We start from the raw sequence: 288358 nt of genomic DNA on the forward strand, positions 1-288358 counted from the left end.
ATTATTCGACCCTCCGCTTCCTGTCTAGGGGCAGATTTCTTTTTTGTTGGAAAGAAGGATGGCTCTTTATAGAGGTTTGAAACAAATAACTATTAAAAAGAAGTACCCTTTGCCTCTCTTGTCCTCTGCATTTGAGCTTATCCAAGGGGCCACAGTGTTCACTAAGCCTGACTCAAGAAACGCTTACCACTTACTTTGCATAAAAGAAGGGGATGAGTGGAAGACAGCCTTCAAGACACCACTAGGCCACTTCGAATACTTGGTTATGCCTTTTGGTTTAACTAATGCCCCAGCTTGTTTCCACCTTGTAAATGACATGCTTAGAGATTTCCATAATGTGTTTGTGTTTGTCTATATTGATGACATTTTGATTTTTTCTAAGTACCTAACGGAGCATAAGAACCACGTTAGGTTCTTAAGGGCTGGTAGGTGCGCTGTTTTTTAGGAGACGCTGAAGTTCTTCAGCACCTCCTGGAAAACAAATTTTTCATGAAAGCTGAAAAATATGAGTTTCACCAACATTCAGTCACTTTTCTGGGCTTCATTCTCAGGGACGGACAGGTAGGACCCACAGAAGAAAAGATCAAGGCAGTTTTGGATTGGCCCACTCCTGAGACCGGAAAGCAGCTTCAAAGGTTTCTCGGGTTTGCTAACTTCTATCGATGATTTATTTGCAATTACAGCCAGACAGCTCAGCTTTTAACAGCCCCTAACCTCTACCAGACCCCCTACAGCCTGACCCCAGAAGCAGATGCTGCGTTCACCCAGTTAAAGAACCTTTTCACTAGTGCACCTGTTCTCATCCAACCACATCCCACCAAACATTTTATTTTAGGGGTGGACGCTTCAGACTCAGGAGTATGAGCTGTTCTCTCCCATATGTCTGACCATGATCTCAAGATTCATCAGTGTGCTTTTTCCCCCAGGCAGAGTGTCCTCCAATGGAGAGAAATTATGATGTTGCGGACTGCTTGCCATCAAACTAGCCCTAGAGGAGTGGAAACATTGGCTAGAGGGCGCTGAACATCCATTCACGGTCTGGACAGACCATAAGAATTTATCTTACTTTCAGTCTAATAAGAGGCTCAACCCTCGTCAGTCACGGTGGTCATTATTCTTCTCTCGATTTGACTTAATCATTTCTTTTCCTCCAGGATCCAGAAACGTTAAGCAGATGCTCTCTCCAGACTGTACACCCCCATATGATTCCGAGAAGTTGCCCGCTCTCACTCTCCCACCTAGCTGTTCTGTGGCTACGGTGACCTGGGAGATTGAGGATCTTGTTAAGCAAGCACAGCAGTCAGAGCCAGATCCTGGCACCAGAGTTCTCTGGTCATCCAGGCATGGCACCTATGTTCTCTGGTCATTCGGGCATGAGTAGAAATGTAGCCCTAGTCAATCGACGTTTCTGGTGGTCGTCCATCCAAAAGGATATTAAGGAGTTTGTGTTGGACTGTCCCATTTGTGCTTGAAATAAACCATCCCATCTGCCTCCATCTGGTCTGCTACAACCATTACCCACTCCTAAACTGCCCGGGTCGCATATTGGAATCGATTTCATCACTGGACACACTGTCTCCAAAGGTATGACCACTATTCTGACCATTACTGATCGGTTTTCTAAAGCCTGCCACCTGATTGCTTTGAGAAAACTCCCTTCAGCTTTTCAGACTGCTCAACTCCGGGTTAAAGATGTGTATCGGTTACATGGAATTCCTGAAGACATCCTCTCTGACTGAGGTCCACAGTTCATAGCTCAGGTTTGGAGAAATGTTTGTTTGGCACTTGAGGCCAAGGTTTCACTCACCTCTGGCTATCACCCACAGTCTAACAGTCAGGTGGAACGTATGAACCAGGAGTTGGAGGCCGCTCTTCGATGTCTGACCATGACCAACCAATTTGACTGGAGCATTTACCTACCCTGGGTAGAGTATGCACACAACTCTCACATTTCATCTGCCACTGGTCTGTCCCCTTTTAAGGTCTCGCTGGGCTATCAACCTCCACTGTTCCCAGGTGATGAAAAGGACATCCCGGTCACATCGGTTCAGCATCATATTCACCGGTGTAAGGCCATCTGAGACAAGACTTTCACTGCCCTGAACCGTACGGCGGAGCGAAATTGTAGATGGGCGGACTGTAGAAGGAGGGTTGCCCCTACGTTTGTTCATTGTCAGAGGGTTTGGCTCTGCACTAAAAACATCCCATTAAAGTCTATGTCCAGGAAGTTATCCCCTCGTTGCATTGGCCCCTATGAAATTGAAAGGATTGTTGGCCCATCTGCAGTCATCTGCGCCTGCCTTGTTCCCTTCGTATCCACCCAACATTTCATGTCTCTCAGATTAAACCTGTCCAGTCCAGCCCGCTGTGCCCCCCAGCTGTGCCCCCTCCCCCTTTGGACAACGAAGGCCACCCTACCTACACGGTCTGCCAGATTGTGGATGCCCACCGGCGCGGGCGGGGCTGGCAATACCTGGTGGACTGGGAGGGCTAGAGTCCTGAAGACCGCTCATGGGTTGACTGGTTTGTTTATTTTGGAGGAATGGAAATCACGGTACCGTTGAGTTCCAGTTTGCGGGGTTAGTTTGTTTTCCATTTCAGTTCCTCCTTTTGTCCACCAGATGCTGTCATCTGGTTACTCTGTCTTGGAGGGCTTGCCTACGCGTTTCAACTAGCCACACCTGTAACGAGTCATCATCACCTCAGAGGAGTGTATGAGTAACTGACTGTGATCACCTCTTCGCCAGAGTGTTTGCCTGTTTTGGAACGTTTTTTCTTTACGAAACTTGTTTTTGAACGTCATTGAACAGCGTTGACAACTCGGTGAGTAGCATATTTAAAAAAAAAGAAAGTTTAAGATTGTTTTAAGGACATTATCTGACATGCACTATGCAAGCCATTCTGAAGCAGCCAGGGGGGATTCTGCATGAGCCAAATAGCCGAGACAGGACCAATCGTCAAAATTTTGGTGTCGATCATTCGATTTCATCCTGGACACTACAGAAAAGGGGCTAAAAGTGTTAAAAACCGGAACTTTCCTTTAAGTGAACATAAAGATTCTAACTTTTACAATCTCTCTGAATGTTTCTGTATGTTGGCAAAACATATTAGACCCACCATGACAGGTAGTTTACATCCATATTTAAAAACCATATCACATGTACTCATCTTAATAATTTGATGGACAACCATCAGAGATGGCAAAAGTACTCACTTTCCGTACTTGAGTAAAAGTACAGATACTTGTGTTAAAAACTACTCTGGTAAAAGTGGAAGTACTGATTAAACTTCTTTACTCAAGTAAAAGTAACAAAGTACAGGCTTGTAAATTTACTTAACGTATCAAAGTAAAAGTAGAAACCACTTTTTTCATGTCGTTGGCTACATTTTAAATGGATGTCTGCCAATAGGACTAGATCTCCGTTGTGTTCATTTTCAATCATCTCGTCGTCCATGCTACTATGCTAACGCCACCGCCACCAAGCTGCAATGATTTGCCGCCAATGAATACCGCAGAATCTGTCGTTTCATCTTGTAGTGGTGCGTCAAATGCAACGTAGATTCCCGTCCAATTAGATTGAATTTGGTATTGATGATGTGAAAAATAATAACGGTAACTCCATTGAAATGATTCAAAACTAAAGTAACGAGCCAATTTTTTAAAATGTAAGGAGTAGAAAGTACAGATATTTGTGTAAAAATGTAAGGAGTAGAAGTAAAAAGTCGCCATAAAAATAAGTAGTAAAGTAAAGTAAAAATATCAGAAAAATCTACTTGAGTACAGTAACAAAGTATTTATACTTCGTTACTTCCCATCTCTGACAACCATCCATTATTAAGCTGCTAACTTTGCTAGTGTTCCAAAGTAACATCAACCATCCAATAACAAGTTTGTCATCTTATTTCAACATAGTACTGCCACAAAAGGAAGGGCTTAAACAACAACAGGAATCCGTTTTTTGAAATAAAGTCAGTGCTTGTAACAGTTACATATTATATTCAGTTATTTTGCATGTTTGATATTAGTTATTATGTGTTATATCACATTAGTAGTTGGGATTTGAAGCCTAAAAGATGTCAAAACTGAGGAAGCTCAGTCTGAAATGATATAAATATAATTAGGGTAAGCTTAAGGGTCTGAGGCCAGGGCTCAAAATCACATTAATAATTGACTTGATCCAGAAAAGAGAGACAAGTAAGGAATAGTGCAAGGTTGATTTTTTAAGTTAACTCCTTATCTTTACAGAACTATAAAGATTTTAGGAAGGATATGTGATCTCAGGGTTAGGTTAAGCTATTGGTGCTTATTAAGCTATTAGAGCGCAGCCCCAGCTACCCCCATCACCCTCTGTGACTCCACCATTGGCACTGTGGAGTCTTTCCGCTTCCTGGGAACTATCATCTCCCAGGACCTAAAGTGGGAGCTGAACATCTACTCCCTCACCAAAAAAGCCCAGAAGAGGATGTACTTCCTGCGGCAGCTGAAGAAATTCAACCTGGCCAGGACAATGATGGTGCAGTTCTGCTCCTCCATCATTGAGTCCATCCTCACTTCCTCCATCACCATCTGGCACGCTGGTGCCACCGCTAAGGACAAGAGCAGACTGCAGCGTGTCATCCGGTCTGCAGAGAAGGTTATAGGCTGCAATCTCCCATCTCTCCAGGAGCTGCACGCCTCCAGGACTCTGAGGCGTAGAGGGAAGATTGTGGCTGATCCCTCGCACCCCAGTCACAGATTATTTCAGTCACTTCCCTCTGGCAGGAGGCTGCGGTCCATCAGGACCAGAACCTCCCGTCACAAAAACTGTTTTTTCCTATCTGCTACCGGCCTTATCAACAAGGCCAAGAGCCGCTCGTGACACTGGACAATGTTTCTCTCCCCCATTCAGGATTTCTGCGTTACATTAACGCACAGTCTACTGTGTGTATATAGCTTCTGTGTATATATATATATATATATATATATTCTATATATATTCTATCTTATTTTGTTTTTTGTCTGCACCAACAACACCAAGTCAAATTCCTTGTAAGTGCAAACCTACTTGGCAATAAACTTGATTCTGATTCTGATTACATGCTATTAGCGTATGAGCAAAACTTATATCTAAATAAGTAAGGAGAAGTAAAGGAAAAATGTTTATGTATTGGAAAAGTCTCAACAGATGTTTTTATGTTTTATTTGTAAGTCAAATTCTGAAACTGTAAATAACAATAATGTACTGTAATAATATCATGCAAAGACATCAAAGTAGGGTAGAGATAGTAGCTGAGCAACAGGTAAGAACATAGTAGAAAATACGGTTGCAAATTGTAAAGCACACAAAGCTGTCAGTAAGGCACTAAGCGTGTCTATTAGATTCAAGAGATATGACTTTTATTTTCTTTTTGGTTGGGCAAACACTCACAATAATTTACATAGAGTTTATTGGGAATAATAAAGCTTATTTATTAGACTTTTCATTGACCTAACTGTGTTGTTTCAAACTGCTCAATTGTACTAGATGTTTTTATTTTAGGTTTCCAAAAGAAGCCTAACACTACTAACGCCGTTACCTTGTTTTAGTAACGAGTAATCTAACTAATTACTTTGACTGTAACTATAACGCAGTTACCATTGCAGACACGCGCAGTAACGGGGTGTCTGCAATGAACCTTTTTTCATGATGGGACTCGTGCGCAGCTGCGTGAAGCTGACACCCCACCCACGTCAAAAAACTCAGCAAATAGACTGAATGGTTAGTGCAACGTTAGTGCAGATTTGTGCAGAAAAAAAATATTGTTTGTGCTACTTTTGTTTAAGAGATATTAAAGATTATTTTTTAGGTCATCCAGAGGTGCGCGCCTTGTCATGAGAGAGGGGAGGATGAGAATGGCTGATGAATAGTGAGATTCCGTCTGTCAGTTTGGTAGGTGGGTGTTTCCGCTGGTGGGTGTTAATGTACAGCACACACAGAGAGTTGGAGAGTGAGGATGACTCCAGCAGCAAAACAGCGTTTTCCAGATGGAAATACCGGTGTTACGTCGAGCTGCGTTTCCCCATCACATACGGTTTCCTCTGCATCTCCGCACAGCGCAGGCGGCGACAGGGAAACGCGCATGCTCGCTAAAGGCGTGCAACAGTCGCCCTGTGCTCGCGCCACAGGAGAACAATGGAGAGCGTGAACGATCAAATGAAAGGGAGAAAGCTGGATGGATGGATGGATGGATGGATGGATGGATGGATGGATGGATGGATGGATGGATGGATGGATGGATGGATGGATGGATGGCTGGATGGATGGATGGATGGATGGATGGATGGATGGATGGATGGATGGATGGACGGATGGATGGATACTCTGCCTTTTCAACCTACTGTATTTTTTATTTTAAACATTATTTGATGGCCTTTGTGGCAGGGATGTAGATCCATCTTTTATCTATAACAACCCAAACACACAGGATTTCAGAATTAGACATCCCCAGTTATTAATTTCATATACTCACCAGATCAGAATGCCCTGTTAAAAAACTTCACATGGCATTCCCCCCTGATGTCATTTACGTTGAGTTGCAATAAATACTAAACTCTCTGCAGGTCCTTGTCTTTGTCATCCACTCTATTCAGCTGGCTTTAGAAACACACCGCGAGAAGGTGGGGGCTGGGTGGTGAGGGTTACGGGGGCGAGAAACGCAAAAGTAACGCAATAGTTACTTTTACTAGTAACTAGTTACTTTTATTGTGGAGTAACTCAGTTAGTAACTCAGTTACTTTTTGGGAGAAGTAACTAGTAACTATAACTAATTACTTTTTCAAAGTAACGTGCCCAACACTGCTAAGGAGTATCAATAAAAATATTACAGTTAAAGCATTGTTGTTGTTTTTTTCATTTCTATTAATAGTGCAATTATTTTTACTAAATTGGTGAAGATAACTTGTTTTTAACAGCCAATCCCAGAGTCCAAGCTTTATGTAAAAGACTAAGAACCCTGATGAATAAGCAGGTTGTGTCCGCGATCTCGTTCTTTTGGTCATGACCCAGAGTTCATGACTATAGATGAGGGTAGGAACGTAGATCGACCGGTAAATCGCGAGCTTCGCTTTTTGACTCAGCTCTCTCTTCACCACGACGGACCAGTACAGCGCCAGCTTCACGGCAGATGCTGTCGATCCCCCCCTCCCTTCTTCCCTCATTCGTGAACAAGATCCCGACATACTTAAACTCCTCCACTTGAGGCAGGACACACCCCCTGACCCGGAGAAGGCACTCTACCCTTTTCCGACTCATGGCCATGGCCTCGGATTTTGGAGGCACTGATCCCCATCCCGGCCCCTTCACACTCGGCTGCGAACCGATCCAGCGAAAGCTGCAGATCACGACCTGATGAAGCCAATAGGACCGCATCATCTGCAAAAAGCAGAGTCAATCCTAAGGCCACCTTGGCTGCGCCTAGAAATTCTGTCCATGAAGGTAATGAACAGAATCGGTGACAAAGGGCAGCCCTGGCGGAGTCCAACTCTCCCCGGAAACGAGCCCGACTTACTGCGGGCAATGTGGGCCAGACTTTGACACCGTTCATAAAGGGACCTGACAGCCCGTATCAAAGGGCCCGACACCCTGTACTCCCGGAAGGCTAAAGAGTGTGACTCCCCTGTAATTGGAACACACCCTCCGGTCCCCCTTTTTGAATAGGGTGACCACCACCCCAGTCTGCCAATCCAGGGGAACTGCCCCCAATGTCCATGCAATGTTGCAGAGTCGTGTCAGCCAACACAACCCTACAACATCCAGGACCTTCTGGATCTCATCCACCTCCGGGGCCCTACCACCGAGGAGCTTTTTAACCACCTCGGTGACCTCGCCCACAGAGATTGGAGAGCCCAGAGTCCCCAGGCCCAGCTTCCTCAATGGAAGGCATGTTGGTGGGATTGAGGAGGTCTTCGAAGTATTCCGACCACCGACCCACAACGTCCCGAGTCAAGGTCAGCAGCAAACCATCCCCATTATAAACAGTGTTGGTGCTGCACCGCTTCCCCCTCCTGAGACGCCGGATAGCGGACCGGAATCGCTTTGGAGCCTTACGGAAGTCTTTCTCCATGGCCTTTTCAAACTCCTCCTAGGAGTCCTATTGGGCCAAAAAGGCCAGATAGGACTCCTTTTTCAACCTCACAGCATCCCTCGCCGCAGGTGTCCACCAACGGGTTCGAGGGTTGCCGCCACGACAGGCACCGAAAACCTCAAGCTCAGATAAGCCGCCTCAACAATGGAGGAACGGAACATGGTCCACTCGGATTCAATGTCCCCCACCTCCCCTGGGATTTGTTCGAAGTTCTGCCGGAGATGGGAGTTAAAGCCCCGCCTAACAGGGGACTCCGCCAGATGTTCCCAGCAGACCCTCAAAACACTTTTGGGCCTGCCAGGTCTAGCAGGCATCCTCCCCCACCACCGGAGCCAACTCACCACCAGGTAGTGGTCAGTGGAAAGCTCCGCACATCTCTTCACCCGAGTGTCCAAGACATACGGCCGCAAGTCCAATGAAACGATGACAAAGTTGATCATCAAACTGCGGCCTAGGGTGTGCTGGTGCCAAGTGCACATATGGACACCCTTATGCTTGAACATGGTGTTCGTTATGGACAATCCATGACGAGCACAGAAGTCCAACAACAGAACACCACTCGTGTTCAGATCGGGGCGGCCATTCCTCCCAACCACGCCCCTCCAGGTCTCACTGTCATTGCTCACGTGAGCGTTGAAGTCTCCCAGCAGGACAAGGGAGTCCCCAGGAGGGGCACCCTTCAGTACCCCCTCTAAGGACTCCAAGAAGGGTGGGTAATCTGAACTGTTGTTCGGCCTGTAAGCACAGACAACAGTCAGAACCCATCCCCCACCCGTAGGCGGAGGAAGGCTACCCTCTCGTTCACCGGGGTGAACCCCAACATACAGGCGCCGAGATGGGGGGCCAAAAGTATGCCCACTCCTGCCCGGCGCCTCTCACCGTGGGCAACTCCAGAGTGGAGGTATGTCCAGCCCCTCTCAAGGAGAATGGTTCCAGAACCAGAACCATGCGTCAAGGTGAGACCGACTATTTCGAGCCGGAAGCTCTCAGCCTCACACACTAGGTGAGGAACCGGACAAAGCGCAGCCCAAAGACCCTTATGATGAGTACGATATTTGGATTCTGTGTTCACTCGCCCGGATGCAGGTCACCGGGGCCCAACTCTGGAGCCAGGCCTGGAGGGGGGGCACGATGGCGAGCGCCTTGTGGCCGGGCTTTTACCCATGGGGCCCGGCCGGGCTCAGCCCGAAGAGTAAACATGGGTCCCCCATTACATGGGCCCACCACCCGTGAGAGGGGCCATAGGGGTTGGGTGCAATGTGTGTTAGATGGCGGCCGGGGAAGGGGACCCTGGCGGTCCGATCCCCTGCTGCAGAAGCTATGGCAAGAGCATTTTATTAAAACTTTTTTTTTCTTATTTGCAAAAAAATACAGTTTATATCTTTATATTTCCTAATATTACTTTCTTTTGATTATTCATTGCAGTATTCAGGAAGTTCACCCACCTGCCATTCATTTCAAATGGTTATGCTGCTGACGCAGCATCTTTAATTTATAAAGCTGCTGTATATAATACTCACAGTGCTGCAGGTAGAGACAGGAAGATACAGAACCTACATTTTCCACTCTGTCCTAGGACAGGCAGTGGCTCCATCACTTTAACAAAGAAATGGTATGGTGACTCTCACCGAGCCAGGAAGTCCACTATCTGTACAGGCGTTCACCCCTTTTGGTCAAAGAGAGACGAAAGTGGTGATAGCAAGGTTGGCTAATGTTAGCATCTTTCAGGTATTGATCCTATCAATACAGAAGTGGGCTTTTTAGTTTGGGGGCGGGGACGTCTGGAGCCGAGGTATTGAATTGCACTCATTGCACTGATTATGTGCAGTATTTTTGCAGTATTTGTTAATGCAACTTTTATACTTCTGTTATTTGCTGTTGTTTCTAAAAAAAAAATGCATAACAATATTACAGCTTTCATTGATTTATTTCAAACTTGGAACTTTGTTTAGCCTGTAAGGTGTAAAAAAAATTTGAAAAAATAACCGATTAATCGATTTATCGAATCGAATCGCATCGTGGTGTATTCTTGAGTATCAAAAATAATCGAATCGTTGGATCAGGAAATCGATACTGAATCGAATCGCCATGATGGATGTGATTTACACCCCTAGTAAGGAAATAACTCATGTACTTCAACTTCGCTGTAAAATGTCTTGGTGTTTTAATATGCAATATCTCATGGAAATAAATCTTGTCAGACGCTTTAGGCTCCATTATAATCCAAATATTCAATTAATCTGGAACATCCAGAAATCCAAAATCCTGTGTTGGAATGTTACAAAATCTCCTACGACAGAGGCCTCAGCCAAGTTTCAGATATCCGCAAAACTTAATACCACATTATAGAAACAAAACCCAGCCAAGTCCAAATTTTGCTGTTTCACATCTTTAAGATCTTGTTCTTTATGAATGAAAACTCCATGATATGGAAAAAAAGTGGGGTTCTTTATTCCTCTGTGTAGCTGTTTTTTCCCCCCTAGTGAATCTCTAAAGAGCTTCAATACATTGTTTCCATTTGCTTCCCCTCTCTTAGCTTTTAATCCAAGGCAAAGACAGGAGAGCTTTGCTGACTAAAATCCCTATTACCATACTTCATTAAACCACAAACTTTGTTTTCGTATTAGGGTGTAGAATTACCCAGAACCTGGGTATTTGTAAAACTTTTAATCAAGCAAAGCATTACAGTTTTTAACGAAGTTATTCAAACTTTGACCATTGATTGTTTTCTAAATAAAAAATATGATTAAGTTTAAAGAACGCAAAGCATATTGTTTATTGTAGCCTTACCTTTCCTGTGGATCTCACTCCTTTCCACACACAGAAGTAGCAGATGATCCAGGACAGAAAAAGGCACAATGTAAGATCCCACCGAATGGTTCCCAAGGCCTCTATGCCCGTGGATATGTTTAACACCCGTCGCCTGTAAGCAGATTTACTGTAAGTGGTGGTAAACACATACTTAAAGCTGCATGCCTGTTAGAAATCTTTATAATCGGATAACATTTCTTTTAGTTTGTTGTGACAGGTTAATAGAGTAACAGCAGAGTGCAACCTCTTTTTTCTTCTTTTGTTTTCAAGACAGGTGTTTGAATTAATCTTTTCCATATGTGGAAATAACCTTTTTCACTCGTTTTAGACTTTTTTTTACATCTGAACCTCTTTCAAATGATTGAGTTGTCAGTACAAATTTGAGGAAAATTAGTAATACACAGAACTTTAGAATTCATTTATATTCTATAAAATTTCCTGAAAATACTATTTATCATGATTAGACAGGTGCATTATGCAGAATTGTTTTTAAACCCTTCTGCCTAATAAATACATTTTTTAAACTTGGTATATGAATATAAATAGCTTTTATGGTTATGCAGGGAGTATTGCAAATAATATGGACACATCAATGTAAGTAGAAAAAGATGAAAGATGAAAGAAAGAAGAGATAAAAGGGAGACAATGATCTTCAGTCTGCTTCATCATCTGCAAGGAGAGATGTGAAAAGAACAAAACAACCAACACATATACGATAAAAGATACAATCAAGTGGCACTTAGATACTAATGCTGAAGAATAAAAATACTTTTTGTTGGGGTTTTGGTGGGACCAATCCAAATGGTGTTAGCTACAAAACGTCCTCCTCCTGATTTACAGTGCAAATTTGATGGTATAAATGTAATGAGATCAGAGGTCTGCTATGAAATCAATTATAATCTTTGAGAGCATTTACAGTACCCCTGAATTGCAGTTTAGGGCTACTATCTATTTTTGTCAGACTGCTGGATTCAATCTACAAAAAAAAACCCAGGGATGGACCAAGACCAGTGTGGGTCCTCGGGCAAGACCCTTCTCAGTAATGCCTACCTCAAACAATGATGAGAGACAACGAAATTAATGACATGCTGGCTCAGAAGTCTGGCCAAACAAGGTCTGCATCAGGTGCTGGGGAACCAGAGCACCTTGATAAAAAATGGGCTACTGGAACAAGATGGAAATGAGCGAGATTCAAGAACAGGGTCAGAGGTGCTACATGTGAAGGATGCGGGAGACATTGTCACTTCAAAACCCACAGTCCACACTCATGGTGAAACAACTAGTAGCTCAATGTTCTGACATCCATAAACGGGAACTGTTCTCACAAGTTGAGATTGAAGAGGTCCGAAACCCCTGTTCTGGTAAGGAGGAACCAGGGAACCCGGGTCCCAGGTCAGAGGGGAGTTAACACTAACCCTCCCACCAGAAATTGGGCACAATGCCCCAATAAGCACAACCACGCTGAAAAAAATGAGATAATGGCAGTTAGATAGACTAAATAAACTATTCTGTATTCACGTCTTCTAGAAGACGTGAATACAGCTCTGCAAATAATTCCTACATCAACCATCACTGACACAAATGAGCTGATATACAACACAGCAGTAGTGATCCTTCGCTGCTAGTTGGCAGTAAGAACAACCATGTGATTAAATACACACCACTGAAAAGAAGGCTGGAGGCTAATATCAAGGCAACATGGACAGAAGTGAGTCAGTTGACAGAGGCCCTAAAAGGTGCAATGAAAAAGCAAGTATTAGGGAGCAAGTACCCAACCTAAGTCAGGCCAGATGCCCATACCTGAAGCCCTGGAAACTGCCAAACAAAGGCTCCAAGCCTTGGCCAGCCACCTAAAGAAGTACACGAGAGACAATGAAGCCAGAAAGGTAAACTGTTCTCAACTCCACTAGTGAAAGTGAACAATCAGTGCCAGGACAGTAATAATAGAACAGCCCCACCAAGGCCAAAAACTGAAAAGTATTGGAAAGGAATATGGGAGAAAGAGGCAACACACAACAGTGATGTACAGTGTTTGGTGGCTCTGAGAGAGAACCTCAGCAACCTCCCTAAACAGAATCCAGTCACCATCACAGTGGCCGACATCCGAAAAGAGTTTCAGATATGAAAAACTGGACAGAATCGGCCCCGACATGATACACGCCTACTGGCTTAAGAAACTCACGGCACTCAATGAACACTTTGCAGCGCAAATCAACCAGCTGCTGAGAAATGGGGACCACTCCGAATGGCTAACGGGCGCACAATCCTGATCCTGAAGGATCACTCAGAAGGTACAGTCTCATTCAACTATCAGCCAATAAACTGCCTCTCCATAATGTGGAAGCTCATGTTCTGGATCATAGCTGCTAAGATAAGTGGGCACATGGATCAGTTCCTGGTAGACCAAGAGTCGCTCGAGACTGCAGAACCTGAAACACTAACCTGAGCATTGCCTGGATTGATTACAAGAAAGCCTACAACTTTACCACAACTTTTCTTTTAAACAACAAAGAACCCAAATGCAAAAAAAGAGAAAAATCCAACCTTTTATTTAAGTACATTATTTTGGTGGTAAAAATAAAATCACCCATTTAGAAAATAAAAAACATGAAATCATGTTTCCCACAATTATTGGCACCACTAACAATTCCACAAAAATGTTTATTGATTTCCTTTAAATGTATTTCTCTGTAGTTGCTAAAGTTGGTCAGGATATCTAGGAACTTTTAATTAGTAATTCATGACTTCCTGTTTCCCTGGGGTATAAATATGACGTGACACAGAGACCTAATTCCCTTACCAATTAGACAGGATGGCAAAGACAGAAGAACACACAATTCAAGTAAGACAGATGTGCGTTGACCTTCATAAGTCAGGCAATGGTTACAAGAAAATAGCCACTCACCTTAACTTGCCTGTATCTACAGTAATAGGATTCAATAAGAAGTTTAAAACAACTGGAGGAACAAACAAGGCTGGAAGAGGTCCCAAGTTTATCTTGCCATAACACACAGTGAGGAGGATAGTAAGAGAAGTAAAAAAAAGTCTAATGCTTGCTGTCACACAATTGCAACAAAGAGTGGAATCTTGGGGTCACAAAATCTCAGAAACAACCATCAGACGCTCTCTACATGCCAACAACTGTTTGGAAGGCATGCGAGGAAAAAGCCTTTTCTCATTTCTCACCAACACTCAAACATAAACACCTGGAGCTTGCTCAGCCGCACTGGGACTTCAACTGGGATTGTGTGCTTTGGTCAGATGAGACTAAGATTGAGCTTTTTGGCAAAAACACTAAGTGGGCCTGGGGTAAAACAAAAGATGAGTATGCCGAAAAGCACCTCATGCCCATGGTGAAGTATGGTGGAGGATCTGTAATGCTGTAGGCCTGTTTCTCTTCCAAAGGCCCTGGGAACCTTGTTAGGGTGCATGGCATCATGAATGCTTTGAAATACCAGGACATTTTAAATGAAAACCTAATGGCCTCTGCCAAAAAGCTGAAGATGGGTCGTCATTGGGTCTTTCAGTAGGATAATGTTCCAAAACATGTGGCCAAAAAAATCGTTCAGCAGTCACAAAATCAAGGTCCTCCAATGGCCTTCTCAGTCTCCAGAACTCAACCCAATCGAAAACCTGTGGGGCGAGCTGAAGAGGAGAGTGCACAAGAGAGGACCCAGGACACTGGATGATCTAGAAAGATTGTGCAAAGAGGAATGGTCAAAGATCCCTCTCTCTGTGTTCTCCAATCTTGTGAAATGTTATAGGAGGAGATTAGGTGCTGTCTTGTTTGCAAAGTGGGCTGTACAAAGTATTAACATCAGGGGTGCCAATAATTGTGGAACACATGATTTCACATTTTTTATTTTCTAAATGTATGATTTTATTTTTACCACCAAAGTAATGTACTTAAAAGTTTGGATTTTTCACTTTTTGGGTTCATGTTGTTTAAAAAAAGGAGAATTTTTTGAAGTCCTCAACCACATCTTAAACAGGGGTGCCAATAATTGTGGAGGGCACTGTATGGTCTGGTGGCAGCAGGGAAGAACGAGCTGCGGTAGCGCTCCTTTTTACAAACAGGGTGTAAAAGTCTTTCACTAAAGACTAATATAGGCTGTAGTATATTTACCCATGGAACAATCTCAGAAGAACAGAAAACAATGTAAAAGTAAAAAAAAAATTAAAAACGTAATTTTGGCTGAGATTGTTTGACCATACATGTACATGTATTCAATTTATTCACCTAGTGCAGTCCACTGTCAAATTATAAACATGAGTCTCTAACCGGGACCACAAGTTAAGTTAACCTGCATTGAAACATGATGTTGAAATGCTATCAGTTTAACTTTTGATTGTATTGAAATTCTTCACTAAAGGGAAAATCGAATAGGGAGAAAATGCTGAGTCAAACTGAGCACCTCTTTGAGCCAAGCAGCTAGAGGAGCAATGAAGAGAAGGTTAGAGGGAGAGCCAGAGATACTGTACCTGAACTGTTTTAAAAAATTGGATGTTTAATGCATGATAACTGAAAATTCTGTAAGATTATAATAAGTATGTTATACAACTAGCTTCGCCTCATCTGTTCCCGTTTGGCTGTGACACCATCCTGGAGAGTAATATCAGCTGTGCTGCTGCCATCAACACTTTTGTCTATAGATGTTCCAGATCGGCCTGTTTTTCTGTGAAGTCCTGTTTCTCTGACTGTGACTGACTGGATGCGCTCTCTTCATCTTCTGACATGGGATCTGGTAAGGAGCTTGTCTGCCTGGTTGAGTGTTTTCTGGACAGGGCCGTCTTTTACAGTTGCCTTTTGTATCTCTGTTTCTGTCTCCTTGAACCCCAGTCGTCCTCGGCAGATGGCCTCTCACACTGAGCCTTGTTCTGCTAGAGGTTTCTTCCTGTTTAAAGGGAGGTTTATCTCTCAACTTTTGCCACAGGCATGCTTAGTTTGAGGGATTGACCTTCGAGTCAATGAGTCGATGCAATCAATTGGTTTCCCTTGGACAGAAAACATTTAATAAATCTGACTGTATTATCTGGTGAACTGTAAATTGATTTGAGATGACATGTGTTGTATTTTGGCACTATATAAATAAACTGAACTCAATTGAAATATAAGACCCCATAATCAACCTAATAATGTAATAGGGTCTGAAGGTCTATTTGAAATACTCATGTATATATGAAACAACTAATTTCAACTGACATTTCAGTTATACTGGAATGTCATTTGTGACATATTTCTAAGCAGTTATAGACTTAAGCTTCGAAAGATGAGATTAAAATCACGTTTTTAATGTCTGAAATGTCTAGCAGGGGAGACAGGAGAGGAGGAACAGTGTTAGGAATCCAGTTTGTGTGGGTTGTGTTTTTGTTTGTCTTCCCTCCACCACCAGGTGGCCACTGGTTCTCGTTGGCCTTCTCACACACCTGCGGAGTGTTGCCTCATTACCAGAGGACTCTTAAGCTGCTGACTGCCACTACCTCAACGCCATAGTATTTGCCAGTTTTGGGTACTCTAGCCCATCTGAGCTTCAAACTGAGCTGGGGATTCAAACAGGAGGTTTGGATCTACTTTTCCCCAAAGGATTGTTTGAGCTTCACACCGAGCAGGGGATTCATCTCCTCAAGAAACCGTTCAAGTACCATAGAAAATCTAAGTGGCAGCCAGCTCCTCCATTCCTCAAGGAAACACCTCGACCTGGGTAATCCCTGTCCGCCCTCCAACGAGCAAGTTAATTACTGGAACAACCCACACCTACTGGATTCAGAGAAAGACACCTCCTCAGGAAACGTGAGTCCTGTTGCCTTTATTCCCTTTTGCAAATCGAAGCTCAAATTTCCCACTGAGCCTGAACTAACCACAGGAATTCCCCTTCACTTTTCAGTCCCGGTTCGCCAGTGTTCAGAGCAGCACTTGACCCATCTCTACCAGTTCTCAATAAACCTGTTAAACCTTCCCCTGGTCTCTCTGTTTGGTTTTCTGCATGTGGGTCAGATCTTTGGATAAAATTATGACAAACAGAGAAATTCATAGTCAAGATCTTTCAAAAGTCACAATGAGGTTTTTGCTCCTAAAAACTCTGAAAATGAACAGATTTGAATAATGGAATTAAAAGCATCTCTGAGGGAGCCTGCTACCGAACAAGCTTAGAAGTTCTGACTCTTGACCTCAGCATTTTTTGGGCCCTGCATACTGCCCTGCTGACCACAGTCCATTTTGGCTTTCATTGTTTTGATTCAAGTATAACTTTTTCTACAAGATGTGACTAAACTTCTCCTCAAATGGTGTCTGGAAAGAGGTTTCTATTTTTAAATTTGGTTATAGTAGGCAAAGACTGACTAAATTTACATTTAATTCCATGAAAAGACTTTGAATGAAACTAAATACATTTTTCGTAAAAATTTTGACAAAACATCCATTCATCCATCCATCCATCGAGCCACTTTAACTCCCTTTATTTACAGGAAAGTATTATTAATAATTATTAATAATAATAGCCTGATAATAGAGACTTACTGCCAAAACTCTATAACAGATGATGATGCATTCACAGGTGGGGTCCAGTTGGCAGTCTTAATATAGTTGTTTATTTCCACACAACAATCTGAAATATACCAAATCTTTGTTAAACATGCCAACTTGTCACTACAGTTTGTGCATCTTGACTTGGTTTTGCTTGGTTTTAAGTCCTTATAAAAAATTATTTACATTAATGTGATTTAATACAACAGCATGTTAGTGTTCAATTATAGTGTTCAATTATTATAATAATGAATTATTTACCTGTATTCCACGTGTTGTTACAGCTGGCCCATGGCAACTTTCCAGAGAATGACGAGAAGAAATACAGGAATGCCCAGGCTAAAATCGCAACATAGCTGATGTTTCCATAAAAAATTATCAACTGACTGGCATATCCCATACCTGGAAAAACAAATAATTTATTTTAGATTTCTTGTTAAATGTAACCATTTCTTTCTACATTTTATTTATGCTTTGAATAGGTTGGTTTGCTCATCTTCAAACAAGGGGCAGATCTTTCTCCAGCACAGGATTCCTCCTTGACTGGTGTACTGGCCCAGCGATGTTTCCAGGACAAACAGAGGTACACCACAGGTAACAAGAAAAAGGAAGTAAGGGATGAAGAATGCACCTGTAAGTTATAAAAAGCACTGTAAATACTATTATCCAACTGAACCTTGGATGATGGAAACCATCAAAAAATATACTTCAGAAACACAACACTCTGACCTGTAGAGTCTTTAAAGAAAATAAGTGCAGGATAACAGCCCCACACAACAAGGTTTCTCTCACTGAACAGAAATAATTTGAAGTTGTATAAATTTCAGTCCAATAAAATCTCTAAAAATAATGATATGCTTAATCAAAACAATGCTTTTTTGCAGAATTTTAATTCAAAGCTGTATATAATGCTATTTTTGTTTTATCAACATAATCCAGTTCTCTTTTAGCTTTTGTTTGTAGGTGGAATTCTATAAATTTGGAATTTAGCCTCTAGATTTACAGTTGATTTTGGTGGATTAAAAACAGTCTTTCGAGCCACTGGAAAAAAAGTACAATTATTTTTTTAATGCCTGTATGTAACTTTAATAGTTAGGTATAAGACTCTAGGAAGTTCTTTGAGATATTCATACATATTCACTATTGTGGTGAAAGCTAAATTGTGCAGCCCTAGCCTTAACAAACTTTTTGGCATTTTGGTATTTACATTCTGACTCACTTGGATAATCCAAATAACAGAATGACTAAATTCTATAACAAAACCCTGACGGAAATATGTGATGTTATGATCTAATTTGCAAAAAGTAAGGCATCACATTTTTTTTTATTTTTTGCTAACATAGCTAATCCAAATTACTTAAGGGCTAGGCCATAAAACTGGCTTGAGATATATCTGAAAGTCCTTGCTTAGGTCAGAAAAAATAAATAGAAGTTGTGCCAACAGATTTATTTGACAAGCTCCTGAAGATTGTGTGTGCTTTTTGGGAGGAAAGAGTTCATCGCTCAGCTTGGCTTATTTCTTGTGATAAATATTTCAACATTCACCGTGAAACAGAGCTTCTTCTGACTCCCTTTTCAAATGTCTTTACATTTAGTTTAGGTAATTCATCACTTCACATGGGACCAGGGCAGATAGCCAAAGGCTCGAACGATCCAACAACTCTTGCGAAATTAATACAAGGGTGTGCTTCTTTTAGCTGATGTAATAAGATCCTAGTGACCCGTAGAAAAATATGGAAGAATTTCTACAAACTATAGCACTATGTTGCGATCAAAGAAATAATTATTTATTTATTTATAATTGTTATATGCATATCTATCTATCTATCTATCTATCTATCCATCCATCCATCCATCCATCCATCCATCCATCCATCCATCCATCCATCCATCCATCCATCCATCCATCCATCCATCCATCCATCCATCCATCCATCTATCTATCTATCTATCTATCTATCTATCTATCTATCTATCTATCTATCTATCTATCTATCTATCTATCTATCTATCTATCTATCTATCTATCTATCTATCTATCTATCGATATATATAGATAGATATAGATATCTATATATATAGATGTATATATATATATATATATATATATATATATATATATATATATATAAATTTGCTGTAACAGGCTTGATTGAAAAAAGAAAAAATCTGAAAAACAGATTTCATTTTTAATAACATAGTATATCTCTAGAACAACCTAGAGATATACTCTAATTTTGTGTGTTTGATCTTTACCTTTGGCTGACCGTCCCTATCTGACCTGTAGGTGTAATTCAATAATCTGTAAATACTGGTGAGAGCAAAGGTTGACTGTGCAAACACATGTTCTTTCACTGAAACCTTAGGGGTCAAGGGATTACATTTCACCCTCTTGTCCCAGCTACTTTTTAACATACCATCCAATTTTCAAGATATTATAGTCGAAGTGCCTTAATGTATTAAATCTTAGCTTGAAATACAATTTTGGAGATCTTAAAAATATTTTCTACCTACAGTTGCTTCCTGGTGTTTGGCAGCTCTCAAGCAACCTTATCCTTCCTCTACTGGAATGCTTACAGATGAACGTGTTAATTTACGGGCTACCTTATAGTCCCGAGGTTATTACCTGTACATACAGACTTGCCTGTCCTCTCTTATTCACTTCCTTGTCTCCGTTAAACCAGAATTTTGCAGGAAGATCAAATCCAACGATTAAGAAACTTGGTGTTTTAGAGTATGGCTGAAAAAAAGCCCAAACACTTGTTCTCTGTGCAGACATTCTTCCTTCATGGTGATTGGAAGTCTGCCTTGTCCTTTAGCTCCATGGGGCACCCTGGTGAGGGTGGGGGGCTGAGCTGTGAATGATAATGTTCCTGTTCACGCATCAGGAGCTCTCAAAATATTGCTTTTTATTAGAGCAACCTGATCAACAATCATAAGCAGCATACTACGGACGTTCTGTTTCTCAGTATGTGAGTTTAAAACAGTGTCAGGGCTTTATGGTTACGTCTGTGCAGCTTAAGATTTCAAAGTCACAGCAGGGAGCGCCTCAGGATTGTTGGTCCATCCTTCTAGGGTGAACACTAATCTACTTAGCTGCTGCCAAAGCTTCTAGGAGATTTGAATCCCCTCCAGCGAAATGGTTCTATATATATATATATATATATATATATATATATATATATATATATATATATATATATATATATATATATATATATATATAAAAAACAGAGTGCGAAATATGGGGGGGTCCCCCCGATTAACCCATGAGACCCCCTGAAAGCCTCAAAAGCAAAATCTAAAGGGGTTTTAAATTGTGTCAAAAAATTAAAAATAAAATATTTTTTTGTCACTAATTGTCACTAAAATGTTTTGTAAGCTCAACATGTAATTTATTAAAATTCAAAACCTTTATTTAAAAATATGTTCTGTTTTTTACCTAGTGGAGCCAGCCAATCCTGCTTGCATATGCAAATTAGCCATCTGCTTTTCCGCAGTTAATAACACGGGCTACAAGGAACAGATTGCACGAAGACAGCATGTCTTCACTCCTTTTTGTGGACCTCAACGGACCTCCTCTGGACAAATTCGACCCAGTTCCATTTGTCAGAAACTGGATTAAAGCAGGACATGTGCCTGCATCAAAGAAAGAGACAGACAGAGAGACAGAGATAGAGACTGACAGTCTTTGTGCATGTGTGTGTTTTCATAGACTGTCTGTTCAGGCTCTTGCCTGCTCTACCAGATTCACAGAAAGCCTCATCCACCAAGCTGTCAGGAAGCTGAGCCCCCCTCAAAAAAAAAAAAAAATCACTCCGGACAAACTGTCTCCTGCACTACTATTAATAATATATTTATTTACTGTGCATTTGCACTGTTACTGTTACAAATGCTATATCTTACATAATTGGTAATAATAATAATAATAATAATAATAATAATTTTTTCTGCTGCCATTACCATCTGCCTTTTTGCACTAGCATAAGTACTGAATATTTTATATTATTGTACATTTTATATTTTATTGTAAAATTGAATGTTTAAATGTTAATATTAGGAACTGATCTTATCTGTTGTGCCTGGACACTTTATCTGTTTCACTGTTGGTGAATGAGAAACGTCCTCTCGAGTCCTTGTATGTCTGGTGAATCTGAAGAATTGACATTAAAGCTGACTTTGACTTTGAAATGTTATAGGCCTACTGCATATTAAGAAAATTTAGATCAGTATTGTGCAACAACCAGGAGATGGGGACCCCCCCAAATATTGACAGGTATTTCGCTTTTTTTTTTAATATTTTTTTTATTTACAGGCGTATGTTATGAATGAAGAGCGCAGGTGCACTTATGGAATTATGACTACACATAGATACCATGACGAGATCCTGAGGCCCATTGTTCTGCGATACATGCAAGAACATCACCCCATTTTGCTTCAGTATAATGCATGGCCCAATGTTGCAAGGATCGGTATACAGTTCTTGGAAGCTGAAGACGTCCGAATTCATGAATGGCCGGCATACTCACCAGACACCGCCATACTCATCCATTGAGCATGTTTGGGGTGCTCTGGATTGGCGTATACAACAGACTGAACCAGTTTTTGCCAATATCCAGCAACTTTGCACAGCCATTGAAGAGGATGCTGAAAAACTAGTCCATACATTTGTTATTTCAAGGCTGGACTATTGTGATTCTTTACATCTGGAAGTCTACAAACTGTAGTTAAAAGCCTTCAGCTGATCCAAAATGCTTCAGCCAGAGTTCTGATGAAAATTTAAAACAGAAATCATATCTCTCCCATCCTAGTTTCTCTTCATTGGCTTCCTGTTTAATCCAGAATAGAATTTAAACATAAATACACATATAAAGCCTTAAATGGCCAGGCTCCATCTTATATCAGAGATACGATTGTTCCTTATGTTCCTAACAGGTTTATTAGTGGTTCCTAGAATTTCTAAAAGTAAAATAGGAGGCAGATCTTTTAGTTTTCAGGCTCCTCTACTGTGGAACCAACTGCCAGTTTTAGTCAGTGAGGCAGAAACCCTGTTTACTTTTAAGGGTAGGCTTAAAACTTTCCTTTTTAATAAAGCTTATAGTTAGTGGCTCAGGTTATCCTGAGCTATCTCTATAGTTATGCTGCTATTAGTCCCTTTTACACTACCCTCTGAAAACCGATCCGTGCCAAGCTTGGATCAGTTAACTCTGTCAAGCTCGGGTTCTTATGACCTTTTACATATCACGTTAGCATGGTTCCTCACCTCCTAGTGACGATCTACTGTACTACTGCTCTCTAGAGGTAAACAAGCAAATAAACATGGCGATGCCTGTAACATTCAGGAAGAGTAAGATGATGATGATATCTACTGATAGACTAGTACCATCTTAGCGTGGTTCATATGTGTCTGGTGAGGTTCAGTTCAGTTCTGTGTACCATTTACATTCAACAGTTATCTTGGTTACTATTGCTTTCGAGTTGGTGAGTTGATGCAATCAACTGGTTTTCCTTAGATAGAAAACTCTGAATCAGTTTGACTTTATGATCTGGTGAATTGTAAAGTCAACATTGTAAAGTGTATCTGTCTATAGATAGATATAGACTAAACATTATGTCTAATCAGCATCTTGATAGTTCACCCCTGTGAGGTTTGACGGATAATCGCAGCAAAATAGAATTGCTCACAATCGCAGATACAGACTGCTCTGTGAACAATAATTGAGGAAAATGTTAATTTTGTGTATGCAGAAAAAGTTTTAGGTCTTTGAGTTCATCTCATCAAAAATGGGAGCCAAAAGTTTTGCATTTCTATTTTTGAGTGTAGTAACCCCATCAACAAAACCATTGTTAGGACTCCAGTCTTTGTGGTCTGTGTGTTTGTATGTTTGTCTTCCTTCCTCCACCAGGAGCCACCTGGTTCTGATTTTCCTCCTCACACACCTGCAAGGGGTTATCTTGTTAACGGAGTGCTCTTAAGCTGCTGACTGCCACTACCTCGACGCCAGAGTGTTTGCCAGTTTTGGGTACTCTTGCAAAGCTGAGTTTTGCTGAGCCAAACTGAGTTTTTGTCAACCTGAGTCTTAACATTGTTTTTTGTCTTTGCTTCTCGGCAGGGAAACATCCTGCAATCTGGATTTTTCGGACCTTCTCTCCTTGGAAGGATCAAGTAAGCTTCAAACTGAGCTGAGGAAACAAACCGGAGGTTTGGATCCACTTTTCCCAGAGGAAACGTTTGAGCTTCTCACTGAGCAAGGGATTAACCTGCACAACAGTCCTTGCAAGTACTGCAGGAAATCCGAGTGGCAGTCAGTCTTTCTCCGTTTATCTACAAGCAACTGCATTCTGGGTAACCCTGTCCGCCCTCCACCGTATTAGACAAACACCGGAACACATTCCGCACCTAGTGGAGTCAACCTAATTTCTGGAAACGTGAGTCTGCCAACCTTTTCTCCTCTTCAAGTTCGAGAATCAATTCACCCACTGAACCTGAACTAACCGCAGTGTGTTCCCCTCACCTTTCAGTTCCGGTTGAGCAGTGTTCAGAGCAACACTGGAATCTCCACCAAACTTCTCAATAAACCTGTTAAACTTTTTCCCTAGTCTCTCTGTATTGGTTTCTCTGCATGTGGGTCCAAGCTCTTGATAAAATCATGACAACCATCAATTTATGAAGGGGAATATTACATTTTGAACAAAGCCATTCGAGTCTAAGACAATAGTTAAGGTTGCAATTAAGCAATCACCTTGTTGAGATCAAATGTCAGTGATGTAACCGGAACGACTCCACTCTGAAGGCATACGCCTCCGACGGAGTCTATAAGAGGAGCTCTTTCCCATTCAACTTCCTGTTGCCAGTGGTCTGTGGCCACTAAAGGCTTAGACTAAGTGCTTCTCAGTTGAAAATTATCCTAAGTAGCAACCAAATCCCTCTTGAGGGGTCTGTGGTAGCTGGACTGAGTCAGACTACCCATCCTACGATTCAGAAGGAGCTGTTCATCGCTTTTCCTGTGTCCTGCATGATCCCACATGCTGCAGCAGAGAAGAGCTAATCCAGCTCTGATCGACCTAAATCGAACTGCCAAAGGAACAACAGTAGGACCCAATTGCTGTTTGCCAAGGAGCCGTTACGAGGCACTGATCTGTGCTACACTTGTACTGACAGATGCCTAAGAGCTGCCACTCCTGCTGCTACATGAGGGCTGCCCACAGGTAACTGCTGTAGCTAAAGGGAGGCATCTCGGGCTGTGAGTTGTAAAATTAACTCCAGAAAAGACAGATTTATTTGGTTAATGAATAATAACTCTGCTGGTAGCCATACTCTGAACTGCTAAATTTGTAAAGACAACTGGATTTAAAACAGCTGGTCCACCCATTTACATAAGAGACTAAGAACCCTGGTGAGTAAGCAAATTAAAGTCATACCCAATCAGCTAATAATAATTATTTTGTTTTACCCTCAATTTGAATGATGTATTAATTAACTATAACTTCCAGTTTTAGTTGTGTAATATATTCATAAACTTTTGGTTAACTTGCACAACAACCTTCAATGTTGGGATGAATGTTAAGATCCCCAACTGTAATGATCTTTTCAGTATTCAATACTACACCAGACAGAAAATCTGAAAAATGAGTAAGGACCTGGGGGAAGATACAAAGTTCCAAAAAGACGAGATTTTGTTGTACAATTTGGATGGGGGGAACTAAGGGTTCAATGTTCAAAAGATTTGTAACTATTAACTTGCTTTGGACTAATCAGTAAGTCAGACTGAAAAATTGTTGCTACTTCTTTCTATATATAGAGCAGGTTGCCTCATTTATGAGGCTGCCGCCAAGTTTCTGTAAGACAAAATAAATCAAATTGATTATCAATAATCGAGTCATTAAATAACAGACTTTTTGAAGAAATCAGATTTAATTGTTTGAAGTTTTTCCATGTTTGCAGTCATTTTAATTCTAACTATAAAAGCACTGGCACTGCACTGCCAAGTAGAAAATTTTGCCGGAAATTGGGGAGTACAACTATAGCTAGAATTCGTACCTGATCTGGATCATTACCAAAGTAAATGAATATTTCCTTGGCATGGAGATTATGAAGATCCCAGGAAAGACAGGCTTAAGATACAGACGTGTGCATGATGAAACTGCATACATATTGGACAATGGTGGTCTTGACATTGACCATTTTTTTGGAACTGATGTTATTGGGAAAATGTAATCTATGCTTAAAAGAGCAACTTAAGTTTAATTGAAAAAGCAATAAGATCAATGCTTTGGGCGGACAATGCAGAGGCTCTCTGTCCAATTTCATGTCCAAACAACTTTGATTCGAGTAAAAACATGCTATCAAGCAATTAATTGAAGGGAGAATATCTGCCGACATTAAGATAGGAGGGATGTTTTATGTGCAACAACCCAAGATATAGCCAAGAGATTAATGTCTGGTGTTCTTTTGAGGTATGTCACAGACGTAGTCCATGAAATGCTGGTTGCAGTTGTAAAATGCAGGTTAATTACCGGACAGTCATTTGTCACTCTTTTAACGGAAATCCTAGAGCATAGGGAATTTTACATAGGTCTGTGCATCAGCACAGGAGGAAATTTGGAGATAGATTTACCATATACATACTGTAGAGCTAGGTGTCATCTACATAACATGCATAAAAATAAATATTACATTTCCCAAAGATGGTACTAAAGGGAAACAAGGTAGAGGATGAAATATAGAGGCCATACTTTGCAACAACCAGTCCTCAATTTTATATTGAAATTTAGAAAAATGGTTCTAAGTCTGAATGCAAAACAGGAGAACCCCCCAACACACACACAGACACCCACACAAAATTTAGGTTTTTAACATGTTTTTTAACATGATTTAGAGCATGACAAAGGAGGGACCTTAAAAATGATTGTCCCCTGTTGGTAAGTGTTCAACAACATGACTGTCCCCTGTTTGATAGGTGGGTAAGAGCACACACATACACCCCTACACACACCCTCTTCTTAATTCAAACAGCTTAACTGGGACTCATTTCCCACCTTGGTGATTCTCTTCATGGGGTTCAGGCATTGAGCCCCACAAGGAGCAGTTGGTGTCCACAATGTGCTATCTTGCCCAATGTCTTTGAGACATGCCAAAATGGGCCCCACTTTGTCAAATACAAAACACACACACACACCTACAATATATCACACTATCCCTGTGTGGACTTTTCGTTGACATCTGTTCACATAGCATATATTTTCATGTCCTAACCAAGACCCTTACACTAAACATAACCTAAACTGAATTCCCAACTTTTCCTATACCTAACCCCACTCCAAAAAGTGAAATTCTCCTCATGGGGACCAACCATCCCCACAAATATCTATAAACCCCCTGAATGTATCATATTTTGAGGAAATTGTCCCACCCAGGTAACAAGTACATGGCCAAACACACATACTGTAGAGAAGCAGCAGATGCCCCTGCAATCTGATGATTCTGGCTTAAACTTTTAAATGATCTGTAACCTATTAAAAGTTTGAAATGTCCAGTCAAAATAAAAAAGGTGACTGTTCTTGACTAAAGTATTGATAGTATGTAATGGAAAGGTTTTTTGTTTTTTTACTGTAAATTTACCCTTGTTTTATATTCTTATACTGTTAATATTTTTATCTTTGAGTAAAGCTGCATGCTTCAACTTCCTGCTGGTAAAACCTACGTTTCCCAACTGGGGAGAATAAAGGATATTTTTGTTATTTATCTTTGCAGGCTTTCATGACCTGAAAAATCCTTACTTATTTGATTTTTATTCATCTTTTTACACTGTTGTTGTACATTACTTTTTTTTTTTTTTTACAGAACTGAACTTCTCAACTATCTCCTAAAGATACAAGATTGTATGTACATAAGTCTGCAAAGCCTCCCTCCAACCAAGTAGAAAACCAGTGCAATTACTCACCCCCACCATTCTTGTAGCAAAGATATGGAAATCTCCACACATTGCCAAGTCCAATAATAGCACCGGCCACACTCAAGATAAACTCTTTCTTGGTTTCCCACTTGCCGCGCTCTTTGGCACCCTGTGAGGTGTTCTGTCCAAGGTTATGGCACATCTTAGAAGGAGCGTCTTCCATCCTGTTGAGTGTTAAACAATCTGGTGTGGGTCTTTTGGTTTGACTGGCTATGGGGGCTGATGTTATGGGCTTTACCTAAATGGTTATCTAATTTAAAGGCTGCATTTTGTTTAAGCCACAAGATGGAGCTGCAACTGTGTCCCAAAACAGATATGTAATTTTGAAGTGTGAGTGTTTTGGATTTATGACTTTAACTGGAGTGTTTTCTCACCTGATAATTACTATAACACAGAAAGGTTTCAATGAATCACTATTACACTGTCAGTAAAATAAGCTTGATGGCTTCAAATAAGACTTATACAATAACTACAAAACTACCTCAGGTAGTGTGCTCCTCAAGAGGAGTATTTTTCTCTTCCCCACAGTCAAAAGCTGTAACCTTTCCTGCACATCAACTGAGTTAGAGAAGTTTCAGAACACCTCTGACTGCAAAAAGGTTTGGCCAGTACAAATTGTTGCATTGAGAGGTACAAAATAATAGGACATGTGGAACAATACAAAGCGTATTCATTAATTTAAACATTTTCAAGCAAAAAACTTCAAAAAATAATTTGTTTCTATTGTAAAAACGTAAATAAAATCATGTTGTATCTTGAAAGTTCCAAAATGCTTTGTTGACTTTTGATTAAAAAAAATTCCAAATGGCTAAAATGTATTAATCCTCTTAAACCCTGAGAAGCCAGGGTGCAGACCAGGAAGAGGAGTCCTAGTTTAACACACCCCATTAACACTGCAGCTTCTCTACTCATTACTCCATCCAGACCGTGTCTTGCCATAACCAAAATTAAATAAATTTGAAAAGAATCCATAAGGTGTAAATCATGATAATCTAATTAAAGTAAAAAAAAAAGTTAACTGAGTTTGCTATAAATTCTTCAAACATCATTTTTTTTTTTTTTTTTAAGTGGAGGGGGCGGTTCTTTTAAAATATGCAAAAATAGTCTGCAATGCCCTTAAATTCAAAATAGAATTTAATAATAATAATAATTGAACTTTATTGATCTCATATTTGAGAAATTTAGCTCTAAATTTCGCCCATCCCCTTTGGGAGCAGTGGGCTGCTGTTGTAGGGCACACGGGGAGCAGTGTGGGGTTAAAGGTCTTGCTCAAAGACCCAGACTGGCAGTCTGTGGAAGTAGGGCTCGAATCCAGAAACTCAATGTTCTAAGCAGTTAGGTGGGGTTCTAACAGTTTAAAATCCTCCTTTTTGCATATAAAGCCTAAAACGGCCAAGCTCCATTTTATGTTCATCTTATGATGGAATGCAGACCTTATTACCTTCCAAGGGAATTCACTTCTGTCTTCCTAGCTGCTGTATATATATCCTCAGATGCTAATGCCAAGCTAGCCCTGAAAGAACTTTATGCGATCAGTAGCAAACACCAAACCAAATACCCTGAGGATGCTGTAATTGATCTTTTAGTTATAAGGCTCCTCTCCTGTGCAACCAACTTCCAGTTTTAGTCTGTGAGGCAGAAATAAAGCATAAAGTTAGAGTGGCTTAGGTCATCCAAAGCTATCTCTATAGTTATGCTTCTATACACTTAGACTGCTGGAGGACATAGGAAGCCCTTTTTTTGTCATCCTGCTTCATTCTATCTCTATTCTCCCACTTTGCAGAATTTGTTAGTTTAATCTCTAACACTCTTCTCTCTCTCTGCTTCATCTGGTCTGTTCCTGTTTGGGTATGAAATCATCCTGGAGAAAAATCAGCTGTGCTGCTGCTCTCAACACTTTTGTATATAGATTTTCAAGCTCAGCCTGTTTGACAGTGTAGTCCTGTTTCTCTGACTGTGACTAACTGGATGTGCTCTCTTTGTCCTCTGATGTGGGGGCTGGCTTGGAGCTCATCTGCCTGGTTGTGTGTTTCCTGATTGACAGTTGCCTTTTGTATCTCTGCTTCTTTCTGTATGTGTGCTTCTGTCTCCTTGAACCCCAGTTGGCCTTGGCAGATGGCCACTCATGCTGAGTCTGGTTCTGCTGGAGGTTTCTTCCTGTTAAAAGGGAGTTTTTCCTCTCCACTGTCGCTACAAACATGTTTGGTGTGAGCATGGGCGTAGGTTTGCATAGGGACCATAGGGACATGTCCCTACCAAAATTCTGAACCGACCTAATTGTCCCTACCAATAATTGGATGTGAGCAACATGTTTATAATTTACAGCAGTAGTTGTTGCAGCAGTGGCTTCTTTTCCTCTCGCAGCTCCTCTGCCTGGTCTCTCCTGTCCCTTTCATGTAGCAGCGCATGGAACTGTGCTGCGCTGTTTAACTCAACTCTCATTGGTTGTTCTGCCTTAAGTTCCGCCTTCTCTCTCTCTGATTGGCTGTTTTCTAGTCCGCGTGTGCTTGGAGCACAACATTGAAAATTTATTCACACTAGAATGCTGCGGTTACTACAGTTAATATTAGGCTACAAAACTAGTCCCAATAAAAAAAATGAATATCATGTACACTAAAAAACAAAAACCTTTTTTTTTCTTTTATAAAACGAAATATTCTGAGTCAGCCAGGAGTTCTGAAGACTGCTGGAAAAATGGGCAAATAAAGGCTGTAAGCATCAACATTTCTGATTCTTAGCCACAGCCAACTAAAAAAGAAAATGTGAGGGTTTCCTTTTTACCGATATTTAGTTGATATTACTGTTTTCAATTTTTTTTTATTTTTACAATTTTGATATAATAACTGATCTAAGTGGGTTGCTCTGTGGGGAAAGGCACATTTTTTCATTTATATTACTGTATGTTTTAAAGTCTCTATACTCCAGTTAATGATGAATCACTTACTAAATTAGTTGACGATTATTGAAATAATCAATTAATACGATTCATTTTTTCAGCCCTAGATAAAATACATAAAATGGGCTACACAGAGTAACTACAGCCCAGATGTTCAACTTTTATAGTGAAGTTAATATTTTAATGAATGTATTATTTTGCTTGATACAGAGAGAGAATAGTAGGTACAAATATTAGAGTGGGGTTTAACTCTGCACAATTCTATATCTTCAAAAGAAAATACTGTATTTACCTTCTCTCTTAGTCGTTCAAATGAAACCGTTTTCAAAGTGGAAAACAGTCCTAATTCCACATTCATCAGAGCCGGTGATACTTCAACATTGATAAACAGCATCTAATGAGTGTAGAGCTTATAACATTTTTATTAATGGAGCAAAATGTTGCTTTTCTCTTTTAACAATGAATTCCTCTTATCAGTACGGATGCTCACATCGAGCATAAAAAAGGGCATGTTGCATAGCACCAATGACACCAGACCAATAGTGTCCCTACCAAAGTTCAAATCAAACCTACGCCCTTGGGTGTGAGGGATTGCATTTGAGTCAGTGAGTCGATGCTATCAACTTGTTTTCCTTAGATAGAAACCTTTGAATCAGTTTGACTGTGTGATCTGGTTGAATTGTAAAGTACCTTGAGATGACGTGTTGTGAATTGGCGCTATATAAATAAACTGAATTATATTGAAATATTTAGATGAATATTTTTAATAGAAAATCAGTGTTCTTTAACCCTCATGTTGTCCTCATTTTCTGTTTACACCATGTGTCCTCCGGGTCAGAATGACCCGTCTTCACTACACCCCCAATATAAGCAGCTTTTTGTGGTAAATGTTGTCATTTACCACAAAATGTCTGAATACTCAAATTTGCCCTCTTTACTTGAATTCGTACAGCTTAAGAAAAGAAAGAAATGTGCAAAAATTAGTTTTGAATCTATTTTATTCATCCCAATGACTCCATGAATCAATCAGGCCTCAATTAATCTTTTTTTCTCCAGTGACCAATTTAAGACAATACAATTCAAAAATATGAAAAATACCATAACCCATCCAACTCACATGTTGGGCAGTATGCAAGTGCACAGCCTTTGCAGATATATTTCCTACACCTGCAGCATGTGTTTTACAGTCCTTGTTTTGAGGGCAGAACTGACATCTCTTCCTTTTACTTGCCCCATCTGTGAAGTGGCTGTGGTAGATGGATCCTCATGTTGATCAGGAGCTCCTGCACTCTAAATAGCTTTCACCACTGCTGCTGAGGTTTTCGTGCTGGGACATGCTTCTTTCTTTCAATGAGTGGAGTTAAAAGTGCCTTTATAAGCTGTTCCAGGAACACCCTCCTCTTGTCTTGCTTATGAGACATCCAGTCCAGGTTATATGGATCCGGACCTACCTGCTTGCTAATCCACAGCAGGCAAAGCTGTGGCAAGCCAGGCGATGGGAAAGAAGCAGAAGACGATGAGAAAAAGAAACCAGAGAAAGTGTGGAAGAGCTGTGGTGAACTGGTGACAGAAAAGTGAAATGGTGTGTTCAAAGATGACCCTGCACAGTTTGAGTATGTTTGGCTCGAGGTTCTGCTGTGAAGCAGGATTCTCTACCATGAACATAATCAGTTTGTAAGGAAAAATTCTCTCAGCTTGAGGGTTTTTGACATCCTCCACTTCCTATTCTGAATCAGAGTTGTCTTCCTGGACATCTAAGAAAACCTGCTCTAAAGCCTCTTCGACATTGTAATGCACACTCATGGCTTCAGCAATGACAAAATTTGAGGTCCTGCCTGCAGCACCTGTATAACCTCTGAAAATAAACACGTGGTCTTCTAAAGTCACACTCTGTGGTTGGTAAATAGCTCTGTGACCTTACTTTCAACTCTATTTGCCTCACAGGTCATTTTTACTCAAAGACCACCTTTTTACCTTTTTTTGTACAGCTTGCCTTGAAGTGGTCATAAAAGCAACATTTTAATGTTTCTATTGTTGGGGCCAGTTTAGGAAAATGTTTCATGTTTAAAAAAAAAACTACATTTAGTTGATTTTTGCTTTTTTTAATACAGTGGCAGGTCATTTTGACCCGGGGACAACAGGAAGGTTAAAAAAGGTTCAGCAAATGTCTAAGTCAGCACACAAGAAAAACCACTACAGGTGCATGAATAAGTGATCCAACAGAAAGAAGAATGTGTGGCGGCCAAATTATTTACCAGTCAAGGCTTCCAGAATAATGAAACTCATCCTCCCATCTGACAGGCCTGCTATCCGACACGCACACAGTTAAGACACACCTGTTTTTCCACTAGATTTTGTTTTTCAGTATTTTCAATATTTTTTATTTTTGCCTCAGTTGCCTGTGGGAACTTATTAAAGCTACAAACTCATCTCTGCCTCCTTATATCTGCATTTAGGTCCTTAAAGAAATATCCACCCAACCTTGAAAGAAGGAACCAGCCAACACGGATCCAGCAGAGCCACCAAGTAATAAGGCCAGAGACTTTCTAAAACTCTTCAGAAGCACATTTGACGATCTACCCTCAATCAGTCCTCCTTGGAAGCGGGTAAGTGTTGCTAAGGAACTTAAGAATGGACTAGAAATGTTTCCAGAACTCCAAACCTAGTCCTCCCTTCTCCTCAGTTAGCTCCCCTCAGTGTCCTATGCACTTAGCCAGTTCCACCAAGTGTCCTATCTCCTCAGTCAGAACCTGTTGGCGTTTCTACCCTTCATTCAAAACCTGTTACATTTCGACTCCTCAGTTAGAACCTGTTAGCACTTCTCCTCAGATATATTCACTTAGCACTTTGCCTCAGGCAGATCCTCTATCAGAGCACACTCTGTGCCATACAGAGACCCCTGAACCCCAGGAAGGGTCTAACTGTAAAACTGAGAACTGTGAGAGCTCCAAGGTCCCTCAGCGGGCACTCCACGAATCCAAAGCCCCTCAGTAGGCGCTCCACGCCTCCAAAGGCCCTCAGTGGATGCTCTACGCCTCAAAGGCGCCTCAGCGGGCCCTCCTGGCCTCAAAGGCCCCTCAGCAGGCACTTCACGCCTCTTCATGGATCCCAAGCTGTGCTGCCTCTTCCTAGGTTCCTGTGCCGCCTCCTCCTGGGTTCCTGTGCCGTAGTCGGCAGCCCCCGAGGTTCCAGTGCTGTAGTTGCCGGCCTCCAATGTTCCTGCTGCAGAGATGCCATCCTCTAAGGTTCATGCTTTGGAGAGACGCCGTGCTCCTGAGGTCCTCCTTCATCACCGTCGTCACAGCCGTCCTCCAGAGGTCCTCCTACATCATAGTCCCCACGGCAGTCCTCCAGAGGTCCTCATTCGTCGGCGCCCTCTTGGCCACCCTCCAGAGATTCCGCCTCGCCTCCGGCCTCACAGTCAGCCTCCTGGGACTCTGTTTTGCCTACGGCCGGCCTCTTTGGACTCTGTTATAAATCTACAAACTCATGTGGTTGGATAGCATCTCTTCAAAGAAGACCAGGTTTCCTTCAAGACATTTGCAAATTATCGTCACAGCCCTCATTGTTTTCTGGAAACCACCTAGACAATCAGTGGTTGAATGAAGACATGCGGCTAAACACGTTATCACTGGTCAGATCAGAGGGGACGATCTTTTAAACAGTGTCACAACAGAAGCTTCCGACTAAATGGCCCAGTTCAATAGCTGTTGGCTGCCTGATTGGGGAATTAGCTGGATTTTGCAATGGAGGAGTACAGTTCGCAGCATATAGTGTTACGTGCATTCAAAACACATTCACAATAGAAATTTCCACGTGTAGGTGTTTTTGTTGGATAAAGATAAAAGTGATATATAATTAATTAACAAACTATTTGAAGACATGTCTTATCCTGATACATCCAGAATCAGGACATGTCAGGATCAGTAGTCATAATGAAAAGTAATTACAGTAGTAGTGGCATGAGACATAAATTTCAAGAGGTGAAAAACAAAGTTGTTTTTTCCTCCTGAACTTCTAAGTACAGGGTTCTCTCACAGTGTGTGATGTCTAGATCTGTTTCAGGGCTGTCAGTCAATTATTTTCCTCCGGAGTGCTGTGCAGCTTAGAATTTCAAAGCCACTGCAGGGGGCACCTAAGGATGACTGGCTCTACTCCAAATTGCACAATAATCTTCTATGCTTCTGCTACAGTTCACTGACTGGAAATTTGGGTTTTTTAACTTTCCCACAGCAGATTTTGTAACCTTTCCAGCTGAGTGTCTGAAGTATAACCAGGGGTGGAATTCAAATAATCTATTTCTTATATAAAGCTTTGTGTAACAAAAGGCAGAGTCAAAGCGGTCCTAACTGACTTTCTTAAATTTAGACTTTTCCAAGCATCAAAACAGGCAGGTCAAATAACAGTTACCACTGATTGTATGACATTTCACCATTTGGATAATTTTCAGTGGATGTATGAGCGGTAGTCGAGTTCTAAAAAAAAAAAAAAAAAAAAAGAAGGGATGGAGCTTTTTTTTTTCTTTTGGAATCATACATACATAATTAATATATTCTTTTAACCTAAAGCACTATGCATGGTATGGTTGCTACATCACAGTTACACCGATCATTGACCTTGACCAAGGCACCTTTCAGTAGAACTGCAGTCAGTCCCTGGCCTGGCATGGCTATCACTGCCCCTACAGAGTCAACCACCTAGTCGAAATTTAGTAAATAATGTTTGTCTATTCTTTTAAAATTTCTGTATCTCAATAATGGGTCTGTATTATGAGTTGTCTTCTTAATTCAGAGGGCCCCATGCCTATCTTTGTCTAGGGCCCCATATTTCCTAAATCCCCTGTCGCGGAGCGTGCATCGCCCTAAACTCATGCCCATTTATGAGAAAACGGATTGAAATATGAACGAAAAGGGAAATTTTAAACATATTTTTTATGTTTTCATATTTCTTATACATGGATGCCTTAAACTTTATAGTTTTGGTGGACAGATAAATTCAAATTAATAGGATTTTACTTGTATGGAGACATGTGTCAGTCGATGTGCTACAGTCAGTGTGGGATGAATAAATTCTCTACTCTGCTGATGCCAATTCCCCATTATGCTATCAACACCCTTCCAGATCATTTCTGACACAGATTCCCTCCTCTCCTTATTTTCACATTCTCTCAAATCGCGTTGTCTTTGCCGCTTAGCCGTGATGCTGTTCAGAAAAGCGCAGGCTACTCGTAACTTGTACAAGCATAAAAAAGGAAGCAGCACACGCGTTTTTGCTGCTCTTGCTGCTTTTGGCGTGAACGTAGCATAAGGGCACAGCCTGCCAAATGTTGAAAGGGCAGTATAATTGCCATTACTGTTGATATAAAATAGAAATTTAAACATTTAGTGACAAAATGTCACAGGGGATGGTATGGGGGGATGGTCATTTAAGAAGGGGGATGATTTTTAAGATTTTTTTTAAGATAGGGGATGCCATCCTCCCCTAACTCGAGTACTGTGTATGAAAGCAAGTTGGTCACTTTGAGTTGAATAGTTGTATGAGTGATGAGGACAGTCGAAAGGCTACAATGGACATCACCCAAGAACAACCAAGGACAGGTTGACCTGGATCAGGTAGATTGCAGCAGTCCAAGGCTGAAATACAGTGCCTTGTGAAAGTATTTGCCCCCCTTGAACTTTTCAACCTTTTGCCAGATTTCAGGCTTCAAACATAAAGGTAGGGTTTTTTTGTGTGTTTTTTTTTTTTTAAGACTCAACAACAAGTGGGACACAGTCATGAAGTGGAACGAATTTTTTTGGGTATATTAATCTTTTACAAATAAAAACTGAAAAGTGGGGCCTGCAGCAAACTCTCTCCCGAAGTTCAGTGAGGATCTCTGAATGATCTAATGTAGACCTAAATGATGATAAACAGAATCCATATGTGTGTAATCAAGTCACCGTTAAATGCACCCTCTCTGTGATAGTCTAAATGAGTGTGTTTAAAGAGCAGAGGGCATTATGAAGAACAAAGAACTCACCAGACAAGTCTGAGATACTGTTGTGGAGAAGTTTAAAGTCAGAATTGAATACAAAAAGATTTCTCAAGCTTTAAAGGGGTGATAGAATGATTATATAGGGTATTTGGTGCTGGTCCTTAACATCGCTGAATACGGTGTGTGCTGAAAATGGCCTATTTGCTGTTCTATGAGCCCTGAAGCAAGCCTGGTTAAGAGTCCCAGATTGAAACAACAGGTTTTCTTCCTTTTATGGTATGCTCATAAATATTTAGATGAGCTGTGCGCTGATTCGTTGGTTTACAACAAGCGAATCTGCTGAGCAAAGACGCATCATAGCAACAAGTACTCACTCACATAAAAATTTAATTGTTCATATGGTAGGGTGACCAGACATCCTCTTTTTCCCAGTGATGTCTTACGTTTTATACCTAAAAAAATGTCCCGTAGCTGATAGATCAGTTCACATGCCAGTCAGCGGCCCAGCAGCAACCGTGGTTTTGGCTCATTTTTAATAGAGAAATTGCCTGCATTGTAATTCTTGCAGAAGTAAACCAAATTATAGGCTAAACATCTATACTGGTGTCTTACATCTACCACTATTCTTGTTCCTTTGGCCAGTGAACCAGTGGGCTGGTCTGTATGTCAATTTCGGGGCATGACAAAAGTACAGGCCAGAACCAAATAAAGCAACATCCCTGAATTGAAATAAATTCGGGGCTTCGTTTGGATTCGCCCGTTTTATGGTGGAAGTTTAGAATTGTGAGATTTGCAGAGAAAGGAGGTGTCGATGGGGTTTAAACTTCTCTGTACATCCATTTCACCCACTGAACTAGTGTTATTCATCTATGACAATCTAAATTCGGTTTTGCATTCTATAACCCCTTTAAACATCCCGAGGAGCACTGTGCAAGTGATAATATTGAAATAGGAGTATCAAACCACTGTGAATCTACGAAGATTCTGCCATCCCTCTAGACATTCAGCTCAAACAAAGAAAAGACTGATCAGAATTGCAGCCACTCTACAGTTCACTCAGGGTGAACTGTGGAGATCTATGGCTGAGATGTCTATAGGATAACAATCGGTCATGTACTGCACAAATATGGCCTTTATGGAATAAAAGCAATTTCTTTAAGATATTAATCAAACCTCTCTATTAAATTTTGCCACAAAGCACCTGGGAGACACAGAAAACATGCTGAGGAAGATGCTCGGGAGATTTGAGCCTTTCAACATGTCAGAGACATCGGCTATGTTTTAGATTTCTCTCTGTTTTTATAGCCTGATCTTTCTGAATTTGTGATCTGGGTCTAACATTGCATAAATTGACCTTTATGGTTTTAGTTAAGTATGATATAAGGTTGGCTACACATTAAATGTTTTGTTTTTATTTTTTACTGAATTGATTTCAGAGATATGGCTGCCACTATTTTCTGCAAGGGGTTCAAATACCGGATTAAACAAAAAAGTTTGGTTAGCGGTTAGCCTTGTTAGCATTCCCTATATAAGGGAATTTTTTTATAAGAGTCCTGTTTGTAAATAGCTTGTCTTTTACTATACAGTATTTGTCGATGGTTAAGTTATAACTTATCTTTATCAGCCTCCAAATATTATCACAGCCATATCATGCCTTTACAAAGCCACTTTGGTTAGGATTAACAGGTTGTAGCCAAGGACTTTTAATTTTATGTGAAGTTAGTTCAGATGTTGTCTTGAAATAAACTAAATACTGACATTGTTAATATTGATCCACAGTGTGTATTTAAAGTATGATTTTTATTAAATGAAGAGGTTTAAATCAAGTCCAGGAGGACCCTGGTTTTTAAATCTAGTTCAATGCATTGGCATAAAGATGAACTGGACTTGGGATTGCAATGTCTTTTATGCAATCCGTTGGTAAAACTGTCCAGGCAATGGGTTTTTCCCAGAAGACAATGTCATGTATGCTTTATGTAAATGGTGCATTTAGTCTCCATCTCTGAAATTGAAGATAAAGATATGTTCTGTAAAATAGTTGAACAATGGAATGTTAAAAATGTATTTTTTAATAGATTTAATGTCATATTTCATCTCACTTGTTTCATCACATATATGTTTTATTGTGTGCTCAGTTTTCATAGGATTGAGGTGGTTTCAGGATGTATTGAACTCTTCCATGGCTTTGTCTTTGTTCGATTGTTTTCACTATGTTTTCCAGATGCTCTGTTCTTTATAGATATCTAAGAAATGAGGGAGGCTTTATTGACAGCTTTTGCTGTGTCCCATGTTATCGCAGGGGGCAGTACGAAGGCTGCCCCCTATGTATAGAACCTTGCACAGAAGGAATATGTAGGTCAAATTAATTATGCTAATTAGGTAAATGAAGCATAACTAGAGGTAAAAAACAATACTTTGACATACTACATAACATATGACCCCACACTATCCCAAAAATCATGATTTCAAGTGAAAAACCTGACATCTCCAGCATTAATAGACCATTGTGTTCGCCTTAAAATGTATAATACTAAAGTTCACCCTTAGTGTATGGCAATTATTTGTACAGTAAACATGCTTTAAACATGTAACCTGAGATATATAACATTTGAAGCAAATATGTCTTTTCAGAGTGAGAGTAATGAGCACCAAGGGAGTAAAAGAAAATAGGGGAAAATAAAAACAGGTGATGCAATAAAGAAGTGGGTAGGTACAAATGATACAAGTAATGAAGGTAAAAAAAAAGACATATAAAAGGCACAAGGCAGAAGAAAGGACAAAAAAAAATTATGACACAAGGAAGTATACAAATAAGGGACACAATAAGAAACAATAGAAGGACCTATAACAGTATAAAAAAAGGAGAAGGGTAGAATAGATAAAATAAATAAGCGGCCTTTGTGGCCTCATCCACAGAACTTTACTCTTTTCTTCCTTTGTTTCTGATGAGGTTATTGGAGATAACTGCTCCATCACTCTCCATTTTCCGTATTGCTTTCATTCAGAGTACCATGAATTGTAGTATACTGGACAAACATGTCCTGTTAAACTGGGAAAATTTAGTTACATTTCATGATGCAAATCTGGTCTTTAAAATTTTACATGGCTTTGCTCCACCACCACTTACCGCTTTTTTCACACAAGGTAGCAGACTCACCAGATCTGTCTCTTCTAATAACCTTACAGTCCCACTGAGAGAAAGCTCATTTGGTCGGTCAGCCTTCTCAGTGCGAGCAACTCAGTCCTGGAACACCATTCCAACTCATATACGCAATGCAGACAAATACAGAACTTTCAAAAACATGTTAAAAGCATGGTTACAGGAGAATCAAACCTGTAATCATAATCAATAACTTCTGTCTGCCTGTCTGATGCACTTTTGTCAATGCTTTTTAAATCTTATATTTGTAATAATGTCTTTGTTTTTTACAGATCAATGTCCAACTTTTATGTAGATTACTAACTATGTATTTTATTTTATTGTTTGCACTAATTTTTAATGTTGTTGTTTTATTATGTTGGCACTTTAAACCTTGCCCAGGGACTACAGTTGAAAATTAGCTACTTAGCTAACACTGGCTCATTTACAGAAATGTTTATTAATGTGCACTGTCCCTGTTCAAATAAACACGTAAATAAATAAATAAATAAATGAATGCTTTCAACTGTCTTGTCAATTTGTACCTTAGTGTCATGTCAAAAAAAAAATAGTCAAGGTCAATTGGCTCATTGTTGAGAAATTAGTCCAGGTCTTTTACAGAATGTATATTGGCATTCCTGAATAAACATATCCCGGGTTAGCAAATAAAGTAAATGTTAGTGATAACAGTTAAAATAAAGGCACTAACATAAGGAAGTGAATAACAAACCCTAAAAAGTCTTAAATAAAATTTTTGATAAGTTACTAAGCAACATCACATCCATACAAGAGAACTTATAACTTTCACTGCACTACGTTTCAAAGTCAAATATTGTACTTTCTACCCCAATACATTTTGATAAGGCTGCTATTTACTTGTTCCTTTTGCCTTGGCTTAGTTTTTTATCTGCTGATCCTGTTTTTCTCTCTTGAAAAGCAATTTCAACATGTAAGATAGCAGCCCCTAAACCCGAATTTGAACTGTTTAAGAGATTTAATGAAGTCCCACAAATATGAGAAACTCAGAGCAGATATTATCTATAGTTTACAAATGTTATTAAGGCGTTAGTTGTTGCAATGTGGCCAAGTTGTTCAGTATAATGATTTCTCAAAGCAGAGTTGTAGTTTCTTTGTGGGAATAGATTCAACCTTAAACCTCTATTCCACAGGGAAAGTGAGAGGAGAATCAAGACACTCCTGTTTTCTATTTGGTTTCTTTTCACATAAGAAATAATATCACAATAACCGTACTTATTTTTTCGTGGCATTTTTATGCTTAAGTTCTTTACAATTGGTGCTGAAGTTCTTTGCAAAGTTATGCTACAAAGCTATTAAAAAATGAAATATTATCTATGATATAACAGGCGAAAGCTGCTAATTGCAGTTCTGTAAAGAAACAAGAGAGTGTTTTGATTTGTGGAACCAATGTTAGCATCTCAAAATAATATTTAATTCTGAAGTATAATACATTTTCAACAAAAAACTTTTTTTTTAGTAAAACTAAATATTCTGAGTCAGACAGGTTTTCTAAAGACTGCTGGAAAAATGTCAGACAGTTAGTATTATACGATGATATAAAAGGTTGTGTTACATTTAATCCTTCAATATTAAAACACACTTGCATAACAATAACATTATATGATCATAGGGAACACAGTTATCAATGTTAATAATGATGCAGAGCAGCTTGAAGTTGAAGCAGTTGACCCATCAATGCTTCAGGTGATGAGGTCTAAATGTTTTTAATTACAAATTAGGGAGCAGCTTATTCATTCTTAAACAATATAAATATCAATTTGGATTTGGTATGGCTGAATTTAGGGAACTCAAGTAATGAGTGATGATGTTGCAGCACAGGTAGAGAAAGAAGTGTCCAAACCTTCAGGGCTTCAGATGAGAGTTTAATTTTGTTCAGTATGAGTAATTGGATTCTGTGATCTCTTTTGGAGCTCATAAATGATGGCACATTTTAGAATAGTTTGCCTGATTTACATGTTTGTTTGGTTGGCTATTATGTCCACTTCAGATGTATTATGTAAGAAATGTGATAGGAATGTTACATTAAAATTCGGGCTTCAACTAACGATTATTTTGCAAATCGATTAATCTGTCGAAATTTTTTTTCTTCGATTAATCCATTAGTAATCGGGCAGGGAAAGGTTCCCTAAAGAAATGTTTTCACGAAATTATAGCAGTTGAAACAGAAATATTGACAGACGAATACATTTTTCTTAAATGCAAAATGTTTATGTATTTTTGTTTTGTTTTACAATTTTCATATATTTACTACTCTAAGTGGTTTGCTCTGTCCACTAAAAGCATGTTAGAGTATCAATACTTCAGTTAACAATTTTTCGATTATGGAATTTGTTGATGATTAATACGAATAATTGTTTCAGTTCCAGAAAAAGTTCATGAAATAAGCTATGCAGAGTTACTACTGCCCAGATGTACAACTTGTATAGTGAAGTTAATATTTTAAATGTGCAGTGTCAGTTTCTCTTCTAGCTCCCATGCACATGTAAATGTAAATGCAAGACATTTATTTGCCATCCCTTGAATGTACTATTTTCTTTGCTTCATGATACAGAGATAAGAGTGGGTTTTACTTCTGTTTACTTCTGCACAATTCTATATCTTCAAAAGAAAATACAGGATATATCAACATATAACAGACATATTTAGACTATATTCTGTTAAAAAGGCACATATTTATCTACTGTCTTAGTTGCTTGTAAGTTCAAATGCAAACCTTTTCAAAGTGGAAAAAAGTCCTAATTCCACATTCATCAGAGACGGTGATGCTTCAAACATTGATAAATGATAGTGTGTGTAGTGCTTATAAAAGTTGTATAAATGTAGCAAGGAATGCTACTTCTCACTTTAAATCATATGCTCCCTGATGATCACATTAAGCATAAAAAAGAGCATGCATATTTTGGCTTAGGACCAATGACATCAGACCAATAAAACCTAAGACTACTTGTCCTTACCAAAGTGGATATCAAACCTACACCCTTGGTGGGTACAGAAAGTAATCAGACCCCATTAAATTTTGCACTCTTTGTTTCATTGCAGCCATTTGCTAAAAAAGTTAATCTTATTTCTCATTAATGTCCACTCAGCATCCCATCTTGACAGAACAAAACAAAAATGTAGACATTTTTGCTAATGTATTAAAAAAGGAAAACTGAAATATCACATTGTCATTAGTATTCAGGCCGTTTTCTGTGACACTCATATTTAAATCACATGTCTATTTCTTCGGATCCTACTTGGGATGGTTCTGCTCCTTCATTGGAGTCCAGCTGTGTTTAATTAAACTGATTGGACTTCACTGGTAAAGGCACACATCGGTCTATATAAGAAGTTACAGCTCACAGTGCATGTCAAAGCAAACAAGAATTATAAGGACGAAGGAACAGCCCAAGCAGATCAGAGACAGAATTGAGAAAAGGCACACATCTGGCCAAGGTTACAAAAGAATTGCTGAAGCACTCAGGGTTCCTAAGAGCTCAGCGGCCTCCTTAATTCTTAAATGGAAGAAGTTTGGGATGACCAGAACTCTTCCTAGACCTGGCCATCCATCCTAACTGAGCAATCCTTGAAGAAGAGCCTTGGTGAGAGAGGTAAAGAAGAACCCAAAGATCCCAATGACTGAGCACAAGAGATGCAGTAGTGAGATGGGAGAGGTTCCACCAAGTCAACTATCACTGCAACCCTCCCCTCCACGGGCCAATCTGCCTCTTTATGGCAGAGTGGCCCTACAGAAGCCTCTCCTCGATGCAAGACATATGAAAGCTCACATACAGTTTGCCAGAAAACATATGAAGTACTCCCAGACTATGAGAGGAAGATTATCTGGTCTGACGAGACCAAGATTGAACTTTTTGGTGTTAATTCTAAGCGGTATTCATGGAGAAAAGCAGGCACTGCTATCATCACCTGCCTAATACAATCCCAACAGTGAAACATGGTGGTGGCAGCATCATACTACGGGTGTGCTTTTCAGCAGGTACAGGATGACTGGTTGCAATTGAAGGAAAGATGAATGCTGCCAAGTATAGAGATATATCCTGGAAGAAAACCTTTACCAGAGTGCTCAGGCCCTCAGATTGGGCCGAAGGTTCCCCTTCCAACAAGACAATGACCCTAAGCACACAGCTAGAATAACAAAGGAGTGGCTTGGGAACAACTCTGTGACCATTTTTGACTGGCCCAGCCAGAGCTAAATAAATAGGACCAGTATTTCATTCAAACTCAAAAGCCACAACACACTATATAACCTCAGGGGAAAAAAAGACTAAAGAATTTAAAGAAAACTGACAATTTTTCAGCCAATCTAATGAATTATATAAATATGCTTCTGTGACAAATATTCTGCTTTGCAATATATAGCTAGGGTTTTTTTTTTTGGGGTAAATTCTTTCTTAACATAAATAAATATAAACAAAGTAAAAGTGCTCCACAGCTCAAAATGCTGTAAAGGAAATTTCACAGAATTAAAACGTAGATATGCAAACCTGTTAGATAATTTTGTTCCTCTCTTAAGGACTGCTGAGTTGCAAATAAAAACTGATTAGTTAAACTGATGAACAGACTTTTGGAACATTTTAATATTGTAAATTGTTTTAGGTATACCCCTCTGAAGATGGCTGGAAGAAGGTGTTTTGCTAAATAATGCAGTCTATAAGTTTTGCAGGAATAAACAATTAAAATGCACCAGTTTGTAGTAGAGCATGCTCCTAGTGGGTCTTTGGAGGTTCTACAATGTAAATTGGAAGGGTTAAGCCATTAAGATATGTACGTCTACTATGCAAAGAGGAGGTATAAGATCAGGTTAACTTTTTGTTTATGAAAAGGCCTCTAAACTCTAAGGCATTGCAATTCAGCCTTCAGTTACTTACATATTTCCGCCACAAGATGGTGTAATTGGGTATTAATTGATCTAAAATGTCAGTTAAAAAAATCAATGAAGAGGAGGTGGACTTTAGGATAAGATAAAAAAAAATCAATGTTGTATTTTAGAAGGACATTACTAAACACAGATAGGAATTACAAGAACATCTACAAAGTAGTGATCTAAGAAGACACAAATATCCTGAAAGACAGCTGAAATGTGTTTGCATGTTGAGGTGGTGTACCTAGAGGAATCCCATTCAGATTGATTCAGCAAGTCCAATTGCACATCCACCAAATACAGATGGCAAATGCAAAAGTGTTTTCAATATAGTTTCACTATATAGTCCACTATACAGTCCCATTCTATATAGTGATGGAGGGTTTTAGGGGTTAGGGCGGACGTTAAGACACAGCCCTGGATATTTGTCTGCTTCAACAGACCTGATTCAGATGATTGTAGTTCATCAAAGCCTGTTAATCTGCAATCAACTGATACCAGGTCAGGTGTCTGAAAACTGGGGAACATCTAAAATATGCAAGGAAGTTTGCATTGAGGACCAGGTTTAAAAAACACTGCTCTAATTCTCTTTTTTATGTTTTACATCCTGAGATAATAATGGCAATCAGAAACAAGTTTTTTTTTTTTTTTTTTAATAGCTGAAGTGGATTAGCGAAATGTCTAAAACTAATAGGGCAGACAGTTTTTGTCATATCGACTCCTCTATAGCCAGAACTTGCTCTCTCCCAACCTTGATCTTAGTGAGTTTGATATAAAGTTCCACAAGAAAAGAAAATTGATTCTGCAAAATCGTGGATGATTTTCTTCATTGTGTTGGTGGAGGAAAAAAAAAAGACTTAGAACTCTACACAATGATTTATTTATTTTTCTTTGCAGACAATAATACAAGAAAAAAAAACTTCAAACATTTCTGTAAATTTCAAACCAACTGTAAATGTGAGCATTAGATCTCACTCAGTCAGTCTCACAGCAAACATTAGCTGCTCTAGTTATACAACTACAGTCAAAGGGTAAGCCCAGGCTTGGCCTCCCATTGGTCAACACACCATGACATCTGTGCATGCAAAATCTCAGGTATTCATCTTGACTTAGCCAACTCTGTAATCAGTTACAGTGGTTGGTGTTGATACTTGTTTGTGAGCAGGACCGATGATGGTTCCTCTCCACCAAATTAGTTTCACAGCCCTCTGTCATTGGACTGAGATAACCAACGTTAAGTCCCCCCTTGATGGCAGGGTGTGCATATTTCATCTGTACTCAATCTCAATACTTAACATAGACAAGAGGCACGTTTAATTGCCAGAACCATTAATTTATTACAGTACAATGCAGTAAAAATGAAATATTTTTTTTATTAAATGTCATAAAGGTAATTGAATAAGAAAAGGAAAAATCTACCTAGCAGTATAGAATCTTAGAACAAGATATAATGTCCAGCTTCACATTTTTTTGTTATGCTAATTTAGCTTGACTATAATGTCTGAATTCTTAAATAAAAACAAAAATAGCATATCAGGTTTTTAGAGCATTAGTATGGTTATAGGTATAAAATAAAAAAAATGACATAAGTTCTAAAAGAAAAATTATTATGAACAAGAACACAATAATTAGTGACATGCATTAGGATTTAGTTACTTCTACTCTAATACTAAATGAAAGCTATATCACCAGAAGATTATATTAGCACCATTGCCTCTCCGCAGTTCCCGGAGGTACCAGGACCTTTCTGTGTGGACTTTGCATGTTGTCTCTCTGTATGTTTGGGTTTTCTCCGGGTTTCTTCCACAGTCCAAAAACCTGCATGTTTTGTTGGTTGGACATTTGAAATTGCCCTTAGGAGTGAGTGTGCGTGTGTGTGGTTGTTCCTCTTTGTGCGTCTCTGTGTGGCCCTGCAATGGACTTGTGGCCCATCCCGGGTGTACTACCCTGTCTCTCGCCCTTTGACTACTGGGAAAGGCTTCCAGGGTTTATACAGGAATAAGTAAATCTATTTTAATGATTTTTAATGCTCCTTTAATACTCTTTTAATGCTCAACAAGTACCTATAATTCTCATATATATATGTGTGTATATATATATATATATATATATATATATATATATATATATATATATATATATATATATATATATATATATAAAGCACAGTAAAATCTTTTGTCATCTTTACAGTCGACAGGCTACAGCCCCAAATTCCTCGTTTTCCAGCCACTTTTGCTGAAGTTTGCATTTTCCAATTCTTTAGCTTTTTCTCTGCCTCGAGCTTCTTTTCCAAACATACGGCTTTACGATCAGCTGAAAGCAGTTCCCCGCAAACATATCGTGATTAAAACATCATGAAATTGTTTTTATAAAGTTTTTCTTTTTTTAATAAAGCATTTTAAATGCCACCATAATCACATTTAATAAATTGTAATGCCAATTAAGGCCCTAATTAAAAAAATATATAATTTAATGACTTTTAATGATTTTTAATGACCCATGGAAACTCTGAGCTCCAGTTCTCCCGCGACCACATTAGGGAATAAGTGGTTACAACAGTGGATGGATGTACGACTGAATATAGCTTTGCTTAGTTGTATTGTCCTTTTTCTAAAAATTACAAAATATACCTAAAGACAAAGACAATAAGGCTAGTGTGTTCAACATGTGTACAGATAACCAGCATTCCCTTGAACAGTTATGTCCTTTTTTTTATTACAAATGCTTAACATTCTGTTCATAATTTTCCACACATTTGACCAGCCTTTGGGGTAGAATAACTTAGAACCAGAGCTTTTGACTGCAGGAGAAACATTAGAAACACTGTAGGGCAAGACACAAACCTTAAAGCTCCAGCTCAGTGGCCGTCCAGGATTTAAGTTTTAAACCAAGGCTAAAAACAATCATGCATCTTCATAAATAGTTTTGTGTCAATTGTACAAAAAATTCTGAGTGAGATTCTAGTATTTAATATGTCTATGCTGAGCTGCAGAATGGCTCACCCAGCTCCTGCTCATATTTATTAACATTCCCTCAATTGTAGATATATTCATTTGCAGTCAGAAGCTAACTTCCTAATGTAGACTAAAGTAATTAAAGCTATGGCAACATCTGTTATAGAATAATGATTTAACGAACACAAGGAAGCATTTTTATCGGGAAAAAAAGTGTAATGTAACCTTTGTGAAATACACAAACACGTCTTGAAAATGTAGTGGTGTTTATGTAGTGTTGCTTTGCCAAAGTTCAAATCTGCTTTATAGAATTATTCTAATTTTACTCATGGTGTTAAAAGCAAGCTTCAAAGAGGTTTGGTGCTTGTTATTCAGATTAGTACATATGCTATATTAAAGGTTGGGATAGTTTAAATAGTATTAAAAAAGGGTTAAACAATCCAATATCCTTAATATGTTAATATGTTCAAATCATAACAGCGATAATAACATGCTATAAACATACTTCTTCCAAGAGAAAAAAAGTTTTTTTTTTTCAACTACAGGGATTTTGCTGAAAATCTTTTCCTTTTCTTTCCTCAGAGACATGCTGTGAGTGAAGCCTCATCAATTCCCATTGCTGACATCACTGGGAGATCATCTGCAGGCTGGAAGCTTGTCTTGAGGCGCTGGAAAAGTTGTGCAGAAACAAAAAAGTTATGAAAATGTTTAACTTAAATGTATGCTAAAAATGTGCAATATCAAGCACTGACCTCCCAGATAGTTCCTTTTCCTTTGGCTAGTTTCCACACCATGTTGAGTGGGATCATAGACAACGAAGACATGGACAAAAACCAGCCAATACAGTAAGCCCACCAAGGATACACATACGAGTTGTTGAACCTCATTGGGGTGTATCTCAGGAGCAAATACACCAAGGATCCCTTTAAAGCAAACCACATAAAAAGAAAAGAACACTGTGGGATCAAAGTTTGACTTTTTATGAGTGTCTAGAGAGCTTAAAAGACTTACAAAGCTCAAAAGAGGGATAGCATACATCCAGCAGTACTTGATCAGTGGAAGAGGTTTGTACCCAATCATGTCTTCAATGTTGTCAGAGAAGCGTCCAGCTCCTAGGACAAAAACACTGCTTTACCAATGAGTAAAAGGGATAACTAATTTTTAGTTGCTGGTTCAAGGATGTGTAAATACTGTACACCCTCCATAGTAAATATGTAAAAGGCTTTGAAATAAAATATACATTTACACTTGAAATATACCTCTGTTCTCTCCCTTTGAACAGTTATGTCTATTTTATCAGTTTAATCATCCCCTTAACTTGTATAGTGGAAATACTCTATAGGCATCCATCTAGCTTTAATTTTCACAGTTTGAAGTCCATGTAAAGTAGCAGTAAAATGTGTTCTGAGTTTCTAAAACCATAAAAATCTGTGTTTTTGATCAAACAGACAAATTTGAAAGTAAAAGAAGGTCTCAAAAGTAATAAAAAAAACCCACCAGAATTCTCTGGTCTGAAACAGTGAATGTGACATGACAATGGCTTGACTAGTTCAGGAGAAAGTGAAAAAAAATTCTATTAATGAGTTCAATACACAGAATTCAGCGGTGTGACGTCAGCCTTTTATCCATATATCCATACATTTTCTTGAGTTGTATTAGGGGCAGGGTCGCAGAGGCAACAGTCTAAGCAGAGATTCCTCCAGCTGATCTGGGGGGACCCCACGGCGACACCAGGCCAGCTCAGAGACATAGTCCCTCCAGCGTGTCCTCCAAGTGAGGTGACCAGGAGGCATCCAGAACAGATGCCCGAGCCACCTCACTGGCTCCTTTCGATGTGGAGGAGCAACGACTCTACTCCGAACTCCTCCCGGGTAACTGAGCTCCTCACCCGATCTTGAAGGGTGTGCCCAGCCACCCTGCGCAGGAAACTCATTTCAGCCTCTTGTATTTGTCATTACCCAGATCGCATGACTATAGGTAAGGGTAGGAATGTAGATCGATTCATAAATCGATCCGTAAATCGCACGCTTTGCCCCCGGCTCAGCTCCCTCTTCACCACAACAGTCTGATGCAGCAGCCGCATCAATGCCGACGCAGCACCGATCCGTCTATTGATCCATCCGTCCCTCACTCGTGAACAAGACCACGAGATACTTCAACTTCTCAACTTGAGACAAGGACTCTCCACCGACCTGAAGAGAGGACTCCACTTTTTTTTAAGTGGAGAACCCGGGCCTTTGATTGAAGGTTTGACTATCGGCTGGATATACGTGACGACTGAGATGGGGAGCCATCAGAAATGTTAGCCTTTTAGCCACACGCAAACATTCCTGAAACACAGAAGTCTCAAAATCTAAACTAGTTTAACTTGTTAATAGAATTCTCAACCGTCAGGAGACTTTTTATAAATTTAGAATAGATTCACATTTTTAATGTTTGAAAAAAAGTGGCCTGTCTTTAAATTGTTTAAAATTTTTCACTTATTACTCTGACTGTGAATATGGGTATAAGAACCTGTACACTGAAAAAAGGGACTTTTTTGCTCTGTTAATAGTAGCTCGGTTTTTATGTAAAATTTGCTGCAAAGTGCCATGTGAAGTACTTTTACCCCAAAATAACAGATTTTATTTAATGTGTTACTTTGATTTAATTTGTAAATCTATATGCATCAAAATATAAATACATATAATTCCTCTCATCAAATAGTATTAACGAAACAATTATGATAAGTTACGGCCTTAACTGATGCAAGTACTTGTATATTAGGACCATGTTTAGGTCAGAAATTATGACAGAGTATTTTTTAGTCAGTTTATTACGAGAATAAAGTTGTAACATTACGAGAATGAAGTCTTAATATTATGAGAATAAATATGAAAAATAACGAGAATGAAGTCATCATGCCACACACCCAATTTCAGAAAGAAAGCTTTGAGCTCCAACTAGCATATGGCGGCCGACCAGCACCACCAAACAGCAATCTGAGTCCACTTTGACATACTGCACAATTTGATGCTGGTGTGCTAAAAGATTTCCTTACTTCTAATTATATTAGAACTGTGTTCTCATAATATTATGACTTTATTCTCATTATATCAGGGCTGTGTTCTCATAATATTATGACTTTATTCTCATTATATATGGACTGTGTTCTCATAATATTATGACTTTATTCTTATTATATTAGGACTGTGTTCTCATAATATTACGACTTTATTCTCATAATGTTACAACTTTATTCTCGTAATTTTAAGACTTTATTTTCGTAATTTCATGACTATTGTCATTGCGACTTTATTGTTGTAATTTTACAACTTTATTCTCGTAATTTTATGACTTTATTCCCATAATATTCAAACTTTATACTCAAACAAACAAACAAAAAAAAAAAAACTCTACTCCTTAGTTGGTAAAAATCTACTTAGATTTTACTGAGTGAAATTTACAAAGAATATCTATGTGGAAAAATTTACATAATTTTTTTAAAGTAAATGGTACTCCAATTTTTTTTACTCTAGTCAATTTCAAAATTATGAAGAAAACATGACAGGTTTCAATGTACTGATAACATTGACCATAAATATGGTATAAATATGGTAGAATGTTTTACGTATCTGTTAGAAATGTTTTACATTCTTAGAATATTTAAATCATAACACAAAAGCTTCTTTTTCACATATGGTTACTGGTTGTGTGAAGGCATTTATCCTCAAACAACTGTTCACTGTTCACTACTTAAATGAGTCTATTCAAAAGTTTACATTGCCTGACAACATGCACACAAGTTGACATAAGTGGTTTCAATGGCTGATAGAGGAAACCATCCTCAAGTGATCTGTTTGTTGTAAGTAAAATGTTTATGAGTTTTAAGGCTCTTGAAAGGGCCTTACATCTTTTATCCAGTGACAGCAAAATATTAAAAAAAAACACTGTAAACCACATGAAACAGACACAAAAAGTAAGCAACAATGCCAATCAGCCACATGCAAACTCTATTTAAGAAGTGGACAATTAAGGAGATTCTGTTGAAACTACATAACACTCAGATCAAACAACAAAAATTAAAGGTACACCATCACTGCACACCACTGTTAAACACAGAGGGGAACTGCTGATATTGTGGGGACATGTGTGAGCTTTAAAGGCACACAAAATTAGGTCTAAAGGAACAGCTTGGACAATGATTCAGAACACAAAGTCAACTTGACCTCTCATTGGCTACATTATAGATTGTAGAGGTGCAGTTCAAGAAAGACAACCTAGGGAATCAAATTAAATCAAGGCTTTTTGCCAAGGAGAAAAGGCGGCTTTACCATAAGAGAAAGTTAAGCCCATCATCCACAAAAAACTAAGCTACCAATTATGCTAAAGGTACAATACACTGTAAGAACTAGAATATGAAAACTTTTGAGTGAGTGAGTGAAAATATTGATTGAGTTATCTGTCATATCTCTGAAAAATGGCTAAATAAAAATGTTGAATGAATTGAAGGCTTTGTAGACATCTTTAACAAAGATGACAATAAAAGTGTGTTAGGACATTCATCATTCTCATACCTAAGCATAACACTCCAACCTAAAGTAAGCCTGATTTTTTGTCATAATGTTATTTTCAACTTCATTGTGTGGTCCTTAATACATTAAAAGCACAATATGTAAAAAAAATGTTTTGCATAACTGCTAAAACTGTCTAAACCTGACAGTCTGCTGCTTCCTTCCAGTGGTCCTACTGCCTTTTGCAAGACAAAAATAACCAGGACAGGAAAGAACCAATGTCTTTACAGTGCCAATCACACCTGTGTACATTCAGCTCATACCCCACCCCCACTGATTACATGCTGATATTCAAGCTCAAGATTGTCAGTGCGGTGTATCTGCGTGTCACTGTAAAGCATATATTAATGTTGGTCACACTAGTAAATGTAACTTTGCTTACTAGCCTGGAATAAGGAATGAGAGACACTAAGGGTGATGGACCTGGAAGGAGGGCTTGTTCAAATTTTCAGGCTAAGACAACAGTTCATTAAAAAATCCCAAATGCAGCTTTAGGCTCTCATATTTCTATGATGAAACTGTGTTTTTTCTTGTAACCACTGCGCCATCGTCTCTCTTCTGTGTTCAATGCTAAAGTTGCCATAGCTGCTGCATGCGCCACATGTGCTTACATGTGCACATTGCAGACACATGCGCTTAACAAACTATAGTCCTTATTCATACACGGTAAGTAAAAAAATAACTAATCTGTTTAAAGAATAATCATGACTAACATGTTACAAACACATTACTTAAGAGCACTGTTGTATACTGGATGGTAAAAATATAAATAAACACAAACATGCATCGTTCCAAAGACAGCTTTCTCTCACCATAAATCCATCCAATAATCACTGATTGGCAGATTGCCATCATAAGAAGTGTCGGACCGCTGCACACATAGTGATCAAAGATCTGCAGAATGTAAATGCCGGCCTGAAATCAGAATGTTAGTTATCAATTATTACATACCCAGGCTTCCTTGGTCAGAAATGTGTATAAAAACTGTGAAGTAATTAGTATTTAGGAGAACCAAATTCGCAGAATATGCACCTGATTAATTCAGAAATAAGTAACAATTGTTTCCTTAAACTCACCTCTGACACAAAAAAAAGGCCAAAAATAAAGCTACAGGAACAGATCATCAATAGTAAAAGCTCTCTGCGGTATCCTTTCCTGATCTCGGAAGGACATATATCAGATAATGAGGTAACAATACTTTCCAAACCAGCAAACTGAAAAAAGAGTCACAAAGAGATAAGTTACATTGAGAACATATTATGGGACACTGGACATTTCTAATAGATTTAGGATTTATATTCTACCTGACTGTCAACTCCTAACAAAATGATCATGGAAAAAAAGCACATGGACCAGAACTGAGGCAACGGTAGAAGGGTTACCGCTTGAGGGTAGACTATGAAGACAAGTCCAGGACCTGTAAAATGAAATGTACAAGAAATAATTTATTTAATTTCCATTTTCACTTATATTATTAATATTAAGGTAGTACTTGAAATAAGCAGATTTGGAAAAGTACCTGATTCAGCAACAGTGGAAATATCAACACCCTGCTTTTGTGACATGTAGCCAAGAATTGAGAAAACAGCAAATCCTGACAAGAAACTGGTTCCACTGTTCACCAGGCAAAGGTAAAAAGAGTCTCTACAAAGAACAAGACACAAGCAGAAACTTACATCAGTGTTTTATCTTTAAGACATGCACATGAATTATTAACAGTTTGGCAATCGTATTACAAGAGATAATACAATATATGGCTTATTGTAATGCATGCATAATAATAAATCAGAATTTGGTCAGAAATATATTAACCTGGATGTGAAAATTTTATATTAGTTCATATAAGTACCACTGAACTTGACTACAGCGAGAAACATTATTCTAATTGGAAATCAATTCAACTGAAAAAAGATTCAAAAAGTGCTAGGAAGAGAGTGGGTGCGAGAGGTGGGTTACACCATTGACAGGTCACCATTCCATCACAGGAAACGTTGTTCCTCCATTTATCCTCTATTCCAGTTCACCTTGCAGCATGCAGCATTGTGAGGTCAATTGATAAAACATGAGGTACACCTTGGACAGTTCGCCGCTCCATCACAGGGAAACACAGAGACACACATGACAAACAACCATGCATAGACACATTGATACCAAAGAGCAACAGAGAGAAACTAATGTAACAGTCCAGTTTTTGGGTACAGTCCGATTTTTTTATGGGAAGCAATTTTAGTTATCTGACGAGTCTGTCTGATGGTGCAATGAAAATAAGCTTTCTTTCTAGCTGACAAAAGTCAGCATCAGAAAAACTCTGCAAAGATATTCACTCACCTGTAACAGTCATTGTTATACTTGTTGTAGCTTCCAAGAGTAGTCAAAAAACCCAAGCATAGAGCAAATGAATAGAATATTTGTGTTCCAGCATCTATCCAGACCTTTAAAAGAGGAAAAGCAAGTTTTTTTCAAATAAACATTAATACATTTAATGGATATTTTTTTTAAGTGGACTAATTGTAGTGGTACCTGTGGGTCACCGAGTCGACTGGGATTGGGGTACAGATAGTACTTTATACCATGCAAGGCTCCAGGAAGAGTAATGCCCCGCAGAAAGAGTAATACTAACAATAAGAGGGGCAATGTGGCCGTGAAGTATGTTGCCTGCATGAAATGGAGAAAAAAAATAATTGTAAATATGCTAATAAATTTTCCAGACACAAAATGAAAATGAAACATCCTTAAGTGAAATTGGCAGCTTAAAAATCATTTTAACTAAAATCAAGCACCAATTAATTTATTTATCTTTTTTTATACAGTGTGAATATAGCATGAACCTAAAAAGCACCTCTATTGTCTCAACTATAGCTGTATTTTCATCAGATGTTTTTTTTTTTTTGTTTACATTTGGATTTGTTTAACTTTTGCAATAATTATATCATTTCCTTCATGTAAACGGAGCGCACAGCAATATTGGCAATACGTTTAATTTATATGGAGGACCAGCTCTACCATATTTAAAAATAAATACAGAAATGAATAAATGCTCGATAAATAAATAAGCATACAATTAATTGCCGAAAATATACAATAAACTAATAAATGTTCATGCTCTAATATTTTTGTCTGTTTTATTCTTGTTAATTCTAAATGGAAATGCAAATGGAAATAAATAGCATTGAAGAAATAAATAGGGTAAAAAAATACAAAGGAAGAATAAAACAGACAAAAATATTATAACATGCACATAAATAAATACTTAAATAATAAATAAAGATTATAACAGTTAAAGATTATAACGGACAATAAATAAATAATGTAATTATTACAAAGGCAAATAAATAAAGAAGCTAATTTAAAGAGATATATACATTTATGTCTTACTGTATAATTTAATTTCTACCTACATTTATTTTTTGTATATTGTTTTCTTATTTATTTATTGAGTATTTATTTATTTATGTATCTATTTTTAAATATGGTAGAGCTGGTCCTCCATAAGTTAAAAAGATTATAAAACTAATTAAAGAAAACATTCCTCAAAAGTTAGACAGTAGCACAAACAGTTCCAGTTTTTTTAAGGGCATTCTGTCTAACCTGGATTTGTATAAGGGCTTAATTTTAAGAAATTGTTTCATTTACTTTTTCTCTTTGGCTGCTGATTGTCTTCAATACATCTTTTATAGTAATCTCATTTTACTTTTTAAACAGCTAAAAAAAGAAAAAAAAAATCCATGGAAAAAGAGTACACTCTATAACTTGAATTCAAACCCTATAATGTTTCAAATATAAGCTGTTTGTTTGTGTGAATAGGTAAATACAAATTAAAATGTGTAACAAAACAGCCTGTTTACATCACTAAATTTTAGCTAAGGCACTTGTTAAATTTATCCCAATTATTCTCTTACTTTCCCAGTGGATCTAACTCCTTTCCAAACACAGAAGTAGCAGATAATCCAGGACAGAAGAAGGCACAGAGAAAGATCCCATCGTATATTTCCCAAGGTCTCTATGCCAGTGGATATATTCAACACCCGTCGCCTATAAGATATGACACACTGTAAAGTTATGTACAGAAATCTTTAAAAAAAAAATTGTATATTTTTGCAGTGTATATTATATTGTTAATTATGAACAGAAGCACTAAGAACTATCTGTGCAATGTTTTCTCTGTATGATATGGCCCAATTAGAAGTGGAAATACTTTGCAACTCTATCAGTGTTGTAACTTCTTTACAGTTTGGGAAAGAAGCAAAGTTGAGACATTGCCTACCATTGTAAGTGCAACTGACAGCCAACAAGAATCAGTCACAAAAAAAAAAGAAAAATAAGAATAAACTTTAAGGTTGAAGAATATCCTAATAAGAAAATCTGCTAACAGAAATAATCGTATGTAAACAAAATAAAAGTGTACATAAAGAGTACTGAACAGCAAAAAAAATTAAAATCTATAGACCTTTTAATCATGGCAAATCACCCCTAAATCAAGGGTGGATATTAAAAAAACAACAGACAGAGGAGGTGGAGGAGGGCTTGAAAAGAGGGGTTAAAAAACAAACCAGGTTAACTCAGGGTGCATAATTTTGGAGGAACCCCCTCATTCATATAGACACCGGAATAGTTCAGCTGGAAGAGCATAGAAGAAAAGCAAAATACTCAGGCAGATGTCGGGGAGGTTGTCAGAGATGAAGCCCAGGAATACAGTGAGAGGCAGAAGAATTCCTGGAGGCTACTGGTGACAAGGACAAAGTTTTGGAGGCCAACAGTAGGGGAGATGATGCCCTGAAGGCTGGTAGTTGTGAGGACAGGCACTGCATGAAAAGTGGGATTTTCGTCAATATGCGGCACTGTAGATTGTTGTGGAAGTTCAGTTTAACGGCAGTTTACGGTAATTTGCAGGCTTCGCCGAAAACTCCCATAAATTGTCAGAAATTGACGTGGACTTTCTTAGGCAGTGTTCCCCCCATGCCTCCCCCCCATGGAATTCTAGGGGAGGCTTTAACATGTAAATGAACATGCTGTGAGCTATACAAATGCAAATCAGGGTTGCAGGGGGAGTTTTACCCCAAGTGACATTTTTCTAAAAGGTAAGAAAATCTCTGATAAAAAGAGATCAGGCTCAGTATAGACTCTTACATTTTAGCTTGAATTGATTTATTTAATTAAAGTATAGAGACCAAAACAGATCTTTAGCTGACAGAGCAATACATTTAGAGCAGTAATTATATAAAAAAAAAAAATTGCATTTAAGATAAAAAATAAAATGTTGTCTGTCAATATGCTCAATTCACAATTACTTAAGTGGAAAGTTTCAAGAAATGAGTCTGAGATGATTCACTTTATAACATGGCACATTATCCTGCTGGAAGTAGCCATCAGAAGATTGGTACACTGTGGTCATAATGACATAAGGTCAGCAACAATGCTGAGGTAGGCTGCCTCATTTATTTGATGCTAAATTGGTATTAAGTGGCCCAAACTGTGGCAATAAATATCCCCCGAATAGATGGTACAAATAGATCAGGCTCAGTATGACCTAATTATAGACGTATACATTTTAGCTTCAATTGATTTATTTAATTAAAGTATGCTAGATTACTGTGTATGCCATTAGCAATGGCAAATGTTATCTAAAAAAATACACAAAATAATTTATTTCAAAAATTAGTTTTAATCAGAATCAGTTGGTAAAATGTGAATCAGAATCAGCAAGGTAAAATGTGCATTCCTTGCACGGTGCTCCTTGGGATTTTTAAAGCTTGGGAAATCTTTTTGTTTCTAAATCCAGCTTTAAACTTCTCCACAACAGTGTCTCGGACCTGTCTGATGTGTTCCTTGTTCTTCATGATGCTCTCTGCACTTTAAACAGACCTCTGAGGCGATCACAGAGCAGGTGCATTTATCGGGAGACTTGATTACACACAGGTGGATTCTATTTAGTATCATTTAGGTTGACATTGGATCATACAGAGATCCTCACTGAACTTCTGGGGAGAGTTTGCTGCACTGAAAGTAAAAGGGGCCGATTCATTTTGCACACCCCACTCTTCAGTTTTTTATTTGTTAAAAAAGTTAAAAATATCCAATATATTTAATTACACTTCATGATTGGGTAAAACTAGTTGTTGATTCTTCACTAAAAAATTTTCATGTTCGATGCCTGAAATGTGGCAAGAGTTTGAGATTTTCAAGAGAGCAGATTATTTTTGCAGGGCAAACTGTAACTGGGCTGATATCTAAGGATAGCTCTGACAGGGTTTCACTTGCCAATAACGTACATTTATAACATAAGTTTTAGTGGTTGTAGAAGTAATAGAAAACACAGATCTGGGAACTGGAATTCTAGCAGCACTCCTACATTATTCTCTACATTTTCTCTCTGTTGTCCTTTCTTTCACAGTAAATGGTATCGGCATCTCAGATATGTTAGATTTGTTTACCAAGCTTTCCTGTCTGACCCTTCAAAACAATCTACCATCAACAGCATTGTGTTGTAGAAGCTTTTAAGCAAGAGCCTTTTTTTGGTTTTTACAGCACATTTTGGAGTTTTTACGGCACTAGTGTCTCGTTTTTTTGGCAGTAGGCTGGCAGGAAAGGGGGTATGAGAGAGGGAGAGACATGCGGTCAAGGATTCGAACCCAGGTCATCCATGTCGAGGACTAAGGAATCTTTCTGTACATGGGTTTTGTGCGCTAAACACTGGGCAACCAAAGCACACCCTTATGCAACAAACTTTTAAACAATTTTCCCAACATTTATGGAGAACAGCAAAGTTGCTCTTTTGTAGTTTTTATTATTTTCACCTATAAACATAGAAAAAGTCAGCAGCCTTTTGAAATGTTCTGTAGTATGGTATAAATAAAGATTCTCCAGAACATACATCTCCAAAGCCTGCTATTTTCTGTAACACAAGTTGTGCTACCCACAGTAATTGCTGATAAAAAGTCTAAAGACTGTTTTAGAATTTTCATATTTCTTTATGCTATTACTAGTTTTAAATCTGCGGTAAACCATTGTTTTACAGCAACTCCTCTCTCACATATACAATATTACATCTTCTAATATGTTTCCTTAAAGACTGTTTAGGACAGGAAGCTACAAAAAGTTAAATGACCATAAACTCAATGTAAACCCCTAGCTATTATTATTTTATGTTTATTTTATTTATTTGTTCATTTATTTGTATGTTTGTTTCCCTTGTTTTATTTTTATTTATTTTTTACATTCTATGTCTCATTTTTTTTAAGTTATAATGTCACCAACTGCTGTGTATCTTTGTTTGATGTTTGAATTACTCTGTATTGTTACAGGGAATTGCCAATAAAGCAAAAAAATAAAAAAATAAATAAAAATGATAGACGCAGCTGTTCTCGCGAGTCCTTCCGTATAACAATGACCTCGTATGTGATTGGAGGAGCTATACTCAGAAGAACTTTATCTCCAGTTCCTTTGTTTGGATTTTGCTGGTACGTGATCAATGGCTGGACGACGTCTAGCGTTCAACTCGCCTTCAACTCCTCTTGGACGCGATGGCGACTCTGCAGTCGAACAACTGTGCGGGAGAGACGAACTCAAAGAAGAGAAGCTAGCGGTAAATATATGTTCGATTACTGCTAGCTAAGCTAAAAGCTAAAGCTACGGCTAATAGTAGCCTAGCCTAAAGCTACGGCTAATAGTAGTCTTGCAAGAACAAGCTTTATTAAAGTGTATTTTTTGTGATTCACAGGAAGCAGTACGCCGTCTTCACACTCGGAGACAAATTGCAGGCACTATGAACCGGAGCAAGGGTAAGAGTTAAAGAATATGTTTTCATTCTGCGGTAAAAGGAAATAGATACGGATTGATACCGATCATAACTGTACATTTTGTTTTCACAGACTAAGCTTGCCTCATAATGAGGCGGTGACCTCCTATTATTCATACCACTCTCATTTAATTGTTTTCCAGCTGCCTGTAAGACGTATTATGAGACGGTACGCAGGAGCTTCAGATATACGCAGCCAGCGAACACGTTGCGCGCGGAAGCTGCCAAGCTTTCAGAAAAGAAAGAGAGTAAGACTTTATTTGGTGACTATTTTTCAGGTGCATTGATAGATGTGTTGTGTCCATACGCAGTGCATCCCATTGCATAGTGCTGATTCATTGTTTTTTTTTTTTTTACAGCTGCTGAAATCGAGGCAGAGTGTGCTAGCTGATGAGGAAGGGGAGCTCTGGAATGGCTGCTGCCATTTCGTAGGCCGGATCTCTCTGAACTCTGTGTTAGGCTGCAGTCCCGGTTAGAAGCGATGCCGAAGTACAGGGCCACGCACAGTAGGCGTCTGCACATCGGACCTGCCTCGGAGGGAATGCTGCCAGTTACCTCCAACCCCGAGGAAGCAAACGGACCGTTCACGGACTTGTAATTTTTGGATACGCATGTGTGGGCAGATCCTCGCGTTGTATATAGTTGTGTTTGTTTTAATAAAGCTCTTTCTTTGCATAAACAGCTTCCTGGCAAATGTTCATTTCCTGTATAAATTCATTCATGTCCTTGATGGTAGCCTAATAATTATGTAGTAGTGTAGGATAACATAAATACACAGCATATGAATAAATAAATATATGAATGAAAAAAGATATGAATAAATAAATAAATAAATATATATTTATATATATATATATATATATATATATATATATATATATATATATATATATATATATATATATATATATATATATATATTTACATATAGAGGGATTATCAGGCAACGTCACTCTACGTCGCTTCCGGCCCCAATGCGCATGTCGCCTGCAGAAAGAGCCGCTAACATGTCTTGTTGTGCTGTCTTTTGCACGAACCGTTTTGATAAAAAACAATAAAACGCGCAAGTTTTACCGAATCCCATCAACTCGCACCCCTTTCAAGGCAAACAAGAGACGTCTTTGGTTGCAAGCCATCAGAAGAAGCGATTGGAACGAGCAGATGATTAAAAATGCATCAATCTGCAGCGATCACTTTATATCAGGTAAGTCTTATCTATAAAAAAGCTAAACGGCATCGCTGGTTTTACAAACAATGGTTTTACATACAATTATTAAGTATTACATATATAAACGGGATTAATGAATCGTACAAAACACATTGGAGCATAACTAGCATACAAGCTAATGTACCTTGATTCAGTCTTATCAAGTTGCAACTCATCGGGTCAGCCATAAGTTTTATCATTAACATCATCACGTTGTCTGGTCTAAACTTCTCTGTGTGTGCTGTCTTTTCAATTGATTGACTAGTGTCTGTAATAAAGGTTGATGATGATGATGATGATTGCGTCAATACATTATTTGTACAGGAGAGGCATCAGACGACATCGACAGCCCAGACTTTGTCCCGTCTATCTTTCCATACTCAATCCAGCCCGGCAAAGACGGTGTTGCAAAACTGGAGCGGTAAGTATCACATCTGTGTGCTTGATTGTTGTCTGATAACAAGCATGACTGCACATAGTATGACTGGAAGTGCAAAGAAAAAATATTGATATATTGTAGCTATATAGGTTACCCGGGTCAAAGGTCAGAGCATGTAGTTTTTATTAGACATCTCATATGGAGAGTTGGGATGACTGAGCATGTGATTTGTATGGACTTGAATTTAGGAGATAACACCTGTGGAACTGTTTTGTTTTTTGGGTTTTTTTTTGCACTAAATGATTGTTCTCTCCTGTGTGTTTCAGATATAAGAGAAAAAGAAGAAGGGATGCAACCTCCAGCAGGTGTCCAGAAGATGGACATCAGTGTACACCCTCTTCCATCTCTCCAACTGAGTGTGGAATAGAGGCTGGTGCTGATCTATATAATGGTATGAAACCTTATTACTAACCTGACAAAGACGGCCTGCAAACTCATTTGGATTTTTATAAAGAGACGTAGATCTGTGTGTTCCTAAATGTTAACATATTAATTATTGCAGAATAGAATAGTCACTAGTGTACGGAAGAGGTTTAGGGCCACTGAAAAAAAGTAAACTGATTTTTAAATTTTATTTCAGTTTAACATGGGAACAAAGTCAGAATTCTGAGATTAAAGTCAGAATTCTGACTTTTTTCTCACAATTCTGACTTTTTTCTCAGAATTCTGACTTTTTTTCCCATACTATACTGAAATAAAATAAACAAAAACAGTTCACTTTTCTTTTTTTTTTCCAGTGGCCCTTATCCTCTTCCGTATTAGTGGGATTAATCAGTTAGTAATGTTTATATTTGTTGCAAACAGGTATTTGCCCACAGTGTGACTTATCACCCAGAATGTAACCATTTGTTTTTTGTAAAGATAAGAATGTAAAATTTGTATTTATTTTTCAGAAGGTATGGTCCCAAAGACTGTCCATGATGACCTCCAGCTGAAGTACAGCCAACTTCATACAGAGTGTGATAACCTGCGTGAGGACATCAACAAACTGAAAACAGAATGAACAATTAAAAGAAATGCTCGGGACTGCACAGTTCTCTTTTGCGTCACTGAAGTGTAAAGCAGCACAGGTGCTGTTTTTCACAGGTCTAACCAGTGCCCTCTTTAATTGGGTCCTGCAGACGATTACGAACAGTGTTGAGGTCATCCGTGGCTCTCTGACCCTAGAGGATCATCTTTTGGCTGTACTCATGAAACTCAGATTTGGACTCACCAACAAGCATATTGCATTCAGATTTAATGTTAACGAATGTGACATCTCTAAAATCTTAAGAAGTTGGCTGCCTATTATGTCTCAGATTTTGAAACCTTTAATCAAGTGGCCAAGTAAGCATGCTATTTTAAAGAATATGCCAAAATGTTTCAAACCTAAATATCAGCGTTGCAGGTGCATTATTGACTGCACAGAAATTTTAATTAACAGACCAACAAATTTAACAGCCAGAGCCCAAACATATTCAAATTATAAGAGCCATAACACGGTTAAGTATTTGGTTGGCATGTCACCTGCAGGAGCAATTACATTTCTGTCTGCAGGTTGGGGTGGGCGTGTTTCTGATAAACAACTTACAGCCGAGTCTGGATTTTATGACCTTCTACAAGTAAATGATGAGATACTAGCAGATCGTGGTTTTACCATTAGAGATGAGCTTGCCTTGCGTGGTGCTACCCTGAGGATCCCTCACTTTACCAAAGGTAAAAAGCAGTTGTCTGCTCAAGAGGTGGAAACATCGAGGCGTTTGTCCAATGTTAGAATACACATTGAAAGAATAATAGGGAGATGGAAAACTTTCCGAATTCTTACTACTGTTATTCCTTTATCACAGGCGGACCTGTTAGATTACATTGTAATTGTTTGTGCAGCATTGACAAACATTTGCAAATGCATTGTCCCTAGAAAATAAATTAAAAGCCCTTAATTGAATTGTGCCAAAATTAAGACATCTATGAATTGAGGTTTAAATGTCATTGAATATTATTTTTTGAAAAAAATTATTGCCTAAGTATTTTCACTGCATAAGCTCATTGAACATTCAAAAGCTGTGGTTTAAAACATTTTGCAGCAGTTTTGGTTCAAAATGTGTGTTGTATCCAGTTTGCTTTTGAATATTGAGCTTTTTCCTCATTCCTCTGTTTTATGATATATTTCAAAATCTTAAATGAAATATGCAGATATTTTGCTTTGTGTTTTGCCATTGAAAAGAAAACAATTCAATCAGCTGATACCTGTGTAAACCCTGTGTAAATATTAATAAAGTATTCAAGAGTCAAGGAAACATTGAAATATATTTATTCTTGTGCATGTAACCAATAATAAAAATAACAATATTAAACAATCTTGTCATAAGATGCACACTGAGAACCTTAGTGCATACTTTGAATGGTAAGCACAGGTACAGTTACAACTCTATGTTTCAGAGTGCATTTTTTCTAGTTTTTCTGTTTTTTGCGCTGATCACAATACCATTCTCTAGCCTTTCTTTTTACTTTTGCACATTCGTAATGGAAATGCCTATTGCACTTTGCACAGGTGGGAATGAATGTCCGGCCACTGAATTTTGGGCCATTTTTTCTCGTCATTTATCCACTCACCGGCATGTAACGCTTATGGGTCATTAAGACGTATTCCATTAACTAGTGTTAATTTAGCAGCATAACTTATTTTATCACTAGGTGATAAACTGTTGTAGAAAGCTGACAACATCGCTAGTTAGCAGATCGCAACTGCTAAATAACCGCGTATAATCACAACATTCGACCAGACGCTTTAAAGGACCCGGCACTTTTTGCAGTCAAGATGCGCGCGCATCCGCCGTGTTGATAAACAAATAATCCCTCTATATATTTATGTAAATATATATATATGCCAACCAATCACGAGCGATTTTAATTGTTTAAAAAGAAGTGGTTCCGTCCAATACTCAGTAAGAAAATTCAAGCCTGGCCTGGCCACGTGTGGTTTTGCTACCAATCACGAGCGATTTTACTTGTTTGAGAATAGTGGTTTCAGCCAATACTGAGTAGGTTATTCAAGCCAGACTTGGCCAGCCGTGCGGGTTCGCTGCATTTATATGCTAATTAGGGCCCTTTGTATAGCTGATCGCTCTCCACATACGTCAGAGTCCGTTCCCGACAATTTGTGGCACTGACAAACGGCGACAGGCGCGGGTTGCAAATTGTCGGAAACTGACGAAAATCAGGGAGATCTGCGGGAGTTTACTGGGACGAAAATCTCACTTTTCATGCAGTGAGGGGCTGGCAGTGGCACAGACGAAGTTCTGGGAGCCAGCATACATGATTTTTTTAGTCATCGGCCACAAGAAAAGTACATCAATATTGGACATGTGTGACTGGGGCAGTCCAGGAAGCTTTGTTGATGTTGTGTAAAGGTCAACATGATCAGTAAAAAAGGAAAGTCTTTTCTTGAGGTCAACTTTGCCACCTAGAAAACCAACCAAAAGCACTTTAAGGGGATTGATATTGAGCCATGGATTATTTACTACAGAACTCTGGCAATCTGGACCCAGAAAGATGTTCTGAAGAGCTGGAGACTTGAGGAAGGCAGAGACACTCAAGACAACGGCAGGAGATTGGCACAGGAATTCTAGGGATTAACAACAGCCATATAGAAAACTTAAGCCGGGGTTACACTGTGTGTTTTTTTGGCCTTTTCGTACCGACTTTCCAGTCGTGGGAGATTTTCTGATCTGGCCGACTTTCAGCCTGATCGTGTAATGTACATAGGGTTAACGAGGGGCGACCGGCCTCTCACGACCACCTCCCGATTAGGAATAGTGAGGTGGGCAAATCACTCAGTGGGCATGCACAAACACGGATTCTTCTTCTTCCTCTCAGATGAAAACACAGAAGCATAACGGGGGTGGGAGTGAAATGGAGTTCTCTCTATAAAATTGAAAGACCGTAGTAGCCATGTTTGCTCAGCCATGTCTTTGTCCAAATACATATTTTCTTTTTAGGGCTTTCAGCACAAAATTGCACAAATTGTCAAGGCAGCGTGGTTCACTCGAGTGAGCTTTATATTCCTCTTCTACTCGTTTGGCTTCCGGATTGAAAAAATCGCACAGTGTATGCCTGGCTTTAGTAACTTAATGATAAAAAAGTCTTACAGGTAGACACTGGTGTAGGAGTCTTGAAAGCTGCTGTTGGCTCAGAGAGTACTGAGATTGCAGAAAACCATTAGACTGGTGCTCAGCATGATGGAATTAAGAGACCGAGTGGGTTACCAGAAGACCTAATCTCAGGCAAGAACTCCAAAGACTTAAATGATATTCAGAATACTTGATGTCATAGTGGAAATTTGGAGTCTTGAATCTATGATGGAGCTCAGAGACTTATGTTGAGAATGAATCTATGGAGGATCCTGATCTATGGAGGAGCTGTGAAATTAGGTATACAAGAAGAACCTCAGATAGTAGGGAAGCTCTAAACATGGGACAGGAATTGGAAGCTTCAAGGACCCTGAAATGTGCTGAAGCCACATCATGGATCCTCAACAGAGCTCCGGAGAACAGTGCAAACCCCTGGAGGTCCCTAGATGGATCTCTGGACAAGAAACATGAGATAAATCACAGAAACCATAACTGGGGGCTGTATCCTAAATGCCTTCATATTCATTATAGCAACGCCAGATTCTTTTGCTGCAGATGTCATAACCATTTGGCATATAATAGAAAATAAACAGCCAGGTTCAAACAGTATTATCATTCCAAGTTAGTACTTCTTCTTATAAAAAGACAGGAACTGCATAACGATTTGAAATTTAGAGTTAAAAAATAAATAAATAAAACCTGCCAATTATGGACAGTTATAGACATAAGCAGGGAAGGCGTGAACATAAGCAGTATAAACCAGTGATAAACAAAGGGAAAAATAATAACATCACTGATAATCAAAACAGAGAAAAAAGGGAAACTTAGTTTTCCCTTCAGGAGTTTTACAGGGAAAACTACCAAAACATTAATATAGAGCTAACTTCTATAGCTAATAAAGTATAAAACAGGAAGAAACTGGAAGGTTTAAATAATAACCTAATAAGAAAAACTCAAAACGATGATGAACACTTGAATTCAAACTAAACAAGGCTAGTTATAAAGAACAAGAAACATAGAAAGATGTCTTAAAAACCAGAAAAAGGACTTAAATCAGAGGCAACCAGACTTTTGCGCAGTTTTTAAGAAAACATTTCCATACCTGTCCAGACCTTTTTGTCAACACTAGCTGAACCATAAGTTTGAGCCCTGCTATATTTAAGCACACAGAGGCTGATCCTTCCTCGTGCATTTCAAGTGAGATGTAAATCAATGACCTAAATGCTGTTCTCCTTTTTTGGGGGGTATTGTGCTTAGTGTTGGTCAGCTAGTGGAATCTTAATGGGTATACTTATATAATTTCCTTGGAATTAGTTTACAAATAGGCTCGTTGAAACTGAAACGGCAATCCTGTTCAATTCAATTCAGTTTATTTATATCATGCCAATTAACTCAAGGCACGTTACGGAGATAATACTGTGAGATAGTTTAGGTAACCAGTTGATAGCATCTAGTCATTGAGTTGTAAGACAAGTTCCTTCTAAAAGAACATCCGAATATGATTTTCACTTGCATTTTGTCCTTGACTCTTCTGAAATCCCTATCATTGAGCATACATGTAGCGACAGTGGAGTGTAACCCTTTTAACAGGAAGAAACCTCCAGCAGAACCAGGCTCAGTGTGAGCGGCCATCTGCCAAAGCTGACTGAAGTTCGAGGAGATAGAAACCAATATACAAATGAGGCAGATATACGAAAGGTAACTAGCTCTGCAGGTGGCCCTCTCCTTGTTATGGGTGCCATAATTTTTGTCCAGGGCTGTGTTTCTTTTCTAAAAAACTTTCTGTTGGCGCATAGTTGAAAAGCAGTGTCTTTAGATGGTTGCCTTTTTCAGAATTTTTCACATAGTCACATTGTGTGAGTAACACTTTAAGTACTTTTGAGGTTCTACAGGTAAGAATAATTAAAAGTGCTTAACTTTAAAAGATAGTTTTTCTTTCAATATTCTATCTGATTAGATCTCTGTGCCAGCCAAAGGTAGCAAAAAATGATTCATAATTGATGATGAACTCCAAAAAAGTCTGTATATAACTAAAATGTCTCAAGACTTACTGCCAATACTCCAGAACTGAAGATGAAAAGGATGCATTCAATGAAGAGGTCCAGTTAGAGGAGCCGTTATAGTTGTTTATTACCACACAGTGATCTGAAATATAGAAAAGGGGTTTTTAACTTGGCTATTTATTTAAAAATGCAGTCGAAAATCCTGAATGAAGTACAAAAGCATTGATTGCAAACATTCTTTGCATATTTTGTCACATAACGAAAACAAACCTGAACTTATAATATATGATAACTGTAAAGTTGAAATAAAAAAAAAGATTTTTATATTTTATAAATAAAATTTAATTGTGCATTCTTAGCCCTCATGAATCGATACTATAAAGAGGTCTTTTGTGATTTGTCTTTATCACCCTTAATCTTTGCAATACAAATTCAGTCATATTTCATAAAGAGCCTTGCTCAGCATCAGAAAAAAAATATTCTAACGCTGACTGCTGCCATCACAGACCCTGGCATTGCTCCAAAAAACCAACGGCGAGTGCATTATGCCGCCCCTAAATTCATCTTGGCGAGTGCATTGTTGCACCCTTAAATCCATTGCAGCTGGCACCGACACCCATCTCCGATCGTGCCCTACATCCCCCTCTGGTTTCGGCATTGCGCCCTCGGCGCATCGCGCTGGGTGCGCACATGGGGTGCCCTGAGCACAGCCTCAGCAGATGGCCGCTCTCCCTGAGCCTGGTTCTGCTAGGGAGCTTTCCTCTCAACTGTCCCCACATGCATGCTCAGTGCAAGGGATTACAGAGATTCTATGAGAATCCACAATCAGCTGGTTTTCCTTAGATAGAAATATTTTAAAGAATAAGATTGTGTTACCTGCATAAATAAATTGAATCCTTTCCTAATTGCAGCTTTTTTCTGTGCGAGAAAAGCTATATGCTTATATGCAAAGTTACTATTGCATTTGTTGTCCAACACACAGCCATTTGGGTATGTGTTCACAGAACACATATATAACAAAAAGGAAGTGATCTAATCAAATATTAAATGACATACTTGTATTAAATCGCACAACGCCACATAAATGGCATGCCAGCCATCTTTGTGCACTGTTGTTCCAAAATGTGGCACTCAGAATAAATCCGTTCTACTCTCCCAAGCTCTCCATGTTGAAGGCAGTAACACATAGAAAATTCTCATATAAATTGTTGGGCCCCTGACCTTTTTGCACTTGTTATCCATAGTGCATCTTTGTTGATCACTCACAACACACCCTATAATATTATATGCGATATTTAGTTCATGCAATCATTTAAGTGTTCCTTTTGGGATTTTACTGTATGCACATAATGTTGTGCAAGTCATAGAGAATGTGCAAATTTAGTGTAATCTGAACAACAAACTTTCTTTAGGGCTAAGTCAATAGTTCCATTCCTATTTCATCAAATGCCAGATTTGTGCAGCATTAAGGTAACTTTTATTTTCTCCTCCCTGCCTGGGTGTCATGCTTTATAAAAAAGCATGACACAACTTCTTTATCATGTTTTTTTTTTTTTTTTGTATATGAGAACTAGTTGGCAAGAGTACTTTTGCATGTACCATATGTCTAAAATCCTTGAAATTGTGTACGCTCTTACACTGTATATAGTTTACTTCAATGTTGTGATATGTCTTAGATCAATGTGTTATATTTAGTGCTTTTACCAGTGTTCCATGTGTTGTTACAAGATGTCCAGGGTAACTCTCTGGAGAATGCAGCGAAGAAGTAGAGGAAAGCCCAGGCCAAAACTACGATGTAGCTGGTACTAGCATAAAAAATGATCATCTGGCTGGCATATCCCAAGCCTGAAAATAAGATGGTTTATGATTTCCGTTTATTTCCTAAAATGTGCAGCTTTGTAATCACAGTCTTGCATTCTTTGAGAGCTTGCTTACCTTCAAACAATGGGCAGACCTTTCTCCAGCACATGATTCCCCCCTGACTGGTGTACTGACCCAGCGCTGTTTCCAGAATGAACATGGGAATTCCACAGGTAACAAGGAAGAGGATGTAAGGAATGAAGAATGCACCTAAAAAAATAACCATTCAATATTTATAAGGACTCAAAAACATTTTTTAAAAACTGAATGAATTAAAACCATATTTTCAAAATGGTCAAAGGGGAAAAACATCTCTCCACATCAATATGACCCATGAAAAAACATCTCCTTTTTGGGAAGTTGTTAATTGCAATCAACTTTGATGGCCAAATTTGTGTGCACAAACAAGGAATTTTTCCTTTTATTTTGTTTTTCCATTTGAGGTTTAAAATGTATTATTTAAGTGAGGCTTTAAAAAATGACGAGTTTATACCAATCCCCACTTTGGCTGTTTTATCCAACCAGATTACACTATTTGATCTTTTTTCCCTTGTCCTGTTCAGGATCATGGCAAGTAGACTGAATTTCTGACTGCCATAGTTGTGCTCAACAGTTTTAGTCTTTCAATGGAGCCTTTACCAATATAAAGCCTCTCTTGCTACCCAACCATTGAGGATTTATTTATTCTTAGTATACCACATACACTGCAAAAAATATAAATCTCAATAAGTTATTTTTTCTTAAAATAAGTGTGTTTTTTCTTGATTTGAGGAGGTAAGTAAGACACTTTGCCAATGGAACAAGACAATTTCCTTTTAAAATAAGAAAAAACTATTTTATCGTCTTATTTCAAGTAAATATTATCTAACTATCTTATTTTAAGAGTGAAAATACTCATTCCATTGGCAAATCATCTTATTTACCTGCTCAAATTAAGGCTAAATATACTTAATTTAAGCCATTTTTTACTTATTTCTGGATTGTTTTTGCAGTGTACATTCTGATACCAAACATGATGGGGGACAGCGAACAAAAAGGAATAGAGAGAGAGAGAGAGAGAGAGAGAGAGAGAGAGAGAGAGAGAGAGAGAGCGGGGGGGGGGGGGGGGGGGGGGGGTAAAGTGAGGTGGAACAAATAAAAGAAACAGCATAACAGAATCCAAAAACCAGCTGCTATCAAACTGATCCTGAAGAATACATGGGAAGACCTGGAGAGGACTGTGCGTGGACTGAGCTCAGCAATGGGTAAAGAGGGCCGCACTCCCCCCACTCGCTGCAGGAGCCCAGAGGGAGCATAGGGAGCACAGGATCCAGGACACCAGAAGCCCCCGACAGCACATAAATCTGTCAACCCACCACAGGGGCGGACATCACACACCCACCCAGAGGACCGCAGAGGAGGCCAAGGGTACACACCCACGAGGGGCAGCCCCAAGCACCAGGGGCAGCAGTCTACCAGGCCGCCCCAGTACGGCCCACGAGAGGAAAACAGGGCCCCAATGCCCGAGTGCCCCCAGCAGAGACCCCGCCCAACACACAAGAGGGAAGGGCAGCCCCATACAGACAGCCGGGGCGGGCCAACACCCAGCCCAGCACACCCAGAGCAGCGCTTCAGAGCCAAATGTGGCCATGGGTGAGTGTAGCAACGAGTAGTGAGGGGAGGCCAGAGGACACCTATTCCCAGACCAGGCTCCCTCCATAGCATCCATACACACACACACCTAAAGTGAAATACCTAAATTCAAGTAACAGAATGAATAAATAGATAGATAAATAAATAAGACAAATTTTAATGAGAAAAAAAGTGTAAATAAAGTAAAAAAATAAACAATTACAAATAAATAAATGAATAGTCCGGGCCTCTTGTCTATCGAGAAGTGCACCGACCAATGCAGCCACCGCCACCCCAAGCCCGTAGACTGAACCCCCCACCCCAAGCAGCCCCCAGGATATAGGGGTGCAAGAGCACCACAGTGTTGTGAGCTAAGATGCAATTAAAATGGCAGGGGAGGGAATGTAGAAGGATGCAAACCAGAGACAGACAGTGGAGCTCCTCCAAAGCCCCACCCCAAACAAGGGCCCTCAGTATCAGGTGATGCTAGGAGCCAGGAGCTGCGCAGAGCCGGCAACGTGGTTCCCGCTCTCCAGCTTTTGCACCGCTCCCCACCCCCAACAGCCCTGTGTGTTATGTATACAGTATGTGTCTTATGTGCTAGTGGCCAAGACCTTAGGTGAGTGAGTAAATGTTGAAGACTAGTGCCAGAGGGGAGAGGCATGGGGATGTGTAAGCCTAGGTGGAGAAGTGTTCCCCCCAGGTGATGAGGCCAAACTGCCAGAAAGGGCAACCCTATCCCCCAGCAGCCAACACATCCAAAGCAACCTATCCCCCCCGAACACAGAAAAACCCCTAACCAGGCATCCAACCCCTCACTCCAACCCACACCTGGGCAGTGTTGGGAAAGTTCTCTTTCTACGTGAACTAGTTCAAAGTTCAGTTCACACATTTTAAAATGAACTAGTTCAGTTCATAGTTCACAATTCCAAAAAACGAACTAGTTCATAGTTCTTTTTTTTTCATTTTTTTTTCATATATTGCTCAATTACACCATAGCCTACTGTAGAACCACAGACAGCAATTATTTTATCAGTTGTAACTCTGAAACTGTGCGTCAGATTTCATCTTCATATCCAGTTTTGAATCCTTATCCAACCAGGGTTTACATTAGCATTGAGGGGACAGCATTTCCATTCACTTCACACTAGTAGCAGCTGCAGCTTTCACCCCTACAGTATATTCTCAAAAACATCAGGAAAAATGTGCTGCTTGAATGGTCTTTTTTATGAGTAATTATTAAAAGAAAAATAGGAAAGTAGTCTTTAAGGTGCAAATGTTTTTTTTTTATTTTAATATTTTTTTCCATTTGAAATTCCATTTCAATACATACTAAAAAGGAATCCTGGAAAATTATACCAGGCAGGTTTAACAAACAAGTTACATGGATAGTAAAACCCTCAAGAACAGGGGTCTTCTTTTCCAGACCAAGAACCCCCAAACTGATGGCGAGATGGAGCGGGGACCCCCTAACTATATATATTGTATGAAATTGTGTCCTATAGTCACTCTATTACAGATGGAGTAATGTAAAGAAATTAATTTCTCCCTGGGATTATTAAAGTTTTTCTGATTCTGATTCCTGGTTGATGGGACAGGTGTTGTGAAGGAAACGGTGCCCAGCTTGAAAGAGCTCCTGTGTGTCGCTGAATGTGAGCATTGATGACTGAAAGACATCTTTTGTCTCCATTTATCTGTTTACTACAGTGTGTTGATTTCATGTTAATGAGTATTTAAAGACATTTCAATTACTGGGGGAAAAAATGCGGGGGGGGGGGGGGGGGGGGGAATATAAAAATATCAACTAACCATGCAGACCCTCATGCAGTACCTCCGTAGACCCCCTAGGGGTCGCGGATCCCCTGTTGAAGACCTCCGCTCAAGAAGATTTTACTAACACAAACTGAGGGACCAGGCTGAGGTAGGAATTTAAGGTTACTGAAGTGCGGATTTATTTACTGAAAGACGGCGGGCAAACTTGTTGCCATCATCCTCACCGACCACCTGTTCATAAACCTGTTTTAAGTCGCCTCCATGCTGCTGTAGCTTCAACGCTGCATTTTGTTTTGATGACGCACGCGGCTGTAGGCTACGAGGCTGGTAGCTGCTGTTGCCAGATTGGGTGTTTTTCCCTCTACATATTAAGGCCTGTTTACGGTGTGATTTAGCCGGGGTTTCGCCTGGAGGGCTTTATAGAAATCTGGCAACCTATTGAAAGGAACTGAACTGAGAGAGCGTGCCGTTCACAGACACCAGAATGAACGAGTTCACAATAACGTTCATCAGGCAATAATGCAGTACGTTCAGTTCACGTTCGCCCAAAATATGAACGAGTTCATGAACTTTCGTTCAATGAACGCGTTCAGGCACAACACTGCACCTGGGTGACCTTGCCCCCCGCCAACCCCACTCACCACCACACGGCAGCTTCATCTTTGGGCCACCAAGGCCAACCCCCAGACTACATACACGACACACCCACAGCAAGCTAACCAACCCCCACACCCAGAAGAGCACCAGGGTCCCCCAACCCTGGGATCCCCCCCACAGCCAACCCCAGACCCACCATGAGCAGGGAGACATCGACCCACTCTCCCCATTTAATGATGGAACTAATCAGAGAGGACCAGAGAGTACAAGTATCAGTCAGCTGATGTTTTGAGCAGGCAGACATTGTTTCAATACTGAAGTGACTATCTTTTAAAGTGATCTATTTCTAAACTGATTAAAGCTGCAGTCTGTAACATTGAGAAGAGAGCAGACTTCGACTGAAAATTTGAACAAAAACAGGTTTCACTCCACTCCCCCACCCTCTCTGCTTCACTCATGCCCCACCTCCAAGCTCCACCCCTCTCACAGCATCTGCGCGGCTACCGCATGCGACCAGAAGGGGGGATTCAGCGTGTGTGAGCTGTGATTGACACTCCATCAGACGCTCCTCTGGCTGTGATTGGTTGTTTTGACTCGTCCCGAATTATTCTTTCCAGATTGAAATACAGGCAGTAGGCGGTACCAATTGAAGCAGTTTTTTTCACAGGTTACATATCACATGTACTGCTGTCTGGGCATAGGGACAGTTTTAGCCAATGTGACAAAAAAGTGATTTTTAAAAACTTACAGACTTCAGCTTTAATAGACAGTTTTATCTTTGTGTTCCAGTTCAGAAGAATAGGTTTCTTTGTGATACCTAGGGCAGTGAGTACTACAGGTGCTGAGTTAACATCTATGCTGCTGCCACCCAGCTTGCCCTGTAAGCACAGTGTGGGGTGTGCTGGAATATTACATGTAAGTAACCCATGCTGAGCAATCCTGACAGACCTCAGTCCAGAGTCTCTGAACCGGTGCGCAGAACCACAAGCATGCATATATTCATCAGGTGTGTTCTCTATGCACAGATATTGGTGTGTGTGTGTAAGACCTATCTTGAACATCCTCTGTCCTGTAGAATGTGTTCTGAGAAGTATTTTATATTGTTTGAGTTGTACATTTTTATTTTTAAGTATTCTAAAGGTGTTAAAGCATATTTCTGACCAAAATTGTGATCTAGTTGTAAAGATAAGTGTGTCTCCCATTTAAGGGTTGGTAACGACATTGAGTTATCTATAATGGTTAGTAGTCTGTATATCTTTGAGAGGTATTTAGGCAGTTGTAAGTCTGGTTGCTTTACCATATATTTTGTATTAATTACTGCCTTGAGTGGTTGGTATTCTAAAAATGTGTTGCTATTTATTTCATATAGTTTTATAAGTGTGTCAAATATAAAAAAAAATTAGCATTTTTTTGTTTTGCAGGATGTCAGGGTTGTTCCAGATGGGTGTTAAATTGCACGTAAAGAGTGGATATGGTTATTTTAAGAAACTCCCACAAAGCTGTCAAAGAGGAGCTGATGTTGATGCGTTTAAAACATTTACAATGTTTAATGCTCGGACTGATAAATGGTAACAGTAACTCTTTCCAGATTGTCACAGAATGACAAGATTGTTCAATAACCATTCATTCTTCCTGTTTTGGGTTACTTTTAAACGAACGTAAGATATACTGCAGCCTATTGGATAAAAAATAGTGCTGGAAGTTTGGTAACTCTAAGCCACCACAATCTTTGGCTTTTTGCAGAGTTTTTAAGCTGATTCTTGGTGTTTTATTTTTCCATAAAAATTTTGAAATACAGGAATCTAATGACTTAACCCCTGCAATGCCAAATGTATCATATTTGATACAAACAGTTTTTGAAATGTTTTGCGTCTGACACCTTTTGCATAATTTAATGGTAAAAACTTTGCTAAAAATCCTACTGTACACAATCAGATATACCTGATAATAGAGGGCAGAAGACTACCCAAAAAATAATCTTGACTTATCGCATAGTAATAAATTATTAATATAAAAAATGTATTTCTGTTTTTTCTTTTTACATATTTTGTTAAAAGGGCATATAAGGACTTCAAACCAAAAAAAAGTTATTTTTTTATTTTGTTTTATTCTTGGATTGGGCTTTAAAGGGTTAAACCATGCAGAGGATGGTCTTGTGGGGATCATTTAACAGGAAATTTACTCTAGGAAGAACCACTCTTTTTATGGTGGCTGCTCTACCAGTTAGTATAATGGGCAAGGGATTCCATTTTGTGAGATCATCTTCTATAGATTTTAAGACTTGATGTGATTCAGCTTTGTTAGTTACGAATGCCTGGGGGAGATGTTTATTCCCAGGTATCTAAAGTTTTTTGACTTCAGAAAATTAGTTGATATATTTGTAGGGCTACAATTTACAGGGAGAATCGTAACTTTGACCAGTTCATAGAGTAATCAGAAGGTGCTGAGAACTTGTTTATTTTTATCATAATATTATTGTTATTTTTATTTAGTGCAGTTGTGTTAGTGAGAGAAACCTGTGGATTCTGGTGGAAAAGTAATATATCATCTGCATAAAGACTTATCTTATGCTCAACATTTTATATTTCTGCTCTGCCTGATGGCAGCTGCTAGGGTTTCAATAAATTGTGCAAAAAGTGAAGCAGAGAGTGGGCCTCCTAGTCTGGTGCCTCTCTGGAGGTTGAAGGTTGGAGAATTTGGTCCTGACACAGGCATTTGGAGAACTATACAACATTTTCATCCAGTTTATGGAGGATGGCCCAAACCCAAATTTGTATAGTATAGTAAACAGGAATTTCCATTTAACATCATAAAATGCTTTTTCTACATCTAGTGAGACAATTTTGGCTTCTAAGTTTTTGAGAGTAGAATAGTCTATTAGATTAATTAACCCAAGTGCATTAATGGAAGACTGTCTTCCCTTTATGAAGCCTGTTTGATCTGGATGTATTAAAAGAGGTGTTCCTTTTTCCAGTCTTCTAGCAAGGTTTTTGAGATTGGCAGAGTGTAGGGCTTTCCCAGGTTTCTAGAGCAAAATAATATTTGCAGAATTCCTGTTTGTATCTAATGAAGTGCTGACATAGGAGCTTATCTGCTATGGAAGAATGGCCAGTGAATTTAAGACTGTGGGTTTAGGCTGAAGGGAATCAAAACTTAAATATATACAGACCCTGCATAAATTAGATTCAGCAACTAAGCCTTTAAATGTATTTTGATGTGCTAAACATGTGTAGGGTTAATATGTGGTTTATGCAAGGTCAGGTGTAACTGAGTGCTTTGAATGTAGAGATGTGGACAGATAGGCAAAAGCAGCTACAGTGGCTACTGCTGCAGCGACTGATGTCAATGGAGGAAGAAACCACAGATGAAGTTGTCTGGACCAATACTCCACCAGAACCAATTGTTTTCAACAGCATTTCAGGTAAAAGCAATGTTGAACTTTCTAAGGATGTTGGAGACTATGCTTGCTCTGCTTGTGTCATTGACTCTGTTGATGAATGGGTTGTTGAGAGAGAAAAGGCTGGAAATCAGTCAGTGAACCCAAAACCACCACTGCTGGCACTGATGGCATGTCAGATGACATCTGTGCCTCTAAGTTGGAAGCTTTGTCACTACCAAGGTGGGCTTCAGAGATGGCTGGGTCAGCCCTTAAATAGGCAACTTTCACCAAAAGATACATAAAATGTTACAATAAATGCTAAATAGTTGATAAAAGTAGTTTTCTGTTAAAAACAGTCAAACTTATTTAATCTTATCAAAGAAAGATACTACATATGGTAAAGATAACGCTTATATTAGATCCAATTACATAAGATTTTATTTGTAAAAAAAAATGACAGCAGTTTATTTTCATCATCTGCGAAAATCTTGGATTTTGAAAATCGAAAAAAGAAACAAATAAAACACTTACCTCCACCATTCTTGTAACAAAGGTATGGGAATCTCCACACATTGCCAAGTCCAATAGTGGCACCAGTCACAGAAAGGAGAAATTCAATTTTACTCTCCCATTGGCCCCTCTGCTTCACAGGCTGTGAGGTCTTTCTCAGCAGTTGGCACCGCTTCAACAGGGAGTCTGCCATCCTGATAGGTAACCAGTTCTATGACTGATGTAGATCTTCCACTTGTCAATTGTCTTGCTCAGAATCAAGGCAGAATTATAGGTTACCTAATGCAGAAATATTGGTTACCTAATGGTGACCTACACACAGGCAGGCAGACCTTTGGTGAAACCACAAGGGGGCCCTCTAGCTGCTTTCAATAAGTTATGTTTATAAAGCCTAAAACCCAAAAAAGAATGTTTAGAATAAGTTTTGTTCTTTCTTTTCATTATTTCTGGAAAACAAGCCCTAACCAGCACAGTGGATGAGGTATGTGAAAGTAAGGTTCACTGAATAGTTACTATGTAACCCTTAGTAAAATTACAAATAACAATTGGACAATTGACAAAGGAACAAGCCAGGCATTTGCACAAGTTTTTAAAATTCTTATTCAACATACAAAATCTGATTATTTAGCCTTTTTATTTAGAAAGTAAAGTTTGTTTTCATATAGTGCTTTACATCTTTAAAGGAAGACTATCAAGTTTGCCTTTATGAATAATTTCCTTTTAATTGGTCTGAAATCTAGGTTAATTTAATCTATAGAAGTTCTAAAGAAACCAAATATCACACTTTTTTTTGTAAATGGCTTAGAATTCTTCAATCTTCAATATTCGTGTTGCTTTGTTGAGTTAAAACATGTGCTTGGTTGGTTGAGGATTCACGCAATTAAAAACAAAAAGCTTGGTTGTTTTCCTTATACCTAAGGTGTAATAGATTTGTTCCTAAAACCTAAGTGACAGTGTTTTTCGCAAGACCAGACATTTTCTGAGAGTCGATACTTGATAACTTTTTTGGTGATACCTGAAATCTAATGACTTGACTAGTGAGAACCTGAAGGGTCTTAGAAATAAATAAATGGGGCTGTGGTATTTTCAAGGAGATTTCCACCAGGTTTCCTTCACACAGTATTTGGCATGTAAATCATAAAGTACAGCTCTCTATTTTATCTGCCCTGAGTATCTTTTTAAATGTTTGATACTGCTTTTAGTAAACTGAAAACATAATTTTGTATGGTTTTCTTTTAATCATGACTTTTTGCAAATCTTCAATAAACCCAATTTTTGTGGCTTACAGTTGTGCTGTCAGTTCCTCAAAATGTACTGTTCTTTTGGGCTTGTTTCTTGTTAATAATCTTTCCTCTGGTTTTAAATGGATGTGCCATACTTTTCATTTTCGGATGATTAGTTTAACAGCACAATGTAAGATTTTAAAATCTTGACTAGTTGTATTGTAACTGAGTTGTGTTTTACATTTCTCAGACATATAAAACACTCAGAAATGACAGCAGTGAGGGAGAAAAATGCCCTGTGATGAATAAATAAAAAGCAAAGCTGTAGTTTTAGTAAAGCTTCAGTAAGCCTGTGGCTCTAAGACTCAGCTAGGTCCCAGTTGTTCTTTTGTTATTCTGTAGCTGTAGCCTGCAATGGGGCCCCGATGTTTCAAAGGGGAATCAGGGAAGAAGTGCTGTGGGCCTGCATTTTCCTTCAGCATGTGAGTGGATGGACCTTTATTCTGGTAAAATAACAGTGAAATTCCTGGTATTCAGCAATAGAGCAACTTGCATCTGCTGCCTTTTTAGGTACTTCCACTTGTTTGTTATGTGGTATGTTTGAAGAATAAGATGTCCTAGCTGACAGGATTAATAGGTTAATACTGATTTCACAGCTCACCTCTCATTTGTATTCTCTAATCCTTCACTTTGCATGTATGTGCTGATGGGGTAGGGCTCTCCAGGGATGGACTTTAAAAAGTACTGTTTTTGCGAAAGATGGCCACAGCGCCACAGTTTCCCTCCATTAGTCAGAGTGGTTGTCAAAGAAACACTGTTATTGATGTATTTTGAGTGTTAATTGAAAATATAATGAAGAAAATGATGCAGAGACCAGGAGATAAGAAAAAGAAAGTGAGTGATGCATTTTTACAAATAATATATTGATAATAATTGTATTTACGAGTAGCACTGTTGATCGGCTATTAAGGGAATGATCTTCAAACATAACTGATAAGAATTGCTAAGCAGCATTTGAAAAAGCTCCCAAAAGATTGCTTTTCTGTTTTTTTTTTTTTTTTTCGCTAGAGTTCCTTCAGGCCCATGGCCAATTGAGCATTATTGTCCATGATAAATATTTTATTTAGCCTTGTTTTTAATCTGATGAAGATTAAATGCTGGCGTACCTTAAAGAATACATTATGAACAGTTTAGTTTGTGCCTTCAAGTCGTTGTCCATAGGAAGATGTTGCTTGGATTACAAAAATGAATATCTTCAGAACAGCTCCAAATGACACAAAACTCATATGGGTGAGTAGAACATGATGTAATAACGTAAATCAAGGGCCCAATGTAAAAAAAAAAAAAACGCATTCCCCTTTAAGTTTGTCAATTATGGACTTTTAGCAGCCTTTTATTTAGCCTAAACCTAGTAATTTTCAGGCCAAAGAAGGTTTCTTTTATTGCATAAAGGTCTAAAGGTTTCTTTTATTGCATAAGTCTGGCATACTCTGTATGATGTTTTCATTTATACTCAGCTGCAGCTTTACTCTTGGGTAGATTATTTATCTCATTCACATTCATGAACACCAAAGGTATACAATTCCTCAGTTAACTCTGACTTATATCCCTTCCTTTGACACCCTGCCCATATGAAATTAAACAATAATGTGAATTCTAATAACATACAACTTTATATCAACCTTAAAATGCTGTAGATGAAAGTTTTTGCTTCCCACTTCCTTTTACTGGGTGGGGTCAGGGTCCCCAGTCTGCCCAAATGATTGTGGGCAGATCTACACCTGTTCTAATCAGAAACTACATATAGAAAACAGCTATAAGAACAACACTTATTTTTTTCAAGTATTTCTTTATCGTCTTTCTTCTGTGGTAGTCATTTCCATAAATAGTATTCCCTTGATTTATCATAATCTCATTTTCCTTCGCTGCAAGGCTTAGGTTCCTCACAGCTGCTCTGCTTCTCACTGGCGGCACCTCCACTTACATTCCTCTCCATCTCGGCTCCTGGGCAGTTCCCAGCGTAGATCCTGGTGCCACTTTACCATTGAATGTGGATTTTAGTTAAAGGGGTCTAGAAAAAGATTCCTAGCTCTTTCAGGACCTTTTAACGGGCATGTATTTTTTTTTCCTTTTTTGGACCAAGTTTGTGGAGTAATTTTGATTGAAGAAAAACTGCTTTTTCATTGTTAGTCATATATTGAATACAGTTATAGATAGAAGGGGTTTATCAGCTTCCAACTTGATCAGCAAAGCTCTTTGTGCTCGCTTGATAATCACAGCAGAGTCTGTTGGGAGTAAAACCTAGAGAAAGTGTTCCACGTTGCCCCATGGAGCCGTCCCCCCCCCCCTCCACCCCCCCACCCCCCCCCCCTCTAGATCCTCTTTCAGGCCAAAGAAGTATATGTTATTCCGCAAGCTTTTGCCCTCCAACTCACCCAGCCTTTCCAACATTCTCTGTTGTTTAAGAGACTGGATTAACACATCCCTTGGAGTCACACTTTAGTCCTTCATTTCAGTGATTCTCTACTGTAAATGTAGGTAACTTGCTCTATTTTAGAAGCACTAAAGTAAAGCAAGTTAAAAAAGAAAGACAATATCTATCTATCTATCTATCTATCTATCTATCTATCTCTATGTATGTATACAGGGGAGGATCTAGGATCCTAGGAGATCAGGGGCTTAGCCCCAAGGGTGAAGATGAGAGAGTAGACTTTCTTCTAAATCCCGTTCTAATGTAAAATATGACAGATTACTGGATTAAAGAAATTTCTACTATACTACATACTATCACACATAACAATTCCCCCTCGATTACATGGGAAGAAATGAATTCACCTGCAAGTCTTTAACTGTGTTTATCCCTCTCTTCATCAACAGCAAACTCTGTGGATTTGGTCAAATTTGATCATTATTTGCCAAAGTTATCAGAGGGAAATCATATATTTTAGCCGCCTGATAGAATCCGTTTCCCCATAACATGGGGAAAAAAATAAACAAATCCAGTGAAACTGTCATTATTTTTCATATATCATGTTTAAAACATTTATTATTTTATATTTTTAAATCCAAAATAGTTTTTGGATTATCTTTATTTCATGTATTTTAATTCTCAATTCCAAATGTCTGCAATAGCATTGCTCCAGACATTTGGAATTAAGAAACATCTTCAAACTTGGAAAACAATGTCCAGTGGTTTTGGTTTGAACTTTTTTTTTTGGAATATTTATGAATTGTTAGATAAACATTTAAACAGAAAATATATTTCATAAAGATAATCAAAGGTGGAACGGATTCTATCAGGGGGCTAAAATATACGATTCCCCCCTCATAACTTTGGCAAATAATTATCAAATGTCACTAAATCCAGAGGATTTGTTGTTGATGAAGAGGAATAAACACAGTTAAAAATGTGCAGGTAAATTAATTTCTTCCCATGTTATGGAGGAGGAACAGATTATTTCAGGCAGCTGAAACATCAAGTCTCTCCTCCTCCCATATCTTTGGGAAGTAAAAGGCATCTGTTTCCAGATTCTCAAAAATTGTTTGTGTGATATCATGTAGTATACTAGGAATGTCCTTAATCCAGTAATCTGTCATATTTTACTAAGAACAGGATAAATCAGAAAGTCTAAACTCTCATCTTTTCAGGAATATTTGTGTCCTGCTATCAGCCAGTTTCCATCCTCTGATATCAGCAATGAAAAATGATTAATACTCACTACTGTTGGAAAACTGTTTGGTGACTGATTTTTATTTCTGTCAGGTTTAAGTGACAGAAGTTGGAAAAAGACGATTTTCTTGGCGTTTAAAATAACACAAAATAGCTTTAAAGCACCTCGTCTATTTATTTATTTTAAAATTTTGTAAACAACAGCTGCTGATTAAACTGGATGTTGCAACCGTGACATGATTATAGCTGATTTTAGCGAGAAATCGATCAGACGCGTCGTGAAAATGGTCCCATCCGCCATGTCCGCCTCTCTGGCTTCAATGCGATTCCCGAAATAAGGGGAACAGAATTTCATACACCACCGGGACAAACAACGTCTGGAAGTCAGTCAGAGCTTCACATCCCTGGAACATCAGTCTGTTTAGCAACAGCCATTGGTGAGAACTTCTTCTTCTGCACGGGAATGCTACGGGCTGCTTTCCTGCCTTTGCTGCCCCCATCTGGTGAAATCCAGTACTGCACATTTTACTCAGATCAGCTCAGAAGCGAGATCCGGGGCTCTAGGGGAAACATCCGGGGCTGCAGCCCAAGTAGCCGCCCCCTAGATCCGCCACTGTATGTATATATGTTTTGCCTTTAAGTAGTAGAGACAACATACATAATAATATTTCTATATAGCTTGAAAATAAATAGAAATGAAATTTGTGATTAAATCTATAACAGTCAATGATAAGATACACCATTATGGACCAGTTGTAAAAGGAACAAAGGTTCCTGGGTCCACACTGAAAGTCGAATAACTGAAAATGGGGGAATGCAAAGGCTACTTTGACTGTGTGCATAATACAAAGGCTTTAATGCTTAGTTTCAACAATGAGCATCAAGGGATTAACAGAGGATGAAAAGTGGGTGTTAAGAGTTATAGTTCTTCTTTATTTTGTGGTATTCTATACTTTTTTTCTAGGAAAATAAATCTGCATATCCCTAACTCTACAAAGACACATACACATAATAACAATAAAAATGTCATATTATCTCAGAAAGTCTTTTATTATTCCTATCAAAAGTCATACAGGGATTCAATAAAGTTTAAAAAATAGATTTGGCACATAGATAATATAAGGCTCTATAAAACAAGCTAACACCTTATGAACATAGATATTTACTCATATATCACATAATATATGTATGTATAATGTAAAAAAAATATTTAAAATTAAATCAAAAGCATTTATCGTAAATCACCAGTGTTTAAACTGCCCTTAACATATGCTGTGAGAACTTAGAGTATGCTGGTATGTCTTATCGGCTGGTGGTGGATAAAATTCATTGCAAAATATTCTAATCACAGTGAAATATCCGACATGCAATTGCTCAAATGTAAATCAGAGTTGTCAAAATTTCCTTTCCTTTTTTCTCAGAACTTTATGTTTTAGAATCACATACTTCTGAAGAAACAACCTTGTGTAATTTTTGAGACATTTTGTTAAATACTACTGATGAACAATATGAAACTACAGCTTTAAAGCCTTGTGTGTAGATTTGGATTAAGTATTACAGTAAAGCTATTTGAAGTTCCACTAACTGTACTAATGTGTATCGAAAGGTCATTGTCATTGGGGCTGTCTTTGGGTCGGTGAACATGAGTACAGGGTTTATATTACTGTGACACATCCCAGAAGAAATGCACAACAGAGACTGAAATTACTGGCTAAATTAGTCAGAACATAGGTTAGTCTCACTCATTGTAGCATTCATTTCCAGCATTTAATTAATTTCCATTGGTGCAGAGATAGTGTGCATACCTAAGCACGGGATTGTCTATACATATCTAATAGCTGATTGCTGTCCAAGACCAAATTGCCATTGATCTAAGAAAAAAGTGTTCTATTTCATCCCTACTGACCGCCAGAGACGGCGCTTCAAGCACCGCCTCTGGCGGTCATCCGGGATTCATAGAACCGTAGTTACGGTAGTAACTTTCGTTCTTCTGATTATGCTTGTTTCTTTTTATTCCAAATGAAAGCTCAGCCAACTTAAGCTGAAAGTGTGAATCATAATCTTCATCAATGTGCACAGATGGTTCCCAAAACCTAGTGTATATTTATGTATTATTATTATTACCTTATGTTTACCAAAGGTAAACCATATGTTTTGGATGCATGGGGTTTCTGAGAAGTGAACCTCATGCCAAAAAAGTGTTTGAAATGTATAAAACATCTCTGATATACTTGATTGAAGCTATAGTTTAGAACCATGTATGATACAATATCAGAGTGTCAGTGTTACCCTTAGCAGATTATATCACAAGAGTGCACCTAATCTCAAAAAGCTTGTACTCCATGCACCTTGGAACATATGATTTACCTTTGGTGTATTAAGCTAACAATGATAATTTGTAAATATAGACTAGGTTTTGGATACCCAGTTTTAAGTTCATTTGACTGGCATTTCAGGATTAATTTTGAAATTATTTTTTTATTTTATACCTTAAATGGCCTTGCCCCACCATATCTGCTACATCTTTATCTGTCAGTACCTACAGTAGAACAAGCTGGGTTGGATTTGCAACTGCATATCAGACAGGCTTCCTCTTTGACAATTTTTAAATCTCTTTTAAAATCCCACCTTGTCTTTCTGGCGTTTTCATACTCAAAAGTATGTTGGTGTTGGCCGGTTTTGCTTTTTCATTTATTTTCTACATTGTTTTTACTTTTTTACTATCTAATTATTTTTTTATATTGTTTTTATTCATCTTTTAATGGTGTTTGTATTTCTGCTTTTGTGCACTTTTGTCCTATTGTTTTTTTTAAGTGCTATATAAATAAATTTTGATTGGATTATGAGCATGAAAAACATTTATGAAAAACAGCAGGCCTTTAAGTTAAATTAAAGAAAAAAATTATTTAGTCCCGGATCTTAAAATGATTTGCAAACTTGTTTTTACACTGAAAACTTTCCCTCATACAAGGCAAGGTGATCTTCGTGTACAATTCAGCAGGCAGCATGTGCAAACATTTTTTTTGGGGGGGTATGTAGCTTTACTACTATACAGATCGTATTCTTATGATGAAAATTCTCAAATTTATGGATAATGGCCATCCAAAAATAAATTATGAAATTTATCAAATACTCAACTTTAAGAAATAAAATAAATCTAAGCGTTTTTTTTTTTCTCCTCTTCCAGTATACATGTTCATATACTATAATTTTATTTCATTTTGGAATATGTATATAACCAAGACAGCAAGCAAAAAATCTCTGGTCTAGCATTCTGGCTATAAAACGTAGTCTCTATATGTTTACAATTCCTCACAATCATATTCCAGGCAATGTGAGACTGGATTTCAATTTTAGTACCTTGCTACAAAACCTGTACTTATTTGAATATAAAGAGAAAATGCCAATATTTTGGAAAAAAAATATATGAGACCCACACTAAAAAATTTAGAAAAGTGTAGCAAATTTTATCTCATGAGATTATATGTTGTTTTTAAGGAAGAGACACAATTTCAAAGCATAGGCTCATTTTGTTCTTTGTTCTGAACATGCTTTGGTGTTTTGGTACTTGGCATTTTATTATCCATGCTTGGAAGGTCATCTGCAGGCAGGGAGGCCAACTTGAGTCGCTGAGAAAAGAATAAATAATGTAAGAAACATAGCTTGGCTTCCACTGGCAGAATAAAAATGACTGACTTCAATAGCGTCCTTAATTTCATGCATGCTCTCTTTTTCACTGACCTGCCAGAGAGAGCCTTTTTTTTGGGCCAATTTGAAGATCATGTTAAGCGGGATCATAGACAATGATGACATAGCCAGAAACCAGCCAATCCAGTAAGTCCACCAAGGATACACATATGTGTTGTTGAACCTCATTGGAATGTATCTTACAAGTAAAAATACAAGAGTGGCCTTAAAAGATAGAGTAAGCAAAGATAAATATTTTGAATCAAACTGAAAGATTATTCATACAACTGATATGAAGTATTTTGGGCACTTACACTGCAAATAAGTGGGGTGATGTAGAGCCAGCAGTACTTAAACAGTGGTAGAGGTTTGTAACCAATCATGTCTTCAATGTTGTCACTGAAGCGTCCAGCACCTAAGACCAAGGGCGTAGGTTTGATTTGAACTTTGGTAGGGACACTATTGGTCAAGTGTCATTGGTGCTATGCAATATGCATGCCCTTTTTATGCTTGATGTGAGCATCCGTACTGATAAGAGGAATTAATTGTTAAAAGAGAAAAGCATCATTTTGCTACATTAATAAAAATTTTATAAGCACTACACTCATTAGATGCTGTTTATCAATGTTTGAAGTATCAACGGCTCTGATGAATGTGGAATTAAGACTGTTTTCCACTTTGAAAATGGTTTAATTTGAACGACTAAAAGAGAAGGTAAATACAGTATATTCTTTTGAAGAATTAGAATTGTGCAGAGTTAAACCACGCTCTTATATTTTTATCTACTACTGTATGCTGTCTCTGTATCAAGCAAAATAGTACATTCATTAAAATATTAACTTCACTATAAAAGTTGAACAACTGGGCTGTAGTTACTCTGTGTAGCCCATTTCATGTATTTTATCTGGGGCTGAAAAAATGAATCGTATTAATTGATTATTTCAATAATTGTCAACTAATTTAGTAAGTGATTCATCATTAACTGGAGAATAGAGACTCTAAAACATAATATAAATATAAAATGTGCCTTTCCCCGACAGAGCAACCCACTTAGATCAGTAATTATACCAAAATTGTAAAAATACAATATATATATATATATATATATATATATATATATGATATATAAGATAAAAAAAAAAAATTTTGTCTGTCAATATTCTCCACCAAGAACTCCTCATGTGGAAATATTTTAGTTTCACCTGGTTTATTTAGACATCAACTGAAGCACTGAAGGGCAGCTGCTTCACCTACAAGCTGCCCTGCATCATTACTGTGTTTCCTATAATCATATAATCTATAAGTGCATTTTTAATAGTAAAGGATTAAATGTAACACAACCTTTTATCATCGTCCTATATTACTTACTATCTGACTGTTTAAATAGCTCCTTATGTCTATTTTCTTTTTTAGTGGCATCATCTACAAACACAACACTAAGAATGAGCCTAAGTAAGAGCCTAACTCCCTCCTGACCTCCGCAGTATTCACTCTCTCCCCTTATTCAATTGTTAAAATCACTTTTAACAATTATAAAAGACAATATAACACTATCTTATCTGTAATTTAATAATATCCAAAATTAACAGCCAGATTCAAGCATTTTTACCAGACATTAATTTTTGTACTAATTTACTTATAGACTGTGTGGAAATCTATCTAAGTTAAAATCAATGTTAATATTCTTCCTCTGTTTGTTCTTGTCTCTATCCTATTTCTAGAAGTATAAATAGTCAGTTAAATTACTATTATTATGTGGAACCCTACAGTAATTATGCTTTTTAAATGAAAAATAGCAGATGTTTAGACGCCATTTCTTGTTGTTATACTCTATAAGAGAAATAACACCTGCTAATAATTATACCTGAACTTCCTCAAAGAGTCATCAAAAAATGAAAACAGTAATAGCAACTAAATATCTGTAAAAAAGAAACCCTCACATTTTCTTTTTTAGTTGGCTGTGGCTAAGGATCAGAAATGTTGATGGCTTACAGCCTTTATTTGCCCATTTTTCCAGCAGTCTTCAGAACTCCTGGCTGACTCAGAATATTTCGTTTTATAAAAGAAAGAAAGAAGGCGGAACCTAAGGCAGAACAACCAATGAGAGTGGCGTTAAACAGCGCAGCACAGTTCCATGCGCTGCTACGTGAAAGGGACAGGAGCGACCAGGCAAAGGAGCTGTGAGAGGAAAAGAAGCCACTGCTGCAACAACTACTGCTGTAAATTATCAACATGTTGCTCACATCCAATTATTGGTAGGGACAATTAGGTGGGTTCAAAATTTTGGTAGGGACATGTCCCTATATGCAAACCTACGCCCATGCCTAAGACAGATATACAGGTTACTGATATACCTCATTTACTTTTCCACATACGGCATTTATTTCTTTAGTGCATTTTATTTTTGTTGACTTTCAGTAATATTTACAATAATTCAATAGATGTTATTTCAACGATCCCATCAAAATAGAACTAATTTCGAAAGATAAGAAAGTCAGCTCAGACCTAGTTTCACAATTCAATTGAACATAATTAAAATCTAGCCATAGCCTGTGATTAAAACCCTTGCATTTTTTTTTTACATCTTTTTGACTTGCAACCATAGGTTTCACTGTAGTCCAAAGGGATTTTTATGTGTTTTATGTGATTTTTATGTTTATGTACTGAGGTCTGAAACTTCAGGACTGAAAATTAGTTCCACTCCGGTCCTGGGTGCGGGTTTTCTTTAGCACAGAAGCAACTCTGCAGAGATTCAACTTTTACCTGCAGAGGAAAATGATTAAAGGTGTTAGAAAAATCTTTCTTAAGTAAAAAAAAAAAAAAAAAATGATATGCATGTGCTTTTTTTCCTTCGTCCCAAGAAATATGAGATACCTAGTGTGGGTCTGTCAAATGAAATCCTGATTTTTTAAAGAGAGATGGGAATCACATCCATTGATAACACTAAAATATGTCAATTCATATTTTCAACAGCAAGTGAACAGGCTTAATATTTCAACAGGCCAGAGAGGTTCTGATTTGGCAAGTCTTGTGGGCAGTGTGAAAACAGAGCTTAACAAAGACAGAAGGCAACATTCACCATCACTTAAAGTTAAGCAGCATTTTAACATCATTCTTATCGTTTCTTTTTTTAAGGTTACTATTTTACTATAACAAATTAAAACCAAAAACTGTCTTACCATATATCCATCCAATTATTACTGACTGGAAGATTGCCATTAGAAGGAGAGTTGGCCCGCTGCAGACATAGTGATCAAAGATCTGCAGAATGTATGCTCCTGCCTAAAATGCAGACAGACCATACATTTATTTTGGTAACATTTGATTACCAGTTTATGATATGCAAGTAAGTAGTTACAGTTGGACCAAACATGATTCATCCCTTGAAGCAAATTAGGTTTATCAACAAGAAATACACAAATTTTATGTTTGAAATAAGCAAATCACAAAGAATTTTAATAATTCATTGTGTGTCAAGTGACATCACAAATTAAAGAAAAACACACCCATTTTAATGGCGTTTTCATAAACGTTCTGAATCCTTTCATAGATCCATCTTGTCAAGCATATGCTGCAGATCTTCTATTTCATAGGAAGCAAGGCCACCCCAAAGAATCACTGAGCCACTATCATGTTTTACTGAAGGTATAGTGTTTTATTGTAAGCTTAATTTTTTTTTCTCCAATGAAACTTCCAATTTAGTGTAGGCACAGTGTATAAATGAATAAAGCCACTAATCAGCCCCTAGGATCTATTAGAGGCCTGAAGAATGTTTAATTTGTTTATTGAGAATAAGAAATATATTAAATTTAAACGTGTGGTTTTAGTATAGATATATTAAAGCAATTTGAAATGATTTAAAGTATAACAATTTATTTAATCGGATGCCATAAGCCTAATATTTTCTTTGTTTAGCTTGGATTGTTTGAAATACGAATGTAATTTCGACAAATAAAAATCACTTATTCATGTATGCTTTTAAATTACCTATTCTCTTAAGGCCACCTCTTGTTGGCAGTGCATTGACTTATCCTGCCTATGATTGAGAGGATGGACTGAACTGTTAAACCAGGTAAGTTACTCACTCTAATAATCATCTTCTGTTCATATTATTATGGTCACTTACCTGTGTTTCTCCCTAAAAGTGTCAGTGATTGGGCCCCTCCTGGGGCGCTACAGGTCCGCAGTTCCTCACCTGCCCGCTTCAGTTCTGTTAATACGTTTGTTTTAATAAACGTTTTGAACTTTCCTACTGGCTGTCTCACCTTGAATACTGGGTCCTTTTGTCCTTTCTATGGTAAATTTTGTACTAAAATATTCTGTCTGTCTGATTTGTGGACATTAAAGGGGTCATAGAATGATTATATAGGGTATTTGGTGCTGGTCGTTAAGGTCTCTGAATAGGGTGTGTAACGTTGGTTGAGCTAAAAATTTTGTATCTCTGCTTTTGTCTCCTTGAACCCCAGTCAGCCTCGGCAGATGGCCACTCACACTGAGCCTGGTTCTGCTGGAGGTTTCTTCCTGTTAAAATTTAGTTTTTCCTCTCAACTGTCGCAACAAGCATGCTTAGTGTGAGGGATTGCCTTAGAGTCAATGCAATCAACTGGTTTTCTTTAGAAAACTTACAATCAATTTGACTTTATGATCGGGTGAACTGTAAAGTGCCTTGAGTTGACATGTGTTGTGAATTGCCGCTATATTAATAAACTGAATTGAATTTAATAGAATTTTAAACTAGAAATAAACCCTTTAAATTGGACTGATCTCTACTTTTTGTCTTGTATTTATAAACTTTATAAATTATGTCCGACAACTAACCTCTGTGACCATGAATAAGCCCAGCAAAGCACTAATAGCACAGAGCAGCATCAGAAGAAGCTCTCTGCGGTATCCCCTTTGGAGGTAGGAAGGATAGAGATCTGTCAAAGAGGTCATGTTGCTTTCAAGTCCTGCAAACTGAAAGCAACATTGTTGGAGGCTGGTAAAGAGACAGCAATGTCAAATTTGGAACAAATTGTAAAGTGATCATGAAATAAAGAATTATGCTTACCTGTCCATCAATTCCCAGTAAAATGATCATGAAGAAGAAACACACAGACCAGACCTGAGGCCAAGGCAGCAGAGTTACGACTTGTGGATAGACAATGAAGACGAGGCCAGGACCTGCAAAAAAACAAAAAGAAAAAAAGAGATCTCTTCAAAACCTGTTACATAAAATGCTTCTTATAAGAAATGATAAAAACAGTTTACTCAGAACATTTCCAATGTGCTGTAGTTATAATAACCTCAAAATATCTAACTGCTCTTTATTCGATCAAACTGTAATCAAAGCTGGTCTGAAGCATACCTGACTCAGCAACAGCAGAAATGTCAACTCCCTGCTTTACTGACATGTAGCCCAGAATGGAGAAAATGGCAAATCCAGACATTATGCTGGTCCCACTGTTCAGCAAGCAAAGATAGAAGGAGTCTCTGCAAATCAGACAAAAGACTGTAATTTTTCGTGTTCTGTAATCCTGGTATAATTAGTAAATATACTAGAAATATATACAATTGGGATGACCTATTAAAGTGCATAAAAATTTTGTCTTGCTCATTTTATCAAAGTAAAACTTCTTAGATAGTTTAGAAAATCTAGAATGTCAGTCATTGAGCAAAAAGTGTTCAGCCGTTTGTTACACGTCTCTGGTCAATCACATTGGTGTCAGAGTGGCAATTATTGCTTCTTAGTTTTTTTTATTTTGCATTCCTTTTAAATGAATTGTGATATATAAAATTTGGTAAATAAATATTCACAATATGCTAAACAAGGGAATTATTCAAGCACGCAATTTATTGCCTGTAGTGTTAGTTTATTTCCTCTAAATAGTGAATTAAGGTGTTGGCCAACAGTTTTTTGAAGTTAATTTTTTTCAATCAAGCACAAGGCAAATGTTGATGGATAGATGGACTGATAATGAATCATGCCTTTGTCTGAGCCTTGGTTTGGCAGGCCAGGAGAGGAACACTTGTCGGACTGTATTGGGTCAAGTGTTAAATTTGATGTTTCGTGAATTTTACTTTGGTATTGTTTTTCAGGAGATAGGCTGAGCCCTTAATTCCATGTTAGAGAAACCGAATGCTGCAGTAAACCATAACCTTTTTGGACAGTTGTATGCTCCATACTCTGACAGTTTGGATGTGCCATTAGTTTTCAACATAGCTATACTGTATATAAGAGGAAACAAGGTAGGATAAGCATGAGCTACTTTTGTGTGGAAAACCTCACTGGTCTCCCAGAGTCTTGACCTCAACCTCATAAAATATATTTGAGATATTTTCTTTTCAGCATTAGTGTCTGACCTCACAGCTGATCTGCTGTATGACTTCAGACAAATACTCTCAAAACCTTGTAACCAACCTTCAAAGAAGAGTAAGAACTTGTATTTGCAAATGATACACTAGTGCAGTATTAAACCAAGTTTTGGTAGATGTGTTACGTTAAAATATTTCACTGGGTATCGGTTGTTGTAAAGGAATATTTCCAAATATTCCTCACCTGTAACAGTTGTTGTTGTACTTGTTGTAGCTTCCAAATGTGGTCATGTACCCTAAGCAAATTGCGTAAGAATAAAATATTTGTGTTCCAGCATCCATCCAGACCTAAAAAAACAAGCAAATTTCAAAAATGTACCTCCGTCTCTACAAAAATATTCTCTGTTGATTTTGAATTAGCTATGAAAGATATTTCTTTTCCTGACATCTTGGATTACATTGATGTAAAATATATAAATCTTGATTTTATGCAGACATTCATTTGAGATAAATAAGCAATATAAAGTGAGGGTTAGGGTTAGACCTGGTAATTTTCACATGACTGCAGATATAGTAGTACCTGTGGGTCAGCAAGCCGTGAGGGATCTGGGTAAAGGTAGTATTTGATACCATGGAGTGCTCCAGGAAGGGTCATTCCTCTGAAGAATAGCGCCACCAACAAGACGAAAGGAAATGTGGCAGTAAAGTAGGTAGCCTTTGAATAAAAAGGAAAATTTTAAAAAGTTTAGACTGGTCCAATCTGTATTTACTAATTCTTAAGGGGTAACATATCTGATTTTTTAACATATCATTTTTTTCAGTAATATTCAGATAAATATCCAATAAGTTCCACCTAAACCACTTTCTTTTGTGCTTTAAGTGGGCTGGTGTGCAACAGTACACAGGATCATCACTCCTAAATTTGAGGACAGGAGAGACAGATCAACAAACAGGAGGAGCAACTGTTGTCATTGCAAGAGGAGCTGAAACAACTGAAACAAAGGGCCAAGCTCATGATCACTTTTTCTGAATAAGTTAAGTTCCTTGTGGATCAGATCCAGAGGTTTCAAAGCTCCCCAGATCAGCCTGCAACAAACCATACTCCTCCTTCTCCTAGTGCTGAACCTCCTGTGCCACCTGACTCCTCCAAGCACATGCACCGCCATCGGCAGAAAGATGTAACAGCCTCCCCGGCTGGTCAGCGAGTCAGGACGGTGCCAGTTCTCATGGTCTCAGGAGTCTTCTTCATAATCAACAGCTATCTTCACCTCGTCTCGCCTCGTCGTCTCACGCTTTATCCGGAACCGGGTCGCGGGGGCAGCAGACTAAGCAGAGACTCCCAGACTTCCCTCTAGGCGCTCCCAGGCCAGCCGAGAGACATAGTCTACCCAGCGTGTCGTCCCCTGGGCCTCCTCCCGGTGGGACATGCCTGGAACACCTCCTGTGGGGAGGCTTCCAGGGGGCATCCGAAAAAGATGTCAGAGCCACCTCAACTGACTCCTCTCGATGTGTAGGAGAACCGGCTCTACACTGAGCCTCTCCCGAATTACCAAGCTCCTCATCCTATCTCTAAGGGAGAGCCCAGCCACCCTGCGGAGAAGCTCATTTCAGCCCCTGGTATCCGGGATCTCGTTCTTTCGGTCATGATCCAGATTTCATGACCATAGGTGAGGGTAGGGACATAGGTGAGGGTAGGGACATAGACGACCGGTAAATTGAAAGCTTTGCCTTTTCGCTCAGCTCTCTCTTCACCATGACAGACCGGTGCAGCGTCCGCATTATTGCAGCAGCCGCACCGATCCGTCTATCGATCTCCCACTCCATTCTTTCCTCACTCGTGAACAGGACCCCAAGATACTTGAACTCCTCCACTTGAGGCAGGGACTCTCCTCCAACCTGAAGGGGACAAGCCACCTTTTTCCGGTCGAGAACCATGGCTTTGGACTTGGAGGAGCTGATTCTCATCCCAGCCGCTTCACACTCGGCTGTGAACCGCCCCAGCGCACGCTGTAGGACTTAGCAGGAGGGAGCCAGCAGAACTACGTCATCCGCAAAAAGCAGGGACGAAATTCGCTGGTCCCCAAATAGACCCCTCTGGTCCTTGGCTGCGCCTAGAAATCCTGTCCATAAAAGTTATGTACAGGACCGGTGACAGAGGGCAGCCCTGTCCTAGTCCAACATGCACTGGGTACAGGTCTGACTTAATGCCGGCAATGCGAACCAGACTCCTGCTCCGCTTGTACAGAGAACGGATGGTCCCTAATAAAGGGCCCCTGACTCCATACTCCTGGAGCACCCCCCACAGAGTGGCACAAGGGACACGATTGAATGCCTTCTCCAAGCCCACAAAACACATGTGGACTGGTTGGGCAAACTCCCATGAACCCTCAAGCACCCTGCAGAGGGTGTAGAGCTGATCCACTGTTCCACGGCCAGGACGAAAACCACACTGCTCCTCCTGCAGCCGAGGTTTGACAATCTCCCCTCTCCAGCACCCTGGCATAGGCCTTTCCGGGGAGGCTGAGAAGTGTGATTCCCCGATAGTTGGAACACACCCTCTGGTCCCCCTTCTTGTGGAGGGGAACCACCACTCCAGTCTGCCAATCCAGGGGGAATGTCCCCGACCTCCATGCGATGTTGAAGAGACGTGTCAACCATGACAGCCCAACAACATCCAGAGCTCTAAGATACTCAGGACGGATCTCGTGCACCCCCGAAGCCTTGCCACCGTGGAGTTTTTTGACCACCTTGGTGACTTCAGCCTGGGTGATGAACGAATCCAGCCCCAAGCACCCCGTCTGTTCTTCCCCCACGGAAGGCATGTCTGAGGAGATCCTCAAAGTATTTCTTCCACCGCCCGACAATATCCCCCTTCAAGGTCAGCAGCTCCCCACTCCTACTGAAAACAATGTTAGTGAAGCACTGCTTTCCCCTCCGGAGGCGCCGGACAGTTTGCCAGAATCGCTTTGAGGCCAACCGATAGTCTTTTTCCATGGCCTCTCCAAACTCCTCCCAGGCCCGAGATTTTGCCTCTCCTACTGCCCGAGCCACGACACGCTTGGCCTCACGGTACCTGCTTGCTGCTTCAGGAGTCCCACAAGCCAGCCAAGCTCGATAGGACTCCTTCTTCAGCTTGACAGCGTCCCTTACTATCGGTGTCCACCACCGGGTTCGGGGATTGCCACCACGACAGGCACCACAAACCTTACGGCCACAGCTACGGGCAGCTGAATTGACAATAAAGGCAGAGAACACAGCCCATTCAGACTCCATGTCTCCAACCTCCCTCGGGACCTGAGAGAAGCTCTCCCGTAGGTGGGAGTTGAATACGTCCCTGACCGAGGGTTCCACCAGACGTTCCCAGCAGACCCTCACTACTCATTTGGGCCTGCCGAGTCTTTCAGGCTTCCTCCTCTTCCAGCGTATCAAACTTACCACCAGGTGGTGGTCGGTGGACAGCTCCGCCCCTCTCTTCACCCGAGTGTCCATGACATGCGGCCGAAGATCAGAAGATACGGCTACAAAGATGATCATCAACCTTCGGCCTAGGGTTTCCTGGTGCCAAGTGCACCGATGGACATCCTTATGCCTTAACATGGTGTTCATTATGGACAATCCATGACTTGCAAAGAAGTCCAATAATGAGACACCACTCGGGTTCAGAGCTGGGGGCCTGTTCCTCCCGATCACGACCCTCCAGGTGTCACTGTCGTTTCCCATGTGGGCGTTGAAGTCTCCCAGTAGAATAAAGAAGTAGAGAACCCTCTCGTCTACTGGGGTGAACTCCAACACGAGACGGCTGAGCTGGGGGGAGACAAGCAGCCCCACCCCAGCCCTCCGCCTCTCCCCGCGGGTCACTCCAGGGTAGAAGAGAGTCCAGCCTCTCTCAAGGAGCTGGGTTCCAGAGCCCTGGCTGCACGTAGATGTGAGCCCAACTAGCCAGTATCGCTCCACCTCCCGCACAAGCTTGGGCTCCTTCCCCGCCAGTGAGCTGACATTCCACGTCCCCAGAGCCAGTTTAAGCACCCGCAGATCAGGTCACCGAGGTCTCCGCCTCTGGCTGCTGCCCAATCCACTTTGCACCGGTTCCTCATGGTTCCCCCTGCAGGTGGGGTGCCCACTGGGGGATGGCCTCGCGTCGCTCCTTCGGGCTGGGCCCAGCCGGATCCCGCGAGGAAGAACCCGATCACCAGGCGCTCGCCGACGAACCCCAGCCCCAGGCCTGGCTCCAGGGTGGGGTCCCGGCTCCGCCGTACCGGGCGACGTCACTTGCCTTGCTGTATTTCTCGTAATAAGTGTTTTTGAACCGCTCTTCGTCTGACCTGTCACCCAGAGCCTGTTTGCCTTGGGAGACCCTACCAGAGGCATTTAGCCCCCGACAACATAGCCTCTGGGATCACCCAGGCACTGAAAACCCCTCCACCACGTTAAGGTGGTGGTTCAAGGAGGGGCTATTTTCACAAGTAAGAAAATTAAAGCTAGCTCCCAAGACCACTTTCCAGCTGCCAAAGCTCCTCATCTTGAGGATTCTCAAGAGACTTTTTTTACGGAGAAAGAGAGGATTTGTTTTATTTCATGCCTCACCACATAGTTTTCCAGTTTCCCTTAGCTCCCTGTCAGGCAGCTGATTCTGAGTGGGCGCTTCTCACCTCCCAGCCCCTCAGGAGGCACTCCTCGCCTCGAGGCGACTCAACGGGCGTTCCTCACCTCTTTGTGGGTTCCAAGCTGTGCTGCTTCTTCATGGGCCCCAAGCTGTGCTGCCTCCCCGTAGGCTTCTGATGGCGGCCTCCAAGGGTCGCGTGCCACAGTCGGTTGCCTCCAAGGCTCGTGTGCCGCAGGGAGCGGCCTCCAAGGTTCCTGATGCAGAGACGTTGTCCCCCAGAGGTCCTTCTCCGTCGCTGTCCTCACGGCCAGCCTCCAGAGACTTTGCTTCTCCTCTGGCCTCATGGCCGGCATTCAGAGAATGTGCTTTGACCTCATCCATCTTTGATAGGTTGTTTTTTGTTTTGGACTCTGTTTTTGGTTTTTGTTTCTTGTCCTCCTTCCTTGTCCCCCATCCGCCCAACTCTGGGTGGGTTGTTTTGTTTTTAGGACTTGTTAGGGCGTCTGGGATCCACCCTTAGGTGGCGGGTGCTGTCATGGTTTTTGTTCTTTTCCAGTTTTCTCTTTGAGTTTTCATTGTTTTATTTCCATTTTGTGGTATTGTAGTTGTTTATGATTGCATTTGTGTTCTTAGGTATTTCTTGTTTGCCCTCTATGTATTGTTCTCAAATTGTTCTCAAATGGTAATGATCATGTCATTTCCATTATTGTTTTTTTTGTCAATGTTCACTTCATTTCTCTAACTGATTTCTGTGCTAAATTCATCTGAATGTCTTCCTTCCATTGTTCATGTAATTTCATCATTAAACCATGCCACCATATTATTCTGCCTCCACGGTCTTGTCTGTGTGTTTACCCACCTTACAGCTCTCTAAAAATATTTTTTGGGATTTACTTAAGATTCAGGAAAAGGAATCATTTGGCCCTCAGATTAATCATGAAAAGTGGTGAAACTGAAAATAGCACTCAAATATTCTAAAACTGTGGCAATTACCGTGTTATGTAGATCAAAGGAACATATTTGGATTAAAGGCCATAACACACAATGCATAATTTTAATTCCAGTCTTACCTTTCCTGTGGACCTCACTCCTTTCCACACACAGAAGTAGCAGATTACCCACGAAAGAAGAAGGCACAATGCAAGTTCCCACTGGATACTTCCTAAAGTCTCTATGCCCGTGGATATTTTTAATACCCGTCGCCTGTGAATAGATGTTGTGTCAGTACTTGGAAAATGTTTTTCAACTCAATTTAAGTAAAACAACTTAATCTAGAAGGAAAATGTTGTTGTAACCAAAGGGTTACAAATGCATGGACTAGTTTCTTAGCACCACCCATGGATAAGATATTTCTAATTATTGCAATATTCCAGAGACGAAAAAAGGACATTCTAGAAATCTCTTTGATATGGGATTTAAATGACAAATCCTGGCAAAAAATAACACCAAGATTTTTTTACTTTGTTATCTGAGATTATTTCAATCCCAACCAAATAAAGTGACTGACTAATCTGTTTCTTTTTCAAAGACTCTGGTCCAAAGACAATAACTTCTTTTGTCAGAATTCAGAAGCAGAAAGTTGAGTCATCTATGTTATATAATTGGCCCTACCACAGATCCCTGTGGTCAGGGGCACCACCAGGAAATTGGGGCCCCATGAAAGACATTGATATTGCCCCCCCATGAAAAAAAAAAATATGCAAGCTGTATATATATACCGTAAATCCTCTAATATAGGCCCGGGCCTTTATTTCACTCAAGTGCATCGCGGTCCAGGCCTTTATTGGAAGGGGGCCAGAATTAGAGACAGGCCTCTATTGCTATTTGAGCAAAACAGACTACCAGTGGAATGAATAAAAATGAGATTTTATGTCTATTTGAACCTATAAAGCACTAGGTTCATTTATTGAAAAAGTACAGTTACCATGTCTCGCTTGGTTTGAAGTAAAAAAGAAAAGAAAAAATCCTCCATTTCTGTTTAATCCTCCTCCTCAGTTTCCTCCTCCTCTTAATCTCTCCCTTTAATCTCCTCATCACTCGCGCTCCTCCTCATGTTCTGCTGCGTGTCTGTTCTCTTCCTCGCGCAGACGGGCAGCAGTCAGGGCCTGTCGTCCAGCTGCGCAGGGCTGTGGTACTTGTATGTTACTACCACAAGTATAATGTTGAGGTATGCCCAGAAAAAACGTTTATAGCCCCGGCCTGTATTAGAGACCGGCCATTATTTACCTCCTCTGACAGTGAGACCGGCCAATGTTAGAGTCCCGGCCGGTAATGGAATACAGGCCAATATTAGAGAATTTACGGTATATATATATATTGTAAGATATTTAAAAAATGTAATATATATGCATGTAATGAGAATTTAAAAAATATATTTTTGATGTAGCTGTTTCAGGCTGCTCATGAGAATGATTTATATATTGTTGGGAGCTGGAGAAGTACCACCTTCCTCCAGCAGAGTCCGCCATGGATCCTCTTGAGCCGAGCCTCCTGCACAGCTGAAGCTCATCCCGTCATCAGAGGATCCACAGTATTTAAGCTGTCTTCAGACCTTGCCTCAACGCCGCAGTGTTTAATCCAGTTGGTTAGCACCTAAGCCTTGTATCTCTGAGAACCTTCGTTGACTTTTGAATCCAGACTGGATTCTAACCTTTGTCTCTGTTTTGCAGGAAACCTGTTTTTCTCCAGTGAAGCTCTGGAAGAGCTTAACCTGCCAAACCTGCCCTCTGAGCCAAACCTGAAGTCTCTCTCTGGATTTCCATGCAGCTCTGGACCAAGAGCTGGAAACTCAAAGCCAAGGTCGGCTCTCTCTCAAGAAGTAAGACGCTGAAGCAGTTAACGGACTCTGCTGAACAAACTATCTCCGGACCCAACAGTTTCCCTCTCAAGGCTTTAACCAAGAACCCTCAAGGTACAAATCTAAAACTGCCTGAATCTAACTCTTCTGAGCAAACGCTAACTGAACTGTCTCCCACGCAGACTCCAGTGAACCAGTTCCCCAGGCCTGAACCAGAACCAGTGATTAACTCAGTGCTTGTGACAATAAACATTGTTAAACCTTTACTTCTGTTTCCGTCTCCGTGGTGTTCTGCATAACTGGGTCTCACTAGTGAACCCATCATGACATATATAGATTTATATATACCTTTTAGTGGCTATAATTCAATCTAGATATAAAATCTAACTGAAGTATTTTAAGATTGACAGTGATTTTAATACAGGCTGCTAGCAGCTACCTAATGTTCTCCTTCAACTGTCCAGGATCCAGTACAAACAACTGCAAGGCCATTTAATGTTATAGTGATCATTATGTTGAAAAAAGAGTGTTTAAATTTTTTATATATAGAAAGTTTAATTTTAAGTTTTTTTAATAAGTGTTAAAGTGAGAGAAGGTTTCATTTGTCCAACATTTGTAATGATGCTAACTGGCCTGTCCCTGAACACAATGTGGATCACCTTGTGTACTGGGTCAAACTCAAAAAAAATCTTTATACCTCTGCTTTGTTTTTCTGTTTAATGCTGAAAGATCAGGGAGAACAAAAGGACAAATTATTTTACAGCAGGATTTTCTTTTTATATTTGAAATTCTAGTGGGACATATCTTTTCTTTTTCTTTTGGGGCCAGCTTCAGTCAAGGGCCCATGGAATATTCCTAATTTTTCACCCCAATATGGCGTTCTTGCTTGTGGTACTCCAGAGGTAACTAAAGAAGATTTCTTAAAATTAATGTGAACAAACTCAAATCTGTTAGATAAATTAGATTTAAACCAGCCTAGTGTTGATACCTTTTCCTAAAAAATATTCAAGTCTTTTGAAAAGAATATTATAATTAACTGTATCAAAAGCAGCACTGAGATCTAACAGGACAAATATAGATACAGTACAAGTCTATTATATGAGGTCATAAGAATATCATTAGTGATTTAAACCAGAGCTGTTTTAGTGTTATGATGAGCTCTTAACCCAGATTGAAACTCTTCAAAGTTCATTATGATCTAAGTGGTCACACAATTGTTTGGCAACTACTTTCTGAAGAGTTTTAGATAAGAAAGAGAAATTGGATATAGGTCTATGATTGACCAAGTCATGTGGGTCTTGCTAACTCTGAAAAATTCAAGAGGTTGAAAACAGTTTTAATCAGGGTTAGATTCTATATAGTTACCTCAGATGCTGCCTCACCTTCCAGTGATAAGCCAATCATATTTAGTAGTACTAATGATAGCATTTTTAATATAATCTAACTTATTTATAAAGAATTCCATATAATCATTACTGCCAAGAGCAGGGGGAATGGACGGTTCAACAGAGCTATGGCTCTGTGTGAGTTTGGCAACTGTATTGAAAAAAATCTCCCTCTCTTACTTTACAAAGGTTCATTTTATACAGCAGTAAACTGTTTTTCCAGATCTTTATCTTTATCTTTCTTCTATTATATATTAATATTCATATTTACTCACTATAAAAGTTTTCACTCAGTCTGTTTCTCTCTCAAGGCCACACCACTCCCTGCAGAATGTTGTTTGTAGACCAGACATTGCTTCTTCCCATAACAATCCAGATTCTTTCTCAAGGTTTATTCATAACATGTTACTGTTAACCAAAGTGTGTGTAATTTGTTATGACTTTTTGTTATGACTTTCCATTGTTGTAAGTAGGGGGGACGAACCCTGCCCAGATCAGAACAGAGCAGGATGCTGTGCCATGAGGGCTGTATGATGAACTGTTCTCTCTTTTCAAAGATCTGAATAAATGTGCCGACTGAGTGAAATCCATCGATCTCTGTTTATTTAACACGGATGAATAGTTGAATACTTTTTTCCCACAACAATTTTGCGTTGTCAAAGCAGGATTCTCTTTGACTGATTTTTTCTGAGGACAGCGATTGTCAGAAGTGTCAGGTACCGCCTGGAGGAAGCAGTCTTCCAGCCTCAATACCCCGGTTAGAAGGTTAAGGGAGTGAGGACTTCTGGCATCGAGGTCCCTAGAGGTCAGCAGGAGGATCAAAACAAACAATTTTTTGAGACGGTGAGATTAATCTTTTGTCGGCACAGTTTAAATTAAATTTCAAAAACTAAATTACACAACAACAGATTGTTAACAGATTTAAAGATTACTAGAAATCAAATACTGGAAAATTAGCTCAAACAAAGTCCTCTTCTTCTCCATTAAAATTATAATCTAGCAAGAAACTAACTAAATTAAAGATTAATAGGTTAATAATTTTAATGCACTAAAATTAGTATAATACTAAAGATTATACATATAAAATAACAGATAATTTTTGTTTTGGGGAGCAGAAAGGCAATTCAGGTTTTTTCCACCTGTGAACCAAAAGACCTCGCATAGGAAATTGAGGCTCTCTCTAAGGGTGAGAGGAAGGTTGTAGGTGCCACCAGAAGGCATTTAATTTTACTGAGACGTCGGTAATCTAGAGTGGGATCCCCCCCAGTTTCCAGGTCGGCACCAGAGGAATGGTGCATATTGGAAACCGGTAAATTACCTGTAGAGAATGGGAAAGGTTTTGCAACAAAAGGCAAGGTTCCAGAGAATTGTCAACTCCTCAAGAAGAAATTTTTAATTTAATGTTGCGATAGAAAAAATGTTGAAGATAAGATAAACGAATATCATGAGAAGTTAGAGGCTAAAAAGAAGGTAAGGTAAGAAATTTACAGATTTTGGGGGAAAAAAAGACAAAAAAAATGGAAAAAGAAAAAAGAGAAGAAAACTGTTTAAAATGATGGATGGTTAAAAGGAGAGTTCAAAGAAACTCTCAGCTTCAAAAAGAAATGGGTTAAAATAAGAAGTCAAAAAAGGCAGTGTTTAAACCTGATACTAAACATATTTACACTGTATTACATATAGGGCTGCAACAACGAATCGATAAAATCGATAAAAATCGACTTTTAAAAGCGTTGGCAACGAATTTAATCATCGATTAGTTGTGTCGCACGATTAATGCGTCATCCGCCGCCGCCGTCATCCGGTGGAAGAAAAAAAAACATGGCAGAGCGAGTAGCGCTTGCAGTTGCAGTGTTGCCAACTCAGCGACTTTTCAGACCTCTCCAGCGACTATTTTTCAAAAAAGCGACTAGCGACAAGTCTGGCGACTTTTTACGGTGTCACTGGCGGATTTTGCCTGCCGTGGGGCGCCTCCATCATCCCAACTCCTTTCTCCCTCTCCCACAGGAATCCCTCTCAGCGCTGCAGTCAGACCCGCAGGATTTTAGTGAGGAGTTTACCCTCAGCGTCCAGACTGCAAATGAAGCGTGCATGCGCCGGGATTGACGGCGCAAATTGATCACAATAATTACAATAGCCTGCGCTTTGTAAAGGGAAAAAAGACGTAACATGCAACTTTTGTAAAAACAAATGAATATGGCACGGAAGCACCACTGTTATGACACAGCACCTGAAAAGAAAAGACGTTGGAGCCTTCAATGGCAGTGAAGAGAGCTGATCAGCAGGATGAGTAACCATGTTTGTTTCGTTTTAAAGAGGGGAAACGTTACGTTAGTTTCTCAGGTAGCTCATCTGATGCTTTCCTTACCTTGTAAGTAGGTTACAGACAGTGATAAGGTTGGCTACTTATTTTACTTTTAATTTCATTTGAATTAGCTTAAGCAGCATTTATATTTTCTTTATAAATAAATTTACTTGCAAATTATGAGGGCAAGGCTTTTAAAGTTTAAATCTTCTGGCAAAGATAAAGAAGATCCTGCAATTTATGGAAGTAAAGCAGAATAAAATCCAGCAAGATCAGTATTATGTCAATTAATTATATGCCACATTCCCATGTAAATATCTGTCTTTGGAGGATGTTTTTTTTTAGCACCCCTTCGTCTCTCATTTTTATTCCAAATACAATTTATAATTTGAATCACAGGGCTATTTTTATCTCTATGGTTCAGTATTTTCTCAAGCAGCAACTTTAACTGCTATACTTTCCTGTCTTAAAAGGCAGAACTCTTCTAGTCTAAAAAAACCTCATTTGTTGAAATGGGGGGACCTATTGTTTGAGCCCCTTAGGGGCTTTTAAAAACAAAAATGTCTCTTTTTGCGCTTTATGAAACAAAGTACCCTATATTTTGTGGATGTACAGCTACATTGCTCATGTAAGTTTGCGTAGCTTTAACACAAACATTTATTTTTCATATTGCACCAGTACAGTTAATGAGCAACCTGTACTTGTGTGCTTGTTTGTTCTGTCTAAAATGTTTATTTTGGAATAAAGAGGTTAATATAAAAAATATTTTTTGTCTGATTCATCGATTAATCGAAAAAATAATCGGCCGATTCATCGATTTTTAAAATAATCGTTGGTTGCAGCCCTAATTACTTATTAAACTTACACTATACTGAGTTATAATAATGAACTTTAATTTCAATGGTGCTTTTAAAGAAACAAAACTCTCAATTTTTACAGGAAGTTAATAACTCATACCTTAAAATAAAAAACTATTAAATTATTACAGAAAAAAAGTAAGTAGGGCATAAAATAAGGTCAAATTAAAAGTTTAAAAACTTAAAATAGAATAAAATGGAGGAATTAACCTAAAATTAAATAAAGAAAACATACAAAATTAAATAGAGAAAAGTAAGGTTGATGATAAAAAGAAAATTTGAGAAAATTAGATGAGAAAAGTTTGTGACGAGAGGGAAACGTGACTTAAAGTGACTGAAGGATGAAGTGGGGCGACTGATGAGACAACATTCCTTTCCTGAAAAAGCTTCTTCTTTTTTATGGTAAAGATGAACAACTTTATTCTATTTTTTTTATTATTATTATTCATATTCTATTTCCAGCAGCCACTCGGAGAGATTAGCTTCATCTCTTCATGATTTTGTGGTATGTTGCTTTGTCCCTGTGCCATGACTGTCTGAGGTTCTGACTAAGACAGAGAAAAGGTGATTGTTGGTCTAACTTATGAAAATGTAAACAATACAGCAATTTATAGAGAAAAAGAATGAATAATATAATCCAATAGGATAAAATCTAAAGTTATGTGTCAGTTTAATCTGAATTAGATTTCACTAAATGAAAACTAAAATAATTAGATTTTCCTTTCCTCCAAAAATATTAATACACATGTATATCATTTAAAACATATAAACAATGAAATCAGCAATTTCATCCCTTAAGTGTTTAAAATAAATAAACCTTACAGTTTTACCAAATATATGGGATGTAGTTTGGAAAAATGCAACTAAAATACATAAAAGCTATGAGTTTATTAACGAAAATTATAGATTTGCAAAAATAAATAATTAATTCCTGAAAGATTTGAATCAAAGTGGCATATTTTCCGAAGAGAGTAAAATAATAATAATAATTTTTTGGCTCATTTAAAACAAGTATGTTTAAAAATAAATAAAGCCTAAAACCTGCTTAATGGATTTAAATCAAGGATGATAAAAAACAATAAAAAACATCCTAACTTTCAGAATTAGTACTGAAATAGCACCTGACATAAAGTTATAAATGTCTGGCTTACAGCAGAATAGTAACTGGTTCGCTGTTTATTGACTAGAGTTAAAGTACCTGCGTATAAATAGACTGAAACCGTCCATTTTACCGTTGACCCAGTTACAGGAGGTTCGGTAAAGATGAACAGGCTAAGGATCCCCCCCCCAAGTGAAAAAAGGGCCTGACACACATGAAGGTTTGCATGCAACAATTACGTTTAATCATTTATGTTATGGCCATTTGTTTGTGTTTTGTTTGTCTTATCTGTTTGTCTTATATGTTGTCTGTCGTTGTGGATCCACTCTAACTATTGTATGTTGTCCATTTGTGAAATTATAGTTTAGTTATTTTTGTCTTGGTAAAATAGAAATGAGTGAATAATTAAGGTTAAACTTTAAAATAAGGACAGTTTCTAGTTTCTGTGGCTCATTCTTCCCCCTAACCTGTTTTCAAAACAAAGCAGGAGTTTAATGTGTTAAAGATAATGCACAGCTGTTTAAATTGGTAATAAAGGGGATTGACATAAGGTTCAAATATCACAACAAATAAAGTTTAATGAGACAGATTTTAAAAATTAAATCAAATGAACAGATTATGCTTGTTTAACAATAATTGGGCATTTCTTCAAATAATCAAGGACCTGTCATTATTTAAATGCTAAATGCCGAAGTTTAATTTGTTAACCTTAATTCTTTAGGATTTAGATTAAACTTTAAGGGTAAATAAATCTATATGTGTGTAGCACAAATAACTTGTATAAAAATAAATTAGGCTGGTTGAATTTGCTTTTAAATAATTTACAATTCTTTAAGAAGTAAATCTATCTTAAGCTGATCTGGAATAAATATGCAAATTTATTTAACATAATTATTGGTTAATAATTATACGGTGTTCAAATGACTCAATTGGAAATAATGATGATAATAACATTATTTAATAATAATAATAACGATAACATTAATGATAATGATAACAATGATAGAGGATATAAAAACAGGATTTAATTCCTACATTAAGATGAATGGTGGAGACTTTAAAATGACCTATTCTCAATGAATCCATAGCTCAGATATATCTGGAGGTTAAATTGACTGAAACTTTGTGGTTTTTCTTCAACAGAACATATTTTATTTGTTCTGATGAAGAAAAGGGTGGAAAGAAGATAAAACAAGAGAAAAACAGCAAAGTTAAACTCATAAGGATCCATATAGATGCTGTTTATTTTACCATCTGGAACAGTCCATGTGGAATTTGGGTTGGTAATTGAGAGCAGAATAAATAAACATCTAAAGAAAATACTAAATTAGGACTAAACCAGTGAAGTAAATAAATATGGGAATAAAATGGCCTTATAAAGGAAAACAATCTATTAAGGTAATTCTTAGCAGCAGAGGACAGAAACGACTGCTAGACTGCTGGATGAAGTTAGAACACCTCAGCCTGACTGTCTGATGTGCGTTTGGGAAAAACCAGCTTTAGTGATGTTTGTTGATGGTTCAGCTTCTTGCACCCCTGGTTTGGTGTTTCTTCACCTCATGAAACTCTTGTTTCTAGTTCTTTGATTTTGCTTCGCCTTGGAAACATCGTTCTTTAAATTGGATGGAAAGCCTATATTCTTCTTCCACACACACATCATGTCTGGTGGAAGCAACAGAAGGCTGTGCTGCAGTGTCTCCCCTTGTTTACATTGCTGCAGCCCACTGACACACACTGTCCTCCCTCCCTCCTCTGCTGAGGAGAAGTTTGTTTGGATTTCTGCAGGTGCAGAAGTGATAAGGGTACCGAACACTAAGGAAGTACATTTACTGGGTAAGTTTAAAATTATGGAATAATTCAATGATTTGTGACAAAGTTTAAAGTTCAAATTTTAATCTAAAGTTCTTTAAGCTAACTTATTTTGATCTACTATTGTTTGTGAAAGGGTAAGATAACATCTGATCTGTCCTTCCCTCAGCTTCTTTAATTCAGCATGTTGGTAACTTTGACTCCCAGTTTTCCTCCCCATGAGCTCATGACGGGTCGACCCGTACCTCCACAGAACGGGCCAGACCACTGACCTCTGGCCAGACTGGGACTGACTGGTGACACATTAAAATGACCTACAAGACCTTTTTTCCCCTTAGTCAGAGAAGGCTCTACAGAGGGACCAAGGTGCCTTGAGATCCTGATGGAGGACCTTCTCAGCCATCCTTCCATCCTTCAGCAGGAGGAGGTGTGGCTCAAAGTCATCAAAAGAAAGCGATCAGAGCTCATCTGAGCTCATCTGGAAGGAACCAGGAAAAGCTTCAACAAAACAAATCAGAATAAAGGGGCAGAATAATCCCCTCTGATTGGATAATTAACACATCAGTAGTCCACCTGATGTGTTGAGGACCAGTTGCTCTGCAGACCACCCATTGAACCACGTACAAAATGTCGCCTGTATAAGGGACCAACATCAACAGAAAGATGAAGACGCCCACCTGAAGATGTCTGACATCAGTTTTGGCTTTTTTATTTTTTAATCATACAACATGAATGAGAAGGGAAATGTGTTGTGATGTGTTGTATTTTAATCAAAGATTAACATTTTTAGTATCTAAGTGTTTGATATTACTTTTCTTGATAATAAAAAGAAAGTCCAAGTGTTAGATGAGCACCTGATGGCTGATGGTCAGTATTGGTAGAGATTTCTGGATTAGAGAATTAACTCTGAGGATCGGGTCATCTCAGCCACCGTTGGGAAACAGGAGCGCTGAGATTAAATCCTCCAACTTTTCAATGTGTGCTTTGACTGACCCTGATTCTGAAGAGCTGAACTCGTCATCTGCGTGAAACATCTTTGTGTTATGATTTTAACATTTTGCATAGAGATTGATCCTTTTTACTTTTAATGAAGCTCAGATTAATAATTTGACTTACAGTTTGTAGACATGAAGGGGTCTATTGTTTTGACTGATTTGAACTTTTCTCTTTCCAGGGAAACAAAAAGGGTAACTGATAATGATAAGAACTAAAAATTAAAATTTTCAGCAAATAGATATTTTACCATAAAAATATCATAATGGGGAAAAACAGTAAATATTTTTGCCAACTAAGGTGTGATTCCAGGGCTCTTTTTATTGGCAACATATTTTAGCTATCATAATCCTTTCCATAATTTTTCCATCTATTATAATCATTTAACATTGTCCACCGACTTAATGCAGTTGTGGATTTTTTATTTATTATTTTTAAATTATTATTTTTCTTAATTTTTTTATTTTAGTTTTGTAGTTTTTAGCTTTCTTTACATACACTCACAATTTTAGTTTCTTAGTTTTTTATATTCATACATTTCCTTTTTTTATGATATCGATTACACAAGGATAATATCCTTTTATAATCGAAAGGGTGGACTGTTGTGGGAAAACTTTCTTTCTTCTAATATATATTAATATTCATATTTACTCACTATAAAATTTTTCACTCAGTCTGTTTCTCTCTCAAGGCCACACCATTCCCTGCAGAATGTTGTTTGTAGACCAGACATTGCTTCTTCCCATAACAATCCAGATTCTTTCTCAAGGTTTATTCATAACATGTTACTGTTAACCAAAGTGTGTGTAATTTGTTATGACTCTGACTGCTTTCCATTGTTGTAAGTAGGGGGGGACGAACCCTGCCCAGATCAGAACAGAGCAGAATGCTATGCCATGAGGGCTGTATGATGACTGTTCTCTCTTTGCAAAGATCTGAATAAATGTGCCGACTGAGTGAAATCCATCGATCTCTGTTTATTTAACATGGATGAATAGTTGAATACTTTTTTCCCACGACACTAGGTAGGATTCCCATAAGCAAGTAGAGCTCATTTTCTCTTTAATATCCTAGTGTTTTACTTTAAAGTGTGCAGCCCCTCCTAAAGCCAGGGAGTCAGCATTTTTAGAAGGGTTTTTTTTCAAAGGGGGTACAAGGTAGTATGCAGAGAACTAGCAACTCCATTTACAAAGTCATCGACCTGTGAAGGGGAATAAACCAAATGTTTGCACTCTGCAGCACTGTTTGGTAATAAGTCATTTTGAAGGTTATTGTAAAGTAACATTTTTTATGATTTTGGTTTACCAAATTTTGAGTGTGATGAAATCTCCCAAGGAGCTTTCTGAAAAAGATTCATTTAACTACAAATATTAAGCTTTGGTAAGATTTTGTCAAGCAAAATATACTTTACTAAAATCCGTAAAGCCTGTCAAATTTTCACTAAATTTAGGTTACACTGTATACACTACATTAAAAATCTGCAAGTTCATAAAACCCAATTTCTGTGGCCCACTTGCCATCTCTAGGATGACATTACAAAGACTTACTGCCAAAACTCTTTAACAGAGGATGATGCATTCACAGGTGAGGTCCAGTTGGCAGTGGTGTTATAGGTGTTAATTTCCACACAACCATCTGAAATTGCAACGTTACATGGTTTAAGCAGATTCTGATTCCTTGTTAAACAGCCTCATCAATGCAGCAAAAAACAGCATGTAATTCATGAAGAAAGAGAGTCTCTTCAATTTGCACACAGGGGTGTTGCTTTATTATGATTATTTACCTGTATTCCATGTGTTGTTACAGCTGGCCCATGGCAAGTTTCCAGAGAATGAGGAGAAGAAATAGAGGAATGCCCAGGCCAAAATTGCAACATAGCTGATGTTTCCATAGAAAATTATCATCTGGCTGGCATATCCCATGCCTGCAAATGAATTATTTCATTTAGAAATTTTTGTTAATTTTACATTTTGAGTCTAAACTGCCCTCCCTCTTTCATCGTTAAGGCAGCGCGCTCACCTTCAAACAAGGGGCAAATCTTTCTCCAGCACATGATTCCTCCCTGACTGGTGTACTGGCCCAGCGATGTTTCCAGGACAAACAGAGGGACACCGCAGGTAACAAGGAAGAGGAAGTAAGGGATGAGGAATGCACCTGTAAATAACAAAAAAAGACTGTACACAACTCTCAGTGAAAATAATAGCAATATGTCTAGATCTAACTCCAATAAAATCATTAAAAATCATAATCGACTTGATATATACAATGTTTGAATATTGAGTGCTGTGGGATGGCTGTGGGACGCCACTGAAAATAATAATTGACAGTTACAATGCACAAATATTTATAATTTAAAATGACCTTCATAACTCAGGTGTAAAGTGCCAAAGCAGCCAAAAGCAGATGAAAACTGAAAGATCAATCAGAAGAAATGATTTGTGTGACCAAATAAAACTCTATGCAACACCATGTGAGAGTGCGTATGACTGAATGAGAGGCATGTGACAAATGAAATGCAAGTGGGACTGTATAAACCTGTGTAAGTCCAAATGAAAGGGTTTTTGAGACCCAATGTAATAGAAGTCAAACTGAGCAAAACTGTGCAAGAACAAAATAAAGTTTGCATGAGACTGAATGAAACCTAAGAGAGATCAAATTAGTGTATTTTGTTTCTTATCAACAAATTAAACTTCCTTCTGCAATAGTATTTCACAATGGTGCATGGTATTTTACTGTGCTGCAATGCTGTTTTGAAAGGAACATTGGGGCCATAAAGTTAATAGAAAAATAATAAATGTTCACAAAAAAAGCGTGGCTGATGCATATTTGCGGCTCTAGCTGCGCGGTTGATAAGTGGGTCTGATGTCCGTTGAGTGCTGCAACCCAATTTATTCTTTGGCTGTTACAATGTCAGCTATATCTGCTATGATCAGTGGGTAAAAAGTAGTTTGAATCTATTTTGAAGTGAGAAAGTCCACCTGAAAACTTAATCTGTGCAGTCAGTTCATCCAGATTACCATCCTGCCTTCAAATATTATTTCACTGTGAGAGCCACTCAGACCCCCACATACCGTCGGTGCTTCAGCTGCTCAGATGTGCTGCTCCTGCTGCTCAAAATGTGCTGCGGGATGAAAATGGCGGATTGACTTGCATGTAAACTAGCTGCTCCTGTTGCCTCTGCTGCTTTAGGAATTAACACAGCATAAGACTTTAAACATGTGGGTGAGGAGTAGTTTATGAGTGACTGTATAAAGTATATCTGTTTGTATAAGTATTTATTACATGTGTCCACTTTTGGCTGAATCTTGACACTATACTTTCACCTATTCAGACACATCCACACTTTGATGCTGATAAGTTGCACTGTAGCCAGAGGTGCCCTGGGGGAGGCTGACCGAAGTGAGGCTGCCATCTAACTTTGCTGTTGTCATGATTCTGGAAAAGTAACTACTTTCTTTACATTCAGCTCTGCTCCTAACATTGTTATCTCTCATTGAAACTAATCTTTTCTTTATAGTTATTCTGCATTTGCTAAGGAGCTGGTTTATGTTTTTGAACCTATGTTGCCAGAGGGTTACTGTCCCTCAAACAAGGTGCCTGGTTGGTCACAATGTGCATTTTTTATTTAATTTGTTCGCAGCAGACCATGATTGGAATCAAGAGGCTCTTGTTTCAGCATGTTGGTTCTGTTCAGGAGGCCTGCTCAGTTTACTCTCCCCCACTTGTCCCCTCAAAACCTGAGCCCATGCAGTTGGGTAGAACGAGGATTTTTCTAAAGAATGTTAATGTAGGAAATTGATTAATCTTTGTTTCTACTGTGGAGAAAAGGTCATAGTCATTGGGTGTCAGGGGAGATATTTGCTAAGTCATAGTCATTATTTGACCTACTCACATTTCTTCTCCCTCACTCCCAATCTTGTTGTTTTGTCTGTCTCATACCAGGTCCCATTACTCACTGATTCAAGAGCTGACACTGAGTTAATTGATGGTTCAGGGTGATATATCTGTAGCTGCAGCTTAGTATTTAGTATAAGTGTGTATCCGTAACCCCCCAAAATAAACTCCTGTGGTATGTATGCATGGGCATGCTTGTGGATAAAGGATTTCTTAAGCTTCTTCAGAAGAAAAATATGCTCGATAACAGGTGTGGGAGGCCCCAGACTGGCCCTACAAGGCATAGGACTGATAAAAAGGCAACGTGAGCCGCAGATATCCAAAGGCACCCTGGATCACAACAAGGGCAGACAGGAATGGCCACACCCACCAGAGAAGGGTAGATGAGGCATCCAAACACCTTAAATCACTTCCTCCACAATCTGCTTCATTCATTGCTCACCAGTGACATCTGCTGCAGCACAGACATTATGACAGCCCTTACATTTCAAATAATCAGAAAGCAGCAATATGTGCAACATTTTTAAAAGAAATATTTTGTTATAGATCTGTTCCACTACTTTTAAGTTATTATTGTATATTATTAGTGTATACCAAAGTAATCCTAATAAGTTGTCTGTCTGTGGAAATTGTTTTAGTTTCATGGACTGATTTTTGCAAAGATGTGTTGCATGCATTCTATCAGTGACTTATTCCCTAAAAAACTTTCTACATTTTCTTTTTCTGCGACTCCTGTTTGAGATCCTTTATAGTTTGCTGCCCACAGAAGTTCATCCATTCACCAGCATTTATTCTGTTTCTCCTGTCTGACATTGTGGCATTGCTGATCAAACAACTAAAGTATTTGGGTATATTTTTATTAAATAAAATGACTTTTTCACAGTGTCGGGTTTAAGGCTGTTTCTTAGTCAGCTAATTTAGAGGACCACCTTTCTTTTGCTGGCCCGAATCTTCTCAGATAATTCTGTTATGAGACTCTCAGATGCTATCTCTGCTGATGTGCAAAAAAGTTACCTTCAACAACCCACAAAGCAACATTGCATTTTTTTTTTTTTTATCCTACACATGAAATGAAGCAGTGATGTGTTAACAGTCATAGACATACATAGGACTAAGCATATTGATAATATTGATATTATCACCAATTATATTCTCATGGCCTCGGATAATGGATTTGTACACTGTAAAAACGAAAGTTAGTTCAACTCAAAATTTCAAGGCAACCGGCTGCACAGAATTTTTGAGTTGAAGGCATCAACTTAATTTTTTAAGTTTTGTAGAACTACACTTATTAAGTTGTGTCAGCTAAGTTTTTCAAGTTCTGCCAACTAAGTTTTTTTAATTCAAGTTACTGGAACTTTCAAGTCTGTAAAAACTTATTATTTTAAGTTCAGATTTTCTGTAAAACGTTATTTTAAATTCAGATTACCATCCCCTGTAATAACTTACATTTTTGAGTTTAGTCCCCCACCATTAAATCATCCACTGACTGTAAACCATCCATCCATTTTCTTACACACTTGTCCCAAGTGGGGCAGGGTACACCATGGACAGGTCACCAGACACACAGGACTAACAACCATTCATGCACACACTCAACAATTTAGAGAAGCCAATCAACCTAACAGTCATGTTTTTGGACAAGGCCGGAGTACCCAGATAGAACCCACACATGCTCAGGGAGAACATGCAAACTCTATGCAGAAAACCCTAACCCCAGGCCAGGAATCAAACCCAGAACCTTCTTGCTGCAAGGCAGCAGTGCTACCCACTGCGCCACCGAGCAGCCCTGACAGCAATCCCGTTAAATTTTGCATGTTTATTTGAACCACTTTGGCAAAAACAGGTTTACAATTTCATAATGTAAACAAGTAATCTTATGCTTAAAGCAAATCAGGTTTCAGCATATATTTTTTTACTTTTCAACTCCTGTTAAAACCTTACAAATAATGCAATATTGCCAGAGATGACAGGAAACTAGTGCCTTAGTCTTCTCTTGGACGAGTCCTCAGGGAAAGTTACCGCCAGCAGAATGACCAGATGGCTGAACCAAACTTTAGAAGGGAGCTCCTGGGAAAATCCATGGAAACCCTGTAGCAGCCGGTTGCCATGACAAATTTGAAATGAGCATGCGCAGATAAGTTGACCTCGCTCGGACTGGGTGTCAACTACAACTTCTAAGTAAACTCAACTTAATTTATTGAATAAGATGAACTTTTCATCAGAAACTTATGAAAGTGAGTTCAACTGGCTCACAAAAGACAGTTCAAGTTCCAACTGGCAATTTTATTGTCAGTGAATGCAAAAATCTTAGTAAGGTGAACAATTTTGAGTTGTCGTTTTTACAGTGTATCTGTACTTGTCCTGTTAGATCCGGTTAGATGTTTTATGTATTTTACTATAACATCAGCCTGTCCAGGGGCTCTAAATTCAAAATATACATACCAAAAACTATTCAAACATAATGCACCAGGGGGCATTATCACAGATCCTTTCTCCCAGCAGCTGTAAGGCTTTATAACCATGACTGTTCCCAACAACCTCAATAAGCTGTTACATTCATGCTAACGTGACTGCTCTGCCCTTGGAAGTTGGAGACAGAGTTCTTGTGAGAAATATGAGTCTCAGGAAGAAGTTAAAAAAAAACTTGGATAAATGGGAATATGCTGTTCATGTCATTGTCAAACAGCCTGATGAGAGTATACTTGTCTATTTAGTGAAGTCGGAAGATGGAGAAGGCAAAGAGAGGGTTCTGCATCATGACATGCTCCTTCCATGTGGGTTTTTCCTGTAGCAGTGAGGGAGGATGAGGAGGTTAGCGATGTGCAGGTCAGTCAGACTCAGGTGTTGGAGACACTTGATGAAGTGAGTGATTCTGATGATTTGTCTTTTGTCGAGGGCAATACAAATCCCGAGTCCCAGTTTATGATACCTGCAGTCTGTATCTCAAGTTGATAAACCTCCTGATCCTGAAACCCCTGAATTTATTTTAGAGCAGGAAGATTTATCAGAACGTGATGCAGAAGTTTATCCTACTCCACCACAGGGTAGACCACAGAGAGGAAGGTTACCACCATCTTACCTTAGTCACTTCCAAGTCGGTGGCAGAGCATTTTATACACATCACAGTGTAGATCCCTGCACACAGAAGAAAATGTTCCTTTGTTTCTTTTCATCTTTACAACAGAAACTTGCATGGGTTGTTCATGCTGTAGCAAGTGACTGGGACGTCACAGTCTAAGTGGGGGAGGATGTAACCCAGAGACAACTAGAGCCTTTTTTTTTCTGCATTCGGGGTGCATTGCTCTTTGAGGGCTGTTGCAGCTGTTTGCAACAGTAAGCAATCTACACGATTTCCACATGGGGTGGAAATTGCGTCTGCGTTTCTCCAGTTCACTTCTGTGACATTTCATTGCTATGTTGAGCATTAAAATGTAATGTGTCATGTTATTAATGTTAATAAGGCTGAGTTTAATCGCTGAATTAGAGTTATATGTTTTGTAAAGATATGTAAGTGTCTGTTACATGTGGTAAAGGTAACTGAATATTATCTCCAGCCACGTTGTGAAGCAGAGTGGAATTTCATTCTGTAATGTTGTTTTCTTTCTGCTGTCCTGTAGTCATATAAAGTTATTAATCCAACAGTACGCTTGCTTTTCCACACCTGTTTAGGTGTCTGAGTCTATCAGCAGGTTAACCACTTTCTACATGGCGGACGCTCTGACTCATTCGCAGCATAAAAAACCCTGTCCAATGAGCCATCTACATATCACTGATTCTTGGGAATTTGGATAAAACAGGTTATAATTTTGAAAATAAAAAGTTAGTTAAATTACAAAATCTGAAGGTATATTGTTATAGACCACGGTCTTGGCTGTTCAGCAATGTACCGGTGCAACCTCCTTGCTTTGTATTTTTTATTATAAAATAGGCGTTTTTCCATTTATTACTTTGTTTTTGTCATCACCATCAGAGACAATAAAAAGCAAATCATTTTGTATTTATTTGGTCTAATATGTATTTAGAGTTTTTAAATCATTATCTGGCATTGTTAGTACACATATATGCTGTTAAATGTTAAATATTTACTTTTGTTAATTTTCTATACTGTTTCAAAAGTAGTCCTTTAAAAGATCTAACATCATACAATGTTTACTTTAAGCTTAAATAGAAAGTCATGTTTTTTTTATTCAACAAACATATGTTTGTATTACACTGCAAAAAATGGAAATCTAAATAAGTCATTTTTGCTCAAATTTAGTGCATTTTTTCTTGAATTGAGGAAGTAAGTGTGACACTTTGCCAATGGAACGAGAGAATTTACATTTAAAATAAGAAAAAAAACTATTGTTTTGTTTTAATTCAAGCATATATTATCTAATTATCTTATTTTAGGAGTAAAAATACTAATTTCATTGGCAGGTCATCTTATTTACCTGCTCAAATTAAGGGTAAATACACTTAATACAAGATATTTTTCCCTTATTTCTAGATGTTTTTTGCAGTGTAAAAGAGACTATTACTTTAATGACAGAACAGATTTGAAAGACATATTGTAAGCATATTAATTTAAAACAAATTAAAAGCCCTCTGACGGTGGTGACTTTAGAACTGACGGTGGTGACAATGACCTCATTACAACATACAATTAAAAGTACCCCATCCCCATATCATCAAATATCAAATCATCATAGTAAAAAATAAAGTAATTACCAGTAGGAATAATGTACAAAGCATCACTGACATCATGTTAAACTGTCGTCTAGTGTCCCCGACTCCTGCTACAGCCTGTCTACTCCAAGCTGGCTCGCGCATGGCCTGATCCACTGGACTGTCTGGTGCAGTTTCTGTGTGATCTGAGCCCTTTCTCATACATTCACTTGATACTTGTTGTCTACGTTTCCAAGACTTTCTCTGACTTCTCTTTTCCCTTTCATTCAAGTCATTGATTGAATTGAGTCATTGATTTTTTTTATCTTCCTTTCCTTCACCTTCTTCTTCCATCTTTGCCTTTTCACTCTGAGGTATTCCTCCTTTAACTCTGCATCACAATATATTTTTCTCTCTATGCTTCTTTTGATATACCCTGTTTCTTCTCCTTCTCTCCTCCACAAATAGCTGGTGCCTAGCCATAACTTTCTAAAATACATAAAGTTAAAGTTGAGTGTAATGGCTATGAAATAGGGGGTTATTACAGTAAATGTTAGATTTGGTAAAATTTTGCCATGCCATTTTTATTAGGCTTTAGTCATAGGAGATGCACAGCTTACAAGGGATATTGTATACTATGTGCTATGTAGGTAGGTAGCAGGTGCTCTATGTCCATCCCAAATGATGTAAGCCAAATGAACATGGCATAATAGTGAATTGAGAGAGAGGGAAGGCACACTTCATCCCCTACATACATAAACATAAATAAAAATATAAAAGAGGTTAATGAAACATTACAGATTAACAATTATAATACAGCCTCGGTTGAGGACCATTTGTAGGGTTTTTTCCACCTCCGTCAGACAGAAAACCTGACAGTGGTGACAAAAAACTACTCTAGTTTTTCACATTAGCCATCTTGTTTCCCCTCTGTTGCTAGCTCCTTTAGACCTCTTCTGAAAAAGTAAACATTTATGTCATAATCTAATCTAATATTTTTTATACAAAAGAGACGGTGTTGACATGTTAGGGTTGTGACATTAGCAGTGTCGAAAGATATGAACAAATTAAAGAGAAAATAGAAAACTTACAGGAGCTTGAATGAACTTGATGCATGCAGTAGAACTAAAGATTTGAAAATGGGGTCATCAGGAACGTAGTTGACGTTTTAGTTGCATGATTCTATTGCTTTTAATAAATATCTGACGGTGGTGACAAATATGTGGGACACATTTTGAGCAATCACAAAATAATAGTAAATATTATTCAAAACTCACTATTTGTAGTTTTAACTACACATTACAATACACTCTTTCATTTGGTAAACATATTACTCAATTCAATTATTACTTTTCCTGTTTTAATCAAGTTGAAATGATTATCTCCTATCCAAGGGCAACTGATTTTGTAGGCAATGGGCCAGCATATAATCATTAAATTAATTTCAGAAAAAAATAAACCTTTAAAAAAACCTTACATATGTGCAAAGGACTCCCTGATTATAACCTTGATTATTTTTATTTATGAAAATGATATTTATTTCCAACAGAATTAGCACTTTTCTTTGTGGGACATGTTTTTGCCAAAGTTTCAAGAATCAGTGATATACGTATAATGTCTATGGTAATTAGCAAGACGGGTAGCTTCACAGATCGAACTTCTCTCATGGCAAAAAAACTAACTTTACGTGGCGATTTTCTCATAATGGAATATTTTTATAATGAATATGCTGGATTACATTTTATCTGCGGACCCTTAGGGACAAATGGATTATAAAAAATCTAATTAATCTTTCTTGGATTGCTGCACTATTCCTGCCTGCTCTGACTTCCAGTGACCTGGATCTGGTTCCTGCTACTTCTCCGGGGCTGGAGCATCAGGGACACTGTCTTGGATGCGTCAGGTAGTCAGCTCATCGGCTGGATCGAACCCCTTTCTTGGGAGATGGACTCAACTGTGAAACCAGGTAAGTGACTCACTGAGGTTATCATCTTCTGTCAGATGATCATGCAAGGCTGTAAGTTTGATTTCAACTTTGGTAAGGATGCTATTGGTCTTCAGTTTCATTGGTCCTATGCAAAAAATAAGTATGCTCTTTTTTATGCTTAAAGGGGAACATCGTTTTTTTTTTTACATTGGCCCCTTGATTTTACGTTATTACATCATGTTCTACTCCCCTATATTAGTTTTGTGTCATTTCGAGCTGTTCCGGAGATATTCGGTTTTGTAATCCAAGTAACGTCTTCCTATGGGCAACGAGTTGAAGGCACAAACTAAACTGTTCATAATTTATTCTTTATGGTACGCCAGCATTCATAACATGTTGGCAAATCACTGTCCCCCAGACATCCGCGGTTATATTTTTTATATTTATATTTTTTTACAACAAAGCGGAGTGTGTATGACCTCATCCACGCGCCAGGACTGGAGTTGTGACAGGCAGCCCGGGCCACAGGCGGCTACGCTCTACCCCTTCTATTCATTCGGCTAGCTAATCTGAATCGTTCAATTCCATTTCGAGAGCAAGATCATCTGTGGTAGTAGCACTAGACATCTTCCAGGCATGTGAGTAAAACTAGCAGCAGTTCAGCGGACAGGATGAATGAATGGTAGCCAGCACACGCGGATTATGTCATACACACTCCGCTTTGTTTTCAAAAAATATGAATATAAAAATTATAACTGCGGATGTCTGGGGGACAGTGATTTGCCTACTTGTTATGAATGCTGCCGTACCATAAAGAATAAATTATGAACAGTTTAGTTTTTGCCTTGAACGTGTTGCCCATAGGAAAACGTTACACAACCGAATATCTTCGGAACAGCTCCAAATGACACAAAACTAATATGGGTAAGTAGAACTTGATGTAATAACATAAAATCGAGGGGCTAATGTAAAAAAAAAAAAAAAAAACGGTGTTCCCACATTTTGTTTAATCTCAGAATTCTGACTTTTCTCAAAATTCTGACTTTAAATCTAAGAATTCTGACTTTATGTCAGGTTTCTGTTTCTGTTATGTTTTTCCTTTTGAGTATCCAGTTTTGCTTTGCTCCTTCTTTTCTACTTTTAGTGGGTTAATTCTTAGTTTATTGTGTTGTTTTTTTTCTCAGTTACTGTCTTAGTCTTGGTTCCTTTATGTTTTCTCCCAGTGTTCAGTTTTGCTTTACTCCTTGTTTTCTAGTTTTTAGTAGTTTCATTTTTATTTTGTTGTGTTCTCTGATTAATTCTTAGTTACTGTTTCAGTTTTGGCTCTGTTATGTTTTTCTTTTGAGTATTCAGTTTTACTTTGCTCAATGTTTTATAGTGTAAGTGGTTTCATTCTTATTTTGATGTGTTTTCTGGTTATTTTCAGGTTCTTATTTGTTGCCCTCTGCTACCCTCTTCTGTTGTCCTTTTTCCTTAGCTCCTTTTCTGCTCTGCTCGATGCACACCTGGTCCCAATCTGGTCGTTAGTCCTCTCTTTGTTTAGGTCTCCTTTAAATACCCTCCCTGTTTAGTTCTTCAGTGCTGGGTCCTCGTCAAACCTCTTCAGTCTCCCTCCACTTCGTCTCTCTGAGCCTTTCTCGTTGAGTTTGATTCCCTGATGTCTCCATGGTTTTCTGGTTTGTTTTCTTCTTATTTTTTCATGTTTTGAATTTTTTGATTTTTGGACTCCTGGTTTCATGTTTGTTTTTTTGTCTGCCTCAGTCTGCCTCTGCCAAGCTCTCTGTACTCCTCCTGCCTGCACTCAGCTCAATCTCTGCTAGCCCTCAGCCCTCTGTCTGCCACCTCGCCTCTGGACCCTCAAGGTACCCCCCTCAGCAGATCCGCTCCACCCCTGAACAGTGGAGAACTCTCTTGTGACCAGCCTGCCAGAACCCAGGACCTGAGTCTATATAATACATTTTTGTGAATAAACCTTTGAAGTTCTTCCCTGTCTCATGAGTGATCTCTGCATATGGGTTAGGCACCTTAACCCATCATGACAGAACACTCTGGCCAACAAACTAGCCCTGCGGAGTCGCTCAGGAGAATGTTGGATCAACAGCCAGTCCACATTCAGAGCCATGATTCCGCCCCCCCGTGAGTTAAACATCCGTCAAGCTGAAACCAACCGCACCCTGCAGGAAATTACCCAGTGTTTCCAGAGCGCCACACCTGAGACTGAGACCGTTCAACTTCCGGTTCAGGGAGCCAATCCACCACTCAGGTCAGAACTCAGCCCGTCATTTCCTGAATTCAGCCCATCTCTCCCTGAAAGATTTGCAGGAGACCCAAGTAAGTGCAGAGGATTTTTGTTCCAGTGTCAAATTATTTTTAATTTTTCACCTCAGTGTTATTCTGAAGATAAGGAGAGGATTTCTTTCATTTTGTCCCTATTATCCGGAAAGGCCCTGGAATGGGCGGAAGCCCAATTCCCTTCTGAAATCAGTTTTGGTTGTACTTTTGAGGAATTCATTAAGGAATTTAAACAAACATTCAATCAATACCCTGACATGTCCACTGAATCCCGTGGACTGCTGGAATTAAAGCAAGGTAACAGAACAGTGGCTGATTTCTCTATAGACTTCCGGGTTAAGGCGGCTGCTTCCGGTTGGAACAAATCGGCGCTTAAAAGCGCTTATTTTCACTCTCTTGATAAGTCTATTAAGGACGAGTTGGCCACTCTCGATGAACCTAGAACTTTGGAGGAACTAATAAATCTTACTATCCGCCTAGATAATAGGCTGCGAGCCAGATCCAAAGCGGTTCAGCTTCCGGTTCAGGACTCCAGTTCCCATCATCACCAGGTTAGTTCATCCCGTTTTTGTAAACACATTTTCGATCGACAGTTAGCACCATCCACCAAGAAACTCAAATTAGGCCCACTAGTCACACCCCAAGCAGTCAGAGCTCCCCACATCCATGAGTCAGACCTCTGGAGTTTCTTTTATGGGGAGAAGGAAGATCTCTTCCCTTTCCTGCCACCTCATTCAGCTCCCCGCCAGCCAGATCAAGCTTCAGCACCCGTTAGCAATCCAGCGTCCTTAGCTTCAGAGGCCAGTTTCTGGGGGCGTCTGGAATCCGCCCTTGAGGGGGGGGCTCTGTTGGGATCCGGAGGCTTGCCCACCAGAGGGCGCCAAGGATCCCTTCCTGAGGGCTTGTGCTCACCTGCAACACCTGTTTTCCATCTGCTCATCAAGAGGTCCCTACTTAAGGAGGCGGAGAGCTACACTCCAGCGCCAGAGTGTTTGCCAGTTATGGTTAGCAAAGCCTGAGCCAATCAGCCTGTCTGTATCTTCTGACTTTTGTGAACAAGCCTGATCCTGTTTCTCTCTGTCTCACAGATTGATCTCAGCCGGTAAATCTGAGAACCTGGAGAGTTGTCGCTGCCAGGATTCTGTCTGCCTGCTTTCAGTGATTCTTTGAAGGGTAGTCTCTGTCTGGAAGCTGCCTGTCAGCCCTCAGAGAGAACCCAACCTGGAATCTGCCTGCCTGGACTCAGTCTGCCTCTGCCAAGCTCTCTGTACTCCTCCTGCCTGCACTCAGCTCAATCTCTGCTAGCCCTCAGCCCTCTGCCTGCCAACTCGCCTCTGGACCCTCAAGGTACCCCCCTCAGCAGATCCGCTCCACCCCTGAACAGTGGAGAACTCTCTTGTGACCAGCCTGCCAGAACCCAGGACCTGAGTCTATATAATACATTTTTGTGAATAAACCTTTGAAGTTTTTCCCTTTCTCATGAGTGATATCTGCATATGGGCTAGGCACCTTAAAGCTGCAGTCTGTAACATTGAGAAGAGAGCAGACTTCGACTGAAAATTTGAAGAAAAACAGGTTTCACGCCACTCCCCCACCCTCTCGACTTCACTCATGCCCCACCTCCAAGCTCCACCCCTCTCACAGCATCTGTGCGGCTACCACATGTGACCAGAAGGCATGGAGTGTGAACTGGTAAGAGCGATAACACTCACCTCCAAGCAGATAGATATAAGATGCTGGTTATACCGAAGTTTGCCGTGTAAGCAGTTGTCGGCAGGGGCAGTAAGGGCAGTTTCTCTTTCGCTGGTGGCTGTCGCTCCGCCATGACTTCCACGCGCGTCCTCCTGACGGGATTCAGCATGTGTGAGCTGTGATTGACACTCCATCAGACGCTCCTCTGGCTGTGATTGGTTGTTTTGACTCGTCCCGAATTATTCTTTCCAGATTGAAATACAGGCAGTATGCGAGACCAATTGAAGCTGTTTTTTTTCACAGGTTACATATCACATGTACTGCTGTCTGGGCATAGGGACAGTTTTAGCCAATATGACAAAAAAGTGATTTTTTTAAAAATTACAGACTTCAGCTTTAACCCATCATGACACAACTAGTAAAGGTCCGGAGACATTTTTGATGATCTGTTACTTTAAACAGAATTTAACACTGAAATAAAATGAGGTGTTTATGCAATCATGTTATACATTGAATTTTTAAATAGAACATATATTTTTAAAAAATGTTTGAAGAAGAGAACAACAATCTTTCAGTTTGATATATAAGCATTTTCCTGACACACATATTTTATAAGACACCTGAACTGAGAGTTTGTTATTTTTCTTTTTTTTTTTCTGTCTAATGAGGGAAGTGGGATTTAGGCTGCCCTGCAAGGCTTTAAACCTGGGTTTGAATGGAGAAAAAGCACATATCAAGGTGCTCATTTTGAGGCTGGATCCATATTTATTTTTGATTCTGTTTATGGTGGAGAATCCTGCTTCACAGCAGCAGGTTGAGCCAAAACCATTGAAATGTTCAGGCTCCGCTCCGCTCCGGTCCGGCCAGGTCAAGATCAACTATTGCAATCGCACCAAACAGGAAAAAGAACGGCGAGAAGATCCGGTTTGTCAAATTAAAATATAGTAACAACAGATCAGTAACTACAAATTAGAGCAAAAAGGCAGTTTTGTCTGATCCTGGTTATTCCTGTTACAAAAATCCACAACAAAAAGAAAATACTTGGGGAGTAACGGCGCATATGCTGGATGCTGATGGGGATTATTTAAATGCGTCATATTATATTAAGCGTTCATTTCTGCATGTTTTGCTCCTAAGAATTTAATAATATCGCACATGCTCTCCTCAAACTCCGAGGGTAAGTCGGAGCGCAGCAGGACGGGATGAACCGTGGAGGATGTAGGCTTTGCTTTGCGCACGAGGTCTGGAGCGCAGCGGGTGGAGACGGGGGATATGGGATTAGCCAACAGGTGGGTCTGCATTAAGCCAAGAGTAACACGTAACGTTTGTTTTAAAAATGTAGGTAATAGAAAGTACAGATACTTGTGTGAAAATGTAATGAGAAGAAGTCAGAAGTAGGAAGAAAAAAAATTATGGAGTAAAGTATAGATACCAAAAGTGTACTTACAGTAACAAAGTATTTGTACTTCGTTACTTTAGACCTCTGAGATATATATATATATATATATGCACATGCACGCACGGGCGTAACTTTCTGAAGAACTGCTGTGGACATGTCCCCACCAATGATTTCAATACATAGACTTTGGCTCTCAACAACAGCTCTAAATTTGATCTTGCTGCTTGCTGCTTTTGAAGGGGGATTATCACTGAAGTAGCTGAAAGGGAAAACATCCATCAATCCACATTTTTCTAGATGGATTGTTGAATGAAACTGATATTGTTTCCATACTAGGAAGGCATGATGTAATGCTGTTTGTATTAGAATCGGCTGTTGTTCGTCCTTTTTTATATATATATACATTAATGTCTAACTACCTATAAATATAAATATCAATGTATTTTGGTTGAGTTCATTTTTGGAAAAAGCAAACCCTATTGAAAGCGTATGTGTGAAGTAACTGTAGGTCCATCAGCCGACACCCTAAGTGCCCCCACCAACTTTCATTACAAAGTTACGCCCTTAATAAGGGCGACTATAGATTTATATATCTATATATAAGGGCCCCTTATATATAGATATATAAATCTATAGTCACCAGTAACCATTTTACTTATTTTACAGTGAGTATGTCGCTCAAAAACCTATCTGCTGGAGCGATCTCTTTAATCAAGAACAAAACCTGTAAAATTACTCACCCCCACCATTCTTGTAGCAAAGATAAGGAAATCTCCACACATTGCCAAGTCCAATAATAGCACCTGCCACACTCAAGATGAACTCTTTCTTGGTTCCCCACTTGCTGCGCTCCTTAGCACCTTGTGAAGTTGTCTTTCCTTGGTTATGGCACATTATCGAAGAACAGTCTGCCATCCTGCTAAGTGTGAAATGATCTGGTGAGAGTCTTTTGGATTGACTGACTGTGGGAGGTGATATTGTTGCCTTTATTACCTAAATGGTTACCTAATTTTCAGGCTGGATCTTGTATAAGTCATTAGATGGAGCTCCCAACTGTTTCCCGAAAAAGGAAATGTCAACTAAAATTTGAGCAGTCTGAGTATGTAATGCAAGCTGCAGATGCCTGAGGTTGTCTGCATCTTCAAGTTTCCCTTGTGCTGAATCTTCACCTCAGGATTGTAGACATGTTCTCTTTATCAGAGTGGCTCTTGAGATGTATTGTTATTATTACTGTTTGTCCTCAGAGAAGGACAAAGACTCCTAATTAAATTCTTCATTTTTATCTTCATTCCACCTTTTTTTTTTTTTTGCCATTTTTCAATTTCTTTCCTCTTAATAAATGATTTTCCTTCCCATTTCCCTAAAGGAATTGTAATTGTTATTTGTCTACTTTTCATTCCACCTAACTTTCCATTAATTAGCACTTTGTAGGCACCCAGTTTCTCTAACAATGGCCCTTTTTGGGTTACCCTCCATGCATTGGGTGTCAGTTCAGTGGCAGTTCCAGAACATTTTCATAGGGTTGACCAGGCAGCACAATAATGTGCATGTGGCCCAAAAAAAAATAGGGATCAAATTCGGTTCAGAGTCAAGCTATTGGGATCAGGCATCAGGTTCAATTTGCATATTTTCTTAGCCAAAACAAGGATTTGTTGGGCTACTGTAATTTTGAATTGAAAAACGTCCTGAATGGGAAGTCTTCAAACTTGAAAAACAAAGTCCAAAGTTTGTTTTGTTTTTGTTTTGTTTTTTGGAATGATTATGACCTGGATGTCTAAGAATCTTCACCAGCTTATCAGGGAAATGAATGCCCACAATGTCTATATTCTCCAAAAGAGAATAACAGAACAGACCTTGTTAAAGCTATGCATATATTTATGCATCTATGCTCTTCAAATAACTTTCTGGTTCGACGCAACATTTACATTAAATGGGTTGAGAGGTTGTTCTTTACCAGTAAATACATAAAAGATTCCCAGATGACTGCCGATACAAACTCTCCCCTATAAAACCTAAAACTAATTCTTATAAGAGAGTAAAATCTGTATTAGTCTTCATTAAATGTAGCATATTGTTGTACATAATCGATTGCTTTATTTTTGGTGTCAGCTTTTGGTCAATATGCTAACCTTAAAAGGTCAAAGTGGGAAAATGTAGTAGTAGTAGACAAATTAGCAATTAGAGGAGGCAATAACAATTACAATTCCTTTAGGGAAAGGAAAATCATTTATTAAGAGGAAAGAAATTGAAAAATGGCAACAACAAAAAAAGGTGGAATGAAGATAAAAATGAAGAAGGTTATATAAAGTACAAAAGTCAGTATTAAATAGAAATATTAATGAGAGAAACCGAAGGGAAGAAATAATAATGATCAGATTAAGAGTAGGTCATACTTATTTAAATGACAATTTATACTTAATAGGGAGGAAAAATAATGATAAATGTGAAGGATGTGTAGAGATAGAAAATATAGAACACGTATTGATGAACTGTAAAACATCTGGACCTGAAAGGAAGAAATTGAAAAGAGGACAGGCCAAGAATGGAGTCTTAAAGGATTATTGGGAAATAAAGGAAATATAAAAGATATTTATAGATTAAGGAAAGCATTATTTATTTATGTTCAGAATACAAAATAAAAAAATAGAATTTAATAGATGTAAAACAATGTTGCTACACACTCATGAACAGTAGGTGGCGGTATGCCCGCCCCTTCCCTAGACCCCGGTGGGATCGAAAACATTTTGAATGGAAATCAGTGGGGAGAAATTAATAAACTTCTGGTCCCAGTCGCTCTCTGTCACTGATTCCAGATATGCTGGTTGTGTATTCAAATAGTTTTTTGTTTTTTTTAGTTCCTCTTTGGTCAAAATCTGGTCAAAACCCATCAATGAGATCGCACCAAACAGGAAGTTAATTGCACAAATGATCCGGTAGATTTCCAAATAAAACACATCCGATCTTAACCCATGATCCTTTTTTTAACTAGTTTAATTAGTTTCTCCCGTATGCCACGACGTAATGCATTGATCTGAAAATCAACCTCAGACGCAACGCACGCAGTGGCGAGGGTTTGATCCGTCAGATGGAGTTAAATCACAAAGAATTCAATGTTGAATCGGGGCGGCAGCTAAATGCTAGGCGATGGGTAGCAGCCAAAACGTTGCAATTTCACATAATCCTGACAAGATCCAAAAAACCGTAGCAAAAAACTAGCAAGCGGGTGATTATGTATGCTCTCTGTCATTGATTCCAGATATGCTGGTTGTGTATTTAAATTGTTTTTTTGTTTTTTTTTTAGTTCCTCTTTGGTCAAAATCTGGTCAAAACCCATCAATGAGATCGCACCAAACAGGAAGTTAAATGCACAAAGGATCCGGTAGATTTCCAAATAAAACACATCCGATCTTAACCCATGATCCTTTTTTTTAACTAGTTTAATTAGTTTCTCCCGTATGCCACGACGTAATGCATTGATCTGAAAATCAACCTCAGACGCAACGCACGCAGTGGCGAGGGTTTGATCCGTCAGATGGAGTTAAATCACAAAGGATTCAATGTTGAATCGGGGTGGCAGCTAAATGCTAGGCGATGGGTAGCAGCCAAAACGTTGCAATTTCACATAATCCTGACGAGATCCGAAAAACGTAGCAAAAACTAGCAAGCGGGTGATTATGTATGTTCACTAAGTAAATATTATGTAAATAAACCCTACACTTCTCGCTATAAATGTAATCAAAACCCATTTAAATGCAGAAACTGATTGAAATTATTGATTTTCCCACTAAAAGTTAGAGAAATCTCAGCCATGTTTATACCAAAATGTTACAGTTTCACATTATCTTGAAAAATCTTTGCAAGAAACGAACAAGCAAGTGAATATGTACATTCCCTGAGTAAATATTCTGGCAACAAACTATACATTTCTCACTAGAAATGTAATCAAAACTCATTTTAATGCAAAAACAAACTCAAGTTATTAATCTTTACACAAAAAAATGAGCGAATGTCGGCCATCTATATATATTTATTTTCTTCTCCCAGCTGGAATCTTGAAAGTCACGTGACTAGGACGTAAAACATAGAAAGCGTATAGGCAGAAGAAACGTAACAGTACCACAAAAAAATGGCCATTAATGTACCTCCACTACGTTTTGCAGTGTGGACCAACGTAGTGGGGGTACATTTTCCCATGAGACTGGGTTGTTGGCTCAGGCTTGCTAACCGTTACTGGCAAACACTCTGGCACTGGAGTGAAGCCCTCCGCCTCCTTAAGTACGGATCTCCTGATGAGCAGATGAGAGACAGGTGGTGCGGTAGGCTCATGCTCCAGGAGATCTTGTGCGCCCTCTGGTGGAGAAAGTGGACAAACCTCCAGATCCTAACACTAGGAAACACAAAGAATATTTGGTAACATCTACTCTCTATTCAGTACAGATAGCCCTCAGTCTGGGATAAGACTTGTAATCTTCATGATGAAAGGCAGCAGTGTTACAAAATAAACCCCCACGCCTTTTAGACATACCTAACAGGACTGTACAATTAGTCTGACTCAAAATTGGCTAATTTTTCAGAAAAACAAATAATGTGAAAAAACTAATTATGAAGGTTAATATCCAGTTAAGTTTAGGAACTGATTTAGAATCTTCTGAGAATCTTCACCAGCAACTAATTTAGAACATTATAATGTTTTTTTGTTGCAAGGTTCTCTTTTTTGGAATGTGTCAAGACCCAGCATCCAGCGCTAGTAGTTTTCTGCCAACCTTGCCTTCTGTGCTCTCTCTCTTCTTCGCAGGTGACTGTGTTTGGCAGGTGAGCGGTTGGGCTCATTCGACAGCGTTGCTCTGGAGCATTAAAGCAGCGATGTGACAGCTGGAGGACGCCAGAGTAATAACCTAGTGTGGTTGCCTCTTGCCTTGGATCCCGCTTCAAGCATTGCTGCGTGTTCTATCGCTTACCCCAGCTTCCTTCTGGGATTCCACTTCAAGGTCCCCTTGGTGTTCCCAAGCCGGGCTAAGGACTCCTCCGGTTCTCCCTTGGTTTCTCCAGCTTAACAAGGAAAACTGCTTCCACTACCCATGCTCCTCGGGCCCCGCTCCACTACTCTGGTCCACCCATCAGCCACTCAGTCACCTCAGTCATCAAAGATAGCCACCTCTGCTTCGCTCCGGTGCTTAGTGGAACATGCTCTCTCTCTCTCTCTCTCTCTCTCTCTCTCTCTCGCCCCTTCTGAATCATGTGTCCTTCCTAACCACAACAGGCTAACCATCTGTCTCACCCATAGATCAAACAGGCTCCGGTTACGCGTCCTGCCTCTGTACTTCCTTTCCGTGGAGATACCTTCTGCTTCATCAGTCTGTTTCTTTTTTTAATAAAACCCTTAAAACTGCCTTTGCCTCCCGAGTGTGATCTGCATGTGAGCCAAACACTTAAAAACCATGAGAGAAGAACACTCTGGCCAAGCAGACACAACAGAGACATTCGGAAGAGAAACTGTAGTCTGCAGAGCCTCAATCCTGCAACACCCAGTGCTACCTCCGAGCCTACGCCGCCCACGCCGACTCCACCTATTGGTAAAACTTCTCCCAGCCCAGAGTTTTTTTCTTGGGAGAGTGGGGACTGTACAGGGTTTCTTGTTCAGTGTTTGCTTGTTTTCAATTGGTCCCTGTCTACATACGCCTCAGATGAGGTCAAAATTTAGTTCATCCTGCGTTTCTTAATTGTGAAAGCTTTAAGATGGGGTGAAGCCTGCTTTCCCGACTGCCGTTAATTCAGCTGCTCCTTTCATAAGTTTGGAATTCAAGCTGGTTTTCACAGCTGAGTCAGACCCTGTTCAACAGTGCCAACGCATTGATGACTGGCAGTGCATCTATTGTGCTTCATTTGAGCATTTAATTGGAGCCTGCCCAGAATGACCAAAAGAGCTGGCCCATCTGTTGTAGCGGGGAGACCATTGGAAAGCCGCTGTGTTTACTTGTCCCTTGTCCCTGCATCTTCCTACGTCTCCTCGTCTCTGTCTTTAAAGAACTATCTTCACAGCTCATGACAGTTTAATCCTCCCGGCTGTAGTCGATTCTGGTTGCGATTTCAAAATTAATGATCAGACCTTCGTCTTACAAGCCGGTATTGACACAATGCCGTTCCCCATGCTCCTTCAGGTTTCCGCTCTGGATGGTGGAACCTCTCGCATATAACCCACTAGACCAAACCCCTGGAGATTGTTATCTCAGGAAATCATAGGGAACAAGCCCCCTTTTTAATTTTTCCGGTCAAACACACTCCCATCAGCTGCATAATCCCACATTATCTGGGCTGAGTGATAGCTTGAATCCTGGTTGCACCCCTGTCACCAACCTGCTTACAATAGACCGTTCCCTCCAGTCTTCCGTCGGGTACGCCTGTTAAAGGTGAGGATCCCGTGGACTTGAGTTTTGTCCCGAAGCCATACCATGATTCATGGCAGGTTTTTAGCAAAAGTAAGGCCGAGTCATTACCTTTTCACCAGCCATACGATTGCGCAATCGACATCCATTGCCCACTAGCCGGCTTTATAACATCTCCCAGGCCGAGTGTTAGGCACTGGTAAAATATATAAACAAGGCCCTTGCTTCAGGCTTCATCTGTCCCTCCTCCTCCCTGATAGATGTGGGCTTTTTCTTTGTTGGGAAAAAGGATGGATCCCTTCGTTCATGTATAGATTACTGCGGCTTAAACCAGATACCTATAAATAATCGTTATCCACTTCCTTTCGTCTGCACTGGAGTGGGTCTAAAACATGAGCAATTTCTCTAAGCTAGACCTGCGTAATGCCAACCACTTAGTTCGGGTCTGTCAGGGGGATGAGTGGAAGACGGCATTCCAGACCCCCCTGTATCAGTTTGAGTATCTGGTGATGCCCTTTGGACTTTGCAATGCTCCTCAGTCTTCCAAGCATTAATGAACAATGTCCTCTGGGACTTCCGAAACATCTTTGTGTTTGTCTGTATTGATGACTTTCTAATTTACTCCTGGGATCTTGCTGAACACAAACTCCATGTACGCCTGGTCCTACAACATCTTCTCGAAAACCGTCTCTTTGTAAAAGCTGAGAAGTGTGAGTTTCACAAGCCATCTGTCACCTTCCTCTGCCTAATCTTAGAGGGTGGTTGAATTTGATCTGTCCCTGAAAAGATCAGGGAGGTCCTTGACTAGCCCAAGCCAGAGACACGGATGCAGCTCCGGCGCTTCCTTGGGTTCTATAATTTCTATCGCACTTCATCAAAGGGTACATTCAGATCACCACCCCCCTAATCTCACTTCTAAAGACTTCATTCACTTGGAGCTCAGATGCTAACTCTTCGTAGAATAAAAGAAAATGTTCTCCTAGGCATCTATCCTCGTGCACCCAGATCCATTGAAACAATTCATGCCTCAGATCGATGCCTCTAACACAGGGGTGGATGCAGTTCTCTCCCAGCGCTCTGATGCAGCTCAGAAGCTCCACCCCTGCTCTCTTTTCTCCTGACGTCTCACATCAGCTGGACGAAACTATGATGTGGGAGACAGGGAACTGCTAGCTATTAAACTTGCCTTAGAGGAGTAGCATGACTGGTTAGAGGGGTCCAAGCAGCCAGTAGTAATCTGGGCTAATCATAAAAACCTGGCCTATCTACAGTCAGGGCCGGTTCTAGCCCTTTGGTTGCCCTAGGCGAGATTGAGTTTTGCACGCCCCCCCCCCCCCCCCCCCCCCTCACTTTTGCCGTGCGAAATACCAGTACTGTTTTCAGCATCTGTTTAGTGCTTCATTGAGTTGTGTTTACAGTTCCACAAAGAGTGCTGTGCGGTGAATTGTGCCTACAGTTGTGCAAAGTGTGTGTTACAAATTTGCAAATTGAGTGCAAAGCAGTGTTTGTTCTTTTAGTTGTGTGAACTCAGTGAGTGGATTTGCTATAAGTATTAATAGTTTTAGAAATTGTACTATAAGAATCAAGGTTGTGTTTAAGCATTCAGAAAAAACTGTAACTTAGCATGGAGTGATGCATAGACAAATACCAGAATAGGTTTCAATACCTTTTCTTTTTTATTATTTTAAATAATTTACTACACACTCAAAGTTAGGACTGTGCAAAAACACTTTTAACCATCTGTAAGGACACTTAGGTAAAGTATAACTAAAAAACTGGATTGAATCAATGAATGAATTTATTTCAGACAATTAACAAATTTAACACACATTAAACAAATATTAAATAAATAAATTTCAGAAATTACCAAATAACAATAAAAAATAATAAATTTAAGAAATTCTTCAACCAAGGACTACATAAAAAAGTAATTGATAAACATTAAATTAAATTTTCTGTTCCAGTTCAATTAAATCATTTGAACATAAATAGAAATGAGATAAACAAAAATTTCCTCTAAATAAAATATATCAGGTATATTTACCCTGATTTCTGACATTGATTAGTGATTAAAGAAAGGATTAACCCTCTACAAACAAAAGTGCTTTTATGAATACCATTACAAAATTAAAAGTTTGAAGTTCTTGTAGTTCTATCTATCAGTTGTTTCAGGTATTTCTATTCACCTTCAAAATTGATGCAGCATTAAAATTTGACTCGTCTGGACTTCCTAATGGCAAATTCGTTGATGGTATCATCAAATGAGATTTTATTTGAGAAAAAATTCAGTCAACATACAAAAAAAATGTTTGAACTGTTAAAAGAAAAAACTTGTCCTACCATTCATCTAATCTCCCGGCCGACGTCCAATCTCCACTCATTGTCCGACTCGCTGTTGTTCGTCCGCTGCCTTCTCTTCATTTGAAACATCTGGGTCGAACATGTGAGGCTCCAGACACAAATATTCTTCCTCCGATACATCAGAATGGTCTCCTGGTAGGAATCGCTCGGTTGAAGTCGAAATTTTGCTTTCAGATTTCTCGTTTTGGCTATCGCATTTAGTGCAGTAGACCGCCATGAACGCTCCCGTTCTGACGTCACGACTTCCGGGTTGGAGGGCGCTTGAAAAGTGATCAGAATCTTTTCCGGTTTTCTCTTAAATGTGAAAAAATAAATAAAAAAACGGTGGTATATTTATTTGTTCATATTTTGCTATTTATATATACGTAAGGTTAAGTCAAACTGACGGACGCTTCATAACCGGTTTAATTCGCTTTTTTTTCTAATTCTATGATTAATGGGAAGTAAGCCTAAGGGCGACGCTAGAGGGCGCCCCCAACACATTTGTCGCCCTAGGCAATTGCCTAGCTCGCCTATAGCAATCGCCGGCCCTGTCTACAGTCCACCAAACGCCTGAATCCCCGACAAGCCCTTTGGTCTCTTTCAACATTTCCATCTCATATCACCCCAGTTCTAAAAAACAGAAGCCCAACGACCTGTCTCACCTACATGCTCCACAGAATTCTGATGAAGAACCTGCTTCTATCCTACCACCAACCTGCACTTTTGGCTCCCTACATTGGGAGATCAAGGCGCTCATCACAGAGGCTTTGTGGAACAAGCCAAACCCTGGTAGCAGGCGACCTAACCGCACTATGTACCTAGTTCAGTCCGCTCCCAAGTAATACACTGGTTCCACGCCGGAAGACTGGAATAAGTTTCTCCCATGGGTGGAGTATGCCAGTCCACCCCAGTGTTGACGCCTCTGACACTGGGGTGGGCACAGTTATGTCCCAGCACAGCGACCAGAAGCTTCATTCCTGTGCCTTTTTCTCCCAACATCTGTCCCAGCCCAAGAGGAATTATGACAAGGAAGACATAGAACTAGTGGCCATTAAGCTTGCACTGGAGGAATGGCGCCACTGGCTGGAGGGATCAGAGCAGCCCATCATCATCTGCACAGATCATACAAATTTCACTTACCGGAACACTGCTAAGCTCCTCAACTCTAGGCAAGCCCGATGGTCCCTTTTCTTCTCCCGTTTTAATCTTTTGATCACCTACCACCTATGTCTGGTCTCTAAGAACCCTAACCCCGACAACCCGTCTCGCCTGTATGCCCCCCAGGACTCTGACAAAGAATGGGCTCCTATCCTGCCACCAACCTTCACCTTTGGTGCTTTACATTGGGAGATAGAGGACCTCATCTCCCGGGTGCAGAGCGGAGAACCCGACCCCGGAACTGGACCGCCCAAGATCCCCATGCTGTATGCCCCTGTAGTGGGAAAAAAGTATTCAACCATTCACCCAAGTTGAATAAATGGAGTTCGATGGATTTCACTCAGTCGGCACTGTATTAATCATATCATATATTTGCAAAGAGAGAATAGTTCATGATACAGCCCTTATGGCACAGCATTCAGCCCTGTTCTGCCTGAGCAGCGTTCGTTCCCCCTTACTTACAACAATGGAATGTAGTCAGAGTCAAAGCAAATTACAGACACTTTGGGTAACAGTAACATGTTATGAATAAACCTTGAGAAAGAATCTGGTTTGTTATGAGAAAAAGCTATGTCTGGTCTACAAACACCCTCATGTAGAGAATTGTGTGGCCTTGCAGGTGAAACAGACTTTTATAGAGTAAATAGGATAAATTTATATTTTCCGACAAGAGACCACCCTTTCGATTATACAAGGATATTATCCTTGTGTAATCAATAATAAGAAAAGACAATAATGAATATATGTTAAAAAAAATTCTTTAGATTATATGTAAAGAAAGCTAAAAACTAAGAAACTAAAATAAAAATAATAAATATATATTTATCAAAAATGCCCACCGGAAATCAAGCCAGTGGACAATGTTAAATGATTATAATAGATGGAAAAATCATGGAAAAGACTATGATAGCTAAAATATGTTACCAACAAATAGAGCCTTGGAATGACATCCTAGTTGGCAAAAACATTTAACTGTTTTTCCCTATGATGATACTTTTCATGGTAAAAGATGCCTTTGTTAAGAATTTTTATCTTATATTATCAGTTACCCTTTTTGTTTCCCTGAAAAGACAAAAGGTCAATTCAGTCAAAACAATAGACTCCTTTATGTCTACAAAGTCAACATAAGTCAAATTATTAACCTGAGCTTCTATACGCCTCAAACCTCATTAAAAATTAAAAAAGATAAATCTCAATGCAAAATGTTAAAATCATAAGATACATTTACTTCTCAATGAACTGTCAGTAATTTTCATACAAATTATTTTGCTCTACACACAGAGTTATTTACCCTTGAAAAGTTAAATCAAAACCTTAAAGAATTAAGGTTAACAAATTAAACTTTAGATTCCTGGAACCCTTAGCCTGCCCATCTTTACTGAACCCCCTGTAACTGGGTCAACGGTAAAATGGCCACTTCTCTGTCTATTCATCCGCAGGTAAATTAACTCTAGTCAATAAACAGCGAACCAGCTACCATTCTGTTGTAAGTCAACCTGGGATAACAGGGAGATCTCTCTGAAGACCTTGTCACCTCTGACCTAAGAATCAGAACATCTTATGGTGTAGTCTGCTGCCGTCCCTCAAAGTTAAACTTTGAAGCGCCCCCTCTACCTAAAGCCTTTTTGGGTTCTCAGGTGAAAACTCCTAATCGCCTTTTTTGTCCCAGTCTCAGTAGAGAGCATTATCAACCATTTATAACTTTATGTCAGGTGCTATTTCAGTTTATTCTGAAAGTTGGGATGTTTTTTTGTTTTATCATCCTACATTTAAATCTATCAAGTAGGTTTTAGCTTTTACTATTTTTAAACATACTTGTTTTAAATGTGCCAAAAAGGATTATTATTATTATTTCACTCTCAGGAAAATATGCCACTTTGAGTCAAATCCTCAGGAATTAATTATTTATTTTTTGCAAATCTACCATTTTAGTTAATAAACGCATAGCTTTTATGTATTTAAGTTGCATTTTTCCAAACTACCTTTTCCCGAGTCATCCATTGGTTCCACTCAGTCAAGCTCTCCATCCATCTAGGCACCAGCATGACCCAAGGGCTCATCTCTTTTTGATGGCCGTCCATCCACAAGGACGTCCGGGAATATGTCCTAGCCTGCCCAACCTGTGCCCAAAACAAACCCCTTAACCAGCCTTCTGCGGCCGCCTTTGGCCTCTCCCTGTACAGCAGATCCCTGTAAATGCATCAGACATCTCGGTCCAGTAGAGTGCAGTTCTAGGAACAGCAAAGATACTGCGCAGAACCCTCAAGCTCCCAGGACCCGAGCTTGGAGGAAAAAAGGGAGACCGCCCACAAAAAAATTTCAAATTAACACCAACTCATATTCCACTGGAATAATGGAAAACTTTTATGGTACCTGAGTTGCCAAGATAAGATAAACTTTTCAAACCTTTCAGCATGGTGGAAATAAGAAAAATTATTGTGTATTATTGAAGAGTAAATTACTTTTATTTTCTGTTTAAATAACTGTTACACCTGTTCATTTCTATATCTGTTCACTCTTATGTGTGGGTCAGCAAATATGGACATTCTTATGCTGACATATGATGGCCTGAGTGGATCCAGCATCACCATACTGAACATGGTAATATGCTGGTGAAGGTTCTCAGTCTGGATGTACTGACTTGCCAAAAATATTTTGTTCTGAAAGCCACTGAGGCAAAAAAAACTTGTTCATGAGAAGTTTAGTAAGGCTTTCTGCCAGGAACATTGTTACGGCAAACCATATACCGCAGGGTAATTGCAGACTGATTCAATCCTGGTCATAAAAGACTGGAGCAGTTGGAACAAGTTGTTCTGAAAAGTTATTTGTGATGAGATTTCTTGCGGTCTGGCACTGCATTGCTAAACTGAATTGAATCCTACACCTGACAAATTTCAAGGGATGTTGAACTCAAAATCCTGCTGTTTGTTGGCTTTTTCAAACCTTTAGATCAAATCCAAGCTTCAGCCAGTGGACAAAATCTCGAAGTTTGTTATCCAGAGGCAGGCTGTGTTGTGCATTACATGAAAATATTAATCATGCAGTATGGATTTGAAAAATGTATTAATTACAAAGAGAAGACATGGGAATGAGGTGACAAACCTTTTTTATTACCTAGATAAAAGATGCTGCAAAGCTAGGAAATACCTAAATAAAATTAAGATTCATAAAATCAGAGACTAAACATTACAATCATAATATAGCACTGCAGCAAACCTTTCTAGAGGAAAACATTAATAGAAGCATTAGTTTATTAAAGATGAATGCTGTCATTTTCCAAGTAGATAATTAATGTTAAATGCAAATATTAAGGTACAGTCAGTGCATGAAAGACAAATCATTTTCCTGAAATTTCCTTTCCCTGTTTTAAGTGATTTATGATTGACAAATACATGTATTTGCTAAATGTCAGAATAACAAAAGACCATTTATAAAACTATATACATTTCCTAAATATTTTTGCAAGATTACCTTCTAAACTTCTGATTAATGGTATGTTAAGCTGGTGGGCATTTCCTATTTTAAGATCAATTTGTGCCCAGGCTTTAATTTCCTTCCTGAGGTTAAATTTTTTTAACAATGTTCTTGCCTAATGTTTATGCATTTGAAAAACGCTTTTATCCAAAGCAACACACACCAATATACTAACCCCAACCAAAAATCTATTGTAAGAATTGGACCAGCGCCCTATTCAGCAAAACTCTTCACAACACCCTCAGACTTGCAAGAATATATTTTATCCTCCAAATATAAAATTGATAAAGATGCCATAAAACAGATTGTTGTTCTCAATAGACCACAAGAGGTGTTTTCAAAGTTCTTTGTAAATGCCTGTGTAAATTCTGAGTCATTCTGAGTCATCATGACAAAGAGAGCAGAAATCCGGTTGCCTTCCAATTTAAGCCTGTATTGAGCTTCCTTGAAAATGTATGCATTTGGAAAATTGAATCTGGCTTTTTATGGTGCTTATAAGTCTCAAAAAACATAACATAAAAAACCTTTTCATTAAAGGTTTAGTGTCCTAGTGTATTTGAACTTCAAATCAATAAATGTGAAGCATTCACTTTTTTTCATGCATTTCTTGAACAAGAAATAATTTTGATTTTCTTGCTATAGTAAAACAAGAAATGTTAAGATCAAATTTTCAGTTTTTTGTCATTTTGCAGTGAAAATAGATATTCTGTTTCAGATCTAAATACAGAGGAAAGTGCAAAGAAATACAGGCATAAGAGACGAAGGTTATATTCGCACTGCAGGCAATGTGACCCAAATCAGAATTATTTTGGCCATATGTGACTCATAACCAACTTTTTCATGATAGTCAGAAGGGCCTTAATCTGATCTTTTATCCTCTGAAATAAATCTAATTTAAGCTTCTCAATATAGGGTAAGAAATTGTACGAATACCCGTTTGAAAGCTAATTTCACCTAATTTTCACTACATCATCCAGGCTTCTACTACTCATTCATGAGGACTCCTCTCCAGAACAGCAGTCACTGCTCCAAAGAAACGCATTTTAATTAGTCTGCCTCTCCTTTACTGATGTAATCATAATTCTATTGAAAACATAACACAGCATGTTGCTGTATGAAATCTAAACCGTTCTTCTGCCCATGTGGGTCACATTGGGGCAGTGAAACATTAACAAAAGAGTTAGATGTTGGCTGCATTTATATAGTAGTCTGAGTGACCATGCAGAAAGATTGGTCACTCAGATTCCATAAAAAAAATTTAACTTGAGCATCAAAACCTGCAGTGTAAACATAGCCTAAGACCTAATGCACATTGAAGACAAAAGGCAAGAATAAAAATCTATGTTTAACACAGCAAATTAAAAACAGCAAAAATAGACACCCATTTACCCTTCATCAGCTCTTGATCTTGACAAGTAAAGTACTAAACATCTGATCCTGTTAAATGCCTAAAAACAAAAGACTAGTGACATATAAGTTGATGCAGAAATGGGAATTATGCTGAGACCCCTTTTGTCTACTACTGAATTCAAACCTGAGCACATTTTCCCTTTCAGAGCCAATGTGTTTAAATTTTTACAATGGAAATAAAAATAAGCGTGCATAAATGAACTTCATAGTGCTCATAAAACATTTCAATTGATGTAAATGGCTAATGCAGATCAGATCTAAAGGAATAACTATAATTGGAAGGACAAGACAACAATGTTCATCAAAATTCAGAGCAATAAAAATAAAATCCAACAACCAATGACATAAGCCATGTTAAAGAATTATTATCCATTTTATTCACTTTTAAATTATTTATTCATTTGATGTTTTTAGAATAGTACTAAACATTGTGTAACAGCATCACTTAGTAGAAAATGCTAATAATTAACAAGACCATGGTCATTATGAAAATGGGGATATGAAATTAGTGCCTTTTTTATGAAAATAGCTTTAATAAGCTTTAGCACTACAACATACGTGTACATAAGTTTACGACACTTTAAATTGCTTCAAATGCTGGTTTTAGACCAGAGTTGATCAGCAAGTAATCATCATATTGAATTTGTCTTTAAAATAATTACTCTAAAATAAAAAAGCTTGGAAAATTGGCTTTAAAATAATAGAAAAAAGAAAAAAAAGGTTTTTCACACTTGAATCTCCATCTCAGCGGCACAACTTCCCTTATATTCGCTAACAGCAGGTGTAAGAGCATTGCCTGGGTTCAAAGGGTAACGCTCTGGTTGCTTCGTCTTACTGTTCATCTTTTCAGGGCGGCAAAGCTGCCGGAGTCTCTGTGGGAAAAAGATCAAGAGAGGCCATTAGCTAAACAAATCATAAAGTTCCCAAGCACACAGAATGTTTTTCTGTTTCTGACTGATGTTTGGACTTCATTCCATAACCCTGCAATGAACTACACACATTCTTGTTATTTTTAATAGAAAATGTCTCAACAGCTATTAAAAGATTCTGACCAGATATATTCTGTTGGAATGGGTTTCAATATCCTTGTGAACCCTTTATTTTTCATTTTTCATTTATTAAGTACAGTTACTAAAAGCTGAAGCTTTCCATTGTTTGACCTGTTTTTTTAGCCTATTATAACCAAAGATTTAGGGTTTTTAAACACGTAACACCAATGCAAGTAAATTGAATATTAGATGTATATTAGTCATTCACATTCATAAGTTATGTGAAGTTATGGGAATGGCTAAGGCAGAGCAATTTTAACATTCATTTTAGAGATTTTTTAAGGCATTCAATTCATTGCTATTTTACATTGAACTTTATGACATACACATACGTATAGGACAACATTATATCAGTGTAATATGATGCACCTGGACAGAATAAAAATAGCTAGAGACAATTAAATTATTATTTGTTGCCCATAACATGTAATTAATAAATTAAGGATTAAACATCCATAGACAAAATTAAAAATAGCTGTTTACCTTGGTTAATGTTGGACAAGAACATAGAAATTGTATACAAATCTGTGTGTGAAATTCTTAAAGGATTATATGAAATGCAATATACAGAGATGGGGACAAAAGGGAAAAAGAGCATAAAGAAAAGAAGAGAGGTCAGGTAACATGTAAATAAGGAGAGAGGGAGAGTAAGAATAGAGGAGAAAAGGACAAATAAACTGAAAACGGGATAACCTCCTGGAAGTTTTCTTCTACAAAGGGAGAAAACTACCAGGTGCTTAAGTTACACTGGACCCGTAAATCCCACTCCAAAGACAGGATCAACTCACCAGCCAAGCAGTCCTCTGCAGGCGGAACAAAACCTTGGGCAAACAACCCCAGCTATGCCCTGAACACCCAAAATCACTGCCACTAGAGAACCACCAACTAACCCTGCTTCACTGTCATAGTTTAACTGGTCTAAATGCAGGCAACTTCACCTTCAAAACAAAAGCTACAACAAGCCAGCTGGTGAGCTCCTCCACCAAAGCCAACCCAGACCCCAAAATACCCTTTTTTCATGACATGTAGTGTGTGAGACACATGCAAATGTCCTTAGAGTTACATGTTTTGGGTTTTGTAAAAAAAAAAAAGCTTCAACTGTTCACTACATTTGTGTGCATTTTGTAGTTATTTTCTGAAATGCTGCATGTAAGGTTTCAGAACAGAGGACCGAGAATTCAAAAGAAAAAGCCACTAAATCGGGGGAAAACTCAAAAGGCTGCTCTACTTAGCCACCATTAAATAACTTGGGCTTAACAAAAAAAAAGGTATCAGGCCCACTAAAAGGCTCTGCTCGGGGACTGGCCCGACTACAGGGTTCAGGCACCGAGACTGGCCCACTATGGGGCTCTGGCTTGGACAAAACTGGATTACGGGCAGTGTTGTTTTCGTCAACAATGATGATGACAAAATTATTTTGCTTACGCTCCTTTTTTTCATGACGATAACGAAAAACTGGTGAGCTGAGCTTTAGTCGACGAGACTAAATAAAAATGTAAGTGGCTTGTCTGTCAGACCTTTAAAATGCATCCTTGTGTTGTAATCTGTTAAACAAGCTAAGCAGTATCAGCAATGCAGCTGTTTGGTCATGCTGTCCACCTGGCGCGCAGTGGTGCAGGTTCTGCATGACCACAGATGGACCGTGGGAGCAGCTGTGGGAGTAAAAATGAGCTCGGATAATCCGGTACTGTGCACTGAACTCTTACAAACTCTGCTGTTCCAGCTGGGCTTGTGCAGAAATGCATCTTTGAGCATGCGTAGCTCAGAGTCTGCGCTTTACGCTCCACACTGATGGTTCGCTCCCAGGAGTATGACTCTTCCTTCCCTCACTACTTAATAAACTATATATGGCTGATAATCCTCTGCCAAGTGTAAAAAATCTTTTTATCTAACAATCAACATTTTATTTCTTCCACCTCATAAAACGTCATGCTAAACCCTCTTTACTTCTACCAAAAGGAACCTAAATTCTATACAAAGAAAATATTTAATTGCATACTGTTTATTTTTGGATAAGGACCCGGATGAAAAGGTAGATAGATCTTTGAATATTTATCTCTTATAGTTCTTGTTTCTATCAATTTGAACAATTACAATTTTTAGTTAACATATGGAAATTTTGGTCCGGATTACCATGGCATTATAAGGCAATCAGGTTCTCTGTGTAATTTTTTCTTTTTATATCAGACTTCTATGAATTTATATCCATTTTGCCCACTGACCAACAGTAACCAAGGGGCAAATTCTTAGAAGTAAAGCCAAATTTAAATAAGTAGAAAGAATGTTTTTGGTTCTTTGCCTTTTCAGAGTAATGATGATTTTATTTGTCTGTGTGTAAGGCATCATTCATAGCAGATCAGGAAGTTTTTGGTTTTGAATTGAATTGAATGGACATCTTGTTGGCTTGTCTGTCTGCTATTTTAACCAATATGATGTTTTGAAATAGATCTGATTTTCAAAACTTTTTTTAGACACTTTTAGGGCATTCGTTCATAAAAAAAGTTTATTTGAATTATATAGATCAAAGTTTTTTTGGTATGAAAAAGTGTATGAAATTAATAACTGGGGATGTCTAATTCTGAAATCCTGTGTGTTGGGGTTGTTATAGATACTGCAACAACATTCTGTCTATCTATCCATCCATCCATCCATCCATACAGGGTGTTGGCAAGGTAACTGTGTTATAGTTACAGTCAAAGTAATTAGTTAGATTACCCGTTACTAAAAAAAAAAGGCAACGGCGTTAGTAACACCGTTACTCCAATCACTGGTTATTTATAGTCTCTCGATAATAATAAATTCTGACTTTTTTCATTTAGTGGGGAAATAATAATGAACACAGTCAGATAAACACAAATCAAATGAACTTTTTGCCAAATAAAACAAAAAAATCGGCATCATAGCCAGCGGTCCTTCACACATGGCTATGTCGAGAGAGGGCTGCTGCAGATGGGCTAGGATTAGACCTGGCTGCCGTTACCCTTGGAGGTCTGCTGGTTGCCACAGTCCTCCAAACTTCGGAAATATTTATTTAAATTAAGCATTAAATGGGTAAATAGGCCATATAGTGACGCTTAAAAGTATAATGTTCTCCCCTCAAATGATCTTAAAATGTATCTTTATTGAGCAAAAGGAACAGAAAAGAGAACTTTAATTTTAAGACTCTGAGCTCTGTGAGCGCTCCATTGAAAACTGCTGCTGCCGCAGTGCATGCTGGCACAGCTGTAAATCTCAAGAATGGACAAGTCTACTCTTATGCATACTCGGTAAATAGGGAGGGGCAAGAACAGCATCCTGGGACTTTGTCTATTCTTTGTCTGCTGTTCTTGTGAATTGGAACAGTAGTAGGGCATAGGTTGATGTGGTTTCATGAGTACACAAGGACATGAGAACGCACAAGTACAAATGGCCTATGTAAAGGTTACACAAGCAGCACCAGTTACCAACTGCCTGCAGTCCACTCCCAGATTATAAAAATAGCACATTTAGGTGGAACAGCTACAGGCTTGATAACAGCAAATCCCGTTTATGTTAGCACCCTTCTGTGGAGAGTGGGCCCTTGTGGGCTTTTCAAGCTACGCTCACAATCCAGATTGTCTGGCAGGTTTTAACTGATGCTCAACACACATTTTAACATGGAAGTCTGATTTCCGGTTGATACTGTTAGGAATCGAGTTTGTGTGGGTTGTTTGTGTGTTTTTCTCTCTCCACCACCAGGTGGTGCCCTGTTCCTTGTTGGGCCTCCCTGCACCTCTGCGGCTCGTTGGATCATTACTGGAGGAGTATTTGAGCAGTGGGCTGTCACTACCTCGACTCCAGAGTGTTTGCCAGTTTTGGGTACTCTAGCCAAGCTGATATTAGCAGAGTCTAACCTAAGCTTTGTTTCTCTGAGTCTTATCTAGTTTTTGTGTTTGCTCTTCGGCAGGAAGCCTTCCTGAGTAACTGGATACCTGGACCTTCTCCCTCTGGAAGGATTAACTGAGTACACACTGAGCAGGGGAAAATCTCCACATGACCCGTTCAAGTCCTCATCGGAAATCCAAGTGACAGTCCGCTCCTGTACTCCTCTGGGTCCCACGCTTGTCTATCTGTCCGCCCTCCAACGAGTTCCCTCTTCTCTGGATTAACCCCCACAAGCTGGGTAGACAGACAAGAGCCCCCTCATACGTGAGTCCCTCTCCAGTATTATTCAAGCCTCAGTCAAATTTCCTACAGTCCCTGAACTGATCATTGTGATCTCCCCTTCAGACTTTCCAGTTACGGTTCACCAGTCCACTGAGTTCCAGATCCAACTTCTGTATTTTATCAACATTGAATAAACCTGTTTAACTTTTTCCCTTGGTCTCTGAGTGGTTCTCTGAATGTGGGTCAGATCGCTTAAACCAATCATGACAGATTACAACTTTGGGCTTTGACTTTCCTCTTCTAAGTCTAGTTAAAAATAAAATTCAAACCATTAAACAGTCGCAACAGCCAACTAGTGGAGTTAGGTCCCTGTTACCTGATAAAAGAGGGTAGAATGTATGATATATTCTTTATAAATTTAGTTATATAAAAAAACAAATGGGCTTACTACAGTGTGCCTCTATTTGGAATATACTATATGAACTACATTTCCCACCAACTGATATTCATTTAACAAGGAATTCCCACAGACACTGTACAGATCGCCCAAGTAGTGCAGCTGAATAGCGCAGAATTTCATGGCCTTGTGGTACTCAAGATATTGCCCCTCACAAATAAAAAAAGGCGTTCGTGCAGCACAATCAGTCAGAGGGAGAACGGCCAACTTAATGAACTACAGCTTCCACCGAATAGAGTAAGGTAAACTGAGAGGTCATGTGAAAAGCTGTGCCAAGTTAGCTATGCTAGGAGATATAACCATAGTGGCATCACTGGATGACGGACAGCATATAGGCTATCCGGTAAGCTATATAATCCTTTATTTATACAGGAAAATCATTGAAGTCTTACAGTCTCATTTACAAGAGACATGTTAGATACATTAACAGCAGTGAAATAATAGTAACACACAATAATAATACTAAAATTAAATCAGTTATAACAAAATGCACGAAGTAGTTTTGAAGATCCATACCATAGAACATCAGCAGGGCTATGCATCTATGCACAGTTTTATTCAAATATGTATTCTATTTTAATAGACGCAATGTAGCATTTAATGTCTAAAGCTCATTAGTTATGATTGCTGAATTTGATACCCTTTGATACCCTTCTGCATTGAAAATTATGGATCATTATGCAACAGAAAACAGCTCATTTACGTTATTTGTGAAACTGGACTGTTCGGCTTTATTTGACTTTTTACTATTGATTCCATTTTCCAGTTGAGCAGATAGATAGAAATATATTTTCACATCACGCCCCATCCAGAACTTTTTTATCCAGCCACCACTGCTCTTGAGTATAAATGAATTTAAAAGTAAGGCAGAATAAGCCCATATATCTTAAGAAGAGATAATATGTGACTTTTGAAACCTTGAATACAATTGCAGTACATAAACCCTGACATCAAGCTTGTTTGCCGAACAATCTAGTCAATAGTATTAATGTTATGAATTTGTTTTTTTCTGAATGTGCACATGTACAGATCCTGCAGAGAAATGCTCAAGCACTTATCTCAAAATTCTCCTTCTTTCAATATGAAATTTAAGTATAACTGTTAAGGATGGATATAATCATTGTCAAGGATAAAATGTTAATGTTTTGGTTATGTAAACACTTTAGGTATAGATACATTTAGGTCATTAGAGGACTGTGACCATCAGAGCTGCCTGTTTGTTTTCAGGAAAGGCTGATAAGTGAGCTCTTAAACTGTGATTTTATCTTTATATTTGGACTGCTTTCCCTGCCTCCCTCTTTTTACCATAACAACAGGCAAATAAAACCCTTATGACCTCTATGATTTTGACCTTCAGTCTCCTTTTTAAAGGAAACCATGTAATTAAAATGTACAGAAATACAGTACTAATCCTTGTGTAATGACTTAACCTGAAGTTTTAAATTCTATCCCTGAAAAATACTGTTGTATTCTATTTTAATTTTTTTTAAGAATGAAGGAGAAGGTATGACAACAAATAAATGTAGTTTTAAACTGACCTTTTCAACACACCCTTTCCAAAAGCAAAAATCTTTGTTATGTGAGAAACAGTGTTTGTCCAGCTGTTGCAGATTTTCAAAGTGCAAACTAGGTCACAGTCTTCAAATAAACATATTTCTTATTTTTTGCTTTGTTTCATCCAGAGAACTCTGAGAGAGGGGTTGGGAAATCGCTTTAGTCTTGCCTCCTAATGAACTTTAGCAGAGAGCCACTGATCTAGCTTATTATGACTGACACAGATGTCAAGGCTCCTATGAAGTTTGCCTTATCTGATTTTCACCAGTTTGTATTTTTTTCCCTTCTTTTTTGAAGAGCTATAATATAAAAAGTGCTTCCGCTCATTAAATTAGCAGCATAATTCTGAATTAACATAAAATTAATGTAAAAAACTATTTTGTTTTTAGCATTTGATGGTTTGAAATTAGTCATATAAATGTATTATTGTTATAAAAAATACTTTAAATGTCTCTAACTTCATCTAATTTGTTTAACTAAAAGATGCACTGCTGTCACTTTATGTGTTTGCTGACTTGAAGTGGTTGAAGTTATTGGCTTTGATGCTTTTAATTAATTGAGGAAAAAACAAAGCACGTGTTTGATTTTTCTTCTTTTTTTTTTCTAATTGATCTGTCTGAAAACACTTGCGGCACAGATATCAAACTCCAAGCCCTCAGGACCTTGAGTCCTGTACATAGGTCCCAATGCTTCAAACTCAACAAATTAATTAGGAGATTAGCTGGACTCTGTAGGAGCCTTTAGAAAGTGACTACATCCTGAGGAGCCAATTTAACCATTCATTTTAGTTATGTTGGACCATTACCAAAGCTAAAAGTTGCAGGACATCAGTCCACAAGAACTGGAGTTTGACACACCTTGATCCTAGCTAATCAAGAGGAAACTTTCTGAAAACAAGTCTCTATAAGATTGGTGAATTTCTAATAAGTTGAAAATAAAGTACATAGTTAAAATCCAACTCTAACTTTGTTTTTTAAAAATCATACCTGTAAAAGCGTCCCCTCCATCTGTGTGACTTTAAAGACTATCCACAATGGAACCATTAGAACACAGAAAAGTCCAAGGAACCAACCCAGAGCATAAGCCCAGGTAGGGTAGACATAGGTTTTATTAAACTTCAGAGGCTGGTATCTCACCACAGAAAAGATAAATGTACCCTAAGAAAAGTAATAGAAAAGACAAAACTTAGTTTTTTACACTTTTTTTAATTTCAAGATAAAACATCTTTCCTTCAAAATATAAATTTTTAAGAGTTGAATTTTCTTTTAAAGAAAGCAGTTGGTCAGAGATAGCTAAACAATTTGTAAAAAGGCAGACAATGACTTTATTATCAGGAATAAGGAACTATCTAGACTAATTGTACACTATAGGAAAAAAAAGTTCTTGGCAGGGACAAGCCATTAAGCACTTGTGACACCTGGCACGGATTATTTAACATAGAATTGTTAGAATTAAGCAACATAATAGAATAATGAGTATGGACAACCTGTGTAAAGTCCAAAATTTCAGTTAGATCCAGGAAAGAAAATTATACAAAATCCATAATTTTATCAATTATTTTTTTCAGCTATTCAGAAAAAGACGTCCAAGGGTGCTTTGGAACATTCCATTGCTGGATTATCCAATTTTGCCAGGATGAACATTGTACTTTCTGATTTTGGTATAGGCAACAGAATTAATGGCTCCATTAATTATAGTAATCTGTGCAGGAACCAAAACAGTTAAGCAATCCCAGACCTTTTTTTTTTTACACCCAATAAATTCAATTTCTTAATTTGAAAATTGCTTTTTCTTCCTGCCTTTGATATCTTAGTCTGATGGAAATAAATGTGACAACCTGAAATATTAGGTGTTAAGAAAAAGGAAATTTGCATGAAAAGTATATTTTTTTTATAACTCTGTATGCTTGCATACATGCTTTAGCTTCTTTTCCTCGCTAACATGCCAAGTTACGTTTACCACATTCTGCTATTTAGTGACTCACCAGACAAACAGAAGGAGTTATGTATTGCCAGCAAATCTTCATCAGAGGCCACGGGCGGTAACCTATCATGTCTTCAATGTTATCATAGAGACGATCTGCACCTGTTAAGGGAAATCAGAAACCATAGCATTCTGCTCAGAGCACTGAAAACATATTTTTAGGAAAATCTTGGATATTCAGAAATGCCAAATCTTCTTTGTCACACTAATCTCGAATCAAAGTGCATTTAATGGTACATAAGCAACATACGCCTATTTGTTTGTACATTTTCATGCTAATTTGACTAATGGTGCACAGTGGAAGAATAATAATGACATAGCAAAATAATCTTGTTTTATACCAACATTTCCTGTTCATCTGTTGCATTGGATTTTTCCTGATATAGTTTTTTTTTCCATTTGCTCTTTAACAATAGCCATGCTTTTCCTGTTCACCTTAACACATTGAGTTAGCTACTCCTTAAAGGTTGGATTTGTTCCTGGTGTAAACTCTCAGAATGTCATGAATCGCGGACAGATGGACCCAGTATTCAGGAGAGACAGTCAGTAGGAAAGTTCAAAAGGTTTATTAAAATAAAAACAAAACAAAAGCGGAGCTGTGGCTCGCGGACACTGCAGGCGGGGGGGGCGGGGCATCGCCCAATCTCTGACACTCTAGGGGAGGAAACACAGGTAAGTGACCACGATAAACTGATATATGATTATCTGTGTTGGTCACTTACCTGGTTTAACAGTCCAGACCACGAGTGTCCCCAGTGCTGCAGTCCCAGAGGTCATGCTGGAAGCTGATCCTGGTGAGGGATCCAGAACAGACAGGAACAGGCAGGATCCAGATCAGGCAGGAACAGAGACAGGTGGCAGGATCCAGACTTCCAGGCATGCACAGGCTTCCAGGAGGGTTCAGAGTCAGACTGGGACCAGAAGCATGACCAGGTGGTCACGCACAGGAGCAGACAGGATCAGGTGCAGATGAGCAGGCTCAGTGGAAGAGGGTAGCCGAGACAGGACGTAGGAACCGGAACTTGAAGCAGATTTTAAACTGGTCTCCTCCCTGGAGCCAGGCTTACTGAATAAAAACTGAACCTCCCCCCATAATGAGCCAAAAACCCAGAGGACTCCGCGGGGGAGGAACAGTGGACGATCAGGAGACGAGACAAACACCAAAACCCTCTTTCCACTGGCAGCTAGGATCCAAGACATGAACCATCAAAGCAAAGTGAACAGACAGACTAACAAAAGGACAAGCAATGATCTGGCAGTGAATGCTCAGGCTGAACTGAATATAAACCAGAGGAAACAGGTGAGAGGAATAAATTATAATTGAGGCTGGGAAGGAAGAGGGCAGGTGAGAGGAATTACTAATTAGGGAGGAGTAAACAGGCCAGATCATGATACAGAATCAACTACAACTGCTGATCCATAGCAACAATCTCTTCCTGTGGACACCTAGATCAGGACTGTTATTGAGGGGTTAAAATAAATGCCAGGCTCTCAGGGGGAAGATAATGAAGAGCTTGAACGGACCTCAGGGAAAGGCAGCCATACCACATATCTGGGATAAGCTCACATATGCATTCCAAGAATTGATGAAACTTTGTAACCCAGTCATGCAGCTTTCTGAGACATCAGTGGAATCACAGAGCCTCAAACGAGGATGTTACAGTCCAAAGCGCACAACAATGTTACCAGTGGCATTTAATTAAGTCTATCTCCTAAGCTCCTATCTAAGGCCTTATCTAAAGTGTTAATTAAACTCATATTTTTTGACGTGTCAGTGAAATGCATTGATCTGTTGGACGTCAAAATGTATTGATGGCAGGCAGTGACTTTGTAAAATGCCACTAATACTGGTAATGTAAAGGTATACAAGTGAGAAACACAAAGATCAGTAGCTTTTTATCAAAATTACTGAACACATGACTTCTCTCATGACTAATCAGCTGAGCCCCCCCACCCCTCTACTAGGGCCTTATATCTCTCAGCTGCTTCTCTTATTACAGCACCTCTTGCCGGGCTTTCACAGAACATCTTGATACTTACGGTAGATTAAATTACATACTGATGGGCTCCGTTTACTAATTTGTTGAATTATTCAAATAATTAGTAGTATTTGGTTTTATTTAAGAGTATTGGAGTAAAATGGTTTAAAGATATATGCACATCATACCTTTCAGTTTTCAATAATTTATCTTTTACATTTATTATCTTCTTTCCATCATGCAGTTATGCATTAGTTAGTATTGCAATATGAAATAAAGTTAAATGCATTTTATTTTGTGTTTTTAACAAGTTTATCCTCCAGGGAGAACCAATTTCTTTGTTGTAGAGATCTCTATAAATACATTTATCCCATGCTTACTTCCTTTGAGAGAAAAAATATAAAAGAAAGCAAACACTAGAAGCTTTGTGCTTATCTTTGGCCCTGGCTACACCCGGCAACATATTTTTCAAAACCAAATTCTATAAAATCTCCACTTTGCAAGGGTCTTTGAAAACCTCTGGGGTTTATTTCACCAGAAATTCTTGGGCAGGATGTGCAAATGGAGCAGGAACATCTCAAATTTCACAAAAGATTAGCATAAAAAGAGACCTATTTAAGTTAGAGAGCAGCAATACTAAAATCAAGTTGCTTAGTCATGTGATGTTTATTGATGTTTTTATGTTTGCATGCTCCAGGATTTTTTTTTTACTTACCATATATCCATCCCATTGCTATGGACTGACACACTGAAAGTAGGAGAAGATTATTGCCACTGCAAACATAGTGATCGAAGAGCTGCAGGAAATACAATCCCCCCTACAGGAAGACGAAATGGTAACTATTACAGTATGGTCAACAAAGAAGAAGTAAACTCAAATACCCAAAATGCTCTTCTGTTCAAACTTGTGAACAGCCAATTTAGTAATATTAGATTATTTCTTTTGTGAACAGCACTAACAGTTCTCACCTCTGTGACGAGAAGGAGGCCAAGAAAGAAGCAAATGGTGCAAAGACAAAGCAGCAGCAGTTCTCTGCGATAAGCTCTTCGAAACACGGAGGGAAACATATCTGTGACTGAGGTCATCAAGCACTCTAGGCTCACAAACTGATGATACACACAAACACATTTTGTTGAAAAACTGGATAGGAAGCAAAAGATAACAAAGGTCACATAACTAATTAATACTAAAAAGATATTCCAATACATTGGCTCTAATTAATATACCACAGATCAGACCAGAGCAATAACATAGACTTGAAAAGGTTAAGATATAAACTTATATATCTTCCCATACAAAGAGAGAACATATATATCTCCTAATGCACCAAATTACTTTGGACTGTGTACCAACAGTAAACCAGGTGTAACTCAGGTTTGATTAATTAACAGATCAGCGTTGGTCTTTATTTATCATGTTTTACCTGTGTGTCTGCACCTAACAAAATAACCATGATGAAGAAACAAACAGCCCACAGTTGAGGGAAGGGCATCATGGCTACAGCACGAGGATAGGCAATAAATGCCAAGCCAGGTCCTGTGGAAATGAGCAAAATGTGGTCAAGAACGAGCATTTTAAACACTTAGGGCCGGATTTATCAAGATCCAATTTTGCGTGCACTAATTTGCGCTCGCAAACTGGAATTTTGCGCGAGGGGCTGAACCATGGTTTGCGGGTGATTTAACAAGAGCGATTGCGTAACTGGTGGCAGGTGCAAAACTGTTGGAGACGCCCTATTTAAATGATGGTTTTGCGCGTTTTGTGGTTTGCGGCAAAGTAGTTTGTAGTTTGTGCAAACTAGAGCATTAAGAAATTTTAATCTTACAGTGACACCCCCAACCCCTCCAAAAAAAATAAAAAATAATATATATATATATATATATATATATATATATATATATATATATATATATATATATATATATATATATATATATATATATATATATATATATATAAACTTTGGCAACCTTTATTCCCTAAGGTGGTATGTGGCTGAATTTCTACTTCACTGCAGTAAAAAAAAAAAAAAAAAAACAAAGAAAAAAAAACAAAAAAAACAGGTGTTTTGTATTGGCCTTTAGAAAAATGCACATACCAAATGGCTCACAATGGGACTGTGGATGAGATGACTGCGCGGACGCATCCCCGCAGCATTGGCATGTTGCTCCACAGGCGCAGGGGGTCGGGGCGACATGGCATTTAGAACGTCGGACAGCACTTCTGAAAAACGAGATTGGGAGATCCCAGATGCAAAAAAGTGCAATGTTGCAAGGAGTTTTGTGATATCTGGTATTGCGTGGGTCCTCCTTGTGGCTGGCTCCAAATGCATTCGGAGTTCTCCCAACAGCTCCAAAATGGCAATGCTGGATAAACGATATGTTTTGATGATCGTTTCCTCGTTCATTGCAAAAATATTCACACGGAGTGAAAAAATGCGTTCTCTGCGTCTCCTTGCTTCATTTTGATGTCTCCTTCTTGCGACAATAACCGCTGCCATGTGTGCGCAATTACGCATACAGACCATTTGTACCTTCTTTTGAAACGTGTTAAATATGGAGTCAGATACCGTTAGCAAAATTGCTTTCAGGTTTGATAAATCACTTTGCGAGTGCTAAATTAATATATTTACATGTTCTCCTCCCACAAGACGCACTTTTGCGTGTAAACGCCCCATATTGCATATTCATTGCAGAAAAAGTACTAAATGGATAAGAGGCGCTATTTAGCACGTTTTAAAGACCAAATCCTTTTAGCTCGCTGTTGATAGATCAGTTTGTACATTTTTTAGCGTGCGCAGTGAAATAGCTCACGTTTTTATACACGCAAACCTTTGATAGATCCGGCCCTTAATGTACAAGTAAAATAATTTTCCCATTAATTTAGAGAAAGTCTCCTCTAGTAAAGTTGAGAGTAAGCACAAGCATCTTAAAATCCTAACATTTTCTGACATCAATCAGATAAGATGACTGTTTTGTCATACATGCTAAATTAAAATGGCTTTAGTGAAAATTTTCACTAAATTCTCAAATACAAACAAACAAACATCTTACCTGAAGCAGCAACCTGGGATATTGGCAGCCCTTGCTCATATGACATGAAGCCCAAAACTGAAAAGATAGCAAACCCTGCCACAAAGCTAGATCCACCGTTCACCAGACAAAGAACAAATGTGTCCCTAAGTATGCAAACCAGAAACACAAGAAGTTAAGCATACAAGGAAGCCATGAGTATATACAGTAAGTTAGCAAATAATTCTAACATATGTCAGGAATTCAACAGAAGAACGGCATATTATTGTTTAAAGATTAATCAGAGACAGAGAACACATTTAGAATGGCATGAAATTTGTCTTCTGAGGTAAAATGACCTGAAAATACCTTTTAGGAGGATTAAAGAATTCAGATTCAAAGATTTGACCTATTTATTAGCTCAGAGAAGTCCTAGACGTACATGTGAGAACTTAGTAGCTACTACCAGAAGCAAACTATAAAGTCAAACTATAAAGTCAGGCCTAAGATAAAATCTAACAAAATAAGTAGTCACATTCCCTTATGCTGAAAAGGACAAACTGGTTGTTTTAAAAACACAATCATCCCAAAACATACCCTATTTAATACCCTGTCCAACAATGTGTTTATATTTAAATGTAAATCTATTTAAATGTATATAAAGGTATTTAAGAGTATATATATATATATATATATATATATATATATATATATATATATATATATATATATATATATATATATATATATATATATATATATATATATATATATATATATATATATATATTAAGGGTGCTCCGATCAGGATTTTTGGGGCCGATCACCGATTGCTGAAAGCAGTATTGGTTGATACCGATCACCGATCACCAGTAACCGATCACTGGGTCTATCTGAAGCCTTCCTTTTATCATGTCATACATTCCATTTTAATAGTCTTAACAAAAATGTATATGTATTAAAATTAACAGAAGATAATGTATTGTGAATTGTCAACTGTATACTTTTATTGACAGGAAACATTCAACATTTTACTTCCTTAGAAACATCTTAAAACAGCTTAGAGCTTAACAAATAAGCCTTATTTCTAAATAAGATACAAAAAATCTGTCATTGTTAATTTACACAAACTTAAAAAGTGTACTTAAACTTAAAGTGCAGAGCAAAGAAAACAAAATCAAATATTTTGGGATGCCATGATAAAAAGGCATAAGGTATGTATTTTAGGCTTGTCCTGCGGTAATTAACTGAAAATAGAAGCCATGACGGAACAGTTACACATCTTTAGATAATATATCAGTACTTGTTTGGCTTTTTGTCCTAGCTCAAAGTCTAAAATGTCGTTTTAATCACTGCAGACATTTTTCAGTAGTAATAAAGTTTTGTAAAATTCAAACAAATGCTAACTTTAAATGGTGTTTTAGCTCCTTTAAATCTACATACATTTAAAGTGCACAGCATGGAAATCATGAGTCAATGAGAAAGAAAGAAGAGGAATAGAGATTAGTAAAGCCATTTCTCTTAAAGCTTACATGTTAAGAATCAATGGCAGATTTTGCTTTAGAAATATAAGCGTCTCTGCATTTTTGGCAGACAGCTTGTTCCTTTTCTCATCTATAATATTCCCTGCTGTGCTAAAAAGTCGTTCACTATCTACACTTGTGCATGGAGCCCAGAGGTAGGCTTGTGCTGCTTGTGCGAGAGCGGGGAAATGACTTTTATTGTCTCGCCAAAAAACAAGCGGCTGTCCGCTCCGTGGGATGACTGGCTCTGATAGAGGTTAATCTGCGATGATGTTGAGCTGCTGATGTCACCGCCACCATGTTCCTCGTCTTCATCCAACAACTATAGCGTTTAAGGAGCCAGCTCGTGGTACTTTCTCTGGGGGCTCGGTGCCAGTCGCTTCCAGGACAAGGACATCAGAAAGCAGCCCGCGAATCTGGGGCCTGAGTGCGTCGGAGAAATATCTGTCTTTATACCTTTTTTTTTTTTGGTTGAAAATAAAAATAAAACTTAAATGGATTAATTAAACAAACAAGATTTTATTTTAGCTGCGCGTAGATTACCTAAATGCACTACCGGGCCACCGTCCGTTTTCTTCTTCTTCCCCACTTCCAGTCGCATACCAATGCAGAGCAACTACAGCACCCCTAGAGGAATCAGAGGAGTGAATCCAACAAGTAGTGCGTCTAATCGGCCCATCTGATCGGCCTTTATGGAGACCGCCGATCAAACTATTTAAAGCCTTTATCGGCCGATAACGATCGGTGACCGATCAATCGGAGCACCCTTAATATATATATATACATATACGTATATATAAATGTATATACATGTATATATATATGTATATATATATATATATATACACATATGGCATCTTCTTTTTAACTACCGTAATTTTTGGACTATAAACTAGGGCTGCAACAACGAATCGATAAAATCGATAAAAATCGACTTTTAAAAGCGTTGGCAACGAATTTAATCATCGATTAGTTGTGTCGCGCGATTAATGCGTCATCCGCCGCCGCCGTCATCCCGGGGAAGAAAAAAAAATATGGCGGAGCGAGTCAGCGCCGCAGTTGTGTTGCCAACTCAGCGACTTTTCAGACCCCTCCAGCGACTATTTTTCAAAAAAGCGACTAGCGACAAATCTGGCGACTTTTTACGGTGTCACTGGCGGCTTTTGGAGACTCTTACGTCAAAGCATGTATCGTTCCTACTCTGCCGTGGGGCGCCTCCCCCATCCCAACCCCTTTCTCCCTCTCCCAGAGGAATCCCTCTCAGCGCTGCAGTCAGTGCCGCAGGATTTTAGTGAGGAGTTTACCCTCAGCGTCCAGACTGCAAATGAAGCGCGCATGCGCCGGGATTGACAGCGCAAATTGATCACAATAATTAAAATAGCCTGCGCTTTGTAAAGTGAAAAAAGTCGTAACATGCAACTTTTGTAAAAACAAATGAACATGGCACGGAAGCACCACTGTTATGACGCAGCACCTGAAAAGAAAACATGTTGGAGCCTTCAATGGCAGTGAAGAGAGCTGATCAGCAGGATGAGTAACCATGTTTGTTTCGTTTTAAAGTGGGGAAACGTAACGTTAGTTTCTCAGGTAGCTCATCCGATGCTTTCCTTACCGTGTTAGTAGGTTACAGACAGGGATAAGGTTGGCTACTTATTTTACTTTTAATTTCATTTGAATTAGCTTAAGCAGCGTTTATATTTTCTTTATAAATAAATTAACTTGCAAATTATGAGGGCAAGGCTTTTAAAGTTTAAATCTTCAGGCAAAGATAAAGTAAAGAAGATCCTGCAATTTATGGAAGTAAAGCAGAATAAAATCCAGCAAGATCAGTAATATGTCAATTAATTATATGCCACATTCCCATGTAAATATCTGTCTTTGGAGGATGTGTTTTTTAGCACCCCTAGTTCTCTCATTTTTATTCCAAATACAATTTATAATTTGAATCACAGGGCTATTTTTATCTCTATGGTTCAGTATTTTCTCAAGCAGCAACTGTAACTGCTATACTTTCCTGTCTTAAAAGGCAGAACTCTTCTAGTCTAAAAAAAATGAATTTGTAGGGGCTTTAAAAAAACAAAAATGTCTCTTTTTGCGCTTTATGAAACAAAGTACCCTATATTTTGTGGATGTACAGCCACATTTCTCATGTAAGTTTGCGTAGTTTTAACACAAACATTTATTTTTCATATTGCACCAGTACAGTTAATGAGCAACCTGTACTTGTGTGCTTGTTTGTTCTGTCTAAAATGTTAATTTTGGAATAAAGAGGTTAATATAAAAAAATATTTTTTGTCCGATTCATTGATTAATCGAAAAAATTATCTGCCGATTCATCGATTTTTAAAATAATCGTTAGTTGCAGCCCTACTATAAACCGCACCTGAATAATAGCCGCAGAAGCTAAATTGCATGATTTGTACATATACAGGCCGCATCAAACTATAAGCCGCAGGTTATTTATGTTTACACACAAACTGTATTGCGCTTGCAATGTCCATCTTTCTCGCTGTCGTTCTGTCTCGTACCACTAGCGGTAGACGTCTGCTTCCGGAGGACCTCCGCATTCCCGTGCGCGCGGCTACCGTATTTGTGTGTTGAAGCAAATATGACGTCAACATGGTGGATGGTAAAATCCATAGATTTAGGTATTACCCTAGTGGCCATTAGCTGTAAAAGTCCATAGATAAGTCGCATTGTTATATAAGCTGCAAGGTCGAAAAATGGTGAAAAAGTCGCAGCTTATAGTCCGAAAATTACAGTATTTAGCCAAAGTGACAAGTACATTTCTCCACTGTGAGATCAATAAAGTCTACAAATCAATCAATCAATCAAAACATGAGTAAGCAAGCCAGATCAAGCAGGTCAACATAAGAGGGCACCCAGCATAACCGCAAGCAAAATCCATAAGAAAATGTATTGGGTCATTAAAAACATGTGGTTTCTGAGGTAAAACAAATTACCGGTAATGCAAATTATGCAATATAGTCCAACCCTTCTGACCTGAAAAGCTTGTACACTAGAACCAGCCGTTGGTTAACCCCATACAACTAAGATGTGGACCAAGTTCTAGAAACATTGGTAAATTAATTATTTGTATTTGGTTGCCTGATCTTTCTGTATTTTCCAGTTTTTGCAGTCATTGTTTGAGTTTACAAAGAGAAGTGTGTACTATTTAACTCAACAGAAGAAGGAATTGTAATGGATTAAATCATATGGGGGAAAAATATATAAATCTGACCTTTTATTCAGATTAGTTTCCATATCAGTTTAAATGTGTATACAGAAGTTATGTTTTTTGAATAATCACTTATTTGAATAATAACTCAGTTTTATGATGATGTAAGGCATTACAACTTGGCTGTGATATACTCAAAATAAAGGAGCAAATATATCAACAATCTACCAATGAGGGATCTCCTTCCAAGGAGGCAAAAAAAAATAAAAAATAAGGCACACAAGATATGAAATCATGTTGGAACTTTCTATTGAAGCAAAACAGGATAGGGGGGAAAAAAACAATAATTATTGCACTTACTTGTAACAATCGTTGTTATACTGATTGTAGCTTCCCAAAGCGGTTAGACTCCCCTGGCAAATGCCAAAAGAAAAAAGAACCTGTGCACCTGCATCCATCCAAACCTACACATACATTAGCACAGAATCAATGAAAATGCACTGCTGAAACTGCTGAAAAAGATTAAGGCTGATTTTTCTAAATTATACACTTAAAGTTTTTAACATGGCTCAGGCTTCCATTGGAAACAACCAAGCTGGAAGCTTTTCTTTGGCTATGACTTATTACTTACTTGAGGGTCCACCAACCTTGTAGGATCTGGATACAGGTAGAAAGCTAAGCCATCCATCGCTCCCGGTAGAGAGAGCCCACGGGCCAATAGAACGACTAACATCACATACGGAAACGTGGCGGTAAAATACACTACCTGTCAATAAAAATGCAAAGATTAGTTTAATTCTGATCTAATAAACAAATAATACAAGAGTTTTTGTTGATTTTACTGTATATGCTTTATAATTTGATTTAAACTTTAGCCCCAGATTGATGGAACCAGAACTCCACATAGGCAAACATATTAAAAATATAAAGCAGTAAAAACAACATTTATATCATAATAAACAAGAGCAAGTATGGTAGTATAAATACTATTGTAATTTTCTTTCAAAAGCAGTATAACAGCAGCTATAATTTGCTTAATCTAACTTTAGAATATAACTTTATAAGTTAATCCAAGTGTTGGAATTTAAATTAGGAGCCCCTAACTTTCTTTAAGTGTGGGGCATAAATACTGTATTAAATACTGTGACACAAAAGACATTTTTTTCACCATTCTTCAGAAAGGGAAATACAAAACATGTCATTTTGGTTTGTTTTTGTCAGAAAAAATGTCAACGTGTAACTCCCTTACACTTGCTTATGTTTAGTGTCATATTAAGTACCTAAAAGGTTTAAATCTGCTGAAATATGAATTTCCCAATTATTCAATAAGGGAGAAAACAGCTGACATCTGTTCACCACTATTCAGGGGTCTTCATCAATTTTATTGCCTTGCACTAGAGAACTGACTAATGCTACGTTCAGACCGGACGCAGCAAAAGCAGCAAAATCGCGTCTGCTGCTTCATTTTTGCTGCTTGTACCAGTTAGTTCTGACGCGCGGCTGAAGCAGCTTTGCTGCTCTGGCTGCGCGGTGCAAAAGTGGCTCTGACGCGCGTTGGGCGGAGCTTCACTATCCTTTCTCTGCCTTGCAGCTATATTTGCTGTGATCAGTGGGAATAAAGTAGTTTTAATATGTTTTTAAGTGAGAAAATACACCTGAAAACTTCATCAGTGCAGTCAGTTCATCCAGATTACAATCCTGCCTTCCAATGTTATTTCTGTCGGAGCCGCTCAGACCCCCACATACCGGCGGTGCGCCGACAGAAGGAATCCCTTCATCAGCAGCCTCTGGCCGGGTCGCCTCCTCACGGTTCACCGCGGCTGCTGGTAGGTGTTTTTCATCTAAATAATCCGATCTGCAGGCACCAGAATAATAAAAGCGAACATATTCTGCCGGCAGATGTATGCATTTTAAGTTAATTATGCGTTAATAAACTGTTTAAGAGGAGTAATCAGAGCGGTCTGTGTCATCAGCGCTGTGTCTCTCTCCCAGCCAGCTCCCAGATCAGCTTCTCTGATTGGTTGACGCGGCGCGTCGAGCAGCAAAAATTCAATTTTTCCATCTCGAGCAGCAGCGCGTTTGCGGCGCGTCACGTGCGTCAGATGCTTAAACGCGCCCAACGCGCTGCTTCAGCTGCTCAGACGCGCTGCGCCTGCTGCTCAAAACGCGCCGCGGGACCTTTTGCTGCGCCTTGACGCGCGTCAACCATTGACTTTGCATGTAAACTCGCTGCTTCTGTCGCGCCAGCTGCGCCCGGTGTGAACGCAGCATAAGACCGAGAGACTTTTGGATAGGTGTTGAAACATCTTCAGAAAAACTGAGCCAGGGTTCAGTTGCCTCCAATCTAAGCTTGTGTTGTGATTGCCAGGATTTTCCCCAGCATGCTACATACACTCACCAGCCACTTTATTAGGTACACCTGTCCAACTGCTCGTTAACACTTAATTTCATAGCAGCCAATCACATGGCGGCAACTCAGTGCATTTAGGCATGTAGACATGGTCAAGACAATCTCCTGCAGTTCAAACCGAGCATCAGTATGGGGAAGAAAGGTGATTTGAGTGACTTTGAACGTGGCATGATTGTTGGTGCCAGAAGGGCTGGTCTGAGTATTTCAGAAACTGCTGATCTACTGGGATTTTCACGCACAACCATCTCTCTGGTTTACAGAGAATGGTCCGAAAAAGAAAAAACATCCAGTGAGCGGCAGTTCTGCGGAAATGCCTTGTTGATGCCAGAGGTCAGAGGAGAATGGCCAGACTGGTTCGAGCTGATAGAAGGGCAACAGTGACTCAAATAACCACCCGTTACAACCAAGGTGGGCAGAAGAGCATCTCTGAACGCCCATTACGTCGAACTTTGAGGCAGATGGGCTACAGCAGCAGAAGACCACACCGGGTGCCACTCCTTTCAGCTAAGAACAGGAAACTGAGGCTACAATTTGCCCAAGCTCATCGAAATTGGACAATAAAAGATTGGAAAAACGTTGCCTGGTCTGATGAGTCTCGATTTCTGCTGCAACATTCGGATGGTAGGGTCAGAATTTGGCGTCTACAACATGAAAGCATGGATCCATCCTGCCTTGTATCAACGGTTCAGGAAGGTGGTGGTGGTGTCATGGTGTGGGGAATATTTTCTTGGCACTCTTTGGGCCCCTTGGTACCAATTGAGCATCGTTGCAATGCCACAGCCTACCTGAGTATTGTTGCTGACCATGTCCATCCCTTTATGACCACAATGTACCCAACTTCTGATGGCTACTTTCAGCAGGATAATGCGCCATGTCATAAAGCTGGAATCATCTCAGACTGGTTTCTGGAACATGACAATGAGTTCACTGTACTCAAACGGCCTCCACAGTCACCAGATCTCAATCCAATAGAGCATCTTTGGGATGTGGTGGAACGGGAGATTCGCATCATGGATGTGCAGCCGACAAATCTGCGGCAACTGTGTGATGCCATCATATCAATATGGACCAAACTCCCTGAGGAATGCTTCTAGCACCTTGTTGAATCTATGCCATGAAGAATTGAGGCAGTTCTGAAGACAAACGGGGGTCCAACCCTTTACTAGCATGGGGTACCTAATAAAGTGGCCGGTGAGTGTATATCCTGGTTAGTTTACTTATTTTAATCAGCGATAGACTGATATATTAGCTGGCCGATATTTTTGGCTGATTTTAGCGAATTTCTGCTTGTATTTGCATCAGCTGATATGTGCATGCCGATTTATTAAGATCATTCATTCAGCAGCCATGCCTCTACATCACTTCAAGTGCATGCATATCTGCTCCCTCCATCTACTATCTGTTGTTAGATTTTTATTTATATTGAGGCTTATGTAACATGTGTTTCTGTTGTTATTTTTAACCATATAAATGGAGGAAGAGAACGCAATAACTGTCTAAATGAAATAAAAATCAAAATCAAGGATTGGTCAGACGGATGTTAAAATAATCTGTATCTGTCTTAGAAACACCTGTATATATATATGTTGATGGCTACATTTTATACAATTTTGTTGCGATTATATTAAAATGTGAAGTTTGTTATTTCATATACACGACAGAAAGATATGTGTTTTATTTGATTGCCTGTTGCTGAGCAGAACTTCATAAAAATGCCTCCTTGAAAATACTTTTGAGAGGTTTTAGGGAGGTTCAAGCACCTAATGCTTTGGCCATGATATCCAAAATGCCTCCCTTAAAATAATACTTGCATACATTTCTTTCATTGTTGGTCTTGTTTTGTTTTGTTTTTTTATTGCTTGGCTTGTTTATCATGGGTTTAATGGGTCTATGTTCTTAAAATTTTATCTGTTTGTAATATGTGACTCCCTTAACTTTTACCCCTAATCACTTCATACATTTATACATTAATAATTGTTCACCTCTAACAAACTTTTGTCATCCTGTGTGAAGACACAAAAAATCGACACTATTATACCTCATCCTCACCTATCCAATCTGACATACACAGGGATATACTATATGTCAGCACAAGTACAGCAAAAAGCTGAAATTTATAAGATAATCAGTATTAGATTCTTTAATTGCCTCCCCATAAATAGCCAGCTATTTTTAACCCTCTGCCTAATGGTCACAAATCATGATGTGTGCAATTAATTGGCTCTTTACAAGCTTGCTTTTACGTTAAACCAGCACTGATACACTTAACATGTACAGAAAGGGAGAAAAAGACATAACCTGGACAGGGAAAGAAGCATGAGGTAAAATCTGAAGGGGTGAGATTAAACACTCAATAAACCTTTTTATTTGGATGAGATAAAGGTTAGAGGGTCGATGTGGTTTGTTTACTTAGAGCCTGATTATTGTGTGGGGTTACTAAGTCAGGTTTTATTTATTTTATTTCTTAGTTAGATTACACATTGTAGATGTGGTTTCAAAAATAATTTTGGGGAGCTTTCTAGAAATACTTAATATAATCAAAGGCATACAGGAAGCAGTCATATTGACAGTCAACATACAGTAACAACCTCAGCAGAAACAACACGCCAAGCCTCTCCATGAGATCTTACTATAGGCCATGTGTTTCTGTTAACCATTTAAAGTTTATTATAGTTTAAGATAATTGTTATAGAAGTGCTCTGGATTTTTAGTTCCTCAGATGAGTACTACGTATTTATGCTTTCATTTTACCCGAGTGCATGCAAAGTCCAACACATCACTCTTATCCATTTGTTTTATCCTTCCGACTACTGGTGGCGTATTTCATTTGCTCTGATACCTGTTTTGGCTGTATGTTGTGCGTTCATGGCAACAGTTCCCAATGGTAAAATACCACACCCAGAATTAGCTTCTCTTTTTTCTGTTCAGGCAAGTGAAATTTTACACAGTAGTAGAAATACAGCCTAAACCATATTTTCAAGTAGCTTTTTGGGGGGGTTGTTGGTTTGTATCCGTTATAATATGTAGGAGAGTCCGCTACAGGAGGAAAAATTATCATTGAATAGTTTAAAGCAACAAAAAAAGGCTAAAACAATCAACAATGATATAAATAACCACAAAGCATTTTATAGTATTTAAATTAGAGGTAACTTTACCTTTCCAGTAGATCTTACTCCTTTCCAAACACAAAAGTAGCAGATAATCCATGCGAGTAATAGGCACAAGACCAGCTCCCATCTTAAGCTACCAATTTCCTCAATCCCCTGAGTAATGCCCAGAATTCTTCTCCTAAAAAGATAAATATATGTATAATGTTGCAAAAAGAGGACTTACAAAAATGTCTTAATCATAAATAGCCCTATAATCTAAGTACAGCTATTATACAGATATAAAATAATGTATTTACAATAAACAAAATGTAACAGATTTAGTAAAATCTTTAGTAATATGGAAAAAAAATCCCACCATTTTTTAAACAAATAAACACGTTGAAAAGCAATACAAAAAAAGTTACAATCAGAATTAATTGCAAAAGGCATCCTAACACCATTATAATTTTTATCATTTGTTTTTTTTTATACAGAATCGTTAAATGAGGAGTATCCCTTAATGTCTGTTGTAACCTGTTCTAAACAAATTTTCAATGTTATTCAACCGCTGGAAGTACTCTGTGTGCAGACATTTTGGCTTATTTTCAAATCTGCAACAATAAAACAGGCTTCAAACCGCTTATTTATTTAGTTGCTGGTTTTTATTACCCCAACTGCAAAAGCAGAGATAAAAGGAGTAAGTACTATAGAGCTGTTTACACCAGGTTCTGACTCAGAGGTCATGACAATGTGTTCTCATTACCTCTTTTTCTTTTTTTTAATATTCCATCATAATGTGTTACATGAGTAAGTTGCAGGCTGCTATTCATTGAGATAAGGACTTTGGAAAGAAAAGGAATATAATTTCGATAATGGTAAAGAATGAGCCTAAAAGGAAATATGGTTGATCAGCCTATTTCTAATCATCCATATACTTTCATTTACAATGTTGCTGAAAAAATATACCCACATAATTTAAAAGTTCCCACTACAAAAAAAAAAGTAACCAGTGCTTTGTGAAAGTAGATCATAGAAAATGTTTAGCACAGGAAGCTTTTCCTAGAATTTAAAGGAGTAGCATATAAACATTTCCTAAAGCCATTACCTTTATAGTATGCGTGATGTTTAGTATCTGTCCATTGATTTTTTTTTTAACCATTTTGCATAATAGTTATTTTAATGAGAGAGTCCCCCACCAATTATGTACTATAATTTAAGATTCTGAAAGATAAAAAGTATTTAAAAATTATGCTACATTACATTTAAATGTGGACTGTAGGCAGAATATTTGACCACATCCCCATTATCGCTGTAGTCCGCAATTTACTGCCCTTGTAGACATGGACTCAGCAAGAAAACTTGCCTGATAGTGTTCTGTTTAAAAGAGGTGTTAAAAGCAGATCTTTTAAGTCATGCAAATTGTAAGATGTGGTCAACATGACCTGTTTCTTCAGCATATCTCTCATACTGAACTAATTCTGGGGATACTGAGAGATAAGTAAAACCCTAAGCTCATTTTATGCTACTTAAATCATTCCTGAACTATTCACTGGTTTGTGGAATGAATAATTATTCTGCTGAGAGATGCTACAATCATCAGGAAATACAGTTTCAGCATAAGGTGTGAGCTTGGTTTACATATATATGGGGATATGTCAAAGTAGGGGAGTGGTGGCCTATTGGTTAGGGCATATACCTTGGAATCCTGACGTTCTGAGTTTGAGCCCCACTCCCACAGACTGCCACCCTGGGTCCCTAAGAAAAGACCCTTAACAGTGTAATGACAATAAAAAAAAGCTGAAAAAGTAGCAGCCATACAGATGGCAGTAGCCAAGGTTGTAGAGCAGACCAACATCTAAAACCTCCCAGGACTTTCCATAGTTTTTCATCTTCTAATAGTGCATCCTGGTCTAATGTGTGGCCTAACTAAGTAACACACCCAGCCAACCAGCCATGGCCACCAATGACTGCTTTTGAAAGATATTGACCAAGCTGAGAATAGCCTATAACAGCTAACGTTTTGGACAAGCACTGACTCAAATGTCTGGCCATTTGGACACAATAAACAAGAATTTCTTAAACTTGTTTCCAGCCTTAAACACATCAACATTGTGGAGAAAATGATCACATGTTGCCTTTAAATATGTCACCCACTAACAAATTAATTGCCAAAGTAATTAAGGGTGCATTTCAGTGGTTATAATATTATAGGTGATCATTATTAGAAGCAGTTTGTTCTTCAAAGTGTGTGACATTCTTCCATTTATGCTATAGATGTTGCTTACAGTCATTGTCATGTGATGGGGGTCTAGAATATACCAAACAATACATAAATGTAAATGTACCATGGAAAAAATGGTGTAATGTTTATTCATCCAAAACAGGATTCATATATATTCAAATGTCACATTACATAATGTAAAATGAAGCTCAAGTGAAGATTCAATCTGGAAGACTCACCTGAACCACCTGCTGGTTTACCTCATTTAAGCTCCATCCAATCAACGTCGAGACCACACCCCCTCTGAAGCCAGCTTCCCTCCTTAACAGCAGACAAACTTTCACCCATCTCTGCCCAATCTCCTCTATCACTCTCAGGCTACGATCACACTGCAGGCCTTGATGCTCAATTCCAGTTTTTTTTTTGTGAAATCCGATTTTTTTACGTTGCTGTTCATATTTCCAAATATATGCGACTTCTATGTGATCTCCTGTGTGAACTGCAGTCAAATAACGCAAGTGTCCCGCATGCGCAGTAGAGGATGCAATGACGTCACAGGCCAGCATGCTCTTTTTTTACGAAAGTAAACATGGATGGTAGTGCTGGCGCGCAACCAGTGGACTCTTCCAACCATAAAACCACAATCTTTTCAATATGGTTAAACATAAATACTGCTCTCCGCATCATCGTCTGCCATGGTTGTTGTTTTTCTTGCTGCTTCTACGTAGCAAGACGCACAATAGTGACCTTTTTCGGGTATTAATTACCTACAGGTCAGATGAATCCGACCTGGACGTTTAGACAAAGGTCGGGTTTGAAAAGATCAGATTCGTATTGGGTTCAGGACCACATAGCCAAGTGGCCTGGGTCGGAATGGAAAAAAATTGGATCTGTGTTGTACAGACTGCCATGAAAAGATCAGATCCAGGTCACATATGGGCAAAAAAATTGGATTTGGGTCACTTCAGGCTGCAGTGTGAACGTAGCCTCAGACTATTCTCAGTCCCGCTGATCCTCCAGTCATGAATAGCAACTTTAAGTTGTCAAGGTTGTCATTACTTCTAAATGAAATCCAATGTTCATCTCTATGTCTTCGTGAATATCCAAGCCTCTCTCCATTTCAGTTCGCCTGCCACAGTACCTTGGCTGGCTGCTCGGACTAATCTCCCAGCTCCAGCTTGGACTCATCCCGACTGTCTCACCCTAGCCTTCTCTACTGTCTCACCCTAGGTGCCATTCCACCGCCTTCAGCCTAAATTTCTCGACCTTTTCATCCGCCGACAGCTCACCAGCGACTTCTGTCTCCTTTTATCCTCACTCATCAACTCCATGAACAGGCTTAACTGTTCCGTTACATCTATCTCCATTTACCTGCTGGGGCTCTTGGCTCCTGGCTCTGCCACGCCTATATATTCTATGTGTTTTGCTCAAACCATCGTTCAGCCCATCCCATCTGCCTTCACCCTCGCAGATACCCAACACTGATCTAATGTAGGTGAGATGTATCTTTCCCAAGGCTCCCTCTTCTTATATCTTCCTTCATCCCCATTCTATGTTTCCGCACTCTCTTCCTTAGCATACATTCTCCTACATGGACTCATTGCTCCAGTAAAACAAAAATAAAAAATGTCAATCTGTCGCACAACTCCTTCCTTTGCCAACCAGCGCATCATCCAGTAGTCCAATATTTTAATCCTCCGATCCTTGCCCTTCCAAGGATCTTTCTATTCGTGATTTTAAACAGCCGTTGTGTTTACACAGATGTAATCTGCTCTCTTTACTAAGAAAGTAGAATCAAGCTTCAATGATTTGCTTTCATTATCAATGCGGAGGGATTGCCTGCGTGTTTGCTTTTTAATGAGAAGTTGTCAAATATTAAAAGGAGTGATTTGGAAAGGTATTTCCAGGGAAGGCCTACTATATTTGCAGTTGACCACCCAATTGGGAGTGAGAGAAAAAGTGTGATTGCAGCAGTGGCGGCTGGTGAAAAATATTTTTGGTGGGGCTGATATAGCCTAGTGTATGTCTCCAACTAATCCGGAATAAGAATTCAAATAAACAATTGGACAATACATACAATTTAACAGTAATGATTTAATTTACTATATAATAACAGTAACAGTGATGATTTGGGTCACTGTGACGGGGTTCTTTGGCCTCCAAGAATCCAGTCTCAGTCGGGTTACCGGTGTTGGTGATTTATTGAGCTCAAAAACTCAAAACAGGGTGCAAAAGAAACTAAACATATACAAGATACTCTGGGCCTCAGCCTCCCTCCAGTTACCAGCAATGTAACAAAGAAACAGAAAACAAAAATTGCCGCTTTTCTTCCCACAGCCCTCATTAAATAGTTTAAGCCCCTCACCTCAGGCTCTCTTATTTCTGATTTCTTCTCATTAATCAGTTTTGTCCATATATTACCTCCACAAACAATTGATGTACAAAAACAAATAATTTTTACAACTTAATTCTTTTACACAGATTCATTGACTTATTCAATTACACCAAACTGGGTTTGAACCCAGCAAAGACGCAGCCAGACTGAAGATGACAAGTCCCCGCATAAACACGTACACACCCACACCCCCCACATACCCACACACACACACACACACACACACACACACACACACACACACACACACACACACACACACACACACGGCTAACCCCACTGAAATATTAAGTGTGCACCCTCAATACGCCAGCAGGTAACCAGGAACAGCTTGTGTGTTTTAAGTTCATGGAGCTACTGATCTCAGCGCGAGTGTATTGGTCCTCACAAACACAGTATAACAGGAATGTGTGTGTGGCGCGCAAAGTTAGAGAGGTTGTTTTAAGCGACGAGGTGGATTCGTCACAGTCACAATAACCATGACATGAAATGTTCATATCATACAACAGGGATGTTCTTCTGGCAAACGGGTAGATAAATAAGGATCTCACCGAATTTGGTGGAAGCTGCATCTCGCTCGTTACATTCGCCATCTTCCCTCTAATTGTCTGCACCTGCGCTTGGGTTCAGAAGAGAAGCCTGTAAAAGCGCAGTATTTTCAGCGCCCCAATACCATAAAGTTCCGAGACGCTGATTGGCCATTAAATTCACCTAGCAATAGTACATGATTGACAGATTCTCTGCAAATGTGGGTCAGTCTGATCACAGCCCCCAGAACAGAGACGGTAGGAGTCTGTCTGTGGAAATCCACAAATGAATGACAGTAGATAGGGAAATGTAGTTTATATAATTTGTTTTGCTTATAGTTACACAGTCTAGAGAGTAAAACAGACATTTATGAGTTAATTTCTAAAAATATATTTTACGTTTCTCTCTTCTTATCAGGGAGGGCGGTGCCCCAGCGCCCCCTATGGGCCGGCCGCCACTGGATTGCAGAACATCTGGATAAATTATAGGAATGCAAAGATAGATTTAAGAAGTGGATTACATCTCCAAACTCCCCTACTCCTATTATTGTTGTTGCAACCCAACAATAATAATACATGCCAGAATGGTTCTGGCATGTACTTTTGTACATGCCAGACCCAAATAAGGACCAGAATCAAGTAAGGCAACATCCCCGAGTCAATTCGCAGTTTGGATTTGCCAGTTTTATGGTAGAAGTTTGGAATTGTGAGATTTGCAGAGAAAGGAGGTGTCGATGGGGTTGTACGTCCATTCACCCACTGAACTATCATTATTTATCTATGACAATGTGAACTCAGTTTTGAATTCTATGACCCCATTAAACCAAAATAGTCATTTTGATAGTGTGCTAATACACTAGGCCCGGGTTGCCTTAGAAGGGGTATATAAGACTTATACATTTTTGCGGCTCCAGACAGATTTGTCTTTAGCTCTTTGAACAGTTTGGGTTGCCGACCCCTGCTCTAGGTTAACATGTGCATCAAATGAGTGGTGTTGGTAAGCCTTCATCATTTCCGTCAGCCCTTTGTCTAACCATCTTATCTCCTGTTTCTTTTTACGCCCCTACATGCACTCAGTTCATACCCCATCTTCACCTTTACAGGCACTCATTTTATAATCATCTCCACATCCATAAATATCACCGCAATTATCGCCAACACTAATGTGAGCACATCACGACAGCGCATCTCCATAGCACACATTGCCACAGCGCTCCATGGGTGAATCATCAGCACATCACTGCAGCATTGTAGCTCAGCGGATCATCAGAGCAGTACATCATCAGTACATCCCACTGCAGTTCATCATCAGTGCATCACCTCAGCACATCATCTGCACAACACTGCAGTATTCCACCACAGCACATTATCAGTGCATCATAAGCATACATCCAACTCAGCACTATATTAGCACCGTACCTCAGTGCATCATCAGCACATCATATCTCAGCACATCATCTGCGCATCATACAGCAGCACATCATCAGTGCATCAGATCATGGCAAGTGAATCACGGTGAGAGGGCCATGGCAAGCGCATCATGGCTAGCACGCCATGGTGAGTGCATCACCACAGCACATCATGTCAAGGGTTTCATGCCCAGCGCATCACATCAAATGCACTATGCTTTATGCATCACGCATTAGCTTAATCATCATTTTCATCCGTGCAGTGATTCTCCTCCCTCCCCAACAAGCATTAATTTTCTCAATCCCTAAGGGCTTAAGCCACCCTCCATTGCTTGCCGCTAACCAGAGATTGTTTTTGCTAGCTCGCCCCACCTCTTTTTGTGGAAAAGACTACTCTAATTCCTAACCTAAATTAAACATCCAAGCATGTCAATTTGCAGCACCAAAGTCTTCTGCTGGATCTGAGCTCCAAAAAACTTATTTCATTCATGTCAATATAATGTTTGTAATTCCATATTTTCTCTGCGTGAGCCTCCCAGTCTTAAAATACCTTTAAAGGGATAGTTTTAGGTCTTTTTTTTTTTGGGGGGGGGGGGGGGGGGATATGAATATAAGGAATTTCTTTGTATGAAGAAATGTATAAAACTTAATATATGTATTTCTCGAGGTTGTATGGCCATTTTTGCTGTTACAAGCTGATACTTCAGGGAAGCCCTGATTTATGCAACATCAACACATTGAAGCACCTTTTGTCATGGGTGCTTAAAGGAAAAGTACACCCAAAACATGATTAGCCTTCATTTTCTACTGACCCCCATGCTGAACAACACTCTGGAGTACTTTTTTGATATCTCAAATGCATCTGGAGATCTGAGAGGCTTCTTGCTGTCTGCTGACATTCAAATAATGGAGGTCCATGGCGCCCGAGGCAGAAAGGTCCATAAAAGTCCACAAAAAACGTGTCAATATTCCTCCATACTGCTCGTCCAATGTATTCCAAGTGTCCTGAGTGCGTAGCGTCCATAATTTACTCGAAACAAAGTCATTTAGAATGTTTTTAGAGCATAAACAGTAGTGTAGATGATTTCCTAAAAGTGCGTTCACAACGCTACGGAAACCGCGACAGACCAAACCAGATGAAAGTGCGCATTCAGCATCTGCTCTGCCGATAATGCAAGCGTAGAAGAAGAAATGTGCTGTTTACCTGTGCAAAGAAAGAAACTATGAAAGAAAAATGTCTGAGGACTTCAGTGTTGAGGAAGAGCATGAGTTCTTTGCCGAGCTGAATGTGCACTTTCATCTGGTTTGGTCTGCCGCGGTTTCCGTAGACTCGTGAACGCGCTTTTAGGAAATCCTATACACTACTGTTTATGCTCTAAAAACATTCTAAATGACTTCGTTTCGAGTAAATTATGGACGCTACCCACTCAGGACACTTGGAATACATTGGACGAGCAGTATGGAGGAATATTGACACATTTTTTGTGGACTTTTATGGACCTTTTGCTTCGGGCGCCATAACCTCCATTATTTGAATGTCAGCAGACAGCAAGAAGCCTCCCAGACCTCCAGATGCATTTGAGATATCAAAAAAGTACTCCAGAGTGTTGTTCAGCATGGGGGTGAGTAGAAAATGAAGGCTAATCATGTTTTGGGTGTACTATTCCTTTAAAGAGTGTAGCTATGTTTTTGAACTACTCACGTTACACAGCAGTGCCAAGTTTTATGTTTGGTAGGAGCTAACAAAAAAGCTAAACAGCTAAAAGTTTGTTGTTTTTTTTATTTCAGCTCCATGTGCACATTGCGTAAAGTTAATTGTTCTTATCTTATCCACTCTTACCCTACCAAAAAGATTATTTATCCCAGCCTGCTCATTACTGTCCTGAAGGTTATAAAAACTTAAATTGTGATTCTACATTGTCCAACTGGTAAGCAATGCAGCTGACTGTTAAGAGATAATACAGTCATGGCTAAACTAAACTGGTTGAACTGCACCACCAAGATAGAATAGTGGGGCTTCATATGGACAGGATTTGGTAGTTTGCCCAAGTTTCGATGCCTACAGGAAAGACAACATACCTAAAACATGGCAGACTAATCAGTATTAGCAGGCAGGCATGAATTACACTTACTCCCAGAACTCGGTTGCAGGTGTTGTTGCATTTGCAGCTGCTGTCCAGTTGGATGACAAGTTTTTCTTATCAAATTCAACACAAGATTCTGATTAAAGAAAAAAATCAATCAAATAAGTGTGCAATGCACTGTGTATTTGAGAAATATATATTCATATATACAGTATTCATTCTATCTGCAGTTTAATTTTGGAAGGTAATAAATTGAAAGTCAAAAACTGAATTCTTCAGGGGTTTTTTTTTTCAGAACCAGACAGGATATCATCAGCTCTATAATTCTCATTAATACTGGCAAATTATTTTAATCAAATGCTTTGCTCTTTTGACATCTACCTGTGTTCCAGGAGTTCCTGCAACTGGCCCATGGTACCTCAGCACTGAAGGAGGAGAACAGGTAGAGAAAAGCCCATGCCTGGATGACAATGTACGACACAGCAGCGTATGCAATCACTATCTGGGTGGCATATCCAATACCTGAAGACACAGAAGGGATCAGCATGGAGGACTTTGTCTAAGCTGTCAGTCCTAACAACTTTATCCGTCATTAGAGCTGCAAGACTAAGCTGTTACACACATAACAATCAAATCTGTACATTTTTAAAAATGAAAAACGTTTCATCCAAATACTTTAACCCTTGTTTCTAAGTACGTGTTTTTCTTTATTGAGAGCGAGATGCTTCTTTAAATATATATAGCTTTTATTTCTAAATAACTATAAAAAATGAGACTGTGCAGAAAATTACAAAGCAGGGAAACAGTTCATCACATTACTAATCCCCGTAGCCTTAACTGACCAAAGTGATATATTGTTAAAGTAGAAGAACATAAAAAGACAATTTCACCTCCTGTTGCTTTAACCAGCAGCTCGCTAAGTGGCATTTAAGGTGCCCTGTGAAAAACCTAAGTTGTTGATTTTCTTTTTCTATTTTTGTTTTTATTGATCTGCCCATTTAAAATTTCACCAGAACTTTATCCATAGTGATGATAAAATGCAGTCAAGTTCATTTTATTGTATAAATGGGCAAAAAGAAAATCTTCACAAATGTTATATTTAGTTTTAGTGTATAACCTATATTTCTAACAAAAAATCTATAATAAACATGATTATCAAGCAGTGTATTATTACTCTAAATAAAATCATGTACCTACATGGACCTTCAGTAAACAAATCAACTATGCAGTAGACTTTTCTGAGAATTGACAGCCCCGACCATGTCCTGTTTAGACATCACACATTAACACAGTGGTAAGAAACTGCTTGCACCTAAAACTGCTACACCTGAGCAGGAAAAAGTCCTTATTTGCCAAACCTATCAATCATCTGGTGTGCGTGATTAAGTGGTGCATTCTTGAAAGTCAAAGTTGGCATTTTAAAGTTAAATGATATCTGGCCCTTAGGGAAACTCAGGTTTTAATCGGACGTAACACATTGAATCTTCTGTACTGTTTTGAAGCTTTCAAACATTTCACATTTAATTAAGTAGGTTTGTGGCTAATAATCTGTCACATGCATCAACAGACAGTTTGCTATGTGTACTGTAGATATTCATCAGATTTGTCAGAGTTCACGCGTGCTGACTTTTAATCATAGCTTAACAATGGACAATTGTGTTTTTGTTGGAAACTTCTTTTGCCTGTTAATTTGCGAACAAACAAAAGATTCTTTGTTGTTCTCATGTGAGCCTCTGTATTTAGGTTACTTGGACTTGAAATCCACTTTTGATGCCCAGTGATGGGAGCCTTTCAAAGATCTTTCTATATTAAGTGTATTTGCTGTAGGTTTAGATTAAATTTAAGTTAATGAATATTACTTTAGATTATGGCGCTGTGTCTAGACAAACCAAATCCCTGTTCATTGCCCTGATTACAATGTTGTGATAGCCTATTACACAAGTGGAAACATGAACTGAGATTGTGATTTTTTTTTAAGGAGTTATTACTTTATTATATAATTGAGTAAAAGTTTTCTCTCCAAAAACTGAGAAAGAGTCATCTATTTGCAATTAGACACTCATTGGGATGGGTTTTTTTTTGGAAAAAATAAGTTTTCATGTGTTAATCCAATAGTAAGTAGGGGCAAAAGAATACCAAGGAACACAGGTTGTTAGTGAAACAAGGACATGTATTTAGTAAAATGACTACTTTTATAAATTAAACCACTTCAAGAAGCTTAGCAATATCAGAATGTTTACATAAAATTTTGCAGACATATGTTTTCTCTTCAAGAGGAAAAGGAAAGTGTGCATATCCATTCACTCCCTTAATGCTAAAACCTAACATAAAATTGCACCAATTCAGAATTTACCCCATGGAGTCAAAATGTTATAATACATTTCCAGGCTTGTTAGAGATTATTGGTGAACAACTTTGCAATTATTTGATTATGCATAAGAAAAAGTCTTTTCTTGAAAGTTGTGGAGAAGTTTAAATCAGGACTATCTCATAAAGCATTTTAATGGGCATTGAACGTATCACAGAGTGCCTATTACTCTGTCATTCAGAAACTGAAATAGTCAAGCACAATTGTGAACCTATAAGGACATGGTTATGCAGACTAATGGAAAGTCTGGAAATATAGGCAATTGATTAGCCTAGCTACTAATAGCTCTATGGATACTCCTTTCTGTAAGCAATTCAGTTGTGTGGTGAAAACTGCACATCACCCTTAAGACACCTTCTCAGTTGTAGGAGCAACATTATGCTGCAAGGATACCTAGCTCTAGCAACATCAGAGAAGCTGGTTAGAGCTGATGGGAGGATGGATGGAGATAAACACAGGGCAGTCCTGGAAGAAAACCTATAAGATGCTAAAAAACATTTACCAGAGGAGCAGAGATTCATCTCTAAGCAGCACATTTCTAACAATGCAGCCATAGTTACATTAATTAAACCATATTTGGGTCAAAGTGGCCACATCAAAGTTAAAAATTAAAACCTACATTAAGCAAAGCCATTGTCAACTAATTCTATTTATCCGATCAGATTAAGCTTTAGCTAGATTTGCAAAGTGGGTAGGTGCACAGCAGCAGCACAAGGAGCAACAAAGGGGTTGTAGAAGTAAAGCAGGGGGAGCCATTTACAGAAGCTATTAGCAATCTGGGGTTGGATCCCCAATCTTAGCTCTATTTCTACATATGTACCCTCTTTTTCTTTTGCTATTTGTCTATATTAATACTTGATTTAAAGGCACTTGTGCCACAACTTTTTTTTTCTTTTGAAAAATAGTGTCTAAAAAGCATTTCCTCAGAGTGACTGAATCCAAATGTATCCTGTTTTTTTTCAGACAAAAAACATGTGGCTTTGACTCATTTTTCTTCCGATTCACGACTGCCTTTTATTGTTCTATCAAGTTATGATCTTATGATCTTCTTCACAACTGATGAGTAGAAACTGACCTTGCAAGAGGAAGTGATCTAAAGCTCTTCACATTAGATTTAACAGATCAAGCTGTAATGATGCATGCCTGTCATTTATAATATTGAGCATGGTGTTAGTAAAAAAATCAAAATTAGTAAAAGAGTTTGTTTTTTTTATATTTATTTTGCAGACAGTCCTATTGTTAGGACTGGATGCAGTGGGTTGTAGTGTGCCCCTGTGAAAAACAGACCTTCAAACAGGGGACAGAAGTGCCTCCAGCAGGTGATGCACCCCTGAGATGTGTATTGTCCCATGGCCGTCTCCAGGAGGAACATCGGGATGCCACACGCAAGCAGAAACAGGACGTACGGAATCAGAAATGCACCTAAGAAAAAAGAAGTTAACCTAATAAACTGGAAAATATATTTTAGGACAAGCCAAGGGAACATTACACAACACTATAACCAGTTTTTCCTCACTTCAAGTTCTCTGTCATGAGTGAGAAATCTGATTTAAAAACTCAATTCAATTATTTTTGTATAATTTCATTCAACTAAATTGACATGGTCATGTTTTTATCTTTTCTTTATTTACATTAATTAAAAGATTTTTTTGGTCGACAACAACAATGAGAGACTTTTCTCCCATTTAGTTACCTTCTCCCGTCTTTTCCTTTTCAGTTCATGAACTTAATCAAATCAAAATTAATTATCTTAATCTAAGAGATATAGACAATATCAAATATAAGTCATGAAATCAGCTTCCAAGTGCATCGTTAGAAACACTTTGAACTAAGTTTGGCTTAAATATTTTGTAGTAACAACATTATGACCACTGAGAGATTAACTTAATCTCACTGATTATCTCTTCGCTGCTGTTAATGAACAGAATATATTGGGCAGCAACTAAACACTTAATCCTCAAAATTCATGCATTTTAATCGTATTTCTCTGTCTCTAAACTTTCTAACATTCTTCACAATATGTATTTGTTAAAAATAATAATTTAAAAGAAGACTAATATGTCTCTGATGGCCTAGCTTCCGTGAACCTCGCCCACAGACAGTTGGAGATAGGCACCAGTACTGTATTTTTGCTCTTTCATATCTGGGCCATCATTTGGAAAACGCCCCATGGTGTAGTGCTTTAAGGCTGTGACCATTGCAGGGGACCTGTGTTTGAATGTAGGTTGAAAAACGTTGCCAAGTTTGTAAGCAGGTTGTAATGACTCGCTGTGATGACCCCTAAATAAGGGAGCAGGGGAAAGGACACATGTGACACAGAATAAAAGACTAGGGTAGAGTACATAGACTTGAATTCCAGAGGTTCTGGGTTCGATCCCCCACTGCTCCCTGGACGCCGCACAATGGCAGCCCACTGCTCCCCATTGGGATGGATTAAATGCAGTAGGTTAATTTGTCCACTATGAGATCAATTAATTCTATTATTATTAATGGAGAAAATAAAACATTTCAAAGGGATTTTAACGGTATATTAGTAGTAGGTAGATTGTGTATTTTAAGAGTGTAGAAGTACATTTAAAATGCTTGAAGGGCATCTTATCAGGGACTACTTATCTAAAGTGGATGTAAAACGTGGGAGTGGTAGTATTCCGCCTGCAAAATAAACAACCTAGTTCAATAAGAGGTAATAAATCAATATTCATGAATCTGTTGGTTGATTAATTGGTTGGTTAAAGCCAACCCATTCCTCTCATTCAAAACCTGCAAAAACCTGCAGCATATATTAACACTTTTTCTTTTTTTATGTTATGTTTTTTGTTTTTGTTTGTTTTTTTGTTTGTTTTTTTTGCAGCCGCCTACCTCCTCCGTTTTTGTAGCACAAGTAGGGGAACCTCCACAGGTTTCCTAAGCCCACCAGGGTCCCCGCTACTGCCAGCAGAAACTCCAGCTTGTTCCCCCACTGGCCGCGGTCCAACAGCGGGGTCTTCTTTCCGGAGACGCTCTCCTGATTGGACCCGTCCACGCTGTTTCCTTTCACAAACTCTCTGGGCATGTTGAAGAAAAGAAGGAGAGCGCTGTCAGGGCCCCTGCGACTCAGTCTCATTTATACAAAGTGCGCCGCACTTGTTTCCAGACTCATTTTATCATTTGGCACCGCTCAGAAACTGTGGTAATTTAACCTGAGGGGCCAAAGCTTATAGGATTACCAGGAGTTTCACTCCAATATTTTTTTTTTTTAAGCGTCACATTTTGAGGTTTAAAGCCGTAGAAAGTGTGTGAACACTTACCCCTCCATCTCTCTTAGCCCCCTCCCCACACAGAGCTGCTTCCAGGAAACCGATCAGTATTCTTCACAGCAAGGTGCAGGATATGCCCACTTTCAAACCCGTATGAGCTCTAGGTTTTAGTTGCGGCTTCTGCAGGATCCTCTGGACTCTTCAGTTATCCAGAGAATTTGGCTCTGAAAGGGTTGGAAGTTATTTCACTTCCGCGCTGTACTTTTCCACTGTGTCAGGACCTTGAGTGAGTCAGATTAGAGCAGCTGCTGATCTAAACCCAGGAAACTGACCCAAAGCTGCTCCAGCACTCCCAGTACGACTCAATTTAGTCACATTCCAGTTTTTTAAGTATTTTAAACAATGCAGTGGAAAAAATAGACATTTGTCCCATTTTAAATACCACCTATATTGAACTAACCTGGCTCTGAGTGAACATAGAGCGCACCTTACGCACAATAATTGGTTTTGCTTCTTCTGTCATTAAACTTTTGTTATTTAATTTCTGTGGGCAGTGATAGGTAGGTAGAATACCACAAAATTGTTCTTAAGTAAAAGTATCTCTACTTTATCATATTTTAAATCAAGTTAAAGCAAAAACTAACTTTTAAAGAAACACAGTAAGAGTAGAAAAGTATGGGCGGTTCTAGACAGGGGCCAGGGCCCCTGTAGATCACGCCCTGGCCCCTGTTAGGGCCCCTGTATTAAAGACATAATACTCAAAGAAATTCTAATGATGATATGCGCTGGAACAGACATGGTTACTGATAGGTCCTTTGGATCTATTTAAATTTTTTTTTCTTTACCAATTCTGTTTTACTAATACTTATTTAAAAACAATAAGATGATAGCTTAGGATCCTTGTTTTAAGCTGCTAAATGTTTTTTTTAAACAAATAAAAAAATGCTTAGTTCTAATTTTGATTTTATAGAAAACAGCAATTTTAACTTAAAATTAAGTCAAAAATATGTAAAATTCGTAAAAATTATGTATATATATATTGACCTAATAAGGCAGATTTTTAATTAAACCTAATTGAATAGAAATTTCACTTCATGCAGCTATCTTAATATATTTGAATCCCTTGCCCTGTTATTTATTTCATACTTTTCAGTGCCCCCATGAAATCAGGCTGGACCCTCCTGGCCCCCTGGTACATTTGGTCTAGAACCGCCACTGGTTAAAAGGCTACTCAAGTAACTGATCTACTGACTACCCATGATCATAACAGCAGATTGAGCATTTTTGAGTTATAAAACTTCCAATATCAATACTTACAGTATTTAGAATAGGGCAAGTTACAGTATATGTTCACTGTATTTTCACTCAACCTAAAAATGATGCGGCAGACTCAGCAATCAGTTTAAAAACAAGAAGAAAATGTGTCTCTCAATGTTGAAAATTTATTTGGAACAAACTTCATTTCATAAAGTGATGTTACTCACATTTGATGAGTAAGAACTGAGCCTGGTTCTGTTGGAGGTTTCTTCCTGTTAAAAGGGAATTTTTCCTCTCCACTGTCGCTACAAGCATGCTTAGAGTAAGGGATTGCATCCGAGTCAATGAGTCGATGTAATCACCTGGTTTTCCTTAGATAGAAAATTTTGAATCAATTTGACTATATGATCTGGTGAACTGTTTTCTTTCAAAAAGTTAGTCGATTATCTAGTTGCAAAAGGATAACAATAATAAATATTTATTTAAATGGTGAATGCAAGAATCACAATATTACCAGGTTTGTTGAACTGGCTTTTTATGCTTATCAAATTAAATCATCACTTAGGAAAAAAATAGAGACTCTTGCTTTTTTCTTCATTAAATATTTTTTTTCAATAAAGTTTAATATCACATCTTAAACAATAAAGTGTAACAAAAAAAGTACAAAATAAATATAACTATAACTTTGGCAATGAAAAATTTATGTACTATTGGAATTTCACGGTTGATTTAAATGTCTAAATTTCCATTTGCAAAAAGATTTATAAATAAATAAACAGCAAGGTGTTTGAATGCACAATATGCAGAGAAATTCACTGTTAATATCTATGTTACCTGGCCTATAAGCAAATAATGTAGCAAATCTAGCTTTGATTTAAAGTCCCTCAACAGTGCAATCTTCTTCAGCACTTACCATGAGCCCTTAACGTTTCTTTTTATTTTATTTTGTATCTATTCTAAGCACCACTAAAGGTAGCTCAATTACCACCAGTCATACTTGTGCCAAGGATTTTAGAGCAATGGCTGTAAAGGTTCAGATTAGATTACATCTGTATCACCTTGAATTTTTCCTTTGACAGAGATCCGGGTTTTGTTTGTGTCTCTTTATAAATCATTTATATAAAGGGCATTCACATATTTAAATTTTTTTATATGACATGAGCTTCTCTTTTCAAGCTCATCCAGTTTTATTTGTCCTTCTGCTGCCACATTACATTCAGATAATCCACTCTGTCAATAAAGTGATGCATATCTCGGCTTTTTTGTTTGGTCTACAGATAAGAATCTTTGATTGCTTTGTAAACTTTAGCATAGATTACCAGCAGTAAGAAGAATGAATCAATGCATTTTAAGACCATTTTCCCACAGGAAAAAAATTTTTTAGACGTATGTTACATGTTCATCCATAGTTAATAAAACAGTTCAAGAAAAGGGTTACTTTTTGAAATTTCAGATACATTTTACCCGTTTATTTTTAGCTTAATTTGGTTTATTTTTTTTTTTTTTAATGTTGTACCTTGATCAATGCGTTGTTGCTTTGTCTGGTAAAAAATGACCAGCTTTTTTAATTGGCCATTCTAGTGAGAAACTTGCCTGCAAACCCGAAGAACCCCAGAAGAACAGCATCCATGATTTAAAAAAAAAGTTTTACTGGAGAGGAGATCATACCAAACCTAATCAGTAAAGTAAAAGTAGATGTTGCATCTGTTGAAGGTGGGCTGTCATATTGCATCGCCCACAAAATAACGTCACCGTCAAAACTCTGAAACATGTCTGCATAACACCCCTGAACAGCTGTCACCAAGTGATCTCCTCAGCCAATTGCTGCCAACAGGTGGGTCGACCAAAAATACAAGTTCACAGACATGCAGCTTTAATCAGACGCACTAAACAGAATCACTTTTCATAGACTGATATTCATGGTCCATCACCAAGTTTACATTGAGAGCATTTGCATTCTATCAATTATTTTCTAGCTAATTTCTAATATAACAACTTTGAAATCTTTTTTAATTCTCAGGAGTTCATGTCTTCAGATTTTGTTATTAACTGGTTGAGTGCCTCTTAATGTTTTTGGATTGAATTGTCATCTTTATTTACTTTGAAAGTAACTTTATATTTTTAATATCCTTTTGAATTATTACATATGTAAATCCTGTGAAATAACTTGAACTCATCAAATGTTGAGACCAGTCTTGATTATTAGAAATTCTTGTTTATCTATCATGAATCTATTTAAACTGAGAATCTGATGCAGTCAATTGCTTGTTTTATCGGCATTGTATGTAACTGCAGACCAATCATAACTCCATAACAGTTAAAGCATCAGCCACTGATTTAAAAAAAATTTAAAGAAAAAAATATAAACAAAAAATCATGAACTGTTGTTTGAACTTCGTACACATGACTCTTACTACTCTCAATAGAAAAATTATGACATGCTCTAAGTATAAAATGATGTTTAGTCACGAACGTTATAAATGATTATATCGTCTAAATAGTTATCTTTAAATATCTTTCAGTTCTAATTTGTTTTGGCTATTAACTGTCTTTCAGTTCTAATTTGTTTTGCTTTTATTTAGGCACCTTAGATAAATATGAATGAGCTTTTTAAAGGGAACTGAACATTTATCTTTAAATTTGATGTTGTGTGTAATTTATTCAGGGGTTACGCTGCCAGTTTCCAGAAAACAGACCACTGACAAAGTATAAGAGCAGAGCTAAACAATGTAATAAATAATAAAACCACTCTCAATATTAGAAAGGTGAAAACGTTATAATCTAACATCATTAAGAGTTGGCTTATAGCAATAAAATATAGTTTTAAGTGTATTCAGCAAATGGGACTGGGCCAGAGTAAGAAAGTAGTTATCTCTATCAAACTTAGAAAATGAGAATACTTTTAGACGTTAAATAATTCATTAAGAAATCTTTATCTACTGATGTCTGTCTTCATCATCCTATCTTTGAAAAAATTATGTAACTACAGGTTAAAAAAAATACAATCTAATTATTAATTAAACTAAATATATCAGAAACAAATTAGGGTAAAAACACCTTACCCCCTATAGGATGTGGATCTCCTTTTATCTGAGTAACTACAACAATCTGAATAATAGTTTATTTTAACATCTACCAGTAACTTGTCTGAGTTTTTTAATACCTCACAGATAAATAAGATTGTATTGCTTTGGATTGAATGCTCTCTGAGACACTGATCTAATTTATCTGATGCTGCACTTTCAATGTTGTGAAGTCAAGTTCTTAGAGAGTGTCCAGCCTGCAGGAAACTTAAGAAGTCTTAGTTATTTAATCCATAATCCTCCCAAAGCTAGAGAGATCAAATGACTAAATCATGGTAAATTGCTTACATTGTTATCAATGCTTTATCACACCCAAGGACTGCAAAGTGTTTTCCACTGCATTCAGTCATTCACCCAAACATCCACAAACTGATGGTGGCAAGCTACTTGGTAGCCACAGAAACACGGCTGTCATACACAGGTGCCACTGGGCCCCCTGACCACCATCACTAGGCAATGCAGGTGGAATGTCTTTCCCAAGCCAATGACAGAAACAGGGACAGGAACCAGCAACACTTTTGTGGGAGGACAAACTCCTTCAACCTACCACTGCCACTGTCAGTCGAGCCCCTATGTATATGTATAAGTCCACAACATATTGTAACCCCATTTCATTTTTAGTGGTAGAAAGCTCCTCCCGAAATCAAAAAAGTAAAATATTGTTTTGAAAATAATTTGGTAAGGATAGTATTAGTATTGGTGTTAGTTTAAAGAGCATGATGGAATTTTGTAATGATACTGCAACCTGTGGCCAAAGCACAGAACTGCAGAACTCTTAATCTTGTCCTTGTGGCGTCCGCTCGTACTTTACAAGGTGTTTCTTTTTACTTTGGCGTCTGAGTTGAGCTGAATGCTGGTCACAGTATCCACAAAAGCCATCTTGAATATAAGGTATGACCCATTTAACATGACATGCTTGACTTCACATCTGCAGAAATAGCACGGTAATTTCCAACCAGAAGTAAATTCAGGGAAAATAGGCCACAAGATTATTTTAGTACCCTGGCGCTGAACTACTGAGGCATCTCAGCAGTCTGCTCATCAATATATTTTGGTCGTAAAAGGTCAAATAAAAGGTCTATTTTAAAGATATTTTTAGTAAAAACTAACAGGATGTCTCAAAGTTTTTTTGCTGTTTAAAAAAAAAAGATTTGGATAGCTTTGTGAATTATTAGGCTGTAATTGAAATGCTTTTTTAAAAGATAAATGGGAGAGATTGTAATAGCCCCAATTAATGTCTTAGGGAAGTCATATTTGAATGTCAAATCATTCTGGCTTAAACATGTACCATATTTTCACGACCATAAGGCGCACCGTACTAAAAGGCGCAGTCTCAGTTATGTGTCTCATTTCTGTATTTAACACACACATAAGGCGAACCGGACTATAGGGCGCGTTTTTTATATACAGGTACATGTCCTCTACTACCTTTAAATAGCTCTACTGCGTATTTAAAAATACAGTGGGGGCAAAACTGAGTATGACTGTGCTTTATTCATGTATTTATTACAAAGTATTAATCAAACCTGGGAGCTGACCGTGAGACAGACACATCGCAGATGACAGCGCTGTGATCACTCCTAAATTAACCTAAAATCCTGAAACCTGCCGACAGAATATGTTCGCTTTTATTACCGGTATCCTGGTGCCTGCAGTTTAAATTATTTAGATGAAAAACACCTGCCAGCCACCGAGGTGAACCTGGAGGCTGCCCAGCCTAGAGGCTGCTGTTGAAGGGATTTCTACTGTCGGTGCACCGCTGGTATGTGGGGGTCTGAGCGCCTCCGACAGAAATAGATAATCTGGATGAACTGACTGCAATTATTAAGTTTTCAGGTGGACTTTCTCACTTAAAAAACATATTAAAACTACTTTATTCCCACTGATCACAGCAAATATAGCTGCAAGATTTAGATTATTTAGATGAAAAAACACCTGCCAGCCGCCGCGGTGAAGAGGAGGAGACCCGGCCCAGAGGCTGCTGTTGAATTAAGTTTTCAGGTAGAAAAATAGAGCGGGAGCAAAACTGAGTATGTTTGTGCTTTATTCATGTATTTATTACAAAGTATTAATCGAACCCATCAAAGTCCTCATCCTCTGTTTCTGAATTAAACAGCTGCGCTAAATCAGACATGCCAATTTCCCCTTCTTCGCTGTCAGAGTCACTTTCCGTGCAGCGCGGCTCCTCAGAAATAATGCCGGCTTTTGCGAAAGCTCGAACAACAGAGCCAGCAGACACGTTAGTCCAAGCATCTACAATCCATCCGCAAACGGTGGCGTAACTTGTCCGGCGCTGCCTTCCACTTATCCTGAAACTGTGGTCTCCGTCTGTCATCCATCGCTCCCACGCCGCTCGCAGCCTTACTTTGAATGGCTGGTTCACACCGATGTCGAGCGGTGGAAGTTCCTTTGTCAGACCCCCGGGATAACGCCGAGCACAGCGTTTGTTTTTTTTCACCATGTTTTTCACATCAGCTGTGAGATGGGCACGCATGGAGTCACATATTAAAAGCGATGGTGATGCGTGGAAAAAAAAACACCTGGTCTCCTCACATACACCTCCCTCAGCCACGCTTTCATCATCTCCTCATCCATCCAGCCCTTTTCATTTGCTTTTAATATCATATGTCATCAGAGCGATGTGTCTGTCTTGCTGTCAGCTCCCAGATCAGCTTCTCTGATTCGTTGATGCGGCGCTTCCAGCAGCAAAACTTCAATTTTTTCCATCTCGAGCAGCAGCAGCGCGTTGGCGGCGCGCTCCCGACTCGCTGCGCCTGCTGCTCAAAACGCGCTGCGGGACCTTTTGCTGCGTCTATACGCTCATCAACCGTTGACTTTGCATGTAAACTCGCTGCTTCTGCTGCACCTGCTGCGCTGCGGGACCTTTTGCTGCGTCTATACGCTCGTCAACCGTTGACTTTGCATGTAAACTCGCTGCTTCTGCTGCACCTGCTGCGTCCGGTTCACAGCGAGCACAGCATTAATTTGTTTCACCATGTTTTTCACATCAGCTGTGAGATGGGCACGCATGGAGTCACATATTAAAAGCGATGGTGATGCGTGGAAAAAAAAACACCTGGTCTCCTCACATACACCTCCCTCAGCCACGCTTTCATCATCTCCTCATCCATCCAGCCCTTTTCATTTGCTTTTAATATCATATGTCATCAGAGCGATGTGTCTGTCTCGCTGTCAGCTCCCAGATCAGCTTCTCTGATTCGTTGATGCGGCGCTTCCAGCAGCAAAACTTCAATTTTTTCCATCTCGAGCAGCAGCAGCGCGTTGGCGGCGCGCTCCCGACTCGCTGCGCCTGATGCTCAAAACGCGCTGCGGGACCTTTTGCTGCGTCTATACGCTCATCAACCGTTGACTTTGCATGTAAACTCGCTGCTTCTGCTGCACCTGCTGCGCTGCGGGACCTTTTGCTGCGTCTATACGCTCGTCAACCGTTGACTTTGCATGTAAACTCGCTGCTTCTGCTGCACCTGCTGCGTCCGGTTCACAGCGAGCACAGCATTAATTTGTTTCACCATGTTTTTCACATCAGCTGTGAGATGGGCACGCATGGAGTCAGATTAACAGCGATGGTGTGGTGATGAGTGGAAAAAGAAACACCTGGTCTCCTTACATTCAGCCACTCTTTCATCATCTCCTCAATGAGGTGGTCTCAAAAGTCGCATGTGCAACACACATAGGGCGCACCGCACCAAAGGGCGCACCGCACATTTTGAGGGGAAAAAAAGACATTTATGTGCGCCTTATAGTCGTGAAAATACGGTATATAAATGTACTCTTTATCAGACTATGTTGTCCCAAAGTATAGAAAATTTCTATTAAAAAAAAAAATCCTGTCTTAAAATCTGTGTTGTTTTTTTCATTACTTTATGTAGGGCAGTTAGTTATACGTCAGCTTGTACACCTAAATTCGGGCAATCATATATAAACGATATATGTCAATATACATCTTGTCTGGAACAATAGCGCTGCTATTTATTTAATTTTTTTTTCTTTTTATGTATCATGTAGTTTTAATTTGCTTAGCCCCTTGTCTGTTAATAAAGGGAATTTACATAAATTTAAAATCTCTATCTTTCAGGTGCATGGGTTTGAGAGGTGTGTAGTTTATCGTAAAGCAAATTAAATGAGTTACTAATAATACCCCTATGTTCTCTTTGGATTGGTTTTATCACTCTGTTTTTCACAGCTGGCTTGCCAACTTTTTAAAGATGCCCTCAGGCTTTTCTGAAGGACCCTAAGTGGCAATCTGTGGGGATTGAACAAGGTAATTACGCAAACATTACTAGTACAATACCTCAATGACTGACTCAATGCTACAAACATGATAAAGAGCGTTTAAAAACAGCCAGTCAGAAAGTTTAACTGCTGTTTATGCAAGTAACATCCATTTTGACAGAGGAAGTCCATTATCATCCTTCTGCACCAACTTTCAAACAAATTCTGTAAACCTCTGGCTTATAGTGACAGACAGATTCCTGTCACCTACCAAAATACAAGGATGGCTCTACAGTTGTTAGGTAACTCAAAGATAGACAAGAAGCTGAGCAAAGTAATTATTGCTGAGCTGCTGGGCCAAAGAAAACAAACTTTGGATTTGTTTTATGCAAGTGTCAATGACTTACATCTTTTTTTATGCAAATGTCAATGACTCATACTTCTCTAAAGCCGGGCATACACTGTTCGATTTTTTTGCCCTTTTCGGGCCGACTTTCTAGTCATACGAGAATTTTTCGATCGGGCCGAATTTCAGCCTGATCGCACGTCGTGCGTCTTGTAGTGTACAGGGGGTATCGATCAGCCTCTCATGACCACCTCCCAATCAGGAATCGTGAGGTCGGGAGAAAATCAAACGCTTGATTTTCAGTTGACCATCGTGGGCAAATCAATCAGTGGCCATGCGCAAAGAAAGGATTCTTCTTCTTCTTCTGAGATGAAAACACAAAAGCATGGCGGGGGTGCGAGTGAAATGGAGTTCTTTCTGTAAAATTGAAAGACCGTGATAGCCACGTTTGCTCAGCCATGTCTTTGTCCAAATATGTAATTGCCTTTTCTTTTTTGAGGCATTCAGCAAACAAAATTGCACAGATAGCCAAGGCAGTGCATTTTACTCTAGTGAGCTTCATATTCCTCTTCTACTCATTTGGCTTCCGGATAGACGAGTCTGAGAAGTGCCATCTCACTGCGGAGCTGAGTCCAACGTGGTTTTTAGATGTACAGTGTGAGCAGGTAGATCGCATCAGAGCGTTTGGCCACACAATGTGAGAACATACATCGTGAGCTGTGAACTCACTCTAAGATGAAAAAATTGCAGTTTATGCATGGCTTAATGTAAGACTTCATCTTTGGCTAATCTAATCGCAATATTTTTTTCCTCTACTCAGAGACAATCTGCAGTGAAAATAACTGTACGACGATGGTCATAGTAAGCAGAAGATACCCTGCAAGGTTGATTTGAGCCTACAGACTGGGATGCACCGTGTCAACTAAATAAAGAGGACACCAATGCAATAACTGGTTGTGGCTTTTTTTTTCAACTTAGGGTCAAGATAAGAGAAAGCAAAGAGGCATAAAGGATTCAATCAGAATGATGATCAGACACATGGAAGTCTGGACAGAGCTGATGAATAAATACATTCTTCTGTGGATTAAATTCAAGAAAAAGCTCAGCATCCTTCTCTCCTGCCGAGTCACACGACATCCTACCCTCTTCTCAATCAAATCAGAAGATGGTGCTGCTCCTTCCTCCTTTTTATCTGTCTGTCTCAAAAAAACAAAACAACAAATCAAGTGAAGGGGCAACTGGAGAAACTCTGTCATAATAAGTCACCAGGTCCTGATTGTGGAGTCCCCAGAGTCCTGAAGGCCTGTGCGGTGCAGCTCTGTGGGATTCTACAGCACCTCTTCACCCTAAGTCTGATCCTTGAGACAGCTCAAGTGATGTGGAAGACCTCCAGCCTTGTTTGAGTACCAAAGAAAAAACTCAGTCAGCAGTCCTAAGTGCCTACAGACCTGTTGCCGTGACATGATGGCTCACACTTCTGCTTCACCAAACCCATTGTCATTTAGAAGAGGCAGATAGCACTGTGAGGATAATTTTCTTTGGTTATTCCAGTTCATTTAACACGATTAAGCCCAACTTACTTTGTGAGAAACTTCAGAAGACTCAGGAGGAGGCATCAACCATCACCTGGATCATACATTACCTGACAAACAGACAGCAGTTTGTTACACTGAAGGGTCAGTTTTCTAACCAGGTAGTCAGCAGCACAGGAGCACCAGAGGGGACGGTACTCTAACCATTTCTTTTTACTCTGTACACCTCTGACTTCCAGTAAAAGACCTATCATATGCAGAAATACTCAGATGACTCTGTAGTCATTGGATGCATCAAAGATGGACAAGAAGCTGAGTATAGGGAGTGGTGAACTGCTTTCTGGCATGGTGTGGAAACTGTCAACAAAATGAGGGAGATGTTTGTAGATGTTAGAAGAAACAGGAACAAGTTAAATCCTGTTAACATCATGGAAGAAGATGTGGAGGTGATGGAGGAGTATAAATACCTTGGTGTTCACCTGGACAACGAACTAGACTAGAGATGGAGTCTACAAGAACAGGCGGAGCAGACTGTACTTCCTTAGGAAGCTTAGGTCCTTTGGCTTTTGCAGCAAGATGCTACATATATTTTATAAGTCTGTTATGGAGAGTGTGATCTCCTCTACCATCATTTGCTGGGGTAACAGCATCAGAACGAATGATTTATAGAATCACAAGCTGTCAAAAAAAGGCCAGCTCTGTTCTAGGAACTAGCATAAATGGAGATGATCTCACAAAGAAGAATAAATGCAACAACAAAAGCAGATGAATGCAAAATTAAATTTTTTTGCAATTAGAAAAGAAATTCGATTGAATTTGAATTTAACTAGAACCAAATTTGGGCAGCTGAGGTGGTCTGTAGAATGAAAAGTAATTTCTTAGACAAGGGCAGCATCTCAGAAGGGGATGTCCTTGACCAGTGAAAGAAGTGACAAGAGATAATAGATGGATGAACAGTTGAGTGATTCAGTAGGGCTTACCTGGGCTAATCTGGCTGACTTATTACCTTTTTAATAAGAACTTCAAAGTTAATATAAACCAGATCAGGTCTTTCACCACTGCCCTGTTATAAAAACATCACAGGGATTCTTATTTCCTTTGCTTCTTGTAGAAATCGTAAATGCGTTTGGCATCTCTAATCAGATTTAAGTGGACAGTTGATTGTATTGTTCCTTAAAGAATCTGAGTTTTATAACACTTAGCAAATGCCTACTAGTCAAACATTAAACTAACGCCGAGTGATAACTATATTCAATAAAACTCTGATAAGACATAATCTCTAAATTGTTTCATGTTATTTTACAATGTCTTTTACTTTCATGTACCTCGTAATATTTTTGTTTTAACTACTTTTTGGCTTATAATCTCCAAAACTAGATATATTTGTTTTAATTACTTAGAAATATTTCTTTGAATTATACAAAAGATATCGGATATTTAATTATTTATTTCACTGTGTTGCAATAACACAGAGCATGCATTGTGATGACCAAAAAATACATAAATGAAAATCCTTTTCAGGAAAGTCCCACCTTAACAGAAGGAGAGCCAGCTATGCAGGGCTGATGAGACGCATAAAGGAAGGTGTGCTGGAAGGGGCGGGGCATAGCAACCATTCATACCTGGTTACAATTCCTGGTTGATAAAAATTACTATCTTTTGTAAATGATTGCCATTGGTCCTAATTAATATTTATCCATTGCTGAAGCAAACCAAGTATTACACAACATGGTCAAACATTAATCAGTGGCTTAGTGATTACGGTACTTCAACTAAATCCTGGAAAGGACAGAATATTTTGACTCTTTGTATGCTGTGTTTGCAAAAGCTCATCTGATATTCATTATTCTGGCTTATTTGATTACAATGTCAAGCATTTTTAGCTTATAAAGAAGTCCTAAAAAAATTTACTTTAGTTTCTCCAGACGGTATTTGTTTGCAAGGAAATTTGTACTATAATAACACCAGAAAAGTTTTACCTTTCTATGTCCTTAAAGCAAGAACATCTTGAAATAGTAGTGGACCGACAGCAGTTTTCTACCTGACCTGCCATCACAATTCTGGCCAAAACCCATTTTCTTTATTATTTTGACCTTATAACTGAGTTTCAATTATAAGGTCAGAATACACATTCATTGTTCCATCCTTATTTTACTGAAAAACACTGAACAATACCCATTAAACAAATCAAACTTGTTTCAGTTTCACATGAGGTAATGGAAAAGTTGCAGACTATGACATTTGCTAAATATACAATTTTTGAAGAAGTAAATAAATTGGCTCATCAGAACTGTTTCATATTTAAGAATCTCAATTCACCCAAACTTAAGAATATGAGGGCCAATCGATTAAAGCACCTCTACTTTAAGTGTTATGACAACTGGGGCAGATTGATAAAGTTTTAGCTTAAAAAATTATCCGGCAATAAATTAGATGCAAGAATTATTAATTTATATATTTAATTAATTTGTATTGATAAAAAGTTTTTTTTACCAACTCTATGCTGTTTCATTTGAGTACTAAGTTCTCCGGAGCTTGTCCTGATTATCCTTTGGCTGCTATGTTGGTTTGAGGTGCCAGCCAACCTCTCATGTAAAGTGTTTGGCCTTTAACTTCTAGCTTTCTAGTTTACAACCAGTGATGGCTGTCAACATCCTCTGTTTTGGCATTAATGAGCTGCTAAAGGTTTAGGGAAGTACCTCTATTTGTAGTAGATTATCATTAGATAATTTTCAGAACAACAACAAATAATACACAGTACAGCTCTGGACAAAGCACAAGAAGCTGTCTGGCAAGATAAAAAAAAATACAAAACTTAACTTTAGCAATTTAAAGCTGCATGAAAGACAACATAAGAATTAATGGTATAATATACAAAAACGTTTAACATGGAAAATATTTAGATCTTGAGTTGGTTATTTAGCCATTAGTCTTCCATATTTTGTGTTTTGGGTCTTTTTTGTACCCTCACAGGGGTGAGGTCCTATAGGTCCTTAAGTATTATCACCATCATCACCAGTTATTTTCATTCTGCTTGATCTTGAGGAGAGACAAACATTAAAACCTTTTATAGTGCAGTCATTGAAATACTTTGAAAATCAGAATTAAGCTAAGATTGTTATTGTAAGACAAGACCGTAATACTTTTGTAACATTTGACAAATATATATATGTTGATGGCAAAAATCAAGGTCAATGTAATAACAAGAAATGTTCATTTTCCTTAACATGTGAAAAAAAAAATATTAATATTATCTTAGATCATCAATACAGAAGAGGATTAGGGCCACTAAAAAAATAGGTAACTGATTTTTAAATTTTATATCAATTTAATTAGGGAAAAAAGTCAGAATTCTGAGGAAAAAAGTCAGAATTCTGACTTTTTCCCATATTAAATTGAAATAAATTTAAAAATCGGTAACCTTTTTTTTCTTTTTTTAGTGGCCCTAATCCTCCTCTGTACATCAATGCTGATACAGGAACTTATATTTTTTACTTTTAACACATTTTTTTTTTCACTTTTCAGTTAGTTTTTTTTTTTACTTTTTTCAACTTAATTTACATCAGGTATCAATTATTATATACATATCTTTCTATTCATTTAATTGGTCAAATGCCAAACTGACATGTACTCCCACATAGTAGGAAAGGCTCATGTCAATAAATATCAAAGTGTTAAAACTGTCTAATCGAGGTTCAGACTTCAATCTGAGGCATGACTGAAAGAATATATCTTCAAGTTTACTGACCATCCAGTCTGACTGAGCCTGAGCTATTTTGCAAAGAAAAAAGGACAAAAAAAATCTGTCACTAGTAGATCCCCAAAAGACCCGCAGCTAGCCTGTGTTGCTACGTGCAGTTTAAAGGGTTTGAATGTTTTTGAAAGGCATAGTAACTAACTTCTAGTTTAGCCCTGTTTGACCTGTCTTTGCCCCTGCTTGTTGCTTAACCAACTTATTTGTTGTGAAAACTAAAAAAAGAGAGAGAAAAAAAACTAGCCCTACAACATTGTCAGATTTCAAACTTCAAACCAAAAATGTAATCTTCTTTTTCTCATTCACTGTGCAGCAATCAGAACTATGGTTTTGCTTTTTTAATCATTTAGTCCAAAGAGAACAATGTTCTGTATAAATCAGTAAATTTGTTTACACCAATGCACCCATGTACTGCATTCTATAAAGCCCTATCCATCAGTTTCAAACACATTATTAAACCTAATAAATTCTGAATAAAGGCAAAAAGACAAAAACAAGACCAGATAATGTGCACTTAGATGCTTGTTAATTGCCTTGATAGGTTAAGCCAAAACCAGCTGAACATGAGCTACGCTTCAAAGAACCTGTTCTTTTAATGCACAGACATCTGAAATATGGCTCCGAGTGAGATGCAGCACCAACTTATGAACAAAACGTTTTCAACTTACCTTCGTAATACTAAGTTCAACCACCACTTAGGTTTAATTCTAAGCTAAAAATATGTATAAAATTAAAACTCTTATCATAAACTGATCCTTAGTTAGGAGCATAAAAAGAAATATCCTCCATTACACACAGAGTTTTAAAAAATGTCAGTCTGGTGGACAGCAAGTTATTTTCATAGCTTCATTTTAATATTAGAATTACATTTACTTTTACATTTTGGACAAATAATTGAAGAAATCCAGAATAAAATTCACTTAATGTCAGGCTCACTTTGTTTTCAGGATGACTAAAACACACAAAACAGAATAATCCAAGAATAAAGAGAACCTAAATGTGTTTTTTTTTCTTTTTGCAAGTCGAACAAAATAAAGTAAATCAGCTTTTAATATTCACTGCTAATGGTGCATGAAGACCATCACTGACAGCATTTATAAGCCATGGATGGACACAGAAACAGACAAATATTTTTGAAGAAACGTATCTGGGGGAAAAAAAAAAAAAAAAAAAAAAAACAAGACAAAAATTCTTAAAAGTTTTTCTCACTTTCATCAAAAATATTGAGCATGTTCAAACCTTCAGCTGTGCATTCGATTTTTTTACTTTTAATTTTTTTCCCCCCCGTAACTGCAGAGAGTCACACGAGCCTCATGTCGATGAGTCGGGAGTACTGGCAGCTCCTCTTGGGTAACACAATTTATCATGCTCAGGCATATTTGGCACTCATTCCATTCAGAAATTCATATAGTAGTCACAAAGTTTTATTCCCACCTGCACATAAATACACAAATCTGTCACAAAAAAAAAATGAAAAAATGTACAGTTCAGACCCGTACATGTACATCACCTTCTGGTGGAAATTACAGCCTGTACCAGACAAGAAAAAGAGAGTTAGAAAATAAAATACACAGTTATAACATGAGATATTACAGTCTTTTGATACTTTCAGTATTTGACAGAGTTATCTGTGAGGGGCAAAAAGCTGAGTTTTAACAACAGATTACTTTGATTATGTTATATGAAGAAGATATTCTTTTTTTCAAATGATGCATTATAAGGAAAATCGCTAAAAATGTGATGGATACTTAATGAAGATGATGTTTGGCACTGGCTGCTGGCTTTGTCTCTCTGTTTTTACTGTACACTCATAATCTGACGCAAGATTTGAGCCTTAAACGTACACCTTAAACTTACACCTCGATTAGATCTAAGTTTAAAAAGTGCATAAAAATGTAAAAAAAAAAACAGCTGGTCAGCAAATAACAAAAATAAGATTGTCATTAAATCAAACACAATACCCTGATATTTAACTGGACTAGCTTCGAACAGGACTTACAGCAGTTTGTTTTTTGTAGCAAAAATGTGATGCATCCAGTTCTGATACTATGTCCTACCTTCAGACAACCTTGCAAGAGTTGGAGAACTCCAAAACCACCACTCTCGAGTCTTTACTGTACGTATGAAGCTGATCGTGTTTGCCAATGAAAAGATTTAGCAAAATAAGCAATCTGACAAACAGAACAGATTTTCTTCTCAACTTTTAGGTTGCAGAGCTGGGGCTATTCTAAACGGGGTTTCTATGCCCCCCACCCCCAAAGATGCATGTATCAGTTTTCACAGCAGACTCCGGTTTCTCTCCACAGTCCAAGAACATGCATGTCAGATTATCCATACACACCAAATTACCCTTGGGTGTAAATGTGTGTGTGCTTAGTTATTTATCTTGTATGTATTCCGTAGTTAAAAGTATGACTTTTAATATTTGTGACACTATGAACAAAAGCTATTAGTGCACTAAACTATAGATTTCTTTCTAGTACTTTAAGATTGCAAATTTTATTGATAGAAATATTTCAACCAAATGAAAGATCAAATTCAGTTGTTAAGTTGTGATGTAAAGTATCAAGAAGAAAAAGCCATCAAAGTAATTGCCCTCTAAACTTGATACTTACATGTGCCCTAAAAGGGCAACTACAACTGTCACCACTCACTGTTTACAGACTTTGTGACATTGCTGCAGCAGGTCTTCTTCTGGCCCTGAAAAAAGTCTTAGTAAAGGTGCTGGAGGCCGAGAAATAATCCAGAAGCAAACAAAGGATTTCTGCACACTGACCGGAAACTCACATTAAAGCGAAATCACACACAGATCAAGTGTGTGTAATTCCTAAATAGTCTGTTTAAAGTCAGACCACTGCACCACAGTCTGATTTGAGTCTGCTAAGAGGTGGAACTGATGGTATGCTTAGGATCATTGCTGTATAATTTAAATGCTTTTCAGTTGAAGGCGATAAAATTAAGGTTTTCCAGCAGAGAGAACAATTACTGGTTTTAATCAATAACAGTGATGAAGTTGTTCAGATCCTAAAGAATCAAAGTAACTGCAACCCATCACATCACCCCCACCATGCTTAACTCTCTTCATGTTCTGTGATGCTATCATAGTTATACCGTTATTCTTTAAAAGGGTTTGGTTACAGTTTTTTTAAATGGGAAAAGAACACTTCACAGATTTTCTCTTTTTTATTATTATTTTTTACTTTAAAAAGCTTTAACAATGACTTGGAACCTCTTTCCCCACAGTGAGATGCCAATGACTGTTTTATGCTTTGTTTAAGGGTCAAATGCCATTTTACAGCCCTGTAATTTTGGGAAATAATCAAAAGTTGGTGTAAATATATGCAGAAAAGATTCACGTCCAGTTGTGAAGATCCAAGTGGAAGTACTTCAAAAACTGAAATCACGCAGAAATAATAAGAGAGGTGTGGTGCCTTTTATACAGCTGGGATGAAAAAAGAAACTCAATGACCTCAATGAAACTGTTATAGTGCTCAATCATTTCCATCTAATCCCCTCAGTGGTACAGTGCCAAGCTTTTGGCACGCTAGTGCAGGTGCAGACATGTCTTCACCAGGCAGGTATTACGATGCTTGGATGATCAAAATACCACCTAGAAAGTTACAACACCGATTCTCATAATAAACACAAGGTTTTCTTTAAGTGTTCTTTTTTTAAATGAACTTTGGGAAATCCAGATGGATGATAAGCAAAGATAACATCCAGTGTAATATTTTTGTTTTTCAGTGCAAAATTTTCAAAAATGTGCACATCCATGTTAAAATGCCTTGTTTTTGTCTTCTAGGAAAACAGAGTTTATGACATATGTCCACAAAATAATGTAAGTAAAAAAAGTATTACCCCAAACAATATAAAAAAATCAAAAGTCACAGTTACCGTTTTGCATTAGGGTCCAAACAAGTAATACTTGGTTGAAGCAGCTTTTGGTTCAGGATGAACATATTTAAGATCATATCTGTTATTATATACTTCTGTCCTCATATGAATTAGTTATTAATGCATTTCCATCCTTCCACTAAAGCCCAGTTTTACATTTTTAATCATCTCACTGCATGCATACATACATACATACATACATACATACACACACATATATACATATATATATATACATACATACACACACATATATATATATATATATATATACATGTATATATATATATATATATATATATATATATATATATATATATATATACACATATACATATATATATATATATATATATATACACATATACATATATATATATATATATATATATATATATATATTTTTTTTTTTTTTTTTTTTTTTTTTTTTTTTTTTTACTATGTCTAAAACTTTAGACTGAATTGTAAGTAGCTTCAACAACATACAAATTCAAGGGTTTCAACTTATGTAACCAGGATAAGGCAGCTTATTCTGTATAGATATGTGCATTTTTCTCTTCCATCTTTTAATACTTACATTTACTATGTTTTTCTTTTTTTTGTTGAACTGTCAAGAGTAAATGACAATAAAAGGCATGGAATTTTACACCATAATATGCACACTTGACCTCTTTTGTGTATTAAAGAAAATGAATCAGGATTTATCATTGATTCTTCATATACTGTGTGACTTCTGTTTTGTTTCTTGGACATTGGATAATAACCATAGAATAAAGTAAAGACCAGAGAGTGTTAGCAAAGTTCTCCAACTCTGAGCAGTAATTATAACTCAATCAATCGATTCAAAATCTCTATGAATAAACATCTAAAGTCAGAAATATGTCAATCAGACGTTGGCACGCATTTCAATAACCTGAAATATATGAATTCTTTTCCATTAAGCCTCCATTCAACAGTAACTGCCCTCAATCCCAGCAATAAAAAAATACAAGGCACAATGCAAAACGAAGAAAAACAACTAAAACAAATAACCCATATGGATGTGGTCACTTTTCAAACTGTAAACACAGAGCAAGCCCTTTTTTTTGGTGAATGTCTTTTTTTCTGTAAATCTAGTTTGGGGAAGTTGATGAAAGGATTTGACAGCTTAAGTTGTAGCTATTTCTCAAGAGAATCACATACATAAGTAAAAATTTAATATTGCCTGTCACTTGACAAGCTCATTCACACCTGTGAACAAATCCTGCCTCCAGCATCAACACTCAAAGGTTATGAAGGCTTAGAGATGGCATTGAAATTACCCCAATCTCACTGTTACCAAACTCGGAGCTGCATTGTTCCTCCAGATCAAAGAGATCCTGTAAGCACTCAGCACCAGAAAGATCTGGAGGATGATTTATTCCTATGTCTGACAATTTCAGGGAACACAGGAGAAGCTGGCGCCAATGTATAAAAATAACTGCTTGTGGTTTTAGTTTCATTCCAAATGAGGTGAATTGGTATTTTTTGATGATTTTGCAAGATTTAACACCACTGCCATTTAAATTATAATATGAGGTAAGCTACTACAAACACTCTGTAGTAACCTACTGGATGGAAGTGTTGATGAGAGTCAAGAGGCAGTAAAGAAAAGGTTGCTTTGTTTTTTTTAATATAATTTTTCTATGTGTTCTTTGACGGTACAGAGGAAGTAGTGAATACTTAGAAATACAGGCTTCTTGACTAATTAAGCTCAACAAAACAATAGTGCTCCTATTATTGCAAAAATTAGACACCCCTCTATGCTTTTAATTTTGGCTCAAAAATATCTTTATTTTATGTTCCAAAACTCTGAACTCCTGCTGATGTGGTAAATTTAGGCTTACATACACTTTAGTTCTGAACAAATATTTTCTTTTTTTTTTCCTGAATTTCAAAAATGTTATGATTATACACTATATTGCCAAAAGTATTTGCTCACCCATCCAAATTATTGGAATCAGGTGTTCCAATCACTTCCATGGCCACAGGTGTATAAATTCAAGCACCTAGGCATGCAGACTGTTTTTACAAACATTTGTGAAAGAATGGGTCGCTCTCAGGAGCTCAGTGAATTCCAGCGTGGAACTGTGATAGGATGCCACCTGTGCAACAAATCCAGTCGTGAAATTTCCTCGCTCCTAAATATTCCACAGTCAACTGTCAGCTGTATTATAAGAAAATGGAAGTGTTTGGGAACGACAGCAACTCAGCCACGAAGTGGTAGGCCACGTAAACTGACGGAGCAGGGTCAGCGGATGCTGACGCGCATAGTGCGAAGAGGTCGCCAACTTTCTGCAGAGTCAATCACTACAGACCTCCAAACTTCATGTGGCCTTCAGATTAGCTCAAGAACAGTGCGCAGAGAGCTTCATGGAATGGGTTTCCATGGTCGAGCAGCTGCATCCAAGCCATACATCACCAAGTGCAATGCAAAGCGTCGGATGCGGTGGTGTAAAGCACGCCGCCACTGGACTCTAGAGCAGTGGAGACGCGTTCTCTGGAGTGACGAATCGCGCTTCTCCATCTGGCAATCTGATGGACGGGTCTGGGTTTGGCGGTTGCCAGGAGAACGGTACTTGTCTGACTGCATTGTGCCAAGTGTAAAGTTTGGTGGAGGGGGGATTATGGTGTGGGGTTGTTTTTCAGGAGCTGGGCTTGGCCCCTTAGTTCCAGTGAAAGGAACTCTGAATGCTTCAGCATACCAAGACATTTTGGACAATTCCATGCTCCCAACTTTGTGGGAACAGTTTGGAGCTGGCCCCTTCCTCTTCCAACATGACTGTGCACCAGTGCACAAAGCAAGGTCCATAAAGACATGGATGACAGAGTCTGGTGTGGATGAACTTGACTGGCCTGCACAGAGTCCTGACCTCAACCCGATAGAACACCTTTGGGATGAATTAGAGCGGAGACTGAGAGCCAGGCCTTCTCGTCCAACATCAGTGTGCAACCTCACAAATGCGCTTCTGGAAGAATGGTCAAAAATTCCCATAAACACACTCCTAAACCTTGTGGACAGCCTTCCCAGAAGAGTTGAAGCTGTTCTAGCTGCAAAGGGTGGACCGACGTCATATTGAACCCTATGGATTAGGAACGGGATGTCACTTAAGCTCATATGTGAGTCAAGGCAGGTGAGCAAATACTTTTGGCAATATAGTGTATGTAATTTTTTCCCCTAGGCTAAATTATTAATTTATTTCAAGGCTTTTTGAATTTAAAGCCCAATTGGAGGCAGCTGTTTTCTTTTATAATTCACCCATCTTTGATCCTTTTTAATACCTAAACCACCGCAGGTAAAAAAAACAAAAAAAAAAAACATAACACAGATGAATAAGCAAAAACCTTCTTGGCAGAAGTTAAGTCTGGGATTATTTCACATTATAACTCTGTTAAAAGGAATAAAAAGATCACCTTGAGCTAAACAACACAGCTTGCCCGCCTTTCAAAGTCTTTTGCATGAGTAAATCTTAAACATCTGCCTCTTTATTTCAGCTTCAAAAACCAAGTTAATATGAGCAATAAGAATAAAGAGGATGGCATCAGTTGGCCTGTGCTTCCCTCATGTCTCCTTTCAGGCAGCTCTGAATAAATATGTCTGGTCTGAATGAAGCTTTGGCCACATGAGACACTCTCTGAAATGCGCAGTGACATTCCTGCCACCCAGAAACAAAACCAGAAGACAACGACGACACTATTTCTGTGACAACCTGATAAAAAGTCTGACATCACATTATTTTTCTCATTTTGACATGTACCTGTAGCTTATATGGGCTACTGTTAGTATGTACAAGTAGCAGCAAAAAACCACCAGGACAGTGATTATCAGACTATAAAGATTATCCCTTCCTACTTCTTCCTTCTGAATGGCTATAGATGCGGATGAGGTGGAATGTGTGGTTTTTATTATTTTAATTTGTAAAAAAAATTCAAAAATCTCTTTTTTTTTTTTTTACCTCCCTTCACCTGTTTTCACTTTGTGCCTTTTCTATCCCCCAGCAAGACATCCTATGGCACATTTTACTTTTAATTCTTCCGACAGTAAGCAATTACAATTTGGCACTTAAAATATAAATACAGTCATTCTTTCTTGCTTTTTATTTTAGAAAATATACTTAAGCACATTAATAACAGTAATACAGCAGTGTCCAGTGATAATTTGAGATGAAACTTTGGTCTCCAGATTACCTACTGGACAACAAAACACTGGTCATCATATGAAGGAAAATGAAATTATGTAAATATATTCTTTGAAATTAATAAATAAATACGTAATAAATAAATAAATACTTGATTGAAATGGTTGAAAAGTATCCTTAGAAAAAAAAAAAGCAACTTTATGACTTTCCGACATACTTAAACCCTTTTAAAACAGCCCTGATAACAATCACTGATTTAGCTCAGTTCCCAAAAGGGTTACAGCTTAATGCCACTGTTTGAGGTCATCAACGTTTCTACCGAGAACACTTTATTTAGCCATTGAATCTGCTGTCTAACAGTGTCCATTTCAGTCTCTTTTTTTTTTTTGTGTTAAAAAGAAAAAGAAGAAAGAAACAAAAAAAGGACCCAGCCTGTTGCTGCAGAGGTGACAAAATGGCCAGAAGTCAAAAGTGCAATGTGACTGGCATGGACCAAACTTCCCTGCACGAGGAAATGATATGCAGGAAATGAGAGTGAGGATGATATGCTACGGTTTTGTTTCTGCATGCCGACAGCAGAGAGCCAAACTTACTTTACTCAATGTGTGCTACGGTTCCTGCCATACAGTTAGTTACTTCTCTCTCAATATCTTCATCTTTTTCTCTTCAAACTCTTCTCAGTTAAAACTGTCTATACACAATGATTTAATACAATTCAATAGGATTGTGTGCAAAATGCTCTTTAGGAATATAGTAATAACCATACGAGCCACAAAATTAGACATAAGTGCTTGTGATGAGGTATGAACACCGGCCACAGGAGAAACCATTGGCCTGCCTTCATGCCATCAATGGTTCCTCACTGATGAGGGTTGCAGCTCTGCTGTTTAGAATCTGACAAAAATAAAAAATAAACATGAATGAAATGAGTGTAACTTTAACTTGATAATACCATATGGCAATGATTGCTTCCACCAAAAAAACCCAAAGCTAAAGCATAAAGAGTCATAATTAGAGGGATACAGTGTCTTGCAAAAAAAAACAAAAAAACAACTTGTGACACTGCAATCACAAACTTCCATATTGGGATTTTATGAGATAGAACAGCACAAAGTGGAACTACTGAGTAACAATTTACTTTTAAAAGGACCAAAAGAAGCACCCGAGAAGGATAACTCTGGAGGAACTGCAAAGATTCAGTGCTCAGGTGAAAAAATCTATTGACGCAACAACTGTGACCCCTGTCCTCCGCAGGTGTGTTGTAAAGAGAGAGCCCCTATGTAAAAACAGTAAAGAGAATGCCTATTTATAGTGCTGTACAGGTCGTGTGAAGGGACACAGCAAATTGGTATAGGCTGCTCTGAACAAACACCATCTTCCTTAAGGGCGGGTTATATTCCTGTAGCTGTGTGTCGCAGTGAGCTTGTCGCAGGTATGACGCAGATATTTTTGATTTATGCCCAATTTTGAAGCGTGTTCTGCGCTATGTTATTCCACGCCACAACGCAAGAGGGACAATCACGAACTAGCTAGGATAGTGGGTGTCCGTGTGTCGGTTAGACAAGCTTGTTTACCATCTACAACCCCTCACCCAACGCTGGACGACACACAGTTTATCCGTGAATGTTCCCGAAAGACTGGCCGTGGCGCTGCGTGTTTTGGCACAGAGCTACAACGTTAACTGCGACACACACGCAGACGACCTGGTTTCTGAGCATAATCCAGGCTTTATCCAACATGGTGGTGGCAGCATAATGCTATGGGGATACTTTTCAGTAGAAGAGCCAGAAAAGGTGGTCATTTGATGATGGATGGAGCTAACTGCAGTCAATGCTGGAAGGGAAGCTGTAAAAGACTTCAGACTGGTACAGACATTCACCTTCCAGTAGAACAGCCGTAAACATGAAGCCAGAATGACCTAGCTAACGATCAGATCTAACTCCAATCGAAAATCTGTATTATTTGCTTCTCAGGATCTTTTTCTTTTTTTTCATTCATTGAATGTATGGACACTACATTGTGTTGGTCTTTCACATAGAATCCCCTCAAAAAGGTATTCAAGTCTGTGTTTATAACATTAGAAAAAGTCTAAGAGACTGAAGTACTTTTACAAGGCACGGTATACATATATTTATGAGACTTAATGCTATTAAGAGCAGTTTTACCTGAAGTTTGGTTTAAAAAAAGACATATGGCAAACCCTCCTCAGACATTTCTAATTTCCATTCATAATTCAGTCTCATCGTGTTTCTAATTAGATACCTGCACCATTTCAGTCGTCCCGAAGCTCGAATGGATAGATGACAGTGAAGGGTCCAGTGTGCTAACATGAGGATGAGCCTTTATCTGACTTCAGTCAGAACTTCTTTACAGAGGCAGGTCTGTGCTGTTGTGGCGAGTCTTTCTGGAAGTCCCATCATCCCTGGGGAGTGCCTTCTGCAGGTTGGACATGGCAGCGGTCTTCTTCAGGTCAATAACGGCATAGCACTCACTGCGTCTTGGTACGGGAGGGCCACATTTTTTGGGTGGTAGGCGCTGGTGCTGTGGCTGGGCACCCCCACTGCCGAGGGCTTGGCGGGAAGGGTCTTCCTCCAGGTCCACCTGGATGTAATTCAGCTGCCGCGATGCAGGTATGTGGCTGTGCTCACAACCGCCGACCCCTGAACGCGAACGCCTTCGGATATCAAAGCTAAATATCCGCCCCCCGCTGTCTGGTCGACACACCCGTGGTTGCGGTGGACAAGGGTGCCGGAGGCGGGGTGGCTGCACCTGCTCTGTGTTGACATAGTTCTGCAGGGCGTCTCTGTGAATACCCCGACTGTCCTGGTGGTACCCATTGGGCGTCCCTGGGCCTTCTGAGAACTCATACTCATCAAAGTCATCCTCCTCTTCTTCGTATTCATCCTCATCCTGATCTTCATCGTCCTCCTCCTGCTCATCGTCCCGCTGCAAGGCGCTGTACTCCCACACAGGTGGCAGTGAGGGCAGGTTCTCGTAGTTGAGAAGAGCTGTCCGACGGTGGCCTCCGCCCATGCTCCTCTCACAGGCGTAACCTTGTGGGGGTAGAGAAGAAGGCCCATGGCCGTGAGAATGCAGCAGGGAGTGTGAGTGGCTATCCCCGGTGCTGCTGCTGCTGCTGGACCCCACAGACTGAGACACACTGCTGGGGCTCAGGCGCTGCTTGCGGCCACTCCGCAGGTCGTTGATGTTCTCGTAGGTGAGCTCGCCGCTCTGGGAGCTGTCCGGGTGCTCGTGGCTCGGATGCCGGTGCATGTGGTGATGGAAAAGATGGTAGGAGTGAGTGTTGCACAGGTGCATTGTTGGCTCGTCCCCCTCAGTCTCTGAGCCTGTGGCGCCCTCTGCTGGCTGAAGGTTGTGAGGATTGTGACCGAGCCTCTCCCTCTCAATGAGATGCCGTTGAGCTGGAGTGGGCCCAAGCATGAATTTGACTTCCTGCGAGGACGGCTGAAGGAACACCTGGGGGTCTTTGCGCTCCTCAAGGGGACAGCATCTAAGGTTGGATTGTGGATTCCCTTGACCTCCGACAGGCATGGCTCCACGTGTCGTTTCGGGCAAAGCACTGGGTCGCACCTCAGGCAGAGAGTGCACACAGTGACGCATGGAAAGATCCCCGTCCATACTCACAGTATTCACATACGTGTGAGTCTGTTCGGAAATACAGAGACAGGTTTCAAGCTTGGGATTCTCAAAGGTAACATAAACAAGTGAGTGCAAACAGGTCTGACCTGGTCTTCCAAACCCATGAGACTGTGTCCATGATCTTCTAGAGATGGTTGGGAGGAGTCCCCTCTGATGGGATAACCTGGATACCCATTTGGAAAGGACTGCACAGGAAAAGCTGCAGCTGCACAGAGGAGTGAAACCAGGGATGTGACAGTCAATAAATTTTGTTTTGTTTCAACCAAGTGAAAATATTAAACTGCATTACCTATTACCTATTATCCTCCGAGTAAAGAAAACGGGTAAGAAAATCCTACAAGTAAAGGTTGGAGATGGGATGGGGAGTGTGTGAGAGTGTGAGGTAACCTGATTCTTTGGGCAGAATTCAAGACCCTTTTGCAATACTTCAGAAACTACCCAAACATTGAATACCTCTGGTTTATATTAGGTTTTAAATAGGTGTGACAGCTCACTGTCACTCTTAATGGCTAAATTACATCCCAAGTTATCAAGATGTGTGTCAGAAAGGCCCTGTCAGAGAAATCCAAGTGATAATTTTTGACACAACTTGCAGAGTAAGGTTGCCAGATGGTCTAAGAGCAATGTTTTGATTGTTCCGACCAAATAATGTAAAGTTATTTGTAGTTTGACTGAAAAGCTATTGCATAAAATCACAATAACATACAAAGTAAGAAAAACTTCTCAGTTATTAAGACTGCTTAGCTGTACATATAGACCCTGTACATACAAAGGTAAACAGTTTTACGCAATTTATTGTACAAAATGGAAAATCTGGAGGAAAGAAAATGTATAGGTGCTTGTGTAACAAAACAAAACACCTTAAAAATCTACAACCAGATTTTCAGCCATCAAGGATAATCAACAGAATTTTAAGTACGATAATAAACACAAATTAAAAAGAAGATGCAAGGGTATGGTCAAATTATAACAAAAACCCTTTGAATAGCAACACTACCTTTTTTTCAATAAAAATTTACTTTTTAACCTTTGAAAAATATTTACTATCTGATGCTGCAGAAGATGCCTGATTTAGACTGTAAACTTGTGATTCATATTTTTTACCACTTGAGGGCAGTAGAGGATCATATAACCACTGTTGCTACACAACCATGTAAAAAAAAAAAAAACATTTTCAAATTGAACTCTTCATATTTCTCAGTTCTTTAAGTTCAAGATAACATTTAAAAATGAATGTGGATTTATGGTTAAAAAAAAGTAGTGTAATAGTAATTAGAGTGTAGATGTAGGGAGGGAGTGAAGGAAGGAAATAGTTAGATCACAAAGAGGAATTAGCGTCAGAAGAAAGTAAAGATGATGAGACAGAAGATATTAAACAGAAAAGGGTCAGAAGAAATGAGAGGTCAAATAAAAGGCATAACGGAAAGAACACAAGGAAGGAAAAGAAAAAAGATATCGAAGAAGGAAAGGGGAAAAAGCTAAAAACGGGAGGAAGAAAAATGAAAGGACAGAAGTGGGATGTAAACCATCCAATGCATTTCGGAAGATATAATCCAAACTTAAAATATAGCTCCTGATTATAGCTCCTCTTCCTTCCCTTGTCAAGTGGGCAACAGTAAGAACAAGTAGGAAAAAGAAAACTTTGGACTGCTCTGCTGAATCAGAAGAGGTCTTTAGCCTTATGAACGTCATTGACGGAAACACAATGGATGATCGAGGTCAAGTTGAAACTACAGCCCTTCAGGAAAGAAATCCAAACAACCCAATTTTTACAAATATAGGGAACTTTTGTGTGTATACTGTATGTATATATATATATATATATATATATATATATATATATATATATATATATATATATATATATACATACAGTATACACACAAAAGTTTCAATTTAGTTTTCTGGCCAGACACATTAGGAGGAGATGACAGACCCCTCAATCGTCTATCATACACGTAGATTACCATCACAGTAACTCAAAAGAGAAAATTTTAAGACAAAAAATTTACCTAGTGCTGCTTTAAGAAGATTTAATTTTAAAGTGTGATAAAAAGAACAGACTGAAGATTGCAGAAACCTTGGCAAAGCATCGCCGCATGCAAGTTTGCCAGGGATTAAATGTGCAGGAGTAACTCACTGTTGGGAGTCTGTGGTGTGCGAGACATTTCCATTTCTGGTGTATGGCCACTGCGACTGATCATCATTGACTCCTCCACCACGTTGATGCTGTTGCATTGCATCAGCTCCTGGAGCAGGTTGAAGATCTCTTCAGCCCGGGAACATTTGAATGCAAAGATTCCTGGTCAGAGGATAAACAAAACATGGCAGGTAAGAGCATAATCGCCAATAAAATGTGATTATGGCTAAGAATGACATACATCAGCCATACAGAAGGTATGTAAAAGTGTTTTATATGCAAAGAAAGTGAAAGAGGAAAAACATTAAATAAAGTCAAAGAATATAATTTAAGAATAACATAAAAATAGAAAATTACAGTAACAGCTAAGGGATGACAAAAACAATACCAATAAGAACTCTTCTAACTTTTCTTTAATAAAATATCTAAAACTTTAGCCACAACCCAGATTATTGCTCAAATGTGTCTAGAAAAACCCATTTCATGATGGTCTCCAAGCAGGAACACTGCCCTACACTTTCAGTAGGCTCTTCCTACTGAAAAATAAATAAAAGAAATGTCTATAAAACTGGAAAATTACTATTTTTACAAGGAGCACTTTATCTTGACCACTCTTACTTACAACTAAGTAAGATGAGAGAGAATTGAATTCAAGAAAGGCTGTGAAAGTTACAGTCCAGCTAAACCTGAACATATCTACACTTAAATAAATCAGTAGAAACATTAAAACAACCAGACCTGCAACAAAAAAGATAAATGACAACTAACAGTCATCTTGCCACAAGACACAAGAAAGACAGTAAATCTCCATTCTCACTTTTTCAGAACATAGCACAGAGAATCCTATGGCGGTCAATAGGTTTTCATCGGTTGCTTTCAAAGTCCTGTATCATGCTTTTGTTTTATTTCAATTCTATTCTGTTTTTTTATATCAAGCCACTTAACATACACTTTACAGATACTAGTGTTGTCAAAAGTATCGATACTGAAACGTATCCAGATACGATACACATTTTCAAAAGTATCGATACAGTGCTACCACCAGTGGCACCTAAACAGTCATTCATCTAAAGTGCAGAATAGAGGAAAATGCACTTTCTGAAAATTGTCTGGTTGAATAATTCTGTGCGCTTTTCAGTTTCAGGCTTTTTTTGTAACAGGTGCAGCTGCTGAGAATTATTTTTGTTTATTAACTGGTTTGGCTAGCGTCATTGTTATGTGTGTAAAGCATAGCCAAGGAAGGAACACGTGATTTTATTTTTAGAAGTTTTTTATCAAGCTTGCTTAATATTGTGCACAGCATACAACCTCAAAATATTGTTCTTATTGTTTATTGTATTTATTTATTGTATTTTATTTATTATTGAAAATATTTCTGTTGAATTTTGGAGTCCGTTTTTATCCTTGTGTTTTTGAAAATGGTATCGAGTATCGAATATTTTCCTTAGTATCGGTATCGAGTTGAAAAGTTTAGTATCGTGACAACCCTAACAGATACAAATGTATTCATGCAGACATATTGGCTACAGTTTTTCCCAGTAAGATCTGGTTGAGTCTTCTGTGATCCCTTACATTGAACATGCATGTGGTAGAGGAAAAATCCCTTTTAAAAAAGCAGAGACCTCCAGCACAACCAGACTCAGTGTGAGCGACCTTCTCTTATGCAGATGCACAAGTGACACAAGACACACAAAAGAGGAACATAGAAGCACTAATCTTTAAATACTTTCATTGTTAGAAAAGGTAAGGGTCAACTAGCTCCGTAGGTGGCTCTGTCTGGGAAAGAAACAGTTAAGCAGATTAACACTGAGCCAGTTTTCATTACAGAAATAATTAAAGTTGGCACATATAGTTCACCAATGTAAAGGCTGAGCCCACAGCTATGTCTAGGAGAGAAACAGGACTAAGCACTGAAAAATACACCCAGCTCTATCATCTATAATCAAAGTTGTTGATGGCAGCAGCCCTGTGGATGCATCCCTCCATGATTATGCCACGGATTAACAAAGCGTCAGGCCAAATGAATCTACTATGATGAGCAAAAGCAGAGATTTAGAAGTTGAACTAACTCCTGCATTAGCTCTGCTGGTTTGAAAACAAAACTCAAATCAAGCTTATTCTTGATGAAGGAAGACAAATTATGTCTAGCAACGCTGTAACGAGAAAAATAAAACTGTATCTCAACCGTACCAGATTCAGGACAAATGTTTACCTTTGTACGCTTAGAATATCAGAGAATACTATGGGAATTAGTACTTGGTAACAGCGAGTACTAAAATGTAAGCACTTTATTTTTGGGTTGGAAAAACCTGGTACTTGTTCATCCCTACAGCACTGTCTCATGGTACTCCTGGCAATAGGTCTCCTCTGAAAGCTAAACAAAGCTGGAGATTCTATCGCAGCTAAAAGCACATTATCTGTTTAAATTAAATGGCAGTTGCTGTAACTTAAGATTAGGTGGAAAAACAGCCAATTTGTCTGAATGTTGAACAGAGACAATCATCCTAACATCACTGCTAGCTGATTGGAGAAAGGTAGGACCTTCGAGGTAGGTCCTACCTGGAGGGGTAATCACTGTTACAAGTACAACAGTGATGGACAACCCGATTCAAGGACAGGAGGAGCTTCTGCTCACAGAGCAGAATTGACAGTCATGAATAAAATACCACTTTGGTCAGGATTTTGATGAATGAAAAGAATTAAAACTCAGTTAAAAGCTTTCAAAAGTTGAATTTGCATGATATAGGCCGTTTAAAGGAGTCATACCTCATATTTTGCTTTTACAAACCACCTAAAATTGTCTTTAAATTAATGCTTGACCAAAAAAAAGTTTAAAAAGCATAAAAAGAGGGATTAAGGGAACTCAACCATAAGTTCCTCTATAATCAAGTGACACACTGTTACCCACCCTGCCCTGTCTGACAGCGGCGACCACTCTCAAAGGAAAACAGGTTGGAGTCATAGCCATAGCGTCGCAGGCAGAGATACGGCCACCGAATGGCGTCTCTTTTGCAAGTGTGAAGAATGAGCTCAGTCTGGGTGAGCTCCATGATCCCAGAGCCCAGCTCGTTTCCTTCATCGTCCACATTGATGACCTAAGGGTTGGCGGAACAGAATGACATCAAGATAGGGATGTTTAAGTGAAGGCAAAGCAGACACCAATCTTACCTTAATGTTTTTTGTTTTTTTTTATTGTCATGTAATTTTTTTATTTCTTCCCTGCTTCTCTTTAAGAAAAGACATGCTGAGCTGGTGTTTAATGCAGAATCTGAATGTGTCTCTTTTTGTTTCATTTTTGTATAACTAATGCTGCACCAGAACATTAGCTAATGCTGCAAATCTATCCATTTTCTACCTAAATAATTTATTATTGTATCATAACTTAGGAAAAAGGGCATCAAAAAACATGCAGGAAGTAACCTGTTGACAAATGCAGATTCAGTTTATTTGAATAAAAAAGGGTTAGATACTTGACATGTCTTACATGGGTCCTAGGCAATTATTTGGTTCATCGCTTTAAGAAAATTGGAGCATTAAATCTGTCTTATTCTGTGGTGTTAGTAGAAGTTTTTTTTATTTTATTTTGGAATGTCAAAAAAAAATTATAATAATAAAATCACTGTTTGGTGAAAACAATTGGATAAAGGGCATATTGCTTCAACTGAGCTAAATCAATTTCACCAAAAAAAACAATCTGGCTAGTATAGATGGGTATTTACTAGTAAGATTAACTTGAGTAACTTTTTGGAAGAAAAGCAAAGAAACAAAAAAATACTTTTACTACATAATTTTTATATGTACTTGAGTAAACATATGATAAAACATCACTGGTCTCATATTTCTGGTTTCTCCATCCATTGTGTATAGCTTCACTTAATGAAAACAAGCTTGTTTAAACAAATACGCACCGTTAAAAGAAACATTCTCTTCTTTTTTCTACTAAAGGCTCCTGCTGAGTCTCTCCTGTCATTTAGAGGTTAAAGGTATAGTGAAGGATGTTCTTTTTCCAGGTGGATCATCAAAATAGATGGTCCGCCTAATTGTCAATCATTTTGGCCCTCAGTTAGCTGGCTTTTTCTGTAAATGTGCACTTTTATGTGGTGAGCTACAGTTTCAGCCAGTCATTGAAGCTCGCCTTTCTCACTGCGGTTCTTTCAAAAAGGCAGAGGTTCATAAGAGAAAAAGTGTCTATGAAGTTTATAAGAAGAAAAGAAAGGCCTCAGAAGAGAGAAACAAGACCAGAGTGTTTTTGGGAGATTCTTTCACACATTGGCGTACGCTGAAAGCACAGGTCATGCTTCCAAATGATGCCTTGGTTGCAAAGTTTCTACTTGACAGGTAAAGTTTGGCATGCTATCACTGCCAGTAAAAGTTATCTACCTCGATATTGTAACTTTCTATGGAAGATAAGTTTATTTTTTGTAATCTGTATCGTTATAAGGTGGCCACAGAACCTTATTTTCCCCGGAATTATGTCCTCATTTCCATATCAGGACACACACACATACAAGCATGCCATGATGCTTTAATGTACCAGTGGTCTCATTTGTAGGGATAAAGTTTTATATATAAATATATATAAATATGGGTGAGATTAGATCCATCTTATCATTGTATCTTTGCACCTCCTCAAGAAGAAACGGGCTTGTGCAATGCCTCGCACACGTTTAATAGACATTCCTTCTCGGGAGCCACTACAGGGTTGTGCATGTGCATTTATCTTTTTAAAAATGGAGAGGGCGTGTCTATACAAAAATTGACGAAAATCCTCCACTATACCTTCAATTAAAATACAGTAAATGGTATACTTTAATTTATTTTATATTTTATCTTTATCTTAATCTTTGAAACACCAGAATTTGCATATCACTTAAATTTAGTTTAATTTAACACCATTTTGTAAAACATAAAAATCAGTTGTTAAGATCAGGGTTAGTCAGTCGATCAGTTACTCAGTACTTCAGTAGACTTTTTGCCAAAAACTTTTTTACTCTTTCTTGAGTAATTTTTTCAAAGGATCATTTTTACTTTCACATAATCAAAAATATGATGAAGTAGCGCTAATCTTGAGCTAATTGAGTGAATCTTTAAGATCACTGGATCAAAGATCAAAGGTCATTTAATGCTACTAATTAAATGTTATATCCTCACTACTTTTGGTTAAGCATGTATAAAGATTATGCACTATGTACAAACCATTTTAGGGGGATAAGGATTAAAAAAGGACCTTAAATTTGGTGAGATGGTTGTCTTGGATGGGGTCTCTGTAAAGACAGCTCCAGCAGCTCCCCATAGCTTCAGCAGGTCAGCTGAAACCTGGAGAATAAGATCACTGTCAGCTTGAAACTACATGCCTACAAACACACGGGGAATAGAAAAAAAAAAATAATGAGCTCTTTCAGGGATTCAGTCTTTAGCTTCTTACTCAGTCCAGGCCATCAGTGTAAAGGGATTCTCAATCCCAGGATCTTCTACTGGGCAGCTGCTTCACAGGCCAAGTAGCCTCCTGTGCAGACATCTTCGAGGGAGGAGGACTGCTCTGTCCCCTGAAATTATCAATTTTAAATTATGGTCAAATATACAACCAACAATTCGAATGAATGTGACTAATTTAAGATGCATGACATGCATTTTTTTCTATGTGGAACAAATAGACAAAAAAATTACTTATGCATTTGTCTTTCTGTTTAAACACCCAGTTATGTCTGAGTTTTAACCATTTATTTGTTAATAAGAGGTGAATCTGAAGGTAGCCCAAGCTTTTCTAATTACATCCAGTTTTTGCAATAAAAGCCGACCAATGGCAGAAAAACATTCCCCACAGCATAATGCTACCACGTCCATGCTTGACCATCTTTACAGTGTTCATAGGTTTGAAAGCCTCACCTTTTGTCATTTTGGCAAAATAGTTCAGTCTTTATCTCCTCTAATCAAAAAACTCATATTGCTTATCCATCTATTGATAGAAGATTTAAGGCTAAAAGTACCTCATAATACAGGATTTCTACATGTGATTAAAAGAGCAGAGGTTTCCTGTATAATTTTTCTTGTCTGGATCAGTGAAGAATAAAATATTTCAGCATGGGAAAAACATTCGGCTTTTCAGAGTTTCATTTCCTAAAAGGAAAAATAAACAAACTAATGCTTAATAAACGAACTGCATTAATATACTGATTAAATCAAAAATCATATGACGTGTCTTTAAATTGCCTACTCATACTTTTTCACCTTTTATCCAACTTTTTTTTTTTAACCTGCTGCCTGAAGGGTCATTCATGCAAAATTCAAAATGAGGCTATTTTATTACTTTTTTTGGATTCTCCATTACTACATATTCAAGATAAACTGGACCTTTTTAAATCAGGTCCAGTTAAAATGGATAACAAAGCACATACACAGAACTATCCATCTATCTAAATATCCATCCTTCCATTCAATAACATCCATAAATGCATCTGTGTATGAGAAATTATAGATCAAAGTTTGTCGAATTACCTATAAAAACTGACAGAAATGTTCTTATCCAAACTTAAAAATCAGGAACCAATGTGAGCATCCTGCTTCATAACTTATTGGATTATTAGTTTACATTTAATCACAAACAATTAGAATATCAAGATAATAAAGAATTTATGCTTGTAGATGACATTGACATGGTACATAAATAGGATTACTTGAAAATGTTATGTTATTAAAGAATACAAATAAAAAACATAACTTTAGGGTAATAACTACCAACATTTTAAGATTAACTGCACAACAGAAATATCGCTCCTACAAATATTTATCTCTGACCAACAAACTGAATAGTGAAATCTATCGAAAATTTAAAAAGGGGTCATTTCTAGGGCAACTAAGTATTATTTTGCAAATCGATTATTATCTTATTAATCAATTAATAATCGGGTAGTCAAAGGTTCCTTCAATCCAATCCACTTTATTTATACAGCACATTTAACAACAGAAAATGTTTCCAATGTGCTCTACATAACAAATAATAACCAACAATACAACACAACAGTACATAAAAACAATACAATAATAAATCAACTAAAAAAGGACACAGAGGACCACACAACTTAAGAAGATTTTTTTATAAATTAAACCAGATGAAACTAAAATGTTCCACTTGAGGAGTTCTGGATTGAACATATTAACAGATCAAAAGGGTTTTTTTGTTGTTGTTTTTTTTATCTTAAATGCAAAATGTTTATATATTTTTTTTACAATTTTGTTTTAATTACTGCTCTAAGTGGGTCGCTCTGTCTGCTAAAGGCATGTTTACAGTCTTTATGCTCCATTTCACAATTAATCGATTACTAAAATAGTTGATGATTATTTCAGTAATCAATTAATCCAATTAATTGTTTTAGCCCTAGTATTTCACAACTTTTTTGGACTCTAAACAAGTTTAAATTCAGGCTGAACAGGGTCACAGTTCAGTCTGTCTACAACCAATCAAAATTGGTGTAAAAAACAAAAATATAGGAACCCTGATACCACCTGAGCTTGACCACATCAACCACCACCATCATCCAAACCCAGGGGCAGAGCTAGATGGGGGGCCAGGGGTGGCCATGGCCACCCTTAGCCAATCATTGGCCATCCCTACAATTTCTTTCTCTCAAGTAGAATATTCAAAGCATTTTAATTTTTTATATATTAACAATTACCTGACAACAAAAAGACTGCGGTTAATTATGCACATCAATATACGAACATTAGAGATGATTAGTACAGAATTTATGCTCTTTCAGAACTAGATTTTGTGTTATATGCCATAAAAACAAAATGATGTTTAAGAGTCTTCAGTGAAATCATAGATTATGTAAATAACTATTTTAACAAAATCCTATTAAATCATTATTTTATGTAGATATTAATACTTGTAAATATAAATTTAATACAGAATGATATTGATAAAAGTAGGTAAGTAATGATGATGGAAAAGATGTTCGCTCCAGAACTCAAAGAATTTTATCCAATATAGCATTTATCTAGACGGATGTTTAAATATATGCATCTATTTACTATAGTTTGTCTTTTTTTTAGAAATATGGACGCTGTGCTTAAACCTGGTGCCTATCCACTTTCGACACCCCCTCAGAATACATTGGTTATTGCCTGGCCACCCTTATAAAAATGTTCTAGCTACGCCTCTGTCCAAACCAGATGTTCATTCACCACCTGTTCTTTATCAGCTTATGCCCGCACATATCAACCATCCAGCAAATCTCCCAGTTAAGAAGACAAGAGTCCTATAAAAGTGTGCAAACCTATATAGACATACAATAAAAGAGAATAATCCATCCAATCAAGCTTGTGCAGAGAGTTCAGACAGAGTTCCCAATCTAGCTGCAGTTCCTCACATCAGGAATCACAAAATACAAGCAGCAGTTAAATCTTGCACTCATCTCATATGCATCCATGTGTGCATTTTGATGTTATTGTGGCAGCATGCTGCACACAGCAGCCTCCCCGCAGTGAGCTGCTGCTCTAACCTGGGCCTCCACATCTGACTGGAGACACACAGCTGCACTGCGAGCAGCTAATCAGCTAAAGCTACAGCCAGACTCACACACAGCAATGATGCACATCACACCCCCTCTGATCAACCACACAGCCCGATAGATATCTATATCTTTATATATACTTTCCAAAGGAGCGCAGCGAGGCTGTGATCCTCCCTGTCAATGAGCTGAAGCCCAGCAGAATGAACCAACACACGGATCACTGCTGCATCAATGCACGGCAGGCAAGAGGAGAACGACAGTGATGGGCTGCTACTCACATTTCTGCCATACCAGGGCTTTTTTATTATGAATATATATCAGCTTTAATGCGAAACGAGCACCGAGGCTGCGATGCGATATCTGCGGCTGCTGCTGCTGCTGGCGGCGGTGGTAGCAGGAGCGGGATGTGGCACTCTGACGGAAAAGTCTCTGCTGAATGAAGCGCTGAGTGCGGAGAAAATGTTATTTTTTTTTCTTCCTATTACGCCCCCCTACTGCAGCACGGGCCTCCCTGCCTGTATGACATTTCCCGAGCAGCTGGGGTGAGAGTTCACAGCCAGTCAACGAGGTTGAGTTGAGCGGAAAGAAGGTAAGGAACGCCGGAGGACCAGGGAGGAAAAAGGTGTGTCTGGGAGGAGGAGCACTGGGAGACACTAAAGCATCCCTAACCTCCTCTCAGATAGATCACCTTTTCCTAAAAGATGTAATTAAAAGCCTGAGGAAACTTTAAAAGTACAGCATTGATAATGAAAAAAACAGAAAAGAAAAAAGGAATTTTAGAATAGAATAGAATAGAATAGAAAACCCCTTTATTGTCCCACAATGGGGACATTCTGGTGTTTGCAGCGGCAAAAATATTATAGAAAAAATTGTCACACAAATAAGGATCTTAGAAAAATGTATAAGAATAACACACTAGTGAAGAGACTGAGTCTGGTTCTTGTAGGTTACTTCCTGTTAAAAGGGAGTTTTTCCTCTCCACTGTCGCTACAAGCATGCTTAGTGTGAGGGATTGCCTTCGAGTCAACGAGTCGATGCAATGGACTGGTTTTCCTTAGATAGAAAACTTTTAATCAATTTGACTGATCTTTGAGCTCTTTGAGAGGTGTGTTGTGAATTGTTGCTATATAAATAAACTGAATTGAATTGCCAGTCATTCATCAAAAAAACATACAAAAAATGTAAAGACATTTGAAACAGTTTTAAATGCTAATTTAAATTAATGCTGCCCCCATTCTTTAGTTTTGATCGTGGGAACATTGAACAAGTAATTAATAACTTAATCACACTAACAAAAAATTCCAAATCTGAGGTGCTGTGGCAGCTCGGGGATAGAGTATATGCTATTCTTAAAGGAATAGTACACCCAAAACACGATTAGCCTTCATTTTCTACTCACCCCCATGCTGAACAACACTCTGGAGTACTTTTTTGATATCTCAAATGCATCTGGAGATCTGGGAGGCTTCTTGCTGTCTGCTGACATTCAAATAATGGAGGTCTATGGTGCCCGAGACAGAAAGGTCCATAAAAGTCCACAAAAAACATGTCAATATTCCTCCGTACTGCTTGTCCGATGTATTCCAAGTGTCCTGAGTGGGTAGCGTCCATAATTTACTCGAAACTAAGTCATTTAGAATGTTTTTAGAGCATAAACAGTAGTGTATAGGATTTCCTGAAAGCGCGCGCCTGCGCGTTCACGACGCTACGGAAGCCGGTGTTGTGAGAAAAAGTGAATGTTTGCGAGAATCTGATTGCGCTCGCGGGAGCGCGCACCGCAGCCCGCTGAGCGATAGCGTAAACCTGCTTTTCTCTGGATTAAACGGTCATGACGTGCAGATACACACAGTTGCATTATAATATAAGCCTAATTAAATTATAATATAGGCCTAATTAAAGATTCGAAAGCTTAACGTTTGTCACATAACGGCAGTTACGTAATAGAAATTTTTCTATACTCGGTCTGATGACTTTGTGTAGCCCTGATATTGGAGACTACACTACAATAAATATGATTTACTGGAGGGTTTTCAATAAAGATATGATAACTTTTGCAACGATCCTCGTGACTCTGCATTGTTTTTTATCTGATCTGGCCGTATATAGCACGAGTTTCCCATGTTTCTATGTGTTTTGCAGTTTTCAATCGGTTTTCACCTGTCAAAAATTGATTGAAGGCACAGTATAGTCACTCAAAGGTTATTTCTACCTAAATATGACTAGATTTCCTACAGGAGATGCATGATTTAAAGATCTGAGCTCACAAAATTGGAACTCTTTTAAAGGACCATTACAACACAAAATAGCCATTTTTACTTGCAAAAAGAACAAGTCCTTTTTAGGCAAAAATCACCTTTCTTCAACCACATTTGGCCTTTAATCAATTTCTAGCAGGGCGTTTTCACCAGCCGACTTGCTATAAACTGATTAAAGCCCAAATACTCTCATTTAAAGGGGATATCTGCCCAAATATGACTTCATTTCATTCAGAACCTCCATAATTTAAAGATCTGAGCTCACAAAATAGCTTGGAACTCTTTACCACACTAAAAAGCCATTTTGACCTGCCAAAAATTGATTGCAGCACCTTCCTTGTAACTATAATATATTTACTGCCTCAAAATGTCTGGTCTTGACGCTAAAGCATCATATGTGACAGATTACAACCTCATATATCTCACACTAACTCTTTACGCAGTTTACAAGTCGTGAAAGCCAAAGATAGAAAATCTATTCTATATTACTGATGAGGGACATGAAGTGATTTTGAGGCCGAACTCCCCTTTCAGTTGAACATCAGTAGCTTGAAACCATATTTGACAAGTGTTAAAATGCTATTTATGCATTGCATTGATTCCTTTGAGGCATGCGGACTGCACAAGCATACTGCATGCACACTTCAACGGAGATTCTTAATTGACATACGCATGCGTGCGCTGGACACAAGACGCACTTGCGAGTCGCAACGTTATTCACCATGGATCCCAGTCTCTTTGACCGAATAAAGTCATTCTTAGCCGATGGAACTATGCCCCTTGGCTTATCTGCATTCCAACAGAGCAATTTTCGACGAAAGTCAAAAGCTTTTGAAGTGCAAGGTGAGATGGGTCCTCGGGAAATGGCGTCCGAGGGACTTATACATTTTCTTATTTTTCTTGTTGTAAGAAGTAGCTACCAGAATTCGTGTCGTTAGTTATACATATATAATTGTTTTGTTTTTTTTTTATTTTAGATTCTGCAGCTATTTGTGTTCTTTTTGATGGTCTATAATTGATAGTTAAGTGTCCATTTGGGAAGTGCGCTCTAACACGAGTTTGTGCGTCTTTGAACGCATATTTAGTGTTTCTCTAAGACTTTTTTCAAAACATGGTCAGCTTAACATAGTTTACTTCTTGTGTGATAAATTGTTAACTTATTAAATAGTTTTCATAGTACATGCTTGTAATTAATATTTTTTTTTTTTTTCGCAGATGGCCATCTGTACTACCTAAGGCATAGAGGACAGCCTAACTGTCATAAGGCCAAGGTGCTCCGTGGAAAAGAGGAGGCCAATGTAGTCTTTGTAGACTTTCATGCCAGCAGCACTGGTGCACACTGTGGCCAGAAAAAGACAACAGAGGCCATCTCAAAAAGATTTTACTGGCCTGGCATGTCAGACGACATTAAACAGTGGGTCAGTATGAGTGTATGTTATCCTGTCATATCTATCTATCTAAAAATAAATTATGTGACTCTAAGTCACACAGATGTGGAAAATGATCATATTTTTTATTTTATTTTTTGTCAGGTGAAGCAGTGTACTGCATGCCAGGCGAGCAGAGTCATCATTAAGCAGGAGGTGGAGTACACACCAATAAAAGTAAAAAAAAAAAAACAACAACATAATTTCAGTCATATTATATTTTACTTTTAGATAAAATCTGTTTGACATTATACTTATTGAGGACATATGACATACATATTAATTGTGATATTTTATGTGTTACAGGTTTCAAAACCATTTGAGCTTATTGGGATGGATCTGATAGGCAAGTTAAAAACAACAAAGACAGGGAATCAGTATATTTGAGTCATGGTTGATTACCTGACAAAGTGGCCCCAGGCATATGCCATAAAAAACAAGACTGCTGAGGAAGTCAGTCAGTGCATCCTCAAGTTTTTTTATCAGTTTGAAGCTCCCAAGAGGATCTTGACTGACCAAGGCCGGGAGTTTGTTAATGAGGTATATATGCTACTGACATTGATTAAAAATATATTAAACACTTATCATGAATAGAATTTTTGTAATAACTCATTTAAATGTTTTGAACTCAATGAAAAACAAAGGCATTATTTCTAAAAATACATTTAATTTGCTGTCTTTATTTATTCCAATACAGATCAACAACAAAGTATGCAATATACTGGGGATACAAAGAAGCCTTTGCTCTCCCTACCATCCCCAGACCAATGGACTGGTGGAGAGGATCAATGGGACCATTCAGAGGTATGTCTTTTATAACATTTGATAATTATCACTTTGAAATTTTGTTGGTTATAAAATAAACAGTATATGAATCGTAAAAACTCAAGAAGAGCTCCATGATTTTAACTTTTTTCTAGGGCACTATCAAAACTTGCACAGGAGAGGCCAGAGGAGTGGGACAAGCACTTGGATGCTGTGATGTTCCAACCCACTCAGGACTAAGCGCCAAGTTACCACTAAATTCTCCCCATATTTTTTAATGTTTGGGAGAGAAGCAAGGTACCCCAGCGAGATCCCTGAAGAATACAGGGTGAGTTGCATTTTGTATGTCAAAGAAACAATGAACAATGTGTATATTAATGCTTCAATCTAACCATTAAATCATTTTAAAGGTGGATGGGAGTGTTGAGAACAACATTTCAGTCGAGGAAATGACTGAGGACATCCTTAAACTGGATGAGGCACTTCAAAGTGCAATAAATAATCACCAGGCCAAAACTCCCAAAAAAAGGCCAAAAAAACTGCCCCACCCTTTCAGGTGGGTATGAAGGTCTGGAGGCTTAATGTGAGGAGCCAGCAGAGAAAAGGGGGAAAATTAGACCCTAATTATCTAGGGCCCTTCACAATTGTGGCCATAGACGGCAAAAGTGTGGACCTGATCAACAGCCAAGGAGTGAAAATTCCTAAAATTAGTCGGGACCATTTGGTTCCTTATCAGGAGGAGCACAGAAGAGTGCCACACAAGATAAAAGATTGCACACCTACCCCGCCGTCATCTCACCCGCCTGCCAACCCGCCGTCATCACACCCGCCTGCCACCCCGCCGTCATCACACCCGCCTGCCACCCCTCCGTCATCTCACCCGTCTGCCACCCCGCCTTCATCTCACCCGCCTGCCAACCCGCCGTCATCACACCCGCCTGCCACCCCGCCGTCATCACACCCGCCTGCCATCCCGCCGTCATCTCACCCGCCTGCCACCCCGCCGTCATCAGGTCCGCCCAAAAGGACCTTCTCTGGCCTCTCCACAGCCACTGCCATTACAGGTTAGATGCACCTCCCCTGCATCCACAAACACCACAGTAAACACCCCAGTTAGCAACCACATTTTTAATAAATGTTTTCACTTTTATATAAACTTGAATTCTCTTATAAATCCAAAATAACCATCAATATAATCCAAATTTGAATCTATGCAACCCTCAAGTCAACAAATGTATACTATGACAATATAAAAAAAAACAAAAAAAAAAACAGCACAAATATTATACTAGGTTTCCATTCGAGCAAGATTATGCTGTATCTGAAGTAGGGATGTGCAAAATAATCGTCATGATGATGCATCGTGATTCTAATTTTCGTGATCTACTTCATCGATTCTTGACGCCAAGTATCGATTATTAATTTAAAAAAAAATAAATAAAATTGCATGAATGGTTGGCGAACATCAGCCAAAAACGAGTGTAATACAACCTAGTCCAGTAGATGTCGCTGCAAATGAGTTGACGCACGCTGCCTTGTGTCACAAGCATTTCCGGCCGCAGGATACTGTGCCTACCCATTCAAAAACAAAACATGCAGGAGAAAATATTGCAATGCATCGCAATAATTCAAGTATCGTGATGCATCGTGATAGAATTGCATCGTGGCCTGTGAATCGTGATTCGAATCGAATCGTGACTTCTTTGGCAATACCCACCCCTAATCTGAAGTGTATTTCAGTCCTTGCAGAATGTCATTCCTACAACTTTGAAAATGATTTTTATAGATGTGAAGGACGCATGGGAGGGGAAAAACCATATGTTCTCCTCTCCAAAATTGGGCCCTTCAAAGTGTTCTTTCGGGACATATTCAATACTGGACCACAAAGAGAACTGGAAAGCGAGGTGAGGTGGTAACATTCTTTTTTCTGGAAAAGGTTCATGTATTGAATATACTTTTTAGTCAGGCACACAAAATTTGCATTATCTTTGTTAATTCTAAATATGTTTTTGAACCTTTCATTTTAAATTTCAGGTTATCAATGCATATCTGTCCCTGCTTATTAAAAAATATAATGACAACAACGCAGACAGGGCATGTGCCGTGGACACTTTTGAAATGACCCGATTTGGGATGGACCGAAACCCAAAGTAAAGGTATTAAAAAATATGATCTCAGGTTAAAGTACAAATTAATACATCACAATATGCATTAATCACCTGGCATTTTTTATTTAATTATCTTACAGATAGTCCCACAGCTATACAAGTTAATCGTGGGCATTGTCAATGCGGGTCAGCATTGGATGCTGGTGGTAATTATTTTTAAATTTTTAAGACTTGATGGTATTGGGTTTTATATGTATGTATGTATATTTAAACATAGTGTATGCATGTGTGTGGATGGTTGTGTGTGTGTACATACTGATGCAGTCTGCATTTTATTGCTGAAAAACTATAACTATAGTATTACAGTATCTTTATTAATTTTTTACACTATATTTAGGTGATCTTGCCAGGAGACAAAAAAACTGTTTTTCTAGATCCACTGGGTGAAAGAAAAACCTCAATAAACCACTGCAAGGATGTTACAAGGTAATTTTGTATTAATTCATCTTTATTTATTAAGCAATTGCTGTAATTAATGGCCAGCGCTGTGGAATTTAAGGTATATTTACATAAAAAGATGTTAAATGTGCAAATATAGCATAATCTATCAAGACAGTTTAGTATCTTTTTTTAGTAGTTTTTTAGTAGTTCTTTTTTTAAACCTGTCTAAGTTTTAACATAAAACTTAGACAGGTTTATATTTACAATGGGGAAAGTCTTAGCTGGGGAGGTTAGAAACTCAAAGAAAAAGATTTTCACATTTTGAAAAAATGATAGGCCTGTAAACAGGTTTAGATTTATCTACCGCTACATAGGTTAATAGACTTTTCCTAGGCTGTGATCATCCCATAATTTTTAATCGTCCATTTCAGCTGTGATAAGTCTTTTTCTCAAAGTCCTCATTATATCCTAATTTTTCTATCTCAATTTCAAAGCATAAAGGTAATAACTGTTGGTTATACAGATATCTATTCCCTGTACTATGCTAAAAAATTATTCTGGTTTTACAAAACTCTTCACTGACAAGTCTAAGTTATCTCCTTTCCTTGGAAATCCAGTTTTTACTTCTTCATTCTACATCTTTGTGTTTTTTCAATAAGAAATGCGATTGGAAACAGTAAGGAATTTTGTTTTACATTACTTCAATGCAGTGAACATTTTAACTATTCAATTCTTAAAAGTAAGGCCTGACTGATTTGTATTGCATATATAGACAACATGCATTTTTGTTTTTTAGATCATTCATGAGACACAGGGGACTGAACGTGTCCAGATGGGCATGTGAGACGAGGTCTCACCCACTGCAACATGATGCTATATCTTGTGGTGCTTATGCATTGAAGGTACATATCACAGCATGATTAAGCTTTATGTTAGGATTATAATTAAATTTAGATTATGCTGCAGTCATTTTAAACTTCTAGGTTCATCCAAAAAAATAATAATTCAATCGTTAATCCCCACACTGGCTGTTGTTATTAAATGTTTACAATCCAGGAACATTTATGAGACATCTTGTCGTGTCCTATGTCTTGTGTTCTGTCTCTGTTCTGGGTTCAAAGACTTTCCTTGAGTGTTTTTATTTTGATATCTCAGATTTGGTTCACTGTTTTGTTCTTCAAGTGTTTCCCATCTTCCTGTTGTCTCTCCTCCTCTATATAAGCTCTCTGGTTCATTCACTCCTTGTCAGATCCTCATTCGAATTAATGTTTACTTTCCCTGGCCATTGGTTCCTCTGCGTTATGTTTGTGTCGTGTCCTGTAAGTTTTCTTGGCTCTTCTGTGTCCTCCTCCTTTGACTCTCCTGGTCCTGTGTTCCCACTGGTTTGTTCTACAGTCTCATCCATTTAACTTTTGTTCTTTGTAGTTCTGGTTTTTGTTTTTCCCCAGTTTAGTTTATCTCTGTATTTCCAGCTCTTGCAGTGGTTTTATTTGTAAAAAATGCTTTATTGGGTTGTTTATAGTAACACTACTTGTAAGAGTACCATTTCACATGATAAATCTGTTCTTCCACCTCATATTTACAGTTTGCAGAGTGCATCTTGGGTGGATTACCCCTTGAGTTCGATAACTCAACATCTGGCGTGAACTCTATCCGAGAACACATTGCCGTTTCCATTTTGGAAAACACCGGTGGTTTTTGTTTTTTTGTTATAATTTATTCTGACAAACATTGCTCACAGTTGAAGGAAAATAAATCATGTTCCTTGTTTTTGCAGATGACTTGAGTAACTTGTGCCATCTGTGTGGGGAGCAGGATGGGATCACTCATTGGGTAACTGTTCTTTACCTGTCCTTCAGTCTGTCTTAGATTAAAAAAAGACTATATATTCAAATGTCCATATGTAAGGAAAACAAAATAAACATGTTTTGGTGTTTGTCATAATTGCCTAGAATTTAATCACTTTTTTTCCTGTTGCCAAATTCAGATTGGATGTGAATTCTGCCCACGGTGGTTCCACAAAAGCTGTGCCAAATACAGAGGCCGAAAGGAATATATTTGTGCGGCCTGCCAGTAGCATGTGTTGCTATTGTTATGTAAATAGTTATATCTTTGTGTGTTTTTCAAATTTTCCTGTTTCATGTTCATGCTTTTGTCTGTATAAATCTCTTTAGATTAAAAGAAATACAATTATTTTGCACCAACACTTGTGAAGTGACTTTTTTTTCTTGGTATTTCTATGACAGTAATGTAGTATTTTTAAGAGATTGAACAACTTCTTGATTTCATGCCATTCCTGGGTAATTTGAAACCCAGCATTTCTTTATGAAATCATATAAGAAAAAGCGATTTTGCAAGTCAAAATGGCTTTTTAGTGTGGTAAAGAGTTCCAAGCTATTTTGTGAGCTCAGATCTTTATATTATGGAGGTTCTGAATGAAATCAAGTCATATTTGGGCAGATATCCCCTTTAAATGAGAGTATTTGGGCTTTAATCAGTTTCTAGCAAGTCGGCTGAGGTCAAAACGCCCTGCTAGAAATTGATTAAAGGCCAAATGTGGTTGAAGAAAGGTGATTTTTGCCTAAAAAGGACTTGTTCTATTTAAAATAAGATGCTTCTGAATGAAATCAAGTCATATTTGGGCAGATATCCCCTTTGAATGAGAGTATTTGGGCTTTAATCAGTTTCTAGCAAGTCGGCTGAGGTCAAAACGCCCTGCTAGAAATTGATTAAAGGCCAAATGTGGTTGAAGAAAGGTGATTTTTGCCTAAAAAGGACTTGTTCTATTTAAAATAAGATGCTTCTGAATGAAATCAAGTCATATTTGGGCAGATATCCCCTTTGAATGAGAGTATTTGGGCTTTAATCAGTTTCTAGCAAGTCGGCTGAGGTCAAAACGCCCTGCTAGAAATTGATTAAAGGCCAAATGTGGTTGAAGAAAGGTGATTTTTGCCTAAAAAGGACTTGTTCTATTTAAAATAAGATGCTTCTGAATGAAATCAAGTCATATTTGGGCAGATATCCCCTTTAAATGAGAGTATTTGGGCTTTAATCAGTTTCTAGCAAGTCGGCTGAGGTCAAAACGCCCTGCTAGAAATTGATTAAAGGCCAAATGTGGTTGAAGAAAGGTGATTTTTGCCTAAAAAGGACTTGTTCTATTTAAAATAAGATGCTTCTGAATGAAATCAAGTCATATTTGGGCAGATATCCCCTTTAAATGAGAGTATTTGGGCTTTAATCAGTTTCTAGCAAGTCGGCTGAGGTCAAAACGCCCTGCTAGAAACAGGCGCGCTGGAAGCTGTTTCAAGCGAGGGGGACTGATGGCTGGGTTGGAAAACACATGACGTCATTATGTTGAGGGCTGTGGCTGACGTTTTTAACATAATATTGTAGGCCTACATTTGTCGCCAAAAACTGCCATTTAAAATGCATCGGAACAAAGCATAAACATTTTAAACTTTATTTCTTCTCTTTTAATCATTCAAAACAAACAACAGCTCCCAATCAACAGGATCAGGAATACTTGAATAAAACATGGCCTAAATATATCCTAAACTGAGCATTGAACGTCTTGAAAGTCCATTCGACTATGGATATGGGGAATAATTTCATATCTGAAACAAAAAACACACAAAAAAAAAATTAACTAATTTCATATTTTATCACTAAATAGCTTAATACAGACATAATATTTAGTGATATGCAGCCTTATTCTAGCGTAGACTTCTTCAGCCACAGGACTAAGATGAATAGGCACATAAATAACGCTAAATGCGGCAGTATAGGGGAATTAAAACCATTTCTTACCTCGAAATAGTCAGAAATACGTTTCTGCTGCCTATTGCTAGCCATGCCTAAACAAATGTGAGGTGGCGGAAGCTTCTGGGGGAGTAGCCTAGTTTTTTATGAAATATAAAAATAATGAATCATTAGTTTATATCTTAGACACAGCCCATCATTTTAATCCCATATCAAACACAGGCTTTTAAAAAATAAATACATAAATAATTTCATGTTTTTAAGTACAATATTATGTTACTCCAAAGCCCCCCACCATGGGGGGCTGATGCTATGACGAGGGAGGCTGCAGCCCCCGCAGCACCCCCCTTCCCGTGCCACTGGCTAGAAATTGATTAAAGGCCAAATGTGGTTGAAGAAAGGTGATTTTTGCCTAAAAAGGACTTGTTCTATTTAAAATAAGATGCTTCTGAATGAAATCAAGTCATATTTGGGCAGATATCCCCTTTAAATGAGAGTATTTGGGCTTTAATCAGTTTCTAGCAAGTCGGCTGAGGTCAAAACGCCCTGCTAGAAATTGATTAAAGGCCAAATGTGGTTGAAGAAAGGTGATTTTTGCCTAAAAAGGACTTGTTCTATTTAAAATAAGATGCTTCTGAATGAAATCAAGTCATATTTGGGCAGATATCCCCTTTGAATGAGAGTATTTGGGCTTTAATCAGTTTCTAGCAAGTCGGCTGAGGTCAAAACGCCCTGCTAGAAATTGATTAAAGGCCAAATGTGGTTGAAGAAAGGTGATTTTTGCCTAAAAAGGACTTGTTCTATTTAAAATAAGATGCTTCTGAATGAAATCATGTCAAATTTGGGCAGATATCCCCTTTGAATGAGAGTATTTGGGCTTTAATACATTTTTTGCAAGTAAAAATGGCTATTTTGTGTTGTAATGGTCCTTTAAAAGAGTTCCAAGCTGTTTTGTGAGCTCAGATCTTTAAATCATGCATCTCCTGAAGGAAATCTAGTCATATTTAGGTAGAAATAACCTTTGAGTGACTATACTGTGCCTTCAATCAATTTTTGACAGGTGAAAACCGATTGAAAACTGCAAAACACATAGAAACATGGGAAACACGTGCTATATACGGCAAGATCAGATAAAAAACAATGCAGAGTCACGAGGATCGTTGCAAAATTTATCATATCTTTATTGAAAACCCTCCAGTAAATCATATTTATTGTAGTGTAGTCTCCAATGTCAGGGCTACACAAAGTAATCAGACCGAGTATAGAAACATGTCTATCACGTAACTGCCGTTATGTGACAAACGTTAAGCTTTCGAATCTTTAATTAGGCCTATATTATAGTTTAATTAGGCCTATATTATAATTCAACTGTGTGTATCTGCACGTCATGACCGTTTAATCCAGAGAAAAGCAGGTTTACGCTATCGCTCAGCGGGCTGCGGTGCGCGCTCCCGCGAGCGCAATCAGATTCTCGCAGACATTCACTTTTTCGCACAACACCGGCAGACCAAACCTGATGAAAGTGCGCATTCAGCGTCTGCTCTGCCGATAATGCAAGCGTAGAAGAAGAAATGTGCTGTTTACCTGTGCAAAGAAAGAAACAACGAAAGAAAAATGTCTGAGGACTTCAGTGTTGAGGAAGAGCATGAGTTCTTTGCCGAGCTGAATGCGCTGGTTTGGTCTGCCACGGTTTCCGTAGCGTCGTGAACTCGCAGGCGCGTGCTTTCAGGAAATCCTATACACTACTGTTTATGCTCTAAAAACATTCTAAATGACTTCGTTTCGAGTAAATTCTGGATGCTACCCACTCAGGACACTTGGAATACATTAGACGAGCAGTATGGAGGAATATTGACACGTTTTTTGTGGACTTTTATGGACCTTTCTGTCTCGGGCACCATGGACCTCCATTATTTGAATGTCAGCAGACAGCAAGAAGCCTCCCAGATCTCCAGATGCATTTGAGATATCATAAAAGTACTCCAGGGTGATGTTCAGCATGGGGGTGAGTAGAAAATGAAGGCTAATCATGTTTTGGGTGTACTATTCCTTTAAACATAGGCCTGTAGCCTTTCCTGTTCAAGACCTGTCCATGTCTACACTGACAGCTCGGACAAAGAGCACAACAGAAAAGCAGCCAGCAGGCTCCCATTAGGATTTTGTTGATACTAATTATTCTTTATACCACAAAACTGGTATTTTCAGAACACCCCATCCCCAATGAGAAATAAAGTGACAGAATCATGCTGTGGGGAAGCATAGGAACAAAGAAACTGATCAGTTAATATGATAGAGCTAAAGACAGAACAATCACAGAACAAAATGCAAAAAGTTTCTTTCATTTTGTGGTTGTAAGGTAACAAAAAAGTTAAAAGGTTCAAGGAGTGAGAATACTTCTGTAAGGCCTAATATAAAAATCCCAACTTTAGGCCATAGAAAGGTACCAAATGTTCCTACACAAAGCATAGCGTATAATTCAAAAATGTTTCCTGATTTGGATAAAGATGAAAATAAAGTAATTACAGATGTTTCTGTTCTCTTTATGCCGTATTTCATTGTTTAAAAGATAGAATAAAACATTTTGGAAACTAAGGTCTTTTCAAAATTGATTATATTGAAATTCCAACCTTCCATCCATTGTTTGATCGTTAAAGTTTGGGATTTTTTTATGAGTTCTATTGAAAGATTTTAATAAAACCCATGGATAAGTAAACACCTTTTCATTTTGTTTAATCATACAAAAAGTGCTTCAAATTCTTAAACTGGGTTTCCCCTGGTTTTCGAATCCAACGGAAAGCACTAAATGGCCCATCTTTTTCTTTAGTTAGAACCCTGCACATTAAATAATCAGTTTTTTTTTTTCATAAACTCATCCAGATTGAACAAATCTGCCTGGCAAATTTGAATGCTTGTCCACAAAACCAAATGAGAATCCAACATTGGCATTATAGTGTATCTATTTTATGCCTATAAAAGGTGGTGAAAAAATACTACATTATAGAGCTAAATTACTGTCATAAGTTTGATCTTTTGTTGTTTTACATTATGGCATAAAATGTGCAGTCTTAAAGAAGAAAATGCAAATTGAATTTTGTTTTGTATTTGCTTGGGTACATTTTGAAAAATAAATCTCAAATGTCTTTTTCTTTTTCATTTTAATTAAGTAAAAGGATGAGCAATGTTAAAGAACAAAATAAAAATGCAAACAGGATTATTGATTACTAATTTAATTTATGAGTCAAACAATGCAGCCACATTCTTAAAATAAAAAAGCATTTCTGAAAATGCTTTTTCATTTGAAATATGGTAACGATTTGCTTCTATAATATTGCTCCCATATTCTTCAATTTCATTAGAAAAAGGTTGTTAAATTCAGAGAAATCAAAGAACATTATCCAGATCAACTATTCTACGGCAATAAGCAAACTGCAGGGGGTATTTCAAAAAAAAGAAAGAAAAAAAAGAGAGAGAAAAAAGGGAAACCCCTACCGTTTCATTTCCACAGCATGTAATCACAGATTTGTACTGTGATTTTCAGGGTACCGTGAACGCAGCACACAACCTGTCTGGCTAGCAGGGAGGAGGGAACTATCTGAAAAGTTTTGTAATCTCAGCAAAAATCAAACAAAAAAAAAAAAACAAAAAAACTGGCTAAACAGGAAACAAAGGTATTATGGGTTGTTTGACCCATGGCCAGTTTACGCGTTACTCAATTTATCTATTAACCTTCAACTGGATTTTAGGCTTTCAGCCAATAGTTGAACAGAGCGTGTTGATGTAACCTTGTTTACATTCTTTAGAGACTGGGAGCGTCAGATATACCTTTAACGTCCAGAAGCCATACAGCTGAGAGAGACGCTGCGTGTTGCTTTGTTACAAACAGGCTGACGGTAAGAAACTTTTTAGTTGATTTATGAGACAAATTATAGCAAAATGTTTTATTTGAATAATGTTTTCTAAAAAAAATAAATCTTACTTTGATGATGATGGTGAATCTGATCACAGGGTAATTTCCATAGTCTGGCTTTATAATGTAGAATTATAAAAAATAAAAAATAATAAAAAATAAAAAAAAGCCATCAGATGTTAAAAAGTGGCAGTTCAGTGATTAACATTGTTCATATTTATATTTTATGCAGCCTTTATTATATTGTCAGGTGTTATATTCCATTACACAAAAAGGAAAGATAACCCTAACCCTCTCAACTCTGCTTTTGCTTTTTTATTATTATTATTATTATTAATAATATATGTAGTGATTATTGATATCAGCCAGATTTAAAGGTGTTTTCACACAGAAATTAGTAGTATAAAACTAAAACATCCATCACTGTCTATTCAGCAGCCATTGAATGGTAGGTGTGGTACTGAACTGTGGGTTGATGGGTTTGTCACTGGGCCACACATACACACACACACACAGAACAAACTATGCAAACTCCCTGCTCTCTTCCATACCTCCTACCACTTGTGTCTAGTAAACTAGCAGTCGGAAAAATGCAGCCACGCCAGCTGACCTCAGCCGATGAACTTCGCTCATACAAATTCATTACAGTAGTAGGGCAGAGAAATGAGGAAACTAACCTGGAGAACATATGTATCTCCAAAACCATGAAAGATGAAAACACAACATGGCTTTAATGTCAGATTATTTTAATATGATTAATCTAAATAATCAAATTATTGTTCTATTGATTAGTTGTTGTTTTTTTTTTGTTTTTTTTAACTGGGCCAGATTAGTTTGGATTGTACTAATCTGCTTATTAACTAGATAATACCTTTGAAAACTAGTTGTGGAATGCATCATATGTGAAACATCTAAATGGGACAAGAAAGTTAAAACAGAAGAGGTTTGTCTGGAGGTTACTACTTTTCACAGCGCTGTATAGTTACTGCATTAAGGCTTTGCTGGAGTCACTGATCACTTGAAACTTTTCTCGTTTCAGACCATGTCACTGCAAATGATTGGGTTTACAGCCCTTCCCCATGTGGGGGGGATACTCGGTGGGTTCATCAGGCGCAAGGAGGTCTATACCTGGTATGCAAACCTGAAGAAGCCCTCATGGTGCCCACCGAATGCAGTGTTCCCTGTGGTTTGGACTAGTCTGTACACAGGGATGGGGTAAGTTTTACACACAGTACTAGAGTCCAGGAGGGATGGCACCATCCCCCATCCAGTCCCCTGTGACATTTTATCTCTGAATGTGCAACATTTCTACTATATATTATTGGTAATGGCAATAATATTGCCCTTTCAACATTTGGCAGTTTGTGGGCGTACGATTAGGCTGAGGAAAATAAATAAAATCTAACAAGTGGCCTACCATGACTATGAAGCTGATCCCAATGGGAAATTTTCCCTCTGCATTTGTCCCTAACTATGTAGGGGCAGTGATAACCTTGCCAGTCCAGGGACTGACTGACTGCAGTTCTACTGTAAGGTGCCTTGGTCAAGGTCAATGACCGGCGTACCTGACATGTAACAACCAAACCATGCATATTGCTTTAGGTTAATAGACTGTATTAGTTAGGCTGTGTGTGCTTCCAAAAAATTAAATATTCCACCATCCCCCTTCTTTTTTACAACTAGACTACTGGTTACACATTATGGCCGCAATCCATTTTCAGAGGTGTACTTTTGCACACAACTGAGGTAATGTTTAAAAAACTAGACTGAAAAACTACAGCACTAAATGATACCTTATCAGTTCTCAGTGAACCTGAATGATTTTATGAGCCCATTAACATCCTGGCGCAGAGGTTATTTTTAACTTTTTAGGTAGGAGCAAAAAATACAAGGCCGTAAATGGCCTTATGGAAAAAAAAAAAACGTACTATTTATAGCTATATTTCACCTCCTATTGTATTTAAAATATGTTTACATCTTTAATCATGCATCCCCAATGCACTAAAAACAGATAGATTCTAAAATATATTCAGCTGCAAACTGTTAGTCAGTGGATCTTCAAACCCACTTAAGTTAACTGATGTTTAGTTTGAATGCATGACTGATAAAGAATGACAAACTTTATATACTTAGAACTTTTCCTTAGTGTGGTAACATATCTAAATATATGAAACAACATTTATCATTATTATTTATATATTTATTTTTGAGACATCATGTATTTTAGGCAGATATAAATACTACACTATTATTCTAGATGAAAAGAAATAAAAGATTATTTAAACAAAGCCAAAAGATTTAACCATTCTTTATCTTTATTAATATTTTTTTTATTTTGCTTTTCAACAGTAATTAACAGTAACACCAAAAATATTATATTGGAGCACTTTTCACTTGACAGATATCAGGGATTTTAGTGTTAATAAAGTTAATAATTGTACAGTGAGACTGTTTGCAGGGACAGCTGTGCACGCTTTCCGTGTGTGCTCTGGGAAATGCACCATTTTTAAGGAATAAAAATCCTTTCTTTCTTGCACTCATTCTTATTCATAGAAAGAAAATGCTTATAAGAAAGGCAGGATTAAGGGTTAATAATCAGGAATAATAGATTCATGTTCATTCATCTTTTTTCATACAGGTATGGTTCCTACCTGATCTGGAAAGAGCTTGGAGGTTTTACTGAGGATGCTGTGGCTCCAATGGGACTTTATGGGCTGCAGCTAGCTCTGAACTGGGCATCGGTTCCTCTTTTTTTCAGTGCACACAGTCAAAAATGGGTATGTTTAAAACATAAATGTCGATTTGAGTTATTTTTAAATATCAGATTTGAATTTCATAATTCCGGATTGTCTAATATTAGCCTTTTCTCTTATTATTTTAGGGTTTTCTTGAGATTGTGCTTCTGGATGGGGCAATTGGAGCTACCATGCTGTCTTGGTATCCCATTAATCGCACCGCCTCTCTGCTCTTAGCACCATATCTTGCTTGGATGTGTTACACCACTGCCATCCGTTACTGCATATGGAGAGACAACCCTGATGAAAAAGAAGAGTAGGGGACAACTCAGGAATTTGTTTTCAGTCATTTCTATAGGATGTTTAAAAACATAGAGGATGAAACCGGCAACACGTCTGTTGCCTGATGGACAACTACTATGCTCACTCTTTTTAGGTACATTAGGATCACAGATGCATAGGAAGAACAGATAAACTCCACATAGAAAGTTCCCAGCAGGGCTTTAACTCATGATCATTATTGCTGTGAGTTTAGACCCCAAGCAATTAGACATAAATCATGTAGAAATTAGACCAGCTTTATTTTGATACATTTTTAAGTTGATTAGAAATGAAAACAAGAAGATCCACAATGACTGGCTGATGGAAAACTTGTATCTAATAAGCTGACTGAATGATAATTGGAAATGCTGGCTTTTCTGTGCAAGTAGCGTGTATTTGGTTCTCCAAGTTATCAGAATATCTCTTGCATTAATGTAACCTTAAAGTGAGACTTAATTTGACTTCACCAATGATTTTGTATGGGTTTTATCTGTAAAAATCTTCAAGAGGTAATGTATAAATTGTTGCTAACTAGAACATGTTAAAGCTTTTCAAAAATAAAAATATTCCCTCTGATTATGACAATATTGTGCTATTTTAGATTAGCCACAGTGAATCTATAGAAACTGTAATACTTCAACAAAGGACCTTTCCTAGACGCTTTTACTTGCAGATTCAGTTTTCTTTTTTTAAGTTTGCAGTTCCTGCTGGAGGTAGAAACTATTGTTTTAAGTAAGAAAAAGGAAAAAGAATCATATTACTTTATGGTAATGGTTGAAGTCATCCAGGAGTTTCCAACCACTTCCACAGTGCCAGAGATTGGCAACCCCAAAAAATACACATTATTTTTGAAAATGTAGAGTGAAATTTCTATTATTTTACTACACATTTTATGATATAATGGTAAATGTAATTAGTTAATGATCAATTAACGTTACTCTTTATTATTTATTAGGATATCTCTTTATTTCATGGGCCATTGATATTGTCATTTGTCCCTTTTGGTACACCTCAGGAGTCACATGTTGATTTTGAAAATCCTCTTGCTACACTCTGTTAGGCGTCTCATGCCCTCCACTTTGAGAACCGCTAATCTAGGAGAGCTTAAACAGAAGATAAAAGCAAAAGAACCTGACTTCTTTTGGTTTAAAACCTTCTGCTCTCTTGTGGAGAGAGATGAACGATTAAAAATCCTTCACAAATTAAGAGAAGGCCTGCTGTCTTGTTATTACACTTTAGATTATAACACCATGTTGCATGAGGATGCCCTAGTGAAACTACATATGATTATAAAATAACTTACTGATAGATCTTGCATAGCATCATGAGTCATTCATTTCTCATGTTTGTAATTCACATTCTTATTGCATATGACAGGAAGCACCATTCATTGAAAATTATTCTTTAGGGTTAATGTAGGCAAAAAAGGAGAAAGCATTTCAGCTGGGAGCCATCATCAGCACACTTAAAGAGAATAGGGCTTATAGGTGAAAGGTGCCTTGCAAAAGTTTTCACACCCTTTATAGCTTTGTTGTGTTTACAACTACAACCTGATTGGATTTTTTTTTTTGTAATAACAATACAGGGTGACAGTGACGTTGGATGTAGGAGTTTGCCCTGAAATCGAAGGATTGACGGTTCAAGCCCCGACTCCGACTTTCAGTGTCCTTGGGCAAGACACTTCACCTGCATTGTCTACTGATGGTGGTCAGAGGGCCCGGTGGCGCCAGTGTACGGCAGCCCCGCTTCTGTCAGTGAGCCCCAGGGCTGCTGTGGCTACAATGTAGCTTGCCACCATCAGTGTGTGAGTGTGAGCGTGAATGGGTGAATAAATGTAGTGTAAAGCGCTTTGGTGAAGTCTCCTGACTTGAATAAAAGCACTATATAAGTACATGCCACATGCCAATAAACAAATCACAAGGTAGTATAAAAATGTTAATCAAACAGAAAATGATGCTTTATTCTCCATTTAATGTTCAAACTAAAGACTGAAAAGCAGGGTGTGATTGTTTTCTAAATAACCATGTCCTATAGTTGCAATTAGACCATTTCAAAGGTTGATGCTAAAGGATAATCTGAGATTTCAAAAATATTTGATCAATATTCAAACTGTTGTCACACATACAATGGGCAATTTATTTTCCATAGAGACATTTTTTTTTATTTAAGGAGGCAGAATTTTTCTTATTTTATTTTCTAAATACATAGTTTTTATGCATATTATACTCGTTTACACTATCACTTATTCCAACTAAGTCATTTTGAATAATTTTTTTGTATTTCTTTTCTTCTCAACCGTTTTTCCCTAACTTGTTGCTTAATCACTTGAACACCCCTAATGTGACGACAGCTGATTACCGTACTTAATGGATTATGGAGTACCAGCCATAAAATCCATAACAAAGAAGGAAAATACATATATAAGTGGCACTGGAATATAAGTCGCATTGTTGGGGGAAATTCCTTTGATAAATTTTTAAATAAAAATAGAATAGAGGCCAGAACAGGCTGAATAATTACTAACATTACACGACACATAAAAACGAACGGTATGTTAACATAATAAACGAATACTTATTCAGATAACTCTAGCATACATAACATGCCATCAAGTTTACCAAACCACCCGTATCACTTCAAATTACTGAATTTAATCTCCAGCCCAGGTGTCACGTTTAAACAACTCTGCTAACTCCAAACTTTCTTTCGGCTGCATGATTACCGTTTTTGCTGAATATTTTTATAATCTACAGAATATGGTTTTCTTTTTGGTGACATTTTTTTGAAGTTGTTTTTATATGTTAACCCAAATGTTGAAATTATCAACACAGGATACGCTTACTCTCGGGGTTTAGTGTGGAAAAAAATAACACGTGGAATGATATAATAATGTGTTAATAATTTCACACTTAAGTCGCACCCCTGGCCAAACTATGAAAAAAACCAACAAAAAAAAAAACTGCGATCTATAGTCTGGTAACTACGGTATTTGCTTCCAACGTTAGTCTCTTATAGTCCAGCCGCGGTTAGAAACGAAATCATTAGTATAGGAAGGTAACAATCTTGGCTCATTGGACTGGTGCGCTAACGGGGAAAAATAGAAGCAATGTGCTGAGCAGGAAATTGTGACATTACTTTCTGTAATATTAAACCTTTAAACTCAGTTAGAGTAAAAAACATTTTCGCGGCTCTTGACCGTAAGTTGGTTTATATCCTCGCGACCAGCAGTTGGTCACAGCAACGTCACGTCCTTGGCTGATGATCCAGGGAGGGACAGAGGAGTGACCGCTGCGATAAGGCTGCCCTGCCCCTAAAAGCAGCCATATCTCCGGACTATCGGCATGCCAGAGTCTGCCTGCTGCTCTCATTTTCTTCGTTAATTCTCCAAACATAAGAAAACATCCCTGCTGAGACATGGTAAGTCCTCTCAATACTACAACAACCAAAAACTCATGAATAGAGCAGCGACATGATGCAGAGTTTAACCTCTCGAGAAGCCTTAAGTAAGCCTTAAGCCTTAGTTATACTGAAACTTTGATTAATTGTTTTACAAAAGTTTTATCGTGAAAAAAAACGCGCACGAGCCTAATGCTAGCTTTCAGTTTAGCTCCACTGTGCTCTCATGCTACCTGCTAAATCTTACTATAACTCCATAATATCTGCACGTTTGCTTTCATAGTACAAGTTGTTTTACGCTATAAATGTATATATCCGTCATTTTCTTAAAGACGGATATATACAAATTCGTTGTATTTGCCAACAAGCCAAAAAACAAAAGTGTGTGTTTAATGTTTAATGATAAAATACTTCCTGGTGGATCCACATAGTTATCAACTCAAAATCTAGGCCTGTGGCTTTTTAATCTAATAAAAGCAAAACACAAGGGTTTAAATCGGAGGTCTTCAACAGGGGGTCAATTGAGGTACTGCATGGGGGTCGCAAAAGTTTTTGTTGATTAGACTTTTTTTCATATTCCCTCTGCAATTTTTTCCACTAATTGAAATGTGTTTAAATACACATGAACATTAATTCAACACACTGTAGTAAACAGATAAATGGAGGCAGAAGATGTATTTCAGTGTATGTATTTCACACAGGAGCTCTTTCAAGCTGGGCACCATTTCATTCACAACACCTGTCCCATCAACCAGGAATCAGAATCAGAAATACTTTAATAAATTCAGGGTGAAATTACTTTTGTTACATCGCTCCATATGTAATAGTGACTATAGGACCAGTTTGATATCACACAATTTTCTACAACATCAGTTTGGGGGTCCTTGGCCTGGAAAACATTGAAGACCCCTACTTTAAATAAAGTACATTTTAACTAGAGGTAGGTAGATTAATAGCTATGCCTGTTACAAGTTGAAGCTGGAACAAACTGATCAGCATATAGAAACTCTCAGATTAACACATTACAAGTAGGGTTGGGTAAAAAAAAATCGATTTTGAATCGATTCCTTTACATTTTTGCAAAATCAATGTTAAGGGAATGAGATCGATTCATTTTATAGTGACCCGCGTGACGTTCACATTCAAATAAGCAGGAAGGATGCACTCAAGATTACTTCAAGCCAGACAGCTGCAAATATAGCCAATAGGTCGACTGAAGACATTAACAAATGGGGGCTGAACAGCAAACACCCTGTAGTTGTTACAGACAACGCTGCACATATGGTTTGTGCAGTGAAGATAATGCAGCTCATGAATGTCTGCTGTGTCACGTTTGCTTGCTCGAGTGAGGCTTCACTTTTTCCCTTTTTTGCACGTTTGCACTTTTGAGTCAGTTTTGGTTACATCTCATGTTTTAATTGTCTGATTTACAAGTTTGCACTTTGTGTTTAATGTGACAGGAAAAAAACAAAATACATGAGTATTTTGAAACACATTTGAACCACTTTCATTATTGTAAAAACAGATCGAATCGAAATCAATTTATTTAGAACTGTATTAATCAAAATCGAATCGATTCAGGAACCTAGGCGAAAATACCCAGCCCTAATTACAAGCAGTACTGCCAAAGATCGAAAAATAAAAGCTGTATATTTGAGAGAAAAAAAATAGTAAACTATACTGCTACACTTTTCTATAGCACAGCTAAAACATTAGTTAAATAAAGTGCTTAATGCAGCAAAAGTTATACATACTGGTTAAACATTTTAATAAAAAAAGTTTATCAACAATATTCAGATGCTTTTAGTCAATATTATATTATATTTGCACATTATAAGCTATCTTGTTTTAGGTTTTAGCATTATAATTCTTCAGTTCTATCTAAATCTGTATGAAAAAAAATGTTTCTATCTCAAGTTGATTAAGCCTATAGTGTCCTATAAATATGTATAAAACACACAATCAAGATCATATTCATTCCTTAATAAGATTTGATGGTGAATTCAGTGAAGCTGTTTTTAGGCCATATATTGACAACAAAGGATGTTCCAATCCAATTTTAATATCAGCCCAAAAAAATATATTTTTGAAAATGTCAGCCTGCAGTTATAAGCATACAGATAAAACCATTAATCTCTTCTTCTTTTTTTTTTTTTTTTTTTTTTTTAAGTTTTTGTGACCCATTTGTCAATTTTTTTTTCCTCATACCTAATGTTGCTGACTAGTGTTCTGAGTAATATCACTCTATCAACCCTTTTCTGGCATTCTAGACTACTAAATTAATAACAAAAGTATGATTTGTACCGATATTGTATCAATATCAGTATGAGTCACTACTCAAAGCTGCAATATCGGTAAATCCATATGATTTCTGCTGACTTGCAGTGAACCATTTTCAATCATTCATAATTGCATAACATTTGTTTGAATCACCAAATTATATCTAGTGACACGGCTTGTCTTCTATATGTTCAAAATGCATCTTCCTATGCTATTAATGATCGCTTAGAAATCAGCCGTGCTATGAAGATGGAAAATAAATATTACATTGTTTCCTGTCTCTGGACAAATGATAACGTTTTTGTACATTTCTGAATGATGTGTTACTAGCTGCAACTTTAGCCAAGGGTAAACTGTTTTAAAACAACTTGCTCTTATCTCAGAGCTGGCTGCCTATGATTGGGATGACGGCCTTGCCGCACGTCGGAGGGCTCTACGGTGGCTTTATTACACGTAAAGAGGTGAAAACCTGGTATAAGACTCTGAACAAACCCTCATGGCGTCCACCAAACAAAGCGTTTCCTGTGGTGTGGACGTGCCTGTACACAGGAATGGGGTAAGTGTTGGAGTTAATGAATCCCTCTGTCTCTGAGAGCTACCTTCCCCAACAAGGAATTTGCTTTTTTGATATGCAGGTATGGCTCCTACCTGATCTGGAAAGAGCTCGGCGGATTCACTGAGGATGCACTGGTTCCACTGGGACTTTATGGGCTGCAGCTCGCTCTGAACTGGGCCTGGACTCCAATTTTCTTTGGAGCACACAAGCTGAAATGGGCAAGTTTTACTACTAAATAAATACAGATGCTGATCCGTGTTTGAAATCCCAACACAGTCGTTGAAATGCCCTTCTTTTGTGTAACTCAGGCTATGGTGGAGATCGTCTTTCTGACGGGGACGGTCGGAGCCACCATGGTGTCTTGGTATCCCATCAGCCGCACCGCCTCCCTGCTCCTGGCACCCTATCTGTCCTGGCTGTGCCTCGCCACAGCCCTCAACTACCGCATATGGAAAGATAACCCAGAGGAGAAGGAAGAATAGGAAGAAAAAACACTGCAGTCTGTTTATTCCGTCACTAAATCTAATTAATCACTTTCAAATTTCTTTGCCGAGATAACGGATCCGTTTCACAGATAATCATTCTAAGTTTATGATACAGCTTTTTTTACAGTGGCTGATTGGATAATTGTTGTAAGGACCTCTCTGTATGTTAAAGGTTGGTAAAGTAAAAGTTATGAAGAAGATTTTTCTGGTAATCCTGCTTTGCATTATGCTTTGGGAAGTTATTTATCTTTGAAGGCAGCCCCTAAAAATATGCATGGTTCCTGTCAAACTAATAAACCCAGCAAAGACTGTTATAATGAAACATGTCTCTGTTCCATTGTATAGACAGACCTTAAATATCCTTACATTCTGTGTGTACAATGTGTTTAAAGGAACTATATAATGCAAAATAAAGTGCACAAAGCCAGCTTTTACCAGCTACTCTGTTCAGGGCAGTAACCTCTCTTTCTAAGATCTTTTTGAAGTCGTAAACCCCTTTTTGGCCTCAGGTGGTCCCAGACTTTGTTGGGTGTAATAGGTAGGGGTGTAAATCACATCCATCATGGCGATTCGATTCAGTATCGATTTCCTGATCCAACGATTCGATTATTTTCGATACTTAAGAATACACCACGATTCGATTCGATTAATCGATTAATCGGTTAATTTTTTTTTTATTATTATTTATTTTTATTTTTTTTTACACCTTACAGGCTAAACAAAGTTTCAAGTTTGAAATAAATCAATGAAAGCTGTAATATCATTATGCATTTTCTTTAGAAACAACAGCAAATAACAGAAGTAGAAAAGTTGCATCAAAAAATACTGCAAAAATACTGCACAATATCAGTGTAATGAGTTCAATGCAATACCTCGGCTCCAGAGAAACTGTCCAACATATTTTTTTTAGAATGTAATAAATATATTCAGGAAAGAGAGATGTTTTGTAGAGAGTTAGACAGGAATAAAAATAAACTACATATAAGGGAATTGTTTCAAAGGTCATCTGGGGATGTAGTTTTTGGGGGTATTTTTAATTTTCTAAGAAGAACGGGTATTTTAGGGAGAATATAATAGTTTGTCTGGTCCATACTCCATTCTGGAAAGTGGCGGTAATGCAGCTATAAGTTGTTTGCCAACCGCCATAAAAAAAAAAGAAGAAGGCTCCAGAGTGTTGACGTCACCGCCCCTTGAGAGACGCTCCGCTGCACCTCTCCCAGATTGTAGCTGACCGCAAACAGTGCACCAGACAGGAGGCCGGCTAGTTTTGTTTTTATGACCGAAATTGCGGAAAACAACTCGTGAAGTTTGACCCGCTAGAAGAGCGAGGTGCGCGAGAACGCTGGGAGCCTTTTTCCAGCTGAATCTCCGCTCTTTTTGCCCCATTGTCCCTCCGTCGTCGGACTAAACTCGCCCCCACTTCCTCATCGCCTCGGCCGTATCTAGACCCACAGCGTGTAGCCCAGACCACACTTCAATACTGAGCATAATTTAAAAATGTCTGTGTGAAGCTTGCTGCAACAAACTGCTGTAAGAGTATAACCAGGAAGCGCGGTAGGAGGGGAAAATAGGTTTAGCGCCACCGCAGCACGGGAGGAAGAATTACGCCCAGGAGCAAATGGATAAAAATAGACCGGAGGGAAAAAAAAAAACAATCGATTATCTTGCGGACGTGTCGATGCATCGGATCGTCGGCTTTTGGATCGATGCATCGATACAAAACGATTATTATTTACACCCCTAGTAATAGGCAACTCTGCTTTAAAGCTGTGTTTTTCTTTTGGGATGAAAGATGATGAAAATTTCATCATTTAATACCTACATGGTTCTAAAAGCAATCGTATTTTCATGAATCAGTCACTTTGAAAGACTTGATATAGGAACTGGAATGTTGAATACGGAGCAATCAGTCTCTCTTGAGGTGTATCTCTGTGTTTCCTTTGCTAAATGCTAGTGCCATGTGTTGCTTTTCTTAACATAAATGGGTGTGACTTTATTGAATGTTTGTTTCTCTATTTGTACATAAAAAAATTAAACAAAAATATTGGAATGAAGCCTTCAGCAAAACGTTTGTACAGCCTTGAGTAAAAATGCCAGTCTCAACATTAAATATTTTACATAATGCAATTTGTTTTTTTCTTAAGCAGATGACCAATCAGCTTCTAACTGGCTGACTTTAGCTATGAAGTAATCAGTCTCTAATCTACCCCGCTTTCAAAATTCCATAGAGATAATTGATTATGTGCGTTAAAGGGATAGTTCGGTATTTTTGACATGAATCTGTATGGCATCCCCATCACCAGTGTCATGCAATCACACTGACTTACCCCTGGCAGCGTCCTGTGAGCAGAGTTCTCGTCCAGTTTTGGTCAAGCCGAAAGTAGTCCGGCAGGTTTGCTAGACCCAGCGAAATAAAACGTTTCTCTTCCCAAAACATTATGTGTTCAAAAGAGTGATATTTTTGCATCCCAAAAACGTTGTAGTGGAAATAGTCACACGTCGTTATCAGTTGGTCCTATTTTCTCTCTGTTCGTATCAGTGCGCGCCTTCATTCAGACAGCGAGCTCAACAACAGCCAGATGCATGTCTCCCTCCGCCTAGCTCCTGGCTGGGCGGAGGGAGACATGCATCTGGCTGTTGTCAGGTTAGTAGGCCCTAGCTGTCTGAATGACGGCGCGCACTGATACGAACAGAGAGAAAATAGGACCAAGTGATAACGACGTGTGACTTTTTCCACTACAATGTTTTTGGGATGCAAAAATATCACTCTTTTGAACACATAATGTTTTGGGAAGAGAAACGTTTTATTTCGCTGGGTCTAGCAAACCTGCCGGACTACTTTCGGCTTGACCAAAACTGGACGAGAACTCTGCTCACAGGACGCTGCCAGGGGTAAGTCAGTGTGATTGCATGACACTGGTGATGGGGATGCCATACAGATTCATGTCAAAAATCCCGAACTATCCCTTTAAGGAATCAACTGTACCTCAGTATTTTTTCTTTTTCCCCTCATTTTATTTTTTTCCCCTTCTATCCAACCTTGTCATGCCTCTTGGACCCCTCCTTTATTCCTCCGCTCTGCTGGTGTCCCTCCTCACTTTTTAGCCAAAGGTAATTGTTGTCCTTCCTTCCTGTTTCTAATTCTGATGGGGTACGACCCGTCTTGCCACTAAAACCTGTTTTTGTGATAGTTTCCTCATGTTCCTCCTTTAGCATATTTTACCATCAACACCTAAAGATTTGACTCCAATGACACCAATGCACAAAGAAAACAATTTATTTCTACACAAAAAGGAACAGTTTTTATTTTTCTGGATTTTTTTCAGAACCATCTTCAGGTGACTTTGAGGAGAATTTCTCCATTATGGACTTCCATAAACCCTTCTTTTCCTCATCCATGCTCTGTTGCATACTGCCTGTAAAACGACAATAAAATTAGGCGTAAAGATGCGTCACCTCTAGTGTTGTTTTGGCAAAGCCGCTTAAGAACAAGGAAAACTGCTTTCTATAACTGAAGAGCATACCTGAGAGTAGCACCCGACACTCCTCCACTGTTACGCCTGTAAAACTTGTGTCTCTGACTCGAGGAAACTAAAACACAGACATGCGTGCATAGAAAAGAAGTTAAAATCTGCCACTACACTTATTCATTTTCTAATAGTCACAATAAAAGACATTTCGGGTTACAAATATCACCAATTTACACTCGAGTTAATCTACTCTATTCCATAAAGTATACAACCTGTGTACCTTTATACACTTTGTTGGTTATAATAGTAACACTACTGTGAAGCTTCTTTACAAATTAACCTAGTTTAACCTTTACCAGATATACACTATATTGCCAAAAGTATTTGCTCACCCATCCAAATTATTGGAATCAGGTGTTCCAATCACTTCCATGGGCACAGGTGTATAAATTCAAGCACCTAGGCATGCAGACTGTTTTTACAAACATTTGTGAAAGAATGGGTCGCTCTCAGGAGCTCAGTGAATTCCAGCGTGGAACTGTGATAGGATGCCACCTGTGCAACAAATCCAGTCGTGAAATTTCCTCGCTCCTAAATATTCCACAGTCAACTGTCAGCTGTATTATAAGAAAATGGAAGTGTTTGGGAACGACAGCAACTCAGCCACGAAGAGGTAGGCCACGTAAACTGACGGAGCGGGGTCAGCGGATGCTGACGCGCATAGTGCGAAGAGGTCGCCAACTTTCTGCAGAGTCAATCACTACAGACCTCCAAACTTCATGTGGCCTTCAGATTAGCTCAAGAACAGTGCGCAGAGAGCTTCATGGAATGGGTTTCCATGGTCGAGCAGCTGCATCCAAGCCATACATCACCAAGTGCAATGCAAAGCGTCGGATGCGGTGGTGTAAAGCACGCCGCCACTGGACTCTAGAGCAGTGGAGACGCGTTCTCTGGAGTGACGAATCGCGCTTCTCCATCTGGCAATCTGATGGACGGGTCTGGGTTTGGCGGTTGCCAGGAGAACGGTACTTGTCTGACTGCATTGTGCCAAGTGTAAAGTTTGGTGGAGGGGGGATTATGGTGTGAGGTTGTTTTTCAGGAGCTGGGCTTGGCCCCTTAGTTCCAGTGAAAGGAACTCTGAATGCTTCAGCATACCAAGACATTTTGGACAATTCCATGCTCCCAACTTTGTGGGAACAGTTTGGAGCTGGCCCCTTCCTCTTCCAACATGACTGTGCACCAGTGCACAAAGCAAGGTCCATAAAGACATGGATGACAGAGTCTGGTGTGGATGAACTTGACTGGCCTGCACAGAGTCCTGACCTCAACCCGATAGAACACCTTTGGGATGAATTAGAGCGGAGACTGAGAGCCAGGCCTTCTCGTCCAACATCAGTGTGCGACCTCACAAATGCGCTTCTGGAAGAATGGTCAAAAATTCCCATAAACACACTCCTAAACCTTGTGGACAGCCTTCCCAGAAGAGTTGAAGCTGTTCTAGCTGCAAAGGGTGGACCGACGTCATATTGAACCCTATGGATTAGGAACGGGATGTCACTTAAGCTCATATGTGAGTCAAGGCAGGTGAGCAAATACTTTTGGCAATATAGTGTATAACATGTTTTACTGTCATGCTCAGAAAGGTCAAAGTTTTCAAAATCCGTGCCACAATTTTTCCATTTTCTGATTATTTAAACAAAGAACGCTAAAAAATATTCACACCATGGCAAATTGTTTCAGTTTTCTGCTTTAAATTTGTCCAAAACTTTATCTCTAAACTGTTTGCTGTAAACCTGAGCTATAATGATAGCGTTTGCTCTCTTACACACAAGTAAGTCCTTTACAAAACAACAGGGTTTATATTTGAAAGTATAGTGGAGGATTTTCACAAATTTTTGGAAAGACCTGCCCTCTCTTACTTAAAGAAAAAAAAAAAAGCACATGCACAACCCTGTTCCCGCTCCTGAGAGGGAACGCCTTTAAACGCATGTGAGATTGTGCATGAGACCATTTCTCCACGTGCACACTGAAAGTTTCCAAAAGAAGATTTGCATTTTTTCCACTACGTCAGACTAGCCACCGGTAAGTGAAAATGGGGACGAGCACGTAAGACGTCCTTACGTAAACATATCACCAGAATGATTGACAATTAGGAGAACCACTTATCTTGATGATCCACCCGGAAAAAGAACGTCCTCCACTATACCTTTAAGATTATACTGCACTGGATTTGATTTTGGATTAGATAAATTAGATAACACTTGAACATTAGTAAGTGCTAGCCTGTGACGAAAAGAGTCAATAATATTCTCTAGATTGAATAGAATTGTGGAGAAAGTTCATGAAGCAAAAATACTTCTGCCAGAAAATGTTGAGCTAAAGATCTGGACTAGCAACTAAACTGTGATAAATCATAACAGAAAGCAGGTCCATCAGAACATCAGCTGTAGATGCATAATTACCCGCTGTCTGTATACGTTCCCATTGATGCGCGCCAAACTTTCATACATCTGGTCACATTTCTCTGGATCTGCAATCTGGAAAAATATAATTATAGGTTAACAGGATGTGTTATTTACCCCTCAGGGAAAAAGAACCACAGGGTTATTCTATAGGACAATTGGTAGTGACTTGTTTCCAGTTTTGATATTAGACGGTTAAAGATCAAATTTGTTAAATGCACCCGATTTAAGGAACAACCGATCCCACAATCGACTTTTTTCACTAATAAAACTATATATGGATGTCTTGTAGTGCTGTCTTCATGTCCCAGGCATTGTTTTGCCAATTTCCAGCTTGTCTGTTTAGCCTCTTTCCCACTGAAAATAGCGTGTTAACCCAGGTTAAGGCTATTAACGCATTATGTTAATCGATCCACTGTCAACATTTGTCTCCCTTCCCACTGGCAAAAAAGCTAACCCCTAGCTGGCAAGCTGCGTGGTCTCTGTCCCAACCCAGCTGTGTGTCTGGTGACGCCATCACGCTGGGTTAGCGTTGATGTCACCGGTGCACAAGAAATCAGGAAAGTAAACAATGGAAAGCAACATGTAAGGAAGCCAGGGCGTAAACCATAGTGCAGCAGCACACTAGAACAGAAGCAACATTCGATCCAGAGATTTATGGCAAACAACAGTGCAAAATGTATTTTTATTCATTTCTGTTAGTAAATGTAAACACTCGATAAACTCCTTAAGTGGTCTTCTAAACAGCGTCCATTTAGCGACGCTGCATGGCAGAGCAGTGTCAACTTTTTTTTCTGGATTTGGAAGGTTAAGATGTGTGATAATAGAAGGGTGGATGGCATTACACAGAACATTTTTAACCCAGTAGAAAAAAAAAACATTCTAACAATAAGCTTTTTTTTAAATCTGTATCTGACCTGCTGATAACAAAACTTAAAGGTGTTCAATAAACATGGTACATTTCTTGTATTAAAGGTAAAAAACTATTCGAAAAATACCAGAATGATACTGTTAAATTTGTTCAGATAAAAGCCTCAAGGTCTGTATGGAAATGGAAAAACTATTAAAAGTCTTAAGATATTTTCTCTATCTTATACATTTTCTGACTATTTAGATAAACAGGCGGGTTTAAGTCATTCTGCAGTCAGGTTTTCAGCAGCACTGACAGAAGCATCCCGTTTACTAATGTGAAAAACAAGGTCATCTTTTGCTAGCTCATCTTCTTAGCTTAAGTCTTGAAGCCGCGCGCGTGACCTCATACCTGCGTGTTTTCACCCTCGCGGAACGCAGACGCCACTCTCTGCCGTAGAAACGTCCCCAGATCCCGTCCTTTCTTGGTCTCGTCCCTTGGCCATTCCTCACAGAGCTTCAGGAACCGACGGTACCTAGTGGCGGACATATTCGCTCATGTAATATTTACGCGAGCGGGTGCTTGAGATTTTTAATCCTTTCGGGCACCCTTATTTGTGTTACATCGAAACTCGTCCCCTGTTCTCAAACACGCAGACGCGTTGGTTCCTTCTAGCTTCTGTCCTTCTGTCGACACGATGAGCGGACCAAACGTGAAAAAGGGCTCTTCATACCGGGTGACTGAGTGGATCAGCGCCACGTATCGGTTTGCGACGGACAGACAAGACTTTAGAAGGTTAGTAGGAGTAAAATACATTTTTTTGTGTTATTTTTGTGTGCTGACTTTAGCCGCGCCGCTAACTGTAGCTCACGCTTCCGAGTTTGTCCTTGTGCTGTTGCTAATGCTAATGCTAGTCAGAATGTAAATCCAGAGTTAAATCATTTCGCACACCAGGTGATTTCCTAAGTGTAATTAATCACACGAGAGGCTAACATTTTTAATGTTTGTTTATAAAATTACCATTTCATTAATTTGTATTTGGAAATTCCACTTAGAATGCATTAACTAATAAATGAATGTTTTCAATGCTGAGGCAATTCAAACAAGATTAGTCTAAAAAAATATCACACATTGCATCAAAACTAGCCAAAAAATTACTACATATGTTTATGTTTCTTTTATTACTCCCATTACCGCTGAAATATTATCTTGAATGCAACAGCTATAACATGTCCTGTCCTCTGAAAACCTGTTCGCACAAACAGATTAATTTCTCCTAAAGCAGATGAGTTTAATAACTCAAAGATTTGTTCAGAAAATAGCCCTTACGTCTTATTCCAAGCACCTAACAGTGTTTAAAATCTCTATCAACTAAAATGCATTTCCATGTGGGTTTTAGTTTAGTTTCCTGTTAAGTAGAAGTGTCTCTACATGCACACTGTATATTTGTGTAAACCCCGAATGTGGTCTGATATATTTGTTTAATTTGTCAAGCTTTTTTTTTTTATTTAAAATTTCTTCTCATCACTTCACTGTATCATTTAAATAGAGGAAGAAAAAAGCAAATCAGCCCAAAAAATCAGCAGCACATATCAATGATCGCTTAGACGGATGTCAAAACAATTGGCATTGGCTTTAAAAACAACCTATTACGGAAGAGGATTAGGGCCATTGAAAAAAAAAAAAAAAAAAAAGTTAACTGATTTTAAAATTTTATTTAATTTTAATATGGGGAAAAAGTCAGAATTCTGAGAAAAAAAAGTCAGAATCTCATACTCTTACCTTTAATCTCAGAATTCTGACCTTTTTCCCATATTTAATTAAAATAGAATGTAAAAATCGGTTAAGTTTTTAAAAACTTTTCATTGGCCCTAACCCTCTTTCGTAGCCTATCTCTTTACATAGACAATCGAGGTGTAGGTGAATCAGAATAAGTGATCTCTTCACTGTTGCACTGGTTAGCGTGTGGGATGAATTAGACCAAGTTGACATGGGATGGTTATGTTGGTTTAAGTCTGCAGTAAAGGATCTGCATAGTCATTAACTAGTGTTAAAAAGGCTCTAAATGGCTGTTACCCTTAAGGTAACGATTCTGGAAAAACAGCATCTGTGTCTTGTTTATTTATTCCTGTCTTTGTTTTCATTTCAGGAACCTTTTGGTTAACTTGGGTTTGTTTGCTGCTGGAGTTTGGGTCGCTAGAAATCTCTCAGATTTCGACTTGATGTCTCCTCAGCCGGTGACTTAACCGTAGCTGCAGGTCCCGACCAAAAACAGGTGGTGAGAGAGCTTTCTGTATCAGGTGAAAGTTTACATGGTTTATGAGATGTTGATTAAAAACCCAGAAATTGGTTTAGAAGCAGTGTCCTGGTTTAAGAGAAAATGTTTGCGACTAAAGTTATCTTTCTGCTCTTTTATAGGAGCCTAGGACCAACAAAGAAGAAACAAGGGACATGATGAAATACTAGGAAAACAAAACGTCTTTGTTTACATGACATTTTTCACCTATGTATGACCTGTAAAGTGTCATCTCTATTCTTATTTTCTTTGAGTCACAGATTGATTTTGCCACACACTCTCCCATAGAGGACTTTGTTATAAACATTGAAATTATTATTATGTAGCCATGTCTATTCAGGAAGGCTTCCTCTCTGCAGCTCATAACTCTCTGCGTTCTGGTAGAAAGCGTCTCTCTGTTGCTCAGAGTTTGGAGCTCGCTGCTCAGGTCTCTGCTGTGGATATGGGGCTGAAGCCTGCCCTCCTGTACGACAGTAACGCCGCCTGTGCTGAGCAGCTCCAGCGGTATCTTAGCTGCCTTCAGTCTCTCCAGCTCGTATCTGAATCCCTCCTCACGCTGGATGTAAACGGAAATGGCCTCATTGTCAATGCCGGCGCTCTGAGGTTGAATTTAGAGCAGATGATCCGCGATGGCGGCCCGCCTGTCGTAGATGTCTCCACCACCTTGGAGAAGCCTGCTATCTCTGATAAACAGAGGAGGCAGCTGAACGGCATGATGGAAGATGTTTTGCTACTTTTGGAGAAGTTTCAGCTATCTGAGGCCAATAAACCATTTTATGTCGGGGAGAAATTTGAGGACTGGAACCTGTGCTCCTTGTTTGGTATTTTACTGGGTTACCCAGTCACTTACTGGTTTGACCAGAACAAGAGCTTCGAGAACTGTCTGTCTATGACGCCCCTGTTGGTGATCAAAGCATCGGCATCATGGCAGATGGACGGGGTGGCTCACAGATTCTGTCTGTATTCGTTCAGCGTTCCTGCTGCTCTGCAGGGGGAGGCTCAGTCTGAGCTGGAGAACTGGAGGTTGAGTCTGCAGAGGAGATTTGAGCAGCAGCACATCATGAAAGATCTCAGTATCAATCAGTCCACACTCACTCTTCCCTCCATCTGTTTGTAATTCAACAAAAAGCTTCTGTTTAAAATAAAATGCTCTGGAATATGATCTTTGTATTTTTTTCCCTTCAGGTAAATTTGAGCTAATCATGTGGTGTGCTTTTAACAGAAACTAATTCTCAAACCTAGAAATATTCTACTTACGGAAACTCCACTAACTATATACTATACTATATGACTATAAATGCCCTGAATTTTGTCTGACAAGCAGTAATATCAGCTCTACATAATGAAAACAAAACCTGGTATTAAATCCATCCTAATGATCAAAAGGTTGTTAAATGTAAATCTTATCTAGAGGCGCCTCAATCCTGGCTCCTCTCTTACTGTTGTCTACCATTAATTTAAGGGAGAAAATGCCACCCAGATTAAAATATATTAGTGATTTTATTCCAAGAGTTCAAACATTTAACTTCAGATTTGTTTTGACCAAAATTTCTAACAAAAGATGTAAATCTCAGCTTTTGTCTCCTAAAATATGAATTTTGACGTGCCTAGAAACCTAGAATATAAATTATTAAAGTATGTCTGATCTGATAACTTACAGTTGTGCTTGAAAGTTTGCATACCCTCCCATTGAAAAAAAGGATAAATTCACACCAGTAATTAAACTAAACTGGAAGAGTAATGAATCAAAATGTAATGTTAGTTTATTTGAATAAAATACTGATTTAGAATGTGTTAATTCTAAAAAAAAAACAAAAACAAAAAAAACTGTCCTATACAAATGAAAGTACGGTACTTTGCTCATGAACAGTGAATCAACAGGTGCAGAAGACATTCAAACATACTTTTCCCTAAATTGTCTTTAAATATATATTTAATATTTGTTTTATTTTATGCTGCCCTGTTAAACATGGGTTATTTTAACAGTAAAAAGACTAGATAAATAAAACCAACGTATCAAATTAAAACACCTTTATTGATATAACAGTTATGGAGGAATTAAAACTGCTGCCCTGCTGTATGCATGTTTGGTAACGAGTTATCAAGGTTAGGAAGCTTTCCTAGCACCACCATTATCTTCGGCTCTCTCTGACTCAGGTCAGGGGTCTAACTGATCAAATATTTAAAATCTAAATAATTAAAGTTCCAATCTAACATCAGTAATTAGGGCTTTTTTGTTTCTCTAAGGTTAAAACATGAGAGAAACCTGTTTCTCTTTGCCCATCATCAAAATAGGAAAGAACACAAGTGCTATTTTTAATCAGTAAATTATGTTTTATTTAAATTTGTTGAAATCTTAAGGTTTAAAATCATTCCAAGGAAACACCAGGCTACATAATATACATATAACACTAAAATAAACCGCCTTAAATGGAGCTGTACAGCCGGGTTTAAAAAAAATTAAATATTTCATTGCATTTTGTGAATAAGTGTTGATATTTCTGCAACAGCTTCCTCTTCTAATAAAATACTTTACATTTTATTTCATTACAAAGCAGCATCTATAGGAAACGACAGACACATATTCAACAGTTTGAGCTGGGATCCTGGGCCGTTTCGGAAAGTGGGATTCAAATATTCTGGATAGAGAGCTGTTATCCTGAGTAGACATATTTGTGATATACAGGACCTTTGGCTTTATAACAGGTGATATCAGTCAGGCCCAAACTAAACACTAACACTCTGCATGTTCCTGCGGAGGGTCTGAAACATTAAGGACGTCCCAAACCACATAGTGGGTAGGGCGAGTGGACCAGTCAGACCTTAAATAACGAGCCTGGAATTTGGCAATGGGTGTAACGGCAATGGAGGCGGGAAAATATGCATTCAGACACAAGTTCTGCTGGTTTGCTGCATCTTTGTACGTCCTTGATTCTTAAAGGCAAGGCTGTCTGTGAAATATTTTTATTTGACAGGATAAAATCATTTTTATATAAACCAGGGCAACAGAGCTACAGCTGTGCACATGGTGTGTCACTGTGTTGCCATAGCAACAACTGCGTTCCTTTTCCATTCAGAAGAGGCCTTCCCTTTCTCGTTTATAAGCCCCCTTCAATCAAGGCGCCCTCTAAAGCTGAGTGTGTGACGTCATCACTTGTAGTAATGGGGTAGAGCATACAGGCGGCTAAGTGGCAGCTCGAAGTTAAGAATAGAAGATCTGATCAATGGAACAAAGAAAATGTGATCCACCATGGCAATGGGAGGAAACGGATAGCCATTTCTCCTTGGTGGAACTTAAAACATCAACAACACTATATGGATATTACCAAAAGATATTAGACAAAAAAGGAGATCTCTTCCTGCTGCAGAATATTTAATGCAGGTTAAACAACCAGCGTTTTGTACGACGCACTCAGAGTAACTTCAACAAATCCTGCTATCATCCAGAGTTGGCTCATGGAGTAACTGGTGGTAACCTGACTCAGGATACGGGCTATTTAGCTTTGTGAACCCAAAAATCTATATGCAGGGATCTACCACAGAAGATATTCTGAATTCTCCCACTTTCTGAAACAGGTCCCAGATGTTTCACTCTGAAACTGCTTTTCTGCAGCCCTGTGTAAAGTCAGTAAAACAGATTTTCCCCTTTTGCAGCACCTCACTCTGATGGTCATTCACCAACATCTGATGCGGCTTCAGTCATCACAGCACAGATAACTCTGATGCCATCCCCAACATCAGAGTGGCTGGATCACTGACATCACTTCCCCACAACGGCCTCTCACTTTCAGCTCCGCCAGGTGATCTGCTCTGGTGGGGCCGATGTTCAGGATGGCGATCGGCATCTTCCGCTCACTTGCTGCCAGCATAAACCTGTATCCTGAATACACCTGCGGAGCAACAGAGGAACGCTTTTAAATCCCAGGCTGATGCCAAACACAGTTCAGTTAGAAGCTAGTCAATACCTGCAGCGACGATCCTACGACCAGCACTGCATCCGCCTCTGCCAGTCTTTCGTGCACAAACTGCACAGTCGCTCTGTTCACCGTGTCTCCAAAAAATGTAACGTCTGGCTTCAGAATCCCGCCACACTGCTGACAGGAGGGGACCCTGAAGTTCAGGACCTGCTCGTCTTCTAAGAAGGCATCACCGTCTGGAGCCGCAGCTCCTGCCTGAGCGCTCCAGTCTGGGTTTAAAGACACAAACCGCCTCTGTAGGTCCTCCCTTAAGGTGATGGCTCCACACCCCAGACATGTTACCCTGGGAACACACAAAACATGACAACACCATAAAATATTCTGTGAAATGATCTCTTTAAATGCACTACACTCTACAATGTGTTTAAATCAGTTAACAAGGCCCGTGGGTTTCTAAATTATTCGATCCTTAAATCCTGCCATGTATGCCTCAAGAGCCATTAAGGCTTGAAATGATCAGCTGTGAATTGGGACAGTCTCTCCTTCAACAACAATCCTGCACTCTGACCTTAGCTTAACCCTACAGCATGAGGCATGGGCCTATGAAGTCTGAACATGATCTTTTTAGACATTTATTCTGATTTGTATATTATTTATTGGATGAAAAGACAAATCTTAGAAAATCCAAATTAATGGCATCCTTTTTATGACTGATCTTAGAGAATAATTCGGTGCAATAAACACCACATGACAGTGGTTAAGGTAAAACCTGCTTCAATTATTACGTAGATTTAGAGAAGGGGTCTTTATTTTCATTTTTAATGGGAGATGTGGATCGTTTTTAACGTTTTGGTAACTCTACTCACAAGGTTTGTAGGTTTAAATCAGACTGGATCCAGCTCTTCTCTAGGCTTGAGTTTGAGAACAACCTTATATTGCAAAGGACAGAACCAGGCAGGTAATTCGTAATGGGTAAAACCCCCATTAAAGAAAGACAGCCTTACGAAACATTAAATATTACTGAGGTTCATTTTATTTTTGTTAAATTGGTGGGGACACTCTAAGGGTGGGGGCTGATAGACCTACAGTTACTCGACCTGAACGCTTTCATTAGGTTTTTGTATTTTCCAAAAATGAGCTCAAACATATATTTATTGAATGCTTTCCTATTGTTGAGAACACAAGAGAACTATAACACACTGATATTCATATTTATAGATAGTTACAGAGATGCCTTTTAGTGCATTACATATATGGGGCCCAAAAAAATGAATGTATAAAAAAATAAAGAATAACAGCCGATTCCGATGCCAAAATCGATATATTATGCATCCATAGAAGTACAATATCAATTCCATCCAGAAAAATATGGTTATGCTTCATTTTAAATATAGCGTAGCAGATTTTGTTTCTTGTAAACTTTCTGGTAAACTTGGAGATATATCTTATTGCATATCCCAGTAAGTATGTTTCACCTTTAAATCTGCAGCTCTCCCTAATTCTCTCTGTGCTCTGTTTAAAAAGATTTATGAACCTCTTTATTAATATAATGACGCCAGAAACAAAAATTCAAGATATGTAGAAGCTCTATAGTCTGATTCTATCTGTACAACAAAAAAAATGTTAATTTTAACCTGTAACAGGGGATCATGGTCCTCTGAGAAGCCAAGTTTTTTTTTTACTAATAGAGAAGAACAAACTGTATTCTCACACTTCTTGCAATATAATACCAACTTGTATAAACTTAAAATCTGTTGCCATTTTTAGCAGAAAAAGCTCTGTATGTCAAACGAACAGATTTTTCAGTGGTATGAGCTCTAATTATTTTTTTTTTTTATCCAACCCAACTTTTACTTAAACATCGAACCAGCTGCAGGTTAATATTCACTGAGTGCTGCTGTGCGTCTCTCCTCCAACCACCTAGCTACTCTTTAGAGCAGGGGCCTTCAACGTTTTCCAGGCCAAGGACCCCCAAACTGAGGATGAGATGGAGCATTGACCCCTAATTATATATAGTATGAAATTGTGTTATATCAAACAGGTCATATAGTCAGTCTATTACAGATGGAGTAATATAAATGAGTAATTTCACCCTGGGATTTTGAAAGTATTTCTGATTCTGATTCCTGGTTGATGGGACAGGTGTTGTGAATGAAACGGTGCCCCGCTTGAAAGAGCTCCTGTGTGTCACTGAATGTGTCCATTGATGACTGAAAGACATCTTTTGCCTAAATGTATCTGTTTACTACAGTGTGTTGAATACATTTTCATTTGTATTTAAAGACATTTCAATTAGTGGAAAAAGTTCAGGGAGAATATATAAAAAAAAAAGTCTAATCAACAAAAACTCTGGCGACCCCCATGCAGTACCTCCATGGACCCCAAGGGGTCGCGGACCCCCTGTTGAAGACCTCTGCTCTAAGCAGTGAAATGCGACCGCAGGTCAGATGTCTCTACGGGACAGCTCCGATGAAGTCAGACCGAGATGCGGCCAGGCTGCTGTTTGCTCACCTATGGGCGCAGCCGTGCAGCTCCGTGAGGCGCCTCTGTCCCGCCTTGGAGTGGAGAGCGTCCACATTCTGGGTGAGCAGCCAGTGCAGCTTCCCCCTCTCCTCCCAGCTCCGCAGAGCCCGGTGGGCCCCGTTTGGCTGATGGGAGGAGAACTGCGGCCATCCGACGAAGTTTCTGGCCCAGTATCTCTGGCGGGACTTGGCGCTGCGGGTAAACTCTGCGTGTTGCATGGGTCTGCGGTCGGTGCGGGCGTACAAGCCGACTCCCTCCGAGCGGTAATCAGGGATGCCCGACTCCGTAGACAGACCTGCTCCTGTAACAACAAACAACCGTCTGGACCGGGAGACGAAGTCCTGTAGCTGCTCCAGAGAGCGGGCATCCGCGGTGCTGCAAGCGGGGACAAAATCCAACTTCCCCGCAGGCACAGAGGAGGCTGTCCGAGCAGGAGCGGCGAAAGGAGGCAGGAGGTGCAAAAGCAGCCGCATCTGAACAGGAGTTCATTAAACACGTTAATAACAACACAGGTTAACCAAGTGATACACACAATAACTAATGTTACCTTATCAATTATATATATATATATATATATATATATATATATATATATATATATATATATATATATATATATATATATATATATAAAATAAAGTTTAATGCTGTAACCGTCACGACAAAGAGTTTGCAGCTTTGTTAGACATGTCAGCAGAAGCAGCTGATATAAGGTGGAAGCTGAAACCGGAAGTACCCATTTCAATGTAACACCAAACAACCGCGCAGAGTCTGGGAGTTGTAGTTTTTTCTTAAATTAAGCAATAAATGCGGAGAGTTAAAAAATGAATAAATAAAGATTATTTAACATGTTATTTTTTCGTTAACATCTCAAGTATGAAGGATCAGGAAAGTCACAAAAAAAACTTTTCAAATTTAACATTTAAACAATACAATTACAAATCCAAATTTTAAGCATTCCCGAGCTGCACATTTTTAAGTTGTATTGAGTTATTGTAAATTGTATGTATTAACTCATTACTAAATACTGCTTGAGTGTGGGGAGGGTAGGTATCCTTCAGGTCCCCCGTAGTGTGTCCAGCTGGATTGGTGTTTTTGACATGTAATTGGCTTATTGTTTCATATTTCTCACAAAAGTTGTTGAATTCTCTGTTGTTTTAAGATTTTTAGATTGCAGAGATGAAAACTTGACTATCACTGAGACATTGCTGATAATCAAGTTAGACTTTAAACTTTAAAAGTCAGTATTTGACTGTGATGAATCCACAAAATAAATAAATAAATAAATAAGGAAATAGGTCATTTAAAAGTTGCAAAAAAACAAAACAAAATTCATACAGGATTTTTATAATATAGTTAAGAGGCACATGGAAAAGTGTAGAGGAAACTAAAATGTATTCATAAGTATGTGGAAAAATCTTTCTCTTTATGTCAAATTGTCATATCATGACATTTTATGTGTGAAACCAGTTGCATTGGTTCCTTTAATTGAAAAGTATTCTTCCGTATCAAATATATTCAGGCTCTTCTATCTACTCTGATCCTCTGTTCTATCCTATGAGTTTCAGTTGATTTCAAGTCAATTGCTATGTGCTTTGTAATCTATCCTTTAGATTCATATAAAGATTTGTGATTAATGATGCCATTAATAATTAGAAAGCCTTTTATAGTTGGTGTGCGCAGAAGCCATGACAATGTGTTACTTTCTTCTTTTTTTATTTCAAACAACTGCTCATTTTTAGTCTTCAAGTCTTCAATGGCTCTCGGAGGACTTTATGTGATTATTCTTTTAATTTCACTAAATAATTCACATAATGCATGTTATGGCTGGTTTGTGGTTTTTCTACTTCTAGATAGTTTTTTAGAGAGCTCTTAGGTTCAACCTATCACGAGGTGTTTGTGGTGTAATACGTTTACACTCAAGACCTAACCCTATTTATTGATGGTGCTTTACAACAGATTTGTTGGTTTTCTAGGCCTATTTGCAACTATTCTTTTTAATACTCTTTATTTTTTAACATATCTTTGTGTTATTTCCCTTTACTCCAAATAATTATTATTTTTTTATATATTTCATTGTGCTCCTTCATGTTTTGCCAAAAAAATCCTGAAAATGTATCTTACCTAGAAATGTATTTCCTGGGAAAATATTATGACATGTTCAAAACGTATTTTTCATGCCATATCATTGGAAAATACCCACCTATAAGCAATTAATTATCTTTTCTGTAGTCACACATAAAACCCCTGCACAATCATTTTAAACAGCCCCATAGTTTGTTTTGCTGTAGACGCTTGCTTTTAGGCTTTAAATGTTTATTAAATATTAATTTCCATTTTCAAAAACACAAAGATGTATAACTTTGACTTAGTAAATATTCCATTATGACAGAAGAAGTGATAGACTTTTTGGCTGCAGTCATTTCACAACTGTGAGGTGAAATGGAAAACGCGCTGCCATTTTATTCATTTCCTCCATCAGAAAATGCTGCACACATCCTGGTTACAAAACTCCAATATATCTGTTGTAGGGGGAAAAAGATGCAAAGGTTGTTGTTATTATGGAGGGAAAGAAAAAAAAAATCAAGTTTTCAAATCGTTAAAATCTGCGTTTCCAGGTGCTCCTACCGGATTGTGTGCATTTAAAGACAGCCTCTACGTGACTGTAAAACTCCTCTCCCAGGATGGAGCGGTAATCCATGTGACTCGTGTGAACAAAACACTGTGTTGCATCTTTAAATAGCAGATCACTCTCCCCATATTGATGAGATTCAAAGAGCTTGAACTCTGTGCTTAGGGTGTTGGCCAAAGTTTCCTGCCATTAGAGAAAAATCACCTTAGACTTTTAAACATCAAACATATGAGACAGATCAGTAAAAAAATAATGCATAAATGTAGAGTGATAGGAAGATGTAAAATCCATCAACTCTTTCATTGTCTAAACCTGCTTATTACTGCAGGGCCGCTAGAGTTTTTGACTTTCTCCAGTGTTGCCTGGAAAAGACACGGGACAGAACACTTAGCATGCAAATACACACGTAAAGGCAATTTAGAGATTAGTGAACATAACCATCATAGTTTTGGACAGTGGGAGGAAACCAGAGTACCCAGAGAATGTCAACGCTTGAACCAGGAGAACATGCAAACTACATGCAGATAAAGAAACAGACTCTCCACACAATTTGGATCTAAACTTTGACTAGACCATTGTAAGACCATTGCTTTGATGTTACCCCTTCTGTTGTAGCTCTGGCTGTTGTTCTGCTGGAAGCTAACCCTCTAACTCAGACTCTGGCTATTTTCAGTATCTAAAAGGATTTCTTCTAGTATTTTCCTGTATTTAGACAGTTTGGTTTATTTTAGGATCATCAGAGTTAAGGGGTGAATTCAATCTATTAAGTATATTTTGTTTTACTGCTAAATTGTTGTCGTGTTCAAAAAAATCCACAAATTTAAACCACATTGATAACATAAAGATGCAACTATCTTTTATTTCGCTAAACAAATGTACACAAGGCTCGCTAAAACAATCAGAATAATGTGGAGTTACATTTGTCTTTAGTCTAGGACTCCTATTAAGGATTAAAATCAATGAGAGGTAAAATAATAACTGACCTGCGACTTCATCAGGAAGTCATACACCCTAGAGGTCAGCACAGGCCTTGTCATGACGCTGTTTGGCGGGACGACTCCCAAGTTACAACTTTCCCACTCTGACAAAGCGGCTCGATGTCCGTCAGCACACAGCAGCTCAAAATCCGACAGTGTCCACCCCTCTGCCCAGCTGCTGGAATTTAAACCTGGAGATGGAACCACCATAAGATCAGATAGGTGGTACCACTGCAAAGATAATCTGTGTGGTGTCCTCAAAACCACACCTAGGATATTGGTTAGGAGGTTGTGCTGCTCGAGGAAGGCCACATCACCATAGCTTTTCCCACTTGGATCTCCAACCAAACACCTGAAAAAGCCCACATGGACCAAATCACTCTGGATACACAGACACAGCTTTAGATACTAGAAGAAGTTCCAGCTGGTTTACTTCAAAGGTTGGAGTAGAGAGCAGGAGAGGGACCTTTGCATAATCTCTCTAGATTCCTCACAGTCTATGGTCCTTTAGCATGCTTCATTCTCTTAATATCACACTAGAGGTTTTTAATGATGGAGACTAAAATGTCCATGTGGATATTTTTCTCCAGTGGACCATATCTGCAATTATCTCTAGCCAAGTCCTTTAAGGCCAGATCAGCCTTTTTAACAATGTTCCTGTGGCCTGTGTTTTTTTTTTCTTTTTCAAAAGTTCAGTCTTTGTCTAATTGGATCAAATCACTCTGCAGATATTGGTATATTTCCCCCCCAAAACAAACATAGAGCATTAAATGGTTGTTTCTGTAATTTGTTGAACCCAAATATTCACCTTTTATTGCAGTTCTCTGCCATGGTTTTTCACTGTAAATTGTGGGAAGAGTCCTTACTCATCTGTGTTTGTCACAGCCTCTTTAATAAATTAACTCATCTAATATTTTTACTCCAGAGAAACAGGAAATTGTGGATTACGTTTTATTTGTCTGACCTGTGCATAGAAAACTACCTTATAAAAACATTATCCTTATTTAATAGTAAGCCTTAAGGTGTCATTAAAGCTGCAGTCTGTAACATTGAGGAGAGAGCAGACTTCGATTGAAAATTTGAAGAAAAACAGGTTTCACGTCACTCCCCCACCCTCTCTGCTTCACTCATGCCCCACCTCCAAGCTCCATCCCTCTCACAGCATCTGCGCGGCTACCGCATGCGACCAGAAGGGGGGGGGCGGGATTCAGCGTTTGTGAGCTGTGATTGACACTCCATCAGACGCTCCTCTGGCTGTGATTGGTTGTTTTGACTCGTCCCGAATTATTCTTTCCAGATTGAAATACAGGCAGTAGGCGGGACCAATTGAAGCAGTTTTTTTACAGGTTACATATCACATGTACTGCTGTCTGGGCATAGGGACAGTTTTAGCCAATATGACAAAAAAGTGATTTTTAAAAACTTACAGACTTCAGCTTTAAGTTTGGGACCAGTGATTATGTAAAAAGGAACCTAAAAGATAGGATTTTATTTCAACCAAATTATAAAAAATAATTAAGATTAAAGGGTGAAAAGTTTTTGGTGTGAGTTTATGGTGAAATAACAAAAGAAGAATTTGTTTGGGGACTTTTTACATATCATGTCTTGTAAAAAAAAAAAAAATCAATTTTATTAATTTGTTTAATTTGCAGAGAAAGCTAGATTAAAACTGGTTAGAAATGTACTTCATTAAGACACCCACGTACCTTAAGGCACCCATGTTTCCATAGTAACGCTCATTGTGGTTGTCGGTGCAGCGTTTGGTTGTCGCCTCGCCTGTGCCTCCCATGCACACTTTGCAGAGGTTCCCCTCAGATCCAGGGAGGCAGCCTTTCCAAAACACCGTATTATACACTATATAAACAAAAAGCAGCAGACTACAGTAAATGGAATTGTAAAAACAAAAAAACATCAAAAAATGTAATTAAAGTGAAATAAGAAGTAGCCACAGGAATGAGAAGGAAAGTTAAGAAAACTGAGGGCAAAGAAGAGATGCCTTGGTTTGGATCACAGGTAGAACTGCTGTTGTGCTCCAGGCTTAATGCATGTCTGTACGGCAGCAGCCAGCCTGCAGGGCTGTACATGTGTCCATGACAGGAGCGGCGGCCTCCTAGATTCCCCATGAAGACGTTCCTGCTGGAAAGCTTCGCTAAGGCTACGCCCACAACTGAGGGAAACACTGAAGTGGGGCAGACTGTGTGAAGGTTGGATTCATATCAGCAGAAACAAACAGGTTATTGAGATGATGTTTGTCTTCATCATACCATCAGTCTCCAGGTGAGTCGATCCTTCAGCAGGGACACATTCAGTTCCTGGGAAAATACAACAAATAATTAATGTATAAACACCATAGCTACAATAAGACGACTGCATTACTGCCATACCTGAAAACATTCAAGGACACCGGACATTCCAAAAATAAACAAGACAAAAAAAAAAATCACTGCATGATATATGTATGCAACAAGAGCTTTTTTTAGAGCAATGTACAACTTTGGAACTCTGCAAATAAACACCATTTTGATATAAGCTAACACATCTAGACAGATGAATTCTCCTCTACAAAGGAACAAAAGTGCATGGATGCTTGCTTGGCAGAAAGGAGGTGGATCTGGTGATGGCTCTAATATGGTTTTACGCACTCAGTAGTTATTCATCCATACATTGTTTATACCTGAGGGTCCCTGCAGAGACACCCTGAACTGTTTACCCTGCCCATCCCAGGGCAACAACCAATAAAACTGCAATAATTAAGTCTAGCTATCAACACTTTAATTGCTACCGTTTTTTAATCTCCTCTCAAACTATGGTGGTCCAAATGCAAAATAGTAGAAACTTTTTAATTTTTTAATACTTAAAATTTATTTTTTTTAGAATCAAATTTTATTTTAAAGGTAAAATAATCAAGTTCAGGTTTGATCAGTCTATATATTATTGAGTTTTAAACTGAGTAATCTAATGCAGTCCAGAGTCCTTAAACAGAGGAAAAAGCCCTTTAATTAAGCACCAAGGCAAGCTGTGAATCAGACGACTCTATGGTCTTTATCCAAATAACACTTCTAAGCACCATCTGTTTGCAAACAAGCGGTGGAAATTTTCTTTAGGGGGGTTGCTGTCTTACCATAGTACTCTGTGACAACTGGAACAAGGCCGCATTTTCCTGCGATGAATGTGTGTGTTGCATCCAGCGAGGCTGCGTCCACTTCGTCCCTCTGAGGTAAACATACGAGCTCTTTTAGAAACTGCATCTAATAGTCCAATAAAAGTCTCTGTACTGTGGGGTTTTCATGGCCTACCTTGATTTTTTCAATACAGTCCTGCATTGATGAAGCCCTCACACACACCAATGGGTCGGACTTTATGCTTAGAGCCCACTGCTCGCATTTCTTCTGCTCTGCATGGCTGATGCAGCACCACCGCACAACACTGTCCTGCAGGGAGCTTCCTGTTAACACAAACTACGAATTCACATATGGTTGGTAATACAGCTAAATTCTGTATACTTTTGAAAGGTTTGGACTGATAGGAGGCACCTTCATGGCCGAGGCCTTTAAGGAGTGAAACATAATCCAGCCCCATCATCTGGCTAACGTCCATGTCATCCGGCAGAACAACCAGTTTGTCTGTCACATCTCGAAAGAGGAGGTCTGACTCCCCGGAAAGAGATGAGTTGAAAAGTTGGAAGCGCTGCCTCTCTTTTCCTTGTTGACCAAACTGCATCTGAAGAATTTAACTTAAAAATTACCTCAAAGTGTTGCTAAAGTTTAACAGAAGACTGGAGGACAAAATGTCAAAAGTGTTTCAGAGCAAAATAGTGAAAACACATTAATATATTTACCTGCATAGTTGAGACAAATTTTCGGACAACTTTGCGAAAATTGCGTCTGGTGACCATTCCTCCTCCTGGACCACGGCCCAGATTACAGCTTCTGTAGTGGCTCAGAGGGGCCTGCGTGCCATCGGGACACAGTAACCGGAAATTGTCCCGCTCACTCTCTAACAAAGCAGCAACCAAACAAAAAAACTTAAGACACACAAAGTGATTAGCGTTTGCAAGTTTTTTTTCCAGGAAGGAACCTTCATTAATATGCAAATCATTTTCTAATGAGCAAATCGTACAAATTCATGGGTACCAAATCTGAAACTCAAATATCACAATTTTTGTGTTTTTTTAGCTGGTGAAAATTCTAAATCATCCAGGTCATAGTCATTCGAACAAAGTTAAAAAACAAACCACTGGGCTTTATTTTCCAAGTTTGAAGACTTTTTGCTTCCCATCCAGAAAATGTCTGGAGTAGGGTTTGAGTTCAAGGCTTATAAAATGGCCAAACCAAAGCCTTGTTATGGCTTTAAAAACTTGCAAATTGATGTTTTGGTTCCCCTGTCTTTTTAGTGTTTTTTAAAATAATGAGCAAACTTACATGCCAAAATTTCTACATTGAGGCAACAATGGAGCCATTTTTCTACATTGCCAGACGATGGAGAGATTCTGATGGTGTGTAAACTTATCTGGACTGTCAGAAACAAATTACATATCCCCCTGCCGCCACCACCACCCAAAACTCTAGATATCTGGGCTCTGTTTGCATCAGTGTGCTCCGATTAGTCTTCTCTAAACAGTACTAAGTTTATTAAGGTAAAAACGTCTAAAAAGAAAATGGCTAAAAGGGTTTTGTGCACTATATACCAAAGGATACACTGACCTCTCCAAGATATATTACTCAGGTTTTCCAGTTACTTCCATGGCCTTGGTTGTATCTAAGGCGCAAACCTAGACATGCTTTTTGAACATTTGATATGCCAGCTATGCAAAAGTTGGGTTGTGAAAACTTCATTACTTAATATTCCAACTTTTAATATTCTTGTAACAAAGTGGAAGTATCTACAGGAGCGACAGCATCTAAGCCCCACGGTTGTAGTGAAGCTTCATATCAGAACGGACGCTGAGGGGAATGATTGGTAGAGGTCACCAATTTTCTACAGAGTTACAATCATAAGATCCATCCATGGTTTCTACCATGGATCAGACTGAACTCCATAACAATAGGAAGGTTCCACTGGGGTCAAACAGACATTTTGAAATAAAACCTTTCAAGTATCTCATATTTGAAAGTGGGTAGTAGGGCACACTCCAAGCAGAGTCTCTCCCAAATTATTTTAGCCAAAAGAGGACACAGTAGTTACGAGGCGTGTCTCAGAGGAATTTAGAGCAAAACAAGTCTGTGGGTTTTAAAATTAATGTTCTCCCATCTTACAAAGTAAAATAGTGGAAAGTAGATGTTCACCAAAAGCTGTAGCTTTACACTTATTATAAACTGGTGATCAGTAAACAGTGCTAGGATAACAGAACAAAAGAAAGTTCAAAGTAATTACCTCCTCCTCTGGGAGAAAAGTTTGATAGTAAGAAAAGAAAATATGGGCCTAAAAGGATCAATAAATAAGTAGATAAAATTCTGATGCATCTTTACTAGTTTGTCCAACTTTTTCTTTCCCTGCCAGACAACACTGGTGTTGGATGCAGGAGTTTGCCCTGCAACTGAAGGGTTGTCAGTTCGAACCTCTGGCTTCAAATGTCATTGTGTCCTCGGGCAAGACACCTCACCTGGAGTACCTGCTAATGGTGGTCAGAAGGCCTGCTGGCGCCTCATTTCTGTCAGTGAGCCCCATGGCAGCTGTGGCTACAGTGTAGCTTGTCACCATCAGGGTTTTAGTTCCTGCATCAATGGGTGATTGACTGTGTGTCATGTGAAGCGTTTTGGTCAAATTCCCTGACTTAAAAAAAGTGCCATATAAGAACAGACAATTAAGCATTTGATGTCACTTTTAGTACACATTTTTCTGTGTAATTTTCTTTTTTTATGTTCTGTTCAGGTGCAGAACTTCATGAAAAAGTTTCTGAAACAGTTTCTACTAATATTTTCTAACATATTTCTTAGTATTTGTTCTTTGCTATTTTTTCTTTATTCTCTAACTCCCCAGCTTTCCAAAAGTTGTACAAAGGTCTTTTAACTTCAAGAATATGTATGGGAAATAAAAAAGATAAAAACGTTATAGAGCTTACCATCAATACTTTCCAGAGATAAATGGTCCACAAAAGCAACATCACCTGCACCTCTCCGGAGACATCTGCACTAATCCAACAAAGAAACAAAAACCTAATATGTCTAAGGCTCTAGTTTTATGTTAAATTGTAATGTGGTGGGTTGTAGGGGCTCTCTCTTGTTGTGGCTGACCTGAGGGCTCCCTGGTTGTTGTAGAAGGGCTCATTGTGTGACGTCTCACAAAAGAAATTCTTCTGGCGTACATAGGACCTTTGGCCTTGGCACAGAGTGCACAGATGTGGCGCCATAGTGGCAGCTCCAGGAACACAGCTAGCTCTGAAAAAAGAACCAACATCTAACAGAGACAAAAAGAAAATACAAGTCTGATCAGAACCTTAAAAATGTGTTTCTTCTCTGTTTCAAATCAAAATTTCCTAATTTTATTATTCAGATTCCCTTCTTTGAATGAATAAAAAAATCAGCAGTTGAATGATTATTATATGGATGAATGAATAACAGATGAATTGAGTCAAATGAATAGATGTGCATATGGATGGAATGAAAGACTACCGGATCAACACATGAATGAGTGGAGATGTGGATGAATAGATGTTTCCAAACTGCAGAGGAACCCCATCATGAGAACCATGAAGTTCTATCCTCACCCAGGCTGAGAGGATTCTCTTTGCTCCAGCTTAGATAGTTCCTGGATAGTAGAAACCCGAGTGGGAGGCTCCATCCTGTGGTCCATCGAGCCCCGCTATGACAGCTCCTGAGGCCTTGCAGTGACCGTATGTCTAAGCTCCTGTTTGTTACCACAGCAACAGATAGGATGCAGCTACCTGTAGAAAGTCCAGCAAATAACCAAACTTTTCGGACCTCAGTCAGAGAAAGGGGACGCTATAGAACATGTTAGGAGGGTAAACAAACCCTACCATCATTGTAGACCTCCTTAGCAATAGCAACAAGATCAAACTGCTTCACAGCAGAATAAACCTCTCCTGCATCCAATGCCACTATATCTGCACGGTTAGCCTGAAATCAAGGAGCAAAACTCAGTTTTTTTCAATAGTTAATTCAATTTACTTAAAAAAAAAGTTTCAGAAATACCCTTAACCTATTTTAGAGGAAGCAGAAAGAGGTTTCTCTCAATCATCATCATCTTCACCTCATGACTCACCTTGATTTTATCGATGCAGTCCGCTGTGCTGGATGCTTGTACGCACGACAGCCTGGCAAAAGCTGCTACTGCAGCCGGTGGCAACACTGCCACCAGAGCTTTGGCCAGCTCTGCACACTTCCTGTGTTCAGGATCTGAGATGGTGCACCAGCGCATCTTCTTCGCTGTCATATGAAGAATTACTTAAAATATCCACACCAGCAAGCCAATGAAATAACATGATTAAAAAAAAAATAACTGTTCACCTTTGTCTCTGGATAGGAACGATTGACCAATAAGGAGCATTTAAAAAAATGAACCATTAACAGGCAACAAGGATTTTGTTCAAATTAAAATAGTGCAGAGAATGAATATTTGGCAAATTGCAGGTTCTGTCTCTGCTAATTTGTCAAACCTAAATGGTTCAGGCCAAACAATAAAACTTGGTCCAATTATCAGAACCAACTTTGTTTAATACCTCATAACTGGTTTTTCCTCAACTATAACATCATGAATTTTGGTCCACTGGAGGTTTCCCCAGCATTTAAAATATATTTCTTTCAAATTATATTTTATTAAACAAGTGGTGTTTATTTATTTGCATCTAAACAGGAAGTAGGGAGCAGAGCAAAGGAAAAGACAAAGGAAATGCCAAGGAAGGGAGTCAAGTGTAAAACTGCATCAGTAGATGTGGTCTGACTGCTCTACTAATTAACCACAGGACCCTTGTGGATGGTGCTTTGGGTTGTTATCCTGCGCTAAAATCCAAACACATTTTAGCTTAAGATCAGAAACTGATGACTGAAAGTTCCTTCAGAATTTTCGGGTTGAGAGCAGAAGGTTTTTCAGGTCCTGAAGCAACAAAGCAGCCACAGACCATCTCTCTACCACCACCAATAATGTCTGTTGGAATATATTTCTTTAGTTTTTAGGTAAAATACAGCAAGAAACACACCTTCAAAAAGTTACCATTTGCTCTGTTCAGTACAGTCTTGTTGATCTTTACTATTGTTTTTTTTTGTGTTATGTTTTTGGTAAATGTGAGCTGGCTCTTTTTGCCTCTTTCTTTTAGGTAAATCGTAAAAACTAATTTGATCTAAATCAATTGATAGATGTCAGTGACTTTGTTTCTCCAGTGGGAGCATAAAGTGTCACTAGCCTACGTCTTTTAGCCTACTTCATACTGTCGACAGGTTAGTGGTCCCGTCTCACGGAAAAGGGGTTAATTGATGGTCAATGAAATTGGACTCAGCTGTCAAAAACAATAGTAATTTGTGATTTGAAATGGGGGAATGATACTTTTTGAACAGTTTTAAATCTACATCTCCTAATACCGTAGCTTACTTATTGGATGGTTTATTAACCATTTAATAATCTCTAAAGGAAACATTACTGTTAAATGACTGATGAGTCGCCCATTTTAGGCTGTGTTTCTGAGTGGAACGGGCTGGAGTATCGATCGGTCATCATAAACTTTGTGGAGCGGTGTGAGAAGAACCACCAGTGAGACCAAAAGAGATGGTGATCGACTTCAGGAGAAGACCCCCACCTCACTCCCCTGTAAACATCCAGGGGCAGGACGTAGAGTCTGTGGAGAGTTTAAAATACCTGGGTATTCATGTCAAAAAAATAAACTGGACTGGACTCATAACACCAACACCAAGTATAAGAAGGGTCAGAGCCGCCTCCACCTCCTGAGGAGGGTGAGGTCCTTCGGAGTGAGCAGGTCCCTGCTTAAAACCTTCTATGACTCTGGGTGTCATCAGCCGTCCTCTATGCTGTTGTCTGCTGGGCCCCTGGCAGAGCAGAGTGGGACAGAAAGAGACTTAAGGCCGTTTCTGTCCAAGGCTACAGTCTGGACTCAGTGGAGGAAGTGGCTGAGAGGAGGGTGCTTTCCAAGCTGTCCATCATGGACAACACCTTTCACCCTCTGCATTAGACTGTAGAGGAGCTGAGCAGCTCCTTTAGTGAAAGACTTTTACAAAGTTTGTAAAAAGGAGCTCTAGCGCAGGTCAATCGTCCCTGCTGCCACCAGACTCTACAATACGACACCACAACAGCAAAAACCTGTGCAATGTATAAAGTGCAATTACTATTTGATCTCCTGTGTATTAACTGTTTCTGTATATTTGACACCCAGTGCAATTATATATTTAAATATCCATCTATATAAATACTCATTTAACACCCTGCGCAATAACCCTGTATAATAATCCTACTATATATATATATCTATATATATATATCTATATATATAAAAATGCCGTCATATGTGGAATCACTTTATATATCCTATACACCTTTTTCTTCCTTAGGCACTTTTTGACTATTTGAGCTGATGTAATGAGTAAATTTCTCTACTGAGATAAATTAAGTCAATCAATCGATCAATCAATAAATTGTCCCAGACATAAGTGCAACTTTTAACCAACTTAAGAGCATATTTGATGTTTCATCGGAAAATGCAGTGAAAGTACTTACCCCTGATGAAACATGCAAAGGCAAAGAAGACAAAGACTAAAACGTGGAACGCTCCTCTCATTTTAGGCAGTAGATCAAAAGCTGAGATATTTCTACAACCTGGTCAAAAGACACTTTCTGAGCTCAAAAAGCAGGAGTTTCTCTGCACCGATTTAAAGAGGTAAAAAATTAAAATAAATCAGAGCCACTGGTAAGAAAGAAGAGAAAATCTATTGCGTAAGGTCCGCTCCTCTGAAAACAGTCACCTCTTGCACACATATGGAAAATATTTTAACACCATCTGTCATAAGCAGAGCCACATCCAACCAATCACAAATTAAACAGCAAACCGCAGCTTTACTTTATTTTTAATATAATGGCCAAGAAAGAATTACTTAACATCCACCAACAACCATTTCTTTTAAGAAATTATAAAACATGAACAAAATGTGGATCAGCTAAACATATTCAGCTCAGCACCTGTGGTTTTTATATAAGGAAAATCAGTGAAAACACTGAGCAGAATGGTTATGTAAAGCTTTTGTCATGAGGTGATGTCTTTTGGCTTTTAATGCAGAGGGTAAACTCCCGAGCTGTGGAGGACAGACTGCAAATATTGGATTCTCTCCACGTGCAGCAAGATTGTTGGTTTCTGTTTGTCCAGCTCAGTTGACAATTCCTGTATGTGCTTCTCCAGCTGTGAATGCAAAAGAGCCAAATAGGTGTTAGTAGTAATAAGTATGATATGCAGTTTATAATGATATCCATCTCTACACATCAGCTAAAGACCTAAGATCTAAGTATCAACAAGTTTATGGGCCAGAAATACCTCAATTTTAAATCAGAACAAATCATTTTTTGTTTGTTTTTTGTCTCCAAATTGCAACGTTGGAGATCAGTACCAATTTGGACTCAATGGAACTATAATCTAAAGAACATATAAGATTTTTCAAACGATGCTATATATCACAAAATCTTCATACTACAATGTTAAAAAGAAATAAGATCACTCAAAGATCCAACGCTTATTTAAAATCTTGCACCCAATAAATTTGTTTATACTCTCAACAGATAAACCTGCTTTGCTTTAAAGCTGCAGTCTGTAACATTGAGGAGAGAGCAGACTTCGACTGAAAATTTGAAGAAAAACAGGTTTCACGCCACTCCCCCACCCTCTCTGCTTCACTCATGCCCCACCTCCAAGCTCCACCCCTCTCACAGCATCTGCACGGCTACCGCATGCGACCAGAAGGGGGGGGGGGCGGCCTGTATTTCACTCTTTCCAGAGTGAAATACAGGCAGTAGGCGGGACCAATTGAAGCAGTTTTTTTCACAGGTTACAGATCACATGTACTGCTGTCTGGGCATAGGGACAGTTTTAGCCAATATGACAAAAAAGTGATTTTTAACAACTTACAGACTTCAGCTTTAAATGATGCTTTTAGTGATTGAGCTGCAAGTTTTCTCCTCTTATATCTCCATATGTCTAGTTCATCAGCTCTTTTCAAAATCAATGAGGAAGATTTCATTTTCGCTTCAACAAATCAGCAGCCTGAATCGCACATATATGAACTAGATCTGGTTTATTAATAATGTTAGTCATTCTCTCCGTACCTCCTGCAGCTCCTCACAAACTGCCCTTTTTTCCACTTGTTCATCCTCTGCACTCATCTGCAGCCAACTATCCAACACGTCCCTCAGCTTCCGCCATGCCCTAATCAATACACAGTTAGAAATCAGTCCCTGCATACACAAGCGTTACAACGATACAAACAAGAGATGGATTTTTGTCATTTTCACCGAAGCTGCTTTCTGCTCTGCTGGAATTGTTCCATGTTGGTCTGAATGCTTAGAAGCTCCCTCATCAGAGCTGCAGCATCTTTATCAGGAGGATTCTTCGAACTGAGATCTAAAAAGGCATCAAAAAATTATGTTAGATGTTTCATACTTCTAAATTTTGTTGCTGTATAAGAGGTGAACCACATTACCTTTAAAATCTGATGAGACATGTTGGGAGGCAGAGACAAACTCATGGTGGGAGACGACGGGAGCCTCCAGGAGACCTGAACCAGTCAACTTAATAACAGGAAAGATATACAGTAGGAACGTCAGGTTATTGTGTTAAGAGATTAAATATTAGGATGTGTTTGAGTAGAAGAGGATTACAGATTTCTGTGTGCTGGAGGTCATGAAAGCTGATGGAGGCAGAAGTTGATCTTGAGATGTGGTCTCCAGGAGTGGCTCCGCTGCAAACATGAAGCTTTTCTGACATGATGAGTCAGCAGGGTCCTTATCATGGTGGAGGCAGGACACTGCAGGAGGGTTTGGGGCTTTATATGCTGCTTCAGTGCTGCTTAGGCTAACTTCCCTGTTTGGTGATTTGAAAATAGATATACATTATATATTATACATATGGTTATAGCCTGGAGGAAAGGATAAACATCATCTCCATCTGCTGCACATCTTTCCAGGGAGACAGATCTGGACTTACCGGCAGCTAAAAGCTTCCTCTTCCTGCTTTGGTGAGTCAGACGTAGAAATGCTGCCAAGGCCCGGCAAACAGAAGGTCACACTCTTCTTTATCGGCTGCGCTCGTACTTCTTGCTCCTTTGGCGGTTTGCGCAGCGCCTGCTCTTTCCATCTAACGGCACAGCGCTTCACGATTCTCTGCAGGCGCTGAGATCTCTGCAGGACACAGGCGAACGGATGAAGTCACGCTCACGTCTGGTCTGCAAATACTCAGCAAACACCCACCTGTTCTTGGCTGAGCTCCGTCAGACTAGCTGTGAGGTCGTTCATGTGCGCAGCATAGGTGAGGATGCACGTCACACCCGCCTTCAGCAACTGGTCCCTGTACACCTGTGCGGCTTTGCCCGCATGCTCCCGCTCGCTGCGCTGTTCTTTGACCCAGAGCCTCCATCCCTGCAACACCTGAGACAGTGTCCCAAATTTATTACATAGATTTATTTATTTATTTTTGTTCATTGCAAACATCTAGGCTCGATGCCAAATTTTGAGGGCAAAGATAAAATCATTTGTTATTTTCTTTCCAGGGATTTACATCCGGATCTCTTTACGCAGCCTATAAAATAAAAATATTTTTAGCTTCATTTATCATCTTGTATATATCAGTGTGGTGCATTCAGCTCCCACTTTTATCTAAAAACCTGTAAATTAACATAGATGCATGGATGTGTTCTCTGAAGGCAGGGTTAAAGCTTAAAACTCCATATCAAGCTCAAAGGGTGTGCATATTTTTTCTAGGCACAGGAAGTTTCTATATAAGATCAGAATGTGAAAGCAGGTTTTACCTTGGCCTGAAGGGTGAGGGACCAGTGCCAGAGCGCTTGTTCCGTCTGGTTATTCTCCCTTCGTCTGTGCTGCAGCTGTTCACAAGAAAGAGAGAAGAACAAACTAGTCACGGCCTTAGAGAGAGCGTTAAATCAAAGCATGTACAGTAGAGTAAAAACACCTGGGAACCTCAGATTTTCCACCAACAGGTTTCATACATCTACCCAAAGGTCACCTCTAAAGCACCTTTTTTTCAGGTTATTTCCTAGTTATTTAATAGCAAAAAAAAAAAAAAAACACCAAACCTTTGTCTTCCACTGTTCAAAGAACTTCTGGTACATCTTTAACTTCAGCAACAATAGTCCTTGTCTTTTCATCACCTGATGGGGTTATAACATTATTAGGAATTTCATAGGGAAGCATTAAATCAGCTTTTTGTGACACGTGTGTGTGTGGTGATAAATCTACAACCTTATTTCTCTGGAGCTGGCAGTGATGCGCGCTCCATGCATGTAGGGTTTTAGAGAGAAGTTTGGAGCTGTGATGCCTTTTAGCTTTTTCCAGTTTCATCCTCTGCTGCCGCACGACTGTGGTTCGTTTCCTCCACTGTCTGAAAACCAACAGCAGCTGCGCTAAACATGGGGGGAAAAAGACAAAGATCATTTTTAAAAAAGAATCAATGACTTTTTTTGCATCTTTTTAACTGTTCAAGTGAATTAAACATTCACCATAATAAAGTACTCAGTATTTCAAATCAAATAATAATAAAATAGCTTTACTATGAATAATAATAATAAAAATAAAATAATCTTGTAAGGAAGCGATGTTTTCATGGTTATTAATCCAAAAGTTAACACATTTGGGAAAAGCAAAAAGCAAAAAATCTGTTTAATGACAGATCAATGCCCTGTGCTATACCCAACCTTTTTCATCATGTGAAGATTTTAATAAATAAAAATTGAAAACTGAATAATCTTATCCTAATTGAAAAAAAAATCTCCTTTAGTGCACTGCCCCAGCTAGAGCAGACTAAATTGATATATATTTTTTTAACCATGTTGTGATCTTATTTGGATTTTCCTTTGAAATAACCACAAACAACAAATATGCATTACAGATTTGCATTTTTCTAGACAAGGTCTTAGTGAAACATAAAAGTAACAGTTTCTTTATTATTTGGGGGATTATTATGCAAGAGAATAAATCACCATCAGAAATGTGCTGCTAACAAACAGTGTTTATGGAGTTCCTGACCTTAAATGCTCTCTTTCCCAGAGTATATTGTTGCAGGACTTTACAGCTATGTGAAAACGTGTTTACTTGGAGCTCATCTGCATGCTCTCCTCCATCTCTTTCTGGTGGTGGAGCCACTTTAATTGTATTAGCTACTGAATGGACAGGTCTCTACTCTTTACTAAATGTAAAGTGACCAAAAACTGAGCACCTGGTGGGGGGGCACAACTAGCATCATTCTTGGATTTCCATCGGGGGGAAAAACCACTTTGGACATCCCTGATTTAGGCAGAGTTTCACAGAGATCCAAAAAGATCAGCGACAATTTAAACAAATAAATGTAGTAATATAAAAAATGTGTATTACAAAAGAAGTTTTTAGCACCGTATAATATCAAACCCTCATCAAATAAGTGTTAATCTTGACATATTTCCATTCATTAAAAAATGCCTAAATGAAAATAAAATGTGCTTTTTTTTTTTTTTTATAAAAAGATTGTAAATTAAACCATATTTTACTAAATACCACTTGGGTCAGTCAGCCTTGATGGTTCATAACAGATATGGACATAGAGACACACTAAAAACCAGAGATGGGAAGTAAAGAAGTACAAATACTGTACTCAAGTAGATTTTTCTGATATTTTTACTTTACTTTACTACTTATTTTTATGGTGACTTTTTACTTCTACTCCTTACATTTTTACACAAATATCTGTACTTTCTACTCCTTACATTTTTAAAAATTGGCTCGTTACTTTAGTTTTGAATCATTTCAATGGAGTTACCGTTATTATTTTTCACGTCATCAATACCAAATTCAATCTGATTGGATGGGAATCTACGTTGCATTGGCCGCACCACTACAAGATGAATCGACAAATTCGGCGGTATTCCTTGGCGGCAAATCATTGCAGCTTGGTGGCGGTGGCGTTAGCATAGTAGTATGGACGACGAGATGATGACGAACACAACGGAGATCTAGTCCTATTGGCAGACACCCATTTAAAATGTAGGCAACGGCATGAAAAAAAGTGGTTTCTACTTTTACTTTTATACTTTAAGTAAATTTACAAGCCTGTACTTTGTTACTTTTACTTGAGTAAAGAAGTTTAAACAGTACTTCCACTTTTACCAGAGTATTTTTTAACACAAGTATCTGTACTTTTAACAAGTACGGAAAGTAAGTACTTTTGCCATCTCTGCTAAAAACACATAACTAAATTTCCTTACTTGAAAAATCCCCTCGACAAAACAAGCACGGATGCTTTTATAATAATACACATGATTATTTTATTTTCATTGTTGCATTTATAAGTAGTGTTGCCACATTTGATCATTTCTAGCTAATAATCTTAAAATACTCACAAGCCTTTAATTTAACAATGAACACAATCTTCATTTCTTTAAATCAATGTTTCTAATATTTCCCCATTCTGTTTTGTAGATCAGCTTAAATCAAGACAAGCGAACTGACAGATGATGCTCATACTGGTTAAATGTACTGGTTTAAATACAGCTTGGAATTTAAAAAAAAACTTTTTGTGAGGAGCAAAAACGGGTTACCGTTGCGTCTCCTCAGGTGTAAACCAGGAATACACACTTACTTTAAATGATTAAAACCTTTTAGATAAACATAAAGCATTAGTCCACAGATACAGCATAAACATTCTCAAATAGAAGTTCTTCACTGGTTTCCTTAGAAGCTGAAAAATGTTTACTAATGGATCCATTTTAAGTGTCTAAAAATGTTAAACAGAAAATGTGTTTAGATGATCAGATTTAGGCTTGTCTGGAAAAAATAAACACTTAAACCAACTGAGATGAAACTCCCATGTTTAGTGTCTGCACATGTCCATTTACCTTCACTTCTCATCATCGGAGCCCAGCTAAGCAGCTCCCTCTGCTGGGTAAGCTTCAGAATTGCACCTGTTGTAACCCCTCTCCAGGCATAAAAAGCCTTTGCAGGTTCCACACTCTGAGAGCAACAAAAAAAAAAAAAAAAAAGAGAGACATCACAAACTGTAACGATCATGACACATTTTGTAATTAGGGCAAAGATCAAACCTTCTGTTGAATGGATCGTTGAACTTTTTGCTCTGCAAGTCGAACCTCAGCCAGCAGCTCTGCTCTCTCCCTCCAAACTATCAGGGCTCTCCTGATGACACATAACTCCAAGTTATGAGGCTTCAACCCATTCACACGGTGAAACATGGTAGTGGAGGCATCATGCTTTGGGATACAGGGACAGTCAAGCTGCTCAGCCTTAATGAGAAGATGGGTGTTTCTGACTAAATACAGGAAAATCCAGCCTCCAAGCTACTTTGTCAATATGTATTTCTACAGAGTCCTGCTTACTGTCCCAATTATTTTATTCTGGACTGGAGCTTCAGATTCCTGGTTTAGATCAAAGCACATTCATCTGTTACCATGGCCCAACCTAAAACCACAGACTAAATTTGAAATGATAATCTGTGACTCTCTACCTTGCAGATTTAGCTATTAGCATAAAATACTTAACAAAAAAATCTACAAGGAAACTCTGATAAAAGTTTGTAGTTGAGATTTAGCATAAAGAGGAGAAAGTTCAGAGGGTGTAAATCCTTTTGTGAAGCATTGTACCTGAGAAATCTCTCTGTTTGCTGCTGGTGAAGCTTCTTTGCTCGCTGCCACATCAGAGACATCTCAAAGCCATGATTCTGTGAACACAACAATGGCTTAGAACATCCTCTATAATCACTTACATCAAATTAAATCATTTGGTTTTAAATCACCTCCCAGGCCACAAAGGAGTGTTTGAGAAGTTTAGCTTCATGCCGGTCTTGAATCTCCTTAAGTCTGCTTTTCTTCAGCCGCTGCTTCTGAACAAACTGATGAGAAAAACCCTTATTTATTGCTCATTAAAAGGTCATGATTGAAGGAAATTACCTTCTTCCATTTATCAACAGCTCTTCGCACACAGTGCAAATCCCCCTGAAGGCCAGCCTGCAGCTCTCTGGTTCTCCTGACAACATATAAGTTAGTTAGCCATCAACAACTGAAGCAGCAGCTCAGACAGATCAGTCGCCCCAGGAAATGCTCCACCTGTCACTGATCTCAGAGCTGTAGTCCCTCCGCTGCATCAGAGTGTTGTGGAGAAGCCTGTGAATGTTTTGACAGTGTAAGGCCTCCTGATTCTCCACCTCTCTGATCCTCTGATGTGTACGTAGTCTCCACAGTCTCCATGCTCTCTGCAAGCAGCATCGCTCCTCATGAAGAACCGCCTGGAAAAGCAAAGAAAAATGACTGGAGCACTACATCATGTCTGTATAAACAATTGGTTCCATCTGCAGTTGACGTACAATCCGCTCAGAGAGACTCTCCTCCTTCTGCTTCTCTGACCGTCCCCTCCAGGTGGAAAACACCCAGTGCAGCTGACGCTGTCTGAAAGTCCAAAAACAAGTCATCCAGGAGTAGATATAGACTGAGCTGCATTTATGAAGGTTTAAGGTCTGAGGAAAAGATATGAAATTACTGATTAAAGGTTTCGGCTTTGAATCTTCTCTGTCTTTGCATCTGTCTCTGCAGAGTGAACTCCACCCAGGAGTTGAAACATCGAGGTAAGCAACGCACTGCAAACCAGACATCTGCCCGATGCTCCATTTCCTGTAGGAAAAAAAGAAAAAAATTCAGGTTTTCAATTGAATGTGAGACATTTGGCATTTCCAAATGGCAAATAAAATAAAACACATTTGTTTTACTTGGGAATCCCACTGTAATAATTGCTATAAAGTTAGAAAGTCTTGAAGAGTTTAATATTTGAGGCTTTCCCTGCTACTACTAGAACTGACTTTAGTTATTTTGAACATAAGTGCAAAGTGTTAATATTTATATTTATATCAATATTTAGTTATTATATTAATGTTGTTGCTTTGTGTCAAACAATATTCCATTATATCATGCTATAACGGTAACCTTTTTTTTATCATATTATCTATGTTAAAACATTGACTCATTAAATAATAAATAATCTTGGCACTGAAGTGTGCAATAATTTTCCAAAGCTGGAAAACTTATTTTTCAGGGTTAAGTCCTATTAAGATGGAGACCTTTAACAAAGGTCACCTAGGCAACAAATTAGCAACACATTCAAATTAAACAATCAATTTACCAACAAAAATGTTAAAAGTGGATAACTGGTCAATAACTTTTTTTCTCCAGAACAGCTTCCCTCTGCTACCTAAGAGATGACTAAAATACAAAAGACAAATTGTAGCACATTTGCAATGAGCAGTGAAATTAATTATAGACAGCCAAAATGAAGTCAGGATGCTGAAACAAAAAAGTCTGGGTTCTTCTTTTGAACCTGATTCCTCAGCGACTCAGTATTAGTCTGAGTTACCTCAGAATGTAATAGTCAACTTATAAATAATAACATTTTAAACAACTACATTCTTTACGTTTTTTCATGCAAACATTCAGTATAATTTGGGACACATCTGCAAATTTGAAAATCTCTTCCAAAAGTGATTTCCCTTTAAACAAACCTGCATATTATTCTGTTCAGCAACTTCTTCCCTCCAGTGGTGAAAAAAGCGCCTCAGCACAGATTTTCTGCAATATTTAAGATATTCATACAGTCTAGCCTTCCTTTATTTCTGAAAATGTAACAATTAAAGGTTTAAATTGACTAATAACCTGTAGTTGCTAACCGCCTTGTTGGTTATCGGTTTAAAGCTTTGATCTTCAGCTTCCTCCAGTCAATCCATCCAAAGTTTCCAGTACTTAGCCAACATTTACCAAAGAACATCTTAAGACAAAGACGAACAAACTGGAGCCAACTGTGAGGCGATGATTGTGTGGATTACCGTTTGCTGACAGTGCAGGACGGCCATGTTGTTGTTCAGTCTGTGTTCCTTGTTCCAGGTCACCTGCAGAGACAAACCCTGCAATCCAGCACGCTGCAGACACAAAGTGATCAAGACCTGATGACACACTGTAATTTTGTTCTGAATCCATTTGTTTGTTTCACTTCTTATTTTACCAGTAAACGACGCCGGAAATGTTGACACGCAATCTGGGTTCTTTCAGCTTCTTCTTAGCACATTTGCACATCTAAATCAGGAACAAACAGTTGAATGTAGGACAGAGAAAACGGCTCAAATTCCTTTGGAAAAAAAGGAATCCTATCCCTTAAACTCAGCATTTTGCAGAAACATCTTTATTTGAAATGTACGCATCAAGACACTGAAATTTTACTAATGCTTTTTATCAAATTAGATGGGAAGTGTCTGAATTTCAATTTTCTTGCCATAGATTTTTATTTGGACTTAGGCTAGGCCAAGTACCTCAGCTCAGCCAATCATTCCTATCCAGACAGTGGAAAAGCAGAATGTTTTTATTTTCAGTCCCTCCCCCCTTTTCCTAGTCATTTATGTATATTGTGTTTAAAACTAGCAAATCTCATTTCACATCACAGTCCAGAACGGGAATAAAACCTTTCAAATAATAGCAAAACAGCATTAAAATGTGTCAAGCATTGAGGACTTGATTCATACAAACTGTTGGGAGAATTGATTTCAGGGGAATTTTGCTGATCTTGACTCCCAACTGACAAAAATATCTAATGGCATCATTTAATCATTTATCAGTTAAGCTCTGAAATGAAAAACCACTGATTTAGAAGAAGAGGGCTGCTCAGTGGAGCCTTTGCAGGTTCTCCCTGAGTTTGCATGGGCTCTCTCCCGTTACTCCTGCTTTCAGTGATTCAGTCCGAAAACATGACCGTTAGTTTAACTGGCTTCTCTAAATCCTCCTTAGGTGTGAGTGTGTGAGTGAATGGTTGTTTCTACTGTTTGTCTCTGTGTTGCCCTGCAATGGACTGGCAACCTGTCCAGGGTGGACCCCGCCTCTTGCCCATAGACAGCTGGATATAGGCACCAGCACCCCTTGCTACCCCAGCTGGGATAAAGTGTGACAGGAAAAATAGATTATTTAAAAGAATGTTGAAATTAATCTGTAAATCTTAGAGAACCTTGAATAAAGGTTTCTGCTCTCACTGTATCCTCCGAGTTTTAGGAAGTGGATGGCTAATAACCTTGGTGGATTGACTCGATCTGACTCTGTATTCACCGTGAGTGGCTGGGTTTAAATGTTTTAGCAACAAAACTATAGAACCCAGTATTTAAAAAAACAGAAACATGAGCAGCTCAGGAGTATAAACTAGGAAATGTCTGAAACAGATTGCTTAGGATATTCAACCAATGACATTTTACATTCTTTCACTGAAAATCTCCAACCTTAGTTCAGTGGTTATCCACACAGTCCTATCCTACATCCCACTTGTGTAGGATTTGCATTTAGTTCTTGTAGTGGAATGGCAGGACAGAGACAAGTTCCAGCTGTGGAAACACCTACAGCGTTTGCAGGTTGGCGAAAAACTTCTATCTTGGATTATTCCGTGTACAGCACCTCATTCCACCTCGCATTTCATTTCTTTTGCCAATCTCCAAACTGGACGTCTATCAGTCTTGTCGTTCAGACAGATTTGCTACCCAGGTTTGCACGTGCCACCCTAACCCTTTTCATGGATAGGAGCGCTCTTTTTCATTTTTTGTTGGGGTTTTTTTCCCCCAAACTAATCCTGCTTTAAACTACTCTAAATCACATTCTCTCTGAGCTGCTTATCATTTCCTTTGGTCTTTATGATACTGATACTTCACTAACATCCCCTAAACAACCTCTAAGGCCTTCATGGTCGATTTATACTGATGTTAAAAGTTATACACACGGACGAAATCACTAGTCCTGATTTAGTGATTTTTTTGGCAAGTTTTAAACACGTTTTATTTAGTTGCCAGTGTGAATTATTTTAAAAAACAAATTTATACTATGGAAAAAAAAAGGAAACCATGTATTATTATCCTTCAACTTTATACTCATTCATTATTACCTCATAAGAATCACTCACACAAAGTTTGAGGCTGTGTTTTTTTTTTTAAACTTAAAAATGTTTAACAGATGTGAAGAGCTGTAATGTACTATGTGTTTAGTTTTAATTTTCATTGTACAGGTCAGGATAAAGGCCTTCAAGCGCAGTAGCGTTCTGCTTCCACTGCTCTGAGAAGCCAAAAGGTGAGCAGCACGCAAACGAGCCGCTTCATTCTTTTTGGGGTTCAGAGCTTTTCTCCATTCCCTCCAACACTTCCTGACCAGGCACATCAGTTGCCTGTCAGCTCAAGGCAGAGCTCTTAAAAACGCATCTTAGAAAATACATGTGCTCATTGTTTATATTAAAACATACCAAATGATTGGGCGTGCTGCCATTTGGTTTTCTTTTGCCTCTGAAAAGGTGTCAAATCCCTCCAGCCACAAAAAGTCAAATTAAGCAGGTGATACCTAAAGACAAAAAAAAAAAAAATCATCACTAGCAGGACAAACGAACTAGACTGTAAAGGATCTTAAAAACATGTTGACAGGTTATGCCTCAAAGCCACCACCATCATTACCCCCTATGCCTTATAAATTCCTGTTTCATCGTCCTTTGTTAATAACCAGTTAATTACACAGACTTCTCACATCACAAACTGCAATCGATTATGAAACATGATCCAACTTCTCCTCAATTCTCACCCACCTGGACTAAAAGGGAACTGTAACTAATAATGACACTAGACCACATCAGTTTACAGTAGAGGCACCGATCTGATACCTGGATTGGATATTGACAAATAAGCTGGATATCGTATGCTCATATAAAGCAAAAGTGAGATGAAACATCCTGTACTTATATCCTGAAACTGACCTGTAGTGGCACTCTGCTCTCATTGCCAGACTCCATTCTCTCCTGGATGTCCACCAGTCATCCTTCCACCTATCAAAGGTTCTTCTCAGGGCCCTTCTACTGTAGTGGCACCTATAACACACCACATCCCATTTCATTGACTTTAAGAGTAATAATCAGACTAAAGAAAATAATACAAAATAATCATATCCTCATCTTATTATTCTGATTTGATCACATGTAGCTCCAAGAAAGGGTTCATAGTCACCATAGGTGGATTAATGACCGGGCCTACCGGGCCCAGGCCCAGGGGGCCAGAGGCCCCAAGGGGCCAGGCCAACTTGGCCCCGCGGCCGCGACCCAAGCAAAACTACTTTTGCAAAAATAATAATCTTAGGCCCCAAGGGGCCAGGCCAACTTGGCCCCGCAGCCACGATTCATAGAGGGTAAGAGGCCCCAAGGGGCCATGATCCATAGAGGGTAAGAGGCCCCAAGGGGCCAGGTCAACTTGGCCCCGCGGCCACGACCCACAGACGGCCTGAGGTCCTAAGGGGTCAGGCCAACTTGGCCCCGCGGCCGTAAGCCACAGAAGGCCAGAGGCCCCAAGGGGCCAGGTCAACTTGGCCCCGCGGCCACGACCCACAGAGGGCCTGAGGTCCTAAGGGGTCAGGCCAACTTGGCCCCGCGGCAACAATCCATAGAGGGTAAGAGGCCCCAAGGGGCAAGGTCAACTTGGCCCCGCGGCCGCGACCCACAGAGGGCCTGAGGTCCTAAGGGGACAGGCCAACTTGGCCCCGCGGCCATGATCCATAGAGGGCCAGAGGCCCCGAGGGGTCAGCCAACTTGGCCCCGATCCATAGAGGGTCAGAGGCCCCAAGGGGCCAGGCCAACTTGGCCCCGCGGCCACGACCCACAAAGGCCCCAAGGGGCCAGGCAAAATTGGCCCCGCGGCCATGATCCACAGAGGGCCAGAGGCTCTCAATCATTATTATCAAAGCTAATTCTCAAATTGGATGGATCACACAACCTCACTCACATATTCTTTATCAATTATTAAAGGTTGTTTCTGAATTTTGATCACAGAACTTAATGCAAATATTCTTGATTGATTGACAAAGCTCATTCTCAAATTTTGATTACACAACCTTACTCTGACAAATTATCATTATCAAAAAGCTCTATCTCGAATTTGGATCACAGAATCTCACTGGAGTATTCTTAGCTGTGCCCCTCCCCCATCGAGTCTTTCATAAACCGGTCTGTTCTTTTAGAATCTCCTCATTTGGTATTTTGAACTCGTGAGAGACTGCTCAAAATTTGGTTTCCTTTCCCTCAGTTCAGACTCAGAGATAATTTGAAATCATTCAACAAGAAGTTTAACGCGCGCGCACACACACACACACACACACACACACACACACACACACACTTGAGTTGAGCATTACTTGGAAATTCTTATATTTTCCATTTTGCTGTTACTATCAGCATCTTCCCATTTTGTCCTTTTCTTTCGAAAAAGTTTACAGTCTGACATTTGTCACTGCTGTCAGTTAATAACTTTTTGGTCTTTGACCCATTTTGTCATTTTCTCGATTCGATCGTCACTGACCACTCTCTCCTGTCTGGCAGACATCGTTGCTGTCATCATAGCTAGCAAGCTGCCTGCAGATAGCAACATTTTGGTGTCCTTTGTGAAAATATTTAGATAGAAGACAAAAGTGCACAAAGTTGTACAATTATTATCTTTTCAAAATATTTGTTTCACTGTCAGTGTGATTGACCGACTTTGCCGCTAGATTTCGTGTCTTTTGGCCATACCTGGCTAGCGACTAAAAACATCATTTAGTGACTTTTTGGTTGTGAAGATAAGTGGTAAAAGCAGATCTGCCTGTTGGTCTTCCCACATTTTGCCATTTGGTACTTTGCACTCTTGTTGGTCACTCCAAGGCATTTGTCCCTGCCTTCAGCTAGTCACTTGGCTCTTTTGGAATATATTTCACTGTAATTGGCTCTCTCTCTCTCTTTCTCCTCAGTACAAATCAGTCTGTTCCCTTGCCATTTAGACATTTTCTTGATTCGATCATCACTGACCACTCTGCTCTCCTGCTGTCTATCAGACGAATCAGTTGATTCTCTGCTCTCAATTGTCTATGCTAGTAAGCTGTTATTCTCTGCTTTGGAGTGTTGATGCTGGGTTGCTAGTGTTCTAAATCACCTCACACACTTGAAGGAAGCAGCACCGATCATAAACACACAAACAAACTCACACAAACACACACACACACACACACACACACACACATAGTTGGTTTATCTGTTGTGATAGGCAAAGAGCCAATGTGCAAAGAAAGAAGGGAAATATGGATCATAAACGTTTAAGTGGAGGAGCTAGAAAAAAAATTAAGCAAGAAAAGAAAAAAAAGGAATCAGTTTTACTTGAGAGTGTTCCAAATATCTCCAGCTTCTTCAGTACAAAGACATCTGCTGAAAGCAATTCTATAAATGCTACTGCAAATTCAGCTAAGGTTAGCAATGCACCTGAGCTAGCATGTAGCTCCCAAGATCCTGAGACCACTACAAGTGTAGACACTGAACCAAATGCTTCTGATGCTTATGATTCAACCAATTCAGCAGTAGCCAGTTGCTCGGATGAATGTGAGGTCACTGCACCTCTGGACAGCATAGAAAATGAGCTGAATCTTTCTTCAACACCATCTACAGTGACAACTCTACCTAGTGATCCCGCTAAATGGGCTGAGACCCTCACTGAGTCAATGAAGGAAGTTCTTATTCAAAGAGGTGCAAAATCATTTCACAACCGTCACAGCCATTATCCAGCTTCTGTGAGGAACAGTGGACTAGGAGGCAAAACCCGATGCCTAAACAATGAACATTTTACGTCACACTTGCCCAATGGACAACGAGTACAAAGAGAGTGGCTGATGTACTCTCCCTCTACTGGTAATGTTTACTGCTTTGCATGCAAACTGTTTTCCCCAAAAACGCATTCTTTTGTGACAGGCTATTGTGATTGGAAACACTCAGAAAGATTTGGTGAACATGAGCGAAGTGCTGAGCACATAACCTGCATGCAAGCAGTCTTGAACCGCGCCAAAGGTGCCACAGTTGATGCAGACCTGTTCAAACTGTTTCAGGCAGAGAGCAGCTATTGGAGGCAGGTGTTACAAAGAGTTGTTGCAGTCATTAAATTCCTTGCAGAAAGGGGCCTTGCATTTAGGGGTAAAAATGAATCGTTAGGGTCTCCTCTCAATGGGAACTACCTTGGTATTCTGGAGGTCCTGGCTGAATTTGATCCCTTTCTAAAGGATTTGGGCAGATGGGTCGAGGTAATATCTCATATCTGTCCTCCACCATTTGTGAGGAATTCATTGAATTGATGGGTGCAAAAACCAAACAGGCTATAACAGATGAACTGCAAGCAAGCAAATACTACTCTATCATTGTGGATTCAACCCCAGATTTATCTCATGTGGACCAATTGACATTCATATTCCGTTTTGTTAGCAAAGAGGGCAGTGTTGTTGAACGCTTTGTGGGTTTTGAGCCCATTACTAGCCATACAGGTGAAAGTTTGGCTAACTGTGTCATGTCTGTGTTGGAAAATCTAGGGTTAGAGCTGTCAAATTGCAGGGGGCACCCCATCTTACAGGGCTGAACGGACGAGGAAATGTAAAAAGTTTGCTGATGAATCAGCATCCCCAGATGTTGTGCTTGAGGGAAGGCAACTGTTTCAAATAGAGACATTTATTGCCTCTATTGATCAACTGAGTTCAAGCCTTAATCACCGTCTGGAGGCCTACAAACATCTGAACAATTTGTTCAGTGTCCTTTTCTCTTTGGATACAGAGTCCAATGCTTCAGTCCTTCACAAGGCCAAGATTCTCACTGATACCCATCTGACCTCAATGAAAGTCTTGGACAGGAGCTTATACAGTTCAAATCTTTTATACAGCTCAACAACACTGATGAGGAGAGGACCCCTTCAGGACTGCTCAAAACAATAATACATTTTGGACTACAGCCTACGTTTCCTAATATACATTGCGCTACAGATTTTTCTCACTCTACCGGTCAGTAACTGTGAGGGAGAACGCTCATTCTCTCTTTTGTCAAGAGTAAAAAATGAGCTGCGCACAAGAATGACTCAGAAAAGATTAAATGCGTTATCTCTAATGGCAATTGAGAGTGAGCTGACAAGAGAGTTGGACTTCAATGATGTGGTGGATGATTTTGCAAAATTGAAAGCACGAAAGAAACCCCTTGCTTAAAGGTGCACTGTGTAAGATTTTTAGGTTATTTCCAGAATTCACCCATTCACTAATGTTAGGCTACCTGTTTTCATGAACACTTACCACCACCATAAAATTCTAAGTATCCATTATGACTTGGAGAATTGCACTTTCGCCATTTCTGGGAAGTGTCACCTGGATTGTGAAGATAGGATTGACTTTAGGCAGAAGCTTGGTGCTTTCTCTGGCAAACTGAACCTCAAGCTTCATTCTCTGCAGCTTTGCATTCTTGTGCAGACTTTCATCCACAAGGAACTTTTCAACTTCCCCACTATCGTGAAGGGGCCATCACAAGATTTCAGTGTGTCCAGCATGTCTAGTCTCTTACTCTCCTTTCTTTGAGCCATCTCTTGTTTCTCATCTGCCCTACTCTCGAATTTTGCCTTCATGAATTTACTCCAGTTGAGTTCAACCTCCCTTTTTGCTTGTGCTGCTGCCTTGAAACCTCTGAAGCTCCTGGCACTTCTGTAAAATTATTGACCTATTGACTGCGTTCAGTGTGCCCAACTTCTTCAGTTTGTAGTCCACCTTGCAGTGGCGGCCGGCCCATAGGGGGCGCTGGGGCACCGCCCTCCCTGATAAGAAGAGAGAAACGTAAAATATATTTTTAGAAATTAACTCATAAATGTCAGTTTTACTCTCTAGACTGTGTACCTATAAGCAAAACAAATTATATAAACTACATTTCCCTATCTATTGTCATTAATTTGTGGATTTCCACAGACAGACTCCTACCGTCTCTGTTCTGGGGGCTGTGATCAGACTGACCCACATTTGCAGAGAATCTGTCAATCATGTACTATTGCTAGGTGAATTTAATGGCCAATCAGCGTCTCAGAACTTTATGGTCTTGGGGCGCTGAAAATACTGCGCTTTAACAGGCTTCTGAACCCAAGCGCAGGTGCAGACAGTTAGAGGGAAGATGGCGAATGTAACGACCGAGATGCAGCTTCCACCAAATTCAGTGAGATCCTTATTTATCTACCCGTTTGCCAGAAGAATATCCCTGTTGTAGGATATGAACATTTCATGTCATGGTTATTGTGACTGTGACGAATCCACCTCGTCGCTTAAAACAACCTCTCTAACTTTGCGCGCCACACACACATTCCTGTTATACTGTGTTTGTGAGGACCAATACACTCGCGCTGAGACCAGTAGCTCCATGAACTTAAAACACACAAGCTGTTCCTGGTTACCTGCTGGCATATTGAGGGTGCACACTTAATATTTCAGTGGGGTTAGCCGTGTGTGTGGGTGTGTGGGTGTGTGTGTACGTGTTTATGCGGGGACTTGTCATCTTCAGTCTGGCTGCGTCTTTGCTGGGTTCAAACCCAGTTTGGTGTAATTGAATAAGTCAATGAATCTGTGTAAAAGAATTAAGTTGTAAAAATTATTTGTTTTTGTACATCAATTGTTTGTGGAGGTAATATATGGACAAAACTGATTAATGAGAAGAAATCAGAAATAAGAGAGCCTGATGTGAGGGGCTTAAACTATTTAATGAGGGCTGTGGGAAGAAAAGCGGCAATTTTTGTTTTCTGTTTCTTTGTTACATTGCTGGTAACTGGAGGGAGGCTGAGGCCCAGAGTATCTTGTACATGTTTAGTTTCTTTTGCACCCTGTTTTGAGTTTTTGAGCTCAATAAATCACCAACACCGGTAACCCGACTGAGACTGGATTCTTGGAGGCCAAAGAACCCCGTCACAGTGACCCAAATCATCACTGTTACTGTTATTATATAGTAAATTAAATCATTACTGTTAAATTGTATGTATTGTCCAATTGTTTATTTGAATTCTTATTCCGGATTAGTTGGAGACATACACTAGGCTATATCAGCCCCACCAAAAATAGTTTTCACCAGCCGCCATTGCCACCTTGCCACATTGTCTCTCCATCCCAATGTTGTGCACAGGGGTGCCATCAATGTTACTAGCCTGTTCACTGACAGGGTCCATTGGGAAGGTCTCCTCATCCATCCTCTGCTTGGCCAGGACAGTCTTCAGATGGGGCAGCATGAGATCTGTCAGCTGCTTCACTTCATCCAAGTATTCGGCAGCCACGTCTGACACTGAGTTCAGGACATGTCCAGTGCCTGTCCAGCCACTATAGCATTCTTGGAAATGGGCTATCTTGACCTGCATGCAGCCCTTGTACCATGAACTGGCCTACACCTTTCTTTGTGGTGCTCTCCGATGCATGTTATCATTTTACCTTTCTCCTTCTCCTCAAGCTTAACCACAAATAGATACAGACTTTGAGCCTCAATTTGCTGCACAGCTGCCGTTATGCCAGTGTTTTCCTAAGATACTATTTTATTTTTAATGATAGAAGGGAGGAAAAGGGGGCAAAAATCATGTCCGATTTAGTTTTTTGGGTGGGGTGGGGGGTTTACTTCATGATAGCTACCAACTTCCAATACATAATATCTCTCAAATGACCCAATGCACCATCACTGAAGTGGGCATAATCATTTTCCAAAATGTTTATTTTTAGGCCATTTATCCCCTCCCCCTGTGTCTGTGTGAAACCTGTGCTTGTCAGTGTCTGTGTGGTATACCTAATAGTGTGTGTGCAGTATGTGCACTCTTCTGTACAGGACAGTGTGCAATGTCTGTTCACAGTATACAGTATTTCTTGCATAGTGCGTGCGTGTGTGTGCGCCCGCACGCACGGGGGGTTGAGGGGCCAAGACCATGTCAGGCCCAGGGGACCAAAATTGCTTAATCCGCCCCTGATAGTCACCGTGCTTGCTCGGGGAGGATTTGGCCAAATGTTTTATGCATCCATATCTTCAGGAATTTTATTGCCAGGTGTCTGATTAAAGATTCAGATTTTATATAATGTGCTTCTATTATTAGAAAGTAAAAAAAAAAAAAAAGCTAAATAAACAGTTTGATCACCTTATCCTCAGCTCGTTGAGTCTCCCTCCCTTGTTCCAGGTGTATCCCACCCTGTAGGGAAGGTTTCTGCGCGGCTGTCCGGGTTCACTCTCACATCGCAAGGCTTGCAGCTTCACTGAGTTCAGCTTTCGGACGGAACCACTTTGCATTATTTGAACTCAGACTCCAAAACCGGAGCCGACATCGTAACTTCTTCAACCATTCAGAGATAGGTTAACCGCCACACGTTTGTTTTTCCTGATCACGTGACCCGAGCAGTATTCGTGGGTCTGCTCTATTCTGATGCTCCGGAGGTGCAAAAGGCTGCGGTGCGCGGAGCTTCTTCTTCTTCTTCGATTTATTGGCGGTTGGCAACAAATATTTAGTATCATTACCGCCCCTTACTGGTATGGAGTGTGGTTCTTCTTCTTCTTCTTGTTTTATGGCGGTTGGCAAGCAAACAATTAAGAGGTGCATTACCGCCACCAACCAGTAATGAGTGTGGATCAAGACAGACATGCTCAAAAAAAAAAAAAAAAAAAAAAAAGGGAAAAAACCTAAATTCTTTTCACTTAACCTGTAGCCAATAAATAACGAAAAAGTAATCTTCCTTTGAATCTTCTTCCCACTGTTTTAGCCAATCTTCTCGGATCTTTCTTTTAAAAACGTTTAACTTCTATTTTACTCATATCGATTTTTATATCACTCTTACTTTGGTTTATTGCCATCTGCCTCAAGTTTTTGTATAACTTGATCCAACGACATATTCCTCATCCCTAAGAATTTCTCAGCTCCTTTAACAATGATTTTGATTTTCTCATTTTTATGTTTAACCTGGTTCGTGCAGTTAATTACATAAGCCACAAACAAAATAAGTTTATCAAAGTCAACAGGGTTATAAACCCTGACATGCTGCTCTGGTTCTCGCCTTAATACTTGAATGTTACTTACAGTTTTCTTTTGCTTTTCCTGAACCTTCTTTAACGCCTCAGCATAACTTAGATTGTTTGTTGATTTCACTTTTTGAACCTCAACTGCTTTCTTCCTAAATTCACACCCTCCATATGTTGCCCTGTGCTCTCCACCACAATTACAGCATTTAATCTGAGTATTTTCACCACATTCTTGAATTTTGTGCTCCCCTCCACATTTTAAACATCTCTGTTTGCCCCTGCACACTGCAGCAATGTGACCATATCTCTGACACTTGTAACACCGAAGTGGAGGAGGAACAAAAGGCCTGACTGGATAGCACATGAAACCCACTTTGACTCTCTCCGGGACTTCTGGAGTAGAAAATTTCAGAAGCACAGATAAGCTGTCAACTCTCTCATTGTTCACTGTTTTCTGTAATCTCTTTATATCACTGACTTCAACATTATGGATGTTATGCTTTAATCTCTCCAGATCTTCATTAACCGGAATTCCGTAAATAACTCCTCGGGATTCTTTCTTTTCACCCAATACTCTTTTACTCTCCACTCTTTTCTTTCCAATACTTTCAACACTCATTGCTTTCCTTTTGTGCTCTTCTGATTTACAGACGATTAGCAAGTTTCCATCTCTCAGAGTTTTAGCCATTTCAACTTCCCCCACTTTCTTTTTTAGCTCCTTAGAGACTGTTACTGGGCTCAGAATAATATTTTCATCTTCCTTTCTGAATTTTAATATTATCTTCACCTCTTCTTTCATGATTTTTTTACGTACACCCTTGCTTCCATCATCTGTGCTTTCGTCTTCAAGGTTTCTTTTGATTCCTGACTTCTCACAAGCTCTGCCCGCTTCACTACTTTTGGATTTTCCATTTCTCCGGTAACTACCAACTGGCATCCAACTATCCATATCCGAATCACTTTCTAGCTCTTCCTCATCCTCTACAACTTGAGCCGCCATCTTGATCCCACAAACTGGCTTTTGACTCGGATCAGTGTCATTGTCATAGTCTCCTTCTTCCGACGAGGACCCCCAAACCATTTCGCGTCCTGGAGCTCAATCATGGAGTGTGGTTCGTGATGGACTATCTACTAATACAGTGTTTTTCAAGCCTGTTCC

At 38.7% G+C, this 288358-nt stretch overlaps 13 protein-coding genes and 3 long non-coding RNA genes across 21 annotated transcripts; 7 read left to right on the plus strand and 9 right to left on the minus strand.

Moving 5' to 3' along the window:
* Positions 1–10860: 10860 nt before the first annotated feature.
* On the minus strand, positions 10861–27602 carry LOC119784360 (sodium- and chloride-dependent GABA transporter 2-like). Its single transcript, XM_038286368.1, has 5 exons — positions 27382–27602; positions 17934–18068; positions 17699–17839; positions 17432–17519; positions 10861–11026 (listed from the first exon to the last, which is right to left on the minus strand). Exons 1-5 carry the CDS (start codon positions 27554–27556, stop codon positions 10879–10881), a joined length of 687 nt encoding a protein of 228 aa, XP_038142296.1. The 5' UTR covers positions 27557–27602; the 3' UTR covers positions 10861–10878.
* A 19636-nt stretch (positions 27603–47238) lies between these two features.
* On the minus strand, positions 47239–77412 carry LOC119784359 (sodium- and chloride-dependent GABA transporter 2-like). Its single transcript, XM_038286367.1, has 14 exons — positions 77117–77412; positions 69301–69435; positions 69070–69210; positions 67414–67507; positions 55712–55844; positions 54333–54467; positions 54141–54244; positions 53332–53456; positions 53117–53229; positions 52889–53026; positions 52625–52727; positions 48271–48371; positions 48012–48182; positions 47239–47927 (listed from the first exon to the last, which is right to left on the minus strand). The coding sequence occupies exons 1-14, from the start codon at positions 77286–77288 to the stop codon at positions 47838–47840; spliced, it is 1755 nt and encodes a 584-aa protein (XP_038142295.1). The 5' UTR covers positions 77289–77412; the 3' UTR covers positions 47239–47837.
* A 4972-nt stretch (positions 77413–82384) lies between these two features.
* Positions 82385–124562, minus strand: LOC119784388 (sodium- and chloride-dependent GABA transporter 2-like). The gene is made up of 14 exons (XM_038286416.1): positions 124409–124562; positions 109834–109968; positions 109598–109738; positions 109362–109449; positions 97643–97775; positions 92550–92684; positions 92214–92317; positions 91023–91147; positions 90726–90838; positions 90494–90631; positions 88855–88957; positions 85990–86090; positions 85730–85900; positions 82385–82504 (listed from the first exon to the last, which is right to left on the minus strand). Exons 1-14 carry the CDS (start codon positions 124560–124562, stop codon positions 82385–82387), a joined length of 1761 nt encoding a protein of 586 aa, XP_038142344.1.
* A 14228-nt stretch (positions 124563–138790) lies between these two features.
* LOC119784374 (sodium- and chloride-dependent GABA transporter 2-like) lies at positions 138791–177344 on the minus strand. The gene is made up of 15 exons (XM_038286385.1): positions 177087–177344; positions 176659–176843; positions 175087–175221; positions 171813–171953; positions 171480–171567; positions 162862–162994; positions 157928–158062; positions 157657–157760; positions 152638–152762; positions 151008–151120; positions 150553–150690; positions 150299–150401; positions 147606–147706; positions 146608–146778; positions 138791–139308 (listed from the first exon to the last, which is right to left on the minus strand). Exons 1-15 carry the CDS (start codon positions 177092–177094, stop codon positions 139162–139164), a joined length of 1827 nt encoding a protein of 608 aa, XP_038142313.1. The 5' UTR covers positions 177095–177344; the 3' UTR covers positions 138791–139161.
* A 22329-nt stretch (positions 177345–199673) lies between these two features.
* frs3 (fibroblast growth factor receptor substrate 3) lies at positions 199674–214186 on the minus strand. 2 transcript variants are annotated; one of them, XR_005280924.1, is made up of 8 exons: positions 213883–214186; positions 210517–210637; positions 210319–210407; positions 208000–208186; positions 205092–205253; positions 203038–203156; positions 201554–202957; positions 199674–200185 (listed from the first exon to the last, which is right to left on the minus strand). XR_005280924.1 is itself a non-coding variant. In XM_038286411.1 (7 exons), exons 3-7 carry the CDS (start codon positions 210382–210384, stop codon positions 201659–201661), a joined length of 1833 nt encoding a protein of 610 aa, XP_038142339.1. In that variant the 5' UTR covers positions 210385–210407; positions 210517–210637; positions 213883–214186; the 3' UTR covers positions 199674–201658. The 2 variants fall into 2 exon arrangements, 1 of the variants encoding a protein (XP_038142339.1); XM_038286411.1 differs by having other exon boundaries at positions 199674–202957.
* LOC119784385 lies at positions 213761–218273 on the plus strand. Of its 2 annotated transcripts, none has more exons than XR_005280926.1 (6): positions 213761–214193; positions 217075–217277; positions 217392–217463; positions 217593–217826; positions 217984–218090; positions 218207–218273. It is a non-coding gene; the product is annotated as an uncharacterized LOC119784385 (long non-coding RNA). The 2 variants fall into 2 exon arrangements; XR_005280925.1 differs by lacking the exon at positions 213761–214193 and adding an exon at positions 216578–216702.
* Positions 218274–220183: 1910 nt separating this feature from the next.
* On the plus strand, positions 220184–221545 carry LOC119784382. Its single transcript, XR_005280922.1, has 4 exons — positions 220184–220207; positions 220300–220365; positions 220557–220645; positions 221397–221545. It is a non-coding gene; the product is annotated as an uncharacterized LOC119784382 (long non-coding RNA).
* Positions 221546–221550: 5 nt separating this feature from the next.
* Positions 221551–222809, plus strand: LOC119784383. Its single transcript, XR_005280923.1, has 3 exons — positions 221551–222291; positions 222378–222433; positions 222588–222809. It is a non-coding gene; the product is annotated as an uncharacterized LOC119784383 (long non-coding RNA).
* A 5183-nt stretch (positions 222810–227992) lies between these two features.
* LOC119784389 (translocator protein-like) lies at positions 227993–231904 on the plus strand. 2 transcript variants are annotated; one of them, XM_038286418.1, is made up of 4 exons: positions 227993–228249; positions 229306–229397; positions 230905–231043; positions 231148–231904. In XM_038286418.1, the coding sequence occupies exons 2-4, from the start codon at positions 229309–229311 to the stop codon at positions 231319–231321; spliced, it is 402 nt and encodes a 133-aa protein (XP_038142346.1). In that variant the 5' UTR covers positions 227993–228249; positions 229306–229308; the 3' UTR covers positions 231322–231904. The 2 variants fall into 2 exon arrangements, with proteins under 2 accessions (XP_038142346.1, XP_038142345.1); XM_038286417.1 differs by having other exon boundaries at positions 227998–228249; positions 229306–229481.
* A 2482-nt stretch (positions 231905–234386) lies between these two features.
* LOC119784381 (translocator protein-like) lies at positions 234387–240106 on the plus strand. Its single transcript, XM_038286410.1, has 5 exons — positions 234387–234739; positions 237382–237554; positions 237634–237772; positions 237863–238577; positions 239790–240106. Exons 1-4 carry the CDS (start codon positions 234737–234739, stop codon positions 238034–238036), a joined length of 489 nt encoding a protein of 162 aa, XP_038142338.1. The 5' UTR covers positions 234387–234736; the 3' UTR covers positions 238037–238577; positions 239790–240106.
* A 1192-nt stretch (positions 240107–241298) lies between these two features.
* LOC119784372 (ubiquinol-cytochrome-c reductase complex assembly factor 2) lies at positions 241299–245446 on the minus strand. The gene is made up of 4 exons (XM_038286383.1): positions 245233–245446; positions 243972–244046; positions 241564–241630; positions 241299–241455 (listed from the first exon to the last, which is right to left on the minus strand). Exons 1-4 carry the CDS (start codon positions 245368–245370, stop codon positions 241343–241345), a joined length of 393 nt encoding a protein of 130 aa, XP_038142311.1. The 5' UTR covers positions 245371–245446; the 3' UTR covers positions 241299–241342.
* Positions 245447–245455: 9 nt separating this feature from the next.
* tomm6 (translocase of outer mitochondrial membrane 6 homolog (yeast)) lies at positions 245456–247342 on the plus strand. 2 transcript variants are annotated; one of them, XM_038286384.1, is made up of 3 exons: positions 245456–245616; positions 246971–247099; positions 247240–247270. In XM_038286384.1, exons 1-2 carry the CDS (start codon positions 245519–245521, stop codon positions 247065–247067), a joined length of 195 nt encoding a protein of 64 aa, XP_038142312.1. In that variant the 5' UTR covers positions 245456–245518; the 3' UTR covers positions 247068–247099; positions 247240–247270. The 2 variants fall into 2 exon arrangements, 1 of the variants encoding a protein (XP_038142312.1); XR_005280921.1 differs by having other exon boundaries at positions 245459–245616; positions 246971–247121; positions 247240–247342.
* Positions 247343–247408: 66 nt separating this feature from the next.
* On the plus strand, positions 247409–248279 carry cunh1orf74 (chromosome unknown C1orf74 homolog). The gene has a single exon (XM_038286382.1). It carries the CDS (start codon positions 247446–247448, stop codon positions 248232–248234), a length of 789 nt encoding a protein of 262 aa, XP_038142310.1. The 5' UTR covers positions 247409–247445; the 3' UTR covers positions 248235–248279.
* Positions 248280–250397: 2118 nt separating this feature from the next.
* Positions 250398–254141, minus strand: sirt4 (sirtuin 4). Its single transcript, XM_038286362.1, has 4 exons — positions 254105–254141; positions 253546–254030; positions 251083–251377; positions 250398–251007 (listed from the first exon to the last, which is right to left on the minus strand). Exons 2-4 carry the CDS (start codon positions 254028–254030, stop codon positions 250855–250857), a joined length of 933 nt encoding a protein of 310 aa, XP_038142290.1. The 5' UTR covers positions 254105–254141; the 3' UTR covers positions 250398–250854.
* Positions 254142–255832: 1691 nt separating this feature from the next.
* zgc:172271 (uncharacterized protein LOC100000381 homolog) lies at positions 255833–267083 on the minus strand. The gene is made up of 17 exons (XM_038286413.1): positions 266848–267083; positions 264388–264551; positions 264143–264242; positions 263873–264049; positions 263400–263562; positions 263228–263292; positions 261005–261162; positions 260700–260886; positions 260463–260611; positions 260288–260378; positions 259431–259478; positions 259163–259345; positions 258873–259020; positions 257436–257518; positions 257173–257357; positions 256186–256372; positions 255833–256079 (listed from the first exon to the last, which is right to left on the minus strand). Exons 1-17 carry the CDS (start codon positions 266906–266908, stop codon positions 256036–256038), a joined length of 2193 nt encoding a protein of 730 aa, XP_038142341.1. The 5' UTR covers positions 266909–267083; the 3' UTR covers positions 255833–256035.
* A 99-nt stretch (positions 267084–267182) lies between these two features.
* sfi1 (SFI1 centrin binding protein) lies at positions 267183–276443 on the minus strand. Of its 2 annotated transcripts, none has more exons than XM_038286414.1 (20): positions 276373–276443; positions 276197–276289; positions 274864–274994; positions 274691–274772; positions 274434–274612; positions 274278–274353; positions 274124–274219; positions 273972–274048; positions 273417–273507; positions 273213–273327; positions 270589–270749; positions 270423–270497; positions 270138–270212; positions 269581–269757; positions 269318–269511; positions 268993–269194; positions 268815–268902; positions 268627–268735; positions 268441–268540; positions 267183–267523 (listed from the first exon to the last, which is right to left on the minus strand). In XM_038286414.1, the coding sequence occupies exons 2-20, from the start codon at positions 276221–276223 to the stop codon at positions 267395–267397; spliced, it is 2184 nt and encodes a 727-aa protein (XP_038142342.1). In that variant the 5' UTR covers positions 276224–276289; positions 276373–276443; the 3' UTR covers positions 267183–267394. The 2 variants fall into 2 exon arrangements, with proteins under 2 accessions (XP_038142342.1, XP_038142343.1); XM_038286415.1 differs by lacking the exon at positions 276373–276443 and adding an exon at positions 276027–276124 and having other exon boundaries at positions 276197–276220.
* Positions 276444–288358: the final 11915 nt, after the last annotated feature.

Source organism: Cyprinodon tularosa, unplaced genomic scaffold (assembly GCF_016077235.1).
Source record: "Cyprinodon tularosa strain WSP-4 unplaced genomic scaffold, ASM1607723v1 ctg224, whole genome shotgun sequence".
NCBI classification, from domain to species: Eukaryota; Metazoa; Chordata; class Actinopteri; order Cyprinodontiformes; family Cyprinodontidae; genus Cyprinodon; species Cyprinodon tularosa.

Excerpts from the sequence above, each read along its gene's own strand:
- LOC119784360 (XM_038286368.1), bottom strand. The coding sequence starts at position 27,556 with ATGGAAGACGCTCCTTCTAAGATGTGCCATAACCTTGGACAGAACACC. Across the intron at positions 18,069-27,381 it reads TTGCTACAAGAATGGTGGGG|GTGCATTCTTCATCCCTTAC; the intron begins GTGAGTAATTGC and ends TATAACTTACAG. Across the intron at positions 11,027-17,431 it reads TCTGTTATAGAGTTTTGGCA|GCGACGGGTGTTAAACATAT; the intron begins GTAAGTCTCTAT and ends ATCTGCTTACAG.
- sirt4 (XM_038286362.1), bottom strand. The coding sequence starts at position 254,030 with ATGCGGCTGCTTTTGCACCTCCTGCCTCCTTTCGCCGCTCCTGCTCGG. Across the intron at positions 251,378-253,545 it reads CTGCACGGCTGCGCCCATAG|GGTAACATGTCTGGGGTGTG; the intron begins GTGAGCAAACAG and ends GTGTGTTCCCAG. Across the intron at positions 251,008-251,082 it reads TCGTAGGATCGTCGCTGCAG|GTGTATTCAGGATACAGGTT; the intron begins GTATTGACTAGC and ends GTTGCTCCGCAG.
- LOC119784389 (XM_038286417.1), top strand. The coding sequence starts at position 229,309 with ATGTCACTGCAAATGATTGGGTTTACAGCCCTTCCCCATGTGGGGGGG. Across the intron at positions 229,482-230,904 it reads AGTCTGTACACAGGGATGGG|GTATGGTTCCTACCTGATCT; the intron begins GTAAGTTTTACA and ends TTTTTCATACAG. Across the intron at positions 231,044-231,147 it reads GTGCACACAGTCAAAAATGG|GGTTTTCTTGAGATTGTGCT; the intron begins GTATGTTTAAAA and ends TTATTATTTTAG.
- frs3 (XM_038286411.1), bottom strand. The coding sequence starts at position 210,384 with ATGGGGAGCTGCTGGAGCTGTCTTTACAGAGACCCCATCCAAGACAAC. Across the intron at positions 208,187-210,318 it reads ACCATCTCACCAAATTTAAG|GTCATCAATGTGGACGATGA; the intron begins GTCCTTTTTTAA and ends GCCAACCCTTAG. Across the intron at positions 205,254-207,999 it reads CCGCTGTCAGACAGGGCAGG|GAATCTTTGCATTCAAATGT; the intron begins GTGGGTAACAGT and ends TCCTCTGACCAG.
- LOC119784359 (XM_038286367.1), bottom strand. The coding sequence starts at position 77,288 with ATGGCAGACTCCCTGTTGAAGCGGTGCCAACTGCTGAGAAAGACCTCA. Across the intron at positions 69,436-77,116 it reads TTGTTACAAGAATGGTGGAG|GTGCATTCTTCATTCCTTAC; the intron begins GTAAGTGTTTTA and ends TTATTTTTTTAG. Across the intron at positions 48,372-52,624 it reads GATTATTGGATGGATTTATG|GAGCTGGACGCTTCTCTGAC; the intron begins GTGAGAGAAAGC and ends TTTTTGTCCTAG.
- LOC119784374 (XM_038286385.1), bottom strand. Across the intron at positions 175,222-176,658 it reads GTGCTACAAAAACGGAGGAG|GTGCATTTCTGATTCCGTAC; the intron begins GTAGGCGGCTGC and ends CTTTTTTCTTAG. Across the intron at positions 150,402-150,552 it reads GCCTCCTTCTCGTCACAGAG|GGGGGATTGTATTTCCTGCA; the intron begins GTGAGAACTGTT and ends GTCTTCCTGTAG.
- sfi1 (XM_038286414.1), bottom strand. The coding sequence starts at position 276,223 with ATGGCCGTCCTGCACTGTCAGCAAACG. Across the intron at positions 269,512-269,580 it reads CGGAGCTCAGCCAAGAACAG|AGATCTCAGCGCCTGCAGAG; the intron begins GTGGGTGTTTGC and ends TGTGTCCTGCAG. Across the intron at positions 268,541-268,626 it reads CAGAGCAGAAAGCAGCTTCG|GGCATGGCGGAAGCTGAGGG; the intron begins GTGAAAATGACA and ends TGTATTGATTAG.
- tomm6 (XM_038286384.1), top strand. The coding sequence starts at position 245,519 with ATGAGCGGACCAAACGTGAAAAAGGGCTCTTCATACCGGGTGACTGAG. Across the intron at positions 245,617-246,970 it reads GACAGACAAGACTTTAGAAG|GAACCTTTTGGTTAACTTGG; the intron begins GTTAGTAGGAGT and ends TTTTCATTTCAG.
- LOC119784381 (XM_038286410.1), top strand. Across the intron at positions 237,555-237,633 it reads TGCCTGTACACAGGAATGGG|GTATGGCTCCTACCTGATCT; the intron begins GTAAGTGTTGGA and ends TTTGATATGCAG. Across the intron at positions 237,773-237,862 it reads GAGCACACAAGCTGAAATGG|GCTATGGTGGAGATCGTCTT; the intron begins GCAAGTTTTACT and ends TGTGTAACTCAG.
- LOC119784388 (XM_038286416.1), bottom strand. The coding sequence starts at position 124,562 with ATGTGCCATAACCAAGGAAAGACAACTTCACAAGGTGCTAAGGAGCGC. Across the intron at positions 91,148-92,213 it reads TACAACAACAACTGTTACAG|AGACTCCTTCTATCTTTGCT; the intron begins GTGAGGAATATT and ends TCTGATTTGCAG. Across the intron at positions 85,901-85,989 it reads TCACCCCACTTATTTGCAGT|GCCACTCTTGTATTTTTACT; the intron begins GTAAGTGCCCAA and ends CTATCTTTTAAG.
- zgc:172271 (XM_038286413.1), bottom strand. The coding sequence starts at position 266,908 with ATGAGAGGAGCGTTCCACGTTTTAGTCTTTGTCTTCTTTGCCTTTGCA. Across the intron at positions 264,243-264,387 it reads ACTGCATCGATAAAATCAAG|GCTAACCGTGCAGATATAGT; the intron begins GTGAGTCATGAG and ends CCTTGATTTCAG. Across the intron at positions 260,379-260,462 it reads ACTGTATTGAAAAAATCAAG|AGGGACGAAGTGGACGCAGC; the intron begins GTAGGCCATGAA and ends TGTTTACCTCAG.
- LOC119784372 (XM_038286383.1), bottom strand. The coding sequence starts at position 245,370 with ATGTCCGCCACTAGGTACCGTCGGTTCCTGAAGCTCTGTGAGGAATGG. Across the intron at positions 244,047-245,232 it reads GCGAGGGTGAAAACACGCAG|ATTGCAGATCCAGAGAAATG; the intron begins GTATGAGGTCAC and ends ATATTTTTCCAG. Across the intron at positions 241,631-243,971 it reads GGAACGTATACAGACAGCGG|TTTCCTCGAGTCAGAGACAC; the intron begins GTAATTATGCAT and ends TCTGTGTTTTAG.
- cunh1orf74 (XM_038286382.1), top strand. The coding sequence starts at position 247,446 with ATGTCTATTCAGGAAGGCTTCCTCTCTGCAGCTCATAACTCTCTGCGT.